Source organism: Anabrus simplex, chromosome 1 (assembly GCF_040414725.1).
Source record: "Anabrus simplex isolate iqAnaSimp1 chromosome 1, ASM4041472v1, whole genome shotgun sequence".
NCBI lineage: Eukaryota > Metazoa > Arthropoda > Insecta > Orthoptera > Tettigoniidae > Anabrus > Anabrus simplex.
The window spans coordinates 1585627701-1585860075 of record NC_090265.1 but is presented as its reverse complement, the minus strand read 5'-3'; the positions used below and the strand labels follow the sequence as shown (position 1 = coordinate 1585860075).

Here is a 232375-nt window from a genome sequence, read left to right as displayed (position 1 = left end):
ATGCAAGTCCGCATCGAAACTAGTCCTGTGAAATTTAATATGTTGTAATTGAATAACAGAAAAAAAAATTGTATTGAATAGGTGGAAATATCAAGTTTATTTATTGTAATTCTTGGTTCAATACGGAAAAATGAAATTTCTTACATTAACTGCTGCACTATAGAATAAAATATGCGTATTACATTTTATGCCAATCAAAATATGGGTCGAGCAGGTCAGAAGATTATCAAGTACTATAAAAATCTCTGTCACTGGAAGAATATATATGCAAACACAATATTACTTACATGTTCTTGTCACGAGGGAACCTGAAGAACGACCGCGCATTTTTCTCTACTTCGTAATTACTGCAGCCAAACACAGCACATACCTTTCCCCTCATGTTGAGAGGAGATATCAAGGACTGACACACACACTACTGTTTATTTATGTCAACTCACTGAAAACGCATAAATAACACCAAAAATTTCACACAAAAATACACGTGCTCTTATGAGAGAATCAGTACTGTTCAGGTCTACCCGCTAGAGTGAGCTCTAGTAGCTGTCCCTCGATATCTCGCTCAGTGTCGCGTATTATCTCTACTGTATTTGATGATATCTTTATTGTACTGCCCATTACATTCAACAAGTTCAATTCAGAGGCCAACAGCTAAAATACTGTGCTCATCCAAAACACTTGGGTATTGTGCTGGATCACTCTTTGATGTATAAAGAACACCTCTGTAGAACAGCAGCAAAGGTTAAAATACGTGACAACATCCTTCACAAACTCAGTGGCACTAGTTGGGGAGCAAATGCTAATGTCCTCCGAACAACAGCTCTTGCCCTAGTATACCCAGCTGCAGAATATTGCAGCCCTGTATGGATCAACAGCGCACACACAGGAAAAGTTTATGTCCCGCTGAATGATACCATGAGGACAGTGTCTGGCACACTCAAATCCACACCACTTAAATGGCTGCCAGTATTAACTAACATCCATCCTCCTCACCTTCGAAGGCTAACTGCTCTGAAGAAGGAATGGCTAAAGTGTACTGCAAATACACTCTTGCCGATTCATCAGGACTGAAACCTTCAGAAGCATGGAAGATTAAAATCCATCATGGCAACTAGGAAAGAGGCTGGTTGAATTACAGTTCAACATGAATAATGCCTGGAGCGAAGAGTAGGCTGCTTCAAACCCTGACCAGCTAGGGTTGATATCTGACCCTTTTAGGAAACTTGCTGGGTTCAACTTGCCAAGAAGAATCTGGGCTTCGCTGAACAGGGTGCAGACCAGTCTTGGAAGATGCAACTTCTGGCTCCACAAGAGGGGAAAAATTTCCAGCCCTCCCCGCGACCTCAGTGACGTGGCTCAGACAGTCCACCATGTTGTAATGATGTGCCCACTTCGGAGCTTCCAGGGAGGATACCACGAACTTCATGCGGCAAGTGAAGAGGCAGCGAAATGCCTAATTCTCTGGACATTATATTGTAAGATAATTACCATCCATTGATCCTTTGTCCGATTGTTGTTCTATCTACTTTAAGTGCATGTTATACCGGGTGGTACAGATGCTCCTATTTTTTCCCGAATATATGCAACCTGCTAGGACGTAAATGCCTCTTAGTCCCATCTTGCGCAACACCTTACAGCAATGTTATGTGCAGTTAACCCGATGTAGACTTCTCCGCACAATGGAAAAATGGTACAAGAGGCAGTAAGTGAGGTCCATCTCAAAAACACTGTACCATTTTATGTAGAGCGGTGTCCAATACTCTACTAATTTTTACGAAATGTTACTATACTGTACAAACCATAAACACGCCTATAGCTGTCGGTAGAGAATTGCGCACCTGATTGGTCCAAGAGGCCATTTTCTTTTGATAGAAAGGGCGGTTGTGGTATCATAGAAAACGTGATAGGGTAAGACCAATTACAGACATGTCAGTTCACCACCATTTTGTACAGTCTCATCACATCGAAATTGATAGAAACGTGTTTTGCACTGTAGTTTATAATCTGTGGCACGCAACTGCTGTACAGCAGATGTGATAGCTTGCGCCATGTAATTACTACCGTTAGAGCGATCAAAAAAGGCATAAAACGGGACCATAAGGCTGTAACTCATCAGTAACTTGTCGAAGCGGGAACTTCCGCTCTCCTCGTGAATACAGAGTTACAAGGATGGCGCTTGTACGTTGCAAATAGCTGCACGGAATTACGTATGGAAGACTTACCTCGATAGGTTACTTGAAGCAGGAAGGGTTCCAACCATTCTTGAGTCATGCATTTTTTAATGTCATTTCGTATTCGCCTAGGCATCATTTACGAAGACCTTTCTGAAGTCTCCGATATTCTTCTACGGAAGTTATAATAAACGGGTATCATAAATATCGCCACATATGCACCGATTGTGAATACCACCTGAAACATAACGCTGGACTCATTCAACCAAGTAACGCGTAGAAAATGGTTGCAACTATCTGGGCGTAAGAGAGACGCAATTCTTTAGTTCACTTTGGTGTTTGCACATTCGAGTTCAGAACTTTTAACATCAACGATCAGTATCGAAGCGATAGCCTAGGTAATTCCATTAGTACAGAGCTACGAGACCAATTCTTTGTCACCTGCAGTGGCTACATGGCACCAATCGCAGCGAGCATACGATATGTTAGCAGGCATTTAGAGTTCGAATCTAGTTACGAGCTTTTCAATTTTATTTTTATATTATACTTGTAAGGCCATTCGTAATAAATATTTAATGTTCTTAAGTCTCAAAAGTAATTTGCCACCTTTACAAAGAAAGCATACATACGAAAGGAATAATAACATGCGACTTCCATATGGCAAACGACTACAGGGAATGAAGCGCTGTGCACGTGTTGTCAACATTGTGACCCACCCATTCAACCAAGCAACTGCGCACGTTTGACTCGAAGACCAACTAACAGCGGTCTACACTTCATACGTAGGGCACATGAAACAGCATATCGTAATCCTAGCAGCAACGTGTGAGCACGTACTGTACGGTTAGCATGAAAGCAAACATTATGTATTCACGGGATGATTATGTGAATATGGTACTACTTTATGGAGAAGCAAGCCAAATGCACGGGAAGCCAGACGCTTGTATCAAGAACGATTTCCTGGACGAAGGCTGCCAACTGCAGATACATTTCGACGTGTTGAAAGACGGTTGCGTGCAACGGGGTCATTTCATACATTACCCCCGTTCGGGATGCTCCAGTGACGTCCGGAAATAACGACGAAGCTGTTCAAAATGCAATTGCATACAACCCGCACACAAGCTCACGGGCCATAGGAAATGAACTGAACATCAGTCATGTATCTGTACTGTGAATATTGCACCGCCATAAATTCCACCCTTTCCATCAACAGGTGCACCAGGAACTTCACGGAGATGACTTTCCAAAACGGATAGAATTTTCGCAATGGATATTACAGAGAGTTGAAGCTGATGCAAATTTCTTAATGGACATTCTCTTTAGTGATGAATCCAGATTTCACAACAACGGAACTGTTAATCGTCACAACTTCCATTACTGGAGCGTTGAAAATCCTCACTGGATCAGGGGAGCTCGATTTCAGGTACAATGGGGCGTCAACGTGTGGTGCGGGATATTAGGTGACAAGATAATTGGACCATATTTCTTCGAAAGAAACCTCACGGGACGACGCTATCTAGAGTTTCTTCGTGAGTACCTCCCACTCTTATTGGAGGATGTGCCCCTTATGACACGGTTACGGATGTGGTTCCAGCAGGATGGAGCTCCCCCATACTGGTCGTTGGCAGTACGGAACCACTTGCATAGGACATATCCTGGACGATGGATTGGACGAGGAGGTCCGGTCACATGGCCGGCTAGATCACCTGACCTTACTCCACTCGACTTTTTCCTCTGGTGTTATTTAAAGGAAAGAGTCTATGAGCAGGAGCCTGAGAGCCCGAATCATTTACGGCGGCTCATCACGGAAGCCTGCAGGCAGATTCCACCACATATGTTGCAGCAAGCAAGAATGTCTCTCCTCCACCGTGCTCAGATGTGCATTAACGAAGCAGGTGGTCATTTTGAACATTTGCTTCATTAATTGAATGGCCATGCATAAGCCCATCACACCGCTGTCGGTACAATCTCACTTTATTGCAAATAGCTCTTTTAAGAGCTCCTTAAAAAACAAACATAGCTGAGTACCTGCAATATGAGAACTGATCATGATTTAGATTTGTCGTCAACAACACGACTCTCACGAACATCAACGGACCATTTATATTGGTATTATAAATTTACTCATTCGGAACAAATATTTCTGATTCCCTATGGGAATCAACATCTATATCATCTTTACCATCAATCGGTATTTTATCATTAATGCTGATTTGCTTGACACGAATAAACGAATTATGGAAAGTGTTGTAAGAGCAGACACTGTAGTGAGTAGTCAAGGTCAATATTTTTAGGTTCGACTATAATCTGTGGGTTGCATAAAACTGCGTGAATAGGGGCAGCTGTACCACCCGGTATATATAATTTCTTTGTACCCTCTATACGCCATACGGAATAATAAATTGGTGTTTCTGATAATTTTAGTAGCAGTTTTCCTCGCTTCTAAGAAGTTTTTATGGTTATCCAGACTTTTGCTCCGGTTCCATTTTAGCCATGCATGCTTTTCTCTCTTCTATTGCTTTGTCACAAACAGTTGTCCTCCATGCATGTTTGTTCTTTCTGACCGTTGGGATGGTGGTTGTCGTTGCATCTATTAGTGCCTTCTGTAGTTGGGGGCCAATCTTTTTTGTCTTTGTTTTTAGCTAGGGTCTCGGTGAAGTTATTGTTATCTTTCAGTTTGGCTGGATTGAACCTTGGAATTTGCGACTTGATGCAGTGGTTTTCTCTGCTTCTTTTAAGAGGGATGAAATTGGTTTTGATCAAAGAAAGATAGTGGTCTGAATCAATGTTTGCACTTCTCAATACTTTGACATTCAGAACTTCTTTGCTGTTGCTTCTACTGATGGCTATGTGATCCAGTTGGAATTCCCCAAGCATTGGGTTAGGGCATCTCCAAGTCATGGCTTTCCTTAGGAAGGTGTTTGAAAGCTGTAGATTTGAGGACTAAGTTGTAATTTCTGCACAGGTCAATCAGCCTCTCTCCATTTCTGTTGGTCCTCTTGTGGGCTGGGTAATCTCCAACTATGTTCTTGAATTTTCTCTCTTTGCCAATCTGGGCATTAATGTCGCCCATTAAAATAGTTACATGGTGCTTTGAGATCCGGTCCATTGGCTCGTTGAGTATTATCATCATCATTATTATTATTATTATTATTCATGAAGTTTATGTAGACTGTGGTTAACGTTGCTTCAGTTGTGGGAGTTTCATCTTGTTTACTGCTCGGACTATACTGCAGGTTGATTGATTTCAAATTTTTATTAAAATACAGTACGGGACCACACGCTTTAATTACAGTACTGTAATAAAATTACTGTATACAGTATTCAGTTCAGTAGTAACAAAAGAAATTGTTTCATTGTTTTGCGCTTTGTTTTTCAAATACTGCATGCTCACAAACGGGAGCACGCTTGGAGGAGACTTAACCACCGAAACTGTACAGGGTGCGTCCCCGCCTCTTGAGAGCATAGACGACATCCATGGCGGTCACAGTCTTCCTCTTGGCGTGCTCAGTGTAGGTGACGGCATCCCAGATGACGTTCTCCAGGAATACCTAGAGCAGGAATACCTTGGTTATAATCTAACAGTGACTTTATAGGTGCCGTCATGTGTTATAGATGGTCATACGCACCATACCCTCATCATTTTAATGTTACATTTAAAATTTGCCTTAATAGGTGCATTTAAATGTTGTATATAGCTACACCTTATGTTCTACAAACCTCAAGCTGGACTATGTTCTCGTGTATCATACCCTAAGTATTGTTACCTTCTCTGTTTTGCTTTCATTGTTTTAACTTTTGACAATTTAACTTTTAACATTAATCGTATTTGCTGTCATGTGTTTTATATTTCAACTAGTCATAGTTTAACATTTGTCTTGTAGGTGCTGTCATGTGTTATATATTGCTATTTGATAAGTTGTATTTTGCTTAATTGATTTGTTGGCTGATGATGACGCACAATGAGCGTCGAAACTAGTACCGATCTTCTTTAAACGTTATGTGACATATATTCACATCAATAAACATTCATGGTATTGAAAAGGTGGACCTTTAACATTTTCATTTTACTGTAATCCCAGTACAATATGGAACAAAATTAAGTTTCTAACTTTCATTGTTGAACAAAGTAATGAATCTACACCAGCTGATGTAGCCTATTGTTGATTAAACAGTGGAACATAGCTGCACGACAGTGCTGCATCAAGAAAATTCAGAAGAAAATCACAGATTTTATACAATGAGTGACATTAAACATTTTACTGCTGATATACAGTTTGCACCTTTGCTTAACAGAGTCTATGCATTTTTATTTCGACATTTAACTTCCAAAAATCTTTACAATACGACATCTGAAAAAACACGTCAACAGAAGTGTCCCCTTTATTTCGGATAAACGGGGTTGTACTATACTTCTAGCTGGGGACTTCAACTGCACACCAAATCCCCAAGGATCAAGTTGGGATATTTAATTTCTGTCCAGGACTTTATTCATTGACACAATCTATGCAGCTGTTGGATATTTGGAGCACGCTATATCCTAATCAAGTACAATACACTTGTTGCCATTGATGCTTTCACGGCCTGTACTTATAGACATGATATGGGCTTTTGGGCTTATGCCGTGTCAAGAAAATAAGGTGAAATTCTTTACGTTTCGCAGAGAACTTTGCTCTGCATCATCAGAAGAAAATCTCGACTGTCCACGAGAAAGCCTTCTCAAACAATGAGGTTTGAATTTAGACGTTATAATAGAAGTGAAAATGGTACGTTCATTCATCACCAGATGGCTCCCTGGACGTGGTACAGTGCTAGCATTCAAAGCGGAATCTGATGGAATGGATCAGTCTGAGAGGGTCACATAACATAACAGGTGTACGCACATACAAAGGTATGACATTGACATAAGCCTGGAATGAAACATCTGGCGATGAGGAAAGTACGAATTTGGAAAACACCGAAACAAAATAACAGTAGTGGAGGGACAGGGAAGGGAACTACCTACGTAAATCCTTAATGGCTGGCAACCAGGTATTACTTAATTGATAGCCAGTCTCCCTGTTGAAATTGTTAGGATTTCTACATATTTCCATAGCCTTCCTTATAATCCTGGACCTGTAGTGTTCAGTGTGGGTAAGAGCTCGAGCATCTTGGAACATGACATCATGACCCGACGATAGTGTGTGCTCAGCTATTGCTGATTTGTCTGGCTGGTTGAGACGAATATTACGTTCATGTTACAATACGAGTACCAATGGACCGGCATGTCATACTTTTTTTGTACCTTTTTGTATGAAACAGCTAACTTTGCTTTGGCTTCGTCCCACACCTTGCGCACATCACGAGGAGTAGATACCTCAGGTAACAGAAAATGTTGGAGATCAGGTCTTTGTAAAATGTTATCCTATCAGTAAGGCTATAAATAAATACATTTTCTTCTAAATTAGCTCCCAGATTCCAGGGACCTTGTACTATATTACAGTTTTTAAGCCGGTATCTAAGCTCGTCAGTGATACTATTGCCAAAAGGATATGGAGAGTGCATCTATCCCAAGTGAAAGCTGCTTGATGTGTTACGTGTCACTGTGTTGGGTTTTCATTTTCATTTTCAGTGGGAAGATTTGTGGTAATCAGCCTGTGAAGTACGGAACTTTTCCTGTAGGTATGAATTTTGGAAATCCATGTATCTGTGCAACTTTTGAGTGGTCCTTATTCGGGGTGACGGCATGTGGGATCTCCTTGAAGTAGCAAAGCATAAGGAAAACTGTGACTGGTGAGTGGTGGTGGTGGTGATTACTGTTTTAAGAGGAAGTACAACTAGGCAACCATCCTCTATATAACACTAATCAGAGGGAAAAATGGAAGGGATCCGACACTTCCAAAAATGAAGATATCGGCCAAAGGAAGATAAGGGCCACGAAGGCCGTGAAAATGAAAGACTCCCTAGTCCTCGCAAACCTAATAGCGTTGGGGTCGGAAAAGAACAAGAGTTGACCATGAGAGGTCGGATAGGATAGATGAAAGTGAGGAGCCTGGCACAAGTAAGTGGAAGGAATGCCAGGACTCAGCTAAGGGCCCCGTGGTCGCCAACCCACGCTCCAAAGTTCAGATCCCCTGGGGCCCCTTTTAGTCGCCTCTTATGACAGGCAGGGGATACCGTGGGTGTTATTCTACCGCCCCCACCCACAGGGGGATGTGACTGGTGATCTCATGAAGTTAATATGATGTGCAGACATATTGCATATATGGTCATGCATTTGTATATAGCTATGGAATCTTCATATCAGTGAGTGAACTACTGTTAAATTTTCCTAAATTATTATAATTATTAATTCTGGATATGTGTGAATTTATTTGGTGGGCTGTTATGGTAAATTATTTAAATCTTGAGAACAGATCTGATTCTCTGTTTGGTAATGTGTCTGGAGCATAGTGATTCAGTGGTGTGCATGATGGATGTCTGTAGGGGAATCTTACGGTGATTAAATTTTCTCTGCTCTGTGGCTATTGATATTGTAAATGCCTAGAACTTTAAAAAAAAATAATGGTACGACTCACCTGTCTTGTGCCTGTTTATTGTAGTGTAGTGACATGGAGGTGGTATATATACGATGCCTGATTTTCTGACACTAGTTATATTCAGAGATGTTTATACCTTTAATTAATGGATGGTACCTTGGAAATGATGTGAGTTCACCTTCCAGTTTGGTGTGGGTTTGTTTATTTGGAGTGATGGTTTTATAGGGTACCTTGCATTATTTACTTGTCTGTAACTATGCCTTTTGAATTGTAATAATCTATGGAAGAATCTGGGTTGTAAATCTTGGGATTATGGGCATCCTCTGCCTTAATCCGAGACAGGTTGGTTGTTGTGAAGTACTGTCGGTTGGAACTAGGAAAGAGTATCTGCTTGCTGTATGCATTAAACTTGTGTTCTTACAGTGTCTTAATTTCTGGATTCCTGGCTGATGGGCTTCTCAATTCAGACAAACTTGATGTCATTCCCTTAGGGCTATTTTGATCTTGAGGTTAATATTATATTCTCAACACGAAACATCTGTGCTCTAATTCATTTCATGTTTGCTATGTTGCTTATAATGTTAGGCTAACCTGTTTAAATTTGTAAATTATCTCTGTTCTCAATGCAAATTTAAGTCATGATGTTGGTTTCGTGTTTTGAAAGGAGTCATAAGTATTCAGCCCCTGCACCGCTGTCATCATTGATCGCTAAGGGTTTTGCTCAAAATTAGCACCTATTTAATGTTGTATTGTTCTATTTGGAGTTGTAGATTACATTGGATGTATTGAGAGTATTGTTTCTTCTACTGGTTGGGGTTATGTTATTAGTATGAGGGAGAAAGGATTAATGACCTGAGGAGTGTACCTCCTTTAACCTATATGATTGGTTTTGATCCTCTGTTGATGTTAATGTGTGTTATGATGCTGTAGGGGTTGTTTTGGGAATTACTTCGGGGTTGCATTATGGTTCCGTTATGAGGTAACTGGGTTCCTCTGGAGTCATTGTGGCAGTCGTTGCTTGGATTATGTGAGGGTGGGTGCACCATGAATTGTTGGCATGCTGTCAAGGATGGTGTTGTATCCTTTAAACTTGTGTGACGATGCATGTGGATTGTTGATCATTGGTGTGGTGTTATGCGGTTGTGTTGTTATGGGGCTAGGTTAATATTATTTTGGGGCACTCTGGTGAGGTTGTATATCGCCTTTTGAATTGTATCCTAGTGTCTCAGCGGAATTGGGAGTGACTCGTTCCTTGTATCAACAACTCCTTTAGAACTATTGTTTTGGTGTAATGTAACTTCTATTCATTGTGTAGTCTTGGTTCTCATCCTTGCGATTCCTGCCTTAACTGTGTTCCAGCATCATCTTCAGTTATTTGGAGGTCGTAAAGTTCACTTTAATCAAACTACCTGTCTAAGGTTTTTTTTGTTTTGTTTTTTTCCTGGGGAAATTGATGTCTGTTAGTGTCATCATTGTAAGATCTTACCGTTCTCAGAATTGGTAAAACTGGGTGAGGTTGTTCTACCTCCCTTGTGTCGATGTTGAACTCATGGACCCACTATGTGATTATGGTGTAGCGTTGAGTTATCTCCTACTCCGTAGTTCCATAGAGCCTCTTGATTGATCCGGATTATTACCAACAGTTTATATTGTGTTCACCTTGTTTGGTAATGTTTTGGAGTGGTACCATTGACTGCAGAGCGGCAGTGAGTATCTGTGGGTATTACTTATTATTACACCCTTAACTTGAGATCCATTATGGATAATCGGTAGCGTATGATGTTTGATTACCGCTCCTTAATTTCCTATTGATCATCTGATAGTGGCATGTTGCATTATCTTTAATTTTATTTTAGGGGTCCATGGTGTAGTGTGTATTATTGATAATGTTGTGAAATTGGTTTAATTGATGAATTCAGATTGTGTACCCTATTGTGTTTCCTTTCTGGGCTATCACTCTCCCTTGGTTTCTTCTATGGTTGATGGTGTTGTGGTATGCATGGCTTGGTGTTCCTTGTTAGAGCTGTTGTTGATGACAAACCTTACGGGTACTGTCCATCTGATTCTCGAGCTCGAGGTCTCCAACTGTCTCTGATGAGTTTATCCTGGCTTAGTAATATCGAAGTCCTTAATTCCATTAAATCGCTGTGGTTCTTTAGCCTTGTCATTATTGTGATACTCTTCTGTGAGTCCAATTGATGTCTTCTTCTTACTTCTTCTTCTAATAGTTAAGGTATGGTATATATGAAGGATTAACCTAATGAGTTAGAAAGAAATTCAGTTATTGGGTAGTAAAATTGAAGCTTTACAATGCTGGAATTACTCACTGATTCGTGATTCTATGGGTGTGACGCTGCGACTTAATTGGATTTGATGTGTAATATTTATTCCTTATGCCTCCGTTATGTATGATAATTTGATTAATGCCTTCCCTGGATCATTCGTGTTATGTCGTGCTTGCATTTTGTTGTGTTGCGATGTTCATGTTTGAGTGGTTTCATATTTGATGATGAAGTGATTAGTTTGGTAAACAGTACTTAATTTATTAATGTAGTATTTTGGTGCACTGACTCATTACTTGAAGATACTTATGTTTCCTTGCCTTTTCTTATCTTTTCTTCTTTTGAGCTGTGTCCTTCTCTGTAAATTTGCTATTGCCAAAGAAATCGTGCCTTTCCCTAAAATTGAAGCCCCAGAATTATTTTAATGAAACAATCCTTCCTATGTTTCTAGTAATATGTGACCTGTTTTCCCTCAGTGTAAGATGTGTCTAAATGAAATCTTGTGTCATATGATGGGAAAAACCCTAATGGTTCGTGTGCTACTCCTTCATAATTAACTGTTCCAGTGTTAAGAGATAAATACTGTGTAGAGGTATGTGTGTTCATGTTATACGCAGACTTGGTTCGGGGACTTAGATGAACATTAATGTCCTGAGAAACCGTTGTATTGCTCGTTCTTCTGAATCCTAGGAAAATCTTACCTGGCCTCAAAGCTTGTTAGTTGCAACACCATTAAGTAAGAATATAATGAAGATTATTTTTCTTCGGTTCTCGCCTGTTACGCCCAATCCCATGTTGCTCCTTCTGGGGGGGAGGCTATAATGGAGTTTTAATTATTCTACTCGACCCATGAACTGTTTTGTATCTCTGCGTAATGCAATTACGAGATTTGGGTCCATTGAGTTGGCTGAGAGTTATTAAAATGTCACCTCATCCTGTGTTTGCTCGGAGAACGCATCCGTGCTGTTAGATATGTGCTTGTCTGAGAGGCTGACTGTATGCTGATGCCATCTTGCGGTATCCTACGAAACTGACTCGATCGTCAACTCATGACAGGAGACAATGCCTCGTGACTCGTTTGTTTTTGATCGAGTTGAAGAAGGAAGGTTGTCATGAACTGCTGCTGGTGAAGCTAATTATTCTGAAAATAAGATAAGAAGAAATGATGAGGAGGTTCCATCCTGGTTAAGTCAATCACCAACTTGGCGTGAAGCCTGTCAAATTGGATTTTTAATTTAAAATAACCTCGCCGACAACTGTAAGTAGCTTTGGTCTATTATCGTATTTCTTCAAAACCAGAGTAACCATTGGATTCAACCATGAAAGTTACTACGGAAGTGCAACGGGAACACGTCTGGTTTTATGGATGTTAAAGGGTTACCGTTTATTCAAATTTGAAGAAAACTGGACTTAATAATTCAGGTCATATCATAATTGTGTAATGTATTGATAATTAAGATGGGGCTTATATGAATTTGTAAGGTGGTAATTTAATTGAATATTTACTTCAAGGTTTTAAGTGGTATTTTAGGCTAACGTTAAGGAGCTCCTAACAGCTATATTAATATATATGTAATGGGTGTAACTCTTGATCTGGTGGTTTAAGTGTATTTCTCTTTAATTAATCAAATTATTTGTATAGGTTCTGTTTATCTCACAACCACCTAGATCGTGCATAAAATGCTAATGTGAAGGCATTTTTCTAATGACTACTGAAGTTGTTTTATGGCTGCCATTTTGTTGGTGTGTCATGTGTGTTGTTGCCATGGTAACTTAGAGTAAACGTTTTGTGGGCGTATGCCTTTTTGATTTTGACATTTGAGTGTCGGGTTCGTTGTTGAAGGTGACATTTGAAGTACACCGTGTGTAATCATGATCTATTCTTCTGGTGTACAGTTGGGTGGTTTGATTTTGCTGACTGTATTTAATTTACTTACCGTTCAAGGAGTTAGGGGATTTTAAAACCTTATATGATTATTCTATTATTACTTTGCAGATGTTATGTCTATATATTTCTCAAGATTTTACCTACCTATCCATGGTTATTTAACCTTGTTTGTGCCTGTATCGTTGTGTTATTTTAATTTGAGGTTACTCTGGTAGTCATTAGGAATTGTTTTGACTTTAATTGCCTAATCATTGTTTCTTATAGCCAGCGATGGTTATTTATTCAAAAATTAATTCCATTGAATATTTTAAAAGGATTCTATTGTCATAGTTATTAATTTATCTCCAAAACCTTGCCCGAGTTTTTTTAATTGTTCACACTGTTTTCAAGGATTTAAATAATAATTTGGTTACTTTTCTTAATTTCTATTATTCGTTGTTGTCGGAGTTTGAGGTTATTCTTTTAATTAAAGTATTTATTCTCTTATTGGAATAAGTCTTGTTATTTCAGTCAGAATTTTAATAATAATAATATGGTAAAATGTACCTCGTGTTCCGCTTGACCTCTTGTGCCCAGCCTTCTACACTATGCGACGACTTTACTTGGGGATCATGAGTTGGTAAGTCTTCCTGAAATATTATGTTATTATTTTAATGTTTACTGATCCCTGATCGTGCGTAGTGCTCTTGCTGTATTAAGTGTTGTTTGGTGGTGAGATCAGTGACAATATTATATACTGTTATTTCTGTTACGGGGATTCCGTGGTGGGCAGAGGTGAAAGAAGGTACTGGCATGAATGGGTCTATCTACTACAATCTAAAGATTAATTAAAAGCTTTAAAATTAGAGTTATATTTCTTTTGGGCTGTTTTTTTTTTTTTTCAGAAGCTAAATTTGAACAAAACAAGTCAATCAGTGACAGAACAAGATTTCAGGTACAGTAGTTTAAATACAAAGTAGGAGAAATCAGAAAATCAACAAAATTTGTCAATCATCTGAGCTTGAAGCTCCCAATTTTACAAATGTTACTTGAGCACCATTGCTCCATCCACTCAAGAGTCAAGGAGACAGATCTCCCACTTTCATTTACAGAGTTTTACTAACACCTCTACAAAATAGAGCATCCATACTCTATGAATTATCTAGGAGACTGCGCTCCGAACCTTATACTCTTATTGCCTCCTCAAGGCAAACTTCCACATTTACAACCCGAGCGTCTTTGCTCACCAAAATTTACACTTTTCAGGCCTCTCAAGGCACAACCTACATTTTACAATACAAACAGAATTCACTGTCTTAAGACACTCAACGGTCTAACCACTTAACATAAAGAATTTTACAGGAGTATCGAATACTCATTCTACCGGGCCTTGGTGGGAAGCAAAACACAGGTTAAAGTTACTGGCCCAAAAATCAAAATGCTGCGGAGGCAGACACTTACACTCCTTGAAACTTGAAACAAAACAAAGTGGAAATGGTTTGCATATACGATGAATCAAGGAGAGATGTGGAACTGACTATTCTTGTGTACGCGGGAAGGTTACCTTATAGAAGAACTCCATCAAGAGCTTCATTTTATCGTGTGATAAAGCAATCCATCGAAGAAGGTAGTGTACAGCCGAAGAAAAGGAGGCACAGACGAACTGCTACAGATGACGATAGGGCAGTTGCGGTGCTAGCTGCAGTGTCCTCAGAATACTGAAAAGGTATAAATTCTATCCCTACCATATGTCATAACATCAAGAACTACATGGTGATGATTTTATATATAGACTAACGTTCTGTAGGTGGGCACAGGACAGACTGCAGAATAATATTAACTTTTTCAGGTAGTATTATTTAGTGACGAGTGTACACTCACAAATCATTGTGAAGTAAATCGATACAATATGCACTATTGGGCTGTGGACAATCGAATGGTTATGAGAAGTGGAACGTCAAAGACCCTGGTCGGTTAATGGGTGGTGTGGGATTTTGCGTGCTAAGGTAACTGGACCATACTTCATTGATGGCACCTTAACAGGTGCAAAGTACAGGTATTTTTAATGGAGGTGTTGCCATTATTGTTGGAAGATGTACCATCAGAAACAAGGAAGCAAATGTGGTATCAGCACGACGGATGCCCTGCGTACTATGCACGTATTGCTCGGGATATTTTAAATAATAGTTACCACAATCGTTCGATAGGACGCGCGGGTCCCATCGATTGGCCTGCTCGGTTCCCTGACCTTACATCCCCGGACTTTTTCTTATGGGTTTACCTGAAAGATTGAGTGTATTGTGAAAAACCAATGACTCCGAACAACATGAAAACACACATACAAAATGCTTGTGCCAGTACTGATGGAAACATGCTTTTACGGACACATCAATCGTTCATTCACAGAGTTGGAAGACGCATTGAGGCAGAAGGGCATAACTGAACATTTATTACGCTAAGATCTGATGCGTATGCAATAACTGATATTACTCTGTGTACCTACCTGTCATCAATGTTGCATTGTCTACACCAGGGACAGAACCATGTACTTAACGACCATCCAAATGTTCTCCAAATAAAACACGACAAATAACATGTTCTTTCCCCCTTAATATCAAGCAACTTTTATTCCAGACAGTTCTTTATACAAAGCTTAGTTTTTCAGATATTGTACATTCTCAGCTTACATGGTCCACCCTGTATAGTAAGATCTTCATGCTAGCATTATTATAAACGAACGAGCATCCACACTGAATACCAGTCATGTGACTGGATACTGCTGAATTAGGCTTTGGAAGGATCTCTGGTAGGATGCATCCGTGTTCACCTTAGACCCACAAATTCAAATTCAAAGCAGCTTGATGTTCAATGCTTCAAATATGCTTCCACATTATTACATTCTGCAACAGATTCTAATTGTTTCCAACAGCATGAAAGAAAACAGAAACTGCGGAAGCAAAAGATCTTAACAATTTTCTAAACTTCATATTGTTGTATTATGAATGTGCCTTGATAATATATTACCCCTAATTCATTCTCTTTCAATGCATTGACAGTCTTCAAGAACAGAATATCAGCAAAGCAAGAAAATTGTAGAAAATCTATAGAGTTAAGGAATGTAGCTAGGTAAGATGAATTACACAGCAAAGCATTGGAAATAGCAAACAAACTGAGAAGAATAAAATACAGAAATGAACAGTAAACTCCCATTCTAGAAAAGCTTAATATGCCATGAGCACCAAGTTGAAAGATATTCATTCCACAGGTACAGTAGATAGAGAAAAAATTAATGTAAGACCACATTTTTTCAAGATAATCGACAATACATAAATTTTCCAATAATTTATTCAGATAAACGTACTTCTGATCTTTTCACAGATCTATTTAAGAATCTCATAATTCCTCTGAAACTTTCTTAAATTATATGAGAAATATGTAATAATAATAATAATAATAATAATAAAGGCGTGTAGTCTCCAAAGAGGTCTGGTGCAGATCTTTTAAGTTGATGCCATATAGGAGACCCATGCGTCTGTGAGGATGGAGCTCTACCTATGATGGATTCTAAGGATGAAGACGACACAAACACCACTGGAATTGACAAATGAAGGTTAAAATCCCCGACCCGATCAGGAATCAAACCTGGGATCCCCTGGACCAAAGACCAACACGCTAACCATTTAGCCATGGAACCGGACACGACAGAGACGATCACATGACTATATTAGTTGTTTCCCGTGTACTTGCAAGACTTACTTTGCCAATAATGCTGCTTCTGCTCTGGGTACTTGCCTGTCCCAGCGAAAACGGCTTTCTCTCATCATTTCACCGACTGGTGCCTCTCCATACTGCCAGTAAACTTACGTCATTTGTGCCATGATCATGAAGTGTCAGGCTAGATGTCTATCTGAGAATTGTTTCCATGAAGCCAAGTCACTGTTTCACTTCTTTTGACAAGCACCATACAGGGCAACTGGGCAGACTACAGAACGTTATATTTTTTACTTGAGTTGGTCTGGTATCTTCTTATCAGACAGCACAATGGTCATGAAGTGCCATTTGTGCCATTTAAGACATGCATTGTTCAAGTAGTTAATAATTTCACCAGTGAGGAGTTACCTCAGTAGCAATTGTTGAGCCAAGGTACTTAACTGTCCTTATCATTAGTAGGTCAACAGCGCAGATTTTGATAGTATCCAAATAATTTAGATCTATAGTCAGATATTCTGATTTCTTGATGCTGAACCTTAGGCAGACTTCTGCAAGAGGGTCATTCCATGCTTGGACTTTTAGTCTTATCTTCAGAGGCATGCAGTGAAGTACAAGGTGAGGTTTTCTGCACATCTCTTGTGGTGATATCCATGACTGTGATGCAGAGGTTGTGAAAGAGCAGACTCCTGATGGACCTCAACGGAAACAGGAAAATCACCTGAGAAACCAGCAGCTGACTTTTTGGAAATGAAAGAGCAGTCTAATCCATTCTTTTTCTTTCTTTCTTTTTTTCTTTCCGCAATTTGTTTCATGTCGCACCGACACAGAGAGCTGCTCGGTCGATCCATTCTATTAGCAATATAGTATATGATATATTATTACCATATTACTCCAAAACAGGCACTAATCACAATATAAATATGATTTCTTTATTATTACAGAGGTATCGATTACAATGAGACAAGAAAAGGATAGTAGCAATCCTTTAAAGGACAAGTAGAAAATGATGGCGATGTCCTTGTGTCGTTGAATAAAAAAATGGAAGTGGCAAATGAGATGGAATGAAGTAAATGGACAGTGAATCTAGGATAGGGAGTGATAATCTAAGTGACATTATATTCCACAATGTCTAGCAATGTTTATAACATTTCATAAATGTGATTTCCTCACACATATAATATACATGTTCATTAAATCACACTTTTTAACAGTACAAGACTATCTTCCTCGCCCTCTTCCACGTGAGAAGCCACCTCTTGAAGGGCCTCCTCTACCACGGCCTCCTGGTGCACCTTTTCCCTTTGGAGGCGGAGACTTGGGACGTAATGCTTCAATCCGCTCTGTGCAGCCTGTTGTGGTCTGCCCATTTGAAAAATAACTCAAATAAAGGTCAGCATTGAAGTTGCTGTTGGTAAGCTCAGGTCCAACTGTAAGCCAGCCTGGTCGAATAGTGCTGTCTCGTCCAAATACATGCAATCTAAAAGAAAGAAAAAAGTTCTATTACTACTAGGAAATCATGTAGGTTAGATAGATAAATAGATAGATAGAGATAATGCCTTTATTTGCGGGGAAATTAAGAATCAAGGTCCTTCTTACACTAACCACTAGAAGAGTATACATCTTCATAACTTATAATTATAAATACAAATAACATACTATATATAAGGTAATATTAATAGCAACAACAATAATAATAGAGCCCTTTATTTTAAAATAACTAAAAAGCACTTAAATGAGGCAACTACAGTAATCCATTCAATCACCTTGTTCATTCAACAATTACCCAGCAAGTCAGAAGGATCTACTCAGCAGGTGCTCACAGCAAGCCACTTTAAACTTGTGACAAGAGGGAACATCCCTAATGTTCGCAGGTAGAGAATTCCATGACCTGGATGCAGAGATTATGAAGGAGCGGTTGTGTACAGCAGTGCAGTTTATGGGTAAGGCAAGTGAGGAGCCAGATCTTATATTATGGTTATGAAAGGACAAGAGGTAAGAAAAAGGCGAAGAAAGATAGTTGGGAGTATTAGTGGAAGGTATTTTGTGTAGAAGTGATAACACGTGAAGTTCATGGTGCTGATGCATTTGAAGTCACAACAGCTCCTTATAATAAGGTGATATATGAGCATTATATTGCAAATTAAAGATGTATCTTATGCAGCTGTTCCAGTTTCTTGTTACTGTAGTAGGCTATTTCAGTCAACACAGTGCTACAGTATCAGAGAGCAAATTAGTTGTAATTTAAGTTGAACAGAGAATACATTACAGAACTGTTTCAATAGGTATAAGAATTTATGAATATTATTACATGTGCTCATCGCTTGAGTCCAATTTAGAGTTTCTGTCATAACTCTTTAAGTTAGTCACTGAAGTAAAGTAGGGCATGATTTAATTGATGTCCCATTGCTTGAGGGAATACAGATCTTTACCGATAATAATAACTTGAGTTTTATTTGGGTTTATCAATAAGCTGTTTTTATTTACATAGTCACTAAGATGTTGTACGGTATAATTTATTCTAATAATTACACTATATCACTCGGTTTTGAATGGTACCGGTATTAAAACCATACATAATCTGCATACACTTGTAATTTGCAGAAAAATAACAGTGGTCCGAGGACCAATCCCTGAGGGACACCGAGGGACTTACTTTGCCATCCTGAACTCACCTCTCCCACTGTCACAAGTTACCAATAATTTTCAAGATATGAGGAAAAAAATCAAAGTGGCGCTCTATTAAAATTTAGTTCTCGAAGTTCCTGTAGTAGTACCTGAGGGTAGACAGTGTCAAGGGTCTAATAATGTCAGCAGAGTCACGTCCTGTTGGTCTGCTGCATGTCTGATATCATCTGTCACTCACAATAATGCTGCTGTAGTGCTGTCTTTTTCTGAAGCTATTATTGGAAGGGGTTGAGGAGGGAATGCTTGGTAAGGTATTCAGTAACTTGTGTGCGTGTGAAGTAGACATTCAAGCACCTTGGACAAGGGTGGTAGGATGGATACTGGACGATAATATGAAGGAGCTCTTCGGGATGAGTCTAATTAGTGCAGCTTTTCAAACATCTGGGAACACTCCGTTTGTCAGGCAGTACAGCTCCTAAGATATCCTTAATCAGCGAAATAAGAATGTCATTATCTATGGCAATGGAAATAATACAGTATATTCACAAGTTTAACTTCATTTTGAGCTGATATTTCTAAAAGAGAATTGCTCAGGCACAGAATGCTGTTGAAACAAAGGTGGTGAATTTTTAGGGAAGGAGGTAGAGGCTATTCTTGGTCATGTGAAATCATTTAAATCCTCTACTGATATGCCTGGCACGAGTTGCTCTATGGCTTTACCTATACCTAACATATGTAATTTACTCAATTTTGTCTCAGACTGTTACTTTACATCAGTTTTGAAAGTATTTATATTTAGAATTTCTAATTAACTGCTTGGTTCTGTATCTCATAATCCTGTACTGTCTATACAATTTGTCACGGCTGGCCACAGCAGAACTTATCTCAGTCATTAGCCACACAAAAGAATGGCAAGTGATTTTTACCTGTTTCTTTGATGCGTGCTTGTCAAATATCTCCAGTACCAGTGAATTTGTTTACTTTAGAGTTTATGAAAATTAAATATACTATTCCAAGGGAAGTTATATGTGTCGTGGCGAAGTTTATTCCGGTCCACATGTTGTAAGTCTCTTACTGCAATGTAGTGTGGTTTTCACTTAGGTATTTGTATAAAATAACACAGGTACACTAGGTCATATGAAGAGATGCCACACGCTGATCTGTCCGTGCTTAATTAGTTTCTGTGGTTGATTTATCACAAGGTATGGCTTGTGTGGTTAGTATGAATGTGATTTGTAGTGTAGAGGGGTAAAATCATCATGTGGAGGCAAAAGAGTAGCTCTTAGAACTTTTCAATAATATCCTGTCACAGACAGATTCTTAAAATATGGCAGAAAGCAAAAATCATAGCCCTCCTGATGCCTGGGAAAGATCCATCTGATCCTAATCCTAAGAGCTAAAAACCAGTTTCATTGGTGTGTCACTTATATGAAGTATTTGAGATAATAATTCTCTACAGATTATCTCCAAAACTTGACCCACTTCTGATCCCAAAACAAGCAGGTTTTAGGCCAGGAAAGAGCTGTACTTCACAAGTATTGAACCTAACACAATATACTGAAGATGGTTTAGAGAATAGGAAAACAACTGGAGCAATCTTTGAAGATCCGACAGCTGCCTAAGGCACTGTTCAACATTAAACTCTACTTGGTAAACTATACCAAATTACCAAAGTTTTTGGACTCACAGAAATGGTTGCTTGCCTTCTCCAGAACTGGAGAACCTTCATTGAGTTTCACGGAACATACAGTCGCTGGAAAACTCAACAGGACAGTCCACCACAGGGTAGTGTTCTCTCACCTTTGCATTTTAATGTGTACATCAATGATCTGCACCTAAATCTCTGTATACCAAGAAGTTTATCTATGCTGATTTCTCTGCCTGACAGCAGAAAGTGAAAAGTTTAAAGAGGTGGAGCAGTTGCTCTCTAGTGCACTGGAAGATCTGTCGACTTGCTAACAGAGAAATCAACTCAAACCTAATCCATCCAAGATTCAGGTTTGTGCTTTTCACCTGAGAAACAGGGAAGCAGCAAGGAAGCTCAACATTAGTTGGGAAGGAGATTGCCTGCAACATTGTTTTACCCCAAAATACCTGGGGGTTTCTTTGGATCGCACCGTATCTTACAGGGCAAAGAGTCTCCATGAGAAATAGTGTACTTCGTAAACTGATAGGGGCAAACTGGGGTGCCCATGTTCAGACACTACGTACAACCACATTGTAATGTTCCAGACGTCACAGTATAATTATGTTAATTTTATTATGTGTAATTAATTCAGGAATTTAACGTCATGATATTTATCTTGGTATGTAATTGTATTATAATTCATGTTTGATCATTTGCTCACTATCATTTCATTACTTTGTAACTACGACTTGTAAACGAGGGCTGAATATCCTAATATTAACTTAGAGTCTTGCGACATTCGTTTAAATTTAACTTGCAGTAGATTTTCCTCTACCTTGCCACATCACCGAGGAAGAAGGAAGGACAAATTTAGACATCAAATTCTGGGAAAAGCGAGCACGTGTTCAAGCGTTGTAACGAAAGCTACTGTATTTCGACCAGAATAATTCAAACTGATCACCGCCTATATTTTCAAACGAGCGTCATGTTGCCATGGATACTGAGTGAAAGGGCTAATAGAAGAACAGTTGATATCTTGGTTGGGACCCATCAACTCTAATATCTGGAGTGGGGAGAGACGTGTCAACTGATTGGACCACGTGTAGCGACCTGTAATTAGAGCCAGAAAAGGTTATAAAAGGGCGTGTTGGAGCTCTTGGCATCATTCTTCGGGATTCTTCTTGATTCTTCTATCTTGTATTTCGCTTTAGGTCTGATAACTTGTCTTATGGTTGTTGTACCATAGTGGACCAGTGTGATAGTTTATCACTTCTACATTCATTACTTCGTTACCACGACGTGGTACTTAGGAATTTCTGAATGATGGGTGTATATCCACTCTCATCAGGAAGTACGAACAGCTCTGTATTAGACCAGTTGATACCAGTCTAAGACAATAGGTAGTATTAAACTAGATAGAAATGAAACTTCAGTGCACATTTTCAGTAAAGTTGGAAGGATTATTAATTGAGTATCCTCTCCACATCACCCAAGGGGGTTTTTCTAACTATGACTTAGGGCTCATCTCCAATATTTGGGATAGAGCATAACAGGGAGTGATAGTTTCAAAGCCATCATCCAATTAGTGGTTGATGCAATTTGCAAGGCAGGAATGGTACTTAGCTGCAGATGAAGATATCTCAAAGACGACCGGTGATGTCCCAGCTACAAGGATGGAAGCTTTCCAAGGACCAGCAGAACAAGACTACATGGTGAGCAAGCGAGTTAAAAATATTGCAAGTTTTCGCGAAGTAGAGTCATTAAATTTGTCATTTGTTAAATTCATTTCCTATTTTAAATTCTGTTCTCATTAAACCGTCGTCATTTATATTCAATATAATAAATAGTATTTTCCTAGTTTACTTTAATCAATCTGCCTTAATTAGCCTTTTGATTTCTAATTCTCCTGCTTAATGATTAGTGCACTATCACCCCACCCCTGTGATAAGAGTCCGTCCAAGCTTGATTATAAATTTTTATCTTTAAGTCATCAACTTAAAAGATTGGCGCCCTTAGCTTGCATGGTTGCATTTCTCGTTCAATTATTGTTCTCCAAGAGGGGAAGCCACAACATTAGCTCTGTCTTATTCCGCTGCTGAGTACGCTAGCCTTGTATGATATTATTATTATTATTATTATTATTATTATTATTATTAAAGCATCTTTATTGTGGCGAAGTTAGGGCTCCCAGCCCTTTCTTACACTTAACCACTTCATGTATATACAATGTATATTTTACATAAAATTTTAACATATGAAATCTTTTACAACCTAAAGTATAACTAAAGCAACTAAAGTATCACTAACTAAACTAAGGTGAGTAAAGTATAACTAAATTATATACAGGAACACATTGCAATAACAACCATATTCACTCTCATTCATGCATCCCATTCACTCAAGAAAGTAAAAGATGACGCTGGCAAAGGATTTTAAATTTTGTCTTAGATTTAGCTTCCCTGATGTCATTGGGGAGTTCATTCCACCAGCTCGTGACGGTGATAGTGAACGATCTGTTGTAGGTTGTGGTTCGATGCACAGGAATTTCTAGCGTACAGCCTGACCAGGTATTGAACAGGTGCAGGGAACTAAGGTAGCGAAATCTGGTGGATAGGTAAGGAGGAGTGTTTTCAGAAAGCACTTGATACACCAAAGTAGTTGCGTGGAGTCTACGTCTGCCATTCAGTCGTAACCAAGATAATTGTGTACAGAATGGGGATACATGGGCGTATGGTTCTATGTCGAATGCATACCTGATGCATGCATTTTGGGCACGTTGCAGTCTCATGCTTTGCTCGTTATTGATATCAATAAAAACTGTATCACAGTATTCGAGAATTGGAAACAAGAGTGATTGAATGAGCTTTATTTTCAAGGACCGAGGAAATATATTTTTAAACCGCTTCAGAGGATGCAGGCTTTGATATACCTTTTGGCACACTTTCATCACATGTTGCGACCAGTTCAATGTTTCGCTTATAGCCACACCAAGATTCATAACTGTTTCACAAAATGGAATAATGGTATTGTTTAGTGCTACAGGAGGAATTTTGTATTGTTTTAAGACGTGTAAGTTTTTTGAAGTACCAATGATTATTGCTTGCGTTTTAAGAGGATTAATTTTGAGATTGTTACTCAATGCAAAATTACTTATGAGACTTAAATCAGCATTAACTTTTTCTACAGCACTCTGAATTTTATCAGTTCTTGAGTAGTAGTAGTAGTAGTGCAGATCATCAGCATAAAGATGATACTTGCAATGTGTAATCGATTTGGCAACATCGTGTAAGTAAATTGCAAACAGCAATGGTCCAAGTACAGACCCTTGGGGGACACCGAGGGGTTTGTTAAGCCACTCAGATCTGCTATTATTTACTTTGACACATTGACGGCAATTTTTGAGGTACGAACTGAAAAAGTTTATTGCTGTCTTGCTGAAATTTAATGAATCCAATTTTGAAAGTAGCAGTTGAGGAACAACAGTATCAAAAGCACTACAAAAATCAAGTAGAACCAGTACAGTCACTTGTCGAGTGTCCATTGCCTGTCGGATATCATCAGTTACTTTCAGTAGGGCAGTCGTTGTGCTGTCTCCTTTCTTGCAACCAGATTGGTAAGGGTCAAGCAGAGAGAAGTTAGTCAAGTAAGTGAGGACTTGTTCGTGAACCAAGCGTTCTAGTACTTTGGAAAGGGGTGGGAGAATGGATATAGGGCGATAATCTGATGGTAAACTAGGAGAATTCTTCTTAGGAATAGGAATGATGATACCGTGCTTCCACACAGTTGGGAATACTCCCTGTATGAGGCAATGATTAAATATATGCGTCAGAATAGGTAATATGGCACCAATATTATTTTTTTATGAAAGATAATGGTATGTCGTCATTACCCGGAGCATCAGACTTGAGGGAGTAAATTACACGCTTCACATTGTTCGCCCCAACTTTTTTGAAAGTGAATTTTACTTGATTTACTCGGGAGTGAGCATTTATGGTGTTAATATCATCATCAGTTAGGTCATCAACTGGTTGATGATGATGATTATTATTATTTATGGTGTTAATATCATCATCAGTTAGGTCATCAACTGGTTGATGATGATGATTATTATTATTATTATTATTATTATTATTATTATTATTATTATTATTATCATCATCATTATTAGGATAGTTAGCATCATAGTCATTATTGTCAGTAATATCATTATTAGTGTATGCTGCTTTCGTAAAATGAGAATTTAGATCATCAAGTGGTATAATGGGTGTCTGCATGGTCAGGCTACGACCTATACCCATCTGATGCAAATGTTTCCATATTAGTGCTGAGAGAGAGAGATTTATTAAAGAAATAAATCATCCGTCCTCCAATGAGGGTGACCATTTGGATCCGGAATACATTTTCAATTTCAATGGTTTAAAAATATCAAAAGATGAATATTTAAACGTTAATGTTGTTATCTTCTTTTTTTCCACGGTTAGTGGGGGAGGAATGTAACTCACGTTCTCAGGTATAGGTGGAAATGAATGATTTGCAGCGAGTCCCTCAGTATCTGTATTACTATTTTTTCTAACTCGCAGAATGGAACTTTCAAATTTTGTAGGAAGTTCGATGTCTGACTAGGGAGGGTGCCTCTTGCTCCGAAAAGCAGGCCTGTGACAATCCACCGATCAATAGGTATTTTATACTTAGATGAAAGGTAAGGCAAGCACGGAACATAAATAGCTTGCTTTTCTAGGTCCACATCCCGAGCTTGATTAAGGTCTCTTTCAAAGCGAATGGTGGGATCTAAGACCATCGCTTTCATGTCCTCTCTGTTGATGGCTACGATGTCCGCCCTCCGATTAGAGTCATCAGTAGAGATGCAGTGAACCTCCTCGTGCACCTCCCATCCACGCTGTCTCAAGCCTCGAGCAATCGACGTTCTTACACGATGGTGGCGATGGTTGCGCATTAGCTCAGTACTCCGGCAGAATCCCAACACATGTCCAAGGGTTTCTGTCTCGTTGCAGCCATTTTGGCGGCAACGGGTTGTGTTGAATGACCTACCGGGAACCGACCTGACTGCGGTGAGGTTGCATGTCATCTTCACTGCGTTTATGTATTCAGAAGAGGACAGAGGTGATTTACGAGTCATCCAGGAGTTTGCTTTCGGGCAGTCTGAATATAACACTACTCCTTTTCCTTTATGTGGTAGCTGGCACCACGACTGAAAGGATCGATTTCTCATAATTTCACGTAGTTTTCTTCCGTCTGTTTGTTATCTCTAGAATATATTTACACTTGCTGTTACGAATTAATTTCTTAACTTGATTTCGAAGAATACGGTAATTTTCTAAATCACTAGTGCTTTCAGTTCGCCTAAATCGCCTATACCATGCATCACGATTTGCCATGACCGACTTAATTTCATTTGTTAGCCAAGGAGACGAAGAGTGAGAAACTCGAATTTGCTTCTTCGGAGCGTGTTTGTCATACAGTCCTAATATTAAAGAGTTCAGTCTGTCAACCTTATCATCAATGTCATTAGTCAGTAGAATGTCATTCCACGGCAATTGATATGCTTCATTTCGTATTATCTCAGTATTAAAATGCTTGAAGTCTCTTCGCATTATGTACCTGGTTTTGTACTTTGGTGCCTTGAGAGAGTAACATAAGTATATGAGATCGTGGGTCGAAATACCTGGTACAATAAGCTGTCCATGTTTTACCACTTTCTGCGGATTGTTTGTTATAATAAGGTCAATCAGTGTGTGAGACGTGTGGTTTATTCTGTGAACATGGTTAGTCGCGTCTAGTGTCAGTATATTGTAATCCATGCCATGGAATAAGTTTTGTAAGTATGTTGATTCGTTACTTGTAACTAGGAGATTAGTATTGAAGTCACCAAGAATGATTATGTTTTCGTACAGCGGAGTTAACTTCGATAATGCCACTTCTAGGTCAGATATATGTTGTATGTCCGGCGCCTTGTATACCACTCCGATCAGTAGTTTTTGATTATTAACCAAGAGTTCAACAAACATGAATTCAGGTCGAAATGGAGTGTTAGGGATCTGAGGTCATAATTATTTTACTTTTTAAGTCGCTACGGCAATATATAGCGCAACCGCCCCCTACACGATTTAAACGATCTAGGCGATGTAACGTCATGTTATTCAGCTTTACGAGATCAGATTTGAGTGACTGCTGTAACCATGTCTCTGTTACACAAATACAATGCAAGTTACTGTTACTAAATAGAGCCTGTATTTCGTCAAAGTGACAAAGAAGCGATTGTGCATTGATATGACAACACTGAAAATATTGTTGGTGGGGAGCTAACCTTTCCTTAAGAATGTCTCCTGCCACAGCTGGTGAAGGGGAAGGTAAGGGTGAAGGCGGACGACAATGAAGAAGGATAGGGTCAATGACATCACGGACATGCTGTTCGGTATAAATAATTGACTCATTTACGTTAGCCATTGTCAACAGAAAAATTCAAACTACTCACCCTAGTTGTTTCATAAGCACGTCCAGAAATATTTACACAATCACTCTCACACACACTATCACATTCACATACACAAACATTATACGCTATTATATGACTCATTGTTTTTCCTAGTCAATCTCGTCGCTCACATAAGGCTTATTAATTGTGCCATGCTGCTAACAAACATTTTCTGTCCATTGTCTTTCAAAACAACAATGCGGCCGTCCACTCAGCTTATGCGAAACAAGTGTATACTGCTCTCAATGAGTCATGCAAAATAATTTCTGGCTGCCTTAAATCTACATGTGTCTATAAGCTATAATCCCTTGTAGGCATATACCCTCCCGGGGTACGTTATAAGGTCATAGCACAAACTGAACTAACAAAGTCAGTAAAGGACCAAGCTCACCCTGTCTTTGGTCACCAACCTTCAAGGAGACTGATCAAATCAAGCAAAAGCTTTGTGCAAACAACAACATTGCTCACTGCAAAATCTGAAGTAAGCAGGACACAGCTATGGCAATCCACTATACCACCAGAGTGGATGAAGGCCAAAGGAAGCCTTCCTGCAGGTCACGACACCAACTGGGAAATCTGGTGATCACTCAACAGACTTTGGAAACTCGAAATAAAGTTTCAGTACATATAGTACATATTTACATCTCTTCAATACATACTACATGTATTGAACATGACCTAATAAATTGAAAGTTTGAGTACAACGCAGTTGTAAAAATGAAATATTAACTGACTTGGCCCACAATGATACCAATATAAATGGCCCGTTATTGGACATTATAAATTTTCCAGCTAACTCATTCCTGGTTGTCAGCGTTTCGCCCCCGTGTGCTAGGCTGGGCTCATCAGTTGGTACCTAGCACACCTACCAAGACGCCGGCTAGTGCATACCGTGGAGGCCACTGCGTAGGCTAATTGTAGCCACTGGCAGTGCCAATGCACTATGAGAGACTGCCTCATTATCAAGAATTGATGCCTGCTTGGCCATCAGATGATATAGATGTTGATTCCCATAGGGAATCTGAAATATTTGTTCCGAATGAGTAAATTTATAATACCAATATAAATGGTCCGTTATTGGACATTATAAATTTTCCAGCTAACTCATTCCTGGTTGTCAGCGTTTCGCCCCCATGTGCTAGGCTGGGCTCATCAGTTGGTACCTAGCACACCTACCAAGATGCTGGCTAGTGCATACCGTGGAGGCCACTGCGTAGGCTAATTGTAGCCACCGGCAGTGCCCCAAGAATTGATGCCTGCTTGGCCATCAGATGATATAGATGGGAATCAACATTCTTGATAATGAGATAAAGTCTCTCATAGTGCATTGGCACGAACAAGGCTTAGGTGCTAGACCGGACCCCCTCTTGCTTTCACCTGTGGAGGCGCGGCAAAGGACTATGAAATTACGAGATGATTAACCTGGAGTCTTCCATCTCGCGAGGTTCCTGGATACATCCAGCATCCAGACTGTTCTGGACTGACTGGCACAGATATATAAGACAGGAGTGACTTGCTTGAGTTTGAGTTGGTGTAGTTCAGTTGTGAGCTCAGTTAGTGAGTGACTGCCAGTGCTGTGAAGTGCGTCAACTGCCGTGACTGTCAGACTAGCGTACTGACGGCGAAGGAGAGACTGTGCAGCCGTGCAATGTGGGACCTTGTGTGTGAATGTAAAACTGTGTAGTGTGCGGCCGCTTTTGAAATACAGTGTACACTACCCTAGGGTGCAAGTGCGTGCACGTGTGACTTTGTGACATAACTGTTTAGCTTGTAAGATTAATCTGTAGTGTTAGAAGTGAGAAATTAGGGGAGAGAGAGAGAGAGAGAAAGAGAGCGCAAACTGGGTAAGTGTGTGTTATGAGCGAAAGTCGGTAGTCCTGTGTAGTTTTAGTGCTTAGTTAATAAATCTTAGTATAGAAGCTACCATCATCATCATCATTTTCCCATTTCCAGCTGACACCGGATGGGAGCAAATATGATTCCTCTTCACTTTGTTCTGTCGTTCCATCATTCTTCTTCCGACACGATGTTCCAATCCACGTTTCGTTTTCTAATGCTACTCTTCACCAAGTCCATCCAACGCATTCGTGGCCTTCCTCGTCCTCTCTTCCCTATCATCCGTCCTTCCAGTGCTTGTCTTGGTAGTCTTACTTCATTCATCCATTTGACATGTCCAAACCATTTCAATCTGTTTTGCTTCAGTTTGTCCTTTAATTTCTGCACTCCCAGTTCTTTCCATATATCTTTGTTTCGTACTCTGTCTTTCCACGTTTTTTGTACCATACTTCGCAGGAATTTCATTTTAGCTGCTTGTATTCTGTTCTCATCCCTCTGAGTCATTGTCCAAGTTTCTGCTGCATATGTCATTATAGGAACATAATAAGCTTTATACATAACTTCTTTAGCCTTCATTGGTATATTCTTGTTACTCTCACCTGTTGACTGAAAGCACTCCCCAGTTCTGTTCTTCTGTTAATTTCCAGATTTAATCTTCCATCTTCAGAAGTACACTTCCCAAGTATTTGAAGTGTTTCACTACTTCCAATTTATTATCTCCCACTTTGATAATTCCTTTTCCTTTCTTCTCGCCTCTACTCATCAACAATGTTTTACACTTCTCCACATTTATCTTCAATCCCCATTTTTCAATATTTTTATTAATTGCATCTAACTGTTCTTGAACCTCCATTTCATCTGCAAACATCACCTTCATCTTCTTCCTACTGTAATATTTCATTGGTGACTTCATGATGTCATCCATCACCATTTAGAACAGTAAGGGTGACAACACACTTCCTTGTTTCAGTCCATTCTCAATTCTAAACCATTCCGATGCCCCGACTGCAGTCTTCACATTACTGTAGCAATCTTTGTACATTGCATTTATCGTGTTTCTCAATTCCTTGTCAATTCCTCTGTTTATCAGGCATTCCCAAACTTTTGTTCTAGGGATGCTGTCATAAGCCTTCTCCAAATCGATAAAGGTCATTATCATATCGTTCCCATATTCACAACTTTTTTCCATATTTTGTCTCAGGATGAAAATGGGTTCCACTGTTGACCTGTCTCCTCTAAATCCAAATTGTTCATTTGGCTTTCTCCCTTTGTTCTAATTCTTTTTTCTAGTATTCTTTCCATTACTTTGGCAATATGTGAGATGATTGTGATTCCTCGGTAGTTACCACGTATCTACACAAACGGTACCCGAACTAGATCTCGTATCTCTCCCGGTTTTTATGATCTACAAACTTATCCCAACAGCTCCTTTAAGAGCCAATTCACAGAGAACTCAACATGCATAGGACCTTGTGCCCATGTCCTACAACTGAACATTGAAGGCATATACAAAGATAAATGCGAATACCTGAGTAAGTTATCTAAAGAACATAAAAACTGATCTCATCGCCCTACAAGAAACCCATCTAAAAGATGATCAGGTAGACTCTAGAACAAGAATACCCGGTTATAAAATTGTAGGCATGCTTGGTTCAGAGATTTATGGTTCTATCATGTACATTCACAGGACATATCCGACTACAGTGTTATTTCTTGCTACCGACAAAGTAATACTGAAATCATCGCTGTCAACGTAATGGGAACAACAGTATCTGCAGTGTACAAACCACCACAGGAAAGCTGGCCAGATCCCCCTCTTCCAAACATAAGTCATCCAGGTGTTTATATTGGAGATTTCAACAGTCATCACACTTCATGGGGGTATGACAAAAATGATGAAAAAGGAGAAAAGCTATCAGATTGGATGGACCAGATCCAACTTCATCTGTCCTAAGATGCAAAAGACAAAAAAAATCTTTCCATTCTGCTAGACCAATCCTGATCTCTGCCTAATAACAATGGATGCTAACCATATTCCTTTACACCACACAAGATATTTACTATCAGGTTTTCCACGCAACCAGCAGCGTCCAATTATTTTAACCATCGGTTTACAAGTCCCATTAATTACAACAAAACAGAAACCCAGATGGAACTTCAAGAAAGCGCAATGGATGAAGTATTCTCATGAGGTTGATTCTCATCTTCGCTGGATTCCACCTAAACTAGAGAATTATAAACGTTTTGTTGGAACAATTATTGGAGCAGTAAAACGTAACATACCTCGTGGATATAGAAGGAACTACATTCCTTGCTGGAATGAAGAGACTGAAGAGCTTGCTAAAGCATACGAAGAAAACGGAGATCTTGCCATGGGCATTCAGATTCTACAATCCTTGAACACTCAAAGAAGGGAGCACTGGCATAGCACAACACAAGGTCTTGATTTTACTCACTCCAGTCACAAAGGTTAGTCACTTCTTAGGAAACATGGAGCAGCAACACCACTGCCGATTTTCAGAACTGAACTTAATCCATCTTCCATCGCACAACACATTAAAAAGAGGTCAGAAGATGTTCCGATAGATGCCTGCTAATACAAAATTATCCAAGAGAGTCTTAAAGCAATCAATGATCAGCTGAATGATAACCCATTTTATTCCTCCCCTTTTACGAGTGCTGAACTCAATCAAGCAAATCGATCTTTGAAATCTGGAAAAGCAGCTGGTCGGGATGGTATATTTCCAGAATTTATAACTCACCTAGGAAGTAATGGCAGGAAGTGGCTCAGGAATTTCTTCTCAGATATCCTCGCCAAAGGACAAACACCACCAGAGTTCAAAATTGCAAAAATCATTGCAATCCTTAAGCCTGGGAAACCAGCAGATGACCCAGCAAGCTACCATCCAGTTTCACTCCTCAGCGTTTGCTATAAAATTCTGGAACGCCTAAGTTACAATAGAATATACTGCACATAGACAGCAGAATACCACCAGAACAGGCTTGATTCAGGGAAAAATGAAGCTGTTGTGAGCAAGTCTTAGCTTTAACATCCTTTATAGAATCAGGTTTCCAAAGACAATTGAAAACACCCGTGGCTTTCATCTATTTAACTGCTGTGTATGATACAGTGTGGAATGATGAATTAATGTTGAAGATAAAACAAGCACTACCGTGTAGAAGACTCACTGCCCTGTTATCTACCATCCTGATACAGGATCTACAAAAACTAGAAAACTATTTCAAACAATGGAGGCTTTGCCCAAACCCGTCAAAAACGGAGGTCACAGCTTTTCACCTTAACAACAGAATCTCCAAACAAGAGCTGAACATTACATTCTACGGAAAAAGGGTGAGAAACAATCCTAACTTCAAATACCTGGGAGTTACTCTGGACCGCTCTCTGACTTACAGAAAACACCTCGAGAATACTGCAGGAAAACTTAGGACCAGGAATAACATCATTCGCAAACTAGCCGGCACAACATGGAGTGCTGATGTAAGTACTCTTCGTACTTGCACTGGTCTACTCTGTTGCCGAATACTGTGCACCGGTATGGTATAGAAGTGCTCATGACCACAGAGTGGATACTGAGCTCCATGAGACCTTAAGGATCATAACGGGTACATTAAGATCAACCCCTGTGCCATGGTTGCACATACTGGCAAGTATACCTCCTCCACAACTGAGAAGACAACAAGCTGCTGCCCAAACTTGGAAAACTTACATCTGTCCTGACTTTAAACATCTTCCGATTCACTCAGTACTAAGTAATCCACCAACCATGCACCTGAAATCCAGAAAGCCCATTTGGGGTGATAACATTATTAAGCAGCCAGGGCCTTTCAACATCAACACAGTTTGGAAGGAAGGGTGGAGAGATTTCTTATCATCTCGTCAAAACCAATTAGATGATCCTTCCTAACATGTTCCAGGAACTGATCTACCAGGAGCTACGTGGTGCCAACTAAACTGTGTACGAACTGGTCATGGTAGGTGCAAAGCAACGCTGCACAAATGGGGATGGCTAGATTCACCTACTTGCGACTGCGGAGCTCAAGTACAGACGATGAACCACATCATTCGGGAGTGTCCACAGCATAGCTTCACAGGTGTTTGGGAAGAATTCATGAAAGCATCAGCTCCAGCGCTTTCCTGGCTGAAGAGTCTTGATATTTTTTTAATTTATTACGTGCATATTTGTGTTAAATAATGTAGATCATTTGTTCCATACGAAATACACCACATATCTTTCTATCTCCTTTCTTGAATACTGGTAATATTATTCCCTCTTTCCAGTCTTCAGGAACTTTCTTCTCTCTCCACACACATCTGAGAAGTCTGCATGTCCATTGCAATCTCACTGATCCTGCTGCTTTGATCATTTCTATTGACAATTCATATATTCCCACAGCTTTTCCCATCTTCATTTTACTAACTGTCCATTCCACTTCAGCCATAGTAATGTCTGATTCCTCTTTTATTTTTTCCTCCTCAATTTTGTTTGCTTGTGTAACTTCTCCACTTATCTGATGTCTCACCTTTAGCAGCTCGCTGAAATATTCTTTCCATCTGTCTGTTATCTCTTCTGGTTTAGTCAATATTTCTCCTTCGTTGTTTTTTACAAATCCAGTGTTCACCTTCTCATTCCTTCTACTTTTTACAACTCCAAATAATGATTTTTTCCCACAATTTAAATCCTCCCTGATTTCCTGGGTGAATACTTCCCAGCTTTTCCTCTGCAATTACTTTCTTGCAATCTCTTTTTGCTTCTATATATTTTGTTTTACTTTCTTCAGTCTTTTTTGTTTTCCATTCCTTCCAAGTTTTCTTCTTCTCTTTGACCTTTTCCTTCACTCTATCATTCCACCATTCTGTTGCCTTTACCCCTTACTTTTCCTGATGTTCTTCCACATGTTTTCTCTGCACAACTTACAAATGCTCTCTTAACATTTTCCCATTTTTGTTCCACATTGCTGATATCTGTCCTTGGTATCTGTACTCCCAAATCTTTCTTAAACTCTTCTCCAACCTCCTTTAATCTCCAGACCTTAATCTTCCTTTCTCTTTTCTTTGGCAGTTTAATGACCTTTCCCACTCTCAATTTTGCCACCGCCCTATGATGACCGCCAAAGGCTTCTTCTGGCATGGCTGTAACATCCATTAGCTCTTTCTGATGTTCTTTTTCCACTAGTATATAGTCCATCCATACCTCGTTATCTTCTGACTATTTTTCTTCCTGAACCACGTATTCCCCATAATTAATAGGTTCCGCTGACAGAAGTCCATTAAAACATCCCCTTCCAGGTTCTTACTTCCATCACCATATGATCCCAAGATCTCCTCTCTTCCTTGTCTGTCTCTTCCCACTTGAGCATTTAGGTCTCCCATTATTATTTCCTTATCCTCTATATATTTTTCCACGTCTTCAAGGAATTCTTCTAAGGATTCTTCTTTATTCCCTGTTTGCGGAGCATATACTTGAAACAGATCTTTTGTCCCTGTCTCGAATTCTATTTTTCCTACGATCATTTTGTTATTTATCTTCTTCACCTCCTCCACATACTGTAGGACATCCTTTCTTACAATCATCCCTACTCCATTTCTTGTTTCCTGTCCTCCACTGTAAAACAGTCTGTATCCTTCTTTTAGTTTCCTTTCCATTCTGTTTCATTGAGACCTAGGATAGCTATGTCCTCTTTCATAAACTCCGCTAGCTCCTCAGTTTTGTCTGTCAGGGTTAAAATGTTAACTGTCCCTATTCGGATACAATGTGATGCTGGTCGTTCATTTCTCCCAGCTCCCCCAGCATCTGGAGAACTGCGCTTCTCCTGCCAAAGACATCCTAGCATTTTCCGAGTTTGAACCGGTCTAGTGTTAATTTATCTTACTACCTTGCCAACTCGCCACAGTATTTTCACAAATACATTAATTCAGAGTTCATTCAGATAAATCTATAACTTTTTAATAAATCAACAGAAAATGTAAATATTTTATTTTTTGATAGATGTCATGTGGAAATTAAACATATAGTTTTTTCAGCAAACTCTAAAATTTTGATGTGACACATTCACTCTTAACCTGTATGATTTGAGATGAAATCACCCTATTGATCCCATGGTACTTCTCCGTTTATGGGCTTATAACTTGCTTCCAGTGTTCGCACTGAGGCTGAGCACCGACACGGCCTAATAACTCTGCTCTATGATATACTTGGGTGGGAATTACTAGTGTAATTTTGGGCCATTACTAACGCAGGCATCATGTACTGTTAGTATTAGAAAAATAACTTCTTGTTACAGTATAGTACTAAAAATAATAATAATAATAATAATAATAATAATAATAATAATAATAATAATAATAATAATAATAATAATAATAATAATAATGAGAAGACAAAGAGTACATGGTTCAGTGAGGTAAAAAAAAAAAAAAAATCTACAAGATGTGCGACATCATACACAATGATATACTGGACCGCAACCTACTTAAGAGACTTCAAGCCCATGAGAGTTTCCAAGGAAAGCTGAAGCTGAAACGAGGGAAGGCATGGACCGAAGTGGAAACATTCAAATTTGTTAGGTATGGGGATCCACCTATTCAATACAAGAAATAGTGATGATTATAAAGTCATCACATATTCATTTATTTGGGACCGTTTTGGCAATAGGGTATGCCATCATCAGCCGAGGAAAGTAAGACAAAGACATTGGAAATAGAGTACGTTACATTTCTAAAAATTAATACCAATATTTTAAAAATGCACGTGCTTGAAGTAACTTACTTTACATATGTACAAAAGGGTTTTTATCATTAAAAATTGAATATAGAAAGGTATACACCAAAATATTTGTACAGTTAAAATTACAAAAGTGGAATGAACTTTTTTTCACATTGTAAGAACAACACAGGTCATTAACTACTTTGTAGTTTTTTTTTTTTTTTTTTGATAGTTGCTTTATGTTGCACCGACACAGATAGGTCTTATGGTGACGATGGGAGAGGAAAGGCCTGGAAATGGGAAGCAGCCGTGGCCTTAATGAAGGTATAGCCCCAGCATTTGCCTGGTGTGAAAATGGGAAACCACGGAAAACCATCTTCAGGGCTGCTGACGGTGTGGTTTGAACCCACTATCTCCCGGATGCGAGCTCACAGCTGCGCACTCCTAACCGCACAGCCAACTCGCCCGGTACTTTGTAGTCATAGTGGTATATATGAAATTGAGTTTCTTAGTTCAATATTAACATTTGTAGTCCTTATAAATAGGCTGATGAATTAGTTACAACAACCAGTTATTTACTTCAAGTTCTGATGTTCACTGATTAAACTGATTAAACTGATATAGCAATGTGTGGAGTTTTAATAAATGTCTTATATAGCTAAAATATAGTATGGCATCTGTGTCACACAAAAGTTCAGTAAATAAAAAGGATAAGTCCATTGTATAGCTTAGTTTGCGTGTCTGCAGGTTGTTAACTACTTTCCAGTTCTTGTGGTATATGTAAAATTTAGTTTTTGAACATCTTGATTCAAATTTTAAACATTTGTAATCAGTATAGATATACCGATGAGCTAGTTGCTACAACCAGTGATTCAAGTGAAAGAAGTTCCTTATAAATGTGTAGTAATTAAAATTTCTGAGGCATTCAACTTGGACTTAACAATGTGTAGATTTTGAATAAAAATATCTTATATAGCTAAAATCTAATGATAGACACTGTATCACAGGTTATTGTATCCCTAAAAGTTCAGTAAGTAAAATGGGTAAGTTCATTATATGGCTTGGTTTTTACGTGACTGTAAATAGCAACTTAAGTATTGTAAGTTAATATAGAAGAAGAACAGACGAGGTTTTTGAGAGAGTGGTATTGTTGAGTGGAGCTTGTAAAACTCTGGAAGTATTTTGAACCAAAGACGGAACCTAAAAGAAGAAACTGAGCCGCATGTTAGCATGACGGATGAAACAAATGCCAGGGAGGGATTATATGTAAACAGAAACTCACCTCGAGTGCCAAGTTGAAGGTTGAAGAGTAAGAGAGGAACTGATAAACTGAATGGCTGACACCAGGCCGTCAGAGAGAGCGGCGAGAGGTGGGGCGTGTTAGGTCGGGGAAGGGGAGGTCGCGGTAGAGGAAGGACATTGATCGGGAGGGCGGGGACTGCTGTGGGGGTAATTAACATGCGTGTTATGTAATATTTTGTAAATTGATTGATTTTTTGGCAATTTCAGATTATTAATTACTGAGATAAGTGTGTCAAACAGAACTGTGGGTTTTTCATATAGGTCATTAAGATTAAGGTTTGGATTATAGTATTGATCTTTAGTTAGATCGAGTATTAGGCCCTTATTGATTATTTCAATAATATCTATATCATTGTTGATACCTTGGAATTGATATTTATAGTAATTCATGTGTTGCCCTACTGCAGAAAATCTCCTATATTTAATTGCATTTACGTGTTCGGTGCATCTGACCTTAAAGGATCTACCAGTGTGTCCAATATACGTGCTGTCACAGTTGTTACAGTGGAATCTATATACACCTGACTTGTGGAAAGGGTTCTAACTCAATGTTTCTAACCCTGAAAAACCCACAGTTCTGTTTGACACACTTATCTCAGTAATTAATAATTTGTAATTACCAAAAAAAAACAATCAATCAATTCACAAAATAATACATAACACGTTTACTTATTACCCCACCGCAGTCCCCGCCCTCCCGATCAATGTCCTTCCTCTACGCGACCTCCCCTTCCCCGGCCTCTCACCGCTCTCTCTGACAGCCTGCTGTCTGCCATTTAGCTTATCAGTTCCTCTCTTTCTTTTCAATCTTCAACTTGGCACTCGAGGTGAGTTTCTGCTTACATTTGTTTCATCCGTCTGCTAACACGCGGCTCAATTTCGTCTTTTAGGTTCCGGCTTTGGTTCAAGATACTTCCAGAGTTTTACAAGATCCACTCGACAATACTACTCTCTCAAAAACCTCGTCTGTTCTTCTATAGTAACTTACAATACTTAAGTTGCCATTTACGGTCACGTGAAAACCAAGCCATATAATGAACTTACCCATTTTACTTACTGAACTTTTAGGGATATAATAACCTGTGATACAGTGTCATATCATTAGATTTTAGCTATATAAAATATTTTTATTCAAAATCCACACATTGTTAAGCCCAAGTTGAATGCCTCAGAAATTTTAATTACTACCCATTTATGAGGAACTTCTTTCACTTGAATCACTGGTTGTAGCAACTAGCTCATCGGTATATCTATACTGATTACAAATGTTTAAAATTTGAATCAAGATGTTCAAAACGATCCTGCGGACACGTAAACCAAGCTATACAATGGGCTTATCCTTTTTATTTACTGAACTTTTGTGGATATAATAACCTGTGACACAGATGCCATACTATATTTTAGCTATATAAGACATAAACTCCATACATTGCTATATCCAAGTTAATTAGTGAACATCTATGAGGAACTTTAAGTAAATAACTGGTGGTTGTAACTAGTTCATCAGCCTATTTATAATGACTATAAATGTTAATATTGAACTAAGAAACTCAATTTCATACATACCACTATGACTACAAAGTAGATAACGACCTGTATTGTTCTTACAATGTGAAAAAAGTTCATTCCACTTTTGTAATTTTAACCTACAAATATTTTGGTGTATACTTTTCTATATTCAATAATTAATTATAAAAGCCCTTTTGTACATATGTAAAGTAAGTTAGTTCAAGCACGTACATTTTAAAAAGTATTGGTATTAATTTCAAGAAATCTAATGTACTCTATTTCCAATGTCTTTGCCTTACTTTCCTAGGCTGATGATGGCATACCCTATTGCCAAAACCGGTCCCAAATAAATATGATTTTATAATCATCACTATTTCTTGTATTGAATAGGTGGATCCCTATACCTAACAATTTTGAATGTAAATCTCGATTCAATACGGAACCTAAAAATGAAATTTTTGACATTAAACAAAGAAAGGAAAAACACCGGCATCAAATGAGGGAGTACTCGACAAATGTTAAAGGCTGGGAAAGGAGACAGTTGAAATAATGTGGTCCTTAGTTGGCTGAAATGACATGAATGAAATAATAATAATAATAATAATAATAATAATAATAATAATAATAATAATAATAATAATAATAATAATAATAATAATAATAAATAGAAGATCGCAAATAACTCTTTCAAATATTGAAAGAACAAGGTTTAGACATGAAAACACTTTCAATCATAAAACAGACACTGACAAACACAAAGTCCAAGGTTAAATTCATGGGGGAAACCTCAGATCCCTTTGAAATCAAAATGGGAGTAAGACAAATGGATTCTTGCCCTTTCTCTTCAACTGAGTCCTGGAAAAAGTTATACAAGAATGGCGCAAACAGAAATTGGTCCTCAAATTCACCAATCAAACACTTTAGGCAGAGGAAAAGTAATGATAGATTGCTTATCATTCGCGGATGACCTAGTAATACTAACCCTAGAGATTTCAACAGCCCAAAATCAGACTGAACTCCTGAAAGAAATTGTGGTAAATGTCAGCCTTCAGATATCTTTTGAAAATACCGAATACATGACCTGCAACAAATATGCACCAAAATTCATGGAAACAAAATATGGCAAAATTAAACGAGTATCACAATTTAAGTATCTTGGTGAAACAATTCAGCAAAATGGACTCGAAACAGAAGGCAATGAAATTAGATGTCAAAAGATGAAAACTCCATATCGACTAACCAAAATTATCTATAACAAAATATGTATCTCCAAGCATAAAAGACTGAGTCATTAAACCAAAATGTCTTTATGGCAGAGACCCTAATTTTGAACAAGAAAGCAGACGTTGAAAACATTGAGAAAAAGGAATGCAAAATCATAAGAAAAATTCTAGATCCGAAACTCACCAACAGACAATACCAACTTAGAGGCAGAGAGGAAATCAAACAATACACAAATATTCACAGTGATATTAGAAAATGCAGGCCAAGATTCTATGGTCATATTAAAAGAATGAATCCAGACAGACTTACCAAACAAATAGTCTATGAAAATAGGAGTAAGGCTAAAACAGACACAATGAAATGGATTGGCAAAATTAAAACCAATTTGAAACAGGCAGGAATAACACCAGCAGATGTCCAAGGCAGGGTAATCTTCAGATCCAAAATTCATATATGGCAAGTTGACCAAGAGGAAAGACCAAAGAAGAAGACCGGAACAACCTGGTCTGAAGACAGAAAGGAAACCCACAGTAAAATAATGAAAAGAGGAACGCAAATGCACACCTCTAAGTACTTTGTGTAGTCTTAATGGGCTTATTCGCATATATAATAGAAGATAAAAAGGGACTGGTTCAGTGCGGTAAAAAAAATCCATAAGACATGCACATCATACACAATGACATACCTGCCACCTGTGGAAAAGGGCTATCAGTAAAACTCATGTGTGTAAAAAAATTTAATGATTTCTAACATACCCCTTTAAAAGGGGTGAAACATGTACCATTTCATATTTCAATTAGGATTAAACCTTGATTTTCTGATTGATTGTATTGAATAGGTGGAAGAAAAAAAAAATTATACTATTTTTTATATAAATTACTTTCAATACGGATTTCACAATGATTCTTGTAACTTGTATACCCCGGCTTGATGAAAATAATAATACTTCGGGCCATCGTTAACGCAGGCATCATGTATTGTCAGTACTGGAAAAATAACTTCATGCTTTAAACAGGATACTTCAATGAAATCATATCTACTTACATCAGAGGCCAATGATTTCTAGATGAACATAACAATCAAGAAGAAATCCATGTTAAACAGCAGCAGGCGTAGTGAATATTGGTTTGGAGCATACATAACAGGACTTCCTTGATAAATTAAGCAGATACGTGATAATTGAAAAAGGCTTTACACAATAAAACTTGTTTAATATAACACAGGCAAGAAATAATATAATACACAATGTAAATCACATGGTAGTTCGACTTAAAAGTCATACTTGTGGCCTTTCTAGTTTACCGCAAAAAGTCTTGAGAAAATGTTTTGTCATAAAAGAGACCAGAACTCCTGGTCTTCAAAATAAAAATAAACTCCAGAGATTCATTGGACATGAATGATATGAACTCTGTTCTATATTTCTTCACAAGGCTGAAAACATGTTCACATTCTGCACTGCTATGGGGCATGGTGGGAACAGAGAACATTACTCTAGAAATTCGGTTATACTGAAGAAGTCCATTGCCTCCACGAATTCTTGATATTTGTGTCCAACTGGAATCATTTGCAGAATCTTGATTTGCAGCCATCTACCTGAAGAGCTGTGATCTTCCTCTGAAGCTCATTCTCCACCTCATCTGTAGTTTCATTCTCTTCCTCGTATAACATGATAGGAATCTTTTCCTAGAAAAAAAACGAATGGAAGAAAACTGCATCTTCAATTTTGTCTAACCTAGCAACTTGAGCATGATTTAACACATCGTCCTTAAGTGGAAACTTGTTGATGATGTTAGTCACAAGTAGTTTCTCACTGATGAAAAGGAAAAGGGATTTATCTGTATCCTGGAGATCATTCACTATGTTCGAAGTCTGAATGCCAATAACTAACTCGGCGCGCGGCTGTGAGCTTGCATCCGGGAGATAGTAGGTTCGAATCCCACTATCGGCAGCCCTGAAAATGGTTTTCCGTGGTTTCCCATTTTCACACCAGGCAAATGCTGGGGCTGTACCTTAATTAAGGCCACGGTCGCTTCCTTCCAACTCCTAGACCTTTCCTATCCCATCGTCGCCATAAGACCTATCTGTGTCGGTGCGACGTAAAGCCCCTAGCAAAAAAAAAAAACAAACAAACAAAAAAACAAAAAAAAAACTAACTCATCATCACTTCTTTGATTTTGAAGCAAGTTTTACTCAACTTCAAGCAATGAACAGCTTTTGACAATTTTGGGCTTAACAAACTTGGTGAACAACTGCTTTAGCAAATCCATTAGAAGTTCCAATAAAAAGTAAACATGTGGGGAAGAAGTCTGAAGGGCAACATTGAATTTGTCAAATACAGGAATTGTTACATGAAGGAAATTGCAAAAGGCCTTGTTCAAGTTTTAGGACCGGAACATAAACAATTTTTCCTCACGTGATGTAGCAGAAGTCTTACTTTTTAGGATGGGCTTGTCACATTTGGAAGAATATGCTATTCTTTTAGGGGAATGTGTAGTAGCAGAATCAAGAATTCTCTTCTTCTGATTCTCTCTGGATTCACTTTGTTCAACTCTAGATATTCTGAAAGATGTGAAGCTTGTGGAAATGTTTTGGGTACATAATATTACTTCCTCCTTGAAGAAAGAAAGAAGCAGATCCAACTGGTCCAGTAGTCTATCCAAACATCTGCCTAAAGAGAATTATCTAGTACATAAATGCTTCAGAATTTTCTTTGCTTCTTTATTGTGCAAGTTCTGAAATTTCTGAAGGTGTTCTTTTCTTTTGGCACTCTTCTCTCAGAAATAAAATATATCAACAACAATCTCATTCACTTTTTCAGCTGCTAGATTAATCAGGTGGCAAAATCAAACTATGATGGCAATACCTGGTTGAACTTCCTTCAGAACTGTTGAAACTCCATTTTTATGTCCTATCATGACAGGAGCATTGTCGTAGCAGAAAGCCACACTGTTTTCAATTGGTATGTTATGTTATAAGCTATAAATGTCATTTTTGTTCCGTATTGAAGTGCAATTATTATAAGAATAAATTGACAATAAGAATAAATACCTTTTCAATAAGTATGTTATGAGAATTCAGCTGTGATAACATCAGGTTGAGTCCCTGTCTAACGCTGGTATGGATAGCACAGTGCTCACTACTTTCTCCCACGGAATATCATAGAATCTAACAACAATAGGATACGAATTGGCATTTGTATCATTGCTTCCATCCGTTGCCAAAGAAAATAGTCTATTCTGAAGGCACTTAACAACTTCAGATGATGCATTTTTTGCCATTTTATTTACAATGCATGTCGTTTTTGTGCGGCCACAGCTACATTTCTTTGCAACCTCTGACGTGGGAAACATCATCTTAAATAAAGCACCAGCATGATCACGTAAAATCAACAGAATATGAATCTTTAAATGTCTGGAAGTTCTGTTTTATGCTGGATTTATTCATGAATTTCTCAATAGGAATATAGCATATGAAAGTGTCCGAGAACAAATGTCTCAATATCTACTGAAACATCGAAAGGAACCTGGATCACTGAAAGTCACATAAAATTATAATATAAACACTCGAGGCAGTCAAACACTTCATTAAAACATGTCAAAGCACATGAAGTCTTAAACCATTAAATAAACACGATGCTAATCTCATAAACAAAGAATATGCACATGGTAAAACACACACAAACATGGAACAAATGTGATTAGTCCAAGAAATTCAGGAAACTGTGAAGCACGAAGTTATAACACAAAAGATCGAACACTTCATTAAAATATGACATGACCTTAAAAGGCCAAAACATTCATGGAACGCCAACTTCGTGAACAAAGAACAACCCTCACGTGTTGAATATGGGTTAAATCACAACAAGTGAACGGAGCGTAACAAAGAATTTGCGGAGCAGAGCCTGTCGACACCTAAGAATGACAGATTCACATGGAAGAACTATTATCCCGGCTTTAAATTATATTCCAATGATGACACAAACATCACAAGGTTAAAAGTACCAATCATATCAAAGAATGAGTTATTGACTACATGGACTTGCCTTCGACCCATGCAAACAATCAATTGTACAGAAGTGGCGTGATTATCGAATATTAAAGTTTCAAATTTTTGTCCGCGAAGTCGTAAAATGACACCGTCATTCCATAAAATCGCAAAATGCTGCAATTTCCATCAATTTTTAGGATAGACCACAAAAGTTGGCAGGTATGCAATGATATACTGGAGCGCAACATACTTAAGAAGAAACTTCAAGACCACGAGAGTATCCAAGAAAAGTCGAAGCTGAAATGCGGGAATGCACGGACCGAAGAAAGAAAGGAACACCAGCAACAAATGTGGGAGTACTGGACAAAATGTTAAAGCCCGGGAAAGGAGACAGTTGAAATGACGTGGTCCTTAGTTGGCTGAAGTGACATGAATTAAATACTGTAACTACAACAACAACAACAATAATGTTGTGTATGTATTGGCATATTTAGTGTAATTACACGTTTTTCTAGTTAGCTGTTATTCCTATTATTTAATCTGTTATTCCCATTATTTTATACTTATGATATACCTAAGGAGAATTGTAGTGTAGTTATTTTATCAGTTATCTTACTAGATTCATATTCATGAAATCCTTGTGTAGTATGCAGTTTTTCTTTCCTCTGTATGTATTTACAGATTATGCTATTTTATTTATGTTTCATATTATTTCATATTTCTGTGAAGAAGATAAAAGAATGGCTGAGGGAGCCTGGAGTACGGATTGTGGGTGTGAGTGGGAATTACAGAGATGAGGGAAAAGTTTAAGGGAGATGAGGCTTTTAACGGAGGACAGGAATGAAGGAAGGTATCCCTAAATCGATGTACAGGGTAAGGTTTGTAGATAAGAGGGGAGAGAAGGAAGGGGAGAAGTTACGGAAGACAAGTGGGCTAATGTTGTAAGGGGAAGGAAAATGAGGGCTAAGGGTATTAGTCAAAAAGAGAGTTCAGTAGAAGTATCAGTGAGGAATTTGTACAAATCACTGTCGGCAAAACAGCAAAGGTAAGATGGGGAACAGGGAAGTGTTACAGGGGGCGGGCGAGCCAAAAGGAAAGGGAACATTAGGATGGGGTAACAGATTACAGGATAGGAAGGAGGTGAAACAGGGTAACAGGGTCGCGAGAGGAAGAGAAGGGAGAACGCTTTGGTCATGTGTGACTATTGTAAGGCAGGTGGGGAAAGCGTGTGGAGGAATGGAAATCATGGTAGAGCGTTATCTGGGAATTATGTTAAAGCAGATGTCAAGGAAAGTAGAATAGAAGGAGGAGAGTTGATGGGATGACTTAACTCATGGGGATCACTATAAATACCTAAGAGTTAAGGAAAGATTTTCTTCGGGGTAATCATATAACCGGGATTGCAAATTAGAGTTACGGATCTCTTCATATGGTTATGAAGGTATTTAGGGGTTGTAGTAAGGATGTAAAAGTGAAGGCATAAAAGTCACTGGTATGACCCCAATTATAGTTCTAGTGTAGGCACCAGGATTATTTGTTATGAGAAATTGAAAAGATTCAAAGGTTAATAGCACAATTGTTCTCTGTGATTTCCGACAAAAGAGTAGTGTTTAAGAACTAGTGTTAGGTTTAATGGTCGATCCAATCAATACACTTCACTTTACAAGTGAGAACACATTCAATATGTGGCAATATGGGAGTGTGAGTGTGTGTGATGTGATGGGAGCTCCGTATTTACCTTAATTTCTTGTGGTCTGAGGTTATCTTGAGGCTTAAAGCAATGTTTGATTAAAGCAGTGAGTACTTTTGAAGCCGTGCAAGTATTTGATATTTGAAATCATCATGTTTTGGTTGTAGTGACTGAAAGTAAAGCGAGGTCTTGTTTACACAGTCCTACCGATTTCTACTAACAATACAAGTGATATCGTTAACCTCATTGAATTAGGAGCTCTGTGTCTTCACTAAAATGAGTGTGTGTTTTGAGTGTAACAAATCTGTTCCAAGGGCAGATATTAATGTTAAAATTCAGTGTAATATTTGTAATAACTGGTTTCATAACAACTGTGTTAATTTAAAAGAAGAGGATATTAAATATTTAAAATCGTCATCTCAGCAGTGGCACTGTCGTTCTTGTTTGGTGTCGCAAAGGAGAAGTATGCATGAGTCATATAGGATTACTGCTGACAAAACACCGAATCACTGCCTGCTCGATCTACATCCGATGGCTGCTTATACTGCCCGCTCATTACAACATTTTAACATGGCACTAAATGAAACACTCCGTTTACAAATATCCACAGCAGGTGGCAGCACCAACCGGCTCCAGAACTGTCGGAATAAAATAGCGGGAAATAGGGTAGTACTGTACTCGTTTTCAGTGAAAATGGTGTACTGCTGCGTGCCTTTCTGAAAATCAAAGAAAGGGAAACCAGAATGCCGTGGTATTTAATTCCATGACACGGGCCTTTTCAGGAGATCCAGTTGAAGCCATGTTTAGTTCTGTAAGAATGGGAGGAGGGTGCAATGACATGACTGACTCCCGGGCTGCTCAGAATTCCATAAAAAGAATTCTGAAATCCGGTATTTTAATGTCCACAAGAAAAATTCATTTTCTGCCTCAGTATCCTCTCCTGGACTTGATGAAACAGAACCAGTGATGCCTGCTGAGTATGTACTTGATTTACTGGAAGATGTTCATGAGCCCCCTGAGTCAGTGTGTGTCACTTTGGAAAGTGCTTCCCAGGCATTAGTGTGTGGTTATTTAGTGCGTGTAATCGAAGAAAAACAGAATGCAGCACGTGCCTGAATAACGTTTTCATCCCAGTTAATGAATTTGATCAAACAGTCGGATAGAGGAGGCCTGCGCTTTCCCCAACAACGATTTATTGGCCTAATTATGGGGCTACAGAAATTTGTTGAGGCGGCTCTACCGTACCGCAAGAAATCTGCAAGTCTGCTCCAGACTATAAAAAACAATGTTCTACCCCCTTTGTGCCAGTGTAAGATTTTAAAGTGTTTTAGTAACAATAAGCACCAGGAACTTGTGTCAGAAACTGTGGTGGCCAAATTCGTGAAACCTCTACTTCGTAATGTAGGGAAGTACCGTACAGACAAAGTTCCCAGGTTTTCTTGTTTGTCGAAACCTCTTTCTTGAAAAGTCCTGAAGCTATCACTCTCTAGAGCACCACTTTATGCGTACAATTCTTTAATTTTTCTGTTACTTTCAGATTATAAATTTTGTTTGTATGCTTATCTAGCTGTATTCACGCGATAACTGGGTACGTCTGGTGCTGCCATCTAGCGGCAGATTGTTTGTAAGTTGTGTTACATGTTTGAATACGGAATGAGCAGGCAGTATAAGCAGCCATCGGATGCAGATCGAGCAGGCAGTGCACTGAATATAGAGGAAGTTTATAATTTGTCGATTGTGCTAACAAATGAGGTGAGGGAACTAAAGAAATTAAATAAGGAGACTGAAAAGGACTTAGGGGATTCCTTAAATGCTGTTCATAATAAATTAGATGAAAATAGTGAATTATTACAAAAACAGTCTGAAATTATTAGTAATTGTCTTAAAACTATTGAAGACCTGAAAGAAGAAAACAATATGCTGTTGTTGTTTGAGTCATCAGTCCATAGACTGGTTTGATGCAGCTCTCCATGCCACCCTATCCTGTGCTAACCTTTTCATTTCTACGTAACTATTGCATCCTACATCTGCTCTAATCTGTTTGTCATATTCATACCTTGGTCTACCCCTACCGTTCTTGCCACCTACACTTCCTTCAAAAACCAACTGAACAAGTCCTGGGTGTCTTAAGATGTGTCCTATCATTCTATCTCTTCTTCTCGTCAAATTTAGCCAAATCGATCTCCTCTCACCAATTCGATTCAGTATCTCTTCATTCGTGATTCGATCTATCCATCTCACCTTCAGCATTCTTCTATAACACCACATTTCAAAAGCTTCTATTCTCTTTCTTTCTGAGCTAGTTATCGTCCATGTTTCACTTCCATACAATGCCACGCTCCACACAAAAGTCTTCAAAAACATCTTTCTAATTCCGATATCAATGTTTGAAGTGAGCAAATTTCTTTTCTTAAGAAAGCTCTTCCTTGCTTGTGCTAGTCTGCATTTGATGTCCTCCTTACTTCTGCCATCGTTGGTTATTTTACTACCCAAGTAACAATATTCATCTACTTCCTTTAAGACTTCGTTTCCTAATCTAATATTCCCTACATCACCTGCCTTCGTTCGACTGCACTCCATTACTTTTGTTTTGGACTTATTTATTTTCATCTTGTACTCCTTACCTAAGACTTCATCCATACCATTCAGCAACTTCTCGAGATCTTCTGCAGTCTCAGATAAAATAACAATATCATCGGCAAATCTCAAGGTTTTGATTTCCTCTCCTTGGACTGTGATTCCCTTTCCAAATTTCTCTTTGATTTCCTTTACTGCCTGTTCTATGTAAACATTGAAAAGGAGAGGGGACAAACTGCAGCCTTGCCTCACTCCTTTCTGGATTGCTGCTTCTTTTTCAAAGCCCTCGATTCTTATCACTGCAGACTGATTTTTATACAGGTTGTAGATAATTCTTCGTTCTCGGTATCTGATCCCTATCATCTTCAGAATCATAAATAGCCTGGTCCAATCAACATTATCGAATGCCTTTTCTAGATCTACGAATGCCATGTACGTGGGCTTGTCCTTCTTGATTCGATCCTCTAAGATCAGACGTAAAGTCAGGATTGCTTCACGTGTTCCTACATTTCTTCTGAAGCCAAATTGATCTTCCCCCAACTCAGCTTCAACTTGTTTTTCCATTCTTCTGTAAATAATACGTGTTAAAATTTTGCAGGCATGAGATACTAAACTAATAGTGCGGTAGTTTTCACACCTGTCAGCACCGGCTTTCTTGGGAATAGGTATAACAACATTCTGCCGAAAATCGGATGGGACTTCTCCTGTCTCATACATCTTGCACACTAAATGAAATAACCTTACCATGCTGGTTTCTCCTAAGGCAGTCAGTAATTCAGAGGGAATATCATCAATTCCAGGTGCCTTGTTCCTATTTAGGTCACTCACAGCTCTGTCAAACTCTGACCTCAAAATTGGGTCTCCCATTTCATCAGCATCAACAGCCTCTTCATGTTCCAGAACGAAATTATCTACATCGTTACCTTGATACAACTGTTGGATATGCTCCTGCCATCTTCCTGCTTTGTCTTCTTTCCCTAGAAGTGGCTTTCCATCTGAGCTCTTAATATTCATGCACCTAGATTTCCTTTCTCCAAAGGTTTCCTTGATTTTCCTGTATGCAGCATCTACCTTTCCCAGGACCATACAGCCTTCGACATCCTTGCACTTCTCCTTCAGCCATTCTTCCTTAGCTACCTTGCACTTTCTATCCACTTCATTCTTTAATCGCCTGTATTCTTTTCTGCCCTCTTCATTTCTAGCATTCTTGTATTTTCGTCGTTCATCAATCAGGTCTAGTATCTCCTGAGTTATCCACTGATTCTTAGTTGATCTTTTCTTCCTTCCTAACATTTCTTCAGCAGCCCTACTGACTTCATTTTTCATGACTCTCCACTCTTCCTCTACTGTGTTTCTTTCGGCCTTTTCATTTAGTCCTTGTGCAACCTGTTCCTCGAAACGATCCATCACACTCTTTTCTTTCAACTTGTCTAGATCCCATCTTTTTGCATTCTTTCCTTTCTTCAATTTCTTCAACTTCAGATGGCATTTCATGACCAACAAGTTGTGGTCAGAGTCCACGTCTGCTCCTGGGAAAGTTTTGCAATCCAACACCTGGTTTCTGAATCTCTGCCTAATCATAATGAAGTCTATTTGATACCTTCCAGTGTCTCCAGGTCTCGTCCACGTATACAGCCGTCGTTTGTGGTGTTTGAACCAAGTATTGGCGAGGACTAAATTATGGTCAGTGCAGAATTCAACCAGCCGACTTCCTCTTTCGTTCCTTTGTCCCAATCCAAATTCTCCTACTGTGCTACCTTCTCTTCCTTGGCCTACCACTGCGTTCCAGTCTCCCATCACAATTAGATTCTCGTCACCTTTGACATATTGTATTAAATCTTCTATCTCCTCATATATTCTTTCAATTTCTTCATCATCCGCTGAACTAGTAGGCATATAGACCTGCACTATTGTGGTGGGCATTGGTTTGGTGTCTATCTTGGCGACAATAATTCTTTCACTATGCTGGTCGTAGTAGCTTATCCGCTGCCCTATTTTCTTATTCATTATTAAACCAACTCCTGCATTACCCCTGTTTGATTTCGTGTTGATAATTCGGTAGTCGCCTGACCAAAAATCCTGTTCTTCCTGCCAACGTACTTCACTTATACCAACTACATCTAACTTTAGCCTATCCATCTCCCTTTTCAGATTCTCTAACCTACCACAACGATTCAAACTCCTAACATTCCACGCTCCGACTCGCAGAATGTCAGTATCCATCTTCCTGATGATCGCCCCCTCTCGTGTAGTCCCCACCCGGAGATCCGAATGGGGGACTAGTTTACCTCCGGAATATTTTACCCGGGAGGAAGCCATCATCAGTACATCTTTCATACAGAGAGAGCTGCATGTCCTCGGGAGGTGGTTACGGCTGTAGTTTCCCGTTGCTTTCAGCCGTGTAGCAGTATCAACACAGCTAAGCCATGTTGAGTATTATTACAAGGCCATATCAGTCAATCATCTAGACTGCCGCCCTTGCAACAACCGAAAGGCTGCTACCCCCCTTTCGATGAACCATTCGTTAGTCTGGTCTCTCAACAGATACCCATCCGATATGGTTGCACCTGCGGCTCGGCTATCTGCATCATTGGGACACGCAAGCCTCCCCACCGCGGCAAGGTCACATGGTTCGCAGAGGAGGACAATATGCTAAAAAAGGAAAATATTAACTTAAAATTAAGGCTAGTGGATTGTGAACAGTATTCTAGAACCAATATGATTGAAATTCATGGGGTCCTGGTTTAAGCCAGGTGAAAATGTACTTACAATTGTACATGATGTAGGAAAGACGTTGCATGTGGAAATTAAAGAAGAAGATGTAGATGCATGTCACAGACTTCCCCAGCGAGCTGACGTGCAAGTTCTTCCTATAATTGTGAAATTTGTTCGTACATCCTTGAAAGAAAGTATGATAAGGAAAAGAAGAGTTAAAAATAACTCTACCGTTGATCTTGGGTATACTTATAGTAATCCTGTAAACGTAAATGAAAGTTTGTGTGCTGTCTAAAGCGAGGTAAGTCAGACGAAATGAAAATATTCAATTTTTGTGGACTCGCAATGGCAAGATTTTTTTTTTTGCTATGGGCTTTACGTCGCACTGACACAGATAGGTCTTATGGCGACGATGGGATAGGAAAGGCCTAGGAGTTGGAAGGAAGCGGCCGTGGCCTTAATTAAGGTACAGCCCCAGCATTTGCCTGGTGTGAAAATGGGAAACCATGGAAAACCATTTTCAGGGCTGCCGATAGTGGGATTCGAACCTACTATCTCCCGGATGCAAGCTTCACAGCCGCGCGCCTCTACGCGCACGGCCAACTCGCCCGGTAAGATATTTTTAAGAAAGGGTGAAAATCCCCCAATTTTCAGCATTAACAAGGAAAACGATATTGTAAAATTAAGGAATCAGTGTACCAGTGGCTAATGTAAATCCGAATGGGGGACTAGTTTACCTCCGGAATATTTTACCCGGGAGGAAGCCATCATCAGTACATCATTCATACAGAGAGAGCTGCATGACCAACAAGTTGTGGTCAGAGTCCACGTCTGCTCCTGGGGAAGTTTTCCAATCCAACACCTGGTTTCTGAATCTCTGCCTAATCATAATGAAGTCTATTTGATACCTTCCAGTGTCTCCAGGTCTCGTCCACGTATACAGCCGTCGTTTGTGGTGTTTGAACCAAGTATTGGCAAGGACTAAATTATGATCAGTGCAGAATTCAACCAGCCGACTTCCTCTTTCGTTCCTTTGTCCCAATCCAAATTCTCCTACTGTACCACCCTCTCTTCCTTGGCCTACCACTGCATTCCAGTCTCCCATCATAATTAGATTCTCGTCACCTTTTACGTATTGTATTAAATCTTCTATCTCCTCATATATTCTTTCGATTTCTTCATCATCCGCTGAACTAGTAGGCATATAGACCTGCACTATTGTGGTGGGCATTGGTTTGGTGTCTATCTTGACGACAATAATTCTTTCACTATGCTGGTCGTGGTAGCTTACCCGCTATTTTCCTATTCATTATTAAACCAACTCCTGCATTTCCTCTGTTTGATTTTGTGTTGATAATTTGGTAGTCGCCTGACCAAAAATCTTGTTCTTCCTGCCAACGTACTTCACTTTACCAACTACATCTAACTTTAGCCTATCCATCTCCCTTTTCAGATTCTCTAACCTACCACAACGATTCAAACTTCTAACATTCCACGCTCCGACTCGCAGAATGTCAGTATCCATCTTCCTGATGATTGCCCCCTCTCGTGTAGTCCCCACCCGGAGATCCAAATGGCGGACTAGTTTACCTCCGGAATATTTTACCCGGGAGGAAGCCATCATCAGTACATCATTCATACAGAGAGAGCTGCATGTCCTCGGGAGGTAGTTACGGCTGTAGTTTCCCGTTGCTTTCAGCCGTGTAGCAGTATCAACACAGCTAAACCATGTTGAGTATTATTACAAGGCCGTATCAGTCAATCATCTAGACTGCCGCCCTTGCAACTACCGAAAGGCTGCTATCCCCCTTTCGATGAACCATTCGTTAGTCTGGTCTCTCAACAGATACCCATCCGATATGGTTGCACCTGCAGCTCGGCTGTCTGCTTCATTGGGACACGCAAGCCTCCCCACCGCGGCAAGGTCACATGGTTCGCAGAGGAGGACACTATGTGTACGCCAAGAATATGAAGAGATACCAAAGATCTGTCTTATGTAACTAGTCAAACTAGCTCCAACTCTCAACGAGATTATTAAATTATGCCATAATGTTAGAATATAGAACAGTTCAGTCATTCCGTCACAAGTCCATCACAGAAGAGCATGGACAGGCTGTGAGTGTGTGAATGGGTTAACTTCATAATTTTCTACCAGGACCTGAATTTAGACCATCACTACTGTAGAGCAAGCCTTTATTTCTAATATTTTTGGACATTGAGAAAGCATATAACAGTGTATCAAGGGAAAGAATTTGGCAATGCACGAAAGAACTTCAAGTGCGAGACAGCCTCATAGACAAAGAGAAAATGTTGTATAGAGGGAATAGAAGTTGTATTCAAGTAGGATGTGGTTTGTTGGACTGGTTTGAAACAAAGAGAGGAGTGCAGCAGGGCAGCTCATTGTCACCACTTCTATTTATTATTGTTATGGATGTAGTAATGAAATCTATTAAAAGGAAAGAACATGGAGATATCAAAGCCTTCACATTTGCAGATGATGTTGTGATCTGGAGTGACTCAGAAGAGGAATTGGGAGAGAGAGAATGCAAAGCTGGAATGAGGAGTTTAAGAAATATGGTTTAAACATCAGCAAGACCAAGACGGTGGTGATAAAAGTGTATGGGGAAGGAGCAGAACCAATAGTCATGTTAAATGAAGCCCAACAGGACAGTGTTCCAGTTTTCAAATACTTGGGTAGCTTTCTATCAAATGACAACCTAGCAAAACATGAGGTGAACAATCGAATCAATAAGGCAACACAATTTTACCACCAGGTAAGACACCTGCTGTGGGATGAGCAAATACCCATGAAAACAAAAATGACATTGTACAAGTCCTATTATACACCAATTCTTACATACAGTCTCGAAACCACAACACTGACCAATAGAGATAATTCCAAACTTCAGGCAGCCAAAATGAAATTCCTATGCACTATGATCCAGAAAACCAGGAAAGACAAGATTAGGAATGAGAAAATTAGAGAAGAAGTAGGAATAGATGATTCTCTCCTCAATAAGATTCAGATATCAAGACTTTTTTTTTGCTATTGGCTTTACATCGCATCGACACAGATAGGTCTTATGGCGACGACGGGACAGGAAAGGGCTAGGACTGGGAAGGAAGCGGCCGTGGCCTTAATTAAGGTACAGCCCCAGCATTTGCCTGGTGTGAAAATGGGAAACCACGGAAAACCATCTTCAGGTCTGCCGACAGTGGGGTTCGAACCTACTATCTCCTGAATACTGGATACTGGCCGCATTTAAGCGACTGCAGCTATCGAGCTCGGTGATATCAAGAATTTCCATGAAGGAAATGGATAGATTTAGTTAAGAACGATGTACTGCTGATAGGTCATGATTGGGACAAGTTGGTGGAGGAAGAATGGTACATGAACAGGATGAGATGAAGGAGGCTCATATACCACACCCGGGAAACTGGAGATGGTTTAGGATGATGATGATGATGACTACTGTAGTGTCAACTAGTATGCCTTCATAATAAACTTCCTATTTTTACTGAAGATATATGGACTGTACTTCTTGTTATAAGCTTTTCATCGAGTAAATTACTTTTTCTCCTCATCTGATAGAAATTCAGATATATTACCTCCAGAATACATGGCAGTTACACTAGCTGAGGTCACAAAATAATTTGAAATATTTGCTATTCTCTAGTAGAGTAGATTTGTTGAGCCTGTATGCTGAACTGAACTCCAAACACTGGATATAAACATTATAGTTTTGTCGTGTTACTCTCCCTCAGCATTCTCTAAACTGACATGCAATTATCTTGGCTTAACGTTTACGGCAATACCTATGTCTATTTGAACATTGGTTCTCTCAGAGAATGGACCATTTATGTGAACTGAAACTAGACTGTATTTGCCTGATGTCTACTGTGAGTTTCAGGCACGTTTGCTGACAGGCGGGCCCTGCCGCTATGTGTGAGGCCCATGTAGTGGAAGAGAGTCTTGTGAATCAGTACTTTGCAACTGGAATCCGTGATAGCAAGACGTGCCTTCCTGCAAGTGGGAGCGTAATGACTGCCGCCAAGCTTAGCTGTGCCACTTCGGCAGTGTGCCTCGATTATGGATAGTAACATCTCTCAAACACTGTTAAGGTAGCAGCAAGTTTGTTTATTTAAAGTGTCACCTTGGAACTGATGATACATTGATATTTTAAAAAGTAACGAATTATTTTAATTTGGCCACTGAACCGGTGAACTTGGAATTTTTCAACTGGAAATTATAACAACATGCAACTGTGAGTATATCTCCTTATCTATGTAACACGAAGATATTGTGAACTACAGTTATGATTTTGGAGGTGCTTCTTCTAATATTTACCTAAAAACTTCAAGCAGTGATACTACAGTGTTTAAATTGGCTCAGTGACTGGTGTGTGAACAGTAATATTCAAATATTTTCTTCGGAGAAAAGTGATGTTTTAAACCTATTAAAAGGGCTCAGCGAACAAATTGCTTCCCTCTTTGGGATTAATCTATTTAAGGTGACAATGTAGTGCAAGGTGAATCATCATCATCATCATCATCATTTCCCAACTCCAGTTTCCCGGGAGCGGTGTACAAGCGCTCGCCATCTCCTTCTGTCTTCATACTTCTTCTGATCCAGTACATCCTCCCATTTGTATCCTCTCTCCTCCACATCTGATCTTACAGTCTCTATCCAACGTTTTCTTGGTCTTCCCTGTGGTCTTCTTCCTACGAGATTAAGGTTGAAATATTTTCTGGCAGGTCTTTCCCTGTTCATTCTCATTACATGCCCATACCACTGAAGTCTACGTTTCTTTATGACACTGATAATAGGAACCTCAATACCAGCTACTTTCCTATTCATTTCATTTCTGATCTTGTCCTTTCTGGTTGTTTGGTTCATGATTCTAATGAATCTCATTTCAGCTGCTCGGATTCTACTGAAGTCTTTGTTTAGTAGGGTACATGTCTCTAAACCGTACGTGAGGATTGGTATGAAGTAAGTGTGGTACATGATTGTTTTCGCTTTCTGTGGTATTTTGCAGTCCCAGAGGAGATTCCTGACTTGACTGTAGAAGTTCGATGCTTTCTGTGTCCTGCTGAGTATTTCCTGCCTAACAGTGTTGTCTTTCGATATTATGCTTCCGAGTACTTGAAGTGGGAAGCTGATTCGATTTTTGCTCCTTTCAAAAATATATTTGAGCTTGTTCCTTCCCTGTTGATGGTCATTTCCATTGTCTTTGTTTTGCTCATCTTCAGTCCAAAATTTTTGAATGTGTTGTTCCATTCATTAAGTTTCTTCTGAACTTCAGCTTCTGTCTCTCCCCATAAAAGCACATCATCACCAAATACCAGGGTGTTTGGTTCACTGTCCATTTTCTTGATAGATTTGATGACCTTGTCCATTACTATTACGAACAGGAGTGGTGACAGAGCACTTCCTTGTTGGACAGCTCTCTTTGTTTCAAACCATTTTGATCGTCCGTTGCCTATTTGGACACAGCTGTAGCACTTCTGGTATAGCATCTTGACTTTGTCAATTAAGTACTTTGGCACCTTTAGGTCTTCTAGACATTCCCGTATCTTGTTTCGAGGAACACTATCATATGCTTTTTCAATGCCCACAAATGCAATCACAAGATTTCTTCCATATTTCCAGTACTTTTCTGTCAGCATCTTTACTGCAAAGATAAGATCCACAGTACTTCGACCTTTCCTGAACCTGTGTTGTTCTTCCTCAAGCAAAGGTTCCACTATCTTCATAAGTCTTGTTTCTATGATATTTTCCAGCAGCTTCAGTGAGTGTGACAACAGCGTGATGCCTTTGTAATTTCCACATTTCCGTCGGTTGCCCTTTTTGAACAGCGGGATGATGACTCCTTTACTCCAATCTTCTGGAATTTTGTTACTTTCCCAAATCACTGATAACACTCTATATAGCCAATTCAAGCCTGGTATTCCAGCTGCCTTTATCATGTCTGAGCTGAGATCATCAAAGCCTGGGGACTTCCCATTTTTCATGCTCTTTAGTGCTGTTTCTACCTCAAGCCATGTTAATGGGTATTTGTTGCTTTTGGCTTCATCTACACTACAATCATTGGTGGTGGTGTTGCCCCCATCTCCATTTAACAGCATGTTGAAGTACTTCTTCTTCTTCATTTCATTCCTGATCCCTTCCTCTGTTTGTATTAAGCTACCATCATCTGTTTCCAGTGCAAGGATGTTTATATTTTCATTTCTTTTACTGTTTACTATTATGTATAGTAGTTTCCTACTTCCTTGACAGTCTTCCTCTATCCTTGTAGTAAAGTCATCCCAGCACTTTTCCTTTTCTTCCTGGATTAGTCTTTTTACAGATAGTTTTTTCCCCCGGTATTCCTGTGCTAGATGTTCAATTTCTAATTCATTTCATGTATCATCTGTTTTCTGTTTTTCGTGGTCTGATTTTCTTTTCAGTATATTTCTATCTTTTACTGCTGTCTTCACTTGGTCGTTCCACCAAGGTGTTTCCTTCTCTTTTGGCGTGGCACTTGTTTTTCCACAAATTTCCATGGCTTCTTTTACAAGGGTTTCTTTGAATAAGGACCATTCTTCTTCTACTCTCCCTTTTGTCAGTTTTGGTTAATTTAGCTGTTATCCTTGCTTCATAGTTTCCTTTCTTCTCCATGTCTTTCAACAGCCATGTCTTAATCTTTGGCATTTTCTTTTGTTTAATTTTGGGCACATGAACATCTTTTAGGTAAGCGATTAATAGCCGATGGTCGCTATTTAGGCACTCGCTGGGTATGACTTTAACATCTGTAACATACTGACCCACTTTTCTATCAGTGATGATGAAGTCGATCATAGTCTTGAGCTTTCCATCCCAGCTGTATCTCGTTATTTTATGGCTGTCCCTCTTCTGATACCATGTGTTCTGGATGATTAAGTTGTGAATGCTGTCTGTAAATATTTCTTATTTTATGATTATTATTAGTATCAAGTTTTTTTGCATGTGTTAAATTTATTTTCTGGGAGCCTTGGGCTCAAATTTAAGTCATATTCATTTCATTCATATACTGTAGTGTTAATTGGTGTATTAATTTTATTATCTAGACCACTGTTCACTCAGTTCAGGTTATGATTAGTTCTGAATACTTTGTTCATCTGTGCATTCTTATGAAATTAGCGTCAGCTTTATTACCTTATCTCATGGACCATTGCCATTGGGGAGAGGCAGTTTGTAGACAAATGGAGTCAACTATTCTTGGTCTTGAAAAATGTTATATGTGAATTTAATATATGTTTTGGATTTAATGGTTCATGAGAGAAATGTTCTATGTGGTTCATTAAGTTAACGGTACCTTTACAGGAGACGCCTGACATTAATTATCCAAACTGGTAAAATATAAACCAAGGTGAATATGAATGAAATGATATTGCAATATCCCCAGTAGATTTACAAAGTATGGGATGGCTTATGCCAAGACATTTAAGGGTTTTGGTTTGTTAATTTAATTTAATGGCATTCCTTTTCTCTAATATTATTGGTTCATTAAAACATTTTAATTCTTATAGGGATTATTAAGGAAGCTGGTAAGATATTAATTCTAAATGGTAACAAGCCCTACACTTCCTTGCCTCTTTAAATCAATTTTTTCTGCGGAAATGAGTTTCCGTTCATATCCACATTTTTCTGGGGGGTGGAGAAGAAACTTATATTTAAGGTAAGTCTTTGGTTCTTTTCATTTTCTTTGTACGCTTTTGATTTTCTTGTGATTGCTTTGTTTTCTCCCTCACTCTACTCTTATCACGTAGCACCACTTAGCGTAGAACTGGTCGCTGATGCATTTTTGTGTGTGCTTCTTGTTCACATTTTGTGTTGTGGTGTGATATGGGAGAGTTTTGAAATTAGCTAGTCAAGTTCTTGTAATTCTAAAATATTTGTAGTTGTGAAATTAATGGCCAAACTACCTTGAATAATAAACACCAACAAATTCCAATGCACATCAACTTCCTTACCTCCGGCTTCCCAAACAGAAATGCTCAATTATGTGGAATATCTCAACTGGTTTCTCCAACGATCCATATTCTGTCTCTTCAGAAATAATTAAATCAATATCCACATTAGCATGGATAAAATCTCCATCAGTTGACCTCCGTACAGTGCCTTTGATTCCCATCAGACAGTGCTCCTGTAAGACATGATGCAATATTTTCAGTAGTAAACAACTTACATGAAGTACATACGGGTAACAAGAATTTTAAAATAACAACAGGCTAATTACAAACAAGGAAATAAGTAAAAAATTCAAGCTCTTTAGGCCTATTCAATCGTGAAATGACCAGCGTTTCACCCCGGTGACGTAGTGGGCTCACGAGTTTGACTGCCACACCCTTCGTGATGCTGGCAGCCAGTGCGCAATTGAGACACCATGTCAAGCTTCTTATGTAGGACTATGCAGTACGGAGCACTAGGGGAAGTATGAACCTCTACATGTATTTATGCCTAACAGGCAAGCTTTATAATATAGCCCTACTGCGATACAACCTGTGACAATAAAGTTTGGTGAATGAAGAAAGAACGGTCGATCCGGCAACACTGACGACATACAACGCTGCACCTAAGTAGCAGCAGGTTTTGACCACCTGCTCCCAACGTTCAGTTGAGCATCGTGTGTGTGCCGTGTAAGACCTGTTTGACACAGTGCGTTAGTTCTGAACTGCGAACAGGAACATGAATGATCAAAAGATCAATGTACAGTTTTGTTTTAAGTTTGACAAGACACCGAAAGAAACGCATGCGATGCTGGTACGTGTTTATGGAGATCAAACACTGTCCTTGAAGTGTGTGTACGAGTGGTTCGAACGTTTTTGAGGAGGCCGGGAAAGTGTTTCTGACAACCCCCGTAGCAGAAGACCGCTGACCGCTGTTATTGACGAAACATTGAGAAGGTGAGGACATTAATCATGAACAATTAACTGTGCGCATGACAGCGGATGAACTGCAGATTAACCGTGAATCCGTGCGACAAATCATTACCCAGAAGTTAGGGAAGAGGAAAACGTGTTCTCGTCTTGTGCCACATAACTTGACTGACGTTCAGAAGCAGGCACGTTTAGAGGCTTCACAGGATTTGTCGAAACAGCGGATGCGCAAACAAAATTTCTTGAACTGTATTGTCACCGAGGATGAAACCTGGTGTCTCAGGTACGACCCTGAAATGAAACGGCAAAGCATGAAATGGCGTTCTCCAGGATTCCATTGTTGGAAAAAGGTCAGAGCCGAAAAGTCACATATCAAACTCGCTTTGAAAGAAAAGAGATTTGACGATATTCCTGACATCCAACAAAACGTGACGAGGCTTTTGAACACCATCCCAAAGGAAGCCTTCTTGCAAAGTTTCCAGGACATGTACTGCCGATCTCAGTAGTACATAGTTATGGGAGGGGACTATTTCGAAGGACAGTAAGATCACTGTCATGCATTGTTCATCTATGTTGATAGTACAGGACTATTCACCGAACTTTATTGTCACAGGTTGTATATGTGATATTTATCTGTTGGAAAGGTTTTAAACTATACATTAGTTAGTATTGTGATGGTGGCAAATTACTTGAACTGGGAATCCAGACACACCATTTTTTATGTAGATGGGTACGAAACCACAGCGCTGCAATCCGGCTGAGAAACAATTGAACAACCAGGGTTCAACCAATCAGGGATGATTTTCTAATAAAACAATGCAGAAAGGAATTACAGTATGGTAAAGTGCCATTTTCCATGCTCTTTGCATTATTTTCATGCAATAAAGAGAGGGGGGTTTCATTAACATTAAATGTGACATCATCAATGAATATGAGGTATATGGAGCGGGTACTGAATCAGACTCTGATATGACTGAACAGCCACACGCTGCATATCTCAAATGGTATAAAATTGCACTAAAAATCTCTTCAATCCATACTTTTGCTAATATAAATAGGCTAATTACTACACAATTGAAATTTACAATATTTTATCACTCGCCTGGGATAAGTGGTATTCTAATGCAATAGCTACTTCTGTACTTCTTTTTCACATGAGTGTAAATGCAAGAATGAAGATGCCTCAGTGATGTTTGAGCATGATGGGTCTGTTATTGACAGTCTTTTCATCCATGTAAATGGCCGCTCTGCTCTTACATTGCAATTAGTTACATGTACAGTATAACTGTTCTAATTGTTCCTCTTGTCTGTACCAATTCCAGAGTGATATGGTTATTGTTGTTTACATGTTTGGCATGTTAATTTGTAAATTCCTGATTTATTAAATATACATTTATTCCCTATCGTATCTGAATTGAAAATTATCTTATTGGTATTGTTGTCCGTTTTGAATGCGACACTGATTTCTTTTTTCTGAAAATTTTAGCCAGTTGATAAGAGTGCTTATTTCAAAAAGTTAGAACTGCAGATTTCTTTTTCTCTTTTCGCTCTTTAATCAAAGTTGTATTTGGTTATTTTTTACTTTATTTATCATTCTATTAATAAATCTTTTGGAATATCCATTGCTACGAGCGATTTGATGGATTATATTTATCTCTCTATTGTAAATCTTCTGAGACATAGGTATGTTCATAGCTCATAGCTCTATTAATTAAACTGTGAAATATTGCCTTTTTATGTTGACCTGGATGATTGGAGTTGTTACTGATAATAGACCAGAAATTCTGGTCATTTCGATTTTCAAATTTTCAGAACAGCTACTCAAACAGATACTAGTTGGTTCTCTTGGTAATAACCACTTAGAATTTGTAGAGCATGGGAGAGCTTCTCTTCAGCAAGTTCAAACGTTTCCTCTTGAGCTGCCAGAGCGACATCATCTGCATAAATAAAGCTCTTTGTCCCTTGTGGGCAAGGCTGATCATTGGTGTAGATGTTGAAAAGTATAGGAGCTAGCACACTTCCTTGTGGAAGGCCATTCTTTAAGTTCCTCCATCTGCTCCTCTGGCCTTGGAATTCAACAAAAAACCTTCTGTTCTGTAGAAAGCACTCAATCATTTGGGTGAGTTTATAGTCCTGTGCACTTTACGAAGCAGTATACGGTGATGAACCGTATCGTAGGCTGATGTCAAGTCAACAAAAACTACTCCAGTGACTTTGTTGTTTTCATAGCCGTCTTCTACACTACCGGTCAAAAGTTTTCGATCACCTACGCACAAAACTAGATACTTTATTTCAATGTACAAACACATCGTAAAAACTAAATAGCCAACAAAATATATATTTTTTCTCTCTATCATTAAGTAGAATACCATATGGTTTATATTTTAGCCTCTTCAAAGTATCCACCCTTTGCCCTCTGAACAGCTGCATAAACTCTTGGCATCTGGAAATAAGATTTTGTAGTGTTTGTGTAGATATTGCAGTCCAACAGTTCTGTAAATTATTCCATAGCTCTTCAACATTAATTGACCTCAGTTTTTGGACCTCCCTGTCAAGTTCATCTCATAACAGTTCAATGGGATTTAAGTCTGGTGACTGACTTGGCCAAATCATATTTCTCAGTTCCCCACATTTCTCTTTTCTACTGACATACCCTCTACACAATTTAGAAGAATTTTTGGGGTCATTGTCCTGCTGCAGAACAAACCCATGACCAATAAGCCTCTTGCCAGATGGAACTGCATTGTTGATCAGTATCCTGTGATATCCTTCCTTCTTTAATGTTCCATTAATTTGCACTAGATCACCGACTTTATCACCTAAAAAACATCCCTACACCATAACCGACCCTCCACCATGCTTCACCGTAGGTGTCACACACTGACTCTTCATACGTTCTCCACGAAGTCGACGAACAAACATTCGACGATGGCTCCCAAATACTTCAAACTTCGATTCATCTGTGAATAACACCTTGGACCATTGCTGCATGCTCCAGTTTTTATGTAGCTGTGTCCATTGCATTCTTTTCACCTTATTTTGTGTCTGTAATAAAGGTTTTTTGGCCGGTATGCACCCCTTTAAACCTCGTTCACGAAGACGGCGTTGCACTGTTGAGACAGAGATTGGAGCAGCTCGCATATTATTGACTTCCTCGCGAATTTCAGGTGCCGTACGAGTCCTCTGACGTTTACTCTGTACACATATGAACTGATCTTCCCTGTATGATGTTACAGGGGGGTCTTCCTGATCGCGGAACACTTGCATTGGCACCAGTTTGCTTGAACCGCTGCAATGTATACACCACCACAGATTGGGCTACGCCAAATTTTGTTGCTATTGTCCTACTAGAATACCGTCCGTGATGCAGAGCTACAATTACAGCACGTTTTTCAGTTCCAATCTCCTGTTTCCGTCCCATTTGGAGGTAATATGGTTCGCACCTGATCAGATATACAAACACACTGCTAGCTGCACACAGTGCACTGAAAACTAATGTGAACTGCTTGCTACACAGACAGCTGAAGGAATGAGGCCTATTCAAATGGACACGTCTTGGGTAAAGACACGTCAGTGTTGTTGTGATTACTCATCAGCAACCCTCCATGCAGAGAACCGGTCAAATACACAACAGAGTCATTCCGTCTTTACATGTTTATGCTTGTTTTATTATCAGAACAGGGCTATGATAGATTATTTAAAACTACATCTCTGTTTTAAGCACAAATCCATAGTTGTGATAGGTGATCGAAAACTTTTTACCAGTAGTGTATATAATGTGTGAGGTGCAGTACTTGGGAAGTACAACTTTTCCCTGGTCAAAATCCGGCTTGTTCTGGTATGAGTAAATGGTCTATCACTTCTGATAGTCTGCCCAGAATCATTCTTTCTAAGATTCTGTATAAATGGCACAACAAAGAGATTGGTCGGCAGTTCTCCAGATCACTTGCGTTCTATTATTATTATTATTATTATTATTATTATTGTATTATTCCAGAAACAATACAATTCATCCTCTTGACATGACTAAACTACCTCAATCTGTTCTGTTCCAGTTTGTCATTTATACGTAGTTCTTGCACACCGATGTGTAAATCTTCCATACATCAGTATGGACCAGTACGCTAAGGAGGCTGTCACACTGGATCGATCGAACGACTGCGATCAACCGACTAAGGAAACAGACCTACAGAGGGCAGTGTCACCAGTCACACTGCATCGATCGTGAAAACAAACGTGTTCGTTTTTCAGTCGCAGTCGTTCGATAATGGCGGACATAACATTGTGTTCTGTTGATGAAATCGAAACATTAATTTGCCTAGTGTATGAAAACAAAGTGTTGTATAATCCTAGACTCCCTGGATATAGTAATAGGGAGACCGTAAATTTCGTATGGCATTTTATAGCGTCGAGACTTGGGACGAAAACTGGTAAGTAATTATTAGATTTTTATGATTATGTTACGAATAGTGTTATCTTAGATTAATTATTAATAAAATATATTATATGGAATAGATTGGTAAAGAAAGTTACACTAGGAGAAGTAGTAATTATCATTCTTATGACTTAATTGAAGAAATGCTTGGAAAACATAGCAGTGCTTTCCTAACCTCCATCTCGTAGGCCTACCTAATGAAATGAACAATATTGTTCGTTTTAATGACAAATAAGTGTATGCCGTAAGTACTACAGGTATATTTTCTTTGTCACAATATTCTAATTCATTGTTTCAGGAAAAAGTTGTGCCAAAATATGGCAAATTCTGAGGGCAGGGTATCGAACTTGAAGAGATAACATCCCCTCCCAGGTTCTTCTGTACAGAAAACAAAAGATGGGTCTACATCACTGTCATCAACTTTCTGGAACACTTCATTGCTGAAAGAAGGTACAATTCTGTACTATTTATTTTTAAAAGTAGACCTGCACTACAGACCAGTGTTCTAGTTGTGAAAGAGTGAGGGAAAAATTCAGTCTGTAGACCATAAGTTCTACCCATCTGTTCATTAATGTACAAGATATAACTGAAAGTAATATAATATAATCTAACCTAACAATCATCTTACTAAAATAATTATTGATACTAAAAATTTCTTAAACAGAAGGCTTGTGTGCAAACTAAAATGTAGCTCCAATTTAGAAGAATTGCATTAATATATTGTTCATTTTTTTCAGTTCTATAACAAACACACCTTCTCACAAAGCTGAAATGGAGGAGGAGGAGGAGGAGGAGGAGGAGGAGGAGGAGGCAGAAATAATTAGTGTTGGAGGGGTCTAAATCCTGCAGTTCAGTAATTATTGAAGGGACTTCAACTTCCAGTCCAGTGAGTTCTGCTTCTACAAACAGCTCTGCGAGCAGTTAAAAAAAAAAAAATAAATATATATATATATATATATATATATATATATATATATGAAAGTGACAGTGATGTGTTAAGTAAATATTTAGAAAAGATCCTGAAAAGAAAACATAATCAATGTTATTTTTAGTGTCTTCATGATGACATGGAAAGACTGAGTGAACTAGGTCGAAGGGTTTTCAGAGTTAAAATTCAGGAACTGTTGTATACAATGCTAGATCAAGAAAGAATCTAATAAAATTGATGTCCTTGAGAAATGTTCTACTTTTTAAATTAAATCAGTTTTCCTTCTACTTATCTATCAATATTTATTGGAATCCTCAGTGAGTTATGTGTGTTAGTACCTAATGGGAAAGTAACCTTAACTCCAATTTTTATTAATTATTAGCATTATTACAACTTAATTTGTATATTTTATGTGGTAGAACAGGCATGGTTTACAAAAAAAAAGGAGTAGCCTACTGTATTTTGAAATACTGGTTGTAGGTCCTTTCTGTGTGTATGTAGTAAGCAGTTGTACAGCACAGGTGGTCTGAAACCAGACCAGTGTATTGATAGTTCTGTCCAAGAGCTGACTTCCTTCTTACAGTATACTGTTGATCGCAAATGCAAGCTTATTGCACTAGGTTTGTACAGCACAGTAATTAGCATCCTACACAAGCTGGAAGTGGTAATCTTCCAGCACATTTTTCTGCTGCTAGATTAATCAGGTGGCAAATGCAACCAATGACAGCAATACCTGGTTGAACTTCCTTCAGAACTGCTGAAACCCCATTTTTGTGTCCTATCATAACAGGAGCATTGTCAGAGCAGAAAGCCACACAGTTTTCAATTGGAATGTTATGAGAATTCAGCTGTGATAACATCAGGTTACCTGTGTTTCGCCCTGTTGAGTCCCCCTCTAATTGCTGGTATGGATAGCACAGTCCTCACTACTTTTTCCCGCGGAATATCATAGAATCTAACAACAATAGGATACAACTTGCCATTTGTATCATTGCTTCCATCCACTGCCAAAGAAAATGGTCTGTTTTGAAGGCACTTAACAACTTCAAATGATGCATTTTTTGCCATTTTATTTACAATGAATGTCGTTTACGTGCGATCACAACTGTATTTCTTTGCGACTTTTCATGTCGGAAACATCTTCTTAAACAAAGCACCAGCATGATCAGCCGCACTTAAAGGCACATTGTGTTCCACCAAAAAGGAAGTAAACAGACACTCGGCCCTAATTACGTCACTGTCAATGTTTCCAGACTTGGCAAAAAAGGTGTTGATTTTCTTGTTATCTTCCTTCAATTTAACGAAACTTACGTGTTTACCGCACTTCACATGATTACTTAAATCATTTCTTCCACCATGTGCAATATTAAAATCACACCCACATACCGTGCAAAAGGCAAATTTTTCTCCCTTTCTTGATTTTAGTATCCACGGAAAATCAACAGAATATGATTCTTTAAATGTCTGGAAGTACTGTCTCTTGTTGGATTTATTCATGATAATCTACAATAGGAAAATAGAGTATGAAATGTCTGAGAAAAAATGTCGCTATATCCATTGAAACATCAAAAGGAACCTGGATCACTGAACGTCACATAAAATTATAACATAAACACTCAAGGCAGTCAAACACTTCATTAAAACATGGTAAAGCATACAAAGTCTTAAACCATTAAATGAACACAACGCCAACCTCGTGAACGAAGAATACGCACATGGTAAAAAACATAAACACGTGGAACGAATGTAATTCTTCTTCTTCTTTATAATTTAATGGGCTTCGTTAATAGTGGTATACTCAGTCACTGGAACGTGTGTAATCAGTCCAATGAACACAGGAAACTGCGAAGCATGAAGTTATAACACAAAAACTCGAACAATTCATTGAAATATGTCATAACCTTCAAAGGCCAACAAAGAACAACAATCACGTGGTCAAAGAATATAGGTTAAATCACAACAAGTGAACGAAGCGGAACAAAGAATTTGTGGAGCAAAGCCTGTCAACACCTAAGATTTACACGGAAGAACTATTATCCCGGCTTTAAATTAAATTCAAATAACTACACAAACATCACAGGTTAAAAATACCAATCATATCAAAGAATGAGTTATCGACTATCGTGAACTTGCCTTCGACTAAGACCGAGCGTGTTTCGACCCACACAAACAATCAATTGTACGGAAGTGCAGCGATTATCGAATGGTAACTTTTCAAATTCGTGTCCGCGAAGTCGTAAAATGACACCGTCCATCTGCAAAACCGTAAAATGCTGCAATTTCCGTAAATTTTATGGATAAACTGCAAAGTTGACAGGTATGAGATACATATCTAAAAGAATCAGCAAACACAGATCCACACACACCCGAAAAGACACACCCCACTCCACAAGCTGCTTCCCCCTCCCCACCACCCCTCCGTCTTAATGCTACAACAGCCACACGACGTACACGGAACAGTGTGCAGCACGCTCCCAACCATGCTCAATGACATATCAAGTTCGCACGTTAGTAACACACACATGATAGCTCACAACACATTCAACAGACACTCTCTATTAGTTAATCCAATTTCTATCTTCCTTTTCTTCTTTCATAGATTATTTGACTTTATCCGAGTGGAACACGAGTATGAAGAGGGGAGCACTCACACTTACTTTTATTGATATCAATACTTCATATACAGCAACTTATATCTCAGTAAGTAGTCTCAGTAAGAACAAGCATGTTTATCAGCAGAATAATGGACTGTGGATGAGCATAAGTGCCTATAAAACAAGAACAGAACCTCATATACTACTGAACATAACGTTCTTCCGCATATTTGCGGCCCAACAATGCACTTTTGAGTTTATCTTGTACAACTGTTGGATATGATGTTGGCATTACAGCACAAGATATTTAAACTTGACACAAGGATGTCAGAGACTCTTTAGACTTTAAGATCTGTACCGTGTTTTTAACATTATAGCATAATATTTTAATGGAATGTGTGGCAGTCACGTGACACACGGATGTCAAAGCCTTTTTAGACATCAAGAACTGTACCCTGTTGTTTATTTTAACATTATAGCATTGTATTTTATTGGAATATGTGGCATTCATGGTTAGTCTAAGTAATGTTTTACATTGTACAATCGTTACTGAATAAGCAGGTTCATCAGCAACTGACGATGACTTAATTAACAGGTCGAAACCAGTACTGTGTTTTAATGCGATTGAAATATTTTAGTTACTTTATATAATATTGATTAGGTGGAAAACTCTCATACTTTATACTTGTGTGCTCAAACTATCAATACGGACAATGAAGCAGATAGATTATAATAAAATTTTTTTTTGCAAATCATTAATCCTCTCAGCGTGGGACAACTTTCCCTACCTGGCTACCCGTGCTGTGGGAGGAGTATAGCACCAAGCGTACTATGAGTGCAGGCTTTTAGTTAATCGGGTGTAAATGACAAGCGGTTCTATGAATTTGACCAAAATGTTCAGTTTGTTATCAGTGCACAAACACACAAACAGCATAATTCACTGGAATTACTTAAGGTCAGTGAAGTGGAGGGATCTTCCAATGCTTTTAAATCAAACAAGAGATATGGCTGAACCAGATATAGGAGTAGCTAGTAAACAACATACCGTGTGACCGCATGCGATGTTGAGCAAAAATATCTGCCAATTCTGTTATCATCTTTACGAAGTCGACAGTAGCAACAGCAACGTCATTGTCACAATCACTACTTTCACTCTCCAATTTTATATCCTAGTCCTTTTTAATGAAACAAAACTTTCTGTATCATCTTTCGGTAAAACAACACTAATTTTCAAATTTGTGATCACAAGAAAATGTTTAGCTGCCATGATGTCAACAACAGAACTTGTTGGATTTTCAGACATGATATATGTAGTCGATAAAAACTCAATAAAAATATGCATCAAATGGCAGATCGATGCTTCGTCTATAGATATATTTTCTTATATTTGTAATGGTTCAAGAAATATTCGCTAGATAGAAACACAAAGCAGAAGCTGCTACGCACATGCAATGTACGTCACTCTGCAAAAGACAGAGTTCCGGAGTCTGCAGGCAGTGTACGGCACTCCATGCTGAGTGGTTAAGGGATGTCAACATTTAGTGAGATGCGATCAAAATCATGATATTAAAGGAAATGATGCGGCTGTTGTGAAAAATCCTTAAGTGATATGAAAAAGAAAAAAAAAAATGAAATCAGCACATGAGTTTTAACAATGTTTGTTTATAGAATAATTTTTTTGGTGCAATCATCAAGGGATATTAAAATTTAGTGAAATGTGGTCAATATCATTATATTAAAGGAAATGATGAGGCTACTGTGAAAAACATTTACGTGATATGGAAAACTGAAAGCAGATTTGAACTCAGCACACCTAAGGTCCTATTAAACCTTTTACCACAGGAAAAGATATCATTTTGTAGGTTAGTGTAATTGGACTCAGTACGTTTATATATTTATTATCTAAATTGTCACCAAAGTGTATATAAACATGCCGAAAAAACATTAAAATCACCACAGTTGGCTTGATACTCCACATATCGGGAAAGATTGTGCATTATTGCTACAGAGAGCTGTGCAGGACTGAAGCCGCAAGCCAGACAGCAGTATTTCTCGACATCCCCACCATTCGCTCATTGGCTCTCTCCCCACCACTCCCATTACAAACAACACTGAAGTTGAGTGTAGGTTTCAGCCGGGACACATAAACTCAGCATGGTATGCAACTTCCAACCCGGTTGTGGAACAAAGCAAGTTTGTTCTCAACTAACTTTTGTAGTTGGTTAGAACAGTCTATTATTCATAATTTATTTATTTATTTATTATTTACATTTTATGGCCTTCATTGGACCGCTCTAGCCAACTTTATACAAAGAATTTTTTAGTTTCCTGTCAGCCCAGTACTTCTTCATTCTCTCCGATCTTATCCTTCTTTCTTCATCGGAAATCACCCTTCCTATTGTCTGTTTGTTGATTCTGATTTGCAGACTGGTTTGTTTGTCTGTGAGTTTCTTGATTTTGTCGGTATTGTTTCTTAGGTCTTCCACTGTAATTTGTAGTTCATCCATATCTTCCTTGATTTCTGTAATCCACTTAATGTTGCACTTACTATTCCATAATTTTTCTATTATTCTCCTGATGATCCTGTTCTCTGGTGTCCTGATTAGATGTCCAAAAAATGAAATGCGTTTCTTCCTGATTGAGCTCATTAGTGGTTCTATTTCCTTGTAGACTGTTTCATTAGAAGCTACTCTCCAGTGTCCATCTTTTTGGTATGATTTGTTGATGCATGTTCTAATGATTCTGCTCTCTATCTTGAGTATTTTGTCTATTTGTGCAGTGATAGTTGTTTTGAAGATGGTTTCGTTTGCGTATGTTATTTCTGGTTGAATGACTGTTTTGTAATGTTTTAATTTTGTTGCTATTGACAGGCCTTTTTTGTTGTGGGTATTCTTGGTGACATATTATTCATAATATTAACTGCATAAAATAAATAACAGAGTACAATCCATTGCGTTAAGTATAAAATAATTTAATGTTACACTATGCATCTTCTACTTTATGTGAAAGTGTGCTCCTGACCTACTGACAAAAGAAATAATTATTTCTTCATGTAAACCTGATGTAAGTCTCCACACCATGCAGCACATGATCATGTTATTTCTATTTTTTGCTGCAACACAGTTGTCCACAGGAAGAAAAAATAGGTCTTCCCATAGCCATAGTTCTTGAAGTAATGTTGTAGCATACTGTTGACTGCATTTGACCCCTTCATAATGACTATATACGAGGACGGTTTGAAAAGTTCTTGGAATCACTGCTAGATGTCAGTGCTAGAGCAACGAGCTTCCTGCGCAATAATCACACATCCTTTGTGAGTGAACACGTGGTGCGTCAGTGGTCTAGCTGCAGGAGTGTGGTAGTGACGACTCTTTGTTGTTGTTCCCACGTAGTGATTTGTGACAATGGAAAAAACTGAGATTCGAGCAGGTATGAAGGTATGAAAGCAAAGGAAATTCATGCCGACTTTCAGAACACACTGGGGAACTCTGCTCCTTCATTTTCAACTGTTGCCAAGTGGACCAGCGAGTTTAAATTTGGTCGGGAGAGCTTGGATGATGATCTGCGTAGTGGACGGCCAAAAGGTGTTACGACCCCAGAATTTATCGCAAAAGTGCATAAAATGGTCATGGAGGATCGTCGACTGAAAGTGCGGAAGATTGCTGAAGCTGTAGGGATGTCTTCTGAACGGGTATATTATATTTTAACCGAAGAATTGGATATGAAAAAATTATCCGCAAGATGGGTACCACGGCTCTTGACATTGGACAATAAACGCACCAGATTGGAAATGTCCAAACAAAGTCTGGCCCGTTTTCAGTGCAACCAACAAGATTTTTTGTGCCGGTTTGTGACTACAGATGAAACTTGGGTCCACTACTATACCCTAGAGACGAAACAGCAGTCAAAGCAGTGGAAACATGCTGATTCACCACCTCCAAAGAAAGCAAAGGCAGTGCGTTCGGCCGGAAAGGTCATGGCCTCAGTTTTCTGGGATGCAAAAGGCATTCTGCTGATAGATTATCTTCCTACTGGCCAAACAATTATGGGGCAATACTATGCAAACCTCCTAGACCAACTACAGGAAAAGTTACACGAAACAAGGCTTGGTTTGGCAAGGAAAAAGGTCATCTTTCATTAGGACAACGCTCCGCCGCACACAAGTGTTGTTGCCATGGCAAAACTTCATGAACTGAGGTACGAATTGTTGCCACATCCACCTTATTCACCTGATTTGGCACCATCAGACTTTCATCTATTCCCCAAGCTGAAAATTTTCCTCGGTGGATGTAGATTTTCTACAAGGGAAGAACTGACAGCCGAATTGGAGAAGTATTTTGCAGGCCTGGAGGAATCTCATTTTCGAGATGGGATCAAGGCACTGGAACATCGCTGGACCAAATGCATTAGTCTACAGGGAGACTATGTTGAAAAATAAAAGCAGTTCCACCGAGGTAAGATACTTAATTCTAGTACATTCTGAGAACTTTTCAAACCACCTACGTATACTGGCAACAGATAATTATGCTGCTGATTTTTTGAATTCCACATAATGCCAACTTTGAAAAGTAAAGGAAATAGATAGGAACTGGGTGAAGAGGGTTTAATGATATCTGTACTTGCTACAGTGGTGGTGGTGGTGGTGGTTGTTATCGTTTTGAAAGTACAACAAGGCAACCATCCTCTACTGACACTAATCAGAGAGAAAAAATTGAAGGGGTTGAAAGGGTCTGACACTATGAAAAATTAAGGTATCAGCCAAAGATTGGGCCACGAAGGGCATGAGAATAAAGGACTTTCTAGGCCTCACGACTTAACACTGTAGGAGCTGGAAACAAACAAGAGTTGACCAAGGATAGTAGGATAGATTAAAGTGAGGAGCCTGGCACAAGTAAGTGGAAACAATGCCAGTACTCAGCTAAAGGCCCCATGGTCACCAACCCACACACCAAAGTTAAGAGCCCCTGGGGCCCCTTTTTAGTTACCTCTTACGACAGGCAGGGAATACCGTAAATGTTATTCTACCACACTCATCCACAGGGTGCTATGCCATATCGAATGAGTAGTGACATTTTCCTTGGTAGGAATGAGATGAAGGAGGAATATCACGATCTTCCATTACATTTCTGGTACTCTTGACGGTTTCCTTAAAAAATTTCTTTCCATCAGCACCGTCTCAAGATGCTGTCACATTTCTTCATTGACTCTCATTTTTTCTTCCTCTGAGGAGAGTGTTATGCTTCTGGTATTTCTTACATAGATCAATCATTGGCTTGTGACATGAGGAAAAAGTGTTTCCCATAAGGAATAAAAGCTTTTCAGTGAGTTTGGACACAGTTCTTTTGTGTTTGCAACACACTTCATAGCAGTGGTACTTTAACGTTTGAATCTGAAGAAGGCAGAAGCTTATTAGTCATTTTGCAGTGAGTTCCCTGTCTGCCTGGAAGAAATAATGCATTTTGGATTGCATCATTTCTCATGAAACTTGCCAAGCTTTGTGTTTCTTTCCATGATGTTTAGGTGACTACACCTTCATTTGAAAATATTTTTCTGAGTCTCTTGTAGCGTGTTTTTTATATAACATGACTAAACAGGTAAGTAATTTTGCAGACTGAAGTTCCACGCACCCTAAATGAACTTCTAGTATATTGTCTATCCTTCTGCACTTTCTGCATTGTCAAAACAGTTGAGGGACCAATCAGACACATGGAACACATCTGTCCGTGAATCACAAGATCCGGTAGATTGGAGTTGTTTACCTACCGGTAACAATCAAGAAACTTTCTTCATACAGAAAATTCATTACTGCATCAACTCCTCTAGTAAATTTCTTTACAATCACACCCCTACTTCATCTGCATTACAGTTTTGAAAACCAAAGTCAGGTTCTCTAACTTCAGTGCTGTCTGTTCCAGGTAGACCTCAATCATCCTCATCAATTTATGTAACAAAATTTTAATATCTTCTTCATGCCTGACTTTCTTGAGTAATTGTAACAAGAATAGGCTGAAGAAGGTTTTCGTCCCACCAGAAATTATACAAGAAAAACTTTTAGACTGTTTACACAAAAAAATAATACACTAATTCTGGCCTTTGGAATCGATCTGGGATCTGGTACCGTAAATACAGTATGGGTTAAGTTTAAGGAAGCAGAGACTGTCATCAGTGGAATACTGCGTATAAGGGATACTGACCGGAAGGTGATCAGGGATTTAAATGAGACTATGTGGAAAACTGGGAGTGAGATTTCTAGATCCTAATGGATGGGTAGGAGATAGGGACCTGTGCTCAGATGGCCTTCACTTGAACCGAAGTGGTAAGTATAAGTTAAGAAGTTTGGTTAAAAGGCTTAAAGGGAGGTACATTCAGGGAAACGTGGTGGACTAGAGAGCGGTGATAAGAGTACAGGGATCTGAAGTCAAACAGGGATGACATAAAAATGTTAGTGTTCAACTGTAGAAGTACTGTAAAGAAAGGAATAGAATTAAGTAATTTAACAGATGTATGTATACTTACCAGATATTGTAATAGGAGTTGAATCATAGCTGAGAAATGATATAATGGATGCAGAAATTTTCTCACGGAACAGGAGTGTTTATCGTAGAGACAGGATAGGAATGGTAGGAGAGGGAGTATTCATTCTGTTGATAGATGAAAGAATTTGAAAGAAGAATTCGTACGCTACAAAAATGTTAAAGATGACAAACATGAAATTCTATGTGTAAGGCTCATCTCTAAAGATAATAGGAAATGTGTTGATTTTGGAGTGTACAGACTTGGAATGGGTGACACAGATGCACATTCGGAATTATTTTATTAGACAATGAACAATGTGGGAAACGGTATGGAAAGGAATGTGATTCTAGTGGGTGATCTCAATTTATCAAATGACCAACAAATGACATTTAAGTTAATTTGGGAAGGACAGCTGAATCAGAAAGTGATGGAACCAACTAGAGGGAAGAGTATTCTGGACATGGAGCTGGTAAAACCAGATGAGCTCTATACAGAAACTGAAGTAATAGATGGTATTAGTGATCAAGAAGCTGGTTTTGTTGTAGTTAAAACTAAACATAATAGAAAAGAAGGTTGTAAATGTAGGACTATTAGGCAGTGCCATATGGCTAATAAGACATGCATGAGAGAGTTTTTAAAAACTAATTATGATCGGAGGAAAAGGGTAAATAAAAATGTAAATAGACTGTGGGATGGGTTTAAAGCAATTGTTCAGGAATGCAAGAACAGGTGGTAAGGCAAGGTACAGACTTGCTATATTATAACAGAGAAGTAAAGAGACTAAGAAACAGATGCAGGTTGGAAAGAGAGTGAGTTAGGAATGGTTCTGGAAGTAAGGAGAAATTGAAGGAATTTACTAGGAAAATGAATCTAGAGAAGAAGTCATCAAAGGATAACATGATGGCAGTTTTTAGTGAAAAACTGAAGGGTATGTATAGGTACTTAATGGCAGAAAAAGGTTCCAAGAAGGTCATTCCAGGAATCTTTAATGAACAAGGGGAGTATGTATGTGAGGATCTACAGCAGGCAGAACTATTCAGTCAGCAGTATGTAGAGATTGTTGGTTACAAGAATAATGTCTAGATAGAAGAGGTGACTAATACTAACAAACTACTGAAATTTACGTATGATAACAAAGAGATTTACAATTAGGCCTAGACACAAACGTTGAAAACTAGAAAAGCAACTGGAATTGATAAGATTTCTGGGGATATACTAAAGATAACGAGTTGGGATATAGTACCATATCTGAAGTACTTATTTGATTATTGTTTGCATGAAGGGGCTATACCAAGCGGAGAGTTGCTATCGTAGCCCCTGTGTACAAAGGAAAGGGTGATAAAAATAAAGCCAAAAATTACAGGTCAGTCAGTTTGACATGTGTTGCATGTAAGCTTTGGTAAAGTAGTACTTCCAATTATATTAGTTAGGTTTGCAAAATTAATGACCAGTTCGACAGAAGGGAGTTCGGGTTTAGGAAAGATTATTCCACTGAAGCTCAACTTGTAGGATTCTGGCAAGATATAGCGGATATCTTAGGTTCCGGAGGTCGAATGGACTGTATCATGATTGACATATCTAAGGTTGATAGGGTAGATCATGGAAGACTAATGGTAAAAATTAGTGCAATTGGACTAGACAGAAGAGTGACTTAATGGGTGGCTATATTATTACAAAATAGAACTCAATTAGTGTAGGTGAAGCTTCATCTGATCCTGTAATCATTAAGACGAAAATTCCTCAAGGCAGTATTATCGGACCTTTATGATTTCTTATATATTTACTTATTTATTTATTTATTTATTTATTTATTTATTTATTTATTTATTTATTTATTAATGCCTTTTTTTTCAGTGGCGAAGTTAGGGCTCGAGGCCCTCTCTTCCACTTAACCACATACTAATCAAAATCATAAAGAAAATACTGAGATATTTTAAAATAGTTAAAAACCAAACAAAAAATTAATAGAATTGAGAACAAATTTAAATACATTACTAAGTTAATAATAAAACTAATTAATAGTAAAAACTCTTAATAATGACTAATCCTCAGGAGCGCACACATTCATACTTCAGCCATTCAGTTAGCTGTCCTCAGCAGGTAGTCTCGGCAGGTGACCTTAAATCTTTCTAAAGAGCTAGTTTCTCTGACCTGAGCTGGCAGGGAATTCCATAATCTGGCGCCGGTCACTACAAACGATCTATTTATTTTATTTGTGCGGTGCACTGGAATAGAAAGTGAGGATCTGGAACGTGTATTTAAGTTGTGAAATGATGATAAAAAGGTGAATTTAGAAGAAATATACAATGGCTGACTTTCAGCTAGTACTCTAAACACCATTGTTAAAATGTGTAGCTGCTGACGTTTATCAGGCTTCAGCCATGAGAGAGCCTTATAGTATGGGGTAATATGAACATCGTACCCGGTATTGTAAATAAATCGCAGGCAGGAATTCAGTGCTCATTGAAGTTTAATTGTTTCTTCTCTTGTCATATCAACTAGAACAACATCACAATAATCAACAATAGGGAGAACCAGTGTCTGTATTAGTTTGGCCTTAAGCTCAAATGGAAATATATCCCATTGCCGTTTAAGAGGGTGAAGTGCTCCAAAACTCTTTTTACAAATGATTTTCGTGTGATCAGACCAATCAAGTGTTTCATTTATAATTACACCGAGATTTTTAACTGTTTTACTGTAGGGAATAATGTTACCATTCAAAAGGATAGGCGGGATTGCAATATTGTTTGAGCAGTTCAGTAATTTTCGTGTTCCAATTATGATTGCCTGAGATTTTGTGGAGTTTAGAATAAGAGAATTTCGTTGTGCATATATACTGAGTCGTCGGAGGTCACTGTTAATATCTTGTATTGTTTCATCTAAGTCTGAAGTCTTGCAGTGTTGATAAATCTGAAGATCGTCAGCATTGAGGTGGTGTGTGTTATTTCCTGTCACAGATGGTATGTCATTGATATAAATAAAGAAAAGTAAGGGCCCTAGAATACTGCCCTGTGGGGCACCACTAAGTTTCATTTTCCATTTAGAGACCTTATCGTTTACTGTTACACGCTGTTGACGGTTACTCAAATAAGAACTAAAAAACTTAAGCCCAACCAGGTCAAAATTTAGCCGTTCCATTTTCTTTATCATAGTCTGAATGTCTATAGTGTCAAAGGTGCTACTGAAGTCAAGAAGGATAAGTATAGTGAGCAGTCGTTTGTCCATAGCATTTCTAATGTCTTCAGTAACCTTCAAAAGTGCTGTCGCGGTACTGTGCCCCTTCTTAAATCCAGACTGCAAAGGGTCCAAAAGAGCATTTTTATTTAGGTACTCCAGAACCTGCTCGTATACTAAATGTTCAAAGGCTTTAGAAAGCGCAGGGAGTATGGACACCGAACGACAGTCAGAGGGTGATTGTGGGTCTAAACTCTTAGGTACCGGTATAATATTGGCTGTTTTCCAGACAGTTGGGAAAGTTCCGTTTAGTAAACAATGCTTCAGTATGTGCGTCAGTATAGGCAGGACAGCACCCATTATGTTATGTATAAAACCAATGGGAATATCATCTACACCTGTGGCCTTTGATTTAATTGAGTACAAAGCCTTTTTAACCTGATTTTCTGTGACACTGTGAAATGTGAATGGTGGATTGGCTGGAGGGGAGGGCGGTGAGTTGGTGCAGTTAACTGGGGTAGGTTGAATATTTATTCTACTAAAGTAATCGTTCAGTTCATCAAGTGGAATGTCAGAAGTTGTCTGTCTCTGTTGATGTTTACCTATTCCCAGAGGTCTAAGTTGGTCCCATGCACAATTAGAAATTATGTTGTTAGCTAAATTGCGGAAAATATGCACTTTTTAAATTTTTTATTAATTGCTTTGTGCGATTCCTTAAGATGCGGTAAGATTCAAAGTCTGTGTCATCTAGGGTTTGTTTATAATGTCGAAATAACGAGTCACGGTGGGCCATCATTCTCTTGGTTTCATCATCTAGCCATGGACAAGAAGGGCGAGAAACCTTTATTCGACATTTGGGGGCATAAAGTTACAATAATTGAAAATCTTCCACCTTTTTGATAATTTTTATTTGCCTTTTAACAAATTTTTATTTGTAAACAGTACATGTTTCGTTCTCACTTGGGAACATCTTCAGCTGTTGTTAAGTTTAGGTGAATCGCTAAGTTTTTGAACATGTTATTTGCAAGTACATTGATTCTCTTAAAGACTACTAGAATACAAATTAAATTAAAATTATGTTAAAACTATATGGGGGTTAATGGGTTAATGAAAAGAGACTGGATGATTACATAGTTGGTCAGCTTAAAAACTATATCTATTCATTGGAATAGTAGTTAAAATTTTCACTTTGTTACATTAAAAATGTCTGTTTGTCTTCCGGTTAAAAGGTTTTAAAAATGATTGACTTCATGACACTGTTCAAATTATTGTTGAATGTTTTTCACTCCTTCCAGGTAAGCTGTTATTTATTATGAGCTGGCTTAAAGTGCCCTGAATTGAGTCTAATGCGGAACTTTGAAGCTGATTGCTGGTCAATTTTTGGGAAGGGAGCTTCATCTCAATTTCTGAAATGAAATGAAATGAAATAAGGAAATAGGAATTTGTTTTTGTAATGAAAACATGTGTCTTTACATAATAACTTAATGTATAAAATGGTTCTTTACCTTGCTGTTGTTAGACTCCAATTCTACTGTGACCCTGGAGGGGGAACGTTTGATGCTGCTTTACATCTAGTATAGTAATGGTGTGTGTTCCATTGTTTGCTCCTCCTTTTGGAGAGGCAAGGCTGTTGAGACGGGAGGAGGCGTGTTACTTACTGTCACGGCTTCGGCTTTAGAAAGGGTGGGGAGAGGGGATGTACAAAATGGCGCAAGCTCAGTCTTATTTATCCTTTTACTGTCTGTATTGTTTCTTTTGCCTAAAGTTTCAAGACTTGATAATATCCCTTCAAATATAGGGTTTCTATTGTCAATTGTTTCATTCAGGTTATTGTCCTGATTGCTTTTTTGTTCTAAATAAATATATAGATTTTCTAATGTAGTTAGAAGAGCTCCTTTGTTTATTTTATGCAATATAGTTAAATCCTGCTCTATGGTTGTGAACTGATGTCCAGTTGAACTCATGTGTTGGCCCATCGCTGAAATTTTTTTATGTCTTTCAGCATTGACATGCTCTAGGTATCTTACAGTAAAACTGCGCCCTGTTTGTCCGACATAACTTTTTTCACATTGTTGACACTTCAATTTGTAAACTCCTGATTCAGAATGTTTGTTTTTTCCTAGGGAATTAACACTATTGTAATTAAAGAATTTTTGCTGGTTGAATACACAATCTTATAGTTATATTTTCTAAACAAATTGGTTACTGTATATAAGTTGGGGTTATTGAACGTGAACTTGGCGTATTTGTCTTTCTTTTTTATTACGGGTGTTAGATTAGTTTGTAATTTCTGTTTGAATTTACCGATTATTTTGTTTATTATTTTTAGTTCAAAACCATTGTATTGGGCTTGCTTGCAAATAAAGAGCAGTTATTTTTCTCGTTCTGTGTGTGTAAGGGGTATATTAAACACTCTATATATGTAACTGTAGTAAGCTGACCTTTTTTGTAATTCCGGGTGCAATGAGTAGTTCTTTATTGTAATGGGAGTAATAGTGGGTTTTCTGTGTATCTTGAAGACAAACTCTTCCTTTTTCTGTGTTATATTTATGTCTAAAAATTTTATGGAACATTCTATTTCTTTTTCGACTGTAAACTTTATTCTAGAATCAAGTGTATTTAATTTATTGAGGATATCGTCACTGTTGTTCACTCTTCGGTCTATTACGGCAAAAGTGTCGTCTACAAAGCGTATCCATAAATTGAGACCTTCTATTTGTCCTATTATTTTGGTATGTTCGAGGTAATCAAGATAAATATTGGCTAAAATGCTCGAAGCGGGAGCTCCCATTGGGAGCCCTTTCTGTCTATATATCTTTTTATTGAAAGTGAAGTAATTGTGTTTCGTAACAAATTTAAGTATATTAATGAAATCTTCTACTTCTGGTAGGCTGAGTTGTTTATGTCTATTAGATTCTTCCTGATAATTTTTATTGTTTCGTCCACTGGAATATTTGTATACATGTTACTTGATATGGTATTAATTTAAAGTTTTTGAGTACTTTGCAAAAATCTACAAATATTTTTATTGGTGTCTTATTGTGAAAAACATAATGTTTGGTTAGGAATGTATGTACGTATTGCAATGGTTTATAAGTAGGACTGTTGCAGAAGTTTATTACTGGTCTTATGGGAATTCCTTCTTTATGTAACTTGGGTAAGGCCCTTGCTGTTGGAAGGCCGGGATTCATATTTATCAGTTTTTGGACGTCTTGTTCACTTAAAATAAAGGTTGCGTTTCTTAATAATGTTTTTAACTTTTTCTGAGTATTAGTTGTAGGGTCTCGATCTATTTCCGAAAAAGTGCTATTGCTGAAAAAAGTTTTTTTTTTTTTTTTTTAATGTACTCCTCCTTATCTAAAACTACTATTGTCCCTCCCTTGTCAGCTTTGGTAATTACTATTTCCTCCTGTTTTATTTTGTGTGTTAAACTTGAAGTGGGTTTATTTCTGCTATGGGAAACTTTTAAGCCTTTTACAAGGTACGGAATTTTCTTTTTCACCTCGTGTCTGACTTCATTTTGAACTTCGTTAGGGAGTTTCTGTATAACTGTTTCTACTTTTGCAATGGTAGTTATTAGCTCTTTTTCTTTGTTCTTACCTATCCAATTGAAATTAGGGCCTTGACTTAGGGTTTTCATTTCCTCCTCAGGAGATTAACCTTAGAAATGTTCTTAACGGGAAAGGGGTATTCTTCAAATTCAGTATCTGAATTTGAAAAGTAAGCCTTGCTTTTTTCATTTTTTGTCTTGGCATTTTTTAACGATATTAATTTATTATTAAGGGTTTCTTGTTTTTTTGCTTAAAATGATATCCATTTTTTCATGGGTATATCTTTGAAAAGAATCCCACTCTTAAGGGTAAGAGTAGTGTTGGACTTTGGAGATGTGCCAAATACATTTTACCACTGAGAAATGCTTTCTTCCTATACTCCATAAAACTTGTATATTTAAAATACAAAGACTAGAATAATTCTTATGAGATACAATAAAAGTCATAAATATTATACAATCTTTTGAACATAAAAATAGTAAATGACATTGTCAAATTGCTTGTAGATGTTATAAAGGTTGGTTTCAACATTGAGTTTTTGTAAACATTTCTTCATAAAATATATCTTAATTGAACATTAAAGGCATTCAATTGGCCTTATCGATTTATAAACATTTTAAAATTATATTTAACATACAGTAAAAATGGCTGATTAGAATATTAAAAGTCATTATACGTGAGGGAAAGTCAGATTACAGCACCAATTTTTACAAAAACAGTTCCTCGTAGAATATATGTTAATGAATTGTGTAGAATGTTCGAGTTTGCCTTGATAGTATCTAGAGTATAGTGACTAATATCTTGTGTGGATACAGTAAAAGTAAATTACATTAGTATATGGGTCACGTAATATTGATCTTATATTCTGATAGCTGTATCCATAAGTATGCATAAATTTGAGAATTGTAGATTGATGGCCGAGATTTCTTGAAAACACAATATGTTCAGAAGGATTTTTGGTGGATCTAGAAAGACCTCGAACCAAGACGGACCTAAAGGAAGAAAATAAATTGTGTATTAGCGTAACGGAAGCGGAGACAAAGAGAAATTTATTTTGTAAATAGAAACTCACCTCAAGCACCAAGTTGATGAAAATAATGTTGAAGAGGAACTGCCTTGAAAAATGACAGACAACAGACCACAAGCCCTAGCAGAGAGGCGGAGCGTGTTATGTCGGGGAAGGGGTGGTGGTGGTAGCTGGAGGGCATTGGTCGGGAGGGCGTGAATTACGGTGGAGGTAGTAGGCTAGCATGTTACGTATTATTTTGTATACCGATTGATCTTTTGGTATTTTTAGATTATTAATTACAGAAATAAGTGTATCAAATAAAACTGTAGGTTTTTCGGACAAGTCGTTAAGATTGTAGTTAGGGTTATAATATTGATCTAGGAAAATGAAACATTGCTCCTTTATGTCAAGTAAAGGGCCTTTGTTTATTATTTCGATGATGTCTATATCTTGATTAACATCGTGAAAGCTATCTTTGTAGTCATTTATATGCTGCCCTATTGGTCATTGTATCTGATCTTAAAGGATCTTCCTGTTTGTCCAATATATGTGCTGGCACAGTTGTTACAGTGAAATCTGTATACACCTGATTTATCAAAGGAGTTAGAAACATTAACTAGGCTAAAGTTATGAAATATGTCGAGATTTCCATTACTGGTTCTAAAGGAGATACTGATATTTTTCTTCTTAAATATATTTGTTATTCTGTAAATGTCAGGATTAAATGTAAATACCTGCCGACAAAAACGTTGTAACCCTCAAAATGCAAATTTTTTCATTGATACAACGTTTCTGCACCCGCATGACCCGTGGCGAAATTTAAACAAAAGAAAAAAGGAGCTTAAAGTTCAAGTTTGCCAACATAACTTCCTACATGCCTCACTCTGACCGCATACATCATTTATGCACAGAAACCCAGCATTCTAGAAAAGTGAGGTTTACGACGTTTTTGCCGGCAGGTATTCAAGTGTTTGATCTAGTTGTTTTGTTTTGTAAATTGGATTTTGGTCAGTGCTTTAACTTATATATTATATGTTCTATAAAACTATGGTTGTAGCCATTGTGGAGTGCAATGCTACATATAGTGTTAGTTCTTTATTTAAAACTGATTTTAACATGGGAATGTTAAAGACAAGGTGTATCAAACTATTATGGGTAGCACGCTTATGGTTAGGGGGGTGTACAGAGACTTGTTTAATGGTAATAGCGGTGTGTGTTGGTTTTCTATAAATTTTGTATTTAAAAGAAAACGGAAGTATAGTAATGGTTAAATCTAAAAAATTAAGGGCCTTATTAACTTCAGATTCTATTGTGAACTTGATGTCTGAATCGATATTATTAAGGTGTGCTAGGGTGGCCATCAATCTACAATTCTCAAATTTATGCATATTTATGGATACAGCTATCAAAATATAAGATCAATATTCCATGATATATATACTACTATAATTTAATTTACTGTATCCACACAAGATATTAGTCTACGAGGAACTGTTTTTATCAAAATTAGTGCTGTAATCTGACTTAATTTTTAAAATGTTTATAATTCGATAAGGCCAATTGAATGCCTTTAATGTCCAATTCAGATATATTTTATGAAGAAATTTTTACAAAAACTCAATGTTGTAACCAACTTTTATAACATCTACAAGCAATTTGACAACGTCATTTACTATTTTTATGTTCAAAAGATTGTATAATATATTTATGACTTGTATTGTATCTCATAAGAATTATTCTAGTCTTTGTATTTTAAATATACAAGTTTTATGGTGTACACCCAATACAAAAACTTCTTTTAAGAACAAGTTGTACATAAATATTGAATTTTCACGACCGCATTTAAATTGAAACAGACTTTCAACGTATTAGGTTGTGTTACGTACATGTAGTACGTGTTGAAGAGATGTTAAGTCCGGCTGGCCATTTTTGTTCTGTACTTAACATCTCTTCAACACGTACTACATGTATGTAACACGACCTAATACGTTGAAAGTCTGTTTCAAAGTTGTACATAGATAAATTTTAAAATTATGTTAGTGTAGTTTTCAGAATGCCTTGTAACAATTTTCTCTGGCTGATGATGGCAAGTATAGTTGCCGAAACCGGTCCCAATAATGAGATCAAATAAATATGTGACGTATTAATAACTTCACAACTTTGTAGTATTGAATAGGTGGAACCACTTACCATATTTCTTAATGTAAATCTTGATTCACTATGGACCAAAAATGAAATGTTTCCGTGGTTTCCCATTTTCACACCAGGCCACACAGAATCCGTAAGTTTCTATTTGCATTTATCTTGTTCATATCATTGATCTATCTGCATCCTTTACTTCTGAATACGGTGTTTCATTCTTACAATGATTACTGCTTGGCTATTTTTTGTCCTATGTGAGGATGCTTCTTTTCCTTTTACCGTGAGTGGCTTTTGCTGCTTTTGTCTTTGGGTCACGTAACATGTGTTAACCGTTTAGTCCTCAGCCTTGATAATTATGCTACTTTATTTAATAACTTTGCATGATCTACCTTGAGTGCTTTTGTGTGACTGGAATCACCTACAAATGTATGTATTGTGCCTTGTGTTTTGCTGTATGGTCAAATTCTGGCAGGAATATTATTTGAAAGTATTTCTTGCCCTGTTATGAATATCGGCTCTCCAAGACTGCCTTGGGAATATCATTCGATATTTATTTATTGAAGCTGTTCATTGTGAGACCTGGTGTTTGGATATGTAATTTATGGCAAGAGTGCATGTCTAAGGTTGAGACACTGTCATATTTGGGCATTCCTCGTGATTATCCCTGTTTATATCTTTGTTTGACTTTGACGTTTAGATAACGTCTTGTTCTTTGGTACATGGGATTTGGAGGTGTGTGATTGCATGTGTTGTGTGTTTGTCTGTAGCCCATAGATCATGCTTGACACTAAATGAAGTAGGCAGATTAAACCTACTTTAACTTTTATTCCTTTTTCTTGTTCCTTGAATATATCTTTCTTCCTCCTTTGTGCCACTTTGTTGCCTTTTTTTCTTTAGTTTCTTAGTACGGTCCACCGGTAATCTTTTTGCGATTTATTTTTCCTTTGAGGTACCTCGCAGACACGGATATGTTTATTTTCACTCCTCGTGAATTCCCTTTTCCTTCTTGAAGCCCCTCCTTCGTGTGACATTGGTCTTTCCTATAGTCTTCATAAAAGTACCTTGACTATTATAGGGGACCTTGGTTCCTTTTTCTTGAGCTGTAAAGTATTCTTTTCATGTGACCCATTTAATGAATTCCTACAGTTTGTGTATCTCGAAAATTTCAGATATTATGCAGGTAGAGTGAGAGTTTCTCCACAATTATCTGTGTTTATGTTGAATAAGCTTGGAACATCTATTCCATCTATGTTAGGTGAGATGTGTTACTTGGTAAATGCATGAAACTGTACTATGAGGTGACATATTGGAATATCATATTGGTATTTGGGAAAACTGTATGTTGTCCTTAAGCAATACCTTATATTATGACTCCTCATGTTTAAATCTAACCCATATTTTCACATCTCATTTTTTGAAATTTTAATGAACTTATGTTTTTCCTTACCCCTTTGTTTTGTTTGGCTAATGTATTTTTAGCCCCTAGCTTAGTGTACTTGATAGGACATGACGAATTTGACTTTGAACCGTTATATGTTCACCCTGATTACTGTAAACGATTCATCGGGCCTGTAAGATTTCAGCACTGTTCACTGTACCAGTTTTAAAAAATCTCTACTGTGATCGCTCCACTGCTTACCCACTTGGCTATCATGTTTAGTTACTGGTTTGATAGGGAGGGCTGTAACAACTTTCTTCAGCTTTACGCTTCCTTTTTATAACAAACCTATCCATAGCAACAACAACAATATCACTCTCTTCTAATCCACAAAAGAACAAGACAATACTTCAGCAAAAGGACACTCACAAAGGCAAGCAGACACTTTTATGTTTCGCACCTAAATATAAAATCCTTCAGCAAGCTCCGGCAAAGTTGGAAGCAATTAGCAGCAGGTAAACAAGCTAATCCTCGTCACAAAAGGAAGGCCATTATGTTTCAGCTGAGCTCAAATTCAGCAACATTCTTGACTGGTGGTGGTGGTGGTGATCGGTTTAAGAGGAAATACAACTGGGTAACCATCCTCTAATAGCACTAATCAGGCAGAAAAAATGGAAGCGGTCTGACACTTTGAAAAATGAAGGTATCGGCAAAAGAAAGACAAGGGCCATGAAGGGCGTGAAAATTAAAGACTCCCTAGGTCTTGATACCTTAATACTGTCGGAGTTGGAAAAGAACATGAGTTGATCAAGGGAGGTCGGACAGGATAGATGAAAGTGAGGAGCCTGGCACAAGTAAGTGGAAAAAATGCCAGAACTCAGCTAAGAACCCTGTGGTAAACAACCCACCCTCCCACGTTAAGAGCTCCTGGGACCATTTTAGTCGCCTCTTAGACATGCAGGGGATACCATGGGTGTTATTCTACTGCACCCACGCACAGGAAGTACATTCTTGACAGTGAGGAAGATTTGGTCAGTTAATCCTCAAGTACGAACTGAGCAACAAGAGGATTGACTTACTGTAATGCTGATGGGTCATGTGAGTCTCCACCTCCTACCATTTACAAGTTTGTGAAGAATTTAAGAGAGGTACAGACTGATACATATTTTAGAATTAATACTTCAGAAAGGGGACTCTGTGTAGTGGTAGACAAAGACAAAAAACACTAAATCAAAACTGGATTTTACTGAAAATGAGCTGCCTCAACTCTCTTCTGAACTGCTTACCAAAAGCAGTTAGGAACTACTATAAACTTGTGTACCCCTTGAGATGAACCTGTGCACCCCTAGTGCTATGCGTACCACACTTTGAATAGCACTGCTTTGGCATATGGAGTTATTTCCTGCCATCTAACAATCAGCATTAAGCTGCTGGCTGTACATACTCACTCAAAAAAAGGGCCAGGATATCGTCATCAACAGATACGTTGAGGTGATCATCATCATCACCATCATTACTAATTAACTTACATACTGAACTGTAAAACTAATAGCAATATTAATATACCTTAGTTCTCTGGAAAACAGCCTTGGGTTCCAAGTTTTTTGAATGTCCTGGATTGTTAATATTTGTACGTATCCAGCAGATGTCCTCACAACGTCGGAATCCCCACTTTCTCAAGCAGAAGCGTCCCATGTCCAGTCCTTCTGATGAACCACACCACAAGAACACAAAGCTGCGAGCTGCTGCAACTTCACCTATGTCCAGATTCATTATCTATAATGAGTCAAGATAAGTGATGTAAGAACCAAATCAGAAATAGATTTGTAAGCATTTAGACTGTATGCAACTTCACTCAAAATCAAAAGGGTTACTTTTTTAATCATTTATTTATTTTGGAATACAGCTTAAGTAATTAGCTTTCCTTATGGTTCTTATTTGTTCTCCAGGGTAGATTCCTTTTTGTACAAACCATGTCACATAGGTATAAATGTTTATGTTACATAGGCAATACAGTTATTTGACTGTTAAGTGATCCTATTACTGAATTTCAAGAATCCATTTTCAATTTCTTACAGGTTAATGAAGAGAGTAGCATTTTGATTTATCCAAGCTGGCAAATTATCTTAAAACAGATTCAACAGGTACATTTCAATATCAGCATAGAATCTGAGGTTCCAGATCACAGATCTCTAACAGAATTCATAATATTGAAAAACACTCTACACAAGTGTGTGAAATTGTAGATTCTATGTAATTATTAAGTATAAAGGTATCAAGATTCCTTTTTGCAGACATATTACATAATGAAAGTTAACTTCACATAAGGTAGGTATACAATATACTCAAATATTGATATGTTTTTAGTAATAGCACCATATATACAGTATATACAGAGTATCTCAAACCTTTTGGGTCAAATTGTAACAGGTGATAGTGGGTCTTCAACCAATTATATTGAGATAGGGAACCAATGGTTGGAAGTGCATACTTATTGTGTTATGAATTTACACATCATGCACCGCATAACAACAACGTAGCTCATAGTAATTGTTCAAAGTGACAACCACCAATCTCAATGCATGCATGGCAACATCGCATGAAGTTCTGCTGCACCATCTCTTAGATCCCTGGTGTTTGTTGTACCAGGAGACAGGCAGCTTGGACCCTAGCAAGCAGGTTTTCGTCTGTTTCTATGTGGGTTTCATACACCAATGACTTGACGTAACCCCAGAGGAAGAAGTCCAGCGGTGTGAGATCCAGCAATCACGCTGGCCATGGGACAGGACCTCCCCTTCCACTCCAACGATGAGGGTACATGTTGTTCAGGTGCTCGCAGAAATTAACATCGAAATGGGCGGGTGCACCGTCGTGTTGAAACCACATTCTTTCATGCACAACAATCGGTACAGTCTCCAAGAACTATGGCAGCACATCTCACAGGAACACCAGATAATGTGGACCATTCAAACAGGGAGGCAGCAAATAAGATCCTATTAGGTGATCTTGGACAATGCCTGCCCATACGTTGACAGAGAATTGTTGCTGGTGGCCACCGATGTGGGTGGCGTGGGGATTGTCCTCACACCAGACATGGTTGTTGGAGCTGTTGAAAACACCATCACGAGTGAATGACGACTCATCCTGAACAATACAAACTGTACAAAGTTCGGCACTACAGCACTATGATGGATAATCCCTTGACAAAAGTGAATGCGGGGCTCAAAATCTGTTGGTCCCGGTGCTTGTACACGTTCTTTATGATATGGGTGAAATACCTGGGCCACCATTACTTTCTACACTGTATCCTTCGAAGTGTGCATTTCATGGGCAAGTTGATGGATGATTATTGCTGGGTGGTTGGCCACACAATCCAACACCATCTCCTTAATGTCTGGTGTTCGGACATGTCTTTGGCAGGAACCTTGGCCAGCTCTCTGTGGCATCAACGGCCCTGTCTCTCATAAGTTGGTATTCTATGGAGATGAACTTCTTCCAATTAGGATGACGCTCATTGGGAAAGCGTTCTCTGTACATTCGTGCTGCATTACGGGCACTACATCCTGCTGCACCATACATTAAATGCATGTCTGCCAACTCTCATGACGAGTAACGTTCCATCTTTGACTACGTGTCATGCACTGTACACAGTACACACCTTACCATGGACACATGGCAGGCTGTCTGATGCAATGGACAACTGACACCGGGGGAGTGGCGTGCATGTGGCAGAGGTTAATGCGCCAGTGCGATGGATGCGGTCGTCACATGATACGTGCTATGAGCTAAGTTGTGTACAGTACATGTTTGGTGGTCAGGGGTGTACGCTGTTTATCACCCGTTGCCTGTTCCAGTGTAAAACAGACACCCAGGATCTTTCTAAGAGTGTGGCAGAACTGCTTGTGCCATTGCAGTATATACACTGAGATTGGCGGTCATCTCTTTGAACAATTACTACGAGCTACGTTGTTGTTATGATGTACGCTATGTATGTTCACAACACAATAAATATGCATTTCTGACCATTGGTTCCTTATCTCAATATACGTAATTGTTTGTGGACCCACCATCACCTGTTTCAATTTGACCCAAAAGGTTTGAGACACCCTGTATACGTTTTATGGTCCTGTAAGATTAAACATATATTTGGCAAAACCAAGCATTTGTCTGAGAAAGATGGAAAAAAAATCACTCTTCTGCTGTGAACTACAAAGCATGAGGAATTACACTGAAAAAGTTTTCATTCATGAAAAATATAATGTTCAACAGTGTTTATGGCTTTTTCGAAATTCCGTGCAGCTTACATCTCTCTCTTCTAGTATTGACATTTTATGGAATTTAAGACACAATCTACTCTCACCTGCAATGAAAGGTAATTACAGTTATATCAGTTTCTTACATGTAAACATGGACATGTGTTGGGCACAATATAATTTTTATTGTTGTCTCTATTCTGGACTTACCAACAAATAATTTATTACTGCTGTCTCTCTGCTCTACTTACCGACAAAGAAAGTGGATTACTGTTTGAAATATTTTATTTAGACTACATGGAAACATACATGTGTTGTGCTCAGTTCAAAAATGAAATTTTACTGTTGTCTCTCTTCTCACCTCGATAGCTTTCAGTTGTTGAAAAATCTTTTTATGTGGTGGATGTGCATCTGTATTGACTGTGACCATCCTAGTGCACATTATACACATTAGAAAACTGGCTATCAACTGGGACATTGAAAAGAAAGGAACATGATCATGGCACATTTCATGTAGGCAGTGCAGAAGATGAGTGAATCTGATACTAATATTAGCAGTGTCAGTGCCATTAAAGATATATCTAGTGGTAGCTGTTTGAGGGAAAAATATTGGAATTTGGATTTACTTGGTGTAACAAAGAAGTTGAACCTAAACCTCATTGTGCTGTGTGTTACAGAAAGCTTTCAAATGAGTATATGAAACCCTCAAAAATGAAACACACAAGTATGAAAAGTAAACCCTTTATTAATGTGCAGAAAAACTCAGCAAAGAAATCAAAGTAATTTCTAATGTACGGCTGACAATTAAGAAGGCCTTAGAAATTTCATATGTTGTTAACTTCATATAATGGTAAGTGTGATAGCCATTCTATAAACAAGACCTCAATACCTACAGTTGCAAAAGATATAGCAATTTGCTCTTACGTCACGCCGACACAGACTGGTCTTATGGTTAGCGATGGGATAGGAAAGGACTAGGAGTGGGAAGGAAGGAAGGAAGTGGCTGTGGCCTTAACTAAGGTAAAGCCCCAGCATTTGCCGTGTGTGAAAATGGGAAACCACAGAAAACCATCTTCAGGGCTGCTGACAGTGGGGTTTGAACCCACTATCTCCCGAATGCAAGTTCACAGTTGCGCGCCTCTAAATGCACGGCTAACTTGCTCAGTAAGATATAGTTAAAACAATTTTGTGAAAAATCATTAATTTAATACCACAATCCGACAATACAGTTAATAGCCAAATTAATGACATGGCTACTCAAGTTATTAGAGGACAGCCATTCAGGGTAATGAGGGAATTATTCTGCAATATATCTTGTTTAAAAATATGTTCTATTTTCATGTAATGAGTAAATAAAACTCCTAATTGAAGTGTTCTGCTGAGATATTTTGAAATTTATATATTTAATTTATTGCTAAAGGAAGTAGCTGGTTTTAGTTGGTAGTACATGGCTAGTTTCATTGACGGAAGCTGGCAACACTTACATGCACTTCAACTGTTAACTCTATTCTCCGGACGTTTGTTGTTGTTTGAGTCATCAGTCCATAGACTGGTTTGGTGCAGCTCTCCATGCCAACCTATCCTGAGCTAACCTTTTCATTTCTACGTAACTATTGCATCCTACATCTGCTCTAATTTGCTTGTCATATTCATAACTTGGTCTTCCCCTACCGTTCTTACAACCTACACTTCCTTCAAAAACCAACTGGACAAGTCCTGGGTGTCTTAGGATGTGTCCTATCATTCTATCTCTTCTTCTCGTCAAATTTAGCCAAATGGAAATTCTAAGTTCCCATGGAGGGAATTAGATTCTTTTCCACCAATAGAGCATATCAAAAATCAGATCAAAAATTAGATGGATGGCTTTTCCGGCGTTTGCTCTATTAACCAGCGTTTTGTCTTAGGTCTGACACATCCCACTCTGAAGAGTCTAGTGTCAGACCTAAGACGAAACGCTGGTTAATAGAGCAAACGCCGGAAAAGCCATCCATCTAATTTTTTAAATTTAGCCAAATCGATCTCCTCTTGCCAACTCAATTCAGTATCTCTTCATTCAGGATTCGATCTATCCATCTCACCTTCAGCATTCTTATGTAACACCACACTTCAAAAGCTTCTATTCTCTTTCTTTCTGAGCTAGTTATCGTACATGTTTCACTTCCATACCCCTTTCAGACCGTGTACCCACAATTGTGCGGGTTCGTATATTAGTTATCCCTGACCGTATTTGATGTTTTTTCGGCGCTAGACCGGACTGCAGTGATTGTGCAGGACACGGGGCGTGTATTTCAATTGATTTTAGTATGCGCTTAACCGCCAGGGCGAAGGAAGAAGAGTTTAAAAAGCACAGTTGATCGGCGAGATGGCAGGAAGCAGTAGTGCCGAAAGTAAGTATTTATTTATTGCGTTTATATTAATCTAGAAGCTTCACTGAATACCGGAATATATTCAATGAAGTGTGTACATTGGTTAGTGAACGTAAATTTTGAAGCTACACCATCGTACGTGATACGAGGTTTTGAATTTTGATACGCACAATTGTGTGGGTCCTGTTTTTCGGATGTTAGTTTTTATTTTGTAAAATAAACTATCAATATGTGTATTGAGGGGCATTTTAGTCAGTTTTTGACATACAAACAAAAATTCACACCCCCAGTTTTCTTTCAGGTCTGAAAGGAATACAATGCCACGCTCCACACGAAAGTCTTCAAAAACATCTTTCTAATTTATATATCAATGTATGAAGTGAGCAAATTATTTTTCTTAAGAAAGCTCTTCCTTGCTTGTGCTAATCTGCATTTTACGTCCTCCTTACTTCTGCCATCGTTAGCTATTTTACTACCCAAGTAACAATATTCATCTACTTCCTTTAAGACTTCATTTCCTAATTTAATATTTCCTGCATCACCTGCCTTCGTTCGACCGCACTCCATTACTTTTGTTTTGGACTTATTTATTTTTATCTTGTACTCCTTATCCAAGACTTCATCTATACCATTCAGCAGCATCTCGAGATCTTCTGCAGTCTGAGATAAAATAACAATATCATCAGCAAATCTCAAGGTTTTGATTTCCTCTTCTTGGATTGTGATTCCCTATCCAAATTACTCTTTGATTTCTTTTACTGCCTGTTCTATATAAACATTGAAAAGGAGGGGGGACAAACTGCAGCCTTGCCTCACTCCTTTCTGGATTGATGCATCTTTTTCAAAGCCCTCGATTCTTATCACTGCAGACTGATTTTTATACAGACTGTAGATAATTCTTCGTTCTTGGTATCTGATCCCAATCACCTTCAGAAACGTAAATAGGCTGGTCCAATCAACATTATCGAATGCCTTTTCTAGATCTACGAATGCCATGTACGTGGGCTGGTCCTTCTTGATTCGATCCTCTAAGATCAGACGTAAAGTCAGGACTGCTTCACGTGTTCCTACATTTCTTCTGAAGCCAAACTGATCTTCTCCCAACTCAGCTTCAACTTCTTTTTCCATTCTTCTGTAAATAATACGTGTTAAAATTTTGCAGGCATGATATACTAAACTAATAGTGTGGTAGTTTTCACATCTGTCAGCACTGGATTTTTTGGGAATAGGTATAACAACATTCTGCCGAAAATCGGATGGGACTTCTCCTGTCTCATACATCTTACACACTAAATGGAATAACCTTCCCATGCTGGCTTCTCCTAAGGCAGTCAGTAATTCAGAGGGAATGTCATCAATTCCAGGTGCCTCGTTCCTATTTAGGTCGCTCACAGCTCTGTCAAACTCTGACCTCAAAATTGGGTCTCCCATTTCATCAGCATCAACAGCCTCTTCTTGTTCCAGAACCAAATTATCTACATCTTCACTTTGACAAAACTGTTGGATATGTTCCTGCCATGTTTCTGCTTTGTCTCCTTTCCCTAGAAGTGGCTTTACATTTGAGCTCTTAATATTCATACAACTAGATTTCCTTTCTCCAAAGGTTTCCTTGATTTTCCTGTATGCAGTATCTACTTTTCCTAGGACCATTCAACCTTCGACATCCTTGCACTTCTCCTTCAGCCAGTCTTCTTTAGCTACCTTGCACTTTCTATCCACTTCATTCTTTAATCGCCTGTATTCTTTTCTGCCCTCTTCATTTCTAGCATTCTTGTATTTTCGTTGTTCACCAATCAGGTCTGTTATCTCCTGAGTTATCCACTGATTCTTAGTTGATCTTTTCTTCCTTCGTAACATTTCTTCAGCAGCCCTACTGACTTCATTTTTCATGACTCTCCACTCTTCCTTTATTGTGTTTCCTTCAGCCTTTTCATTTAGTCCTTGTGCGATATGTTCCTTGAAACAATCCCTCACACTCTTTTCTTTCAACTTGTCTAGATCCCATCTTTTTGCATTCTTTCCTTTCTTCAATTTCTTCAGCTTCAGATGGCATTTCATGACCAATAAGTTGTGGTCAGAGTCTACGTGTGCTCCTGGGAAAGTTTTGCAATCCAGCGCCTGGTTTCTGAATCTCTGCCTAATCATAATGAAATCTATTTGATACCTTCCAGTGTCTCCAGGTCTCGTCCACGCATACAGCTGTCGTTTGTGGTGTTTAAACCAAGTATTGGCAAGGACTAAATTATGAGCAGTGCAGAATTCTACCAGCCGACTTCCTCTCTCGTTCCTTTGTCCCAATCCGAATTCTCCTACTGTATTACCTTATCTTCCCTGGCCTACCACTGCATTCCAGTCTCCCATCACAATTAGATTCTCATCACCTTTCACATATTGTATTAACTCTTCTATCATTTCATATATTTTTTCAATTTCCTCATCATCCGCTGAGCTAGTGGCATATAGACCTGCACTATTGTGGTGGGCATTGGTTTGGTGTCTATCTTGACGACAAGAATTCTTTCACTATGCTGGTCGTAGTAGCTTACCCGCTGCCCTATTTTCTTATTCATTATTAAACCAACTCCTCCATTTCCCCTGTTTGATTTTGTGTTGATAATTCGGTAGTCGCCTGACTGAAAATCCTGTTCTTCCTGCCAATGTACTTCACTTATACCAACTACATCTAACTTTAGTCTATCCATCTACCTTTTCAGATTCTCTAACCTACCACAACGATTCAAACTTCTAACATTCCATGCTCTGACTCGCAGAATGTCGGTATCCATCTTCCTGATGATCGCCCCCTCTCGTGTAGTCCCCACCCGGAGATCAAATGGGGGACTAGTTTACCTCCGGAATATTTTACCCGGGAGGAAGCCATCATCAGTACATCATTCATACAGAGAGAGCTGCATGTCCTCGGGAGTTAGTTACGGCTGTAGTTTCCCGTTGCTTTCAGCCGTGTAGCAGTATCAACACAGCTAAGGCATGTTGAGTAATATTACAAGGCCATATCAGTCAATCATCCAGACTGCCGCCCTTGCAACTTCCGAAAGGCTGCTACCCCCCTTTCGATGAACCATTCCTTAGTCTGGTCTCTCAACAGATACCCATCCGATATGGTTGCACCTGCGGCTTGGCTATCTGCTTCACTGGGACACGCAAGCCTCCCCACCGCGGTAAGGTTTATGTTCTGAGACTCTACACAGAGAATTTCAGAGATCAAGGTGAGAAAATTTATTAATTAAATGTAAAACAGTAGTCGGATGTACATGGTATAACATCCATGACAAAAAAAAGAAGAAACTTTTAAAAAATACATAAATGAACTAAATATGTTTTTACCAAAGGTAGAAAATGTTGACATTCTATTAGAATACTTGCACCCTACCATCTTAAAGATAATATCTGAGATTAAATATGAATAAAAAGACGTCACGGATGGTACATTTCTATCACCACTGACTCCTTTAGATTAAGGCTGTCGAACTTTATGAACTACAGTTAATGTTACATAATCTATTATTGGTATAATTCAGAGATATTTAAAATACATTACTGATGTGTAGATTTTGATTTCGTTTAAGTCATAGAGTAAAATGAAATTAATTTTCTTCATTCCATCTAGAATTTATTTTTTATGTTATAATGAAGTGTCCTCAAAATCAATGGTAGGCAAACAAAAACATAAAATAACCTATAATTTGGTCCAGGCTTATGTTTTCTCTTGTTGAAAATAATGCCACCAGTAAAGTCTGCTCCTGGAATGGCAAAATTGAGAGCTACAATCAAATCTTAAAACCCAGAGAGATGGGCTGCATATTTGGAGAAGGATAGAGAAAGGTATAAGTAAAAAAGTTAACCTTTCAAGCAGTAATGACGGAATAAATGTCATAGCCGCATGGCTTCCTAAGTGGCCATGACGGAATATTCCGTCATCATATTGTAAATGTCTTTCAGCGATGGGTACGACGACTTATTCCGTCGTAGGATCTGAGATCGCTTTCCTTTGACTATATGTAGACCTGCCGGTGGCTAGAACTTGGGATCCACTGATGTGATTATATGATTCTTGCCTCTATGTCAAATCTTAACTCATTTTGATCGCTGGTAATTAATATTATTGCAAATTTAGCTCCTGTATTCTTGGCGGGTAAATACGCACCATTTGTGGCGTAGCTTGCCTTCAACCAATCAGCGATTAGCGTCACTAATTTCTAAGAATTATGACAGTAAATCTTCATTAATTAATAACTTTTAATATTTGGTCATGTTTCTAAAATTTTCCTGATTACAAATCTAATTTCAGTTTTCCTTTATAAATTTAATCAGCAAAGTTACTTTTTATACCCCTTCCTATAATACGATGTTGGCATGACTGCTTCTCCCCGTCAAATTTTATTATTGGTCCATAGCTAAGTGGGAGTTTGAAATCTCATGGTTTTTTTTTCTTTAAATACCAACTGCATGCTTCACACCCGTCTGCAGCCCTGGACTTTCCCTAACGTCATTTCCAAGAACCTTGCACGCCGTAATTTCCTTGTTCTAAATATCACTTGGCCCTCAGGCTCGGGACTTTCCGATGACTCGGAAATAATCATCCCCTTCTCTTTCCAACCTGGCAATAATTCCTGGGCATACTAATTTTGCTGGCCATTGTGTTTCATAATCTTTAGTGGAGACAGAAGTCTGTGTAGGTTTCACAATACCTTCCAAACTGGCCAGTAGCTCTACAATATATAAAGATATTCTGGCACAGCGAATATCAAATATATTCCTTAATAAATAATTCTAATTGAATGACGCAGATGATGCCCCACCAGGGTACAATATAGTGGTACTAATCACAGGCAACGCCCAGACCCGTGGTGTTTCGCACATAATGGTACAGATCACAGGCAACGTAAGCTCGTGTGTTCTGCATATAGTGGTACTAATCACAGGTACCGGAAACCCACAGTGAACCGCTCTCTGCTGCTACTAGTCACAAACCTATTGTGTACTTAACATAGTGGTACTACTCACAAGTAAAGGCAACCCATGCCTTTTCTCGCATGATGGTACTAATCACAAGTAATTTCATGGTTCCAATTCAATCATCCCTTGGTCGCCCCTTTTAGTCACCTCTTATGACAATTGACAAGTGAGAAGTTACTCCAGAGATTGAAGTACCAAAAAGAGCAGGTACCAAGTGGACAGAAGAAAGGAAGAGGATCTTTAGTGAACAGATGAAAGCATCCTGGATCCTCCGCAAATAAAATCATAAATAAAGCTTCATGTGTTCCGAAAGGGACCATTCACGCATAATAATAATAATAATAATAATAATAATAATAATAATAATAATAATAATAACAACAACAACAACAACCCACCCGCCACATTAGTAGCAGAGATAAACCAAACACCTCGAAGTACATTGGCAGGAAGAGCAGGAGTTAGTTTAATAATGAATAAGAAAACAGGGCAGCAGGAAAGCTTCTACAAACAGCATAGTGAATGGATTATTGTTGTCAAGATAGACACAACGTCAATGCCAACCACTATTAGTTCAGCAGATTATGATGATGAAATAATCGAAAGAATATATGAAATAGAAGATTTAATACAATAAGTAAAAAAGGAGATGAGAATCTAATTGTGATGGGAGACTGGAATGCAGTGGAAGGCCAAAGAAGAGAAGGTAATGCAGTACGAAAATTTGGATTGGGACAAAGGAATGAAACAGGAAGTCGTCTGGCTGAATTATGCATCGATCATAATGAAATCCTTGCTAGCACTTGGTTCAAACACCACAAACGAAGGTGGACGAGACCTGGAGACACTGAAAGGTATCAAACAGACTTCATTATGATTAGGAAAAGATTCAGAAACCAGGTGTTGGATTGCAAGATCTTCCCATGAGCAGATGTGGACTCTGACCACAACTTGATGGTCATGAAATGTCATCTGAAATTGATAAAATTGAAGAATGGAAGGCATGAAAGGAGATAGGATCTAGATAAGTTGAAAGAAAAGAGTGTGAGGGATTGTTTCAAGGAAAATATTGCACAAGGGCATAAATGAAAAAGCCGAAGGAAACACGATAGATGAATAGTGGACAGTCATGAGGAATGAGATACAGTAGGGCTACTGAAGAAAGGTTAAGAAGAACGGTGAAAGAACAAGAATGTAAGGAATAAGAAGAGCAGAAAAGAATCAAGGCAGTTAAAGAATGACGTAGACATGAAGCGGACCCAATATAAATGGGAATTTTAATGTACTGCTGTTGTTAGTAATAATTCTGAGGCAGAGCTCTGCCAGGATGCTGGTGAGGGTGTCTGGAGGAGGGGTTTGCATGCACGAACGACGGTGGAGATCTGGGCTGCTTCAGTACGCCATGAGTGAACAAGAGGTGCACGTCTGTTGCACAACACATCATTATCAAATTTCTCGTAAAACAGAGCACCATACCTTCCGAAATTTTGAGACGGCTCTGCACACAGTTTGGGGGGAAGAAACACTTTCGCAGACTTCAGTGTATGAGTGGTGGGCTAAAAAATTTGTGGCAGGAAGAGAAGCTGTGAAATATGAACCTCATGAAAAGAGAGCACAGATAAGCATCACTACAGACAACATCGTTGCCATTCGTGGTATTACTGGTGAAGATCGGCAAATAAAAATTTCACAAATTGTTTTAGCCGTAAGAATAAGTTAAGGAAGTATTCAAACCACCATCCAAGATGAATTCCATTCCAGAAAATTGTCTGCCAGGTGGGTTCCTTGTCTCCTCAACCAGAAACAAAAAACTTCACGCTTGGAAGTTTGTCAGAGACTGCTGCGTTGCTACGAGGAGGAAGGAGAGGATTTCTTGCATGATATTGTGACTTGTGATGAAATTTGGGCGCATCATTACACCCCAGAGTCAAAGCAAGCAAGCATGGAGTGGCAGCGAAGAGAAGAAGTAGGTCCGGTCAAGGCCAAAACGTGCCCATCTGCTGGAAAGGTGCTTGCAACCGTTTTCTGGGAATCCGCGGGCATTTTGCTGGTGGATATTCTTTACGAACAAAGGACTATTATTGCAGTCTATTACTGTCACCTTTTGGATGAAGCAAAAGCTGCGTATCGCAACAAGCGACGCCGGCAATCGATCCGAAATGTCATTCATCTCTGTGACAATGCAGGGCCACATACTGCAGCTTTAACACGGGAAAAACTGGAGGAAATTCATGGGACACCTCTGGAACACCTTCCGTATAGTCCAGATGTATCGTCCTGTGACTTATAATTTATTCGGATCACTCAAACAAGACCTAGGAGGACAGCGGTTCGATGATGATGCAAGTGTAGAAGAGTTTGTGCGCAAGTGGCTCTGAACACGTCCCTCTTCTTTGCATCAGGACGGCATCAAAAACTTACCAATCTGATGGAGAAAATGTGTATCGAAGGTAGAACACTATGTAGAAAAGTGATCTCTATATATGTATTTTTCTTAATGATGGCAATAAATTTTAAAAAATAAATCCCGTTTATATTTGATCCACCCTCGTACAAAGTGCAGGACATCTAAGGAAGAATGGATGACAGAAGTGCAAGGAAGTTGTAGGTTGTAGGTAGGAAAGGTAAATGTTGCACACAAGAAAATCAAGGAAACTTCTGGAGAAAGGAAAACTAGGTATAAGAATGTTAAGAGCTCGGATTGGAAGTCCATTTCTGGGAAAAGTAAACAAGGCAGAAAGATAGTAGTAACATATCCAACAACTGTGTCAAGGGAAAGAAGTAGATGATAAGGTTCTTTAACTAGACAAGGCTGTTGATCGCTGATGAAATGGGAGACCCAATTTTGAGGTCAGAATTTCACAGAGCTTTGAGAGACCAAAATAGGAACAATGCAACTGGAACTGATGACTCACCCTCAGAATTACTGACTGCATTAGGAGGAACCAGTATTTTAACTGTTCGATTTTTCAGTCTGTAGAAAGTGAACATAACAGTTATAAAATAACGGATTGAAACTGAAAAGAAATGGCTTCAGATATTTTTTTAAAAAAATCAACAGAAACCAGTATAGCGAGGTTATTCCTTTTAGTGTGTAAACTGTATGATACAGGAGAAGTGCCATCCAATTTTAGACAATGTTGTTATACCTATTCCTAAGAAAGCAGGTGCTGACAAGTGCGAAAACTACAACACCATTAGTTTAGTATCTCATGTTTGCAGAATTTTAACACATTTACTGAATATTGGAAAGATAAGTTGAAGCTGAGCTGGGAGAAGATCAGTATGGCTTCAGAAGAAATGTAGGAACATGTGAACCAATTCTGGCTTTACATCTGATCTTAGAGGTTCAAATTAAGAAGGACAGCCCACGTGCATGGCATTCGCAGATCTAGAAAAGGCATTCATTCAATAATGCTGATTGGACAAGCTATTTGAGATTCTGAAGGTGACTGGGACCAGATTCCGAGAACTAAGAATTATCTACAATCTGTATAAAATTCAGTATTCTGTGATAAGAAATGAGGGCCTTGAAAAAGCAGCAGAAATCCAGAAAGAAGTGAGACAAGGTTGCAGTTTGTCCCTCTCATCTTTTCCTGTGCTTATACAGAATGGGCAGTAAAGGAAATCAAAGAGGAATTTGGAAAGGAAATCACAATCCAACGAGAGGAAATCCAAACCCTGAGATTTGTTATGATATTGTTATTTTATCTGAGACTGCAGAAGATCTGGGAAAATTGCTGAGTGGTATGGACAGAGCCTTGGGAAAGGAGTACAAGATGAAAATAAATAAATCCAAAACGAAAGTAATGGAGTGCAGTCGAACAAAGTCAGATGAGGCAGGAAATATTAGATTAGGAGATAATATCTTAAAGGAAGTAGATAAATATTGTTACTTCGGTAGTAGAATAACTGATGACGACGGAAGTAAGGATGACATAAAATGCAGACTAGCACAAGTGAGGAAAGCCTCTCTTAAGAAAAGAAAGTTACTCACTTCGAACATTGACATAAGGATTAGATGTTTTTGAAGCCTTTTGTCTGGACTGTGGCACTGTATGGAAGTGAAAGTTGGAAGATAACTAATTCAGAAAAAAAAGAAAATATAAGGTTTTGAAATGTGGTGTTAGAGAAGAATGCCAAAGGTGAGAGGGGAAGAATTTGGCATAGTAGGACACATCTTAAGACACCCACAACATGTTCAGTTAGTTTTTGAGGCAAGTGTAGGTGATAAGAATGGTAGGGGCAGACCGAGGTACGAATATCTCATTAAATTAATTTTATTTTGGTTCCATATTGATGATTATGTTATATAAACTGAAAACCTAGTATAACTGTTCCACCTAGTCAAATTTATTCACAATTCAAGATTGAAAAAACATCAGATTGAAAGTAACAGTGTACAGGTTCAGCCTCCTTTGGCCATCTTCAGCTGCATAGAGATAACATAACAACAGCTTAGAATTTAATGTATTGAAAATTAAATACTGTAATATAAATAGAATTTGGAGGCTCCAATGCAAAATGTCGTTAAGTCCACTTTTTTCCAAATGAGTTCTTTTATCATCTCTCTAGAGGGTGTTAGTGGTCAACTACTAGTGTACCAATTTCAAACATTAAACTCCCATAAGTCCATTTTTGAGCCTCTGACAAATTGTGACTCTTCAATATTTTCAATACAAGAAGTAAATAACTCACATTATCAATCAAAAGTGGGTAAATCCAGTAGATCCTATAATAAAGTTTATAAGTCCCATAATGCAGTTGCTCAGCCTCTTCCCTCCTTTTTACTTGTCATTGTTGTTTGGGAACAAGAAGTCAAAATATAACACAGTAAAAGTGTCTTTGTAGCCAAAATGAGTGCACTGAATGATACTGACATAGGTAAGAAAGTAATTTAATTGAAATAGCATTCTTCCAACGTGTTCTTAATAGTGTTGGCTACTGAGTGTATGATTCGAAGCAGTGTATCGATTCATTCATGTGTCAGAGTGAATAGATTCACAGGAATTACGAACTCCCGGCACACGATTCAGGTGACCCTCAGCACACAGAGCTGAGTGGCGTACTCACGGGTCAGTGAGATATACGGTTCATTATCGGTACACTGGACATTATTACCACACGATTCAGGTGACCCTCAGCACACAGAGCTGAGTGGCGTACTCACGGGTCAGTGAGATATACGGTTCATTATCGGTACACTGGACATTATTACAAGTCATTAACCTCATTTTTGGTCCATATTGATGACAGTGATTACATACAATTTACAAAGTATTCATTTAATGTTAACCTAGTCAGTATTTACAATACCACATTTTGTGGTTAAATAATTATAAAAAATAGAAAGATCGTGAACACGTTTCACCCTTCTTAATGGGCATCATCAGCAAAATGGATAACCTTAAAACAAATAATAATAACTTCTCACCAATATAAATATATATATTTTTAGACAATATTGTAAAATTGTACTACAATAGTTTTAACTTGCGTTTGTAACATTCATGTCAGACTTTTTAATCATGATATTGAAAATAACTTTTAACATCACAACGTCTCATTTCAATTTTATATGACCAATAATTGTAAACAGTCTTAATTGTAATTATTTGTTTTAAGGTTATCCATTGTGCTGATGATGCCCATTAAGAAGGGCAAAACATGTTCATGATCTTTCTATTTTTTATAATTATTTAACCACAAAATGTGGTATTGTAAGTATTGACTAGGTTAACATTAAACGAATACTTTTTAAATTGTATGTAAACACTGGACATTGGCGGGGAGCCGAACTTCTGCTACAGTGGGACATACAGAGTCATGGCACACTGAAAGAATTGTACGCTATAGCGGACTCTTGCTCTCAGCAGTGTTAAAAAGGTAGTCAAAATATAATTCCAAAGTACCTAGCTAGAAAGTAGGTAGGTTATTAGGTTATTCTATTTATTAGTTTAATGAATCAGTATTATAACTTAGTTGACATTCGACAATGAATTCAACTCAGCTCTCTAGCCTATCCTCATGATCACTTGAAATTGTCTGTTTTATATTGATAAGAACCACTTAATATTCTCTCGGTTTGAATGTCGCATCATTGCACAATACTTCAATAATCGAATCACGAGATCACCGGTGTACGTGGACAATGAGTAAGTGAGCCAACTTGATGCAATAGCTTAAATTTAAAAAATTTTGAATCAGAAAACCAGTGGCCTACAGTACATTTTGCATAGCCTATACAAAATATGACGATTTAAAAATTCTCTGCTGATAGAAAAAAACATGTTTTCAAAGATGCTCGAACGATGGCCGTGCAGTTAGGGTCACGTAGCTATGAGCTTGCATTCAGGGGATGGTGGGTTTGAAACCTACCGTCGGCACCCGTTACGATAGTTTTGGTTTTCCGTGGTTTCCCATTTTCACACCAGACAAATACTGGGGCTGTACCTTAATTAAGGCCAAGGCCACTTCCTTCTCCCTCCTAACCCTTTCCTACCCCATCGTCGCCATAAGACCTATCTGTGTCGGTGAGACGTAGAGCAAATTATTTTATTTATATTTAATATGAAGGCTACTTATTGTGAACACAGGTATTTTTACAACTAATTCCATATATATAATAGAGATGCAACTTTCAAGAACTGTGGAAAACCATAAGTTAGTGTATAAAATTTGAATTATGTCAGTTATTATTATTATTATTATTATTATTATTATTAATAATTGGTACATAATTTTTGTACCGCAACTTAATAAGGAAACAATAATGTAGCAGAGATGCAATACGAACGGTGACGTTAATGTGCTGCAAATTGGATCACTGTATCGATTCAGCAATGTGAACAGAATCAAATGAATCGATTCAGTAAAATGAATCGAATATTCCATCACTAGTTCTAAGGCTTCTTTTCAAGAAAATGATTTTTTAATAACAGTTTGTTATGCATACTCATCTAAATTGTATGAAACCATATTCAAGATATATTTCAGTACTAGCTGATGTACCCATGCTTTGCTACGGGATTCTCAGAAAGGCTGACTTTGTGGTTTTCCTAATTGAAGTCAACATAGCTCATTACAAAAACATCAGTAGGAATGTAGCAATAAAAGCAGTGTTATCATATAAAATACTCGATCAAATAAAAAAACTGCACATTTTCACACTTTTAACGAACAGTACTATGGTGTCGATCTAACAATCCAAAGTTCCAGAGCTGGAATGACCAGGCCGCAGACAGCCGTGAACACTTCTCTGCCATTATTCCGTTAAATATGCATGCTTCTCATTCCAATCAGTACCTCAAAGTAGGGATTGAATAGCTCGAATGCTATGATGAACCAGTGTGTTACGTACCAGTAGTATCGGAAAATTTATGAAACAGAGGAATGGCAAGCTAAAGAAGAAAGTTACCTAACACCCCAGCTACTTCCCGCCAATATTTAGGCAGACTGTTACACACGTACAACTGGGCGAGTTGGCCACGTGGTTAGGGGCGACAGTTGTGAGCTTGCATCCGGGGATTCGAACCCCACTGTCGGCAGCCTTGAAAATGTTATTCCGTGGATTCCCATTTTCACAACAGGCAAATGCTGGGGCTATACCTTAATTAAGGCCAAGGCCACTTCCCTCAAACTCATAGCCCTTTCCTATCCCATCGTCGCCATAGGACCTAACTGTGTAGGAGCGACGCAAGGCAAATTTAAAAAATACTCAATACACAGCACAACTCGCCGATCATCGCTGGTATGGTATCAATGTATAAGGCATAAATGATCGTAAATATAACAATATATAACTTTAGTTATACAGTATTTATCGATACGACCACTAATAACATAATTATTTGAGAATTAAATTTTAGGCCTGCCCCTAAACTACCATTTCATTCAGCGTGAATACAATTATTTATGACCTAGATTATAGTGACTTATTCCCCGACTTTGCATACTGATTTTCAATAAGATAGGACCACTAACAACATAAATATTTGAGAATTCCATTGTAGGCCTTCCCCTAAACTACCATTTTTCTCAGCGTGAATATAATTATTTATGGTCTAGATCAGGGGTTTCCAATTTGTAAGGGCTCGAGGGCCATATTGGAAACCTTACTCATGTTCGCGGGCCGCACTTGAATAGGCCAATTTTCGTAAAATTCTGCGTATAGTAGGCCTACAAAAGTACCATTAAGAAATAATATGCATAAATCAATTGAAATAAAGGTTATAATTTTAATTACTTAAGTAAAACATTATTTTACAATTGCATAAAAGAGTGAAATTTTGGAGCCGGGATGAGTGGCTCAGATGGTTGAGGCGCTGGCCTTCTGAAGCCAGGTTGGCAGGTTCAAATTTAATATCGTTCCGAAGGTGTTCAAATACGTTAGTCTCGTGTCGGCAGTTTTACTGGCACGTAAAAGACGCCTGCGTGACAAAATTCCGGCATCTCGGCGTCTCCGAGAACCAACAAAAGTAGTTAGGACGTAAAAACCAATCATAATTATCTGAAATTTGGATTTTAAATTTTAAAATGAAAAATAATCTATTCAGATCAAATGAATATTTTAAAAGGGGAAATAATATTAAAGAATGGATTAGTTCGGACTTGGGTCTATAACGGATATAAAAATTAATACATTTTTGAACGACCTATAGAATATTATTTTGTAACTATTTTTCACATTATTTATGAAAATGCTCTAGCGGGCCGCATTATATGGCTTCGCGGGCCGCCATTTGGAAGCCCCTGGTCTAGATTGTAGCGACTTATTCCTTGACTTCCCCAACCGATTTTTGTTAAGATATGACCATTAATAACAAATATTTGAGAATTAAATTTTAGGCCTTCCCCTAAACTACCATTTCACTCAGCGTGAGTAAAATTATTTGTGGCCCAGATTATAGCGACTTATTCCCCGACTTTGCATACCAATTTTCATTAAGATATGACCACTAATAACATAAATATTTGAGAATTAAATTTTAGGCCTTCCCCTAAACTACAATTTCAGTCAGCATGAATAAAATTATTTATGGCCTAGATTGTAGCGGCTAATTACCCGACTTTGTATACCGATTTTAATTAAATTATCTTCAGCCATTTTCTCGTGATGCGCGTACGTACATACATACATACATATATAAGCTTACATACATTACGGAAAAGTAAAAGGTGCATTTCCTTGTTATTGTGGGCATGACTGAAACAGAAATACCATCCTTTTTAAATTTTGAGAAATGTACAGACAAAAGTCTTATCTATATATATAAAGTAGCTTGTCTTGACTGACTGACTGACTGACTGACTGATTCATCATCGCCGAGCCAAAACTACTGGACATAAAGAAATGAAATTTTGGGGATATATTCATATTAAGATGTAGGTGCTCGCTAAGAGAGGATTTTTGGATATTCCGTCGCTAAGGGGGTGAAAAGGGGGGTGACATTTTAAAATGAGTGTGTTTATATCTCAAAACTTTAAAAGTTTAGAGATGTGAGAATTGGTATGTAGAATCTTTTTTAAAAATAAGGAAACACGTATTTTTTTGTTTTCAGACAATCCCAATAGGAGGGGTGAAAAAGGGTGAAAAGGGGTTGAATGCCTAATCAGGATACCGGTGCTTATATCTCAGAAACTGAAGATATTACAGACCTGAAAATTGGTACTTTTGATCTCTTTTAAAAATAAAGAAACACGTATTTTTTTGTTTTTGGAAAATCCAATTAATGGGAGGGTGAAAAGGGGGTGAATTTTAAAAGTGAGTGAATCTATATCTCCAAACTTTTAAAGTTTGCAGATGTAAAAATTGGTATTTAGAATCTTCATTAAAAATAAAGAAACACGCATTTTATTTTCGGAAAATCGCAATAGGAATCGTGAAAAGGGGTGAAAAAGGGGTTGAATGCCTTTAATGAGGCTACTTATATCTCAGAACCTGAAGATATTACAGAATTGAAAATTGGTGTTTGGGATCTCTTTTAAAAATAAAGAAACACGTATTTTTTGTTTTTGGAAAATCCAATTAATGGGGGGGGGGGGTGAAGAGGGGGTGTTTTTTAAAAATATATATCTCAAAACTTTTAAAGTGTATGGATATAAAAATTGGTATTTAGAATCATCGTTAAAAATAAAGAAACACGCATTCTTTTGTTTTCGGAAAATCCCAATAGGAAGGGTGTAAAAGGGTGAATAATGGGTTGAATGCCTTTAATGAGGCTACTTATATTTCAGAACCTGAAGATATCACTGACCTGAAAATTAGTATTTGGGATCTACTTTAAAAGTAAAGAAACACACGTATTTTTTCGTTTTTGGAAAATTCAAATATTGGGGGGTGAAAAGGGGAGTGTGAATTTTTTAAAATGAGTGTGTCTACATCATAAAACTTTAAAATTTACAGATGTAAAAATTGGTAGTTAGAATCTCCTCTAAAAATAAAGGAACTCGTATTTTTTTGTTGCCTGTAAATCCCAATAGGAGGGGTGTAAAAGGGTGAATGCCTTTAATGAGGATACTTATATTTCAGAACCTGAAGATATTACAGAACTGAAAATTTGTATATGGGACCACCTTTAAAAATAAAGAAACACGTATTTTTTAGCTTTTGGAAAATCCAATTAATGGCGTTTAAACAGGAGTGACAAATTGGGGTGAATTTTTTGAAAGGCTATATCTACAGAATATCTTGGAAACGTAAAATGTTACAGGCGTAAAAAGTGGGTGTTTGGAATCTCCTGTAAATGTAAAGAAACATAGGTGATTTCTTTTTTGAAACTCCACTTAAGGGGAACTCAAAAGGGGTGAAATGTTAAAATGAGAATTTTTACAGTATATCTAAAAAACTTAACATGTTACAGAAGTGAAAAATGGTATTTTTTTATCCGTATTAAACATAACGAATCGTGTATTTTTAGTTTTCGGAAATACCACTTGGGTGGATGGGGGTGGGTAAAAGTGACTGAAAATGGTGTTGAATTCTTTTAATTAGGCTACTGATATCTCAAAAATGAAGATGTTACAGACGTGAAATTTGATATTTGCAATCTGCTTTAAAAGTAAAGAAAGACGTATTCTCGGAAAATCCAATGAAGGGGGGGGGTGAAAGAATTAAAAAATTAATCGACTTAATTGTATGAGAATGCATACATCTAATAAAAACTGAAGTTGTTACAGACGTGAAAATTCGTATTTGATCTCCTTTAAAAACAAAGAAAAACGCGTTTTGGTGGGGAAACCATCTTGGAGGGTGGGAGTGTAAAGGAGTTGAATTCCTTTCATGGGGACACATAAATAAAAAACTGAAGAAGTTAGAGTCGTGATAATTGGTATTTAGAAGATCTTTTACTATTAAAGAAACAAGTATTTTTTGCGGGAAAATTTACTTAGGGGGTGGGGGGGAAGAGTAGTGTGAAATGAAGTGAAAAAAGTAAATTATTTTTATGGGGATACTTATATCTCAAAACTGAAGGCAATAGACGTGAACATTGGTGTTTGGAATCTCCTTTAAACATAAAGAAACAAGCCTTCTTTTAATTTCTTTGGTGGGGGGGGGGGGGTGGCGGTAAATAAACTTAACGGCGGTGGGGTGTAGAAGGAGGTGAGACCAATTGATTTTACTGTTCTTAATGTACTTATAAGTATCCTTCGTTGCTCAGGCGGCAGCGCGCCGGCCTGTCACAGCTGGGTTCCGTGGTTCAAATCCCGGTCACTCCATGTGACATTCGTGGTGGAAAAAACGGAGGCGGGACAGGTTTTTCTCCGGATACTCCGGTTTTCCCTGCCATCAGCCATTCCAGCAACACATAATAGTAATGATAATAATAATAATAATAATAATAATAATGTTCCGGACCGTCGTCAAATGTGCGGATCGCGCTGGAAACGGCTCCTGGACGGGTAATGACTAAGAATGCAGTCCAGCCGCGGGTTCAGTGCCGCCAAGGCACCCAATATGACACCACGCCGGTTCTCCTGAAGGATTTTATCCATATTAAAAATGATTATAGGAAAATATGGCAAAGATTTAGGGACCCAACTGACCGGGAGGAATACCTGAGCCTAGCCCGGGAAGTACGAAATCGATTGCTGGAAAAGAAGATTGAAAAATGGGAGGAAACATGCCGAAATCTAATAGAAAACGAGTCAGATCGGGAATTTTGGTGGATTCTCGCCGAAAACGAGTCAGATCGCGAATTTCGGCGGATTATATATCTAAAACAATAAGCATTCAATAATAAATTTCAGTATAATACCGTAGCGAAGCACGGGTATCTTGCTAGTATATATATAAAGTTGTAGGGGGTCCGCTGTCTGTAATTTCTTTTGTTTTGCACATTTTTCATGTATTTATCCGTTTTAGGTCAACTCAAGACCGAATCGGTGGTGTTTACTTTTCGTGTCTGTTTGTCTGTTCCACCATCACGTCGAAATAGCTGGATAGATCTCAACCAAACTTCATATTTAGAGTATACTCATCCCGGGGAAGGTTTAGAAATGCATATCATTTTAAAATATTTGAATAGACGGGGGATTTATAGGGAAACCGGAACGGTTTTCCTCCATTTTCTCTTATACTGTTGATTTTCTGTAAACCCCGTGGACCGTACGTGAAACGTCTCTTCATTACAAACAACTTTCGTTATGTTCACAATTTACCTTACTCTTCACATGACGGAGAAATTTACTATTTTCTGCGGGTATCATGCTCTGCATTGAGTGACCGACAGACCGACAACGAACCTACAAGTTACCATGGTAACGTCTCTGACTGCATGCCAGCACGGAAGTAACGTATTTTCCTCATCATGCTTTTAAATTCGTGGTTGTTCCTTGGGTAGAAGGCAAGAGAGGCGTCAATCGGCCTATCTGCGGGATATTGGCGGAATATCGTTGTAGGTTATAAGCGCCCCCGAATAGAATAAGTAATAACACCATTAATCACCTTCTTATCCGTTTACCTAAGAATCACTGCGCCTAAATTTCTCCTCTGTTATCGCTTTATTATATCCATGACTCACAAAAGCATAACTTATTGAGGGGAAATTGATTTTCCAATACATTCACAGTTGAATTCAAGAGGACAAATTGGGGCAAATATTCGTTTATAGGAAGGGGAGTTAAGGATTGGAATAACTTACCAAGGGAGATGTTCAATAAATTTCCAATTTCTTTGCAATCAGTTAAGAAAAGGCTAGGAAAACAACAGATAGGGAATCTGCCACCTGGGCGACTACCCTAAATGCAGATCAGTATTGATTGATTGATTGATTTGTCGTTATCTGGCTGTCCTCAGTTATAATCCATTTTCTATTAATTTCAACTTTCTTAACTGTATTATTTTCTTCCTTAATTACTCCGTATGTACGTGAGTGCTAGAATCTACTGGATATATTTCCATCAATCTTCATATTTAGAATCAACCTGTCCTTGGGTAGGTTTTAGGGCAAATATTGTTTCTAAATCCCTGAACTGACTGGGGGTTTATACGAAACCATGATTTTGCACTCCGACAAAATATACACAACCAAACTTAATTTAAACCTACCTTCCTTAATGGAAATTAATTTATAAACCTTTTTTCTGATGTTCATCATTTCGATACGAGGATTAATAAGGGAGATATCATTAACGGACCGTTTTTCGGTACAAGTTCCACCGGACTTAAATCAAGAGCGGTTGCGTGTAAAGCGTATTCCTTACAACTTGAAAACTACTGAAGATACTTGAATCAAACTTTATATTCAGCAGCCACCTGTCCAAATGTAGGTTTTAAAGGTCAATAACATTTCATGTTCCCGGAATGAACAGGTGGTTTATAGGGAACCGAAATGGTGATTTTACTCTTCCACAATATATACAATACAATACAAGACCAACCTGACTGGAAATCGACCAAACGTGATGGAATTCCATCTCTAATATAAAACTTTTTTTTCATGTGCATTTTTTCGTCAGGAGGATTAATAAGGGAGACATATGAATGGTCAGTTTTGCAGGTTAAATCCAGCGGACATAGCCCAAGAGGTGTTTTACCTGGAGCAGATTCCGTAGCCATCTATATAAATAAAATCGTAACGGCTGTGTGCCTCTACATTTTTGGCGAAATTTTCGCACAGCTACCCGTTTAAGGGGTAATAATGACCATCTGCATATTTTTTGGTTTAGTTTCCTAAAAGTCCTAATTTTTACCCTCCTCGCCCAAAATCCAGATTGCGGCATAATCTGCCAGACCAAAAAGAAAATTGAAATTTGACAAAATTATACGTTTTAGCCTGTAACGGACAGAAAATTCCAAGATCTTTAAATTTTTAACTTTTTATCCCCGAAGAATATCGAAATATGGAGGCAATTTTAATGATGGAGCAGACCTTCGGGAAGTCCTATCACATAACGGATTGCACAATCTCCGTTCAATTTGAAATGATCTACAACCTTGGTCTTATGACTTTTTGTCGTATCTGTATCCCTTTTACGTTTGATTTTTCTCTATTAATCGATGTTAAGTAAATTTAGACTTTTCACATGCATAATTCATACTTTCAGTCACTTACAGGAAATATAGAATCATCAAACTCTTCACGAAAATTGGCCCACCCAGTAGCCATATGTGACCCAAATGCTATGTATGTAGCTGTCACATAATTATCCGAAAAGTAATGCAATGTGAGATAATCTTACAAAAACTTTACCCTGTTCAACGTTTCTAATTCAATCTGGCCCAAGAATAGATGAGATATCATAAGACCAGCCATTTAGGCACTAAATCCGGCGTCTTATCGTACAATCCTTTGTCGGTATGATGTACGTTTAGCAGCAGTCAATCTGTAAATGAAGGTCTGCAATATTGTAAACACGCATATACTTTCGTATGTCGATCCAAATATATTCACTGACGTCGATTTGTAGCGATCGAGAAAGGGTGTGTCTGCAATTTGTAATCAGTACTCCCCATACCGACTGTGACTGGCAGTAGTAAGGAAGGCCTACCATTGTAATGAATAGTTCACTTCTCGATTTGACTTGCAGAAGGCAAGGGAGCATGCAGTCTTGTTTAAAACTCCCCTACCCGATTGTGTTTGGCAGTAGGCAAGGGTGCCCGCAATTATAAAGAAGTGTCTTAATCTAAGATTAGGCATAGTGGCCTGCTATTTTTATGGAATCTCACCAACTTGGTATGACTGGCAGTAAACTGGCTGGCAGTAGGAAAAGGGGCCTGACATTATAATGATAACTGCACAACTCAATTTCGACTATAGTAGGGTAGTTGCCTGCCATTATAATAGAAACTCCTCAACTGTTATCTGTCTGGAAGTAGGAAAGGGGAGCTGCCATTGTAACGAAAACTCCCCAAATCGATTGTGACCGCGCAGTAGGCAATGGGACCTGCAATTATAATGTAAACTTCCCAACTCGGTTGTGAATGGCAGTAGGCAAGTGAGCCTGCCGTTATATCACAAATCCGTAACAAACAATTTAAATTGGAAACAGCGTATGGGGACCACCCCATGCTGTTTCTCGGATAACGCTAAGAGACATGCAATTTTAAAACAATCTTACTTACTGCATATACAGTATTTACTTCGATATTCGAATACAATGTAGAATACCGTAGCGAAGCACGGGTGCATTTGCTAGTTATACATATATACAGTAGATGTAGTAAAGTCATGAATATTACTCATTCCAGAAAAGTTACTCTCAGCATTGCAGAAAGGGGATTTTCTAGACGACGACAAGAGCAGCAGCACTGAAGGAGATGACAGTGCCAGCATAGGGTTGCCTAAGCATTCAAGAGTGGAGAATTTTTCATTTATAACTGACGACCTTGGGGGTAAAATACATAAACATTTTGGAGCAGTGGAAACGCAACACAACACAAGTGAAGTGATGAATTCCGTTAGATCCAATGACTCAACCACCTTAGAAGCTGACAGTTCACAAACAGTGAGTAAAACGGATTCGACAAATTGTCTTTGAAGGCACCGATGCTGTAGTTAGGTCTGAGAGCGAAGTACCAACGCAGCCCAGGAAACTGAAACGTGTCAGTGCTAACAGGAAGAGGAATATAAAGAAGCAAGAAAAGCGCAAGATCTCCAATCCCACTTTGGCGGTTTAACTGTGCATCGAAAGTTAGCCTATCCTGCCAGAAAGCAATATTTAAATGTTTTTCAAAACTGAAGAATAATATAGAGGAAAACTTATAACTAAAAGGGTGTGTTACAGTGCTTGAACTTGAACGTCGTCAACCTAGAAATGAAGATCTACGGTCCAGGCGTTTTTATATATATATAATGTTAAAATTGAAGGAAAATCTTTATTTCTGTGTCTCAAAGCTTTCACATCAATTCACGGTATTAAAAGTTTAGGCTGGAAATGAAGATTTTGAATACTGAGGAGAATGCAGAAGATCTTTCGGAGAAACGTCGGAAGCAAAAACAGACAGAATAAATAACAGTAAAAGCAAGTCAATGACTTTTTTCAAAATTTGCCCTGTAGGGAGAGCTATTATTCAAGACCAAACATGACAATGAGGCTTTATTTTAATCCAGAACTGTCAATTTCAAAGTTACACGGAAAAAAAAAATAAAAAAATAAAAATAATAAAAAAAATGAAAAACTGGAAGAGAATTCTGAGAATGATGAAATCTTGTATGAACTTTTCAGAAGAATTTTCACTTCAAATTCCAACTATTCTTTTAGCCTTCCTAGAAAAGACATACAAAATATTAAATGGAGATATAAACTGCTAGGCTTGAGAAGGCTCAAAAATTAACTATGGATAAACAACTACATCTGACATGGGCAGAATGGTTCTTTACTGCCCTGAAAGTTTCACACATCTGCAATCCAGACATTCGCATGGTAATTTGCTTTGATTATCAGAACAACATGCCTCTTTCTGTTACCAATGTAACTGACGAATATTACAGAAAGCAGTTGTTTTACATTATTTTGGTATTGATGACTTGCTTTCAAACAATGCTGTAATGTACATGTATGCTAAATATTTTGCATGCAAAAGTCCAGACAAAGTAATACATAGTGTCCACAGAAATGTTCTCTCAACTTTCCCTGACTTTCCTTGACTTACTAAGAAAAATTTCCCTGACTCACGAAAATTGAGCGGCGAAATTAATTCGCCGAACAGCAGTTTTACATGGAACAAAAAAAAAAGAATTTCAGCCTCCTCCATTCCCATAGCTGGCCTAATTCTCTCTCCACTTCCTTTTTTTCAATCATTTATGGAAAAACAATGATATCAATGGGCAACACACACACACACACACACACACACACACACGCACGCACGCACGCGCGCGCGAGTCGAGCCATAAGTCATGGCAACTATTTTTTTATAATAGGCTTACAATATTGTGATTTTTTATTCCATCTTTTCAATACAATTGGTTTTATGTTGTTAGAAAATCCTAATGCAACAATACTATTTTATAGGGACATGTTTCGCTTGACTTCAAGCATTCTCAGCCTATATACTCATCTCAAGGTTGCTTTGGAAAAAAAAAAAAAAAAAAAAAGGAAAAAAACTACTCAAATTTTAACATAGAAGTCAAATTACAATTGGTTTTAATAAACGAGAACTTTGGGAAAACAATTTTAGCCAAATTTTCAATATTTGAAGATACTGTGTTTTGGACGTCAATGTCTTTAGAATTAACGGATATTCCAATTTTAGTATAGTCATTCATATTGTTAAACTATTAATGTGTTCACAAATTCCTATGTTTTTGTACACTGACTGACAGAGCAAATGCAACACCAAGAAGGAGTGGTTCGAAAGGGATGAAAGTTGGGGAAAAAACAGAGACGGCACGGACGAATAACTGATGTTTATTTCAAACCGATATGCAGGTTACACAATGCGCACGGCATCGACTCAGTAGGATGTAGGACCACCGCGAGCAGCGATGCACGCAGAAACACGTCGAGGTACAGAGTCAATAAGAGCGCGGATGGTGTCCTGAGGGATGGTTCTCCATTCTCTGTCAACCATTTGCCACAGTTGGTCGTCTGTACGAGGCTGGGGCAGAGTTTGCAAACGGCGTCCAATGAGATCCCACACGTGTTCGATTGGTGAGAGATCCGGAGAGTACGCTGGCCACGGAAACATCTGTAAACCTCGTAGAGCCTGTTGGGAGATGCGAGCAGTGTGTGGGCGGGCATTATCCTGCTGAAACAGAGCATTGGGCAGCCCCTGAAGGTACGGGAGTGCCACCGGCCGCAGCACATGCTGCACGTAGCGGTGGGCATTTAACGTGCCTTGAATACGCACTAGAGGTGACGTGGAATCATACGCAATAGCGCCCCAAACCATGATGCCGCGTTGTCTAGCGGTAGGGCGCTCCACAGTTACTGCCGGATTTGACCTTTCTCCACGCCGACGCCACACTCGTCTGCGGTGACTATCACTGACAGAACAGAAGCGTGACTCATCGGAGAACACGACGTTCCGCCATTCCCTCATCCAAGTCGCTCTAGCCCGGCACCATGCCAGGCGTGCACGTCTATGCTGTGGAGTCAATGGTAGTCTTCTGAGCGGACGTCGGGAGTGCAGGCCTCCTTCAACCAATCGACGGGAAATTGTTCTGGTCGATATTGGAACAGCCAGGGTGTCTTGCACATGCTGAAGAATGGCGGTTGACGTGGTGTCCGGGGCTGCCACCGCTTGGCGGCGGATGCGCCAATCCTCGCGTGCTGACGTCACTCGGGCTGCGCCTGGACCCCTCGCACGTGCCACATGTCCCTGCGCCAACCATCTTCGCCACAGGCGCTGCACCGTGGACACATCCCTATGGGTATCGGCTGTGATTTGACGAAGCGACCAACCTGCCCTTCTCAGCCCGATCACCATACCCTTCGTAAAGTCGTCTGTCTGCTGGAAATGCCTCCGTTGACGGCGGCCTGGCATTCTTAGCTATACACGTTTCCTGTGGCACACGACAACACGTTCTACAATGACTGTCGGCTGAGAAATCACGGTACGAAGTGGGCCATTCGCCAACGCCGTGTCCCATTTATCGTTCGCTACGTGCGCAGCACAGCGGCGCATTTCACATCATGAGCATACCTCAGTGACGTCAGTCTACCCTGCAATTGGCATAAAGTTCTGACCACTCCTTCTTGGTGTTGCATTTGCTCTGTCAGTCAGTGTATTTTATTACTTAATTTTAGAATTAATTAAGCACAAATTTGTCAAAGCAAATCAGAAATAACAGGTCTTAACCTTGAGATGAGTATATAGGCTGAGGATGCTTGAAGTCAAGCAAAACATGTCTCTATAAAATAGTGTTGTAGCATTAGGATTTTCTAACAACATAAAACCAATTGTATTGAAAAGGTGGAATAAAAAATCACAATACTGTAAGCATATTATAGCGAATTTCAATACGGGTCTTAACATGAGATTAGTTACATGTAACTATTTTTTTCTCGCGAACAGGAGACAACACGGAAAATTTAAGATATGCATTTGGAAATACAGGGCATGTACTTATGCATAGTGCCTGAAGACAAATTCTGACTTCAGGAGATTCTCGTAGGATGTAACTTTTTGATGATAATAATAATTAATATTAATAATAAAATAAATCATGAATAAAAATATATAAATAAAACTCAAAAACTTAATAAAATTAATAAGCATAATTAACCGAAATGTCCGTAGTATGGGCGCCAGAGTTCACCATAATGGATCCCTCGAATTTAGATAAGAGCATGATAAACTTTATATCCCAGGGCGTGTACATAATGCTGCGTACTGGTACATCTGCTGCAGGCCTTACCTAACCTCCTGAAAACAACTAATTAGGTAGGAACTGCACCTAGGTTCATCAATAACACTGATTCTAAAATAGCTAACTATATTCTGAACAAATTCCGTGCATGAGCACCTCATCAACACACAACATTATACATATAATACACACATACAATATTGCTGGAAGACTCCATATTTACAACAACAACAATAATGAAAACCGTGGGAAAACGAAAGTGAGAACTAAGCTACCATTTGTAGATAGTCCGATGAACAATGTACATGTATGAAGATAAATACCCTTCACTGTCTCTATATTAATTCGACTTACCGATTCTCATAATCGGCAGTTATCACATCACACAGATACTGTACCTTGTACTACTGTGTTCACATATTTTAACACTTGTTGTAAAGATATATACACACGTCTGTCGATCCTCAACATAAATTTATGGAAAGTCTGAGATAGCTTTCACCAACATATAATGCTAGGCCGCCACAAGTGCTACAATACTTAATGCGCAAGCACTCTCCACAATCAGCCACTTTCCACAAACATAACAAGACTACGCTCCACGAACGTTTGAAGTCCAGTCCATTGCAGCCGTGTCACTCCAGTACCGTGTATCAGCACTACTTCCTTCCCGTACAGTGCGTCAGTTGTAGTTATCTTCCTTCTCGTTCCTTTACAATCACCTCTACAATCACCCTTACAATGTTCCAGGTTGCCGCCGTATGATCAACCTTTATAGACATCAACATCCCCCTCCTCTCAAATGATACGTCTGGATTGGTGCTTGCCCACCAATCATGAGTGATCTCTAGTCAAGACCAAGCCCTGAACTACTTCTTCCTCCCAAGACAATAAACTCTGGGGTATATTCCATGACTCACCAAACTTTCCTAATACAACAACAAGCTCATCTCATCAGGCTGGGATATATACATGACTCATGAATTTCCTGACACAAGTGCATCACAACAAACACTGGGGTAGCCATATGACTCATTCAAATTACCAGAGTTATTAAAGCAATGTTTTCCCACTCGTGCAAAACAAATTACTCATACCTACATATGTGGATATCTTCCAGCTTACCAATATAAATGGCAAAATATATAAATGAAATACTGATAATAATAATAATAATAATAATAATAATAATAATAATAAATCGAATACTGACAATAATATCTCTAACTTCTACATACAATTCGGGGGTGTGATATATGTACTATCACAAGGAAAGTGACAGGACACAGGCCATTGGTAAACATTGTTTTATTATGGTATAGACAGCAAATACACAAGACTACGTACAAAGGACGGGTCTCCACTGGTTACAGACCTTCGAAATAATCACCCAAGGTTTCCACTGTGCGTTACCAGCGGTGGGGCAGGCGCTGAATACCATTTGCTGCATGTGTATCGCTAACGTGTGACACCTCTCTCCGAAATGCTGTTATGATGTCCTCTCTGTTAGCAAACTGTTGTCCACATAATGGCATGCACACCTAATGCTTCCCGCAGCTCTGCATGGCATTGGCGTGCATTTCTGCTGCGGAGAACTGCTATTTTAATATACGATCGTTGCTCCTGCTTGTTGACTTCCATTTTGTGACGCTCTCACATACACACTGAACTTGGGGGCATGCTTAGACCCACACTGTTGTTTACATACACCATCTAGTGGCATCATACGCAAGTACATACCGTACGTTTCCAAATGCATATCTTAGATTTTCTGTGTTGTCTCCTGTTCGCGAGAAAAAAAAATAGTTGCCATGACTTATGACTCGACCTACGTATTGTACCAGGAAAGCCTAGGTCCTGGCCCATATCAATCGAAAGAAACGTTATTCCAGCATAAAATATCCGTCCGACGTACGAACAACTGAGCAAAGGAATGTTCCAGCATGTGCCAAACTCCACGAGTGCACTAGGCGAAGTCAAGTGACGTCACCTGTCGCTCGAAGCTCACCTCCCCTAGAGATATTTCTCAAAAATAATTTTTCTTTTCGCAAGCTTTTCAACGCCTTAACCAATTTCAATGGGACAAACGCTGAATTGTAGCGGACGTCATAAAAGTTAATCCCTGTGAATTTCGAATTTATCCCATGGTTGTTGAGTTATAATAATTTAAAGTCTAAGAAGATTATGCACTCACGGACACATGGCCAAGAGAACCACCCCTCCCAGCGCCGGTATATATGTCAAGGCTAACAAGCAGAGCAGAGCAGTACAAGGACGAGTATACAGATGTGTGTGTGAGTGAGACAGAGGGGAGACCGACCCTTGTACAGTATGTCTGCGCAGTCATGGTGAAAGTACTCGCCGTCGCGTTTCCGGAATATGAAGTTATATCACCAACAAAATTATAAAAAACGTCGCACTGTATTTAGTGTATCGCGTCACGACTATGGTCTAATTCTAAAGACATTTGAGAATATAATACGAGTGAACTAATTGAAGTGCAAATACCAAATATTTAACGTTCACATAGTATATCATTACGCGTGGACTTAGTTTACTTTACATAATATTGAACTTCTACAATGAACAGAAACTAATGTGTAGAATTACCAAGACTCATTTCTTTTCGAGCATTGCTGTGTAGTGTTCATGCCATATCAGTATACGACTTACAGTAGTAAACTGGGTGAATACTAAGAACTTTTTCTGAGGTAATATGACATTATAATAACCAGATAATCAGAAAATAATCCTCAGTGACTTAATGACCGTGTTCAAAGACTGTGATTTGCCTTTTTCAAGTGTGAACTGTGTAATTATGGATATTCTCAGTAATGACTTTAAATAGTATTTCATACAGAAAGGACTGTGATTATTCATTTAACGTCTTAAAGTTCAATTACGCCATAAACTGTGTTCGACAGTAAATGGCAGTGTCAGTGATAACTACTCGCACTAAGTGAATTTTCCGTGTGCGAAAAATCACCTTAACGAGCTGCAATTCTACACGATCCAGTTCCAGCAATCATCACCTCATCGAGGAACGTCAACATGGTGTGTTAATGGAACATCGCCGATCCTGATTCTCCACGGAACATTCCAGACGTCCGTCCTTCAACATTTGTAGCAACATTTCTTTCATTAAGTGAGTAGTAACAAACTGACTAAAATTTTTTCATTAATTTTGAACAGTGGAAACTTCAGTGCCGCGTGTGAACAAATATTTCAGAGTTCTCATAATTACTCAGAAGTTCATCTTTTGTGATTAATTTAATTTTCAAATTTAATTTTCATATCTCATAGAAGAACTTTAGGCTTTTCAAGTGTGCTATACATTAAGGTTTACAAACTGAAAAACTGAAAAACGTTCAACAGAAATTTAAATTCTCATGTTAATTTGCAATTACAAGTGTGTGCTCATATTTAGAAAGACTTTAGGTGGAAATCTAATACCTCGTATTCTCACATATGAAAGACATTGGAATCGGTGACATTCATTTAATTTTCATGAACAGAATTCAAGAAGATTACGTTTAAATTTTTAATTTCCATGCCAGATTTGAGTCCAATAATCATATTGCAGGGTGAAGAATCAATAAATTGATTTTTTTAAAAATTTTATAACCATCTATTATTCGCTCTGCGAGTCTATCCTACTATCCAAAACTAAGTTCCACTCCCTGAGGTCCTACTCATGCCCTTTACCCAAGAACTTTTCCTGGTACAGTATATATAAACACATTGTTTAAACATAACATGTAGGCCTAATATATACCTTTATCTTATCATTTCCAAGGAACAAGTACAACTAATTTATTAATAGAGTAATTCAAATATGAAAATAAAATTATTTTACACACAGCAATCTAATACTATTTCATGTGAATTTAAAGCATTCTTGAGATCAAAAGTAATTAACTAGTTTTTCTAATGTAGGTGAATATAATGTAGTCTAGGTCTATATTCAAAACAGTTTTCAAATTTGAAGACAAATCATTTATAGGTACCATAGGTTTCTGACTTTGAAGTATTCTGAGGAAAGGTACAACATCTGGCAAAATACTTCTAAAATCACTTAATATTGCCTTAAGTGGTGGATTCTTCAGAACTTCTCTAATGTACTGAAGATTTTTTTTCTTTTTTTTTCCCCAGTGTATTCTTTCAGAGATTTGTCAATGTGATCATATATTCTAAGAGCTTGATCAACACAGCATCCATTTTCCAACCATCGTATTGCATTGAACATGCAAGGAAATGCAGTGCTTGTTGTTATGTCTACATATTTAGCACGTTGAGCAGGGCTATCTTTAAAAAGATTGTACAGAGATCTGAAAAAATTAAAAAGGTCCCAGTCAATTTTGGAGATCCCACATTTCATGGTTCAATTCACTGTATGCAAACTGCATATGCCTATATCAAGAAGAGATTTGGCCTCGGGGTTTAGCACTTGCAAATGATTTTCAAGTTTTTTAATAAAACTGAGGTTAACAATTGGCCCATTCATTGAGACTTGCAAAATATTGCCTAAAGGTAAGGACAGTCCGTATATAAACCCATCTAATAAGTGATCCGCAGTTGCCCTGCCTAAAAATACACTATTCCAATAACTTGTTGCAACATTTGAAGATTTACATCCCTAAACTTACACACCAGTCCATTTGTTCTCTTTGGACAAATAGGTCTAAGATTCATCAAAACAAACGTTTTAAGTCATTTTGCAAGCTTTTTTTAAAATATGGGGCTAATCCAAGATATATAACATATTTTCAGAACTCATGTCTTCCATAAGAACATCCAGTACGGATTCGTTGTCGAAATTTCGTACACTTGAATTAGACATTAGAATTACACAAACAAGCCTGCCTCTCGGACACACACTCTTCCTATCCGCATATACTGAACGTACTTTCCCACCCATTTTCAGCTGAGTCAATGATGACGCAGCCAGAGGTTAAATAAGAACGTGGCTGTGTCATCAATGCATTGAAAGAAGAATCCCTGACTTATGCTCACAACTAGTACATTTTATGCTTATAGAAGCATTCAACAGTACCCTAATGAAAACACAGCTCGCTGAAACGGCAGCTATTTTTTTTAAGCTACAGTGAAAACGTGCCCGAAGATTCTCCGAGGTCCGTCAGCAGCAAGGAAATACCGCCCCCGTAATTTCTACAAGCAGCGTCTCCAATGCATATCTTCAAGTGGAGATGGAGTAGAGGTATTCTTTGCAAAGAATGTCACTGTTGGCTGGGAAGACTTAGCTTTTGTATTTTATATGAGTAGGTCCTTTAGCATGAGAAACAACTGCTTGTTTGCCCATATTACAAAGTTTAAATGATTTACAACACACTTTACAATATGCTGAAGTTGCATCATTTACCAATATGTCCAACCAACCACTCAGTTTGGGAAACACTTTACTGTCTAGCCAAAGTTTACTAAATGTACGCGGCTTGTTAGCCATTGTCGTGAGTTTAAAGAAAGCATCCTAAAACTGATATAAAAAGAATAACATAAAAATGGTTGAAATAAATGACTCTAGGGCACAACCAAAATTGTAGCATTGTTACGCACCTCTTGTGAAAAAATACCTGAAAAAGAACCACTACAACAGTCTGGGTTACACCAGACTAGAGCCTAAAAATACCCACTCAAATCCATCATTGGGGAAGATTTCCCTGACTTTCAAGATTTTTTGTCTATTTCCCTGACTTTTCCTGACCAAAATTTTTTCCCTGACTTTCCAGAATGTGGACACTATGTAATATCTTGCCTCGATGACTTCACTGAACATAACAAATCCTCAAATGTTGAGCATCTTATTGTATTTTGTAACAACTGCTTCAGCCAGAACAAAAACAATGACCTGTTCATCCACCTACTGTAGATGAGCTTTGTGAATCAAAAATATTTCAGAGCATTACTGTGACATACCCCAGTCCCAGTCATTCACCAATGCCTACTGATGCAGACTTCGGGACCACTGAAAAGAGGAAGAAGTTATGTGAGAAAATTTACCCTACTCTTCAATATGTTTCACTAGTAAAAGAATTTAAGATAATTCCAATGGGAATTAATTTTGTTCAGCAGAGTTTGACAGACTCTCCACAGACCTCATCTAATGAAAGTATTGTAAAAGTCATGAATACAAATAATTTTATACTCCATTTTTCAAGTCATCTGTACCAGGAATCTCTGCAAGTATTGTTTCAATCTGGGAGAAGAGCTACTGTGAAGTTACCACATGTGGGACCTAAAAAAAAATCTATTTATATAAGGGAGGAAGAATGAAAAGACAACATCATAAGGACACACTGCAGTTAACTGAAGAACAATTCAATAAAACTCAATCAAGGGACTACCACAAAACCTTCAGAAAGCAGCTCCAAAAATATGAACCCCCCCCCCGACCCTACTGATGAAGGATGAAAATGGTAAGCTGGCTCAAAACAATAAAGACAATGCAGAAATTCTGGCTAAATATTTCAACAAGCCTTTAAATCGTGAGCAACCTACAGAACTCCTTCATTTGGACACCCCAATAAAAACACCACCAGAGAACATCAATCCCCCCACAATAAAGGAAGTCTACCAAGCTCTGAATAAATTAAAAATATACAAAGCGCCAGGAGAAGATCAGACTTTGCGGAAATCTGGAAATATGCAGGAACATCAGCAAAAGTTGCCCTCCATCAACAACTTGTTTCTATCTGGATTAAAGAAGAACTACCAGAACACTGGACAACAGCCCTCATTCAACCACTCCACAAAAAAGGAGACAAAACCAACCCTAATAACTACAGAGGAATCTCGCTCCTAGACATAACATACAAAATATTTTCAATAATCATCCTTAATAGGATAAGTTTACACTTGAGAAAGAACTAGGAGAATATCAAGGAGGTTTCAGACCCTGGAGGAGCTGTCCTGATCAGATCATGTGTCTTAAGTTGATGATGGACTATAAGAAACAGAGATATGCTGATAACATTTGTAGATTTCAAGAAAGCTTATGATTGCATCCATAGAGAATCTCTATTTAAAATTTTAAGACACCTTGGCTTTCACACCAAAATTAATAAACATGATAAAATTGACTCTCACTAACACCAAATCAAAAGTGAAGTTTAGGGATGAAACATCAGAGACATTTGAAATTAAAACTGGACTACGGCAAGGAGATGGGCTCTCACCACTATTATTTAATTGTGCTCTAGAAATGGTAATGAGGGAATGGTTTATGAAATGTCCCCCAAAAATAAAGATTGGCCAAAAACTCAAAACAAATTGCCTGGGTTTCACCGACGATTTAGCATTACTAGCAGTGGACATAAAAGAAGCAAAAACCCAGATATCAGAACTTCAAGACATTGCAAATAACATTAGCCTCAAAATATAATTTGAAAAAACAGAAATTATGCCCCAAAAACCAACACAACTACAAGAAGTTACCATAAATGGTAATAAAATAAAAATAGTGACTCAATTTAAATATCTTGGAGAAGTAATAATACATAACCTAAATGAAAAAATCTCAATCCAAACAAGAACAAATAGATTAGCTAAAGCACAAAAATTAACATGCGATATCTACAAAAAGAAATGTCAATCAATAAATGCAAAAATAAAACACTATAACACAGTTATAAAACCGGAAGCTACATATGCAGCAGAAACATTTTTTCACCTGAATAAACAATCATATCTCTGTTGGATAGTTTTAGTTTTGATTTGTGTATTCAGTAGTACATTTTCTCAGTTAACATGTTCTTTTTCCTTGTCCCCTGAAGAAACGTCTTAACAAGGGTTTTTTTTTTTTTTTTTTTTGCTAGTTGCTTTATGTTGCACCGACACAGACAGGTCTTATGGCGCCGATGGGACAGGAAAGTCCTACGAATGGGAAGGAAGCGGCCGTAGCCTTAATTAAGGTACCACCCCAGCATTTGCCTCGTGTGAAAATGGGAAACCACAGAAAACCATCTTCAGGGCTGCCGACAGTGGGGTTCAAACCCACTATCTCCCGGATGCGAGCTCACAGCTGCGCACTCCTAACCGCACGGCCAACTCGCCCGGTCAGGTTTTAGTGAATATTCAAGATAAACTTAAATATTATCACTAAGTGGTCCACCTATTCAATACAATATATAATTTATTATATTTAGTACATATTTTGTCCCCTAAGGGACATCATCAGCTAATAATACATCAACATTAACATATCAGAAATACAAAATAGATATTATTATAATTGGAAAGACCCATTAAAATACTGATGTATGTTTATGACATTTAAAATAAGATCATCGAAATTTTGTTAAAATTGTAAGTCATATGATAGATAAAACAATTAAATGTCCATTTTACTCTTGATGATATTCTTGGAAAATACCAGTTATGCTTTCTAAAATCTTAATATCATCAAGAGTAAAATGGACATTTAACTGTTTTATCTATCACATTAATTACAATTTTAACTAAATTTCAAACATATTTTTTTAAATGTCATAAACATACATCAATATTTTAATGGGTCTTTCCAATTTTAATAATATCTATTTTGTATTTCTGATATAATATTATTATTTTTTTTTTAGCTACTTGCTTTATGTCTCACCGACGCAGATAGGTCTTATGGCGACGATGGGACAGGAAAGGCCTAGGAGTGGGAAGGTGGCGGCCGTGGCCTTAATTAAGGTGCAGCCCCAGCATTTGCCTGGTGTGAAAATGGGAAACCACGGAAAACCATCTTTAGGGCTGCCGACAGTGGGGTTCGAACCCACTATCTCCCGGATGCAAGCTCACAGCTGCGCGACCCTAACTGCACGGCTAACTCGCCCGGTAATGTTAATTTATTACTGATGATGATGTTTAAAGGGGCCTAACATCGAGGTCATCGGCCCCTAATGGTACAAAATGAGACGAAATGGAATGAAAAATTAAAAGTCCAAAATTCTCCACTGACCAGAATTCAAAACGTGAGGACGAAGAATGAATGGATGGAGATGAATTTAAAACAATCAGTGGATGCGACCCGCAATGCCTTACATTCACAGATTCTGACGTAAAACAATATGATTACTGACCAAGGGACTGCTGCTATACCATAACATTGAATCGATGATGCTTGCAGTCTAAAGGGGGTTCAAAATCCAAGTTATCGGCCCCTAATAACGGTACTTATAGCTAGGAATGTAGAACCATGGTATTTGTCATGCTGCGGTACTAATCAAAAGTAGCAGTACTACTCACAGGTTATGAAATTCGACATATTCTACAGACCTATGGTTTTTCTCACATTGCGGCACCATTTACAGGCAATGCAACCCTATGGTGTTCAGCACATAAGAGTACTAACCACAGGGACCTTCCCCTATCCCATGGTGTTCTTCATATAGTGGGTACTAATCATAGGCAAGGCAGAACCATGGTAGCTATCATCCCATGGTCCCGCTCATATGGTGGTACTAATCACAGGTACTGCAAAAGACGACCGCACAGTGCTCCTGTGTGCTACTAATCACAAACCTATTTTAGTGGTACTACACGCAAGTAAAAGTGACCCATGATGTTCTCCGCGTGATGGTACTAATCACAAGTAGTTTCATGGTTGCAAGACAATCATCCCTTGGTCGCCCCTTTTAGTCGCCTCTTACGACAGGCATGGGATACCATGGGTGTATTCTTCGTCTGCGTCCCCCCCCCCCCACAGGGGGTTAATTTATTATTAGCTGATGATGTCCCTTAGGGGACGAAACATATACTAAATATAATAAATTATTGTACTGAATAGGCGGACCACTTAGTTATAATATTTATCTTGAATATTCACTAATTGATTATAGTCAATGCGAGATTAGTATTACTTGAAATGAAGCTGTTAAAGCTTATCACTTGTAACGGTCAGGTTTTACTGTATTTGTACTGAACAATACACGTAAGACTTCATTCTTAGCATGTAACTACCCTTTCCCATTCACTCGATTCTTTTCCTACCATTTTCCTCTTCCATCCTCTTGCTTGCCTCCTACCTATATGCCTTTTTCATGTACATATGTAACTACACACTTTGTAATGTTTTCGAAGTCCATGGCCTCTGTGTTGCTAAGCTTGTTTTTTTTTCTAGTTTCCCTCGGCATCTCTTCTACGCTGATCTGCTTCGACAGCCTGGTTGGAACTCCTCGGGAGGGCCCTTCACAGTTGGTTCCTGGACTGCCGTTTGCTTCTGGCTTCCTGCATCGACCAAAAAAACCCACCGCAAATCCAACCATCATCTGCCTATTTCTTCGTCTCCTGCTTTGCTTCTTCACACCACAATGACTCTACATCCAGTGCATTCCTCCGCGCTTCTTCGTCTCCTGCTTTGCTTCTTCACACCACAATGACTTTACATCCAGTGCATTCCTCCGCGCATGTGTATGTGTTTACTATGCCATGCCTCCTCTCCAACCATTATATAATATAATCGACTACAGCTCATTACTCTATGGAGACAAATTTCCTGGGCCAGTTGGAGAGGGGAGGTATAAGCGAAGTGATGACACACGGCACCAGAAATGCTGAGAACATTCAGGAAGAGAATACTGTAGAGTCTAGAGCCTATGACATTATCAGAGTCTGGCACAGGCGATCAGCTGGTAGTAGTCCCAAAACTGTAACGCTGTGCATAGGTAGAACACCAGGAAGAAAGCAACGGAAAATGACACAAATACGGCAAAGGTGAGCTGACAATGTTCCAGACTTCACCATGACCTTCCCAGTTTTCTGTCGCAATTGCCTCTTCATTACGATATCAAGGATGATAGATATAATCCTGACAATCATTTCGTCCTACCAAACTGCAAGCAAGATCTCCCCTTTATGCACTGAAGTCATCTGCCATTTTTGAAATGCCCTGCACCTATCTTCCAGTTCACCTGGCAATCAAAAAAGAAATCTCAAGAGTCCAGACAGATATATTCTACCAGTAATGACCACTAAATAGTTCCATCTAATCTACTAGATGTCTCCACATATATATGCAACAAAGTGGAGTTCACATATGTTTCAGAATCAACATTTGTACAGCTGAGCACAAGTGTACTTGGGTTCTATCAGTACTATATTAAGAACATATTGGACTAACATTTATTACTGACCTGATCCCAGCCCCAGAACTGTAAGTTCGTAACACCCATGGTTCGCTGGTATTCTTCTAAAGGTGGTTCTACAAGAATCACATCAAATTTGCTCTTCAACTCCTTCATGTCAAAAGTAGCTAAGTCTGTCTTCAGATACATTGGTGGAGTTGCTGTCTGAGCTATGAGATCATCCTAAAATACAAATTACATAATAAGTCATATACTGAGAAACAGGAACAAGAAAGGAACACACACTAGGATGAACACAATGGCACGTAAGTATGTGAAAAGGGAGCAACAAAAACAGGAGACAAGGACAAAAATGGAAACATGAAAGAACAAGGACAATATCTACATTTTCATACACTGCCGTCTTCAAATAGATATGCTCTCTACTCATCAATCCCAGTTTTTCTAAATCATACCTTCTCAGTCCCTGATGAGGTCTAACAAAATCCTTATGTAACAATCACAGCTCTGATTAGGAATTAATGAAATTGTAATGTTAAATACAAACAACTGGCACAGATACAGGTGACAATTTGACATAGACCCTAATCAAGAGAAAACCTGGCAAGGGTGAAAAAGATCATACAGCCACATTTCACAGGTAACGCCTGGGACAGTGCTTGAATCAATGTGAATGTGATCAGTGGCATATCACTGAATAACAATCTCACTACACTGGGGGGGCAGGGAAGGAAAAAGAAAAAAAAAAAAGGAGTTGATATGAGTCCAGCTTGTCAATATTATATATTATTATTAAAATTATTAGAAATAAAAGAATTTATTACAGTATTAACGTTTGCAATGAACAACAATAATGTCTATAAAGAAAATAAAGGTGGGCTCCAGCATCAGGTATGTTAGCTAGCATCTATATGAACTCCTTAAAATGAAATAAAATAGTCAACAAAATATAAGGTTTGCAGATGAAGTTAAGATGTGTGGATAATATATTTGTTATGAACTTTTCGAGTCTGTAAATGAGTTAGATACAAATATTAAGTCCACTATGGAATCAGAAAAAGAAAAATTCTAAGTTATTTGGATATTGCAATGATTAGGAATAACAGCAGATTTGAATATCAAATATTTAGAAAATAAACAATCACAGATATTAGGAAAAATTCCAATCAAGGATAGCATTAAAAAAACATATTATAGTCCAATTAATAGAGCACTTAAGGTTTCCTTGAAGAAAGAATGTTTTAATAAAGAAGAAAATAATTTTATGAATCTGCAAGGAGTAATGGATATTCGAAATAGAGTATGGTTCCAGTAAATGGAGCCATCACTAGGATTACTCGATTCAAGAACTGGAAAAAATCCAAAGAAAAGCAACTCGATTTGTTCTGGGTGATTTCCAACAAAAGAGTAGCGTTACAAAAATGTTGCAAAGATTGGGCTGGGAAGACTTGGGAGAAAGAAGACGAACTGCTCGACTAAGTGGTATGTGATGCAGATGTTGATTCCCATAGGGAACTTGAAATATTTGTTCCGAATGAGTAAATTTATAATACCCATATAGTTGGTTAGTTATTGGACATTATAAATTTTCCACCTAATTCATTCCTGGTTGCCATCGTTTTGCCCCAGTGTGCTAAGTTGGACTCATCAGTTGGTAAACAGCACATCCACCAAGACGCATGGCTAGTGCATACCGTGGAGGCCACTGTGTAGGCTACTTGGAGCCACCGGCAGTGCCAATGCACTATGAGAGACTTTGTCTCATTTAAAAAAATTGATGCCTGCCTGGCCAGCAGATGATAAAGATGTTGATTCCCATAGGGAACTTGAAATATTTGTTCCGAATGAGTAAATTTATAATACCCATATAGTTGGTTAGTTATTGGACATTATAAATTTTCCACCTAATTCATTCCCGGTTGCCATCGTTTTGCCCCAGTGTGCTAAGTTGGACTCATCAGTTGGTAAACAGCACATCCACCAAGACGTATGGCTAGTGCATACCGTGGAGGCCACTGTGTAGGCTACTTGGAGCCACCGGCAGTGCCAATGCACTATGAGAGACTTTGTCTCATTTAAAAAAATTGATGCCTGCCTGGCCAGCAGATGATAAAGATGTTGATTCCCATAGGGAACCTGAAATATTTGTTCCGAATGAGTAAAGTTATAGTTGGTCCGTTAATGGACATTACAAATTTTCCAGCTAACTCATTCCTGGTTGCCAGCATTTCGCCCCAGTGTGCTAAATGGCTAAGTGGTGTGTTCCGAGCTGTCAGTGGAGAGATGGCGTAGAATGACATCAGTAGACGAATAAGTTTGAGTGGTGTCTTTAAAAGTACGAAAGATCACAATATGAAGATAAAGCTGGAATTCAAGAGTACAAATTAGGGCAAATATTTGTTTACAAGAAGGGGAGTCAGAGACTGGAATAACTTACCAAGGGACATGTTCAATAAATTTCCAATTTCTTTGCAATCATTTAAGAAAGGGTTAGGAAAACAACAGATAGAGAATCTGCCACCTGGGAGACTGCCCTAAATGCAGATCAGTAGTGATTGATTGATTGATTATGTAGATAACACAAAGAATAAAGTCTATACATAGTATAAAGTCAGTCCGCTTTCTCTGTTTGAAATCGCTAATCTCGGGAAGTACTGAACGGATTTTATTCAAGTTTTCACCCATTGATAAGAGTGTCTATCAAGGAACATTTATGTGTATAATTAATTAAAACATATATGTTGTAGAACAGCTGAACTGTCATGGTTTATGTCAAGCAAGCAAGTCATATAGTATAGAATTTGACTGCTGGCACTATCTATAAGATGAGATTGCATCATATGAGTTCTGTATCTTGAAGTGTGAATGGTCGCGCTGAGCAATAATGTAGATTGTGATAAAGTCGTTGGTTTTGTTTCCTTTGCAACTTCATAATGCCTCTACAATGTACTTCATAGGACACAACATGGCAAATACTAAGAGACTATGCGTACTATGTAATAATGAAGTTATGTTGAAAGAGAAGACCATTTAGAGACTGAGAGGGCAAAGCAGTTTTTGCAGAGAGGCAGGGAAACATCCCTGGAATGAAATGGTATATTATTTCAAGTTCATGAAAGAGATACAGAAACATTTGTTGACAGAGAACAGCGTATCCTCCGAGATCACACCGGACATGCACAACATCATAATGTGGTTAGAACACCTAATCTTAATAATTTAAGGGCTAGAATGTTCAACGATGAATTAAAATTCTACCATAAATTGCAAAAATTATCCGATGGTTTTGATAGGTGCTATGACTATTGTCTGTCAATATTGTTCAGCGTTAAAACGGATTCCAAAGAAAATGTATTTGTGTTGGCCCCAGATGGACAATTACATAACGTATTTATATACGAAGATATTTAGTATGTAAGGCCACCGGTGCGAAGCCGAGGCAGGTCAGCTAGTAATTAATAAAACTAAACCAACACTAATAAAGGAGAAAAAAGAATTTCGCAGTGCTCACCTATAATAACAGACATTCATATGAATTACTGAAGATTTAAAAAAAACAAGTTATTGAAATTGCTTACAGAACAGATAATAACAAAATATTATTTAATTCACATAAAGTTAATAGCAATAGTATCACAAATCAGGGGTTTACAGCTTAACATATCAAGAATGTAAAAAGCAGTACATTGGGCAATCACGAAGGAGTCTGGAAATCCGTTACAAAGAACACATGAATGCAGTAAAGGTAATATATTCCAGGTATGTACTAGTGTTTTCAAGTTTGTATCTTGAGTTCGACAGAGTTAAAAACTTAAAAGTAATATTAAATAAGTTGTAAATTGTAAAATGACAGAATCATAAATTTACAATTATAAAAAGAGATATGATAGCACTACATGCAGTTCAAAGGGCAAATACCATATAATCCTGAATACCACCCGCCACCAAATAAGACCCACACTCCTGAATTTCTAACAACAAAATTTGGAACTATTTCTGCAAATGTGACACAAAATTGCTAATATAAAACACTTTACAAGTAATAAAAATGCTAAAAACACCACAATGAGAAATAAAACTAGTTCAATGTACAAATCAGTCACTATTTAATGTCATCAGAATTACCACCATCGGATCTTTGACCACTGTCACCTTCCCATACATAGTTGTCCTCACTACCATCCACAGAATTTGAAATATTCCACATTTCTTGAAACTTTCCCTCACCAAGTCATTGGAGATGTGATTCCATGCAGTCTTTATCCACTTGCATAGAAATTCCACTTCACGTCGTTTCACTCCTCCAGCTGGTGTCAGTGCGTGATAGCCGGCAGAAGAGCTGTTTCGACGCAGCCCTGAAAGGCCGGTTCACACAAACATCCAATGGCTGTAGCATAGAGGTCAGCTCTCCTGGAATTATTGCCAGATCAGATTTCCCTTTACTTATCAATTCCTTTACAGCGTCTGTAGTACGCCTGCGATAACTGTCTAGCACAAGTAAGCTATTCTGCAATAAAGCTCCTGGGAGACATTGCCAAACAGTCTTTACACAGTTCCTCAATTAGCTCACTGTCCATTCAGCCAGATTCTTGGATTTGAAATAAAATACCAGAAGGCCAAAAACCTTTTCAAAGTTTTTTTCTTTTCAGATCCGCATACGTAGGAAGTTTGGTTCCGTCAGTTAACATATATAACATTACCGTGCAATGTTGCTTTTCATTACCACCTGTCCTGACAGCAACACTTTTAGAGCCCTTAATGTGAACAGTATTGTCCGGTGGCATTTCGAAATAAACGGACATCTGATCAACATTCCCAATTTAAGAAAGCAAATAGGAATTTTGCTTTCGCAAATGAATAACGTGGCATCAACTTTTCTTTGTAGTCAACAGGAAGACGTTGTGAAATAGATGCACGCCTTCACATACACAAGTCATTATCCTCATGTTTGTTCCGAATTGCATGATGTTGATCACAGCAATTATAATAAGAAGTATTTCTTATCCACCTATTGATTACAAATCACCTTTATTGGTATTTACATTTTTATATCAATCAATCAATCAATCAATCAATCAATCAATCAATCAATCAATCAATCAATCAATCAATCAATCAATACTGATCTGCATTTAGGGCAGTCGCCCAGGTGGCAGATTCCCTATCTGTTGCTTTCCTAGCCTTTTCCAAAATGATTTCAAAGAAATTGGAAATTTATTGAACATCTCCCTTGGTAAGTTATTCCAATCCCTAACTCCCCTTCCTATAAATTAATATTTGCCCCAGTTTGTCCACTTGAATTCCAACTTTATCTTCATATTGTGATCTTTCCTACTTTTATAGACGCCATTCAAACCTATTCGTCTACTAATGTCATTCCACGCCATCTCTCCGCTGACAGCTCGGAACATACCACTTACAAGTAACAACTCTCATTATTGTTCCGTATTGAAGATGACGTTAGGCATAGATATCAAGGATAATTTAATAAAAAACCACCTATTCAATACTTTCCACGTTTAATGTCAAGGTCACAAACCTTGACCTAAAGGTTGTTTACAGGCTGAAGATGCCCAAAATAATGGGTGAAACATGTACCTGACCAAATAAGTCTACATAAAATCATGTAGATAATAACCACATTAAACGTGGAAAGTATTGAATAGGTGGTTTTTTTTATTAAATTATCCTTGATATCTATGCCTAACATACCACTTAGTCGAGCAGCTCTTCTTCTTTCTCTCAATTCTTCCCAACCCAAACATTGCAACATTTTTGTAACGCTACTCTTTTGTCGGAAATCACCCAGAACAAATCGAGCTGCTTTTCTTTGGATTTTTTCCAGTTCTTGAATCAGATAATCCTGGTGAGGGTCCCATACACTGGAACCATACTCTAGTTGGGGTCTTACCAGAGACTTATATGCACTCTCCTTTACATCCTTACTACAACCCCTAAACACCCTCATAACCATGTGCAGAGATTGGTACCCTTTATTTACAATCCCACTTATGTGATTACCCCAGTGAAGATCTTTCCTTATATTAACACCTAGATACTTACAATGATCCCCAAAAGGAACACTAACCCCATCAACGCAGTAATTAAAACTGAGAGGACTTTTCCTATTTGTGAAACTCACAACCTGACTTTCAGCCCCGTTTATCAACATACCATTGCCTGCTGTCCATCTCACAATATTTTCGAGGTCACGTTGCAGTTGCTCACAATCTTGTAACTTATTTATCACTCTATAGAGAATAACATCATCCGCAAAAAGCCTTACCTCCGATTCCACTCCTTTACTCGTATCATTTATATATATAAGAAAACATAAAGGTCCGATAACACTGCCCTGAGGAACTCCCCTCTCAACTATTACAGGGTCAGACAAAGCTTCACCTACTCTAACTCTCTGAGATCTATTTTCTAGAAATATAGCAACCCATTCAGTCACTCTTTTGTCTAGTCCAATTGCACTCATTTTTGCCAGTAGTCTCCCATGATCCACCCTATCAAATGCTTTAGACATGTCAATCGCGATACAGTCCATTTGACCTCCAGAATCCAAGATATCTGCTATATCTTGCTGGAATCCTACAAGTTGAGCTTCAGTGGAATAACCTTTCCTAAAACCGAATTGCCTTCTATCGAACCAGTAATTAATTTCACAAACATATCTAATATAATCAGAAAGAATGCCTTCCCAAAGCTTACATACAATGCATGTCACACTTACTGGCCTAAAATTTTCAGCTTTATGTCTATCACCCTTTCCTTTATACACAGGGGCTACTATAGAAACTCTCCATTCATCTGGTATAGCTCCTTCGGCCATACAATAATCAAATAAGTACTTCAGATATGGTACTATATCCCAACCCATTGTCTTTAGTATATCCCCAGAAATCTGATCAATTCCAGCCGCTTTTCTAGTTTTCAACTTTTGTATCTTATTGTAAATGTCATTGTTATCATATATAAATTTTATTACTTCTTTGGCCTTAGTCTCTTCCTCTATCTCGACATTATCCTTGTAACCAACAATCTTTACATACTGCTGACTGAATACTTCTGCCTTCTGAAGATCCTCACATACACACTCCCCTTGTTCATTAATTATTCCTGGAATGTCCTTCTTGGAACCTGTTTCTGCCTTAAAATACCTATACATACCCTTCCATTTTTCACTAAAATTTGTATGACTGCCAATTATGCTTGCCATCATGTTATCCTTAGCTGCCTTCTTTGCTAGATTCAATTTTCTAGTAAGTTCCTTCAATTTCTTCTTACTTCCACAGCCATTTCTAACTCTTTTTCTTTCCAGTCTGCACCTCCTTCTTAGTCTCTTTATTGCTCTATTATAATAAGGTGGGTCTTTACCATTCCTTACCACCCTTAAAGGTACAAACCTGTTTTCGCATTCCTCAACAATTTCTTTAAACCCATCCCAGAGTCTGTTTACATTTTTATTTACCGTTTTCCACCGATCATAGTTACTTTTTAGAAACTGCCTCATACCTGCTTTATCAGCCATATGGTACTTTATTTTTTTTTATTTATTTATTTGGGAAACCAAAACAGCGAGAAGCCGAATTACAGAGTTCCGCAATGAAATACATATTTACAATAGAGTAGCACAAGGCAAGCATAAAGAAAAGTGGAAGAATAATGACGAAAAAACATCTAACGATAAATATAGAGGAAAAATTAAAAACTAACATAATTAGAGACACAACATAACAAAACCAAAAAATAAAGGCTATAGAAACGAGAAAAATTGTTGAACGTAAAACGAAGAGAAGAACTTATAGCTAGGCACAGTAAGATAAATACAGACATAACACTTAAGTAATGGTATAGCACAGTAAAAAATAAATATTATATTATGTACAAAAGAGAGGACAGCAATGAGAAGAGAAAAAAGGAATATGAAGAAAATGAACTAGGTTAAGTTAAGGAAGAATCGATTAAAGGAGGCATACGAAGAAAAAACGTCCAAGTTCCTGTCTGAAGATAAAGAGTTAAGGAGGGTTGGTATGCGGATAAATAAACTTCTTTGAACGAGAGAGAGGCGGGAATACGGAATATGAAGGGGCGTATTAATCCTGGTTTTGCGAGTTGGAACATGTATGGAAAAGAAGGATGCAGGTTCAGGAGAACGAAATAAACCGTTAACAGCGTTATATAGGAATCTAAGGTCGGCTACTTTCCTGCAACTAGATAACGGGTGAAGGTTTAACTTGTCTAGTATCTGATTACTGCTCAAGTTTCGACAATCAGATACTCTGGCTCTAACAATGGCACAGAAGAATGACTGCACGCGGTCAATATGATTCAGATTAGTGGGTGAAAAGGTAGACCAAATGGGAGACACGAATTCAATAATCGGTAGGATGCAAGATACATAGTAGGCTCGGAGGGCGTGGATATCGGTGATGTCAGAAAATCTATACAACAAACGGAGAAGTGACATTGCTCGCGCGGTTATCTTTTGTATATGGGGGACAAATAACAATTTACTGTCAAACAACACTCCTAAGTCATTTTGTTCTGCTAGAGTTGGGAACGGGTTACCGAGGAGGGAGTATTTACTGAGAATAGGGGATTTACGAAGCATGATCGAAATAGAGGAACACTTGGCAGGATTAGGCTTAAGACGCCATGTGGAGCACCATTCGGAGAGTGAATTAAGCCCACTCTGTAAGGAGTTTACGTCAGATAAAGAATCGATTTGTTTGAATATTTTACAGTCATCTGCAAATAGTAGAATTTCACAAGAAACGGAGGATATAGAATTAATGAGATCGTCAATAAATAAGACAAAAAGAAGCGGACCTAGGACACTGCCCTGTGGGACGCCAGAATGTACCATAACAAGAGTCGAACTGAACCCATCAAGAACCACACGCTGAGTTCTGGTATTGAGGAAGCTCTGCAGGAGAGTTAGCAAGCGACCATGGATATTAAAACGTGCCTAACAGTCCTACTTTTAAGACCTTCCTTTCTATCACATTTATTTTTAACTACCACAAAAACAGCTTCATGATCACTAATACCATCTATTACTTCAGTTTCCCTATAGAGCTCATCTGGTTTTATCAGCACCACATCCAGGATATTTTTCCCTCTGGTTGGTTCCATCACTTTCTGAATCAGCTGTCCTTCCCATATTAACTTATTTGCCATTTGTTGGTCATGCTTCCTGTCGTTCGCATTTCCTTCCCAATTGACATCTGGCAAATTCAGATCTCCCGCTACAATCACATTTCTTTCCATGTTGTTTCCCACATAGCTGACTATCCTATCAAATAATTCCGAATCCGCATCAGTGCTACCCTTTCCCGATCTGTACACTCCAAATATATCAAGTTGCCTATTATATTTAGAAATGAGCCTTACACCTAGAATTCATGTGTCTCATCTTTAACTTTTTCGTAGCTTACAAATTCTTCTTTCACCAGAATGAAAACTCCCCCTCCCACCTTTCCTATCCTATCTCTACGATACACACTCCAGTGCCGTGAGAAAATTTCTGCATCCATTATATCATTTCTCAGCCATGATTAAACTCCTATTACAATATCTGGTAAATATATATCTATTAAATTACTTACTTCTATTCCTTTCTTTACAATACTTCTACAGTTCAACACTAACAATTTTATGTCATCCCTACTTGATTTCCAGTTCCCTGTTCCCTTATCACCGCTCCCTAGGCCATCCCGTTTCCCTGAATGTACCTCCCTATTACCCTTCCAAACAAATTTCCTAACTTATACGTACCACTGCGGTTTAAATGAAGGCCATCCGAGCGCAGATCCCTTTCTCCTACCCACCCATTAGGATCTAGAAATTTCACTCCCAGTTTCCCACATACCCACTCCATAGTCTCATTTCACTCTTATAAAGAGCATCTTCAGCCATTAATTTTAATCTTAAAATGATGTTCGTGAACAGTTGTAAACATATTAAAAAGACAATAGTCAAAATTAAAATTACAGTAGTCTAAAAATCTAATTACATCACATCTAAATACAACTTTAAAACACTTCAAAAACATGATAATATGAACATTTAAAATTATCACAATGTCCATTCAAAACCTTGTGTCTGAAACTATTATTGAATCTTCATCTTAAAAACAGTAGTAAATGTTATTCTATAAAAACAGCACCAAGGTGAACATCATTCTTACGGAAAAACAAAAATTAAAATGCAACTTATGTGACGTAGTATTTCCAGAATGTAAGTTAAAATAGACTGCCCACAAGCTAAATTGTGAAAAAACAATGATCCATATTGCTTTAAACATAACAGGCAGGACATAGAACAAATGCAGGAGTCAAATGTGGGCTTTAGTTGAAAATAATGTTTAACTTGTTTACAAATGTAGGTCGTAAGCATGCGTCATGTTACGCAAATTTGTGAGGTATAGAACGTCGTACTTGACCTCTGACCAATTTTGTACAGATAGTGGAATCTGTAAAGAAGAAAGGGGGAAATTTAATATTATGAGTGTTGTGTGACTTTCCTAATTGATCACATTTAAATGGGAACTTACTTGTTATTATTGAGATGATAGGTATGTCCTGCTGATTTTGGAGTTGCTAATTTGTCTGCCAGTTTGGCTCCTAATATTGTATTTCTGCGATAGAGGTGGTGGAGAACCTAGAGTGGGAGAGGGGATGGGCAGATCTTTATGCATCATTGACGGTATAGGAGGGGCTCTTTTACGAATGACGGGAGCTTGTTTAACGTTTGGAGAGGGGATAAAAGGTAATGGTGAATCTGACAGGGGAGAGGAGATAGGCAGACCTTTATGCATCATTGGCGGTATAGGTGGGGCATTCTTGCGAGTGACAGGAGCATGTTTAACATTTGGAGGAGGGGTATAAGCCTTTGTGTTTAACAACTTAAATATCTGTTGGATTCCTTTCTGATCTGATTTAACAGTGTTGAGTAACTTGGGTGTTAATTCGTATAAGAGACTTTTGACTTCCGTAACATCATTGAGACTTTTATCCTTATTATAATTCTGATCCAAAAATATATAAAGGCTTTCCAGTTCGTTCAACAGCTTACCTTTTTCCATACTCCTAATTATCGTCAAATCTTTTTCTATGGAAGTAAAATGGTGTCCTTGATTGGTGTCCTTCTGCACTGAAGACATTCAAACTGTAGAACACATTCTGTTCAACTGTCCTGCTTTTGAGAGAGCACGTTTTGAACTTAAGATGCATTTGTTAACTTGCAGTTGCTATTTTGAAAAACCACTAAATTTCATATTTTACAAAAAATGCTGCACTTCTCAGTTTTCAGAATTTATTGACTGTGTATTTAAACATATATAATTTGATACTATCTGCGTATTAGCTGCTTAACATATGTATTGTATATATTGTATGTCTGGTATTTTAAATATTAGTACGGTACTCTTAGTATTAAGGATTGTATATATCATATATCATACTTTTATTTTTCCATTTCTGTTCATGTCTATTTTGCTGTTTATGTATTTTAAATTTTATCAGAGAAATTGTATATTTTGTATAAACTACAACCCTAACATACCTTATGGTAAAATAGGGTTCACAGCACTTTGTAGATTAAATAATAGATGTGATGTAATTAGATTTTTAGACTACTGTAATTTTAATTTTGACTATTGTCTGTTTAATATGTTTACAACTGTTCACGAACATCATTTTAAGATTAAAATTAATGGCTGAAGATGCTCTTTATAAGAGTGAAACATGTCCCTTAGAAGAATTAATTGTATAAAAATGTAAACACCAATAAAGGTGATTTGTATTGAATAGGTGGATAAGAAATACTTCTTATTATAATTGTTGTGATTCACATACACAATCCGTTTCTTCAATAAAAGTTCCTTATCCACCCACGGCTTGCAGTAAAACCATCCTTTTTAAGTTCCTCTGCGATCTCTAATGATATTAGTTCACACATTTTAGTAGATACACCATAACCTAATTCATGCTTTTCAGTCATAAATTTATAAAGCTGCTTCAATTTCAGGAAACTATGCACTCTGCCCTCGGAAAGCTCTACGATCACAGTTTTTAATAACATTTCCTTCTTCTTCCTCCAATCGCGAATACATGATTCATCAATATACTTTCTGCCAGCGGCAGAAAATTTCTGATGGTTTCAGCTTCTGTTACGTTAAGTTTTTCACTCAAAGTGTAAATGACTGCAAATGCTTTTTTGAATTTATCACTTGTTGCCACTGCCATACCATGTGGTTTCGGTAATGCAGAAGGGAATGACAGAGTGAATTTCAGCCGTTGCCAAGTCGTATGACATGAAACCACTGTTGCTATGTTTTTGGAACAATGTATTACGAGACCACGATACAAAAGGCTTATATATGACCCGCACACGAATTTAAGGAGCAATATTTCTGTAAACAAACACTTCATTTAGATTAAATTCCTTATTTTGTTCTTGCACCAAATAAATTAGCAACTTTTCCAAAATATCCATATACCATATAATCCTGAACACCACCCGCACTTTGTTTGACAACATAGCAAGAGCAGTAAGTCTATCCTCGGTCAATGTGCTGCACAAGAAATTCTTCATTCTCTTCAGGGTTGAAAAGCACCTTTCTGCTTCAGATGTTGTCATGGGAATAGTAATAACTATATTTTAAAATTTTTCATTGGTATTACCTTACCACTATTCTTTGCCTCAATGATTTTTAAATTAAGTTTCTCTCCAGAAAGTAAATGAATAGATGTTTAGTAAGTATTGATATATTTGGGACAAGATATCAATTGGAATTTGGCAGTTTAATGTGACTTTTGGTAGTAATGATGCTTTTTAACACTAGCGCTAGTTCCGTGCACTATTCTCTGCTGCCTAGTTAAATTCCCATAAGGGCAACAGATGACAGGCACATACCCCAACAATAAGACTTGCGAGAGTGGCATATTGTGCATGCATAAAGCACAGATATCCGTTTCTGCAATATCCTGGTCTTGCCGACGTCCCACAGCACCTCGCCACTCCCTTCGCCTATGTACGGACGCAGAGATTGCCTTGCAAGGGGGTTCATTCCAGACGAGTATCCAGCCATGGACCTTGCGCAGCTCACTTGAATTGAAAGCCAGTACGAGTATATTATGGATAGATGGACTTAGCAAGGGCTTAGAGATTGACAAGGGAGTTATGAAAATTGCGTAGTTGAGTACAATTTAATATAAACTGGAGGTTCATTGCTTCATTGCGCTATACCAGAAACCGCCACAGTGATTTAGTTATAGTAACAGTTTTTATTTGTAAGGAGTATGTGATTTTGATCAAGTCCTCAAGATTTTTAGGAGATATTTTTCACTGATGAAGAGAATGTACTGTGTTCTCGAAACAAGTACAATTAGATAATATATATAAACAGTTTTATACCGTATTGACAAAGCGGACTCATATCAACTCCTGTTTGTTAATGCTCTCCTGTAGTGAGATTGTTAGGTAAAGTCAATACAGATCAAAACAAGCCAATAAAAATGGTCAAATGAATAAATGAGCAAAAAAAAAATCATCACTTGATGTTGCAATGGAATAAGCTATATGAAATCCAAAATCCACAGAGCAGACCCTGCACTTGCAAGAGAACAATAAGGAGAAGAATTGTGAGAGACCACTAAGGAGAAGAATTGGCAAATTAAAATTACAAGCAACAATCCAACTAATATGAAGAAATAAAAAGAACAAATTATCAAGTCATAAAAAACACACTCATGAGATATGCTGTATAACCTTGAAGTTTTTCAACTGCCAAGTAAGTACTAGAGTATTACATAAATTTGTTTCTTGAGTGTGACAGACTGAAAAACTTAAATAATCTGACACTGAAAAGCACGGCTTCCACCTTAAAACAAACAAACAAACAAACAAACAAACAAACAAACAAAGTAAAAGCCTCTCATCACAAAAAAAACTATAGAAATACTTCATTACTGTCTGTGTATTATTTTCAACCCCAAACTTCTATTTTACTTTGATCCATCAACAACAATAATTGAGATTCCCGTTTTCTTGAATCTTTTATAAACAATGTTTGACAAAATCAAGTTGCATGCGCACAAAATCCAATCACACACAATTTCCACTTATGGCCTACATCTCTTGCCTAATGGATTAAGCTCACAAACAACTTGAGTTATCCAATTATGGTACACTTCACTCAGGTTGTCCTTGAACGGCTTATTTAAAGATATTTACAATGGCTGCAATATGGATGTTAGACCGCCAAGAATTACTGCCAAATCAGTCTCAATGTCAGTCAATAGCTGCTTTGCGTTATCTGCCAAATGTCCTTGAAACTGATCACTGCCGGTAGAGCCGAGAGTCGAAGCAATGACCCAGGTAGATTTCGCCAAACTGTACAAATCCAATCATACCAGGAATATGTCCATCCAGCCCTTCTCTTGAACAATGAGATGTACTTACCCTGGGAGTTTAACCTTCAGCATTGTTTTTCATTTAAATATAGCATACAGAAGTAGTTTCTTTCCATGTGCAGTTACAGCTTCTCTTCAATGGTCTGATTCTGAGACACGTCAAAATTCACTGGTGTCTTATCAGCTTTGCCTATTTGTGAAAACAGGTATGCCTTCTCTTTTCTTTTCCTAATCATATTATTTATTTTAATTTTTTAGCCAACATAGGACTACTTTAGTCAGGTTTATGGATTTTCTTCTTTTTGTCAGCCCAATACTGTTTCATCCTTTCTGAACGCAATTTTCTTTCTGCTTCTGGAATCACTCTTCCTATTCTCTGCTTGTTGATTTTCGTCTGAAGTCTAGTGTGTTTATCTTTCAATATCATGAGTGCATTTGTTTTTTATTTTAAATCTTCTATTAACTCTCTCATGTCTTCTTTAAGTTCTGTGATCCATCTAATATTATTCTTACTCTTCCATAATTTTTATATTTTTTCCCTACCGATTCTATTTTCTGGTGACCGTATTAGATGCCCTACGAATGATACTCATTTCTTTTTCATTGTGTTAGTCACAGGTTCTATTTCTTTATAAACTGTTTTACTGGAAGCTAGTCTCCAGACTCAGGTTACTTGATAATTTTCATTTAAACAGGTTCTCACTATTCTCCTTTCTAACAATAATGTGGATGGGTTGGAATTTTGGAACTGTTTACGTTTGTGGATTACTGTAGTCACGTCCTAGTTCGTGAACCACGGGCAACGGCTGAGTGGCCTAGTAAGTGGTCCTGAGAGTCAGGATACCAGTTGATATGGAATGGGAGTGGGCATCTCGGACTTATTCTGAGTCGTGGCCCTCCTTGTGCTCAGGCGGCTAGGACTATACAATTCACCGGTGGTCCATAACCCGTTAGAGGAGAGATCCTCACATGGACTATGTGCAAGTACGGTAGCATCCTGCTTCATGAATTTACAGAGCTCAGAACACTTTAAGCAAGCCTCGGACCTATGGGAGTATCGGAGTCCCACTCCCATTTGACAGGCGAGGGACTCCTTGGAAACAACATGGCGAACGAAATGGAATTCGATGGGGAGCTATCAATATTAATGAGGCTTATGGAAGAAAGAAAGTAGAACTGGCTAAGTCAGCAAAGACGATGCATTTGGATGTGCTAGAAGTAAGTGATATTCGGGTAAGGGGAGATAACGAGGAAGAGATAGGAGATTATAAAGTGTACTTGACGGGTGTTAGAAAGGGAAGGGCAGAGTCCGGGGTAGGGCTCTTTATCAGGAATACCATTGCACGCAACATAGTTTCTGTTAGGCAGGTAAATGAGCGAATGATGTGGATAGATTTGTCAGTTGCAGGAATTAGGACTAGAATTGTCTCCGTGTATTCACTATGTGAGGGTGCAGATGAGGATAAAGTGGACAAGTTTTATGAAGCATTGAGTGACATCGTGGTCAGGGTCAACAGCAAGGATAGAATAGTGCTAAGGGGCAATTTCAATGCGAGAGTTGGGAATAGAACCGAAGGATACGAAAGGGTGATTGGTAAATGTGGGGAAGATATGGAAGCTAATGGGAATGGGAAGCGTTTGCTGGACTTCTGTGCTAGTATGGGTTTAGCTGTTACGAATACATTCTTCAAGCTTGAGGTTATTCACCACTACACATGGGAGGCTACGGGTACCAGATCCATAATAGACTATATCTTAACAGACTGCGAATTCAGGAAATCTGTTAGGAATGTACGAGTTTTCTGCGGATTTTTCGATGATACAGACCACTATCTGATCTGTAGTGAACTAAGTATATCTAGGCCTAGGGTAGAGAAAGTGAAATCTGTCTGCAAACGAATAAGGGTAGAAAATCTCTAGGACGAGGAAATTAGACAGAAGTACATGGATATGATTAGTGAGAAGTTTCGAACAGTAGACAGTAAGCAGGTTCAGGATATAGAAAGTGAATGGGTGGCATACAGGGATGCTATAGTAGAAACAGCAAGGCAATGCCTAGGAACAACTGTGTAAAGATGGGAAAAGGCGAACATCTTGGTGGAATGATGAAGTGAGAGCAGCTTGTAAACGTAAAAAGAAGGCTTATCAGAAATGGCTCCAAACAAGGGCCGAGGCAGACAGGGATTTGTATGTAGATGAAAGAAACAGAGCGAAACAAATAGTTGTTGAATCCAAAAAGAAATCATGGGAAGATTTTGGTAACAACCTGGAAAGGCTAGGTCAAGCAGCAGGGAAACCTTTCTGGACAGTAATAAAGAATCTTCGGAAGGGAGGGAAAAAGAAAATGAACAGTGTTTTGAGTAATTCAGGTGAACTCATAATAGATCCCAGGGAATCACTGCAGAGGTGGAGGGAATATTTTGAACATCTTCTCAATGTAAAAGGAAATCATCCTTGTGGTGTTGCGAACAGCCAAGCTCATGAGGAGGAGGAAAATGATGTTGAAATTATGCTAGAGGAAGTGGAAAGGATGGTCAATAAACTCCATTGTCATAAAGCAGCAGGAATAGATGAAATTTGACCTGAAATGGTGAAGTATAGTGGGAAGGCAGGGATGAAATGGCTTCATAGAATAGTAAAATTAGCATGGATTGTTGGTAAGGTACCTTCAGATTGGACAAAAGCAGTAATTGCACCTATCTATAAGCAAGGGAGCAGGAAGGATTGCAACAACTATCGAGGTATCTCATTGATTAGTATACCAGGCAAAGTATTCACTGGCATCTTGGAAGGGAGGGTGCGATCAGTCGTTGAGAGGAAGTTGGATGAAACCCAGTGTGGTTTCAGACCTCAGAGAGGCTGTCAGGATCAGATTTTCAGTATGCGCCAGGTAATTGAAAAATGCTACGAGAGGAATAGGCAGCTGTGTTCTAGAGAAAGCATATGACAGGGTACTGAGGGAAAAGATGTTCACTATACTGGGGGACTATGGAATTAAAGGTAGATTATTAAAATCAATCAAAGGCATTTATGTTGACAATAGGGCTTCAGTGAGAATTGATGGTAGAATGAGTTCTTAGTTCAGGGTACTTACAGGGGTTAGACATGGCTGTAATCTTTCACCTTTGCTGTTCATAGTTTACATGGATCATCTGCTCAAAAGGTATAAAATGGCAGGGAGGGATTCAGTTAGATGGAAATGTAGTAAGCAGTTTGGCCTATGCTGACGACTCAGTCTTAATGGCAAACTGTGCCAAAAGCCTGCAGTCTAATATCTTGGAACTTGAAAATGGGTGCAATGAGTATGGTATGAAAATTAGCCTCTCAAAGACTAAATTGATGTCAGTAGGTAAGAAATTCAACAGAAGTGAATGTCAGATTGGTGATACAAAGCTACAACAGGTCGATAATTTCAAGTGTTTAGGTTGTGTGTTCTCCCAGGATGGTAATAGAGTAAGTGAGATTGAATAAAGGTGTAGTAAAGCTAATGCAGTGAGCTTGCAGTTGCGATCAACAGTATTCTGTAAGAAGGAAGTCAGCTCCCAGACAAAACTTTTACATCGGTCTGTTTTCAGACCAACTTTGCTTTACGGGAGTGAAAGCTGGGTGGACTCAGGATATCTTATTCATAAGTTAGAAGTAACAGACATGAAAGTAGCAAGAATGATTGCTGGTACAAACAGGTGGGAACAATGGCAGGAGGGTACTCGGAATGAGGAGATAAAGGCTAATTTAGGAATGAACTCGATGGATGAAGCTGTACGCATAAACCGGCTTCGGTGGTGGGGTCATGTGAGGCGAATGGAGGAGGACAGGTTACCTAGGAGAATAATGGCCTCTGCTAAGGAGGGTAAGAGAAGTAGAGGTAGACCAAGACAATGAAGGTTAGACTCGGTTTCTAATGATTTAAGGATAAGAGGTATACAACTAAATGAGGCCACAACACTAGTTGAAAATCGAGGATTGTGGCGTCGTTTAGTAAATTCACAGAGGCTTGCAGACTGAACGCTGAAAGGCATAACAGTCTATAATGATAATGTATGTATGTATGTATGTATGTATGTATTGTGCCGTTTCACAGTTCTTTATAAGAGCTGTAGGAACAAAGATGGAGTTTCTGCGATCAAAATGTTAAATAAAATGCATTTAACGTCAGTACGGGCCGAAATGTAAGTATTTTCATAAGTCGGTTACGGAAATAACCATGTATAGAAGGCGCAGGAAAAGAATGACAAATGGACATTATTTAAACCTATTATTCAAGAGAAAAATTTGCTCATCACCTACTATATAATCTGACCTCGAAGCAGTAAGAAGACGCAAGACTAGATTGAAAAGGATTATCCAGCTGAACTAAATATTGTAATTTGGAAACGAAATATAATTCGCGACTACACGCCAAACCGCTGTTATCAAGATTTAATGGCTGCGCAGAAGATTAAATACGTTAAAAAGGAAATAAACAGATTACAATAGAACTACGTCACGAAGTGGCGCAGAGCTTCAATAAATTTGCCCGATACCGCTTAATAGGGAAGGAAACTTACTGATCAGCTGTTGAGTGCATTCACACCAACAAAAATATAGAGGAAAGAAATTCATTTTCAAATTGGAATAAATATTTAACATCTATATTAGTCGATTTGGAGCTAGTTTATTGGATTAACTGTACCATAACGAAATCCATACAATCTGAGCTTCACAAGAGAGATATTAGTTGAAGGATGACAGCAATGAATCACATATTTCGTTATTATTCTGTTACATACGTACGAGATTCCACTATGAGCCTGTAAAGAAGCAAGGCAACGCTATTTGGATCCTGATGAGGCGATACGATGTTGGCTATCCCGGATGACCAGTAATCAGTGTTGAGGAGCTACGATGTACCCGATCACGTGTGGAGGAACCAGATGACGAGATCCTAATCTCAGATGACCGGAGATGAGAAGACATCGAGACCACCTTGAGCAAAGCTAAGTCCATTATCTAAGTCGTTTTCGTAAGTAAGAGAATATTATCTTTTATTATTGTATGTTGATATGTGTGTTTCGTGCGAAGACAGTGCGTAGATAAACGTCTAGCTGAGATGATTGGAAGTAGGTATTCATCTATATGAAATGTCAATTCCATTAGTAGGCGTGGTCGCCAAGTGATATTCCGATCGTAATGTTTCCAGTGATATGTGAGGATAGATAGTTAGAGTTATTATTATTATTATTATTATCAGTGAAGAGTAAAGAGTGAAGTTGGCATTAATACAGTGTGCCCTATTTTAATCAAAGTCACTCGGTGCGAGATCGTATATAGGAAGTGTTTTATGAAGGAATAAGGCAGTAGACTACTCAAAGTTATGATGTTAAATTTGGCACTATGACACTAGGAAGTAAAGTATGCATTTTATGAATGTCACGGCACGTTGATGTGCGGTTTAAGGAAGTGATTTGAATATGATGAAGTGTGAGATTTGTTATACGTGAAATGTGTGTAATAATTAACGCGTTATAGATATGGTATAAGGATGATAGTGATTTATGATGGTCATATTTATTAGTTTCTTCGAGAGAGATAGTCATAGTTGTGCGAAGTGAGATCTCGTGATTTCAAATGATGTTTCTGAGAGTGTCAGTGAATTCTCGCTAATTCCATGTGATAATTCTTGATCCTATGCATTTTTACATAGTTTAGGATATGATCTCGAGAATGGTAGAGCGATGTTTTTATCCATGTTAGGATTGCCTAGAGAGTCATATATGTAGTCATGATAAGATTTAAGCCTTCACTGATTTATTTAGGATGATCTTGAAAACTCTCACTGTGTATAACATTATTTTGGACAAAATTCAACCTACTAGACTAATCACTGGTGACATAGATATTCAACAGAGAATTATTTTTAGTCGGAGGTAGTGTCTTCTGACCAAGTAGATTTTTCGTTAGTAGTATGTGTGATGATAACTACATAGGATATGTGTGGTGACGTTTCTTGCAACCAAATACGTACGTAGACTAATACTTATCACTAAAATTAAGGTCACATTACCTTAAGTTCATAAGTTAAATCTTACGATAACGATACTTGAAGGGTGATTACGACTTACAATGGACGTAGCTTAGCTTATGGTGTGACACAGGGAAATATGAGTAACTAAGAAGCAATTAAGCATGTGAAAGTGAATATTTAAACTGTGAAACATACAAGAGAGTACTTGTCAATTCAAAGTCAAGAAAATTTTGTGATAATTTTTATTGAGAATTTTAAACCTGCATCGAGACAGACAGTTAGTGAAAATTAAATAATGTGTCAGTTTAAAGAGTAAGGAATAGGTGGTAACGAACAGAATTTCATATTTATTCCAAGAATAACTGATATTCAGACAACTTGAACTCCAATTCTTAACTGAACATTAACTCCACGATTCCACAAGCGTTCTTTCTTTCTTAATAGAGTATAGTCAGAGATATTGTAAATAGTAACTGATACAATTTTTATTTTTCTTCTTAACGGATGCATCCTATACTCTTAGTATTCTTGATTTTAATGTTTATTTTCTTGCGAGTACGGCTCATGTAAATATAATTAATTTCATTCACATTAATTTAATTCGTTATCGCCCAACTTCGTAAGTGAGTTACATATGGATGAAAACACATGTTTCTCAATAGTTCTCAAATGTTACATAATATTTATTCTAATATTATATGATTTTGAGAGATCAATGGACTTATGAAGTGAAATAATGTAATCCGAGGAGGCATTTATTTATGATGAATTCGGAAGACGTAATTTTTCTGAAATGTTGATGACGGATATAGACTGTAGGAATGACAATGAGTCACTCTCTTCAAGAAGTATTCATTGGTAAAATTTGAGGTAATTTTTATTAAATATCTGATTTAATATTTGAATAAATATGGGATAGTGAAACCTCAACATTCTTTCTGTGTGTTCCTAGAATAAGTATTAGTTGTAAGACTATAGTAGTTTCAGTTGACGACAACTTCTCTAAGAGCTAGTAAGAGTATGGTATCTAACTAGTTACGGGTAAGAGACGTCTTTCAACGTTAGTTAGAATCTACCATTAACCGACCTGGACGTTTTTCTATTACGGAACTCACACCCATAAAACTTAGTCATCGGACCAATTGAATTTAGAGCTAGTCAGGATCTCGTGTCCATGCCTGGACGCGGGAACGGCGCAGTATGTATGTGTGTGTAATAATCTCTAGAATTGGTTTTGTAATCATTTTCCTCAATAGAGTTTATTAAATGCTTTTTTTGTTTCTTGAAATTCATTCTTTTATTTATCATATTTTCAATTCAAAGACCGAATTTACAATCTGCTGCTGTTAGGCTGAAACCATACTCCAGCAAACAAACTGCCTGAGACAAAATGTTTGCACCAATTTGAACAACTGCAACATATATACCATAGACGCAGTGAGTCAATTCCAGAGATGTCTTCCCAGTGTTGTGGCAGTAGTTTCTTTTAAATTCAAAACACAACCATGAAAGCCGTGGATTCATCCCTTAACCCTTTTGATGCCAGGCTGTAATGTAAACGAAGTGGTGTGGCTGTGATCATCATGATATCTTGCAGTGAATTTTTTTGTCTTCTGCTGTGTATTGGCGGAAAGGGGCATGGGATTGAACAGCTGTTTTCTAGCCATGTACTTCTAAATTCTAAAACTCACTGTGATAAAGACGTGTAATCACATATTTCCTTACTTTATACAACAAAATAGGTCTAAATTATGTACGGTTAATCAAATTTGATAAAAAGCGTGTTCGGAACACTTAATAGTACTAAATATAATGCTTATAGCTTCTTTTTAATTAGGCCTAGTGCACATATTTTTTGTGTGAGGAGAGGAGATTAGGATAAATGGGATACAACTAATGTTCCTTTCTTTGTACCAACAGTGTATTTAATAACGTTCACTGAAATCAGCATTCTGTACAGAAAAACGTCAATTTAGGCTATATGTACAGTACCGGTATTTAATAACATTCATTGAAATAATCATACTGTGCAGGTAAATACCTCCCTGTGGGTGGGGGCGGTAGAATTAACACCTACAGTATCTCCTGCCTGTCGTAAGAGGCCACTAAAATGGGTGCCAGAGACTCTTAACTTGGGGGGCCTGGGTTGGCAACCACGGACCGCTTTGCCAAATCCTGGCATTGCTTCCAATCACTTGTGATACACTACATTGAAAGTTTCCTGTACAGTGTGGTGACTTCAATTAATGTGTTGATTTCAATGAGTGTTATTAAATACTGTACATATAACGTACATTGACATTTTTCAGCACAATGTACTGATTTTAATGAATGTTATTCAATACTGAACATATAGCCTACATTGGCATTTCTTTGCACAGGTGGTAGTAGTGATTAATGTTTTAAGAGGAAATACAACTAGAAACTATGCTCTATTAACACTAATCAGAGGGAAAAAATGGAAGGGATCTGACACTCCAAAAAATGAAGGTAACGGCCAAAGAATACACGGGCCACGAAGAGCGTGAACATGAAAGACTCCCTAGGTTTCGCAAACATAATCTATTCCAGGCTGGAAAAGAACAGGAGTTGACCAAGGGAGGTCAGATATGATAGAGACCGAGCTCAGTAGTTGCATTCATTCAAGTGCGACCAGTATCTAGTATTCGGGAGATAGTGGGTTCGAACCCCACTGTCGGCAGCCCTGAAGATGGTTTTCCGTGGTTTCCCATTTTCACACCTTTCCCTTCCTTCCCACTCCTAGCCCCTTTTCTATCCCATCATCGCTATAAGACCTATCTGTGACGGTGCAACATAAAGTAACTTGTAAACCATGTACAATAGATGAAAGTGAGGAGTCTGGCAAAAGTGGGGTGGAAGCAATGCCAGGATTCGGCCCGTGGTCACCAACCCAGGCTCCCATGTCAAGAGCCACTGGCACCCTTTTTAATGGCCTCTTACAACAGGCAGGAGATACCGTGGGTGTTAATTCTACCGCCCCCACCCACAGGGAGTATTTTCCTGCACAGTATGATTATTTCAATTAATGTTATTAAATACCAGTGCTGTACATATAGCCTACATTGATGTTTTTCTGTACAGTAAGCTGATTTCAATCAATGTTATTAAATACTCTCTTGGTACAAAGAAAGTACAGTAACATTAGTTGTATCCCATTTATCCTAATCACCTTCCCTTACACAAAATATGTACAGTAGGCCTAATTAAAAAGAAGGTGTAAACAATATATTTTGTACAATCAAGTGTTAAAAACATGCTTTTTATAAAATGTTATTACCGTACATAATTTAGACCTATTTTGTTGTGTAAAGCAAGGAAATATGTGATTACACGTCTTTATCACGGTGAGTTTTAAAAGTACATGGCTAGAAAACAGGTGTTCAAAGACATGTCCCTTGCCGCCATCATAGCGAGTAGAAGGAAGTAGTGTGATCTCTCCCTTAGTTCATCGGTTCCTCCCCTAGGCCGCTCTTCCAGCAGTAAGTGACCTTGAGCTTACAAGTCAGCATACAAATAAAAGAAAATTATTGCATACAAAATATTATGCTTTGGGTTACCATTCCAGAAATCAGTCGACACATAGTTTAGATTGCTTCTGGGTAGACTTTGTGGTCTTAGAAGATAAGTTCCTTGTTACAAAATAAAATCGACACTTCATATAATGTAATACAAGTTTAGGAATAATGTCCGCAACATGGTCATCACAGCAGCCTAATTCTTTCCAATTAATAGTGATACTGTGCAAACTGTCCAAACATTCGTAAAATATATTGCCCCAAAGACTATGTTCACGGGAGGGTGTTTGCTCCACTACACTTTCAACTTGCACAAACACATTATGAACTGCTCTCGAAGGACGAGTGAGGAAAGTGCTGTCAATGCCGTATTTATTGCTATAGTCCCTAATAAATGTGAGGGTTGCGGCAAGTATTTCTCCTATAGGCATTCCGTGAAGCAGGCTGACACATTTACGATATTTTGTGACCTTGGATAGGTTGCATACTATATATCTTCCCAGATAATAAATCAAAAACTCCTTAGCAAGACTGCGGCTATCACTGTTAATTAGTCCTAAATTGTTCTCCCTGTTCGGTATGAGGTCATCCATGTTCTCAGTGAAGTCTAGTGCTTGCCTTATTTTATTTTGTGCTTTTTCTACTACAGCCTTATTTGTCTCGTCTGTCTTCTTAGCCAGTGTTCTCATTTGACTGACGAATGACGTCAGTGTCTGTTCAAATTTCGGCTCACAATTACTACCTGATGACAGGGCAAGTTTGGTTGGGATATAAATAGACTGCAACATGTGTGAATTCAGAAAATCTATAGTTGAAGAGTGGTCGTCACAACTTAATGAGCGTAGTATACCAAAGTGCCATTCTGGTTGATCTTGATAAAATATCGGAATCCATTATTCCAAAAATACTCGGACACCTGTGTGGTGCTCTCAATTGTTACTCTTAGGGATTCAAGAGTTCTTTCTGAAGCAAAAGTATTATTCCTCCCACTGAGGTTATCTCTCCATTTCATTAAGGTTTGATGCCATATTGAATCTTTTATAAGAGCCCCTGCTGGTGTAGAAGTTTTTTTTTTTTTTCGCTAGCTGCTTTATGTCGCACAGACACAGATAGGTCTTGTGGCGATGATGGGACAGGAAAGGCCTAGGAATGGGAAGGAAGCGGCCATGGCCTTAGTTAAGGTACAGCCCCAGCATTTTCCTGGTGTAAAAATGGGAAACCACGGAAAACCATTTTCAGGGCTGCAGACAGTGGAGTTTGAACCCACTATCTCCTGGATGCAAGCTCACAGCTGCACGCTCCTAACCGCACGTCCAACTCGCCTTGTAAAAGTATTTAATATATCTATTAGGATATTTAATTCCCTACTGAATGTTTCTGTCAGTTCACTCAGTTCCCTCTGAGTTTACCTGTCTAAAAACTTTATGCCATTTATAACAGAATTACTAAATAACTGAAAAGCAAGTCTCACGTTCATGCACTGAAATGAAGTGGGGTCTATACGTGCAGACGTAGCTTGTGGCAAACTTTAAAATCTACAAATTTACGGCAGTTATCCATTTTAAAAACCTGTCGATAGAATTTAAAGTCTACAACTTCATTCTTCTTCTTCTTCCTTTATGACCGCGTAGGATCACTTTAGTCAGTCCATTGTTCACGTCTCTTTGAAGGAATTGTTCGGGCTTTGCGCTCCTCTCAGTACTTCTTCAGACGCTCCGATCTTCGTGCCCTTTCCTCGGTTGAAAATGTGTGTGTTGTTGGTTTGTTTCGTGTAAGGGTAATTGGAGGTTTGTATTCTTGAGTTTTATATTCAATTTTATCTTATTTGTGGTGTCTTCTGTTGTACGGCCTATTTCTTTCAGATGCTCCCTTACTTCTGTGATCCATTTACATCCTGTTGTGGTATTTTTTGAGATGAGATTGTGTTGTACTATTTGTTTCAGAAGTCTTGAATCCTGCATCCTCATGATATGTCCAAAGAATCCTAGTCTCCTCTTATGCATAGTATCTGTAATGGTTCTAGCTCTTTGTACACGACTTTGTTAGGTATTATCTGCCACTGTCCATCAATCTGGTATTTTTGTTGATGCAGGTTCCTCCAATCCTCCTTTCAATTTTCTTGATGCAGGTTCCTCCAATCCTCCTTTCAATTTTCTTAAGTCTGTCAGTCTTTGATTGTTTATTCAGGTGAAAAAGTGTTTCTGCTGCATATGTAGCTTTTGGTTTTATAACTGTGTTGTAGTGTTTTATTTTTGCATTTATTGATAAACATTTCTTATTGTAGATGTCTCATGTTAATTGTTGTGCTTTAGCTAATCTATTAGTTCTTGTTTGGATTGAGATTTTTTCATTTAGGTTGTGTGTTATTACTATTTTGATGTTATTACCATTTATGGTAACTTCTTTTAGTTGTGTTGGTTTGGGGGCATAATTTCTGTTTTTCCAAATGATATTTTGAGGCCAATTTCATTTGCGATGTTTTGAAGTTCTGATATCTGGGATTTTGCTTCTTTTATGTCTACTGCTAGTAATGCTAAATCGTCGGTGAAACCCAGGCAATTTGTTTTGATTTTTCGGCCAATCTTTATTTTTAGAGGACATTTTTTAAAACATTCCCTCATTACCTACCATTTCTAGAGCTCAATTAAATAATAGTGGTGAGAGCCCATCTCCCTACCATAGTCCAGTTTTAATTTCAAATGACTCTGCTGTTTCACAGCTAAACTTCACTTTCGATTTGGTGTTAGTGAGAGTCAATTTTATCATGTTTATTAATTTGGGGTGTAGTCCCAACGGGTCTTAAAACAGAGATTCTCTATGGATGCATTCGGAAGCTTTCTTGAAATCTACAAATGTTATCAGCATATCTCTGTTTCTTCTCCTTTATAGTCCATTATCAATTAACCAATTAACCAAAAGACCAAGGTTTATAATACATGAGTGCTGCCAGTTACTACTTATCGTCTGGAAACGATGACTCTGACGAAGGAAAGTGCTCGCAAGCTTCAGCGAACACAACGAGCCATGGAGCGACAGATGCTAGGGATCAGTCTTAGGGATAAGATCTGTTCAGAGGACATCAGGAGAAGGACTAATGTAACACACATCCTAGAGAGAGAGTAACAAGACTAAAATGGCAATGGGCAGGACACGTAGCTCAACAAGACTACAACAGGTGGACCTCTAGGATTGTTTACTGGAGACCATGGGAACACAAGAGAGGCATTGGAAGAGCCCAGAAGAGACGGCTCGACGACATAAAGCTGTTGGCTGGAACACGCTGGTTCCAAGTGGCTCAAGACCAAAGACGATAGAAGCATATGGAAGAGGCCTATATCCAGCAGTAGACTGAAATAGGCTAGAAAAGAAGAAGAAGAAGATCAACTAAGACTCATGATCTGATTAGGACAGCTCCTCCAGGGGCTGAAACCTCCTTGATATTCTCCTAGTTCTTTCACAAGTTGTAAACTTATCCTATTAAGGATGATTATTGAAAATATTTTGTATGTTATGTCTAGGAGTGAGATTCCCCTGTAGTTATTAGGGTCGGTTTTGTCTCCTTTTTTGTGCATTGGGTGAGTGAGGGCTGTTGTCCAGTGTTCTGGTAGTTCTTCTTTAATCAAGAGACAAGTTGTTGATGGAGGGCAACTTTTGCTGATCTTCCTGCACATAGGTCTGATTTTCTTCTGGCGCTTGGAAGTTTTTTAATTTATTCAGTGCTTGGTAGACTTCTTTTATTGTGGGGGGATTGATGTTCTCTGGTGGTGTTGGTGTCCAAATGAAGGAGTTCTGTAGGTTCCTCACAATTTAGAAGCTTGTTGAAATATTTAGCCAGAATTTCTGCATTGTCTTTATTGTTATGAGCCAGCTTACCATTTTCATCCTTCATCAGTAGGGTCGGGGGTTCATATTTTTGGAGCTGTTTTCCGAAGGTTTTGTTGTAGTCCCTTGATTGAGTTTTATTGAATTCTTCTTCAATTAATTACAGTATGTCCTTATGATGCTGTCTTTTTATTCTTCTTAAGTCTTGGGTACGGTAGTTTCTTTCTCTGTTTTACTAGATTTTGATAGGATATTTCTGATTGTTGGGACTGATGCAATAGCCACGCCTGATGTCTTTTCTCCACTGTTTCATCACATTCACTGTTCCACCATTGGTGTTTTTTACGTGGTTTAATTGGAGGCAGGTCTTCTGCAATTTCTTTAAGGTTGTGTACTAAGTCTTCAAGTTTACCTGTGATTTTTATTTTTGCAGTTGCTTTCTGGTAATTTGCATTGTTGATTAGCTGGGTAGTATCTATTTTTCTTTTAGTTTTAGGGGCTTGCTTTTGCTTACTTACGGTCTGGAAACGATGACTCTGACGAAGGAAAGTGCTCGCAAGCTTCAGTGAACACAACGAGCCATGGAGCGACAGATGCTAGGGATCAGCCTTAGGGATAAGATCTGTTCAGAGGACATCAGGAGAAGGAATCACTCTGGGGAGTAAGTTTAATTTTTATTTTAACTACGTTGTGATCTGAACCTGTGTCTATTCTTCGGAGGACTTTGACATTATAGATCTCTGTGTGGTGGTATTTGTCCACGAAAATGTGATCCAGTTGCCATCCTCCTTTAGTGTAGTCAGGGTGTTTCCATGTTTTGAGTTTTTTAAGTATTCTCTTAAAACATGTAGATTTTGAGATTAAGTTATGGTTTCTACACAGGTCAACTAGTCTCTCTCCATTTTTGTTTTCTTATGTGCTGACCATTTTCCGATGATGTCACGGTATTTTCTTTCTCTACCTAGTCGAGTGTTGAAGTCGCCTATTAATAATTTTACATGGTGTTTAGGGATGTTATCTATGGTCTGGTCCAACAGGTCCCAAAATTCTTCTGTTTCCTCATGGTCTTTTGAGGAGTTGTTTTTATCATTAGTGAAACATGGGCATTTATTATAGTATAGATTTTATTAGATGCCTTTAAGGCGAGCGTTGAGAGTCATAGAGACTGTGATTTGAATTCTTGAACTGAGTTGATTATTTTAATGCTGACCAAAAATTCTGTTACAAATTGTGGGACATTCTTCATCGCTCTCGGCCCGGGTATACCTTTATAAAGCCTGTATCCTTGAGATTCCAAGGCATCCTGGTCAGTGTTTCTAATTTCCTGTAATCCCATGATAAGAATCTTTTGTTGGTCCATTATGTCGGTGATCACTTTTAGTTCACCAGTCTGCATGAGTGAGTTTATATTGTGTGCAGAGACGTAGGTTATCTGCTTTGGTTTGATTCTTGACTTTGTCTCGTTAGTGTATGTGGTACTGGGGTATTTCCGTGCCCCCGTCTTCACGGTATCTTTTAAGTGGCAGCCCACCGTATCCGAATGCTGCCTTCTCTGAACCCCTGGTTCAGCCGGTGGAGTATTTCTTAAAAGACCTTTCACGGTTGACTGTTAAGGTGTCACTTGTGTAGGACTAGGTCCCGAATTATAACTCTGGATGTGATCCAGTGAGGTGATAATGACACGTTCCTCTGGAATACAGATGCCTTGTGCAGCCGCCCCTAACCTGGAGAACAGACGCTGCATAATGGATTCCAGTGGCATTTCTTCCACTGTGGGGATCATCAACCCACCTAAACGGGCTCATTCGCCGGAAGTCGTTGGCCCTCTTAGGGAGTCAGGTTATTTCCCGCCGCCCAACACTCGCATTGGCAGTTTTACAGCTGGGTGCCAGACCAGCAAACCCTCCTCCTTTCTCATTCCGGACTCGGGACCGGACAATTAATCATTTAATATTTCATGTAGTAGTATTAATGGACGATTTCAGTGCAAGAATTGGATAATGAACTGCAGGATATGAGAAGCTCAAGGGTAGATAGTTGTTCCTTTAATAAACTGCATGTCCACCATCAAATGCTTCATCTTGAAGTCCCAATGTTGACTGAAGCAAACAAATAGCTTAAGAAGGGAGCAAACAAAATGTTTTGCCTGCACAGTGCATTCCAGTATCACACACTACCAGCAGTTCAAGGACTAGCTGAGCGACATAAACAGCCAGCAACTGCTTCAACCAGCCTAAGACGAATTTGTTTCACACATGTTCCTCAGCGTACTGTTCTAGAGAGAGTTTAAATCCAGCTGTTTAAAAAAAATACTTATCCGTCAGTTCGAAAGAAGAATACCACACCAAGAACTCACCAATCGTGTATCACTTCTACTCATACACAGGAGCTAACCAACCCAGAAAAGATTGTTAATTTCAAAACTGCAAGTCAACATGCCTATGTCACGTGGAAGAATGAGAACAGAGGTAGGAGGTCAAAGGCACCCTTGCACAAAGCATCACACCAGTGCTAGTGACCACAAGTTAACTCTTTATCAGAAGAGCCAAAAATGGTCCGAGGTTCATAATCACAATTATTGATATGAATGCAGGGAATAATTTTTCACACATTTGATCCTCGAGATGAAAGTGGTTTATGTGAAATAAGCCAGGGGGGGGGGGAATTATGCCATTAAATATGGTGTATATTCTCAACAGATCAAATTCAAAGACAGTTATGGATATAGTGTATTACTGATCTTGCACTCCTACCTTCCCATCTAGTCTTACTTGAAGAATTATCAACTGCTCATCCCATATTAGAACAGGAGTCCAGTAAATGCTTCCAGATCTCCCAACAATTTACCCCATTATCTCCTCATATCTTGCAATTCTATTTCCAATTCTTGCACTGACATTATCCATTAACACTATCCTGTTACTGCTGTTGATACCGACTACAACACAGCGCTTCATACAATTTATCTACTTTAAACTCATCTACTCCCAAACTGAGACAATTCTCATCCTAATTCCTGCAACCAACAAATCTATTCACATCATTTCTTCATTTACATGCCTAACAGGGACTATGCTGCAAAGTTTTGCTAATGAACAATTCCATTCTGTTCTTCCCCTTTCAATACTTCTAGAATACGTTAAAATGTTTTATCCCTTCCTTGTTATCTCTGCTTACTTGAACATCATTAACTCCCAACACATCCTCTTTACTGACTCGGCCAGTTCTATTTTCTTTATTCCGTAAGCCCTTTTAATATTGATAAGAGCTACAGTGAATTCCATTTCTATTCATGAAGTTCTTTCTACAGAGTCCCTGGTCTGTCAAATGGAAGCGGGACTCTATCACTCTGTAGGTCTGATGCTTGCCAAAATTATTCTAAGCACGCTTGATAAATTTCTGTGAACTTACACAGAGTCTCAGAAAGAATTCCTTTTTTGACAGTTAAGGGACTGGATAGTCCTAGCCACCTAAACACAAGGAGGGTCATGACTCTGAGTAAGTCCGATATGCCCATAACCCAGCCAACAGGACCACCTACTAAGCCATTCTGCCATTGTTGGTTCACAAACTAAAATGTGACTACATATATCCACACTACAAACCATCAGAGTAAAAATAGCTGTAAGTATTTTTTATTACCACCTAACAGTTAGAAAAGAAATATATCTTGGAGCGACTCGATTAAATGTTGGTCGACATAAATTTTCAATGACCACCTTACCTTTAGTTTGATGAGCTCTCTTAACTTAGGGTACTCCTCAAACCTGTCGGCTAAACCAACATCACGGATGAAATTCTGGGGGCGCTGACCAGTATCTACAAAATGCTGACAGTAATCATTGTGAGGATTGGACGACTGCGTGCCCTAAAATAAAGAATAAGAAAGTAATAAATAAATACCTTTACACTAAACTTAAGACATTGTGACGACAATTTATTGATATTGAGAAAGCTTATGACAGTATGCCCAGACAGTTCGTATGGGACACATTAAGAAAAAAACAAGTTAACAGAATGGAAGTAAATGATAAAGGCTATATACAAAAATTAAGCAAATGATAAAGGCTATATACAAAAATTGTGTTAGTAGTGTGAAGACTAGTATAGGAAAAGCAAAATGGTTTAAAGTTGAAACTGGTCTCCGACAGGGAAGTATACTATCCCCCATTACTATTCATCATAGCCATGGTTGAAATTCATAAGAACATTAAACAGAGATTGGGAGGACAGGCAACAAAAGTTGGAAGGAAGGAAGGGAGGGAGGAAGGAAGGAAGGAAGGGGAAGGGAAAGGAAGAGAAGGGAAGGGAAGGAAGGAAGGAAGGAAGGAAGGAAGGAAGGAAGGGAGGAAGGAAGGAAAGGAAGGATAAAACTGAATGGTAAAATTCTGAAAGTGGTTAAAGGTTTCAAGTATTTTGGAAGTGTGATCACAGAAGATGGAAAGATAACTGAGGAAATTGGGAAAAGAATACAACAAGCAAACAGCTTCTACCAGAGTATAAGGGGTATTTTGTGGAACCAAGATGTCCCGAAGAAATGCAAGAAAGTATTATATTCAACCCACCATGAAGCCATACTAACTTATGCAGCTGGATCATGGACTAAAACAAAACAAGAGGAGAGTAGAATACAGGCAGCGGAGATGAAATTCCTAAGATATATCGAGAGCAAGACCAGAAATGATAGAATTAGAAATGAAGAGATAAATAAAAGGACAGGAATCTTGAAACTTCAAGACAGGATAGAAACAACAAAGCTAAAGTGCTATATGATGAGAATGGGAAAAGAGAGAGTGCCAAAAAAGTTTTTTCAGAGAAGTTAACAGGAAAGAGACCACAAGGAAGACACCGAAAGAGAAGGACAGGTTCAGTGTGGGAGTGCATAGAGAAGGGGGGAGGAAAACCAGAAGATGTACTTAAAAAAGGAAAAGAGTGGTGGAGAGACAGGCAACGATGGAGGTCCTTGATTCACAACCCGACCCAGGAAGCTGTAAATGGGAAATGCTAGTTGTTTTTATGTCACACCGACACAGATAGGTCTTACAGCGACGATGGGACAGGAAAGGGCTAGGAGTGGGAAGGAAGCGGCCGTGGCCTTAATTAAGGTATAGCCCCAGCATTTGCCTGGTGTGAAAATGGGAAACCACGGAAAACCATTTTCAGGGCTGCCGACAGTGGGGTTCGAACCTACTATCTCCCAAATACTGGATACTGGCCGCACTTAAGCGACTGCAGCTATCGAGCTCGGTAAATGGGAAATGAAGATGATGATGATTATGACACTAAACTTAACATTGATACATTACAAATACATCCAATAGTTACTCAAATTCATATAAAGTTTGTGGAAGTTGTGGTCTGAATCCAGAAATCCATTAGCAGCTATCATTAGTAGACCTGCCCACAAAAAAGATGCCTTCTGGGCACTGTTCGACGAGAAAAATTCCTAAGTGTTTTCTTAAGACTGTCTTAAGGCTGTGATTTCAATGGACACATAGCACATGGGAAGGAAAATTATGCACCTTCAGGGTTTTTTAGTTTGGACATGGTTACGGAGAACAGAACAACCTCATCCTCCAGCCCCAAAAGTGCACATTAATTAGAATTGTAAAAAGAGAAAAACTAAAAAAAACTAAATGATAGTCATCTGAAGGGATACCATGACTTTAATATCAATTGCATTTCTGCAGGTGAAACCGTGAGATTTTGTGTCCATTTTTTATTATTCAATTGTCTTCAATCTTCAGAATGTTATTGTAACCTTAAAAAAAAAAAAAAACACACACAACTAGAATCACCCACAACCTCTCCATTCCTTCATCTCAGACCAAAATTCTTAATAATAAATGCCTCAATGTTTGTCCAATATACATCTAAACGGCACAAACCAAAACAATAACACAAATTCTTAGAGGATGCAGATAAAGAATTACAGAGTAGACATAGGCTACTGAAAGAAACAAATATGCTTAGCATACAACATGCACGATCCAATGTTCTACAATCACACAAAATTTGAAGGTCTTAGAATGTCTAGAACTACATGGACAACATATATATTCACTCAATGTTTTCACACCCAAACATCAACATTAAAAGATGACTTTACAAGGAAAAGTATTCAACGTCTCTAGGAACACTATGAAAAATCTTGACCATAAGAAAATACATACTTCCTTTACGATAGTAAAGTGTGCACAGTGTTGTGAGAGATGCAGAATAAGATAAATGGTGCTATCACAATCAAAAAGGTAAAGGGATTTTTCAAAACTCACAAGCAACAAATGGAAATGGCCTCATGGGAATACTCCACCAACAGGGAATACAGATACAGATCCTGAGGAATACCTTGAAAATCTGGAAAGCTATAGCCTATACAAGATAAACAAGTTGTGATCATAGGAGACACGAATGCTTAAGTAGGTCAAGAAAGAGAAGGAGACTAGATTATAGGACCATTTGGATATGGAAAGAGAAACAAGGCAGGAAACATTGTGACAGACTTTTATAGAAGAAATTAGTTGATTATTGATAGCAAATGGTTTTGAAGATAACAAGGTATAACTGGAATAACAAAAGCAAAAGCCTCGCAAGATAACATTTTGGTCAAGAAAGGGAACAGGAAAATGTTAGTAGATGTAACAGCCCTCCCAAGTGAATCTTATGAAGGAGATCACACAGAGTTTTGGTAGCAAAGTTAACCCGCTTATGCCCACGTAGGTTTTCAATCCATCACATTTTGCTGTTTTCTAACAAACAGTTGCTTTGAAAACTTAAACTGGACTGTTTCAGTGAACAACAATATGATTTTTCAGACAATTACACAGGAGTATGTTTAACTGTTGCTGTCGTTCTCAATTTGGAGATTATCCAAGAAAGATGGATTGTCAACTGCCTGCACTAGGGTGAACAACTTCAGTATTATTATTTGTACTGCTCAATTAACATTTCCAACTTTGCAGTATTTGACAAATCCGTTAGTACTGTGCATTTCTTAGTATCTCCAGCATTTTACTTAGTATACTGCAGAGGTCAAATATGACCCACTGGGGAGCTGCCCAAGAACTGCCATTCACTTATACTTTCGCTGAATGGTGATAATGCATGTACACATAAGTTTAGGATTTGCTTATTGGTCCATATTTTATTGCAGAGTAAAGTGCAAATCCTAGCAGAAATTCTAGATGAACTTTAACATAACCAATCCCTCAGACATACCAGACTTTGAATTTGACATATCTGTAAGATTGCCAGAAGATGAAACAGATTCAGATTGTGAGGATGAAGACTATGCAGATCCTAACAGATTAACTCTTGCCTAGCTTCAAATTCAAGCAGAGTTAGTGATATAGAACTGTTAAACGATAGCTTCATCCCAGATAATACACTGGCAAAGTCAGCATATACATTGGAAGTCGCTGGAAAGAGGCCCAAGGGACGACCAAGACAGCGATGGATCGATACAGTGCACAACGACCTGAAAGCTGTAAGACTACATCCTGACATGTCCCGTGACCGAATTAAATGGAGACAACGAATCCACACAGCGGATCCTGCCACCAGGCGGGACAAACGCTAAAGAAGAAGAACCGATAGCTTCATCCTATCGATTTCTATCAAATTCAATCACCATACTGTTTGAATGTAAGAATGTGGACAAACTAACAGCAGTGACTTGGACCTAAATTGTAATAATGAAGCAGTTAGATCATACTTTTTCTGTTGATAAATAGGTGATATGAAATGCCTTGCCACCTTTTTGCAAGGGCTTCATACAGGACGAGTCACGTAAAATTACCACTGGAAATATTTCTTAAAACAGCAAGGAACTGAAAAACACCTTTCACAGACAAAACTCCAGCAGAGCGGGGTCATGAAATTAGTAAATAAAGTTCATTCAAAAATGTATAGTCATCGGAATATTTCAGCCATTTACTAAAGTTTCTTCTGTCATGCGCCATTCTCTGAACCTCACCCAGGGTCTTCCCTCGCTTCCTGATCAGTCCCAAGATGTACTCCTCCCATTCGATCCGTGGCCTCCTTTGTGTTCTTCGTCCTGTTGGTCTGGCTCACCACACCTGCTTCACTTTCCTTTCATCTTCCATTCTTTCCAGGTGACCAATCCAGCCCAATCCTCTCCTCTCAATGACATTCATTATTGGCTCCTGCTGAAGCTCATCTCTTACTGTGGTGTTTCTAATAGGGTCTCTTCGAGTTTTCCCGGCAACTTTCCGTAAATATCTCATCTCAGCGGCAACCAGACGGCTCTCCAGTTTTTTATGCACTGTCCAACTCTCTGCACCATACAGGAGGGTTGGCAGGTACACAGCATGATATACCCGCATTTTTGTGTTTCTAATAATTTCTTTCTTCCCTATGATTGTATTGTTTATACCATAGTAAACTTGATTAGCTTTTCTAATTCTGTTGTTTATTTCTGCCTCTAATTTTCCGTCCTCTCTGAAAATGGTGCCCAGATACTCAATTTGTTCTAGTTGCTCAATATCCTCATTGTTCCACTTGATTTGAATCTGTACTTTTTCTCCTTTGGTGAACTGCATTCACTTCCATTCCATGGTTCTGGAAGGCATAAGCCCATTCAGTAAGAGCTTGTTGTAGATCCTCCTCTTTCCCAGCCAAAATCAGAATGTCGTCTGCATAGACCAGGGATTGGACATATATAGGTCTCATGTTCCAGTTGCCACCCTTAATTCTTTTAGTTCTTCTTTTACACTGCTTAATGACTTGGTTCATGAAGATCACAAAGAGAAGAGGACTCAAGCTGTCACCCTGCTTTACTCCCTTCACCATTTCGAATTCCCTACAGCATTCACCAGCTATTCTCACCACTCCTTGGACTCTATTGTACACGTTCTTCTTGCTAGTTGTTTTACGTCGCACCGACACAGATAGGTCTTATGGCGACGATGGGATAGGGAAGGTCTAGGAGTGGGAAGGAAGCGGCCGTGGCCTTAATTAAGGTACAGCCCCAGCATTTGCCTGGTGTGAAAATGGGAAACCACGGAAAACCATCTTCAGGGCTGCCGACAGTGGGGTTCGAACCTACTATCTCCCGAATACTGGATACTGGCCGCACTTAAGCAACTGCAGCTATCGAGCTCGGTCTATTGTACATGCTCCTAATGCAGCATAAGAGAGTCTTGGTTACCTTTTCGTCTTCAAGTGCTGCCCAAAGCTGTTCCCTGGGGACCGAGTCAAATGCGGCCTTTAGGTCGACAAATGCAGCTAGAACATCCTTCCCTCCCCTAAGTCGTTTCTCTATAACAGTTCTTAGTGTGTATATATGATCGTGTGTTTGTCGACTTGGCCTGAAAGCACACTGTTCTTCTTCCAACTTTTTGTCTCAGCCTCCTCTCCAATATGCAAAAGTATATCTTTCCGGCCACACTGGAAAGACAAATTGCTCGATAGTTTGCACAGTCTAGAGTGCTGCCCTTCTTATGGATAGGAACAATAATGTTCTTCTCCCAATCCTTTGGAATCTTCTGAATGCTCCATGCTTGTTGGCATATCCTTGTCATCCACTTCACCACAGCCTCTCCTCCATACTTCATCAATTCCGGTGAAATTCCATCCCAACCAGCTGCCTTGCCCACCTTTATTTCAGTGATAGCCTCTCTTACTTCACTCTGCATAATTGTCTCCCCTTCTTCTAGTTCTTCTTCTGCCCCGTTACCGGCGTCATCTTGATAATTCTGGTCTGTGCGGAACACATCCTCCTAGTACGTGCTCCATGTATCAAGGATGTCCCGTGGCCTCGTTTGGATCTTCTGGTTCCTGTCTTTAATGTTCCTGATTCTCTTTCCAGTTTTGCCTTGGAGGGATCTTAGTATCTTCCAAAACTTCTTCTGATTATTTCTATATTCTGATTCCATTTCCTCCCCAAATTCTTGCCAGTTCCTTTCTTTTGCCTCTTGTACTTGCCGCTTTGCTTCATTACTTGCTTCAACATAGTTCCTCCAGTCCTCTACCCTTCTTGTTCTCATGTACTCCTTCCAAGCTACCTTTTCCTCCTTACAACTTCTTTGACTTCCTCAGTCCACCACTTTGTTCATTTCCTTCGTGTGTTTACTGTAGTTTTCCCACAGACATCTTCTGCTACATTGATAATATTTGTCTTAAATTCACTCCATCTCTCCTCTAAGTTCCAACCTCTCTCAGGTTCTTCACTTTTTGTTTGCTGAAGTATTTCCCCCAACTTCTGAACATAATTCTGCCTTACCTCTTCCTCTCTAAATGCATAAATTCTTATTTTCTCAAATCGAAGATGAGACGGCGTGAGTGTAGCCTCGAACCTTGTTTTCGTAACCAGAAGCCGATGTTCTGTACTCATTTCTGCACTGCGGAAGATCCTTACATCTAGTGCTGCATAAGTCATGTTCTTAGTGTAACAAAAGTAGTCAATGCAACTCTTTGCTCCTCGGCCTACTGCCTCAAAAGTTATTTTATGGATACTTTTACGGGGGAAGAAGGTGTTGTCAATCCTTAGCTCATTATCAATACAGAATTCCAGCATTCTTTCACCATTTGTATTGATGGTTCGTTCTGCTCCATGTTGGCCCATACATCCATGTCCTCGACGTAACCTATTTCTGATCCTAGCATTCCAGTCCCCCATCACAATAACATGTTTACTTCTTTCCCTGGCTTTGTCTACAGCTTTTTGCATTTGAACATAAAATTGCTCCTTATCTTGTTCTTGCATATCTTCAGTGGGGGCATAGATCTGCACTAGCGTAATACTTTCTTCTAGTTCCACATCCACTGTGATAAGTCTGGAGTTAATAGGTTCCCATCCTGTCACTTTGTTTTCCACTGCTTCGGACATAATGATGGCCACACCTTCTTTTGCCTGTTCATTCCTGCTGACTCCTGAATATCTCATTACATATCCCTTATCCAAATTTATTTTGCCATTACCTTTTCTCTTGGTTTCACTGACTCCAAGTATGGCAAGCTTGTACTTTTCCACTTCTTCGACTATTTCTACCTCCTTCCCTGACAGAGAGGTCACATTCCAAGTACCAATTCTCATATTTTTCGCGCCAGGTTGTTCCCTTGTTATCCATCCGGCTACTCTCATGTTTCTTTGAATAGTTAATTTCGCTCCACGTGGGTTATTAGCCCTACGGAAGCTAGCATGATGAGGGGACTGCCCTCTTAGCTGTCATGCCAGCCCGTTTTCTGTCAGGATATCTTCCCTTAGCCTTTGGGGTGCACTCCCTATCTGCAAGGCAGCAGTTTATGGTTCGCAGTTCCTCTGCCTACTCCGCCGTTGAGGTGTTTACAAGGTTCCTTCTTCCGCCTTCGTAGCCATTGACTGCCGACTTCTGATGAATTTATGTGCCATTTCCTGCACAAAGACTTCATCTGGCCTCCAAAAGGGGAACTCCTCCGCCTGTAGCCATTGGCCCCCCTTCTGGTTGTCAGGTTTGGTAATGGCCGCCTGACCCTCGGCCAGACGGTCGCAGGTTGTACCGTCTACTGTCATATATGGTAGCAGGATATTTCTGACCTGACCGGCGGATTTAACAACAAGGAAAAAAATAACAGTTTCAGCTACGATATTTACAGAAACCCAACCCTTCATCCTGAAACTCGTAAAAAAGCTATCTCCTATAGTAAGGCCTATTGAGCACTTAACATTCTTCTTTCAAAACCAAACTAAAAAAAATAGAATTACAGTATATATTATTTATATTATAGCTCATAATAATGGTTTTAATAATAACTTAAAAAGATTATTAATAAAATAAATATATAAACCCGTTATTACACTCACAAAAACAACAAAGAGAAAAAGAATTTCACCACATTCACTTTCAACAGTAATAATCTGTATCAAGTCACCAATTTACTAAAAAAAGACAACCTTAATATTGCTTTTAGAACTAACAATACCAGCTCGATTATTTTTTTTTAAAATGCCAATGTTGTCAATAATACTAACAAATTATTAAAGTCAGGTATATACAAACTGAAATGCGCTCAATGCGAGGCAAGCTACATAATCCAGACAGGAAGGAGATTTTTAGTGTTTACAGTGCATCAAGTCTTCTAGTATAGGCTACAGCAATTTTGTAACTTTCATTGATCTGTCTCAGTCTTACCCTTGGCTTTGACAATATGAAAGTGACTGAGGTATGAGCGATGCTAGTAACGCCATTCCTTATGCAGTCAGTCCCTGCTATGAATAGTGTGAAAATGTTGCTCATAGGGTCGGTTGGTGCATGCATTTTAGTGGGCTTGGCAGACTGATATGTAATAGCAACTTCTGGTTCGGTGAGGAAAGCAACGGGAAACTACCTCACTCCTCATTTCCCTAGTACGCCTCTTCAGTGATGCCTAGGCCATCTATGACAGCTAATGGCGGAGCTTTTGAGGATCCAACCAGCTTTAAGGCTGAAGACTGAATATACATACATATATTTTTTACAATTGGCTGGACGGTTAGAAGCCGCGAAGCGGCCCTAGGCCCCTAGTTTCGTGTGAAAACACGATTGGTCTGGACAGTTACAAGCCACATTGTTATTTTACATGGTGTTTTTTGTTTGTGCTTTTATTCAGCCGGGGTTGGTAATGCAATGTATTTATCAGCATTGATGGCAATGGTGTCACATTCCGTTCATGTTGACCAATGAGAATGCGTTGGCGCTTCCGCAAGCGGGCCGGCACTGGTAATCATTAGTACAGATTGAAAAGGAACGTTTTACAACACTTGGAGTAACAGAGAGGAGAGATCTTTCCTCTACGCTTGCTATAATCCCACCATCCCGCCCCCAAAAATATTCTTTCTTATATAGGAAAATTGAAAGCAAGACAGCATGAAAGAAGAAATCGCCACCATTAACTTTACTCCTACTGGCCAGCTCCGGTCAGCTGTGAAGAAGTCTATGTAACTTTTTTTCCGCTAGAGGTCGCACACGCGCCACACCAACCCGCGCAAAATAAAAACACTCGCTCGCCAAGAAGAAAATGTAATTTAGTAGCTGTAACCTGTCTTTGTAAATCCAGGCCAAGCTTTGTCATGAGAATAGTGGCCCCCAACTCCCTTCGAGAGACTCTTAACTATCGCCGCGGCGCATACTGCCCGCACGGCAAGAAAAAAGATAATTTAGTGGTTGTAACATACCGTCACATTTTCTCAACAGTTGGTGACAGCATCACCCGCCGCCAAGCCTCCGTGTGTACAGCGAGCGAAGTGTGAGGCGCGCCATGCCCGGCCCGCTTGCGGAAGTTTTACCAAAAATGCAAGAAGCTACTTTAGCCATGGGCTGTTGCTCTTTATTAGGTTATAAAAGTAAATGTACTTCTGGGGGCGGGATGGTGGGTTCTTAGACATCGCAATGAACATATCTCTCCTCTAAAAGGAATTCCAAGTAAGATTTGCAGTTTCACTTCGTTATAATGTTATAAACGTTGGGCTGCAGGATGTAAAGTTATACCAAGAAAAAAAAGAGATAACTTATTCTGTGCAAAATAAAAATGAAAGGAAAGAAATATTATCTAGGATAGTTAACAAAGATCACACGACAATAAGGTAATTAGTATAGGCTATATAGGTATACCAAGAACACGACGACCAATACAAGAATCAGTAAACAAATCTGTGTTGGCAATCTAGGCCTATATCTAAGCATTTGCATTAATTTAAAGTGTATGGTGACAAAGGGAAGGCGACAGAAAAATTAAAATTGTAAATCAGCATTAATACCTTCAAGAACGTCGATGAATCAGTGTAAACTAGTTCATCTGTGCTTTCTTCCTCAGCAACTACCTTTTCATCAAGGCTATCTTCTTGTGCGGCTTCCTCACGACAAACCTTCTTAGGTGCTGCCTCCACCGATATTCCAAGGGCTTGACGAAGTTCATCAACATTAGAAACGCCAAACTAGAGAGAAATGTTCAGAATATGACAGTCAACAATAGGCTTTTATTATATAACCAAGCAATGTTCACTAACTTACCGTCTGCGCTAATAACTGCTTACGCTTCTGCGAACGTTCTCGTCGTTCGCGTAAAACGTCACACATTTTTTAGGTTAATAATTCTTATACAAGTACAGCGTAGTCTAATTATCGCCTCAAACCTGCAGAATAAAGATGTTTTAATTCACTGACATTGACAGTAATATGATTTACACATTAATATTAAACAGGGAGATAGCATCAAGAATACACCACCTCGTAAAGATATAAGGCCAATTCCACTTTCCTGCAACTAGGTGTATTATACATAGTATTTACAGTACACACTCTTCTTATTCTTCTTCTCCTTTTGTAATACATTCGAAAACAAATTATTTTCGATCTTCACCTTTTCAAAGACAATACGACTACCAACTGCTACCAAATAGGTAGAGAGACTGCACAGTTGCATTCAGGGGGGTGACCAACGAGCTAGAAAAACATAGAGAGGCGGAAGCGCTGCCTGGGTGAACCTAATAGAACGAACGTTCGCCATGTTTCCTGTTTTCACGCAAGCAAGGTGGCATGGCCTTTAAATGACGAAAAGTGTAGAAAATGCGCATTTTAGAATCACTGGGGGGAGAATTAAAGTCCGTTGCCGAAAGCTTGAAGCATGAAAGCGAATACCGCCACTTCATCATATTGCGGCACGAGGCCAACATCACGATCGGTTGATTGTAGGGTAGTTCGAAATCATCGCACAGTGACATACGAATAGGCCTCGAAATCGGAACAAGAGAGTTACCCTGCTTGGCTGTTGTGGTTAAGCGTAAATTAGAATAAAAAAGATGGACATAAATATTTATGACAAGAAACCTTAAAATCATAGGGACCTATAATAGGTTACAACCTCATTCTGTTAATATTTTTAAAATTATTGCATCCTCATGAGTACTGTGTTCCGTTCTTAATCTGTTTACCCTCCCGGGTTGGTTTTTTCCCACGGACTCAGCGACGGATCCCACCTCTACCACCTCAAGGACAGTGTTCTGGAGGTGTGACATTGGGTCGTGGGATACAACTGTGAGGGAGGGCTGCACCTGCTATGCTGAACAGGGGCCTTGTAGGGGGGAGAAGGAAGCGGCCGTGGCCTTAAGTTAGGTACCATCCCGGCATTTGCCTGGAGGAGAAGTGGAAGTGGGAAACTACGGAAAATCACTTCGAGGATGGCTGAGGTGGGAGTCGAACCCACTTCTACTCAGTTGACCTCCCCAGGATGATAGAATCCCGTTACAGCCCTCGTGCCCATTTTCAAATTTCGTGGCGGAGCTGGGAATCGAACCCGGGCTTCCAGGGGTGGCAGCTGCTCACGCTAACCAGTGCACCACAGAGGCGGCCCATGAATACTTTACGACAATAATAGTTTAGTGTAATTATTTATTATAATATAGTTGGGATATCATGTTTCTCCCATTACCATATCATACTGGGATTACTAGCTTGAAAGTTGTCCATTATGAAGTGTGGCGTAATTTTAAAAACCAAGGCAACAGACATCTACAATAAAGGCTGTATACATTTCAAAAATAGCAGTGAAATGCTGTATTTATCATTCTTGGTGTACGTTTGAACGAAATAAGTGATTTTTGTGGTTACGTTTTCTTGGTGGTGGGCGTTCCATTTCCTTTATTTGTAAATGTGAATGAAAATTAAATAGGGCCGGAAATGTACAGAGCATAAGCAACTGAATTGAGTGGGATACCATTAATCTCTTTTCGCCCTCACAACGCATTGTTCAGTTAATTCCTAGTTCTTTAAACGAAATCTGAAATAAAATTCGACAAATAATTACCGTGGCTATCCGTACTTTCGCTAAGTAAACAATAAAATGGATTCAATTACAAACAGAAATTACAAAAATGAATCTCGGCTATAATTCAGTAATACTTACTTAAAGTATGACATATCCTTGGTTTTATTACTCCGATTAGTACAACCATACGCTGAGCTTACGGCTGGCATTCTTGAAAGCGAGAATCTATCTTTTCACTTCTTAAAACTTAGGGAATTAAATTGGCATGCACGATCTCCCTGTCACCTCAACATATATGCTCTCGCGCCAATTCGCTTTGTTTTGACAACCATTAACATGGCGGTCCCTTATCAACTTGCTTCAAGCAGGGAGCGCTGATGTCAGGTATACAGTCCCTCTATGTTATTCTAGCTCGTTGGGGGTGACACTTCATAGGGAGCGTCCGAAGCAGTTCTGAGATGGACCAATCGATCTCCGCCAAGTAATGAAATCTAAAATTCTCTTTTAGAGGGTTAATTTAGAAGGCAGAGGTTAACATTACACATTCAGTTGCGTGGTACAGCAAATTTAAAACACAACACCGTTATCGTAACGCGCGAAGGGACCTTGGTCGTACGGTATGTAATAGTGATTGTTAGACGAATATTTGTTGAGAATCTTTCGCATTGAACGAGATTTTTGATCCAGTTTTTTGAGAGTATGGTGTGAAATTATAATTATGCGCGTTCTTAGTGTGAAGAAATAGTATTATGATCAGTAGCGTGACAAAGGGGGGCGAGGGGGGCAGTTGCCCCCTCCCACTTTATGGACAAAAAATTATTCCATTTTAGCCGTCTGAAACTAAGAATATAGGAGTAGATTTTTTATAAAAGCACTTTGTACAAGGCCTGTTTTCTTATCAGGTAATTCTTTACTTTATTTTCGTTAATTATTGGCAGAAATAAGCACAAATGTCGCTGGTCGCGGCTAACTGATTTTCATAGCGTCACAGCAAGTACTGGGGACTTTGCATACGCTGTGAGAAAGGGTACCAGGGGTATAATTTTTTGCCAAGATCATGGACACTGAGGTATGATTCACCGACTTACCGCGCATATTCGTCCGTCTAGCAGTCTCTTAGTTTATAGGCCTAGTCAAATACTAAATTATTTTAATTGCATAATCACGCCGTAATTCTATTTAATTGTAATAGATGTATATATTGTTCCTTTGGTGAATTTTTTATTGTATAGTCTATTATTGAATCAGAATCACAAATTATTGCCACACTTAAGTTGGTAAAACATTTACCTCTCTGTGGAAATTAGCTCAGATAGCATAAATAATTCCCACTTTGGAGGTTTTTCAGTTTACACATATCCACCACGCCGTCTTCCTCCCTCCCACCACCACTCCCCCGCCCGCTATATCCCACTAACCTATGTACTTTTTGTTGCCTGTACATTTTTGCCCCCCCCCCACTTTTAATTTACTGATTATGATTATGAACGTACTTCACATTGAACTACCTAGCTGTTGCGAGTAAACGTCTGTGTCGTTGTGCTTCTTACCTGCTGTTTGGAATAAATGAATTCAAAATATAAACTGTGGGCATTATGCTGTGTTTTACTTTCATCCTTTCTTTCTCGTGTTTTCAATTCCCATACATGAAAGTCGTGGGAAGGGTTCAACGAACGAACGAAAGAATAAGGTTATGTTAAATCGTAATTTAGGCAAGTATGGGCGTTTTGGGCTTTTATATGAATTGCATTAACATTTTTAGTAATCAATGTTGCATTTATCACTTAATAGATGTAAATTTACATTAAGATGCGAACGGTGAAACAACGATTCAAGGTAGCGTTATAATAGTATTGCCAACATACAAATACGGTAATGGCAATTTACTTTTCAAGTAAAGGACACGAGAGAAGCTTTAGATACAACTTCCTACCGAAATACAATCATTATCTCTATCACAATTAAAATTTTTACAAAGTAACAACTATCATCATAGTGTTTACTACGAGGTACTATCGTGGGATTTATCTCCTTATGTCGGCAAAGAGAAAGTGGTCACTGTAGCTTCCATGACCTGTTTTCTCAGCCAACTTTATTATACAGGAGTGACGGATCTATTTCTCCTATATGATCCTTGGTTGCATTAAATGCGGTAACCGAGTAACTCGCTTATATTTTGAGCATTGTCTTTGCCCAAACTGGAACTCATTTTCGTTTCAACAGACATTAGAAAGACGAGAGTATAGAAATCGAGATGACCTCTAGCGATTCTTGCGGGGAATGCAAAAAAGCAGTTAGAGAAACTACGGCAGCGGTAGGGTGTGATGGTAGTTGCAAACGATGGTTCCACAAGGAATGTTCAGGAATCAGTGCAGGGGATTTCACAACACTAAAGAAACCAAGCTGCACGTTACTCTGGCAATGCAAGGAATGTAAGGAGAACTTTATACTAATGAAAAATGGCAAGGAGGAATTAAAGGAACTAAGGACTGAAGTAAAAAAACATGAAGGAAGAAATTAAAGAAGTAGTATTGCAAGAAATAAGCAAGGTATTACAAATACAGAAGGAAAGGGTGACAGCAGTTCAGAACTCCAGTATGTATGTGATTAATAATTCAGATGGAATTGAAAAGAGAAACTTGAAAAAGACAGCCCCGCAACCGCCAAGGGTGGAGCAAGGACATCCAAGAAATGATCAAAACACCACGGCAATTTTGAGGCAGACAAGTGATACACAACGACGAGCCAGCGAAGGAGACGCGCGCTCATCAAACCTTATAACAAACCTTATAACTCCCACAACAACACCTACAATGAAAAGACAGGACCAATCTGACTTGAAAAAAAAATGATGCAGAACCAAGAAGAAAGTCGTACTTCGTTCTCTGTTATATCACGCAATGCTATGAGGAAAACTCAACAATCTAATGGTATAATAGCAAATAAAGATGATACCAGCTGCAACACTAACCTAAGAGCAGCCGCTCATAGGGCCTGGCTATACGTTGGGCGCTTACACGATGAAACGACTATAGAGGACATGAGGACCTATATGAAAGACAACGGAATTACAGATATAGAATGCGATCCAATCAATGAAAGGGGGTATAAAAAGGCTTTCCGTATTGGAATTCCTTTTTGTGAGCTTGAACGAGTAAATGTCCCAGGTTTCTGGCCCATAGGACTGCTCGTAAGGCGTTTTCTTTTTCGACGACGCGAAGAGGGCACCAGGTTACAAACACCAGGACTCCGTAGTGAATCGACCGAAGGAGCAAATACTACTATGGAATATAGAAGGGATGAAGAATGCAATCGCTATGTTGCCCAATAACTACTTTCAGAAGTTTGACATTGCTATACTAACAGAAACAATGCTGATAAATGGAGATGACTTACATGCGCTTCCAGGACTCTACAGTGTACACTCACTTGCCACTCCAACATTAGGTAGCCCGTCAGGAGGTGTCTCAATACTGCTCAAACCAACAGTAGGGAAGATCAGAGAAATAAGGAAAGAATACAACATAGTAATGGTAAAAACGGAAATCCTGGCTATTATTGGAATCTACTTAAAACCAGACTCCTCTATAGGGGATACGGTGGAATCAATTATGAAGGCACTAATACAGGTAGAAACCGAAGGAAACGTAATATTTGAAGGAGATTTCAACGCGAGGATAGATAAACCAGATCAGAAAACAGAAATCATACTGGATATTATGAATGAGGAAGGATTCACTCTTATAAACAAACCAGACCTCGTAACTTATATAGCACCGAACGGGTCTAGCGCAATAGACCTGGTTTTCTACAGAGGATATGAAATAAACATAATTGAACAGGTAGGACTATGGACGTCGGCAGCTGCACCAATAGGGAAGCATGTACCGTTGACAACAACCATATGCAGGGAGCCGGCAAGGAACAGGAAGACAGAAAACCCACACAGGTACACCAGAAAATTGGATGTAGAGAAATTAAAAGAAAAATACAACAAGGTTGAAGAGGCAAAACAGCTCATTGAAGAGGGAAAATTAAATGAAGCCGCAAACATTGCTACAAGCCTGCTACAATCAGCTTGCGTGGAACGTAAGGAGAGATATGCACAGTTATGGTTCGATAACGAATGCTACAGAGAAAGAAAAGTAGTTTTGGAGGCCCTACACATAGCCAAAACATCCAATAACAAGGAAAGTCTGGCACAATATGCGCAGAGGTGAAGACGATATAAAATTCTACTGAAAACGAAGAGAAAGGAGTATCTAGAAAAGAAGCGAAAAAACAAGTACAAGAGGCCTTAACAAATCCTTACCTGGCATTAAATAAGAAAACTGCAAATACGTCTTGCGAAATTTCTAGCGAAGCATGAGTGACACATTTCACTGGAATTTTAAATCAAATGAACTCATACGAGGCATACAAGACTGAGCCCAAAAGAAATGAGTTAATTGACATCATTACTAAAGAGGAAATAATGAGGGTAATACAACAAACCAAGACTAAAAAAGCGGCAGGTCCGGATGGAATTTTTCCGGAACATCTGAAAAACTCTGCACACATCCTGATAGACCTATGGGTGTCCCTATTAAACAAATGTTTTCAAACAGGGAATACCAGAAAATGGAGGGCAGCAACCATGAAAATTCTTTACAAAGGAAAAGGATCGTTTGACAACCCAGATTCCTACCGAAGAATTGTGCTGGAGGATGTCCTTTTTAAGGTATTCACATGTAACATCAACGAAAGGCTTAATATACTAATTGATCCTTATCTACCAGACTCCCAGTTTGGTTTCAGGAAACAGAGGAGCACAATACAGGCCATGGAACTTCTAATGCAGGATATAGATGAAGCATTGCGACATCCCAAGGGAAAGTACTATGCAGTGTTCATAGATTCCAGAAAAACCCTTTGACCTAGTGAACAGAAGAACGCTAATAGAAAAGTTGAGAGACGTTATAGGGGAGAGCCACCCACTCACCTTGATAATACAAAACATCATGAGATACAATTACATTGAAATTAGTAACAACGATATAAGATCAAGGAAAATAAGGCAAACCAACGGTGTCATGCAGGGTGATCCTATCAGTCCCACTCTGTTTAACATAATAACGGCAGCTGTTAAGTCAATTATAAACGATAATTCGAAGGCTACTTTGATCATGTATGCAGATGACATGATGATTGGATCATCAAACAAAGAAGAAGTGCAAACAGCAGTAGCTGAACTAGAGAAATGGTCTGAGGTGAATCATCTTAATATAAATAAGGAGAAAACTGTCCAAACGGTATTCAGAAAAGGAGGGAAACAAGCAGCAAAAGACAATATAATGTTAGAAGGTGTACCGCTTCAAGTTGTTAAGAAATACAAGTACTTAGGAATCACCATGCAACCGACAGGAAATTCCTTCAGGATACATATTCAGGAAAAATCCGCAGCGGCCATCAGAGCCACTTATAAAATAAGAAATATAACCCAGCTGTCAACTGATACGGCGATGAAACTCTTTCACAGTGCAATAGAGCCAATAGTCACCTATGGTATTGAAATAATATGGGAAAAGCTGTCATTTAGTGACTTAATGGAAATTGAGAAAGTGAAGACGTATTTCATGAAAAGGGTTATGGGTGTGAGCAAGGCATCCCATTCTAGGCTAGTTTATGTTCTTATGAGGGAAACCTTCTTCATAGAAGACATACGATTAAAACATTCTTTGCCAGCTACTAGATCAAGCCAGAAGCTTCAACGACAGAGAGAGGCGAAGAGAGAAGAGATAGAAGAGGATTTCTACAGCACAAGCGCTATATGTGACAGAAACTGGACTAAAGAAGGTCAAGAGCAAAGGCATGTTGTTACCAGGCTTTCATCACTGTATTTGCAGGAATACCACCTTTCATAAACCAAACAATGAGTGCACCCTCTGTGGTCAGAAGTGCAGTCTCTATCATATAACGGAATGTCCGAAAAGGGTGAAATCAATTACCGAATATAGTAAGGAAAACTCTAAAGCTCTGAACTGAGAATATAAAAAATTGCTAATTTGTAAATGTTTTACTAGGTTAAGTAATGCTCCTTCGAGCGCACCTTAATAAATTATTTAATAGGTGATTGGGAAATTCTTCTTCTTCGACTTGATATTGATTGGGCCTATCAATCAATACTGATCTGCATTTAGGGCAGTCGCCCAGGTGGCAGATTCCCTATCTGTTGCTTTCCTAGCCTTATCCGAAATGATTTCAAAGAAATTGGAAATTTATTGAACATCTCCCTTGGTAAGTTATTCCAATCCCTAACTCCCCTTCCTATAAATGAATATTTGCCCCAATTTGTCCTCTTGAATTCCAACTTTATCTTCATATTGTGATCTTTCCTACTTTTATAGACGCCATTCAAACCTATTCGTCTACTAATGTCATTCCACGCCATCTCTCCGCTGACAGCTCGGAACATACCACTTAGTCGAGCAGCTCTTCTTCTTTCTCTCAATTCTTCCCAACCCAAACATTGCAACATTTTTGTAACGCTACTCTTTTGTCGGAAATCACCCAGAACAAATCGAGCTGCTTTTCTTTGGATTTTTTCCAGTTCTTGAATCAGGTAATCCTGGTGAGGGTCCCATACACTGGAACCATACTCTAGTTGGGGTCTTACCAGAGACTTATATGCACTCTCCTTTACATCCTTACTACAACCCCTAAACACCCTCATAACCATGTGCAGAGATCGGTACCCTTTATTTACAATCCCATTTATGTGATTACCCCAGTGAAGATCTTTCCTTATATTAACACCTAGATACTTACAATGATCCCCAAAAGGAACTTTCACCCCATCAACGCAGTAATTAAAACTGAGAGGACTTTTCCTATTTGTGAAACTCACAACCTGACTTTTAGCCCCGTTTATCAACATACCATTGCCAACTGTCCATCTCACAATATTTTCGAGGTCACGTTGCAGTTGCTCACAATCTTGAAACTTATTTATCACTCTATAGAGAATAACATCATCCGCAAAAAGCCTTACCTCCGATTCCACTCCTTTACTCATATCATTTATATATATAAGAAAACATAAAGGTCCGATAACACTGCCCTGAGGAACTCCCCTCTCAACTATTACAGGGTCAGACAAAGCTTCACCCACTCTAACTCTCTGAGATCTATTTTCTAGAAATATAGCAACCCATTCAGTCACTCTTTTGTCTAGTCCAATTGCACTCATTTTTGCCAGTAGTCTCCCATGATCCACCCTATCAAATGCTTTAGACATGTCAATCGCGATACAGTCCATTTGACCTCCAGAATCCAAGATATCTGCTATATCTTGCTGGAATCCTACAAGTTGAGCTTCAGTGGAATAACCTTTCCTAAAACCGAATTGCCTTCTATCGAACCAGTTATTAATTTCACAAACATGTCTAATATAATCAGAAAGAATGCCTTCCCAAAGCTTACATACAATGCATGTCAAACTTACTGGCCTGTAATTTTCAGCTTTATGTCTATCACCCTTTCCTTTATACACAGGAGCTACTATAGCAACTCTCCATTCATCTGGTATAGCTCCTTCGGTCAAACAATAATCAAATAAGTACTTCAGATATGGTACTATATCCCAACCCATTGTCTTTAGTATATCCCCAGAAATCTGATCAATTCCGGCCGCTTTTCTAGTTTTCAACTTTTGTATCTTATTGTAAATGTCATTGTTATCATATGTAAATTTTATTACTTCTTTGGCCTTAGTCTCTTCCTCTATCTCGACATTATCCTTGTAACCAACAATCTTTACATACTGCTGACTGAATACTTCTGCCTTTTGAAGATCCTCACATACACACTCCCCTTGTTCATTAGTTATTCCTGGAATGTCCTTCTTGGAACCTGTTTCTGCCTTAAAATACCTATACATACCCTTCCATTTTTCACTAAAATTTGTATGACTGCCAATTATGCTTGCCATCATGTTATCCTTAGCTGCCTTCTTTGCTAGATTCAATTTTCTAGTAAGTTCCTTCAATTTCTCCTTACTTCCACGGCCATTTCTAACTCTATTTCTTTCCAGTCTGCACCTCCTTCTTAGTCTCTTTATTTCTCTATTATAATAAGGTGGGTCTTTACCATTCCTTACCACCCTTAAAGGTACAAACCTGTTTCCGCATTCCTCAACAATTTCTTTAAACCCATCCCAGAGTCTGTTTACATTCTTATTTACCGTTTTCCACCGATCATAGTTACTTTTTAGAAACTGCCTCATACCTGCTTTATCAGCCATATGGTATTGCCTAACAGTCCTACTTTTAAGACCTTCTTTTCTATCACATTTATTTTTAACTACCACAAAAACAGCTTCATGATCACTAATACCATCTATTACTTCAGTTTCCCTATAGAGCTCATCTGGTTTTATCAGCACCACATCCAAAATATTTTTCCCTCTGGTTGGTTCCATCACTTTCTGAATCAGCTGTCCTTCCCATATTAACTTATTTGCCATTTGTTGGTCATGCTTCCTGTCGTTCGCATTTCCTTCCCAATTGACATCTGGCAAATTCAGATCTCCCGCTACAATCACATTTCTTTCCATGTCATTTCCCACATAGCTGACTATCCTATCAAATAATTCCGAATCCGCATCAGTGCTACCCTTTCCCGATCTGTACACTCCAAATATATCAAGTTGCCTGTTATCTTTAGAAATGAGCCTTACACCTAGAATTTCATGTGTCTCATCTTTAACTTTTTCGTAGCTTACAAATTCTTCTTTCACCAGAATGAAAACTCCCCCTCCCACCTTTCCTATCCTATCTCTACGATACACACTCCAGTGCCGTGAGAAAATTTCTGCATCCATTATATCATTTCTCAGCCATGATTCAACTCCTATTACAATATCTGGTAAATATATATCTATTAAATTACTTAATTCTATTCCTTTCTTTACAATACTTCTACAGTTCAACACTAACAATTTTATGTCATCCCTACTTGATTTCCAGTTCCCTGTTCCCTTATCACCGCTCCCTAGGCCATCCCGTTTCCCTGAATGTACCTCCCTATTACCCTTCCAAACAAATTTCCTAACTTATACGTACCACTGCGGTTTAAATGAAGGCCATCCGAGCGCAGATCCCTATCTCCTACCCACCCATTAGGATCTAGAAATTTCACTCCCAGTTTCCCACATACCCACTCCATAGTCTCATTTAAATCCCCAATCACCCTCCAGTCAGTATCCCTCCTACACAGTATTCCACTAATAACAATCTCCGCTTTCTTAAACTTCACCCGTGCTGCATTTACCAGATCCCACACATCTCCAACTATGTTGGTACTTATATCAGCTTGCCTTACGTTGTTGGTACCAACGTGAAACACTACCACCTTCTCCTTCCCCTCCTCCCTCTCTTCTACTTTCCTCAACATCTGCCTCAATCTAATTCCTGGATAACATTCTACCCTGGTTCCCTTTCCTCCACACACTTTCCCCACGTGTCTAACGATGGAATCCCCCATGACCAGAGCCTCAACCCTACCCACCTCATTTGATCCCCTCCCCTCCTGGTCAGCCCTATCTTTCCTGATAGCTGCAGAAGCTACTTCCTCCTCCCTTTTCTCCTTCCCATGACCCTGTTCCACCGGTCTTTTCCTATCCTCTACTCTACATTTCCCTTTCCTACCTTTTCCCTTCCTCCTACTTCTACGCATCTCAGCAACAGTTCCCTGTCCCTCATCTTCCCTCTGTTGTTCTACCTGGAGTGACTCGTACCGATTTCGCACAGACACCTGTCCTTCATTCTGATCCTGAATAGAGCCCTTGGCCTGCAATCTCCTTCCCCTTAGAACATTAGACCACCTGTCTTCTACAACTCCTCCCTTTCCTTCCCCTCCCTCTTGTACACCTACTGTAACCTGTACATTGTTTGAGGGAGTCCTATCTTCCTTCCTGTCTTCTGTGAGAATCCTAATTATCTCCCTCAAACTTTCCAACTCCTCCCTCATATCCCTCAATGCCTCACCACACCCACAATAAGTACACTTGCGCTCCTTAGCCATTCTTTACGGGGGGAAAATTTTAAATTAAAAATAAAATAACTTATTTGCAAAAATAAATAAATAAATAAATAAATAAATGAACGGAGGGATATATTGTCTGGGATAGTACACAACAATAAGGTAATTAATATACGACTACACTACAATACCGGTACTACTTAGTCGTGCTCTATTTTTTTTTTAATCCTACAACCCCTAACAGGATAAAAGCTGCTGTTAATTACTGAATATCGAAAGTAATACACAAGAACTACACAATTCCAAACTGCAATTAAGCCTATCCTAATTTCAACAATATTTTATTAAGAGTTTCTACGGATAGCTCTACTACACCAGTACCACACAAATATTTTACAATAATAAAATAAGCACACTCAATTCTAATAGGATATTACTCGTATACTACTGTACAGTTCACTACAGTAATTTTTAAACTACTTTCAGACGTATCCTAATTACGATACCGGTACCGTACCGTATGTCACTACTAAGCACAACAGAAATGAAATTTGCAAGAACTACTATACTCAAAGATTACCAACGAAGCTAAATGCTTAGACAAATTATTATTAGTATTACGGTCTAATAGATATACACGAAAGATAACACACGAATATAGCAGGCAAGATACGGCACTATCTAAATGTACTGTATCTATACTACAATGTATCTACACTACACTACACTGCGTTTGGTTAAATGCTTAATTATCAAAAGGTTTGCCGTACACGAAGAAAAACACGAATATAACTGGCAAGATACTATCTAATATATTATACCTTATCTTCACTACAATTCTACTGAAATGTGGTTATGTGATTATTACAGCTGGTGGATTAGTATTATTTTCCCTACTCCACGGGACGGAGAAAAAAAAAGTGTCCTTAATTAGGCCTACTGAAAAATACGAGGTTGTCTACAATAATTTCTCAAATATTTCTATCAAAACTACTACTACTACTACTCCAGGGACTTGAACTGCAATTACTGGGATATATGAACTTTATTATTATTAGCTAACCGTTCACAAATACTGAAAGATCGAGGGAACGAAATATAAATTCCGGATACTAACTACCTACTCAGAAGTACAAATGAATGGAATACAAGGTCAGCTGATTTTTATTTATATTTACTTGACTACACTACACCCTTTGTTCACGACTGGAGCCAACAATGCAATATTTGAATATGAGGAGCGACAATAATCAATAACAATACGACTGTTAACTATTACCGTGTAATCTCTTTAACTTCTTTTTAATTGGAAGTTTGCAGGCGTATCGTGTTTTTTAATGTAGTAAATTATATCCTTCGCGATAGTTTGAACGGATATCTATACGAAATACCGGAGAAGTTGCTGCAGAAGTTACGGTACTATTCCTTACGATAATCTGCCTTTGTAAGTACAACCAACGAACCTACAGATATTTACAAATATTTTTAAAGTTAATATTGTTACCTAAAGTATTGCCTAAACCTAAATTCCAAACAAGGTGCACCTAGCTAGCCTACTTAACCTAGAAAACGTAATTTACTGAAGACCAACTGAATTACTTGTTACAAAACTTAAATAATTATTACTACTCCCAATTTCTACCAACAAGCACTAAACACCACTATATAAACAGCACTAAATGAATCAGATATACACAAAATTAAGCTATTTCAATAGGTTTTCACTACTTTATCACTACAATAATGCAAGAGCTCAGGGAGCTTAGCACACTGGAGTGAAATACTGGCAACGTTATACTGCCCATTAAGTTAGACCAGAGATAAATGACATATGAGTACTGAAAGTCATCTGTTCGAGAAGGAGATTATTCACATTAGGAGTTCATCAAAACAAAAATCACAGCTTCTTTTTCGACACTGTTCACACAAATGTATGTAGAGCACCATCTCGTAAAGTTGTATTACATTAACGTTTTTCCGGGCGCTCTGACGCCCTGCTCGACTTACAAGACTATATGGACAAAAACCCTTTAAGACAATAGCCAACTACTACCTATAACCAACAGAGGCAGACCATATAGTTAGTTGCATTTTCAAAATCGGGATAGGAATACGAAAAAACTCTAAAAGGGGGGATACACAGAGGTAGTACAGGGACCAATATACTAATCTTCACGCCAGAGTGATCTGCCTCGGCGACTTCCTACTTGAAAAAACAAGACCGGTTCGTCATATAAGGTATATAACAAGTATAGGAGGAACAAATCTAGTGGGAGAGATTCTAAAGGGAAGATATCAACACATGGTGGATCGATGAAGTGTTACCAAATCAAGGAGAATTACGGAACGGCAACGAAGGAATGAAACGACGAGCTACGCATGACCGGCATCTGTAAAACAATTGAAGGAAGATCGAGAACCGAATCAGTGGGAATATTCGATGGAATGTCAAAGTGACTGCAGACAAATTGATCTATGAAAAAAACGCTACGACGGAAAGCAACCTATTTTTCTGCGTAATATTGGTAGCAGGGAACTTACTAAACGACAAGCTTAGCTTGTTCAAGAAAGCGAATAATTACATTAATGATGGACGGAGAAGATTGATGTAGCAAACATGATATACTGGTTGGAAACGGAATGCGTAATCGTAGTAACTTTTGCAAAAGATTTTTGCGAGGGACATCAACAATTTATAGTGAAAAAAATATGATTTGCATCACTCGCTACCTCACCACATAGACACGTAGCGGATGTGTGGAGATGAAATCTGTGTTTATATTGTGGTGTGAGTGCGTGATTAAATCTTAATCGACCGAGCTCGATAGCTGCAGTGCTTAAGTGCGGCCAGTATCCAGTATTCGGGAGATAGTAGGTTCGAACCCCACTGTCGGCAGCCCTGAAGATGGTTTTCCGTGGTTTCCCATTTTCATACCAGGCAAATGCTGGGGCTGTACCTTAATTAAGGCCACGGCCGCTTCCTTCCCACTCCTAGCCCTTTCCTGTCCCATCGTCGCCGTAAGACCTATCTGTGTCGGAGCGACGTAAAGCAATTAGCAAAAAAAATCTTAATCGGATATTATTTGTTACATGTCGACGGATATAATGCCCTGTGAAATACCAAGGTTTAGTGCAGACAGAGGATTGAAGTTCATAATAATATCGCCCCTTGTGTTTGGAAGTGGATTACCAAAATCATCCCACTGCTTATTGCTGCCTTGTTTATGTAAGGTTAGTAAATCACAAACGGGTGGGCGATATCAATTACTACATTTGTACTTAAGGCCGCTTCTTTTGCCAATTGATCTACAGTAGCATTGACGAAAGTACCTTTATGTCCAGGGATCCAAATTAATGTAATATATTGCCCAACCATTTCCAGGTCAACATTATTAACATATTAATTGAAAGATGTATTAACCCCTTAAGCGCCGAGCTCGGTACACAACAGCAAACTCCCAGGTGGGGAGCGATTTCCCTAATTGAAGAAATATTTAATTACTTGATTAAATCAATCTTAGACTAAAATGAACTATTGAAGCGCCCTGAGAGAAATATTTACTTGAATGTAATGTATTTAATTGTTGAAAAAATATATTATTTGAATTTTTCAATACTTTGTGCAAAAACGTACCAAGTGCTTTCACACTGTGATATCGAGATTGCTTCCTCCTAATAGCAAAGCTCTGGTTTTCGTTTAAACAGTAACATTTACCTGCATATTTTAGGCAGTTTACTACGGTATCAATCTCTGCCCGGAAATAAATGTTTCTGTATATGTAAATTGTAGATTTACAAAGTTTACGTGTACTTAAAAGATTTACAATGGAATAAATTATAATACTCACGAAATTTTCTGTTATGTTGGTTACCGTAGCGCTTTCGAGGTGTCAAGTTTATATAGCCTACCTACAATTCATAAGTGACTCACACGGACTATATTACACTACAATACAGATAATATTTACAGTATTTACAGCCTTCACAGTGTTCATTATGATACACACGGAAGCAGATCATGTTATATAACCTGACTCGGCTTCGCATAATTTATATGAATCCATTCCAAAACGCGATCGTTTTCTTCGTATGTAAACTTTCCACCCTAGCCACCCTTTCCATAGAAGGAGGTTCTCATCAATTGGCACTTTGCCATCAGGGGTATAAGAATCCGAAAATTTTGCTAACAGGTGGTCAAATACTGGATTTATCTTGTATATTTTGGGAGAAAGTTATCTATTATTCACCTAATTGTCAGAGATATATAAAAAGCTGTGGAGGAAAATATAATAATAATAATAATAATAATAATAATAATAATAATAATAATAATAATAATAATAATAATAATAATAATAATAATAATAATAATAATAATAATAATAATGTTTTTGGCTTTACGTCCCACTAACTACTTGTACGATTTTTGGAGATGCTGAGGTGCTGGAATTTAATCCCGCAGGAGTTCTTTTGCATGCCAGTAAGTCTACTGACAAGAGGCTGACGTATTTGACGCTTTCAAATACCGCCGGTCTGAGCCAGAATCGAAACTGCCAAGTTTAAGTCGGAAGGCCGGCCAGCGCCTCAACCGTCTAGGGCACACAGTCCGGCGAGAAAAAAATATCTTCTGTGGCATCAGCTCATAGAAAATAGGCGTAAAGAACAAGCTATTGCGAGGAATAGAGTGTCCTAAATTAGGTTTATGTATAATCCCCTGAGGCAACAGTATGGCCATAAGAAGCTTTATTTCGTCCTTATTTGTTCGGACACGGTCTTGATCTCGACTCCTTCATCTTACTAAACTGGGTTTTATGTATGATTTCCTGCTCGGCATCTTTGTCTGTTCAGCTATGTTCTGGCATATCTCGTCATAAAAAAGTAATTGAAATATTTCACTCAGTTTTGTTTTCCCTAAAAACTCTTCCTTTACATCACGATGGAATTTTGGATCAAAGCGGGACCTTCTTTGTCCATTTTCAGTGTAAGTTGACGAATAACTTGCAATGGTTGGATTTTATTCAGTATTGTTGTCACAACTGTCACTGCCATGACCGCTACTTGAACTGGGATCGAACACGTATTGTCTCTTTTGCGATCGCTGGACATTCGCATCAGCTACGCCCGAACCTTGTACATTCGAGCCGGCCTTCCTCCAACGGTGGGGGCCGGTAATTCGTTATAGATATTTTAGCGGAAAAAATGTAAGAAAAAAGATCGAATAGAACCCTGTTTTATGCAGTTTGGACGGAAATCATGAATTGAGCCTGTATTACTGATACGTACGATAATAAATGTTGTGTAACTCGCGGTACACACACACTGCAATCGTGAAGGAAGAACTCAAGACTGGCGAAAATAAATCAGGTCACAGTTCTAAAATGTCATTAGAGAGGTCTGTTCAGTATCATAATCTCTAGAAATCCCTTCTACAGCTATATTATTACATCCAAAGGACGATTAGGCGATGAGCTAAAGCTTCAGCGCGAAGCTGTTAGGCCTTAGGTCGTTCTTGCTCGGACGTAAGCTGCGTTCTTTATGATGCAACTCGCGGATGACACATTGGTATTTGGAGAATATATATGAGAAAAATCACATCAGAGGGCAGACTCATCCAGAATACGCTGCTGAAAAGGAAATAAACCTCTGCAGGGAGGCAACTGAAAAATAAATTGAATCGGCGGATATATCCGCGTTCCCCGCCGAGCAAGTGGCTTGTAGTCGCGGATCTCGCCGCATCGCCCTCCGAACGGGTTAAAAGAAGTTACCGACTGGAGGGCGCTCATCGAGTCAGTATAAATAGTACTCTTTTTGTGATGGGAATCCTTAAGAAACAAGAGAGCCTGCCGAATAGCAAAAATTTCTGCTGTAAAAGTAGACAGCGTCGATGGTAGTGACAATTTATGCGAGACTGCAAGTTGGGGAATGTAAAGGCAGATCCTACTCCTGTCCTAGTTTTAAATCCGTCAGTATAAAATATGACAAATCCAATATCCAAATGGGATAATCGAAGGCGCTTAATAGTTGCCAAGGCAGATTAATGCGTAGGCCTACTTGTACCATTATCGAAGGAATTTATAGAAGGGATAATGATTTGCGGTTTGTAATATAATATATCGAGTGGAAAATCTAGATGGGTTAGGGTGATACTTCGAATAAGCGAATTACTATAGGGCAAAATTTGCTTATATGCCATACCCAAGGTGGGCTGTGACATAGGTCGCTTTTTATGTCGTTGAAAATACTCATATAAGAGCTGGATTTTGGGGATTATCACACATCATGCCATGGATATTTACTTTAGAGGGTATTTAATCGCTAATAGGAATCTTCGTATATGCAAAGGTTGCTCGCCAGCTTCTACTGGTATCGCATTTGTTGGTGTTCTTTTAGGGCACCCAGACAAGGGCGAAGGGCACTATATTGTATGCGATCTAAAGTTCGTAGCTGACTGGGAAATACACTATTGTACTGACCATAGCCATGTACCGTTCTTCTTCTGCCCCTTGCATGTTACTGAGCTTAATATCACTCTACCAAGTAACCATACTATATATTTATTGCATTTGTTTTTGTTGATATAATATTCATAAGTTGGTAGTAATGAGAAGTTATCAGGAAGTAAAGAATACATTCTTTACTCCCTGGAAGTTATAGAGGAGTATGTTTGTACACGTAAAATATGATTAAAATAATATGCTAGCCGACAGTAACTTTGGAAAGTCATTTAGTTTCGTCTGTGTGTGTCATCGAGGTTGGACATTGGAGTTCTGCTATATTCTGTTAGATGAGTATAGTACTGTTGATTACCGTATGAATGTTAAGGGAAAAGGCCGGGGTATGCGTTGTATGTGTGATAATGATAATGCAGGCAATGAAATTAGGGAGCTTGTAAGCGATTGTAACTTATAATGTGATTTTACATTCATCAATACAATTATTAAGTATTTTAAATAACGCCTCTGTGGGAGTGTGAGTGAGGCAAAAGGCATCTGTTGATAAAGGAACGTTATGGCCAATTAGTGCTTGGAAAAACTTTTCCGTTGGTTGCAGTATAGTACGCGAACCTTTTCTTGATACCAAGTTCCAATTCATCACTAGGGAGCTCAGGTATCAAGAAAAGGTTCGCGTACTATAGTTAGGACATTGGAATTCTATGTGGTGGATGGTGCCACGAGCATGTTAACAGGAGCAGGTATCTGTGTCGCTTATGTGAAATCTGTGCTTATTTTCGGGTGTTAGCGCAAGATTGTATCTTAAGCGGTTTATAGTGGTAATACGTCTCCTTGAGTATTTGCCAGTGGTCAATCAATCAATACTGATCTGCATTTAGGGCAGTCGCCCAGGTGGCAGATTCCCTATCTGTTGTTTTCCTAGCCTTTTTCGAAATGATTTCAAAGAAATTGGAAATTTATTGAATGTCTCCCTTGGTAAGTTATTCCAATCCCTAACTCCCCTTCCTATAAATGAATATTTACCCCAGTTTGTCCTCTTGAATTCCAACTTTATCTTCATACTGTGAACTTTCCTACTTTTATAAACGCCACTCAAACTTATTCGTCTACTAATGTCATTCCACGCCATCTCTCCGCTGACAGCTCGGAACATACCACTTAGTCGAACAGCTCTTCTTCTTTTCTCCCAAGTCTTCCCAGCCCAAACTTTGCAACATTTTTGTAACGCTACTCTTTTGTCGGAAATAACCCAGAACAAATCGAGCTGCTCTTCTTTGGTTTTTTTCCAGTTCCTCAATCAAGTAATCCTGGTGAGGATCCCATACACTGGAACCATACTCTAGTTGGGATCTTACCAGAAAATTATACGCCCTCTCCTTTACATCCTTACTACAACCCTTAAATACCCTCATAACCACGTGCAGAGATCTGTACCCTTTATTAACAACCATATTTATGTGATTACCCCAATGAAGGTCTTCTCTTATATTAACACCTAGGTACTTACAGTGATCCCCAAAAGGAACTTTCACCCCATCAACACAGTAATTAAAACTGAGAGGACTTTTCCTATTTGTGAAACTCACAACCTGATTTTTTAACACCGTTTATCATCATATCATTGCCCATCGTCTATCTCACAACACTATCGAGGTCACCCTGCAGCCGCTCACAATCTTGTAACTTATTTATTACTCTATACAGAATAACTTCATCTGCAAACAGCCGTATCTCTGATTCCACTTCTTTACACATATCATTGATATTGTGTTTTTTTTTTGTTTTTTTTTGTTTTTGAAGTAAAGGAATTTGGTGCCTTCTATACTTTACTGCATTTGATATGTCTTAATGATACGATATCACAAGTTGATGACGGACATGACTGTTGCATGCGTAACCATTTTCAACAATACAAAATCATCTGAACAATCGGTAATAGACTTGGAAAGTGCCAACTTCAATTAATGAAATACATTTGCAAAAATTATAATTCTCTTCATAACATCTTTCCCACCTTGAAAGGAGTTCTTTCAAATAACTATTGTAATCTTATACCTATTGTAAAAATAGTTTTTCTTAACATATGCATTAATACAAAACTCTATACATACATATTTTTATCATAAAAAATATGTAATATTGAAATTATATCTTTGATAAAGAATAACAGAAAGTTGGAGATATCACAGGAAATCTTGAATTCAGTTCTCCTTATCATCCCCTTCAATGGGAAGAGGGCATATTTTCTTGATGCTTCGGGTGAAAGTTCCACCAGCCGTCCGAACGGTGACAACCCTCACCTCACCATCTCATCCAAGGTGATCTTGAACTATCCTACCTCTGGGCCACTCTAGAGGAGGGATGTTGTCTTCAGCTAATAGCACCAAAGAATCAACATCAATACGTCGATTGGTATCATGCCACTAGACGCGTTTTTGCAATTCCTTCAAGTATTCTCGCTGCCATCTCTGCCACAACCGCTGCCGAATTTTCTGCAAGTGCTGCCAACGTGACAAGCGGTTATCGTGTTCTCTCATCAAATTCCGTTGTATGGGTTGCACGATCGAGTCACTTAGAAGAAAATGTGCTGGTGTTAAGACTTCTAAATCATTTGGATCATTTGGCAAGGGAGTAAGGGGACGTGAATTTAATACAGCCTCTATATCGCAAAGAATAGGGTAGGTTTCTTCGAAAGCTAGCCCGCATCCCTGTGTTTCAGTCAGCAAATGTCTTTTCATCATCTTTACAGCTGCTTCCCACAATCCCCCAAAAGTGGGGTGACCGGGGAGGAATGAAACTCCACTGTGAAACTCCAGGGTGATTGGGGATTTAAATGAGACTATGGAGTGGGTATGTGGGAAACTGGGAGTGAAATTTCTAGATGCTAATGGGTGGGTAGGAGATAGGGTTCTGCGCTCAGATGGCCTTCACTTAAACCGCATTGGTACATATAAGTTAGGAAATCTGTCTGGAAAGGTAATATAGAGGTACATTCAGGGAAACGGGGTGGCCTAGGGAGCGGTGATAAGGAAACAGGGAACTGGAAATAAAGTAGGGATGACATAAAATTGTTAGTGTTGAACTGTAGAAGTATTGTAGAGAAAGGGATGGAATTGAGTAATTTAATATATATATACCAGATAGTGTAATAGGAGTTGAATCATGATTGAGAAATGATATAATGGATGGAGAAATTTTCTCACGGAACTGGAGTGTGTTTCGTAGAGATAGTATAGGAATGGTGGGAGGGGGAATATTCATTCTGGTGAAAGAAGGATTGTAAGCTACGAAAAATATAAGACACATGAAATTCTAGGTCTAAGGCTCATTTTTAAAAAGATAATTGTCAACTTGATATATTTGAAGTGTATAGACCGGGAAAGGGTAGCACTGACACGGATTCAGAATTATTTGATAAGATAATCAGGTATGTAGGAAACAACATGGAAAGAAATGCGATTGTAGCGGGAGATCTGAATTTACCAGATGTCAATTGGAAAGGAAATGCGAACGATAGGAAGCATAACCAACAAATGGCAAATTAGTTAATATGGGAAGGACAGTTGATTCAGAAAGTGATGGAACCAACCAGAGGGAAAAATATCCCGGATGTGGTGCTGATAAAACCAGATAAGCTCTATAGAGAAACTGAAATAATAGATGGTATTATTGATCATGAAGCTGTGTTTGTCCTAGTTAAAATAAATGTGATAGGAAGGCCTTAAAGGTAGGACTGTTAGGCAGTGCCATATGGCTGATAAAGCAGGCATGAGGGAGTTTCTAAAAAGTAACTATGATCGGTGGAAAACGATAAATAATAATGGAAATAGACTCTGGGATGTGTTTAAAGGAATTGTTAAGAAATGCGAAAACAGGTTCGTAACTTTAAGGGTGGTAAGGAATGGTAAAGACCCGCCTTATTATAATAGAGCAATAAAGAGACTAAGATGGAGGTGCAGACTGGAAAGAAATAGAGTTAGAAATGGCTGTGAAAGTAAGGAGAAATAGAAGGAACTTACTAGAAAATTGAATCTAGCAAAGAAGGCAGCTAAGGATAACATGTCAAGCATAATTGGCAGTCATACAAATTTTGGTGAAAAATGGAAGGCTATGTATAGGTATTTTAAGGCAGAAACAGGTTCCAAGAAGGACATTCCAGGAATGATTAATTAACAAAGGGAGTATGTTTGTGAAGAATATCAAAAGGCAGATACGGTATATTCAGTCAGCAGTATGTAAAGATTGTTGGTTACAAGGATAATGTCCAGATAGAGGAGAAGACTAAGGCTAAAGAAGTATTAAAATTTTCATATGATAACAATGACATTTACAATAAGTTACAGAAGTTGAAAACTAGAAAAGCGGCTGGAATTGATAAAATTTCTGGGGATATACTAAAAACAATGGATTGGGATATAGTACCATCTGAGGTACTTATTTGATTATTGTTTGGTTGAAGGAGCTATACCAGATGAATGGAGAGTTGCTATAGTAGTCCCTGTGTATAAAGGAAAGGGTGATAGACATAAAGCTGAAAATTTCAGGCCAGTAAGTTTGACATGCATTGTATGTAAGCTTTGGGAAGGCATTCTTTCTGATTATATTAGACATGTTTGTGAAATTAATCACTGGTTCGATAGAAGGCAATTCGGTTTTAGGAAAGGTTATTCCACTGAAGCTCACCTTGTAGGATTCCAGCAAGATATAGCAGATATCTTGGATTCTGGAGGTCAAATGGACTGTATCGCGATTGACCTGTCTAAAGCATTTGATAGGGTGGATCATGGGAGACTACTGGCAAAAAAGAGAGCAATTGGACTAGACAAAAGAGTGACTGAATGGATTGCTATATTTCTAGAAAATAGATCTCAGAGAATTAGAGTAGGCAAAGCTTTATCTGACCCTGTAATAATTAAGAGGGAAATTCCTCAAGGCAGTATTATTGGACCTTTATGTTTTCTTATATATATAAATGATATGAGTAAAGGAGTGGAATCGGAGGTAAGGCTTTTTGCGGATGATGTTATTCTCTATAGAGTGATAAATAAGTTACAAGACTGTGAGCAACTGCAACGTGACTTCGAAAATGTTGTGAGATGTACAGCAGGCAATGGTATGTTGATAAACGGGGTTAAAAGTCAGGTTGTGAGTTTTACAAATAGGAAAAATCCTCTCAGTTTTAATTACTGCGTTGATGGGTTGAAAGTTCCTTTTGGGGATTAATATAAGGGGGTTATTGTAAGGAAAGATCTTCATTGGGGTAATCACATAAATGGGATTGTTAATAAAGGGTACAGATCTCTGCACATGGTTATGAGGGTATTTAGGGGTTGTAATAAGGATGTAAAGCAGACGGCGTATAAGTATTTGGTAAGACCCCAACTAGAGTATGGTTCCAGTGTATGCGACTCTCACCAGGATTACCTGATTCAGGAACTGGAAAAAATCCAAATAAAAGCAGCTCGATTTTTTCTGGGTGATTTCCGAAAAAAGAGTAGCGTTACAAAAATGTTGTAAAGTTTGGGCTGGGAAGAATTGAGAGAAAGAAGAAGAGCTGCTCGTCTAAGTGGTATGTTCCGAGCTGTCAGCGGAGAGATGTCGTGCAATGACATTAGTAGACGAATAAATTTGAGTGGCGTTTATAAAAGTAGAAAAGATCACAATATGAAGATAAAGTTGGAATTCAAGAGGACAAACTGGGGCAAATATTAATTTATAGGAAGGGGAGTTAGGGATTGGAATAACTTACCAAGGGAGATGTTCAATAAATTTCCAATTCCTTTGAAATCATTTAGGAAAACAACAGATAGGGAATCTGCCACCTGGGCGACTGCCCTAAATGCAGATCAGTATTGATTGATTGATTGATTGATTGATTGATTGATTGATTGATTGATTGATTGATTGATTGATTGATTGATTGATTGATTGATTGGTTGGTTGGTTGGTTGGTTGGTTGGTTGGTTGGTTGGTTGGTTGGTTGGTTGGTTGGTTGGTTGGTTGGTTGGTTGATAATTGATGATTGCTAATTTTCATGCATGTTGTAGTTGATCTTTGTTTGTTCTCAAAACTTCACCGTCTATAATCTAGCCTAATCGGGTGTTTTGCAGAGCTGGTTGTCCTTCAGCTTCATTCTTGGGTGGACCTATGACTATTTTCCAATAAAGTCCTGCACCAATTAACATGCTTATGTCTCCAGGCTTGTTGAATGTGGGATCTGCCAAGCGAATGTCCTTTGGAATAATAATCTTGTCCTTCTTGATCTCCAACTGTGGCAATCGTCCTGTTATAGTTGGCAAAACTAGAAATTCTGCTTCCACCTCAAATCCGTCATTCCTTGAAGCGAGGTGTACTCTCGTGATCCTTTTCGTTTCCACTTTGGAACAATCTACTCCAATGATCTGTGTGTTTGTCTTGACATTCGGTAAACCAAGTTTCTTATACAGAACTTCCTTTATTAGATTTGACTGAGATCCCGAGCCAGTAATGCTCGGCATGTCATTCTTCTTCCGTGAACTTCTTTCACATCAATTAAGGCTCGTGACAAAAGTATTTGTGATGGTATGCTTTTCGCGAAGCTCACATTGAGTGAAGCAGGTGAATGCTGAGATTCGACATACAGGTTTATGGGCACCTGAATTTCTTTAATATTTTGTTTCTGTTTGTCATCTTCCTCAGAATGTAAAAGTGTGTTGTGAAGAAGTCCACATTTCTTGCATTTTGATCTTCTGCAATTTCTTGCAATATGTCCTGGTTTCAAACAGTTATGACACTGTCCTTTTTCTCGAAGCAGTTTCCTTCTGTCTTCAACTGATCGTTTAATTAATTCTTCACATGTAAAAATGGGGTGACTTCCACCACACTGATTACACCTTGCTTGAGAAGTCGTCATAACAACTTTCTTGCTAGGTTGTCTGCCCTTCGGATTTGCCTTCGTGTTCAATGCCTTGGTTTTGTTATGATTTAAAAGCATATATGATTGGGAACACTCAGTTAAAAATTTCAAGAAATCGTCCAATGTTGGCATCTTTTCTTGAGTGTTGCCTTTCACCCTTTCCTGCCAGTCTCTTTGCTCAATGAAATCCAGCTGCTTCTTTGCTAGATGAATAACCAAAGTATCCCAATATTGTACTGGTTGCTTCATTGCTTTTAATGAGGCCATGTGAGTTTGAATATGTAATTGTAATTGCGGGAGTGATTCAGATTTGTTCTCTTTAAAAACTGTAGGAAACTTGAAAAGTTCATCTAGATGTGTCTCGATTATCATCACATGATTATCATATGTATCGTATCTACAAGCAAGTTCCACGCACTTGTGTAGTTTTCTTCTGAAATGGTAAAATCTTGAATAACTTTGCGTGCCTCGCCCTGCAGAAGACCGATCAGATACTGATATTTTTGGATATTTGTTAGTTGAGTATTATTATGAATGGTTGACTCAAAACTGTTCTTAAAAAGCAAACATTTTGTGAATTCGCCGTTAAATTCCGGTAATTTAATTCCTGACAATTTCTGCATTCTTCTGTTATGATGTTGTGGAACTTCCTGTTGATGAACAGCGTTGTTTACTGCCGTGTTCATTTGAGCTAGTAAATTATTTTGAACATACTCTGCTTCAACTATTATCGTTTGCAGTTGCGTAACTGCGCTGAGGTAAATAGATTCAAATAGCTCTCGCTCTCCCTCACATTCCTCTTCAAACTGTAATGCAGCTGTTTCATAAGTGATCTCTGTTTCCTCTATTTTAATTTGTAATCTTCAAAAGAATTCCAGAGCTCTTCACATTTTTAATTCTTACCTTCGCCTCTGATTTTGACACTATCAATCTCTGTCTGGAAATAAATGTTTATGTATGTGTAAACTGTAGATTTACAAAGTTTACATATACTTAAAAGATGTGGAATGGAATAAATTATAATACTCACGAAATTTTCTGTTATATTGGTTAGCGCTTTCAAGGTATCAAGTTTATATAGCCTCCCTAAAATTACTACGTCACTTAAACGGACTACATTACACTACAATTGAGGTAAAATTGACAGTATTTACAGTCTTCACAGTGTTATGTCTTTTACAGCTGTTCATTATGATACACACAGAAGCCGGTCATGTTATATAACCTCTGTCGCCTTCGCATAATTTATATAATTCCATTCCGAAACGCGATCGTTTTCTTGTTATGTAAACTTTCCACCCTAGCCACACTTTCCATAGCAAGAGATTCTCATCAATTGACATTTTGCTATCAGGGGTATAAGCTTCCGAAAATTTTGCTAACAGGTGGTCAAATACTGGATTTATCTCGTATATTTTTGGAGGAAGTTTGCATTATTCACCTCATTGTCAGAGATATGTATAAATCTGTGGAGTAAAATATAATAATAATATTAATAATAATAATAATAATAATAATAATAATAATAATAATAATAATAATAATAATAATAATAATAATAATAATAATAATGTTATTGGCTTCACGTCCCACTAACTACTTTAACGGTTTTCGGAGACACTGAGGTGCCGGAATTTAGTCCCGCAGAAGTTCTTTTGCATGCCAGAAAATCTACTTACAAGTTACCGACGTATTTAGCACCTTCAAATATGACTGGTCAGAGCCAGAATCGAACCTGCCAAGTTAGAGTCAGAAGGCCAGCTAGGCCATTCAATCTGGCCAGAAAAAATCTCTTCTGTATGATCAGCTCATAGAAAATAGGCGTAGTGAACAAGCGATTGCGAGAAATAGTGTCCTAATTTAGGGTTCTGTGTAATCCCCTGCGGCAACAGTACGGCCATAAGAAGCTTCATTTCGTCCTTATTTGTTCGGACACGGTCTTGATCTCGATTCCTTCCTTTTGTATTACTAAACTGGGTTTTATGTTTGATTTCCTGCTCGAATTTTGTCTGTTCAGCTATGTTCTGGCATATCTCGTCGTAAAAAATAATTAAAATACTTCGCTCAGTTTTGTTTTCCCTAAAAACACTCTTTTTACATCACGATGGAAATTTGGATTAAAGCGGGAATTTCTTAGTCCATTTTCAGTATAAGTTGATGAAGAACTTGCAATGGCTGGATTGTAATCTGTATTATCGTCACAACTGTCACTGTCATGATCGCTACTTGAACTGGAATCGAACATGTGTTGTCTCTTTTGCGACTGCTGAACATTCGCATCAGCTACGCCCAAACCCTGTATATTCGAGCCTGCAGTACTTATTCCAGGAAATTTCCTGTCACTTACGAATTACCTTTCGGCAGAACTTACTTCACTAATATCACAATAAATTCTCCTCACTAAATTCAAACATTTCGTTTATCATGACCCGTAAATCATCTTCCTCTAACAGTGGGAGCCGGTATTTCGTTATAGATATGTTAGCGGAAAAATGTAAGAAAAAGGATCGAATAGAACCCTGGTCTCAGCAGTTTGGACGGAAATCAGAAAATATTACGGATGCGTACGATTATAATATGTTGTGTAACTCGCAATAAACACACACTCCAGTCGTGAAGGAAGGGGATAACAAATCAGGTCACAGTTCTAAAATGTCACCAGAGAGGTCTTTTCAGTGTCATAATCACTAGAAATCCCTTTAACGGCAATATTATTACATCCAAGGGACGATTAGGCGATGAGCTAAAGCTTCAGCCTGGAGCTATTAGGCCTTAGGTCGTTCTTGCCCGGACGTCAGTTGCGTTCTTCATGTTGTAATTCATGGATGGCACATTGGTATTCGGAGAAAATAGTTAGAAAATTCAATCGGAGGGCAGACTCATCCGGAATACGGTGTTGATAAGAAAACTGCAGGCAGGTAGCTGAGAAAAAAATTGAATCGGCCGATATATCTGCGTTCCCCACCGAGCAAGCGACTTATAACCACGGATATCGCCGCATCGCCCACTCAACGGGTTAAGGTTATGCTGTGAACGTTCGATGGGATTGCGTGAAGGTTATGTATAATTTCTAAGGAATCGTATTGCTGAATTGAGGACACTGCGGGAGTGAGAGTTAATAGCAGCTTCTCAAACATATTTTCTACTACTGCTGGTGTGCGACAAAGTTGTATTCTCTCCCCTCCTATTCAATGTATTCAGTGAGTACATTATGAGAGAGGTTCTCGAAGTCTGGAGTGACGGCATCACAGCTAGTGGCAGAAAAATTAACAATCTCAGATATGTTGATGACACTGTGATAATTGCAACAAGTGATCAAGAACTACAAACCATCATGCGGAGGTTAAACGAGTGAACCAGAGAATATGGTCTTGAAATCAACATTAAAAAAGACCAAACTGATGATTGTAGATCATTTTAATAACAACAGGCCTGCCATAACAAGAATGGGTGATTATTAGGTTGTCAGCCGCTTCGAGTATTGGGGATCTATTTTCACAAATACCAGAGACTGTGAACCTGAGATCTGTAAGAGCATTGCGATCGCGAGAAATTCAACAGGAAAAATTACTCCATTCTGAAAGGACACCTCCATCACTTCCAAGACAACGCTCAGCGTCATTCGAACTCTGATCTTCTCAATCGTGACCTATGCAGCAGAAACTTGGACGATGAAGATGGCGGATCTCTGCAGGATTGATGCTCAAGAAATGTGGTGCTATAGGAGATTACTGCGAATATCATGGACAGTACACCGTACTAATGAATCGATCCTGCAACATCTCGGCATCAGACAAAGACTGTCGACCCTTATCAACCAGAAACAACTCGCATTTTTGGTCATATTGCCAGCAGACAGGAGGAAATGGAAACACTTATGTAGAGGGAAAAGTCGACGGACATAGATGTGCACCGTTACGAAGGGTGGACCAGGTCAAGAGCTTGAAGAGGATGAGCTTACAGCAAGCAAGGCACCATGCCCAAAAGAGAAACTCCTGGGGACAAATCACCAACAGGCTTGTCGTGTGATGCCACTACACCCTTACGTAGGGTTGGACCCAAAGAGAGAGATGATTATTCAATCACTTATCTTGTAATAATTATATACTCGAAAATATACCTTAAAAATAGAACAAAACAGAAGACGAAGTTCACTACACATCAACATACACGAATAGCTCTCGCGTTTCACCTTTGCCTCTGCTGCACTTTGCCAAAATTACATGACTCCGGCTTGTAACTGTAGTCGGCTATGGTACTGACCAAAGTGGATATTTAAAGACTATTGGGCGTAGTCAACATCAATTTTTGAAACTCGTTTTTAGTTGATTCTAGAAAATATAAAGTAAAGTTAATCTTCTTGCTTAGGTTTTGGACATCGCAGTATTCTTCTCTATCTCCTTGTTTAGTTTTTGTACATCGTAGCAGATCGTTGTAAAACGATACGTCCAGTCATTGAACAAGGCAGACTCCAATCCTCAGACTTTAACGCTGCAACGATCGCCCAAAGTATTCAAAGATGGCGAATCGAGTAAACGGGCATGTTGGAAATGTGGGTTTGTTTTGGTTTGTTGTTATCGTGTGTACTCGTTTTAATTTCATGGAATTGACGATAGATTAGTTTCATTCTAGAACATAATTATGCGAGTGTATTTATATGAGTCAGTGGTCACTTAGGATCTGTAATTTTATGCAATAATGTGAGCATGTGTTTGTTTTGATCGTGTTGTGAACCAGATTTAAGTCTACCTACGGCAATGGCTCTCATATAATATATTCTTAAATTTTCTACGGAATAAAACATTAAAAGTGAAATGGATTAGGAATGTACATCGTGATTATTTTGAAGCCGATGATAAAACTGCAGTGTCTATCATTTTGAGAATGAGTTTTAAGGTTAAAGAAAACATTTCCCTAATTCCGAGCGGGGAACTTTATCGTGTTCCTGGAAAAATATTAATTTAGATAGAATACCTTCCGTCAGTGTCTATATGATTCAAAGTGTAGAGTGATTTAGATGCAAGTGTATTTTACAATAATCTGTGTTAGTCTGTGGTAATGTTTGGCTGGATCTTGCAGTATAACAAAACTTAGAAGTGTGACAGATGGAGCAGTTTGTATACTGTTGTACAGAAGAAATGTTGACTTGGAGGTATTAGCTACATTTTAACGCAGGGTTTTACATTACCAACACCTTCCGATACATGTTGTGGTTATCTGTTATCAAGTAGACTACACCGAACTGAAGCTCGTTCATGTGGTTAAATATCAAAGTTTAGAGTCAATGGAGTTTATAACTCATGTTCTTTAATGGGTAAAAATCTATTATATCTTTAGTGTCTGAACGTTTCGTTACTAAATTTACCATCATTGTGTGAAGTTCTTCTATGCCATATGTCAACACTATGTTTGCATTACCAGGGCCATTCACGGGATAAACATGGGCTGTGTGGGCACGGGTGTACTTGGGCTGAGTATATCAGGCGGTTAAAGCGCTGGCCATCTGATCCCAAATGGCAGTTTTGATCCTGGCTCAGTTCGGTGGTATTTGAATGTGCTCAAATACGTCTGCCTCGTGTCGGAAGATTTACAGTATGTAATAGAACTCCTGCGGGAATAAATTCCGTCAATTCCGCTTCTCTGAAATCGTAAAAATGCTAGTTAGTGGGACGTAACACAAGGTTTTACACTACCAACACCTTCCGATTCATTACTTCGGGTGTACTTCCCTTTCATTGGGTGCTGATGATAAAAAAATTATCCACCATTTCAAAACTAAGGCAAAAATTTTGTGTCATAGTTCTCATGAGAGGGAATAAATTGAATAATTTCGCACCTTTATTTATTTGAAACATTCAAAATTATGTTATGAATTTCATTTTAACAGTTTCATCAGGTATTTTCTATGCAGCGAAGTGAAATCCAAGAGAAAACGTTCTTTGACTGATTTAAATGTCTAAATAATCACCTGGTTGTTCTAATTTTCTAGTCGAATATATGTGATTCTAGTCGAATATATTGCGTGCGTATTTGTTGGCGAAGCATCTTCATACGTGAAAAAGTGTTTTTCTGAATGATGTTATATTTATCACGGTAAATTACCGCCACGTGTATAATCTGTACGTTATATTAGCAGCAGCCTGGCCACAATGTTTTTATATTATGGTCTGAGGATTGGAGCCGGTCTTGTTATGAACTTAAAAGGTAGGTGCACAGCAAAGGGGAAGGGTTGCCTTTTTTATTGGTATATTTCACAGGGTAAAATTACTAAATTAGTTAATTGCTATTTTAATAGTTTTATATTGCCTGGACAATACACAGAACACTGGGACACAATGTTCTAAGTCTTCACATCTGTACGATACGTCACGACAGCTTACTGCAAAAGAATTAGACCGAATCGCATATAAGGAATGTGATGATTCTGTCCCCGTTAAAATTGGCGATATTGTGAATATTTTCAACAAGTGGAAATTAAAAGTTTTATTGTCTGCTTGGAACTGCAGCGTGTCATTTGGGGAGTAGTGGCGAGCTAAGAACGAGTTTTTTCGTCGTTCAGAGGGGTGATACAGGGCCGGGACTGTGCCAAGGTCAAAGCAAACCACGTGACTACCGCCGCACGCGCGCAACTCACATTCTGGATCTGGAATAGTCTGAGCCAATTAAATGAGACCATCAGCCAAATATCGTTCTCGTTGAAGATCACACCTCCCAGGCTGATAAGATAAAAAGGCCTTGTTACGAGTGAATCGTTCTCTGAACATTCTTCGCTGTGTTGCTCTCTGAATATGTTCTTCGCTGTGCTGCTGTGTGGGACACTACGTTATCGGACCACGTGGAGAAATAATTTCCAGTTCAAGTTGACGCCCGTTCTGCCAGAATTTAGTGAGATAATTAGTGAATTTCTATGGAATAAAACACGCCTTAAGAACCAAGTTAAGTGTGACTGTGTAGACGAGCTATTAATATTCGACGTGTGCTTGTGCAAAATACTTAATCTTGTCATCTCAGTTACAGCTTGTGACCGGAATTCTACCGAAGTCGTCTTAGAAATTGAACACCTCAAGAGGGACAATTCCACAACCACCGACAACACAACTTCATCGAGGGACACCTGCTACAAAGCCTCCATGGAGCTGTAAAATGTGAGGCGTATCTGGTAATTGGAAGGAGACTGACCGGAGGAAAATGCTGGAATAATTGACTGTCGACGGGAATGGAACTCCATCTAAAAGTTGAGTACCTTTTAATTTAATTTATCTGTCTTACCTTTTGTACAACTAGAGGTCTTTCTTCTTTAAGTCGTAGATCTATTAGTTTGTTGTAGTTAGAAATATTTCATTTTTCCACTTCTTAAGGTGCCGTGGTAGACTAGGTACGTGTGAATGAAATTTTGGAATCTATTAGAGTAGACATGTAGGTTGTCTTTGAATGATTTCCAATGCTTAGGAGCTTTATACTTAATAATCACTGTCCACACGATAAATCTACTTTCCTTGTAATGTTGGAAGTTACTGGACTGAAATTTACGTGTACATTTTGAGTGAATAGGGTCGAAACTAGTGTCTTTTAAGATCACTTGTTGTATTTATGATGAAGTCATCTAATTTTACGCTATTCCACGAGGATCAGTAGATGTAATAATCACTTAAATAATAATAATGTTGACTAAAGATCTGGTAAAACAGAATTAAACGCTCGTGAGCCATAAATTTACTGTAGAGTCTTTATGTGTGAGATTGAATGTGCTCTGTTCATGAAGGGTCTGGAATATGACCAATCCTGAGGGATATTTGTTGTATAATTGAGCAATTGATGATTTAATGATGATATTTGACTTATTCTTGTGTATTGGGAGCGCAAGATAAATTATAATTATTGGAGCACGTGTTGCGAATGTATTTCACAGGTAGGGAATAAAAATAATACGATAAAGGCTCACGCTGGCGATAGTTTCAACCTGTAGCCCAAACGATGATAGTGCTTATGGATTTTACTAGAATCTTCCATTATAATTTCAAGAGTTAGATGAACTTACATTGATATGTGAAATGTGTTTCTACCAAGTGATACCCATGACTTCGATCACTAGTCACCATTAATGAAGAATAATTTCAGTACACAGATTATTTCTGCTAGATATTACGCGACCTGTCCACTAGTAAAAATCATGAATAAACTTGCCAAAACAGGATTCGATGTAAATAATGTACATAAAATACGTGTTTCCTAGTGTGCATGTGTGTGTTTATGTAAATATGTATATTTCTCTTGTATCATGTTGGTCCCATTTAATTTGATCTGGTCGTGCGCCTGCTGCGACGCAGATTACACTCATCGTTGTGTATTGCCTTAAGAAGTAATTTTCATGCCCTTCAGGGAAAATTTGGTCAACTTAAGTCGAGGAAGACTAGAAAAGGATTTATTTTCTTCATTAGCGAGATTTAAAAGGAAAGATCATCTCGTTATTTTACGAAGGTACTCGATTTGTAAATAAAATTTATTTAACTAGCTCACACGTGGGTAACGTAAATTTCTGACACATTTATAGTTGAACTTGAAATATTTTAAGATTAATTTGAATGGAAATGCAATACAAAGATCAGAAGTAGAAGTTCGTTAGCCGCATGATTATTTTGAGTTATGGTGAAACCAAGTCATTAATAATAAATTAGAAAATAATTATTCTGGAATGCTAATGACGATCATTAGGTAAATGATGCAGTGGAAAATTAATGAGAACATGATCGTGTGACAATGAAACATAGGTTAATTAAATTATGAGAAAATTAATAATAATAATAATAATAATGATAATAATAATAATAATAATAATAATAATAATAATAATCAGAATAATGATTAATTAATTTTGAGAATTTTTGGAATCAATATTCATTTTCTACTGAAGCTCATGTTAGTGTCATTGACTAATATTAAATACTGTAAATGATAAATTTAGTTGAGTACATCTTAAAACCACGTGTTGAGACTACTTTGAATTGGTAAAGCTTTGGACACATTTGTTGTAAACCCTCGTTAGCAAGACAAAACAAAAACAAAACAAAAATATCAGTAAGAATATTTTCATTTATTGTTTGCTTATGTGAATAAATGTCAGAGTGTTGTTTTAACATTTCTTTTTATCCTGCTTGGTCATCAATCCTTAACAACCCTTAAATGCCTCTAGAAAGTGTTAGCCAACGATCGAACGGTCCACCTCGGGATCTCTCGCTCGCTGGCTGGGCTTAGCTCGGGAAAAATGGGGGCAATACTGTACATACCTTGTGTGTAACGAAAACATTAAATTGGATGTTACATGCAATTAAAACATTGGTGATTACTTCTGCATACGGGCCGATGACCTAGATGTTAGGCCCCTTTAAACAATAATCATCATAAGTAAGCAATTCTGCAATGTGAACTAGAGCCTGATTTGTGTATGTTTGTTATGAACTCACGCCGTTGATGCACGTATGTCCGGGATTAAAATACCATGTGATTTATACTACCAAGTGCCTGTCCACATGGATATATATTTCCTTCAATAATTTTGAGGCGAAAAAGAATTTCTGGCGTACATGCATGGTTTAAACGGATCTGTATAATTGTAGAAATATCTAGGCCTGTGTATTTTCCGAAATCGAACGACGGTTTGTTACGGATGTCATTCAAATATGTTACCTTTCGTCTGTGACGGTCGACGCCATTCGTCGTTCCATTGGACTTTGATGAATCTTCGACAGTAATCCCATACATCTGTGTGTGGAACTGCTATGTAATAGTCCAATCCGTCACCGATAGCAGGCATGTCTGTAAGTGTGTCAACGTTTATGTTCCCCAGGTTACCAGAATGCCACGGTATCCGTGTGAAAAATAACTTAAAATTTCGGAGGAATAAGTCATAGCTTAACTTGTTTGTATGTTCAAAGTTTTCTAATTCCATACGAGTGCTTAAAGAAACGGTGCATATTATGCCTTTCAGGATTCAGCAATATATTATATCCAATAAGACCTGCCGTATTGCGAAAGTTCCGGTCGTAAAAGAAGAAGCTAGTTGTGGTAGAGTGTATTTTTTCAACTACCAGTTGTGGAGAGTAAAATGCTGAGCCCATTCCAGTTGGGGATATATGTTTTCAGCCATCAGTGTGGAAAGTATTACTCGTGAAACTTTAAATGATACTTCTTTGTACGGGACTGAGGAGTAAGGAGGAAGCTACCCGGTTCCATTAATACTGCCAAATGAATGGAAATGAAATCTGAATTGATTCGATAGTATGATCGATCGATAGGAATTTTCTAAACCTTTATTACCTTAAGCCAACCAAGGTGTCACACACACATTATATTACCAGTATTTTGTACAAGTTATTTGTGTATTTATTTATTTATTTATTTATTTATTTCAAAAGTGTCTATACAGTGTTCTCCAACTTAGTCCCTGTGCTTGAACAAAATAAAACTAGTATAAAGTTATAAGTACTAAAAAACATGTACAAGGTGAAATAATAAGTGTAACCTGTGTTTCGAAGGTTTCGTAACCTGAAGGTCAAACAAATAGACATGAATTGGCTAATTCGACACTTGGATAACAAATGTTAAAGAATTGCTACAATAAGGTTATGTAACAAGGACAATGAAAGAAAAGGCAACGTCGTACAGACCCCTTTTTTCACATTCATTTGGCTTAGTCAGCTTGTCTGGTATTGCTACTTACCACTCCAAGCCGACTTTATCAAAACAATGTATACCGCTGAGTGCATATCGACTTATTGCTCTTATTATGCTGGCGTCTTTTCTGTTTCAATTCGATGATTTCGACACTTATATCTCTATCCCTAACCATCTGTCTTAACAAACAATATCTTTCACTTTTCTTAGACATCTGTTGAGAATATTTATATATATTCATATGACAGTGGCTGAGCCACTACGTTTTCTTTGTCCATTCTGACACGTCACGATTATAATCTCCATGTCTATTGTTTTCATTGCATCCATCTTGTGATTTACGTATGTAATAAATAATGTCACTTTAACATAAACCGTCTTGTTCTTATTACTTTCCGAAACATCAGTGGCGGCTCGTTTGGGAGGCGCTAAGGCGCGCGCCCCCCACGGGGTTTCATTCAATTCGGGAATTTTAATCCTGAATTTTAACAAGGGAAATATTTCATTATAAGATTATTATCGAGTGAGCGAGTTGTACTGTACTGCGGCCCGGTGCGCTGCTGGCCCTGCGGAGGAGGGCGCTCTCTCATAGCGGACCAAATACTCCAAGTCTCGCATGACTGGCTTTGAGGGAGCCAATCAGAGGCACAGTAGAGATGTGCTGTTCTAACGGAGATTCCGGCGCGTTTCTGCCGCGGCCTATCGTTGTAGCCAACCTACCCGAAACATTGGTGATTTGATTTCTATTTTTAACAGAGGTCAGTTTGTGCCATTTCTCTCCAAAAACTAGGAACTATTTTACTGAGGCACTTACTGAGTTTTATGTGCCGGTATATATTTAAAATATTCTTGTAATTTTTAGGATTATTAACTAAAGAAACGATTAACGACTGTAACTACTGTCTCCTCGCACTTGACTCATGTTGGCCATATTCACTGGAGAGCGCGATGTTTAGCTTTGTGTTGATGAATGATCTCGTGAGATGACTGTGACAAGGTGAAATTAGGAGAAAGGTTGTGATTTATATGTAGGCATAGTGTTATGTTTGCACTTCGTACAGTATGATTACCGTCGAACATATTAAAAAACTAACGTTTTCTTCTCTTTCTATCAAGAAGAAAGTCGAACTGAAGGAGTGTTTTAGGCCGACACCAGACTTCTCGTTGAAGAAACCGGTGACCAAGAAAAATAGGGCTTTCCAAAGACAAATTAATTCTCCTGACGTATATAACAAGAACTCGCGGATATGTGGAAGTGATATCTCAGAATCCTTTTACTGCTTTCCTTGCCTGCTATTCTCCTGTTCTGGGAAAGGAGATACATGGGTCACCACAGGGGAGATACCAATAGTACCATGGACTTTGATATGCTGGGTGGAGTCAATGTCGTGTCTTGTTTAAGTGATCACTACAGTGAAACTATTCGTAAACATAACTCGATCGTGGACCAGAACAAGCAATTATTATTATTATTATTATTATTATTATTATTATTATTATTATTATTATTATTATTATTATTATTATTATTAGTAGTAGTAGTAGTAGTAGTAGTAGTACTATTATTAATGATAATGATGTATGTGTATGCATGTTCACTCTTCAGCCCTAAGGCTGGTTGGATCCTCAACAGCTCTGCCATCAGCTGTCATAGATGGCCCAGGAATCACTGAAGAAGCATTCTAGGGAAATGAGGAGTGAGGTAGTTTCCCGTTGCTTTCCTCACCGAGCCAGAAGTTGCTATTACATATCAGTCTGCCAAGCCCACTGAAATGCAACCACCAACCGACCCTATGAGCAACATTTTAACACCATTCATAGCAGAGACTGGCTGCAAAAGGAATAGCATTACTAGCATCGCTCATACCTCAGTCACTTTCATATTATCAAAGCCACGGATAAGACAGAGACAAATCAATGAAAGTAACATACCAGAAGACATAGTGTACTGTAAACACTAGGTCCTGCCAGTAAAGGTATATAATGATAATAATAATAATAATAATAATAATAATAATAATAATAATAATAATAATAATAATAATAATAGGTAAGGTAAGGGTTATTCTGCCCGAAGGCAGGTCCTAATCTCTGCAGAGGTGTTCCTGAGTCGGAGTTTACGTGCGGTAGGGTGGCCAGTTCCTTTCCGCTCCTCCATTCCCTTACCCCCACCAACAGCGCGTGGCAACCCATCCAACTCCTGACCACGCCCAATGTTGCTTAACTTCGGTGATCAATGATTGCATATGCATTGCACCGTATAGTGTTCGAACTGTGTATCTTCATAACATGGTTGAAGAACTCGAGATATTATGAAAACTAAGGCGCGCCCCCCACTGCTGATATTCACGAGCCGCCACTGCGAAACATCGTGCCTTTTCAACAGTTTACGGGCCCAGGATGCGCGTTTGGAAAGTGATTAAATGCGTTGTGATAAAGTACACTGAAAAATAGACGCGTGAAAATATCGTGTCACGCACGCTTGGCGAGGCTGAGTTAAACAGTTATTCAAGTATCTTCTGCGAAGAAATAGTGTGTGAAGATGAACACTTCAAGTATGGTGCGCATCGAGACATTGTCAAAGGACAATTTTGACACCTGGAAGATTCACATGAAGTAAAAAAATCGTACGTGGGCTTACGTAGCTGGGATAAAGGTTAAACCTGAACCGGTCAGCGAGAACACGGCCGCTATTACAGAATGGACGAACGTGACAGTGAAGCAATGTCAGATATCATCTTGGCGATTCAACCCTCGAAATTGAAACAGGTAAAAGACTGTGTCACTTCGTGCGAGTCGATTTACGAATCGAAGGGGCCGCAGCGGAAAGCAACATTATTAAAGCAAATCGTGCTTCAAAGAATGAGTGAAGATGGGGATGTACGCGACCATTTGCGAAGATTTTTCGACGCCGGAGACAAGCTCAATGGTGTGGACCGGGCAATCAACGATGATTTGTTATCCATATTACTTCTGTATAGCTGGCCAGTCAGTTTCGAAAACTTTCGGTGCGTGATAGAATCTCGCGACGAACTTCCGAAGCCCGAGGTATTACGCATAAAAATTGTCGAAGAAAGTGACTCGAGGGTCAGTGATCGGAACAACATGATGCCAAACTGTAAGACTGTTGAACGAAAATGCAAGAACAAGAATTATAGAAAGCCCACAAGCAAAGTCGATAAAGGCGAAAAAGGAGTATCCATATCTCTTCGTTGCTATCGTTGTAAAAAGATAGGTCATAAGGCAAAGGAGTGCAAATCGAGTAAAAACGATCATGACAATGCTCACAAGGCCGAAGAAATTACCTCGCTATATGTTACATCAGAACTGAACTCGTGCAAGTTCGTGACGGAACGCGACGCAGATACAGTGTGGTGCCTCGACAGCGGCTGTACATCGCACATGTGTAAAAATCTGGATTATTTTTCACAAGTAGAATCCGGTGTTTCTGACGATTTAAAGTTAGCGAACAGCTCTACAACGAAAATAAGAGATGAATCCGGTATCACCTTGAAACAGAAAGGTTATGTTGTGGACATCTTAGATCGCTTTCGAATGTCTGATTGCAAGCCCGTGGCCACACCAATTGAAGCTGGAATTAAACTGTCGAGATGAAATACTTGGTCCAAGGATGATGGCGAGAGGCCCCCTACAGAGAGCTCATAGGTGCTCTTATGTATCTATCAACCGCAGCGCGTCCAGACATATCTCATGCAGTGAGTGTCTTAAGCCAATACAATGATTCTTTTGGCAAAGAACAGTGGCAAGCAGCAAAGAGGATACTGAGGTACCTGAAGGGTCCTTCTGATGTGGGAATCACCTTTGGAAGCGATACCAGTAATTTAACTGGCTATGTAGATGCTGATTGGGCTGCAAGCTTCAACGATCGCGTGTCATACACTGGCTTCGCCTTTACAATGTATGGCGGAGTCGTATCTTGGGAATCCAGGAAACAATGGACAGTGGCATTGTCCTCAACGGAGGCTGAATATATGGCCTTGAGCGAGGCTTCAAAAGAGGCAGTGCACTTATTAAGACTCAAGGGAGATAGGCATTAACACCGTGTCGCCTGTAGAGCTATACAACGACAACATTGGAGCTCAGAAGCTTGCTGGAAATCCTGTTTTCCACTGTCGGACTAAGCACACTGATGCGCGACATCACTTTGTACAATGGGTTCTTTCATCTGGGAGCATGCACCTCGAAAACTTGTCAACTGAGAAGATGTCTACAGATATATTAACCAAGGGACTACGGAAGGATAAGAACTGGAAGTGTTTAGAGTGTCTGGGTGTCAGAAGACTGAAACGTTGAAGCTGGTTCAGCCTTCGAGAGTGGGTATTGAGAATATTTATATATATTCATATGACATTGACTGAGCCACCATCAAGTAGCGCCACCTACACGCTACGTTTTCTTTGTCCATTCCGATACGTCACGATTGTAAACTTCATGTCCATTGTTTTCACTGCATTCATCTTGTGATTTACGTATGTAATAAATAATGTCATTTTAACATAAACCGTGCTGATCTTATTACTTTCCGAAACATGGTGCCTTTTCAACAACATCATTTTTAATGCTCATAAAAACTCATTCAAATTTCCTCCACTATTCCACTGTTTCATTATCCATGCTAAAATTTTTCGTTCATCATTTTGCCTACACAACTCCTGTTGTTTAGTGCTTAGAATCATTGTCCTTAGTTTCTCTGTTTCTTTACAAAAGCCTATTAAATGCATGTCATCGGCCCTTTTCTCACATAGAATACACTGTGTGCTCTCTTTGGTGCTGATCCATCCTTTGTTTATATACAATCCCATAAGTCATCATAATAGACCACCTTTAATCCGTCTGTCTCCATATCTTATGTTTATTTTGGAGAATTGGAATACTTTATAGAATAAACCGAGCGAAGCTTTATCCCTACATTCTCTTAACCATCTTTGCATTTGATGTCCTTGATTCTTGCTATCATAGCCCTTTGACTTCTACTATCTTTGCCCTTCCATGTCTCTAGCCAAATATAGCCCATACCCTAATTTTCGACAAAAGTTTTAATTTTTAACAGCCAACTATCGGCATACATAACTTTCATTTCTTGTTTATATGCTTCTTGTAGCACAAGACCCCCCGTCCTCGTTTGAGTCACATCTAGAAGTTAAATATTCTATTAACCTATTCCACCTCTAAATATTCACCGCATGTTAATAACTCCCCCACATTAGCTGTACATGTGGTAGTTCCGCAACTATCTTAGTAAATTTGTATATCATTTGGTTCAAAATATTTCTTTTCTTTTCCAGTCCCCATAATTCTACCCCCTATAAAGCTATACTTAGTACTAGTGTCCTTAACACTAACCTCAGTACTTTATAATTTATCCCCGGGTATTTAGCCACTAGAATTTTCACCGCTGAGAGAGCCACAACCCTCTCAATTAACCCTCATAATATGATCATACCATCCTCCTCTACTATTTAACAGCACTCCTAAATATTCTAACCTCTCAAATTTCTCCTTTCTCTCTGTATCGTCCATTCCACTCTATTTTTATCCTCTTCCTCTTGCGCATAATTAACATCTTAGGTTTGTTACAGTGAATTTTTAATGACCACTTCTTTGCGTATTCCGATAATTGGTATGTACTTCTCTGCAAACCCTCCCCCCCCCCTTGTTAGAGTCATCCGCGAATAGCAAACATGGAATCGCTAAATTGTGCACTACCGGTACAGCCCAATTTGCTCCTCCGTGCTCATCCAGTATGTCATTTATAAATGATAGGAATAATACTGGCGATAATTTTCAGCTTTGTTTTAAACCAGCCTTGCTCTCTATCGGCGTGCTAATTAAATTTTCCTCTAATTTGACACTGCAATTTACGTTCTCGTATATCGCCTCAATTGTTCGAATCATCTTTCTAGAAACTCCCAAACTCCCTAATATTTTTATCACTCTTCTACTCAGAGTGTCAAAAGCTTTTTTCGAAATCAATGGCGCTAGAAATACACTACCCCTTTCCCTACTCATATATTCATCCATTATCACCTTGATTGTCATGATGTTATCTATTGTTTGTCTCGCTTTCCTGAAACCCCCTTGGAACACGGATAATATTGTACCGGTAATGGCGGTACGAAACTAAGTCCCCGTAATGAAAATTTAAAACTTACGCGTTACGCTCAGACCCAGCAGCGGAAGACTGACTGAACAGCAAGCAACAGCTGTGTGTTTGACGTCACAGCCTGCCTCATCGCAACACAGAGAGACTAGACTAGTGTGGAATGTTCCTTGAGATTCTTCGGATAATAACTTTCCTCACAAAAATAATTAGACAAAATTAACCACATCATCGTATAGCCCAATCCTTTATCTACGTACCTGCAAGGTTTCGTATAAATCCGACATGAGACGACGAAGTTGTGGAATAAGATATGAAGGCATGGATCGGATATAAATGTAGTACTGCTTCGCTTAGGAGACCAGTGTGTATGAGCATGCATTGCAGTGGAGTTCGTGTAGTCAGCTCGCGAGGATCGCGATACAACGTGAAGCGACTGTCATACTTCGTCAAGTCCGTGGACCTTAACTCAATAGCGTTGAGTGTGAACTTATACTAGTTTCTTTAAATCGTGAGTGATAAACTTCTGCTCCAACGGGGAGTGATATAAATTGTGCTCCATCAAAGTCTGAACATTATCAGATGACTGTTTATTCCGCATGAGTGTCTAAGACTTGCGATTATTCTTCCAAGTGCTCGTAATTTAAAGTTTAATGTTGTGGACAGGATTTGGAAGAGTTTGCTCCTTACAAAGTGATTGAATATTTCGAGTTAACGAGACTGTGCTTTAACTTAGAATTACTCAAATTACAAGCATTAACAAGTGATTGAGTACAGAGTGACTACATCACTAATTTACAAATTCGTGTGGAGATAATTCTCTAAACTGTGTGAATATTTGTACGTGATGAACTGTAGACTATGTATTAGAACTGTGTATTTCAAGTCGATGAACATTCGAACTAAGAGCTGTGCATTTTCAATTCTACGAACAGTCGAACTAAGGACAGTTGATAAATGATTAATTTCGCTTTATTTTCATTTCATTTCATTAACATGCGTGAACAAGATTTCCTTCACGAATGAAACATTCTTACCTCATTTCAATCCAATTGATTACATTGAACGGTGTTCAAACTAAGGAATGTGTCGTGTGGCACAACTTTACATTATGCCAAGTGTCACAAACTTTAGGTGAATATTTATTAGTTGACTTTAATGCAATTCGACGACAAGTTTCGAGTGGATTTTCATTTTATGAGTGTTAAACTTATATACTGATTCGAGTTTAGTGACATTCCTTTTCATTTCAAATGATTAAAGACTTAACACGGGATAGATTTCAGTGACATTCTACCGTGTGATAAACCTTCAATCATACAATTCTTACGTGTCATGAACCTTGTTAAAACCATTGCTATACCTTTTTCTCATCTGTGCAGAAGCAGGTTTTGCATTAACACGCCCCAAGGCTTAACGGTGTTCGTTCACGTTCATCATTTACGTGGTCTATCCCAGCGCCCTCTACTTCAACACCGTATGGATCTTCTAGACATCGCATGGATCCAGTGGCGGCTCGTGAAAAAATCGCCCTACGTGCTACAAAAAACAAGCTAAATACGCTGTTTTAAATCTGCATATTGCCATGATGAACAACGCATACTTCAAACTTGGTAATAATAATAATAATAATAATAATAATAATAATAATAATAATAATAATAATAATAATAATAATAATAATAATAATACAAACTTTTCTCACAATTCATAACTCAGAACAAACAAAAACAACATTAATTTGGAAGCAGATGAATTCTTCGACAACTGTCTACGAGATAAATAATTCATTAATATTTTTTTACTAACCTAATGGCGCAACTTACATCAGTGCAAATAGAATCGTGGGCATATAGATCCCCACTAAGAACACTAATTTAATTTCACTTTATATACACCGCAGTGGATAAATAATTTGATAAATCTCCGTATAAACTTTAGCACTAACACAATGACAGAAAAAACACGCACCGGTAATATAACCGCGAAATTAAAAACCGCACAAAGCAACTGAAAGTGCTGCCAACTGATTCATTGACACCTCCCCTATTACCAGAGTAAATGTCCGGCTCCATGGCAAAACGGTTAGCGCGCTGGCCTTTGGTCACAGGGATCCCGGGTTCGATTCCCGGCAGGGTCTAGAATTATAACCATCATTGGGTGTATGTGTTGTCTTCATCATCATTTCATCCTCATCACGACTCACAGGTCGCCTACGGGCGTCAAATCAAAAGACCTGCATCTGGCGAGTCGAGCATGTCCTCGAATACTTCCGGCACTAAAAGATATACGCTATTTCATTTCACCAGAGTAAATTACATTGTAATGCGGGATGACATTTAGGGTCAGTCAAAGATTCTTTGACTCACCTACGAATTTCTTATTTTTGACACAAAAGGAAGATGGATATTTTAATAAGCATGTGTGAGATAGATTGCCCAGACGATGCTACTCTCTAGTGGCAGACTCGCTTACCACGTTCAACATCAAGGTAGCAGGAGACATCGAGTACTTCTACCCCCTTGCGGGAGAGGAAGTAACTATAGACGGGATCAGTGAAAGCGCCTGCGTATTGCTTCCTTCAGGCTACAGGCAAGGGCTCATTTCACACGAGCACGAGCCTTGTTCCCCGGGAGAACGGCGCTAGGTGTTCGACAGATCTCGTTCTGATTTTCACAAAACACAAATTCATATCGTACTCAAAACAACGAAAAGGCACCAGGATAATTGTACTGTACATAAATAATATTCCTTACAGTTCCAAGCTACGTGCTGGAGCCTGGTAGCACGTATTGACCGGCCGCCACTGCATGGATCTTCTAGAACTTCCATCGAGGGAGGAATAGTGGTCCAATGGTGCGAAAAGGAGAGAAGCAGCCGGAATTCTAGGACATCGCCAACCGTAGGACGAGGAAAGAACACTTCATACTGTTTCTTCTGTACAGAGGTGATATTATTTTGAACTTATTAATAAACTCAGAGAAAAAACTTAAGATTTTTTAAAGAAAACCCTCTCCCTCTGTATGCACTCCAACAGATTGGTACACGCCCTGCGTTTCTCGTGCTCACCGAAGTACCACATTTACTGTTACAATATCTCATTCTCTTCAGACCAACCGACTTACCAAGGGTTCTGTGCAGATCTTGCCCAGTGAGTCCAAGAGAGTTATCCCTCTTCAGGAGGTTTATGTTCTCCTTCTTTTTATATATTGGGCAAATAATCCCGGATTCCAACACTTTTGGTACTTTGCCCCCATTAAAAATCGTATTAAATAATTTTACTATACCCTCCTCTATCTGCATGTAGTTACTTATTTCTTTCCAAAATATATTGTTGATAACATTTCTCCCCCTCCCCTCCGATCCCCTTCACAGTTTGCCTATCACATCCTGAACTTCTTTTACTGTAAATTCCTTATCGAGTTCATGTAAACTTGCTTCTGTATTACTCCATATGACCTGCCTCCTTTCTCTATACCCCAATTTATCTCTACCTCCTGTACCATTACGTTATAGCCGAGGCGATCGTACGCACACAAAAGTAACGGAGAAAATGGCGCGCGGGAGATTCATGCAGCACAACCACATATGAAGTATTACCGAGGTGCAAACCAATCTCAGTTAGAAGGCGGAGAGTCATAAAAGACCATCGAAAAGGAGTTTCTAGATGGAACAACTACTGTTTTGAAAAATAATTGAAATCAATCAATTCTTAATACCTTGAGAAAGAAGATCGCTTTAAAATATAATCCACTTGGAACCAAGAAGACGTAACATGTAATCAACTTTTATAAGATTTTATTAAACTTAAGACGACCAGCTGGTGCATAAATAAATTCAGTGGCAAGAGTAACATCTGACTAGAAAGTGTCAGAGAAAATATACAAATAAGGCAACTTTAGATAGAGATTAAGACATGTCAAAGAGATCACACAAATAAATTATATCAATTCAGCGAACAGGAAGAGAGCTGCGAAGTAAAAATATAAGTATTTACGAAGGGTTCGATCATACGTAGCTAAAGACTAAGCAAGTCGTGGAGAATTAGCTTTCAATTTAAAAATATTGGAGAAAAGGTATATACGGGCCGTTGCAAGAAAACGAGGAAGGGCGAATTCTTGTACTATAAGTGACTGATTATAGTCAAGAATATCAGAGATAATAACTAGGAGCAGCAGTGAACCTCAAGGAAAAGATATGTTTAATAAGAATAAGCTGCGTTTTAAAACACAAAGGCGCAGTTTCGAGATATAGGAGAAAACACTAGCATTTATTCATATCTGTTAAAAGGCTTAAGATGAAGGAATCAATTATTTATTCAGCCCATATAAAACCGTTTTCTTCTTTCATGGACACTTGAAATATGATGAGAGCCACCTAAACTAATGGGAGGAAGATTGCAAAGGCCACCATAACGAGGACCAATACTGCAATGCCAAGAAACCAGCCGTGACGTGTCCGGAGGTGGTATATAACTACACAGGGATGGCATAGCACGCAAGAAAAAGCCAGCAGTTGCCGGGGACGAGACGAGATATGAGATAAGCTTCCTATATTAAAATATTAGTAGTATTTGTTGAAGTAAATTTAAATCAGTGGAATATTATCTATAAATGAATTTTATGTGCCAAATTTTGAATGTTAGTGGTAGATCGTAAGCATTTAACCGCGAGTGTGTGCCAATTTAAGTAACAGATATACTCAAACATGAAATGATAGGGTTATGTCAACATATGTGATGTGTGTATATCGATTTCAACGTACCAATGTACATGGAATGTTTTGTTAGCTATGAACTGGGAGATATTGAGAAGAATACATGAATTGCAGAGTGCAGTCTAGTTCTGAAGAAACCAAATCGACAGACATTACCGTAATTACTTTATTAATGCAAAGAAATTGATCATCCTGGGAAATATGTGTTTATTATGGAGAATTTATCGTCGAGGGAGTATAAAACCGTAACAAAGGTGATATTTAAAGGAAGCGAAATGAGATTATATATATTCAGAAGGATTAATAAGAAGAGGTGGATATGAAATATGTGGTAATGGGAGTATTGAGATGTAATGTTTGTTTCGTCGTAAGGTTATAGGAAGGAATTTCTTGTTACGGATTCATATGATAGATATTGGTAATGCATGATAAATAAAATGAAGGTTATAAGGTTTGGTCATGTTGAGATAAACATAGAGGAACAGTCCAGCTGATTTAATGTCGATTTGTAATATAACGTAACATATTATGTATAGTTATTGAGTTTCAGGTACTTATTGGTGAAGACGTAGGGACATTAAGAATTATCGTCCTACAGAGAGTAAATGTCTCCCAAATAAACAGTAGATTGAGGAATTAAATTACGTCGAATTATTGGCACAGCGGTACATGAAATGAGATTATTCATAATATCGATAGATTATTTATGAAAAGCACTGATTGGCTATATATATGATTTCCACTGTCGTGAACGAGTTGATACACCAATGTCTAGTCAAAATTTCTAATTATAATGATATTTTAGAGTGTGGTAACAGTTTATAGCCACAATAAGGAAACTTGTTGAATATTTCGCATTTCGTAAGTTACATACGAAGCCTCAAATATGAAGAATCCTCCATAACCCAATAAAAATAAAGGAAATGACCTAGAATAAAATAACCCCATGATCAATTTTCAATTTTATTAAGCAGTTTGGAACATTAAATGTTATTATTCATGTTATCGACATGGTTAAACTTTAGTTTTTCTTTGCTCTGACTGCATCATAAGTTAGGAAGGCTAATAATGGATTTAAGTAATTCAATGAAGCATTTACTGGCAAATAGTGTATGTATGAATACAGAAGGCCCCATTTCAGCTATGTTAACAGCAAGATTCACTGTACATAAGATGATTAATTATCAAATATCCATTTTCTTTTCTCTACAAGAAGTATTTCAATTTTATTTTATTTTACCCAAAGTTAGCATTCTCATAAATTAGTGTAAGGATTATTTCTGAGTTTTTATATTGAAATATAGGTAAAGATATTTAGATATAAGGTAATATAACCATTAATGAAAGGATTTATTCATGATATATGAAGTATGATGAAGTCCACCGGAAGAGTTTTGGGGGTTGAATAATATTTTAGCGGACATTCGTGAGTCACAAGAAAGAATGCAGGGAACCTTCAGCAAGATCACAGAGATGGTACAACAGAATATGAAAGTAATGCAAGAGGAAGTTGTGTTGCTTGGATCAAGGATATCTGAAGTACAAGGAGATGTACAAAACCTAAAGGAGGAAGTAAGCGGAGCGATGAACGAAAACAAGAGAAGTTTTCAGGAAAAATTCGAGGAACTAAAGGCTGATTTTAAATTGAGCATTCAAGAATTACAAGTTCAAGTCGATCAAGACCTTAAGGAGCTCAAAGAAGTGGACGTAATTCAAGGAAAGATGAGAGAATCCGACGCTAGTTGGGAAGAAAAATTTAAGAAAGTATTTAATTTAAGTAACAGGTGAATAGTACCAATGAAAACATACGGAAAGAGATAAAACAGGCCAGAGAACAAATTAATGATAGATTAATCTGGTAGCGGAAGAGTCGGACGAAAATAAGCTTTTAATGAGTCAACAGATAAAAGGGATGAAGGATGACTTAAATGCTATTCAAAAGGATATGCAAAATCTGAGGATTGAGAATGAAACTAGCAAAAATTTGGTATCATCCTTAATTGATCGCCAAACATTGACTGAGGATGGAAGGAAGACTGAAATGAATAGTCAATTTGAGATGCCGCATTTTAGTGTCGATTTTAATGATAATGGAACAATTCATCCGGGAAATGGAACCCAAATCATTAATATAAATCGAACACACGAGGATAGACCTAAGAAATTTAATGGAAATATAGGATCTAGCATGACTCCTCGCGGATTTCTTAGGGAGATAGAGGATTATTTTCTAGAAACTAAGAAATCTCCAGAACGTCAGTTGAAGGCAGTTGAGAGGGATTTAGAGGGAGCGCCGCTTATTTGGTACAAGGCCTTCCGATATATTTTTGAGGACTATGCTGGTTTCAAACAGACTTTCTTAGATAAAATCTGGGGCGTTGACATTCAAAAAGGAATTAGTCTTGAGTTTTATTCAAAGAAATATTCTCTGACAGTACCGAGCATGTTCGCTGATTATTTCACAAAGCAATTCCATAGGCTAAAAGTGCTTCTTGATTCACCACCCACAGAGATGGAAATGGTCCATGCGATAATTAAACAGTTTCCCCCGGACATACAAAGATTGCTTACTGCAGCGAATGTTCAATCTGCAGTGTAGGCAGAATCAATACTTCGGCAGATTGACGGCACGACCACACATGTCAGTAGTCGAATAGTAAGACACGTCGATCCGACGGTAAACGTTGTGACGCCGGAAGGAAATGAAGGAGGAGAAAGAAATGACAGATGTAATGAATACATTCAAGGAGAAAGGCCGAAAACGAATGAAGATTATCTAAGAGAAGAACATCGGAATGGAAAGGATGATAAAACACGCCAGAAGTGGATACCATTTCGTAATGAGGATCGAAGACATCCCAGGTATTATAGAGGCACAAGGTGGAATCGATACAGAGATACATGGCCGTATCGTAAGAACAGGTACCTAGAGAATACGAGACGATTGGATACTCGTCAAGATGAAGAGACGAACAAAGAAAGAGAAAGAAACCTTGACGAATTAAGGAAACCGCAAGAAGGAAAACAGTGGGAACGAGCAATACAGAATCATGACATGAATGCCGATTGTGTAGGTGCGACAAGCCTACTGTATCAACAGGAAAAGTAAAAGGAAGGTACAGGTAAAGTATTGAATCCTGCAGCTACACCGTTTAGTAATAATAATCAAGGTAACGACGGGGTGAAAAAACTTCGTTTTGGAACCAACATTAGATGGTGAATTTAATAGATTAAGTTTAGATAACAAGCAACACGAATGGATTTTAGCAGTGATTGAATGTTGGGTATTTGAGCCTGATGAATTGTTATATGAAGATGGTCAACCTGATGGACTGGATTCCGGAGGACTGTAAGCGGGATATTTAAGACTTGTGACACATGTCAGAGGGTGAAGTACAACTCTATTTTATTGTATCAACCACCAATACCTGTGATACCAGATCGCCCTAAAGAAGTGTACGCAATGGACTTGTATGGAGGTTTACCTGTACGTAAACGCGGAAACCGTTTCGTGTTGGTTGTCCTTGACGTGATGTCAAAATCCGCGTCGCTTCAGCCCATTAGGAAAGCCAATTCCAAGTCAATTATTAGGAGTTTGGAGAGAGTAATAATACCTAAAATGGGTAATCCGAAGTGTATAATAACAGACCATGGGACACAATTTACGTCAGCTGAGTTTTCGGAAGCCTTGAGGAAAATGAATATCCAACACAGATTTAGCTCTATAAGACATCCAGAGTCTAATGCGGCTGAGAGAGTCATGAAAGAAGTAGCAAAATATTGCCGGATTTTCTGTCATCAACGTCACTGGACGTGGACCTCATGTGTACCAACGATAGCTGATTGTATGAATTTCACATGGCATGAATCCATTGGCAACATTCCGAGTGTTATTCACATGAATGAACATCCAAAGCGTCCCTGGAACGACATTATAAGTAGACCAATTGAGGAGAGACCTGATATTGACAAAACATTACAAACAAGCCCAAGCGTGCATGAGAAAGCAGGCCGAAAGACGGATCAAGAAGCTAAGGCACAAGAAATTTCGGAAAACTTTGGAGGTCGGAACTTACGTTCTCGTGAGGAAACCGGCTATATCTTGTCCTACAGCGAGATTTTATTCTAAGTTCGCTCATCTTTACATCGGGCCGTTCAAAATTATTGAAGTAGTAGATATTAACGCATACAAGATACAGAGCTTAGTGTACCCGCTCAAAGCCTGAGTCCCAACCAGCATTTATCTCAGGGAGTGTTACGGTCCGAATCCATCGCAACTAATACTCAATAAATAAATATTTTGAGATATAAGATCTCAAACTAAATGTAAGGGCGCCATCCAATCAGTACCACAGGGTTGAACGGGACACTCTAATCTTTAACTTTAAGGCTCATCATAAAACACACAAATTATATATATTCAGATCAAAGGGAAATTATGAAGGCTCCGTCCTAGGAATGGGGACGGAAGTAGAGTATCTAGAAGAATTCTGGACCAGCTTTTCGAGAGAAGAATTCTGGACCAGCGGCAGCCACTGCGCATGCCCCGTGCGCTTCACTCCCTGAAGGGGCCTCTCACTTGGCAAGGCACGTGCGGGGAGGCGCCTCTCGCTGTCAAGGCTACACACAAGTGTGGAATGTCGCTCCTTGCGGTAGCTTACTACTGCTATGCTTAGGGTGGGTGGGCGTGATAGGTGACATCACTTGTTTTGGTGCGTAATTGAGTATCTTTTTACTGAAAGGTATTGTAAGAGCAAAACAAGTTCACTATTAACCTCACTCTTCTAGTAGAGATTTAAAAAAAAAGATCCTCTATTGAGTGTAATTAATTATTGTAATTATCAAATATATATATATTCTACCCTACTTGCCTATGTGATTACCTCTTGAATTGTTTATGTTGGTGACAGGAAAGACATTTAGACAAAAATCATCATGTTAGATATGGTAATAAATTTATATTTTTTTTTTTGCTGATGTCTTTTTACTTGTTAGGGTGCATGTAGGAAATGTTAACTACACTTCCCCAGAGGTCTTTATGTAATAGGTAAATATTTCTTGAAAGGCAAGGTGCTGTGAGTAGATTTGCTCCTAAAAGTTACGTGCTGGAGTTCCTCTCACTGCTCAAGGTGAGACAGCTACATGTTAAATAATTGCAGCAACTGGATTTGCTTCACAAGGTTACTTGCGGGCGAAAGGTGAACAGGATATGAGATTTTTTTTTGTAAAAAAGAATCGCTCCCCTCCTCCTGCTCAGCGGAGTGAAGGTTAGGTACTAACAACTCTAACCAACTGGTGATGAGTGAAAGCGCAACACAAAAGTGCTTAGTTTAATTAAATAATAAAAATATTTTTCTTGACTACTTACCTTGAATTATTCTTTCGACAGGATGCACATCTAGCTGTATTTCTTGACGATAGATACACGCATTGTTTACTAACCTTACATCAATAAATGTCATCAATGAAATATCATTGTACTAGGTAAAAAACAAATTTAAAAAAAAACTCAGATAAAGTCTGAAATCAGAGGTTGATTAAGACATTCCGTTGTTACGAACGCGATAGTATGAATTTTTACATACGGAATAAAACACATCTCCCCATTTTTGTTGGATACGTCGGCAACTGTTTATACTCATCGAGGTCAAACAGCCCATACATGAGAGTGTCATGTCTGTGATTTCTTATTATCTTTGTCCAAGATGGCTAACACAAAAAAAAATGCATTATGATCTCCGAACGAATAAATTAGTTATGGCTAACACATGATGTGTCATCTCATCAAAAATTATATCGAATATATATGTTTAGCAGGGAAGATGAAATAATAAATCGTCTAATGAATCAGTTAGGTGCGCGTGAATTCACCGCAAAGAACAGCAGCAAAGAACTTCAGTGACCAAAGACATCAAACACGACAGTGTTTTAACAAAAGAACGTGCTGCCACGTAGCCGAAATATTGGTTGAAAAACTGTAAAGCATGGTTTCTTTTAAAATAAAATATTACGGAATATTTCTTAATCAACCTCTGAATTGAGACAGTGTGTGAGTGAAAGCTATAATTTGTCACACCTACACAGGTTGTTGATTTGAGGATAGAAAAAATAAAATCTGGTAAAGGAATCAAGGTTATAGCATTTGGTTGGTGTAAAAAAAAATACGTGTATGCATATATAGGTTAGGATGAATTATTCAAGCAACTCGAATAATAAGTGGAACATTACAGTGTTTTATTTACCTGTTAGTTCAAAATACATGATTAAATTCTTTCTTACATGCTTCACAGTCTTTAATCATTGGATTCGCTCCGTCAAAACCATCAACCTCGTCTTGTCCTCTGTAACAATAATGTCTGACACACGGGCTGCAGACTGCTATTTCCAGTTTTGCTTTTACATAGTAGGGTAGTTTCTCCCATGCTTCATCTAAATCTTTAGCGGCATATGTTGAGAGAAACCCAGATGGTAAATATCGAATTAGATGTTGTGGCATTCGAAGTAAACTGCCATGTGTATAGTATGATGTAATAGCCTCACTTACTAGTGAGAAATATATTGTACGTAAAGGATCAGGTTTAATACTTGGTGTACAAAGTTCACATTTACACTGGATGTTACGGTTTCTCTTCTCACCAAACTCATTCTTTACTTGTCGCTCCATGACTGATGACACGCACACACTGTTGTCAACAAAGACATTACCTTAATATTTATTCACACACTTTTTTAAATAGTGTGCTACAGTTTACGTTACGTCACACTGACATGGCGTATACTCCAGTTAGCTTTAAAGTACACTTCTCTTAGCAGTTGCCTAGTGTGAAAATAGCGAACTAGAGAGAATAATTTTATGATTGCCAACGAGGAGGATCGAACTTGTACTCTTCTAGATGTGAGCGAATTCACTTGCTTTATATATAAATTTTAATGCTAGGTGTAAGATAATCTCACATTATATTTACCAGACGCGACTTTATTGTGTGTAAAATTATTATTTTGTAGACATATGTTTGAAGTAGAACATTCCTTTGTAGTGTATATCTATCCCGGATGTTTTCTGCAAGCAGCTTTCGCATAAACCGGTTAACGCCTTACTTCTTTCGCGGTCATTGCTGGTCATGGTCGTGCTTTGACCACGGTTTCATCAAGGCTACAAAAAAAAGGATGCTTGAACTTAAATCCGGGTCGCGGCTTACTAGCAGATGTTGTATCCAGGCAGGTTTTTTTGAAACTAGTTGTTGTTTCAAATTACATATCGCCGTTAGAACAGGTATATATACTGCGAATCGGTTGCTGTAGGTACGTTAAAGTTTAGAAAAATGACTGCTGTACAACGTAGCCTTGTAGAAAAGCTAGTGGCGCTCAGGGATGTAATCAGACTACAAGAAGAATGTGAATTAAATAATATTGCGGAAGTAGAGGGTGGCTTTGAACGCGCCATTGTGAATAGAATGAGGGAGTTCACTGACGAAGAGTTTCAGCTCTTTATTAGTGTGTACTCCGACATTATATCACGGCGCAATAGCCCTTATTTCCACCTATTTTTAATTCATAAATTTAATTACTTTCTCTGCTGCGCGTTATTAGCTGAGCTACGAGCGATGATAGAAGAAGAAAGTAACGAAGATGTTATTGGTGAGTTTCAACTTTTGTTTAATTTTAAGAAATTCGTTTACTGTAGGATTGCGAAAGATTTTAATTTTACATTATCTTTTTCTTTAATATAGTATATGAACAACAACAAGTAGAAGAGCCTGTAAGACCAGAAGAATTAAATTTCTTTGAACCGATATAGGTGAGTGTAAAAAAATATTTTTTTTTTGCTTTCATTTTTTTTCTGCTCTTAGGAAGATAAACTAATTAAAGAGATTTATTTTATGTCACACTAACACAGATACGTAAAGGAGTAGGAAAAAGGATGGAGTTTAATTTTTTATTTAAAAAATTATAAGAGTTAAATTTTGTTAAATTTTGTTTATTATAATTTATTACGACACATGTTACACAAATGTTTCGAATTAATTATGCAGAGTTGAGGTGGAAATATCTTCTTGCTTGAGGTAATGTCCAACGTTGTCATCAACAAAACAAACAGCACAGTTTCTTGAGCAAGGGAAGTCTGCAACAATAGAGAGAGGACACTATAAGATGGTAAATCTATCAGACATTAGAGTAAAAAATTAAAAATATATTATACTAGCGTACTTACTATTGATTTTTTTTAGAATACATATTCCTTCGGAATCCATGAATTATGCGTGGCGTCGAATCCTAGCCACGATACGAAAACTTTGTCGTTCTTTCTTTTTAAAATTTTATCAATGAGGTATATTTTAGGATGTTTTGTCTTCTGCAGTTCTTGTTCATAGAACGCACCAAATATTGGTTTATTTTGATAGTCGTGAAGCAAGTAAGTTCTCGGTGATGTTTCTTTTACTTTTCTTACAGTAAATAATTCATTACTCCAATTAGGAGTATAGCCCTTTGTAAAATATCGCTTAATTTTACTTATTCGTACTGTGTCACCTACTTTAAATTTTGGTGGATAAGGTGACTTCTTTTTCTTCATTTCCCGTAATTTGTACACAGTAGCAAGTTGTTGTAGATTGTTTGTGACGTCTATAGGTTTCATACCAATCGTACGATGTTTTCGATTATTATATTCATCTAATAGTTTTGGTAGCATGCGAAGCCAGTGGTATGATCCGCACGCCGAGAATTTCCTCCACATCCACTGCTTCAGTGTTCGATTGAAGCGTTCAACTACGCTTGCCTTCAAGCTGCTCCCTGTCGAATAGTGCTTAATTTTTCTTATTGTAATCCACTGTTGAAAAATCTTATTATAAAATTCTTTTCCCCTGTCAGTTTGCAGATGTTTTGGATAGCGTTTACATTTTGAATAGATGCGTTCCATATTCTCCACTACTTCGTTTCCTGTTTTTGTTTTAAGTGGAACTGCCCAGGCATACTTTGAATAAACATCAATAACAGTTAACATGTATTTATATCCACTATTAACTTTCGAAAACAGAGACATATCAACAAGATCCGCTTGATGTAAATCATCTCTCCCCCGGCTAATAACGCTCCGTCTTTCAAAATTCTTTCGCACTGGAGCGTGGAGTTCTTTCGCTATTTCTTCTCTGATATTGTTCATAAAGTATAGGTAAAAGAATTCGTTCTGTGTCGTCTATTCGTTTCTTGAATCGCAGTCGATCTATAGCCAGTTGTTGCCAGTTGCTTCTTCTGTCTTCACATCCAATTTCATAGATTACTGAAATATCCTTTGAGAATCTAACCGCTTTAAATATATTTGCGAACGGAAGTTCGTCCCACCGCGCAGTGTTCATTTATTCGATGTACCTCGACTTTCGAAGTTCTTCTTCGATTGACAAGATTTCGTTTTCGTGTGACGAATGACCAGCACTTCTAGATGCTATTAACTTTTTCAGTCTCTCCACTAGACTGTTTGGATCATTCCAGTGAACTAATTCGATCTTCTTTCTTTGTTCATTTTTCCACTTGGCTACTTTTGATCCTCTTCCTGTACGTTTGTATTTGTGTACACTTACAAATTTTGGTGTGCTCCTTCCTTTTTTCACTTTTGCATCTTCTACTAATGGCTTGATAATTTTTTGAAATTTGAGCGATTTCGTGCCTCTCATTGGCTTGCCTGCGTCATACTGTTTCCTGTGCACGTTAGTGTAATTTAATATATGACTGTAAGCTGACAGATCCTTATCATCATACAACTGTGCGTCCGGATCTTTCTGAAATATTAATTCAAGGAGACCTTCAGTTAAAGGATAGTTAAAATTGTCAATTATAAGATTGTTATCGCGAAACAGTACTTTTTTACTCCCTAAATAGTGTTCTCCATGAACTACTCGAACCCCGAATATTCTATCAACTTTGTGTCTCAATTGTGGGTTAAGATAATTTTGCAGGAGAGTTGTAACCTTTCTGTCCAGAGTTTCTTCTTCTTCTGATTCTTCTTCTTCCTCATCACTTATATAACTATTCAATTTTCGATTTTTCTTTGCAATTAATCCATTCGAGTTAACTGTAAGCTGCTGTAGTTTATTTAATGGTGCAGTTATTGGTTTAAATGTTTCTTCTAACTTTAGTTGGTTTAAAGCCATATCTGCTTTAAGAGAGTTATATTTTTTTTTTACATCTTTTCTTAATTTTGCTAGTTTGTCCTTTACACGACTTTTTTCCACTATGTTCGCCTGCATTTTTTAAACTGAAGCGTAACGCCTATTGTTTTACTCATATATAGTATATTCAAAGAGTATATGGAGCGGAAGATCGTTAGTATTCCATTGTTCTGGGTCTTTTAGGCGGAATTGAATTTCATCACCTTCCTTTACAGCAATTGGTGTACCTACTTCTAATTCGATTGGATTGTTCACGTGATTAATCATCGCATATACCAGAGAACCACGTGTACTTGTTAACGGTGTAAGTGTACCCGTATAGGGAAGCTTATACATAAGACGACAGTTTTGTAGCATATATATTGGTGACTGATTTGACGGTAGACTGTTAATTTGAAAAAGAGCTTTTCTTGGTTTTTTGTGCAGTTCCTTTTTCATCACTTCAAACTCTTCTTTTGCAGTAGCAAACGTTTCTAAATACTGTTTGTTAACAACATCTTGCTCGTGGATAGGTGAATCAACATTTGTAATTCGTTTGTTCTTCATATTTAATTCTCCGTTAGATTCTACTGGTAGAGAATTTTTCTGAAGTTTAGATATGACAAGTTTTAACTCGTCAACTTCTCTCCGCGCAGCTGCATACTGTTCTACAAAGACTTTATTTGCAACATCTTTCTCATTTAACGGATTATGTACGTTAGTAATTCGCTTATTTTCTATACTCAAAGTACCACCTACATCAACGTTTAGTTTCTGTTGATTGCTTATTTCATTCTTCAGTTTTTCGAGTTCTTCACGCGCTGCTGAATGTTTTTCTAGGTATGCTTTATTAATCGCATCCGTCGAATGAATAGGTTTACCGATGTTTGTTACTCGTTTATTTTGCATATCTATCGATCCATCCTCATTCACTTGTAGTAGTCTACCTTTTGTATGCTTTTCTAAAAATAAAAGCGAAATTGCATCTTGTTCCTCTTCAGGATCTGCCACACCCGATATTCTCTTGTTGTTCATGTTGAGGTTATTGTCAGTTACAGGAAGGTGATCATCCACAATATCACGTAAAAGAGAATCAACATATTCTATGCGTGCAGAAACGTCGTTAACTCGTTTCTCTAAATTTCTCTGCACATGGTTAGTGTGCGTACGCATTGTGTCAAGCGAAACTGCTTCGTTTCCATTCATCGCTGGAGCTATTCCTTTCAGCCTTTTGTTCTTAAAATCAACTGCATCCTCTTCTAGTTCACATATGTCATGTATTTCATTTTTAAGATCTAAAATGTCACGTTGTATTTCTTCTTTATTAATACTGTCCTTAACGGTTTTTAACACATAATTTTTATTACAAGCATCCTCCATGTTTATAGGATTGCCGACGTTCTTTAAACGTTTACCATGAATACTTAAGTTTCCGTCAGATGTTGATGTTACGTAATTTGTATTAACCATCATTTTTTCATCTACATATGATTTAGTAGCAATATCATGACGTGATGATGGTCGCGTTACATACACGTTACTGGTTCTGTTGTTTGATGCCATCGTGATGTTCTTTCTCTACTCAACAATTCGAAAATGAGTTCGTTAATGTATACACTCTCGTATTTATATCACATAAAATATATCGAATCCATTTCGATATCGACCTTTGCTTATTTCGCTATCCTTATCGATAACGAGAAAGCTGAATTTCGACTGTGACCAACAACGATAACATAAATCAGTGAACTGGTTGTAACTCATATCGGTGTTCACGTGATCGTCGTAGACATGCCGAAGATTTCTTGCATCTTGTTTAAACAGAATAATGAAATTAGCGTTGTCTCTAATAAATTGTTTGGGAATGCAGGAATAGGTCTGACATAAGTAAAAAACATCCACGATATGGTGTCGACCTCTACTAAAGTAGTCTTTCATGTGCTGCTGTTTGTCGCTTGCTACATCGTCAAAAATAAACACGGAATTTCTTTGAGCTTTTTCTGGCGGTATTACTTGCTCACGATCAGAGTAAAACTCGCATTTTATTTCTTTAATAGATTTTAAAAGCTTCTCTAGCTCAATATATTTCTTCTGCGACAATGATTTTGAGTAAACATACACATTCTCAAAACGTAACCCGTTCGGTTGCAATAACAAATTAATCATTACATTAGTCTTCCCTGCATTCGATGGTCCGCATATGAGACAGCGTATTGTGTCCGGCAACAGTTTACTATGTTTATTTTTCTTTCCTACTGAACGTTTTGTGTCGTTCAGATTTGCAACAGGTAAAGATATCGATTGTTTTATTGTCTTCACCATCACTTTCTTTTGATGTTGATAATTTTCAACGATCGAGTGCACAGTGGATTTCTTTTTTCTCAAAGTTATTGTTGATTACTAAATAAACACGAACTTTTTTTACCTTCTCTTTTTACTTATCTAGTTCCAAAATGGTTCGTGCATCACACTACACGTAGTATTAAGAAGTGCTGGAAGAGCTGTCCTGTTATAGTGATCTAATACTATGTTGCCAACTTCACAACCTCTCATATACCGACAAGAAGGCGACCATTTTCTATGTTCTGTTAACGGATCATCATCTTTATCCCACGAAAATAATTCGATTCCGCAAAAAATACATTTAACTGCGTCTAGGTATCCCGTGAAGTAAAATCCAGCTTTAGCTAAACTTAAGGGGTCTATCCACGGTACACGCCATCTAGCGAAAGTCCTTATCCGATCTACCTCAGATTTTAAATTTAACGGACGAGGAATGTACGCCATGTCGCGGTAAAATGAGGAGAGCAGAAAAATATCTCTCTTATTTATATATATCTTTCTACCTTTCAGAAAAAAAAAATAAAAAAAAACTTACATACATTTTTAGTACTCAACAGTTGCACATCGTGTAAAAATGTAATTCGTATATAATAACACACTTGATAGCAGGAGCTCTTATTTGAGTATGCTGCGTCGAAGACGCAACGTTGTAGCAGCTCCATGTAAACGAGTAGGGAAAGGAGGAATAATAGGCAAAGTTCTTAATAAAGCTATAGATAATTTACCAGTAGAATTGCACATACCAGGTTATGAATTCTGTGGACCTGGGACAAAGTTAGAAAAACGACTTAAGCGTGGTGATCAAGGAATAAATCTATTAGATAAGGCATGTAAAGAACACGATATCGCTTACGCTACATACAAAGACCAGAACAGAAGGAAAGAAGCAGATGAAATCTTAGCCTCTAAGGCTTGGTCTCGTGTAAACTCTCAGGACGCATCATTAGGAGAAAGAGCAGCTGCACTAGCAGTTACGGGTATTATGAAAGCGAAAACTAAAGTTGGTGGCGGTAGACGAAGAAGAAAATCAAAACATCGAAGAGAACGAGTAAAACAAAAAAAAAGACAACATGCTGTAAAAAAAAGAAAGGTGGTTTTCTTCCACTCCTTCCGATATTTGCAGCCTTGTCGGGCTTGGGCGGTCTAGCAAGTGGAGCTGCGGGCATAGCATCGGCTGTAAACAAGGCGAAAGCCGCACAGGAAGAATTAAAAGAAATGAAGCGCCACAATCGAATGCTAGAAGCGATGCGTGGGAAAGGGCTTTCTACTCGAAACAAAGGAAAGGGCATTTACTTAAATCCTCCAGCATACAAAAGATAATGGAAGGTCTGCCGAATAGAGCATTAACTAACATAGATCTGTATCGTTATGCATATCGTTTAAAAATTCCCTACTTCAGAGGTGTGTTTATGCGAGATACGTTACCGAAAATTTCTCGTAAAAATGAGAGTTGTATTTTGAATTTAGATCCGATAAGTAAATCTGGTTCGCACTGGGTTGCGTTCAGTAAACGAGGTGCGTATGTCTACTACTTCGATAGTTTTGGTAATTTACGTCCCCCTAAAGAGGTATTAGAATATTTAAGAAACTGTTACATTCGATATAATTTTCATTCTTATCAAACTTTTAATTCATCAATTTGTGGTCATCTGTGTTTACTATTTTTATACTGTATAAATAAAGCAAGACCTTAGTATTTGTGTTCAGTGTGCACGATGCCGTATGAAAGACGGATTACACTCGAGGGTAGAGGCTCGAAGATTGATGTAGTATTAGAAACTCCGATTTATTTGAATAGAGCCTCTTTCTATGAAATAGGTCTTGCCGCACTATTTACATCTAATAGTATTCGAAATGTCACTAGTAAAAATAATAAGTTTGCTATATATTTGAATGGTAAAAAAATTCTTTTGAGTGTAGCAGAAGGCATTTATGAATTCGAAGATCTTGTTGCAAAAATAGAAAGTTTGCTAACTATTAAAAATGTGAAACTATTTCTGCGGGAGTACACTCCAGAACTTAGTTTTTTTATCTCGACTATTAACAACAAACCTACTATGCATTCTCCGTTTGACATTGATTTCAATGTACCGAACAGTGTTGGCACTAGCTTAGGTTATCTGTTAAATGTATATGAGAAATATGCTAACCATGAATCACAGCTGAATGAAATAGGTAACGTAATCGTTAATAGCACAAATAACCAGATTGGTATTAAAATGAAGGGAGACAAAACAACTGTACTCACATTACCGGAAGGTAGTTACACTTTTTCGGAAATAGGAGCTCTAGTTCAAGAAGCAATAATTAACAACTTTCCTATTCTCGAAGAGGAGAATGACCCTCTAGATGGAGATAGTAAACTTATTACTATTACTTACGAAAAGACCTATCTTCGCTGTAAAATGTCATCCAACCTAGACGTAGACTTTGATGTTTCCGATTCAATTGCTGATTTGTTAGGATTTTCACGCCGAAAATATGATGCTAATAAATTACATATTTCAGGAGAGATTATTAAAATTAATAACGTGAACTCGATTCGTGTATGTTGTAATCTCGTGTTAGGTTCCGGTTCCTACCTCAACGGTAAACAAACACATTCGTTATACAATTTTAAACCGCTTGTTCCAGCAGGCTATCCTATCGTAGTTCAACCGTCAACTATAAGCTTCTTACCGGTAAACACTAGTGTTATTCAACATATATCTGTCGTACTCGAAGATCAGTTCGAAAACCCAATCGACTTACAAAATGAGGATGTAACAGTAGAGTTAATTATTCGTCCAGTAAAAATACAGTAATCATATATAACATAAAGCGTACACTTATGTACTATCATTCGAGTAAGGAACAGTTGATCAACAACATCATGGTAGTAATTTACAACAACCAGTCAAAAAACCGAGGATTAAAAGAGGCAGCAGCTAGAGTAGTAAAATATAGAGTAAAGCTAAAAAAACAATCTCATCGTGTACGCGACAAGAAAAAAATAACCACAAACAATAAAGACTTTTTACAATCGCTAGGCTACCGACTACTATAAGTTCTATTTCTCCTACAGAAACTACTTTACTCTCTTTTCGTGTGCGTAATCAAGGTAACATCACTCTCTTTTTGTGCGAAATCACTTTACAATGCTACCGACTGCCCCCCCAGGATAAAGCATATAAATTCTAATTCTCTGCCAAAAACTACTTTAGTCTCTTTTTGTGTACAATCACGCTAACATCAAGGAGAAATATGTTCAACGTAACGGACAAAGTTATATTTGACAACAGAGTTGCTAGGCGGGAAGTAAGGAGCTATCATCCATATGCTGGCACGAAATATGAAAACAACGATGAAATTCGAGTTCCTGTACACAACCAAGAACATATATTTTTACCCTCTGAAGCTGATGTTCACATCGAAGGTGAAATAGTTAGATCAAGCGCAGATAATACACCTTCAGCTACAGCCGTTCCCGATCAAAACTTTGCAGCAAATCTCTTCGATGAAATGCGTATTGAATTGAATGGGAAAGAGATTGAAAGAACACGACGTGTAGGCACAACTA

At 38.3% G+C, this 232375-nt stretch overlaps 1 protein-coding gene across 1 annotated transcript; it reads right to left on the bottom strand.

Moving 5' to 3' along the window:
- Nucleotides 1-15428: 15428 nt before the first annotated feature.
- Nucleotides 15429-170074, bottom strand: Mettl14 (methyltransferase like 14). The gene is made up of 8 exons (XM_067138222.2): nucleotides 169920-170074; nucleotides 169704-169825; nucleotides 169451-169627; nucleotides 159440-159583; nucleotides 127976-128149; nucleotides 87054-87263; nucleotides 58855-59027; nucleotides 15429-18026 (listed from the first exon to the last, which is right to left on the bottom strand). Exons 2-8 carry the CDS (start codon nucleotides 169767-169769, stop codon nucleotides 17768-17770), a joined length of 1203 nt encoding a protein of 400 aa, XP_066994323.1. The 5' UTR covers nucleotides 169770-169825; nucleotides 169920-170074; the 3' UTR covers nucleotides 15429-17767.
- Between the last annotated feature and the right edge of the window lie 62301 nt (nucleotides 170075-232375).

What these genes read in the sequence shown, in the direction of transcription:
- Mettl14 (XM_067138222.2), bottom strand. Translation starts at nt 169,769, where the DNA reads ATGTGTGACGTTTTACGCGAACGACGAGAACGTTCGCAGAAGCGTAAG. An exon ending in AGCAGTTATTAGCGCAGACG is followed by an intron (nt 169,628 to 169,703) that starts GTAAGTTAGTGA and finishes ATTTCTCTCTAG; the next exon opens with TTTGGCGTTTCTAATGTTGA. An exon ending in ATTCATCGACGTTCTTGAAG is followed by an intron (nt 159,584 to 169,450) that starts GTATTAATGCTG and finishes TCTTTATTTTAG; the next exon opens with GGCACGCAGTCGTCCAATCC.